This window comes from Aythya ferina, assembly GCF_964211825.1.
Source record: "Aythya ferina genome assembly, chromosome: 3".
NCBI lineage: Eukaryota > Metazoa > Chordata > Aves > Anseriformes > Anatidae > Aythya > Aythya ferina.
The window spans coordinates 109703088-109991445 of NC_140298.1; the positions used below are offsets into that span (position 1 = coordinate 109703088).

The following is a 288358-nucleotide window of genomic DNA, read 5'->3' on the forward strand; positions in this document are numbered from 1 at the left end:
ACTTCACGCTGTGGGGCTCGAGTGTTCCCAAGGCAGAATTTGCAAAGAACAGGAGAGAAAGCTCACAAAGAGGCACACAAAGATGCCTTTGTTCGCAGTCCTAAACCAGGTTACGCTGTCCCTGGCTGCCTAAGTCCTACCGTTTTCTGTGGGAAGCTGAGCAAGGTTTGGCAGAACCACCGAATCGTTAAGGTTGGAAAACACCTCCAAGACCATCTGGGCCAACCATCCCGCTACCACCAATGTCACCCACTAAGCCACGTCCCTAAGCACCATGTCCAACCTTCCCTTGAACACCCCCAGGGACGGTGACTCCACCACCTCCCTGGGCAACCCCTCCCAGTGCCTGACTGCTCTTTCTGAGCAGAAACGTCTCCTCATTTCCAACCTGAACCTCCCCTGGCACAACGTGAGGCGATTCCTTCTAGCACTAAGAAATATGGCTTAGGGCACAAACCCGCTCAGAACATGCCCGTACTGAGCTGCCAGCCCTTTCCTCCTTTAACTGAGCTGGGAACAAGAAGCTCCAATGCAGAACAGGAACAAGCCACCACACCCTCACAGCTCACCAATTCCCTCCAGTGAGTGCCATCTTGGCAGCACTCTAGGAGAAATCACCATCACACCTGCAACCCATGGGGCTGCAACCCCCAGCCTCAAGTTCTCCGTCCCCGTCCAGCCCCTCCAAGGCCCTTCAGTGTCCATTCACAGGGGACAAAGCTAACAAAGGAGGAAATTTTTGGCTTCGTTCTGTAACACACACTGACTCTCCCCAGCGGTGATGGATCCACGCCACAATACATACACTGGGATCAATATTGAGAGGTTATTGATATTGGGAGCCTGTGCAATACATAAAAGGTTCAGCTGTGTGATTCTTAGAACAGTTTAGTTTCATATATGCCTAACTACAGGAAAGGAGATGGGAGCAAGGAAGGTGTTGGTCTCTTTTCTCAGGTGACAAGTAATAGGACACAGTCTCAAGTTGTACCAGGGGAGGCTTAGAGTAGTTATTAGGATGAATTTCTTCTCAGAGAGAGCGGTCACACAAGGGAACAGGCTGTCCAAGGAAGCGTTGGAGCCTCCATCCCTGGAGTTATATAAGGTGTGTGGACAAAGCCTCAAGGGAAATGGTTTAGCGGTGGGACTCGGTAGGTGAGGTTGACAGTTGGGCTTGATGATTTAGAAGATCTTTTCCAACCTAAAATCACGGATCCTTTCAGTTTTCCTGCAGAAACTAAAATTGACTGCATTTTAGCAGTCTGCAAGCACCTACAGATTCCCCAGACCCACAAGAACGCAGAAACTGGGTGCAGTTTAGACACCTGCATGCACAGGGTAACGAAATGCAGGCTGCAGGACAGCAGCACAGGACGTTCACATACAGATACAGCGTAAGGTGCTCTCACAGATGGCAGCTTCGTAACAAGAAAACTAAGGAACCTATGGCTGAAATTTGGTAATGACCAAAGGCATTTTTAAACTTCAAAGGGACAAGGAGGAGGTACATACTCCAGGTGACTAGAATAATCAAAAGCCTGCATGCTCCAGTAGTGTTAATCCTTTCCCCTGGTTTAATCACAGATCCCTTTCATCTGCTGTAGTAGGAAGCCGGTTTCTCTTCAGCTATATCAGCAGATCATTAAAATAGCTTTTATCTGTAACCACATAGAAGGAAGAGTAGAAAGATTTTTTTTTTTTTTTTTTTTAAAGAACACAGCTGAAGCTGTGGCTTACGTCCAGCAACTTTGGACATTCTCCAGTGGAAATACTTTTTAGTCCTACTTGTGTCTGTCCTGCTCTTACCATCTGAGCTTAACAGACATCAAATTTGCCCAGAGGGCTGGGCACCTGAGTACAATTCCCTCTTCCCAGCTTATGTGAGTAGCAATCAGAAGACAGTACTTAAACTGCAACAAAAGCTGCAAAACAAGCTTACACACTAAAGGGAATCCATGCTCTCCACCCAAAGGAGGATTTGCTTCTACTGGTGAACACAGATAAACCACCAAACCACCCTGTAGGAAATCAGGGTTTGCTAAGCTGTATATGGGATTAGCTGCAGTACACTGAAGCACTTCAAATAAAGTAATTTTTTTAAAAAAAGGAAAAAAGGCAGGCCAGTCAAGGCTACTGGTAAACATTTCGTAAAAGATTTATTTAAGTATCATTTATCACAAAGAAGAAAATACATATAAGATTAGAAGCATGCAACCATCATCTACATTTCTATTTATTTTTCTTGCACTCACAGCACATTGTAATACAACTCCTGTGCCAACCTCGCTTATTCCTGAAAATACTGTGTTTCAGGACGTGGGATAAACAAAAAACAACACAGGAAGGTAAGATAACATATGAGAAAAGTGCAAAGTAAAAAAATTCACGTATATACCACATTCAAACCCCTCCCCCTCCAAAAACTGTATAAAGGCAAACTGTCATTCTGCTGCACAATCAGATTGTCTTTATGAACTACTTTACAAAAAAATTAATATAAATTAAGGGCACGATCCTGCAAACACTTATATTTGTAGCTAACTTTAATCATATATTGGCTCAGTTGATATTAAAAGCCACAAGTTAGTCACATGAATAAGTTCTTGCAGTATAAAGCCCTCAGGCAATAAAATGTTTAAGAGCATTAAGGAGAACAAAAATTAAAGCAAACAAAATCACTCCCAGATGTTTTACTTAGTAAGTTTATATCAAACATTTTAAACAGAACAGTTTGCTCCTAAAGCCCTGAATATTTCTAGTACTTAAGCAGTTTTGCAAGATTAAAAGACAAAACCCCCAAGAAGCTGGTACAGATGTTAATTAACATAAAAGTTGCTTCAGGCAGGTATGTAGGGAGGTGGAGGTTCCTTCTCAGGCATCTTCACTGCCATTTCGTAGGTTGGCAGAACATACTGGAGAGAAGACATTTTGAGGAGATTAATGGCGAAGGTTGAAGAAAAAAGCATAATAAAAACATGCATACCACATCAGCAATTTAACTCCCTATTGCAGGCAAATATTTTTAAGAACTTACTGATTCCTCTAGTAAGCTATTGAGGAAGTGAAAGGCACACTGTTTAGTGCTTCACTGAACCTAACCCTAGGTCATTAACTCTACCCCTCTGTCTCTTGGTTTTGCAAGACAGAAATGCAGGTTTTTGATGCATCCAATCAGAAAGCTTCCCTCCATTACAAAACACTCTTTTCTCTATAAAAAAAAAAAAAAAACTCCTATTTTATGAATTATAAGGTAACTCAAACAATCTATCTTAAAGAAGTTAAAACAGCTACTGTTAATCTTCCCGGTCTTAGTTTAGAAAACTGGACCAGATGTGTAAATATCCATGGATATTGCATTTTTCTACTTCAGAATTAAACGCTTCTGGTTCCTTCAACCTAGAAAAGGTTTTACCTGTGGAGGAGCTTCAAATGCAGGGTACACAGCTATCTCTGGCAAATTTCTGTTGCTGATGTATTTATAACAGTTCCATACACAGTTGATTAGATACGCCTGAAAGAAAAGAGATTTCTCTTCTTAAAAACCTCATATGCATTAGCTGATTCAGAAATTAGATGCCAGATTACATTTCGATGACAAAAAAGGAGCATAAATCAACGAAGTCAATATCTATCCGAGGGATGGTTGCTTATTAACAGATTTAGTCACACATGTATATTGTTGCTGTTCAGTCTTGCTGTCACAGTGACTCAGAGAGGATGAACCCCACACATTTCAGCAAAAAGAATTCAGAGATCCATCCAATTAATCTGTGTGCCTCAGCAGAGCTAGGCAAATTAATCCCTAATTGGCTTATGTTTCTGTGGATCTCAGTCCAAACTTGCTTGCAGGAGGACAGGCCAATAGCACAATCCTGCTCATCCCTAAATTAGCATTGTTATTTGTCCAACGCATGGGCGAAGGAGAGAACACACAGCCTGAGGTGCCAAGAGAGGAGAGCAGAGGAAAACAGCCCAAGCTTTAGGTTAATGTTAGCTGCTGTACGAAGATACACCATCTAACAGTCAGAGCATGATTACTTTTATTGCTATTAATCTGTACAGTATTGCTCTATGTAGTTTTCACTGGCAAATTAGTAGCTAGTTAATATACAAGGTACCAAATTAAGGTCCCAATCACTATAAAAATATGATCTACTATGTTAGGCTGCCAGTCCCTTCCTCCTCTCAGGCCCTCCTCTTGGAGAAAACAGAGAAAATGAGAAAACATTCTTTTCCATGACTTTTTTTTTCTTTAAGTTTAATGTAAATGCAATAAAATAATATTGTCATGGCCGATGCGTATCACAGACTCATTTGTTTAACTTGCATGTTTTGCCTGCATATCATTTTTTGTAATGCAAATTAATTTCTATTTAGACATTCAAAAAAGTAGTAACTGGTAATATCACCCTTCTCTAGAAGGATAGTGCAGCTCTGAATTAATTACTATTTCCTTCTTCCATCATCTCCTTCCTAAAGGATGTGTACTGGTTTAAGAGATTTTTAAAGTTTAAGTTTTGTTTAGAAACCTTGTATGCAATAACTCAGCTCTGTTTCACTACAAGCTTATTTATAAATATTAAAGTAACTCCACACATGCAAAAAGGTGGTATTTGAAGTCTTTGCATATTTCTACTTTCTATTCAGAAAAAGTAGAGCTGCACAAACATGCTGTGCTGCACACAACATACAAACTAGTTGAAGAAACAATGTAATTTTAATCATACTGGTAATTGAATATCCTAGCAATTCTGCTCAAAGAAGTTCTTAATTCAATACATTCACATATACCAATAGCATCGTAATGTAGCAACTCATGAAACGGACACAGTTAAATTGTAACTTACCTTTAGAATGATAAATAAAGCAAAGAATACCAGAACAATAAACAAGAGACAGCTGGAATCCAGCGAAAGAAGGTCATCTTTGTAAGGGAAATCCGGCTAGTTGAAACAAGTAGGGTGAGGGGAGAAAAAAGGGAGAACATGAGTGTGAGCAGCATACATTGACAAATATGAGAGACACCCAAACTTCACCCCAAGTGAATTGAGGTCTTGTGTAAACAACTCTTTCAGAAACAATGAAAAGTTTGGTTTTTCTGTAGCTCCTTCTTAATCCTCCCACAAAACACACCATTTATCCTGCATCTGTCCTGCAAAAAGACTACAGAAATGGGCTACCTGTAAGGAAGCCTTGTAACTTTTACACTACAAGTCATTTCCTCAATCTCATGCTAATACAAACAGCCATGAAATTCCCTTTTTAACAGCTGCAGAACATTTGCCCTCCCCGCCTGACAACTCTACTTCTCACCAGTCCAACCAGTTACATGTACACATGCAAACTAGAAAGCACGATTTGCCCCTGAACTTCACAAGGGGCCAAAACACACCAAAAAGCTTCTGCACATTTCAGACTCTTCCTATTCCCTGACCACAGTAACAAAGCCTCTCCTCAGCATCAAGCCATTTTTTGTTTTCAGCAGGATTTTTAAGCATCTACTTGCACAGATCTAAACACCAGCCAGAAAAGAGTTTGTGATCCATGCCAACAGCTGGTATATTCTATCTACTGAGTCTCCTAACAGTTAAGAAAACTAAACAAAAATAGGCAGCATTAATGACCACTCCATTGCAGTCTCATCAGAAGGCCTTGCTGCAAAACAAGAGCCACAGAAGACGTAAAAAGGAACTCCCGATTCCACCCCATCATGTTGCAGACCATACATCACATCACACTTGTGCCACGTGTAAACTAACTACGGGCAGATTAAACCAACATCTCCTTTCACAACTAATTCTCTCCTCTCCCTAGCTTTCCATTTAGAGAACACTACCACCTTCTGTCCTTCCACCTCTGATAAGCTCTCGTTCTCACAACCACCCCAGCAGGTATTGTCTATGGTTGCTGCAGTCCCAGCTCCTCTTTTAGGGACAGGAGGATGGAGTATAGCTCTTATAGCACTTACCAAACCAAAGTTTAATTTGAAATGTAAGTGGTAGCACGAGCTGAACAAGTACTTACCAACTGATCCAGGTAATCCTTGATTCTGGGCAAGTAGGTGAGAGAACTGATTGCAACCAGACAACTGAGCACAAAGTCAAAGAGCTGGTAACAGAAGAACGGGATCAGCCAGCCTACACGATGCTAAAAAAAGAAAAAAAAGCTGCTTATGAAGTATTTTGTTAAAAAATGAAGTAGCAAGTTAAAAAACGTAGACTATAGGTATACTTACAGCAATTGCACCGTACACCATCATTGCACTGATTGTGAACATGAGGAGGGAGATGGCAAACAGAACGCAGGCGTTTTCTGCATTAAAAAAAAGGCACCAAGTTAAATATCAGTCATTTCCTAAAGTTACCACACTGCACCTGACAAGCACACAAGTTTTATCTATTATTATGATCTGTTCTCACTCAACTGTTTCCTCTGTGCAAAATGGAAGTTGGGGGTTTGAGTAACTCAGTCTTCTACCGAAGGAAAAAGAGCTGGTTCAAGAAAACCTGCAGGCATTCAGAAAAAAAATCTGTCTTAATCGAAAGCCTGAATAAGGCTCAGACACATCAGTTAGAAGCCTGACAAAGTTAGACTGTAATGCAACATAATGACGCTTATTTGCATTATGTCAGTGTTGAAAGTATGTGGGTGATTAATTTTACAATTTGAAAGAGTTTTAAGTGAAGTCAGCACACTATCAACCTTTCTACTTGAAAACAGTTTGATTATATAATTTGGTCATTGGCAGGGGAAACGGCACTGCTGCATAAGTACCAGCAAGGAAAATAGGAAATGACTGTGTGGAAGGTATCCTACTATTTACAAGAAAAAGCAGCTGAACAGAAGCCAAGTGGTAGCAGAATCCAGGACACTCATGAAAACTGAATGATAAAGATTCCCCTCAAGCATTAGGGTCACTGATGACAGAAGCACAACTGCTTTCCACAAGTTAGATTACACTAACTCTCCTACAGCAGGCACACTTTACATTTTTAAACAGAAAAAAAAAAAAAACAAAACAACTTGTGAGTCTATAGATGCTGTAAGCTCATTTTTTTTAATGAAGCTGAAGCCAAACTCTTGTGGTTCACATGCTTGAAAGAGCTGATCTGCAACTGATCTGAAAATTACACTACAGAAACATTTGCATACCCAATTCATTACACGATCTATACACAGATGGCATCAAGGAGGCCCTCGTGTATCTAAAATGCATTGCCTTGATCAGAGATCCTGAAGTACTCGTGAATAACCAACAAGTGTCATACCAGTAGTGACAGATTCTCAGAAGAAAAGCCACACAGTACAATTTTCATTGTGAGTATGGATGAAGTCCTTTCATAGGCACAAAAGCTTTTAGTCCATACCAGAACACAGGGAACAGAAGTCTATGCCAAGAAACAGGCAACAGCCATTTTACACTAAGAAGTAGTGAAAACACCTTCAGAAGCATCTATCAGTCACATAAGCTCAAGACTACTACACATAAACATTCACTACAAAACACACACCATTTTTACAGTTATCTGTTGTAACTTTATTTAGTACATTAGCTTTATGAAGCATTTGATCCTTGTCCCCACTTCATTTCATTACTAATGAACACAAGCCAAAATTACAGAAGTGACAGTTCCTCAAGTCAGATCATGAATGAGGAACGAAGATCGTAAATTGGAACTCTCAAAATTCAGACCTGTGCTGTACTATTCATCTTCACTCCAACCCTTGCTAAATTTTAGTATAATTTAACAGAAGGAGACTAGACATATTAGAAGTACCACTCATCGTATGGCTACACACTTAAAAACAAGTAAAAAAAACACATTAAAGAGGAAAGTACACAAGATTACACATCATATACTACACTTAGAAACCCTGGTCATTAAAGACAAGGGTTTGACACCAGCTACACTTGTAGACATCACACACTTCATCTGTAACAATACACCAGGAAGTAATTTTAATTTTGCTCATAATACTCTCTTCAAGTACTTGGCATTCTAATTTTTCCACTCAGAAAGATGGCAAGCTTTTTTCTTAGCAGGCTTGCACACAACAGCTGTAAAGCTCTTTCCTTAGATCTGTGACAACCACTTATAAAACCTAGACACTTCTGAAGAATAAGCTGTATTTTTGGTTTTATTGACCCAGCAAGAATAGTAAATGTTTGTAGATAATGCGAATTGTTGACGTTCCACATGCACTAACACTGAGTGTTGATGAAGGCCAAGAATTTTTTAATAATCTTATCATTTAAGATGCTTAATGATATGAGGTAAAAATAATATTGCATTAAAGTTTCTTTTATATTCATAGTAGAACTCATTAATAATTGGAAAGACATTCAGAAAGCAAGAAAACTGTATTTAAAAGCTGCATGCATGTATTACACACTATGGTAAGGCACACACGCTATGATACTGCATGGTTTGTTTTTTTGTGGGACAAACGAGCCGTGCACCTACCAGCCATCCTCTCGGAAGCATAGTAGTTCCCGATGACTTCATACTGGATATCAACAGTTGGCACTATGTTTGGATGAGTCACTTCCACAGTCAGCAAGATGCCCATCAGCAAATTCACCACCTGAGAAAGATCACAGTTACCTGGAAGTTCTTCACACTGCTACAGCTACGGTCATTTTAAGGATATTATTAAATCTTTCAGTTCAGTTAGAAATAAGCTTTGGCTGGGGGGGGGGTGGGGAGAGAGAGAAACAGACAACAGAACCATTTAAGATGAGGTTTCAAGCTGATTGAGTTAAAACCCTACCAAAAAAAAATGCACTACACGGATGCTAGTTTCAATGACTCATAATTAAGTAACACTGCAAATTAAGAGGACAGATAGGGTTTGTAGGGATTCAAGTGCCCTGAGCTGATACTGCATGATCAATATACAGCCATGTGGACTGGAAAACTGGGAACAGAAAAAGAAGCAGGAAGGAAAAGGTACAATGGTGAACAAGGCACATTTACAGAGTTTCTGCTTCCTCCAACAATCTCAAAGGCAGAGCTGATTTAATGCACAACTAAGTCACTGCACCCTACTCTTCGGAGCAAGCAGTGCAAAGAGATGTGCAAACACAACACAGTAAATACCAGCCATGAGAGAAAAGTTAGGTTACAGCTCGAATCCTCAGCCATAGCTTGCTTCCTGTTTCTCCCCCATGTTAGATTTAATAGAAGCAGTGGAGAACTGGCTCTCCCCTACCTAGATCATTTATTAAAAACCTCTTCAGACTGCCTAACCAAACACAGGTGAAATTAAAGAAATTTCACACTAAGACTGAACTCCAAAATCCATAAGCATCCAGCACTGGCTATACGCACACCAGTCCCTTTCCTTACCCTGCTGTTGAAGACTATTTCTGTTTCTCCATTTTGGTACATACCAGAAATGCTTTCAGTAACAGTAAGAGCTCAAAGAGTCAAAAGCTGCTGAAACCTCTGGAAAACTGCCTTCGCAGCATTTAGAGCCTATTCAGGACTTACAGGGGCATAGTTTCTGTTACTAGTATCTGGAGAGACAGGCCAAAGAAAAAGGTTTCATAATAAAAAAAACTTCACAACAGCATTTTCAAGCCACAGTCATTTCTCCAATCAGTATTCAGCACAGTCACTACCATCAGCAGGATCTTTTACAATTAGCCTCCGAGGGGGAAAAAACAACAAAAACACCAAACCACCACAAATTGGTTCACAGTTTCTCATGACGTAAGAACATTTGCCAAACATTTCTTCTTCTACTGCCATGGTTCCAGGGGTCTACACCACCAAAAGCAGCAACTCTGTGCACAGCTACTGAAGTTTTAAGTAAAACAGTTTTTGAATGTTTTAAAGGAGTATTAGCTTTTAAGACTCACAGTTCGTACTAGTTTCGTTATTGTTCCCCCTGCCCTTTAAGTTTCAGAGATATCCTAGAGATAAGTTTACTTATACTTTCTCCAAAAAGAGCCCTTCACTGAAAGCTGACAGCTTTGTAGGAATAGCACCATGTCATCAGCTTTAGACAAACTTATTAGAAGCTCCAGCTACTTGGATCCTCAATTTTGTGCTGTGGAAGGCCAAATATAGTACACAAAAATAGTACAGCTGACAGTAAATAATCACATTTAGCCACCAGTATCTTCGGTCTTGAAATATGCTTTTTTTTCCTCTCACAAGAGGCTTCCCACAGGGCAAACTGTAAAGCTGCTCACCTGCCCTTTGCTTAAATATTATTTTGTTTCACCATTGTTCAAAGGTATAGAATATGATCTCTCACCACTCGTTTCCTGCTTCTCCACTCTGGCTTTTAATGCCTTCTCAAGCTTTTTTATTTCCTCCTCTCTGCGAATGAATCAGAGGTATCAACCTATACTTTGGAAAATGACTTTTGTCTCTACTTATTTTAAGCAGCTTATGTCGAGGTCCAGGTATCTGGCTGTTGAAACACGAATTTCTACTTAGTAAAACACAAACAGACTTGGTCAGTTATTGCCAGTTCACTTATTATATACAGTCACCCTTTTAACTTAAATAGTGAAACAGTTGAGAAACTTTAGCTGCTAGCTTCATCTTTAAAAATTGTAAGCTTTCATGCCTTAGAATCGTGTCTCTGTCATCCTACGACTGTCACTGGTTTTTATTTTCATCCTACCCACGGTCCCAATTTAGCATACATAATTCTTAGTAATTTCACTAGTTAATGAGCACAGTTCAGAGCATCAAAGCTTTGTTTTCTCATCCGGAAATGGTGTGCAAGGAAAAATACAAAATTAGAGTCATTTGAAATCCAGCCTATGCGAACAGTATTTTTACTGTCTCATTGATCCTAACTTGAAACAAACAAACACCTCTGCCAATGAACGCCCCGGGGCTGCCAGGATGCCATCACTGCTCTTTGTGAATCATATCACAGTGCTGAGCAATTCCTCATGTACAACATATGGATGGCAATTGGGAGGTACCGACAACTCCAAATTAGCAGTGCTTTCAAGCAAGAAGCCAGAGCTTGTATCTAACTGCAGCCATTCCTCTCTCACAGAAGCCTGATAACAGCAAGATCACAAGGCTCGTTTCAACTCCCCAGTCAGCACGAACAACTGCAAGAGTATGGTTTGGATTGCAAGGCATCTTCACAGTTTTTAACTGAATTTACTCACTGTCAATAAAATATGCATTCACGAGCAGTCTGCACAGAATAGAAAATATAGTCTGAAAACACACATAACATGGATAAAAACCTGAGAGCAATCTAAATATGAATAAATAAATAATAAAAATAAAGAAGCAAGCCATCACCCCTGACAAACCAGCCCTCAATGGATGGTGCCCCATTCGGAGTTGACACCTCAGAAATCCCAGCAGCCCCCTTGCTAGGCTTGTTAGTTAGGAAGTAGAAAAAAAAAAAAAAAAAGTTCAAATTCTTAATCAAAAGATGGTTCTATGAAGATGAAAACAATTAGTTTTGTAGCAAGTGCTACACTGAACAGTTGGAGAAGCGTATATTGCTTTTAAAAACAGAATAACTGAGCTCAAGAGAAGTTCAGTATAGCTTATATATATATATATAAGCTATACTTATATATATATATACTATATATATATATAAAGTAGTATATATATATATACTACTTTATATATATATATATAAAAAAAACACAATAGCTGGTATTGAAGTAAAAAGCCAACACTTATTACAAACAAATACAGAAATACTAGCTCTCCATACAATCAGAACTCAGAACACTATGGATCTATAAAGAGCAATTAGCTTTTTAATTAGCAAGCTCTTATCTCTGTGGTATGTATACTAATAATCACATATACCTGCTAATCATGCAAGTGCTTCCTATCTCTGGAGGCCTGAACATGAAACCTGAGTTTCCCCAAGCACCCTAAAGTCCAAGTGCCTAAAAGTCTTGGATGGAAACAAGAATTCCTACTGACATTCCTGCTTCTATGAGCAAGAAAGGTTGAAAGAAAGTGTAGTTGAGCCTTGCAACAACTACACTTTCCCACCTCTCACTTTTCCAGTATTTTTCTTTAAACATAGTCTTGAAGAAACAAATCAAAGTGGCTTTGTTTTGTTTTTCTTGCTGGTATACCGAAAACAGGGTATTCCAGAGCTCCTAGCACTGTCAGGATCTGATAGAAACCAGTTACATTTTGTCTCTTTTGGAAGTTTTGTTCAGTGAACAAACGTCTCCAGAGATCATCCTGACCCTCCCCATAAGCAGTAGCAATTGCATCACTTTGATTCCATCCCTGAGGTTTGCTGCCAGGACGCAACAGCCACTCCCTCCAAAACAATGCTCATACTTTCAGACTGTTTATTGAGCTCTGATCTGATTTTGCCAATGTGTTCACGTTTCCGGTTTCTGGAAAGCACTGTGCCTAATAAGAAAGTTTACAGGAAGAAAACTTCAAAGCCACATGTTTGCAATTACGAAGCTGGGAATAGGAGGTTTCCTTCCCTTCCTACACAGGCCAGCAGCAAGCGTTACAGGGTAAACCGAGCTATATTAGCCCTGAAACTCAAGTACAAGTCCTCTAGGAACGCTCTGAACTCATTTTTTCACAAAGTTTATCTATTTATCAGAACCAGTGGCAGAAGAGGACTGAAGCATGCTTAAAAGAGGGAGTTTAATCACAGAGCACCAACAGACATTTTAGAAGATAAGGCTGTTGTTCTCTCTAGCCTCACAGAAGCAGACAGAAAAGACGGCGATACAGAACTTTTAAAGAGGAGCAAAGTTCATTTGATGCAAGATTTAGAACTATACGCATAGGCAAAGAACAGGAAAACGCCTAAAGAAACAGTTACATAAGAATAACGCAGATGTATAATGCCAGAACCCTTATCTTACTGAAACATCTGGAGTAGATTGCTACAGAACTCCATTTTATACTTGGTATCAAATTCCTTCAGGACTGCAGAGCACGAGATCAGTGCATTAAGTAAATACAGGCTGACCAAGATCTTCACTAACACAAAACTTTTGCAGAGCTAAGTGTTCTCCTCAACAAAGAACTGCCTCCCTCAGAAGCGAGAAAAGTTGGTACCTCTTGCCACCATAATTTAGAGGTCTAGATCATTAAATCGACGTAGAAACATTCATTTCAGTGTTTCAGATGCTAGCTTGTGATAAATGATACGCATACATGGTTCACTAATTAACACATCTGAACAAACTGACACACCACAACCCATTTAATTTATTGAGGAAAAAATTATCGGCAGAAACATTAGTTTTATTTTTACCATCTGAATTGTAGTCAGCCTTCAAAAGGGATAAATTATAACTAAGTTCCGATTTAAAGCAACAGGCAAGACAAGATCACTTCAGAACTGGAGCCTTCTTTCAGCTCAGACAGCTAGCAGGTGGCAGACAGGTGTGTGTCACCTTCTCCCAGCAGACCAGGACAAAAGCTCCAAGTATGCTGCGCCAGAAAGCACAGCCATGCCCCTTCCAGGTTCCTGGGTTTCCACACACTACTGCTAACAGGAAACGAAAGTGGGGAATGCAGCAAGGTGTGTTTGTTTCATAACAAGCACGATTGTCTCCTGCCTGTTAAGGATTTCTGCTGTTCCTTGACGTACCAGCATTCCCCAAGTTTTACAGGATTCCCAAACAAGTCCGATATTCAATACGGCAAAAAATTAAGTTCTAATAATAGTTCATGTAAGACAGAAACTAATCAACACTAGGTCAGCTTTCCAGTTTTTCAAACTTGATCTTTTTTTCTCAAAAATATTAAGATATCCCTTTCCTTGAGTTTTGTTATACTTCTCACACCCTATCATGGCTTTTCTCACGTTGTTTTCTCCTGCCATTTTATCACTTGCCAGAACCACTTTCAATCCCTGTAAGGGCTGAGAGGGGCAGAAAAAAAGGGGTAAAAATTAAAAAGATAATCTCTCAATACTTGCTGAAGAGAGACCATAGGCTCTCTGAAAGTAAATCCTCACTTATTTCTCCTACTGTAACAGCAGTTTCTGTGCATGGCTCCTCCACACCAAGGCATAAAAATGCAATATTCGCTATTTTTACCATCTGGGGAGGGGTAAAGGAAAATACAGGCTTTGGTTACAGCTTTGGAGAATAGAAAAGCTCTGATGCAACATGTTTAAATCATCCTCACATTTCTACTGCCCACTAGGGTAACAGGAAGGAAAGATGAGGAAAGGACTTCAATAAAGGGGAACTTGCTTGGCCCACGTCTTAACTCAGCGTTACTGCTTTCACGTTTTTATTTCACTCTAGTTCAAAACCATCTTTAATAGCCGAGCTCTCTCAGAGAAAGAGTCAGAAAACAGGAAGTGTTTTGGAAAAAACAGACCTGTTTCTATAGCTCCCCAGCAGCCCCGTGGAAGGACGGAGAGCTCCCCTTTCCCACCGAGCTGCTCGGGACGACCTCGGTATCGGCTTGCTCGAGACCCTCACCTCCCCCTCGGGGGTTACACGCCGGTGAGGGAGGCCGTTTCTTATCGCCTCACTCCCCGCGCGCTCCACATTCCAGCCTCCCCGCGCACTTTATCAGCTCTCCTGCCAAGGACACCCTCAGCACCGCCCGAAACGCGTCAAGGCGGCACCCCTCCAGCCTCAGGACGGGGACAGGAGCCAGGACCAGCAACAAGACCCTGAGCACGACGCCTCAGGGCTCTGCTGCCCTTCCCATTCCCCATGGCCGAGCCCTGACGGGACCAAGCCCCCCTCAGTGTCCCCGTCCCCTCAGGAGACCCCCCCCAAGTGCGCATGCGCGCTGCCCCCTCCTCACACACCCCCCTCCCACCCCAGACCCGAGGCGCTGCGCATGCGCGCTCGCCCCGCCGTTGCCCCCCGCGCCGGGCGCAGCCTCTCACCATGTACCAGGTGCCCAGGATGATGGTCCCGGTCCGCACGTGGCAGCAGCCGCAGCAGCGGGTGCTGTAGAAGCGGTCCCGGCTCCGCTTGAACGTCATGGTGGCAGCGACACCGCCGGCCTCCCTCCCACCTACCGGGCCCGCCGCCGCCGCCGCTCGCTCTGGCCGGGCTCTTCCCCCTCAGCTGGGGGCCGGAAAACCCCCGCTCGCGCGTCACTGCCGCTCCGGCCAATCAGAAGTCGGCAGAGGGGGCGCGGGGGGCGGGGCCTGCGGGAGGGCCCACGCGTTGCCGCGGCGATGGGAGATTGGCGGCGCGCTGGGCCAATCGGCGCGCACCGGGTGCGACGCCCTGGCGTTCACCTGCGGAGGGGCGGGGCGGGGCTTACCTGAGGCACGGTGTGCGCCGCCCCCGCCCCCCCACACCCCTCGTCCGCCATTTTGGGGCGGGCCGGGAGCCCCCCGGCCGCCATTTTGGGGCGGGACCCCCCGCCCCCTGCGCTCACCTCAGCGCCCAGGCTGTCCGCGCGCCGGGCGGGTTCCGCGGCTTCCACTGAAATTCAGCCAAATTCTAGCGAGTTTAATTCGCTTAAACCCTTTTTTCCTGATTTTTTTTTTTTCACGAAATCCTCGGATTAAATTACCGATGTTGTGCGTTACGTGCTGAGAGGCTATGGGATCAGGGCGTAAACAGAAGAGGAACATGTTAGTTCGCAGAGACTTTTTTTTTTTTTTTGTGAGTCAAAGTCCCTGTTGCTGAGCGTATAGTATTAATCACAGAATCATAAAGGTTGGAAAAGACCTCCAAGACCACCTGGTCCAACCATCCCCTACCACCAATGTCACCCACTAAACAATGTCCCCAAGCACCACGTCCAACCTTCCCTTGAACACCCCCAGGGGCAGTGACTCCACCACCTCCCTGGGCAGCCCATTCCAGTAATATCCCAACATTTAGTCTCACTGAAAGTCGCAGGTGCTACCAGACACACGTGTTAATGAGAAATAATGTGTGTAAATCTGAGTGCTGCCTCCATACACGTGATAAGAGACTGCTCCAGCATTTAGCAGCAAAAGCTCCTGTTCACATGCAGAGGGGGACCCATAAACTTCCCCTGACCCGGTGACATCAGTGGGTTTTGCAGCCTCGCACTGTTGATACAGATACGCACACAGTTTATTTTAACCCTGGTGCAGCTGCGAGTATTTCCTTCTTGGCTGCACACAACTGATTTGAGACACTCATAGAACATAAATATTTGCTGTGTGTGTATATACCAAGATGTATGTTATCTGCCAGTATTAATACTGTTTTTTCACTCTGAACAATGAGAAGGTAACGAGGGTGACTGTGCTTGTCCTATTGATACATTCCAGATCTTACAATTAACGCATGTTATTGTTTTAGCTACTTAGTCTATTTTTAAACATGAACTGTTGCTGAGTCGTTTGAAATGATTTAGTTAAAGGCTTTAAAACTGACCTTTTTATTTTAAATCCCCTGTGTTCCATAATTGGTGTTTTTCTTCCTGAGGGCATATTTCATTTTTGAATAAACATATTGTAAGTGCTGCTAAGACTGCTCTAATGGTCCTATTACAAGCTATTGTTTGTTTCTTTAGTGCTCCTAATGTTCCCTGTGCACAGATGCTTAGTAATCAACAGACTGATTTAATGTAACAAAACCGGACTAATTTTAATCAATAAACATGTACATATGTAAATAAATACAAAAAGAATGTGCATTTTGTTGCAATCAGTCATTTTAAAAATAATTTTCCTCACAGATGGCATATTGGGAAGCCTAAGCCGACTATTTCTGCAGCATTCATGTCTGAGCTGATCGCGTCATTGCTGCAGAGCTGGGAGAGACTTCGCTTCCCGTAGGTCTTTCCCTGCGTGAAAGATGAATTCAAGGGCTAAAGCGAGTCCCAAGAGAAAGCAGGAGTTTCTTGCTTGGGTTAGGATGTTCACTTGGAAGCACCAAGATCCCATTCTCAGTTTAAAGAGGTGTTACGGTCTGTGAGGGCAAGTTCTTGAACAAGGATCCTCCAGATGGACACTTTGCCTTCACCAGTATCACTGGCAGCTCTCATGTCAGGCTCGGATCTTCAGGGCTATTTTTGTGAGATGAAAGAAATCCTAATTAAGTGTTCATATCTTTGTCTGCCAGGCTTGGAATAAAAACCGATGCTATTCCCATGAGCTTCACTGCTTGTTATACCCTGCAGACAACAGAGATACTGAAAAGAATAATGTGAATGTCATTTAACATCACAAAGCAGCTTTCCACAGCTGGATAGACTGATGTGGAACTATTGAGCGAGCAAAAAATATCTCTCTAATATCTCTTCCCCTCAAAAAAAAAAAAAAAAAGATTAAAAGACTATTTTGAGAATGATAATGATTGCATTATTTTCTGTAAATGGAGGAAGAGAGGATAGGTTAATGACTTTAGTCCTACTCTCTGTGAAAGATACTGGTTCTTCCATGCCACAGGCAGCCCAGATGACCTCAGGCAAGACTCTTCCTTCTCTTTGAGCCTTAATTCTCTTCTTTTGCTAGTTCAGAAAGGATTTGTGAAGCTAAATGTATTAATAATTCTGAAGGCTCAGTTTATAGCCATGGCAGCCAGAGCAAAAACTCAGAGAGACAGAAGGAATCAGTGATAAATTTTTCTTCCTAATTAGCAAAAAGACCTTGACATTGTGGGAGCAAATTATCCACTTCCACAATGGTAAGAGCAAAAAGCATTACACGTGCTAGCTAGTCAGAAGTCGCTGCAAAAGGGTTCTGATTCTTTTACCAGCGTGACACTCCTTCTCTCTCAGCAGGTACGGAGGGAAGGAGTTTTGAGATCACAGCGTGGCTCGTTAGCCAGACTAGTAAGGTGTTTCAAAATCTGTGTCTAGACAGGAGATTTTAACTTCTATCTTGAGAGTGCATGGCGATGTTTAACTAAATGTAAAGTATTATTTTTGAATAATCATATCCACAGGTATATATATTTGGATATAATCATATTAAAAATAATATAAAAACATGACAGCAGCATAGCTAGGATCATGTAAATGAGACGCCAGCTTTCATTCTCCTTCAATCTTCTCTGTGATTCAGCTTCTTAAAAAAAGTAAATCCAACACCTGTAAGCTGCCAAAAGATCACTAAGACTGTTTTATGCAGATCTTTGTTAATCCAAGGTTTCTCCCTTTTGTGCCATTCTTCAGTCTATCCCTGGCTAAAAGGTGTTAGTTTAGAGTGATGTTGTAATCGTTATTTAACATCTGCATGCACTGAATTACTGGATTATTGTCAGGTTGCATATGAAAGATGACGTGCTATTCTGCTTCAACAGTGTCTGTTACTGCTTGTGTGAAGGAAAACCTGCAGACCATGATCTGATAATTATGTAGCCTCCATGGACACTGTTCATATCTCTTTATAATGAGTGTATTGTGCTTCCTGGGGTTGGGGAAACCGAGGAACAGTGGGATGAGATGATGTCGCCAATAACAACGGCTGGTGAAAGTGATAGGAACATCAAGCAAATCTCTTGCCCAGTGGCTTCTTTACTAAGGAAAAACATTGCAGTGAAGGACATGTTTTAAGTCTTCGTTCCCCAAAGGAAGGTGCTTCATTACAAGGGTAGGAACAGCCTAACTTTATTTTTTTTCATCTCTTGACTCTCTGTGTCTGCTACTCTACCTTATCCAAAAACAAACAAAAACAGGAAGGGTGCTTCTCAGACTTGGATATTTTCTGCAGTGAACAAACATTTTCAAATTTTGAAACAAAAAAGCAAGTTTTTAAACATCGTAGAGAAACTAATAAAACTAACATCTTTACATAGATGCTGCAGTATAAAACAATGGATCCCTTCAACAGAATTTAGAAAAATCGATAGAACTCGTGGAGAAGATGTGAAAATACCTGGGCTGAGAGCATGGATTGGCTTTTTGCTTCCTTAAAAAGGATAAGAATGTATTGGAGTAAAAGGAGAGCCTTAACATATCAGTGGGAAAAAAATAATAATAATAATAAAAACAAAACAAATTAGTCAGGAGGAAAGCTTTCCTGTTGGTGACTCACACAGTGAAATCCTAGATATCCTGAAGTCAGCATTAACAAATTTTCCCACTGTTTTTCTCCAAGATGGATGCTGCAAGAAGAATACAAGCTAATCCAAAGATTCAGTGATTGATTGTAAAAGAGATAAGATCATATCACAATGAGTTTTTTGGTTATTGGATTTTACTTTTGTTTATTGAATTAATCAGCATCACTTTGGGATCCCTAATGTAACATTCCAATCATCTACGTTTTGTTCTGGTTGATTGCTGTTAACAATATGAATTATGTTTTACCAGCAAGAGTCAATTTAACTCAGTTCCAAACTTTTAACTTGTAACAGATGGATAAGAAAGTCGGGGTTAGAAAAGCAGCTAAAACATGACAGCATGATCTAAAACTTTTATTAACACAACAGTCTGTTACTGGGTTACTTGTTGTGCTCTCAGGTTTTCTCGGTATCAAACACTGAAGAAAAGTTCTCATATTCATTTACAGAATCAAAGTCTGCTAAGCTAGAAGAGCCATAGTTCATTTCCATCGTACAGCTGAGGAGCAATAAAAACGTCTAAAAATAACATACGGCATTTTCCTCAATCTAAAATGGTACTTGCAAGTCCAGATATCTCAGTAATTTCACATATCTGAAAGTGAGTGCTGGCTTCCTCTGGAGACGGGAAACATCCTTTACTTGCTCCCCTTTCCAGCCCCAAGCCCAGAGGTGCCTCTCCACAAATTTTGGCAGGATTTAGAGAGGAGCCTGGGAATCTGAATGCTGCCTGCTCAGGGAAGAAGGAAGAGTTACCTTCCGGTGATTTGTTATTTCTTTAAACATCGGCTTTTTGAATCACTTTGCAGTCTGGGACATTGGAGAGGAGTTCCAGGAGCATAGCAGCAGGCAGCTGATGCACTCAGAAGTGCTTGATGAAGTCCTTTGTCATTTGTCTCTGTAGCTTAGAGCGCTCAGAACCACTGCCAAAGGAAGACAGTGCAAGCATGCAGAAATCAAAGTTTGACATAAAATGAAGTTTACCAAATTTCTAATTGTTTCCTAATGGGACAGTAGAGGGGTCAGTTCTTGTTATGGTGACGTTTTCCTGGGAAGACGCAGGGAGTTTATTTCTGAGCCAGATGCACCAGTGTCCTTCAGTAAGGGAGGACACTTCCTTCGCAGATCAGAACATCTGCGGAGCACAATGTCAGGGGTGGCACATGCTGGAAAGTTCAATCTGTCTTGAAGGACCCCCAGGTCTGGGTCAGTTCTATCACAGAAGGACAAGATTTCCCTTATCTAACCTTTGTGGCCCATAACTTAAAAAACCCTCTCTCCTCACCAGGAGTCAGCTATTTCGGCATTATGCAGCAGGCCTTTGTTGTAAGCACAGCTTATAAAAAGCAAATAAATTATTTTCTGCCAGGCAATTAGCGTGTCTACCTGATACTCAGCTCGTGCAGATGTGTCAGCTGTGCCTCTGATGTCCGGATCGGGTGGAACCTTGATAATTACAGATAACTGCAATTATCAATTACAGATAATTATGGAGCAGGAGGCCAAATTTCTCTCTGTGGTTGCTCTACATAACCCTGACTTTGTAACACTATGGTTTGAGTATGAAGCAAAGCTTCGCAGATCTGCATCTGCAGCCTGCCTGTGAGTAAACACAGCTTTGTAGGTCAGGAGTTCATCGGTTACGGCATCAACCAGCTCCTAATGCTTGAGATTCTGTCTCATGGACCTGGCACTTACCACTACGGCCCTATCATTAGGGACACAGCCAACCCTCCATCTCCAAAAGGCTTCCCACAAGAAAGAGCATCGTTACAAAAATAGAGCAGACTTAGTTTAAGAGAAAGCTGAAACTTAAAGCAGTGTATTTCATCATTTGCAGCTGCTGCTGTAACAATTAATTGCTCCTAACCAGATCGCAGATACTCTCCCAGCCACACTTCACCCCGCTTCCCATGCTGTGGCTGCCCCAGAGGCTGGATTTCCTGCTGTTACTGCAGCGTGTGCCACTCGAGCACCTGAAAAATCACTCAGGGAAAAGGCAGGAGGAGCCAGCTGGGTCTGGCCCACGAGCTGGCAATTGGAATACACTGGGTTAATGAACAACCAAAGAAGATACTTTCGATTTACCCCTCTAAGAGAAGTTATCTGGAGGATAAAAGCATCCAGCTACAGCACAACCGATGCTGGAACTTGTTAGTGGGATGTTGGATCTCCTGTCTGAGGACTTACGCCAGTCTCCTGTTAGTAAAGATCAGACAGAGCCTACAAAAATTGGAGTACCAACCACATTCATTTAACACTCCCAGTGCCAGCAGCAGCGTAGCAGGCTGATGATCTGAGCCGTACGGGTACACAGAAGAGAAGGCGAGAGATGTCTCAGCAGCACAGAAACCAGGCAGTAGCCTGAGCACGCAGTGATGAAAGGAAAGGGAATTTCATAAGGGACTCAAACGTCTGCTTTTCAAAGGCAATGGCCATCTGCAAAGGCCATTTGTTAAACTGAGGGATGGTTCTGCAGCCCCCGAGGACAAGGAAGTGAAAGAATGGAAGTTAGCAGCTGCTGAATGCTTTGTGTTTTTTGCTTTGTTTTGTTTTAAACTCCTCTCACTGAGGAACCACTCTCAGCACACTTTCCTTGGATTTCCAGGCCATCCTTGGGAGCCCATGTAGCAGCAGCACTGGGGAATGCAGCAGAGGAAGGCTCCACACACATTAACCAGACATAACACCCTTTCCACTCCTTGCAGGAAGGGTACTGGTACAGCAGATGAATCGCACAAACAGTACGTTGCCACCAGATTTCTCCTCAGTACAGCTTTGCAATTATTTAGGAAAGCCTACGACCAACAATATCTAGTTGTAGGGGTGCCTTTCCTTTGCTGAGCTGTTTTCTGTGTTAGAACATAGCGCTAAATAATTTGCTGATACAAACTACGGAGCCCTTCTGTATGACAGCGATCTCTTCCCATCTGTGAAACAGTGGAGCCAGAAGTAAAATAAGCATTGCCAATGCTGCTGATGTCAGTAAGAGCTGTACTGATGAGTTTGACAGGAAACCTGGGTAATATGATTTGCTGCTTCTTGTCATCAGAATCACAATCAGCTCATCAGTGTTACAGGAGTTGAATTTACTTTTATTCCAACAACAGAAGAAAGTTAAGAGATTTTCATAACACCAACAGGATCGAGATGAAGGAAATCTCTTAAAAACCATTTACTGTATCTCCTTAGAAGCTTGAAATAAAATGTTTTTAGAGAAAAACGTTTGCTCTTACTTGTGCACATGCAAAGTAATTAAATAAAACTGCTCACAAGTGCTGTGTTTTGGGCAAAACTTTTGAATTCTTTATTACAAAATCAATGAACACTTGAAATACTATAACATGTTGAAATAAAACATGATTACACTGGCATCAAAAAGCTTGCAAACAGATACAGAGAAAAAAAAAAAAAAACAGAAGAAATGGGAGTCTACCAATACTCTAAGTTTCTCTTTATCTCCTTCATTAAGCTTCTTTTGATTTTTTTGATGGCAGAGGTTACCTTCAATGCTAAACAAAGACCTTGGGCAACATCCTGGCTCCAAGTAGGTCAATGAATGTTTTCCATTGGCCTCGGAGTTAGAACTTTACTCATTACCTACATACTCATTAACACATCTTCTAAATCCTTGAACTTGCTATACTTGTTTCTCTGGTGAAGCCATGCATTTTTCTTCTTATGCATCTGCTCCAGAACAGTTACTTTCCACGTAAAAGCTATTTGGTCCATTCACACGTTCATAAATTGCCTATATTTCTCTTACACGGATATATAAATATCAAGAAAGGCATATTTTAGACAGTGAGCTGCTGTGTGGCATCAGTTAAGATTATCCCTCACCTGCCTGAAACAAGCCTTTTTTGCTAAACTTCAGGGCACACTGTACAGCTAGCAGCCCCCCAAAAAAAATCACAGCAGAAAAGAACTGTCCAATTCCAAACACAAACACATTGCTGCGATAAATTGCTTTTCTGAAGGAAACGGCTGCTCTGATATTTGCTCAAAGGATGAAGACTATGGGGTAAAAAGTCTGAGCTGTGGGTAAAGCTCAGACAAGCCAGTAGCAGAGGCTGGATGGCTGGGATGGCAGAAGCACAGAGCTCTCCTCTGGCTGGGTAATGCAAAGGGGAGTGCTGCTGTAGCAGTTTAAAGCCAATAGCATCCACGGTTACTCAGTGTCCTGTGTGAAATATGTGTCATCAGCCCGATGCCTATGACGAAGCAGTTTAACATGCAATAGCGATTGTGGCCTTCTCACACAACCTCCAAAGGCACAAAGTCCAGTGCAGGTGGAGATTTGACAATCATTACCTCATCCTCTGAGGTAGCACTTCTAAGATGGCCCAGGGTGAGGCACGGTCTTGGGACAGCCTGAAGAACCCCCACAGCTCCTGCCAGAGCTCTGCAGAGACAAAGGGCTTCAGCTCTCACTGGCCTAACCTGGGCGCTACTCACACACCACAGAACTTGCTCATAACACATTCCCTCCACCATGCCATAAACCCTCTGACAATAAAAAGCGCACGCTCTTCGGTAAATACGAAATGACACTTCTAAAAGTTTCATTCACAAATTCAATTTATATCAGAATATTCAAATAGCAAAATTCTAAAAACTTCCAGACATCAGATTAGAAAAAAATATTTCAAAAAGTCACTTCAGTCTACTATACGTACAAATGCAACATGCTTTGGACATACAGGCTTTACACTTTAGCCCACCACAAAACTTGGGAAGACAAAAGGGTTTATAATGTCTTTCTAAGTAAGTTTGAAACCTCCTTGAGAAATTTTCCCTTGTGGAGCAACCTAGCCTGACATGGGGTGAAAAGCATAAAAGTCTGACTGTAGCAGCCAACAAGGACTTAAAAGATTTGGGAGGTTTGAGAATGATCCGTATTATTTTCCTTTTGTCTCTGAACAATGCTTTCTTCAGTACATTACTAGCCTGGTGATGAACACATCTGTGAAAACACCAGGGGAGACCAGACTAGCTGGTGGATCCTCCATGGAACTCAAGTTGCAATCATGGTTGGCCATGTCCCAGCCAGTCCTACAATGGCATAAAACATTACAAGTTGACAAACAATGCGACAGTAAAAAACTGAAAGGTCTTCATGCCACCGGTCAAAACCCATTCAACAGTTTTTAATCAAGGGCAGCAATTTGTTATTAACACCCATTCTGTTTCAACACCACCTCCGGAGCACAGTGTGCTCCTTCTCTCCTTTCTCTCACACACTCACACTCCGTTGCTCACTGTTCCTCTTTTCCTCTTCCCCTTGCTGGGAAGTCTTCTAGATCCTCTCTTTACTTTGGGCTCAGCGCGGCATCACAGAAAGGAGAATTCTTGCAGCTCATCAGCATGCCTGCCCCCATTTGTTTGTCACTCCGGCAGCTACACAGCTCCCTCAAGTCTCTTTCATCTTCCTCCTCTTCCTCCTCTCCTTTTTTCCGGGTACATCTGCCATACAAACAGGTGACATTGCACAAACATCCACTGCAGGATCATAGCCCTGGGAACCGTTTGCTTTCCACCTGAAGCAGGCTGCTTTGTGGTTCCTAGATGTGTGTCACAATGGCCACCTACTTACAAGGATAGTACAAAGTCATTGGGTGGGCCCTGAATGTTTTAGTGGGCTCTGACACATGCATTTCCTTCCATTTCACTTCTACAAGTGCTGTGCAAAAATTACACCCACTAAATTTAATATAGTTCTGCTCATTAGCCCCACTAGGAGCAGGAAGGTATTTGTCACAGACACAAAGTATTACAGAGCCTCTGTAAGAAGTAAGACATACAGCTAAAGGAGAAACATTTAGCATATTCACTTAAAAATGCATTTCTGAACAGTTTTCGGGTTATGCATTATTCTGAAATCAAAATTCATGAGATGTACAAAGCCCATCACTTACTGTTAGCGTGTGGATTATTGGGAACATCCAAAGGTTTTCTGGAGGAAGCACAGACTGCATCACTGCCATGTTTCGTAGATACCAAGTCCCTTGGGCCTTCTTCCTCTCTTGTTTCCAAACCTTGCTGGGGTTTAATTGAAACAATATGCTTCACTAAGCATATGAGTAAAACGAAGCATATGCAAGCACAAAATATGACAGAAAATGTAATTATTGTAGGGAATTGGTATATTTAAAGAAACTGCAGGACAAATTAGGTTTCAAATGATTAGACTATTCTGGCATGTCATCTACCTGCCTCCTGTATATTTGTCTTAGGACTGAAGTGCTGAAATTGTCTTTCATTACCATTTTTTCTCATTTTCTTTAGTGAACAGAAGAACAGCAAGGGGAAAGCGCTGTAACAGTGTAGTGAGACTGAAGACTGAGATGTGCCCAGTGACTGCGAAATGATCCGTCTATAGAAATCCTAGGTGTAGCACTGAGAGCGATGAACAACTTTATCTCTGTACCTGACTTCATCATTTCTTTTATTCTTTTATGTACATCTCCAGAGGATGAGCTTGCACGGCAGCAGACACCAGCATTTGGCGCTCACATGCAAAACAAACTCCTCCTGGCTCGTCTAAACACGTCAGTAGGAACAATGCTGTACTGAAGAGCCTGACCAGCACTGTTAAGATTCTTCATTAAGGTACGTACAAAGCTAGAGCAACTAATTGGATGTGCAAGAGAGGGAGTGGCCTGGCAGCACTCTGGTGACTCACAGGCCGTCCTAATGATCATTGGAAGGATCGTGGGCCATGAGTTACCTACATTTTCCCCTTAAAATGGGGACATCAGGAGTTCAGGGAACAAAACTGTCTCAAGGATCAGAAGAGACCACAGTGGGTGTGAGGGATGACAAATGATACTACGTAGCCATGAGTCCAGAGCAACATATTCAGTGACAAATGAATGAAAAACAATTAGGACACTTTGGGGGGTCCCCTCTATGTCTCATTTCACTGAGCAGTGAGGACATCACAGCCAAATAGACGGGTCCAAAATCCACTTAACATTCTGTTCTTTTGTACTTCCCATCCCAAATGAGCTGACATTTTCCACAGCCTTCCTCTGTTGCACTCTGAGACTTTTTTCTCTCAATAAGCTTTTCACTAGTATAACAATGGTCTCGTTTTATCTTCACTGCCTTTCAGGAACCACCTTTGCATATTGTTAAAAATACCTCCAGGTGACCTTTCAGCATAGATAAAACACAGCCAAGCTGTACAGTAAACTTGGAATACATTTGCCTGAGAAAGCATTTTTCTTCCATGATTAAAGCCATCTGCTCCTGTCTGCATTGCAAAATCGAAGTGTTTTGTAAATATGTTAGGGAATACCATATTGCAAAAGCCCACCGGTCATTGTGCTTACCCTTCTTTTATGGCAGGGCAGGGAGAAAGAAGAGAAAGACATAAGTTGGAGGGGAAGACAGATCTGCCCTGGTCACGTCATCCTAATGAAAAAGACACCCCCCTCCACTCATGGAAAGCTAAATGCTACTCTGAGAACACAAAAGACTCACATGCATCAGTCCAGCTGCACCCCTTGCTTCCTTCACTTCATTTTTCTTCTTCTTCCGCTGCATTTTGCTTTTGAGTCCAGAAAGACAGAAATTAATGCCTTCTTTGCCTTTTGGCAAATCCTGAAAGCATGGGAGATTTTGTAAGAGGAGGCCTGGGAGAGCTAATTAACTGGCTACTTTTTTTTTTACAGTAACACTGATTACCTCTAGGAGTGTGTGCTGACAGTGTACAAGCTTCCATCTCTCTCGGATAAAGTACACACCTTGGCTTAAGACAGCTGTTTGCAAAGAGCTCTGCACACTCTCCCCACTGCTGCCAGGGAGGGCTGTTTCCCTGGGTTTCTAGAAAGTGGCTAGATGGGAAGCCTTGTGCTTCCATCTCTCCACCCAAGCTATGACCATACTACTATCAACAAATCCTCTCACTTAAATAAATAGATCTGAGCCCCCTGGGATGGTGTGAAGGCTGGTGTTAGCAGTGGACTCTAAACCTGCTAAGACCCAGGTATTCAGGAAAGTCATCTGCAGGAGAAAGAGTTCATTTTTTCAGTATTGCTTAGAACAGCAGTGCCACCTGGATGGTAAACTCCCAGAACCAGCCACCCCATCCCACATGTCCTGTGAGCTCTGGTTGCCACAATGAGATCAGAAGAACGATCCCAAAGACAGCAGGTCTCCCTCGGTCACCAGTGCCACCGCCTCACCTTTTCTCTCTCATCTCCTGTCTGATGCTCCTCATCTCCTGTCCAGTTTCCCCACTCTTCTGTGGGAGCCTTCCAGTCAGAGTCCAGGTCAATTGCTGAAGGATCATCTGTTAAGGCAACCACATGCATGAGTCATGTTCAAATCCGTACAACTTCCCAGACTCATACTAGTAATGGAAACTCTGCAAAGAATATCTGTCATCTTACCTGCCTGCTGATGGGGTGGTTGGGTGTGCACACATGCATATGAATCTTAAATGCATTTTTAGAAAGGAAGTACCAACTGCTAATCACAGTAAGTGATTGCATTCTTCGGGACAGGAGTAAAATTAAAGAAGGGAAGAAAAAGACAATCTAGCAACAACAAAAGCCCTTTCAACCTGTGCTTCAGTAAAACAAGCTTTACCAAAATGATAGTAGCACGGCTTGTCAAACATTTTCTTTTAATTTCAGGAAGAAGGATTCAGGCATATCCAGAAACACTGGCAGAGACTGCAGGCTCAGTGCTACATTTTATTAGCAGGACTGTTTCTCAGCCCATCTCCTCTTCCACTGGCTGCAACACACTGACCTCAGGGCAATTACTTGTATGGAAGAGTACTATTAGTAAAGGATTTGTGCATTTGTTAGTGCTCTTGTTGGTGCTTTCTTTCCTACAAAAAATAGTACCAAGTGCACTCTTGACTTCAGCTTCCTTTTCCATTTTTTTTTCTTGAATGTAAGCCAGAAAGGCACCATCGTGGTGTAGATTTCCAGAACTCCCTGACATGCAACTCTGAGCATGCACTAAGTAGATAACACCTACCTTGCTTTGATTTTGATCATTTCAGGGGGGGGCAGGCAGAAAACTTTTGAAAACCTTTTAGGTTTCTGTATCTGCAGGCATCTGTTACTTTAAAAATTGGCCTCAAGCCTTCAGCTGCCTCTCCACAGAGCACTGGCAAATGATTCTCAGACAAGAAAGCAAAACAGAGCAGTCTAATTTCTTTGCCCAAACTGAATGAGTTGCAAAAAAGCAGATAAATCAGCATGAGATGTTGAAAGGACCACCTGATTATTTTTTAATGGGTCATGTCTAACAATCTTAAGTCTTATCCTAACAGGGAGAAAGACTTTGAGAACACAACATATAATAATAACTCTTAGCTGATCATGTCTCTTAAAATAAAAACAAATATAAAAAAATCCCAAGCTGGATGGAAAAACTTCTAGTTGAAGCAGGGCCAAAACCAAAAGCATGCTGGGGATGATAAAAGACAACTGTTTCCAAAAGGCTGCTCTATCCAGTTTGCTGCCAAATTTTATAAACATGATTATAAACATTGCTCAACTTCTCAGCTTAAAAACCATCCCCTATACACAGACAGCATTTCCCTCCTCCTTCAGAAGGGACAGGAACAAGTACTTTCTAATTTATTTCCCAATAAAATTCCAGTATTTCAGGCAAATGAATGCATCTAGATTAGAGAGAGACACAACATACATGAGTAAGCTGTACGTGTCAAGAACACTTTGTGCAAGCTGTAGTAGTGGATACCATCACCAAAAAACTTCTGCTCCTTCTATCTAGGTTACGTGAGATTTGGGCTCAATTTCTGGAGGATTCAACTGCAGTGGTTGAAGGCAATACCAGCGGGCACGCTCCACCCAATATCTCCAGTCCCAACAGCGAGTGGGGGTGAGGACACAGCAAGTCCCAGCTCTGCAGACTCTGCCTCTGCACTAATATACCGCTTGCGAGCTGTGGCAGCAAAACAATAGGCAAAATCATGCTGCTGCTGCCAGAGAGGAGGCAAATTCTGGCTAACAGGGAGGTGCACGGCATTACACATAGACCAGCACAATGGCACAGAGTCTCCAGGAATCACAGTCCCTCCCAAGCTGCTGGCAGCGATGCTCTCGTGGGCGTGCAAGTAAAACGGGCTGTAACTAGAGGAACATGCGCTGGAGGCCACAGCTGGCACTATTGCTTTTTTAAGTTGCGATCTTTCGGTCTGTTTATGTACTTATTTTTAAGCATAAAATAGTTTTAATGGCCAACTTCCCGCAATGGCCTTGTGTTCATGCTTTGCCCTCACCATGTGGGTAGGCATGAAGCTCAGCGGTGACTCTGTCTTGTCTCAGAATTGCTCTTCCCAAAGCATTATGTCCTGGAAGTGTTGAATCTCAACTCAGAGTAAAATTAAATGCAATATAAGACTCTTTACAATTTGTTTGATTTGGTGGGAAAATAGGATTAAATGTGTTTAACCCAGAGCTCTGTTTTAAAACCTCTCCTGTTCTGTAGTGTGTTCCCTTCCAGCAGTGGGGTCTGGTTAAAGGGAAGAGTCAGCAGGTTCCCTGTGCCAATGGATAGAGAGGGTAAGGTAGAACATCCTACAGGCTGAACCTTATTACCTGGCCTGGAAAATGAAGCCAGAAAGTACTTCTGCAAAAGTCAGTTTGTGTCACCAAGAAAGAGATTATATTTTTTTTTTTAGTCCAGAGTTGTAGCATTGGGACTATACGCGGTCAGAATCTCTCTTGGGCATTCTCCATTCTATTAAGGTCGGTAGAAACCTAAGGGAGAGCAGGTCTTCATGTGGCAGAGCAAAATCCTCTATGGACTATTTATTGTCTATGGTGCTGAATCCTTCTGTGGTTGGTGTTGTAAAGGGCAGGTGGCTGTGTAATGTACATGGTCCTTACCCATATCTTTGCTGAGCTCTTGCACATGGAAACCATTCAGTGCACATGGCTAGGCAATTTCCAGCTGAAAGCTTACATTTACAGTAGAAATTTTACAGGTAGAAATTATTGCTCCTACCAGCTGGGTGTAGAGTTCCTCATTTGGCATCTTCCTCTAGTATAATTCAGAAGATGCAAAAGTATCAAGTGAATCCCAGATTGAAGACTTTTAATCCAAAGAAGCTGCTTATTCACATGAAACCAAGGTATTAAAATTCAGTTTAACCCCAGGACAGAAGGAAGGAAGTCATGAGACACGGAAGCTTTCTGAAGATCCCAGGGAAAATGTGCCTCAGCAAACAAGAAAAATGTGTTGGGAAAATGCCAAGTCACAGGTAAAAAGCCAGCCCTCGTGGTAATGAGATGGACATGCTGCATTTCTGAAGAAGGGTGCCAGTTCTCAGAAACTGCCCTGACAGACCAGTAGCCTTGCAGGCTGTCACCAAAGCACAAAACACCAAAGCACACGTGGTAGCAGAAATATGCAATAAAATATTTTCTTGCCTTAAAACCAGACATCAGAGCTCTAACACAACCCCGCCAGCAGCATTGTGCAACTTACACATTTTGTAACAGCATCAGCAGCCACAACATATGTGTTTTGAGAGACAACTAAGCAGAAGTACAAAATACGTCACCAAAGGGGCAGAGGGAGACTGGTGGTAAGAGACAGTATTGGGAAAGGCACGCAAGCAGTAAAGCCCACGAGGTAAAGCAGAGGAGGCAGGGCAGGCAAAAGAGATGTCTGGTGGAACCAGGACAACCCTGTATAGCAAGCAGGAAAGATGCCTGGCAAAACTGGAACAACTCCCGGACCTGGAAACAAAGTGAACTATGCCAAGAGCACAAGAGATTTTCACCCCCTTTCTCCTCTTTCACATGCACAGATGAAAAACATGCAAATGCTAATGGTGAGCAAGGAAAAATGAGGAAGAAATAAGTTGTCTTTTCAGCACCCTATTCCCTCATCACAGAGCCTGTGAGCCTGGCCACCTCACCTCTGTGACCACCAGGGACTGAAGCCATCAGTGTTAACCAGGTAGCTCCAGCTCCAAGATACTGAATACCTCTAGCTAATTAAGGGTAAGATTGCTAGGGACTAATTGTTTGAGTATGTAGAGCTGACGACTGAGGACAGAATGAGAATTACAGAACCACTGAGTTCAGAAGGGACCTGTGGAGGTCGTCTAGTCCTACCCTGCTGCTCACAACGAGGTCAGGTAAGAAGGCTGCTTGGGGCCTTATCCAGGCAGGTTTTGAACACCTCCAAGGATGGAGTCTCCACAACCTCTCTGTGCAATCCATTCTGCTGCCTGATTACTCTCACCATAAAAAAAAACAACTGGAATTTCCCATACTTCCCTCTGTGTCCATTGCCTCTTGTCTTACTGGGCACCACCAAGAAGAGCTTGGCTCCACCTTCTGTACTCCCCCATCAGCTACCTCTCTCCCTCTCTCCCCAGAGGTATATATACTTTGAATCGCAGCCCTCTCTGTCTATATGCTTTGAATTGCAGCGAGAGGTAAGCCCCAGAGCCCCCATGACTGTCATTGCTGTCACTGGCACTTCACAAGATGGCACCCGGCCTCCCGCTCCCCCTGCTCTGCTCGGCCCTGCCACCAAACAAAGAGACTCATTAACTGTTCTGATCTGGGTTTGATAAAACGACCCCGGCTCATATTCAGGTTATGAATGGCTTTTTTTTTTAATTTTTTTTTTTTAGTTCACAGGCCTGCAAGAGCTAACAGGCCTTGTTTGACTGTCAAAGAGCTCATTTTGCCTGCAGCGCAGGCCTTACTGCCAACCATTACCTCATCCAAATTCAGGGAATACACATTTGCGACACTCCCCTCCACATCAGTATCAAGGCTGATGATTCAAAGGGAAAAACCTCCTACTACTTAGGAGAAAGCTGTAAGGCAGGCAGAAAACCTCCCAGTCCTGCTTTCAATCAAAATGCATCTGCTTAGATGTTTGCAGGAGCAAGTTGCTGAATTTGCCCCCGTACGCTCTGCTCTCGGAGAGACGTGGCATCGCTCTGCTGAAAAAAGAGAAGCTGTGCAAAGCCCAGCAGAGCAAACCCAGGGCACGCCAGGGGTGATGTGTGCCAAATGCAACCCAAGGACACACTGCTGAAGAGCTGCCGGCATTGCCTCCCGCCTGCCTGCACCAGAGAGCCTGGGTTCGGGAATTACAAAGAGCCTGGCACTCCCTGGCAGCCTCACAGGGGTCAACAAACACTGCACCAAGGGAGGAGAATACCTTATTTATTTATTTATTTTAAAGCAAATAATGTTATTTATAAAACCCTCTGATGGCCAAGCTCATGTGTCTGCTGCAGGATCTCAGTTACTGCTGGGCAGGGAAACAAGACAACTGCAGTTTTGTCTCTTCTCTGCTTTCATCCGCTTTGGGTGCTCCTTTAATTAAGCTAATCAGGGCTGCAAGAATAAGAAGGGGTCGACTGCACTCAGCAGCCACCATTCCTGCAAGAACAGGGTAAGGTCTCCCAACAACAGGGGTATAAATAGATACCGCACTCAATCCTGACCAAAAGGTCAACAGAAAAGGGCACCTAATGCTCATACTGTTCATGCCAAATCATTCCAGCACTCAGGATCTACCCTGGCCTTTCCAACAGATAGAAAATAAATAAAAAATTACCAGTCTTAAAAAGACTGAAGTCCCAGCTGCCACCATACACTGGTGTTTTGTCCTGTGCTTCAAGGTGCCCCATGTGGGCTCTGGATTTAAGGAGATTTAAGTTTTGACAAAAGCACCCTGTGCTCCAGCAGTTCCCTGTTCTCCCCAGGGACATACCCCACGCACCACCAGCAACCCCACTGGGCTGGCAGCTGCCTGGATGGAGGCTGCTCAGCTCCACCTTCCCAGCTGGACCATGGGAGAGGGAGAGATGCAATGCTTAAGTTATGAGAACCAAACCTAACTTTGTTTTGAAAATTTAGTAATCTGAGATGATTGCTAACACGTGTTTTGGATTTTTTTTTTTTGAAATGCAGAGCCCATATTGTTGCCTCTGGCTCAAGATGTCCCTGAACCACTCTCCGCTGGGTGTGGAAACGGACACAGGGAGTGATTGCTCTATGCTTGACCTGTTCCTGAGCCTGTCTGCCAGCAGCTGCTATGTACAACTGTAGGAGAGAGGACACCAGTCTATGGGAGCCCTCAGTCTCACTGCCGCTGCTCTTGCTGCCCAGAAGCTCTAATTACACTTTGCACAGCAGTATGCATGCACAAAACAAGACTATACCTACTTCCTCCCTTTTTTTTTTGTCTCCATCTAGGTAAAAACACTAATAAAGTACATGTTCTCACCATTCTCAAGGGTGCCACACAGGGTGTCTGCAGCTATGAGCATAGAGCAGTTCTGGGCACCTGCCCATAACCAGACCCAACCTGCGTTTCACTCTCACCAGCCTCACTCTGCCAGCCTCACGTGAACGAGCAGCTATAAAAGTGGGCCCTGATTTTTGCAGCTTATAAAACAGTCTGAAAAGGGCATCGGCATTAATGTACCCCTCTTTCACTGGCAAATGAGCAAGCAGACGTACCCTGCTCCTGCCATACATCGTCTGCTGGGAGGAAAGTCAAGCTGGTGCTCCAGCAGCATCTTGAAGGACTGTCCTCAGAAGATTTACTCTTTATATTATCTGCATACAGAAAAAACATGCTTTCTAAAAAAATAAATTAAAAAAGAAGAAAAAAACTAAAAGATAATCACATAGCTATATTCATGTTATTAAAACTAATTAATCATGTATTTATCAGCATGTTATGCCACGATGCCTGGATGTTATGTAATTTAATCCATACATTAATCTATGCTGCTCATCACAGCGGATTTATTAAAGAAGGCTGGACGAGGACACTACACACAAGTTATTAAAAACAACCCGCTCAGGAGTGGCTACGCTAACACTATTCAGAGATATAAATTCCAACAAATCTCTGTTGAGCATGTAAAAAGGGAGTTACAGATCCAACAGCACAAAAGCCACATGAAGTGAAGCCAGCTCCAACTCCCACAGACTTTAGTGAGAAAACTTCTGCTCACTCTAACAGTAATTCAGATAAAGCCATAAATACCAAATGAATTACTCAGAGAAAGAGCACAGATAAGAGAGAGCTGGTGGAGGAAAAAAAAGAGTTAAATGTTTTTTGGATAATTATTTTCAGCAACTAAAGTAACCATTAGGATTCACGTTTCCCTGAATGAATTCATTCAGCCCCTTTCTAACACCAGTACATAACAGACTAGCATTTTCTTCATATCTTTCATACACAACCATTTTTTTCTCTACATCTTTTTGATTTTTTTCTTTCTTATTTTCACTTAAAGAATCCCCTTGTTTATGCAGTTTTTCTCAAGTATCAGCTTGATTTTTTTGCTGCACAAATGCAGATGTTAGTAAATACTTGTACTTGTTACATGAGGAACTGCTTCATTCTGCTGATGCAGTGTTGGAAAACAGATGACCAAATATGACAAGTATTACATTGACTCTAATGTTTGGCTTTAAAATTGAATTCCATTGTGCTGGCTTACTTCACACAAACTACGTTTTGTGCACGGATGTCCATCTCTGTGTATCTATGCTTGCACTTAGCATCTCAGAACCATTCAGGATCAGATTCCGCACTCAGCTGCTCAGACCTCCAGAAGAATTGCAGTTTCAGGCAGGCTGATGGCATATGAAGGAATCTTCATGTTTCTTTCAGAAATAACCATCAGAGTGTACAGAACAGGTGCGTGCATCACATCACAACAGGAGCACTCGGAGCTGGGCAGTGAGAGGTACTGACGGTTACAAAGAGGCAAAGGGAAAACTAAAAACAGGGCCCAAGATTAATGCAAAACCCAGGAGACACTTCTTCCTTCTCCAGACCGTGCATGGAGAGGCTCGAGCTGAAAATCTCTTGCTGCACAGGAGAGGAAACTGCTGGCTAAGCGGCTAAGCAACCTCTCACAGGGCCCCTCCGGCCTCGGCATTTGCTCCCTCCCTCGCATTGAAATTCTCTGAATTTGCTGGTCATCAAAACTTATTGCAAATCTTCTGTGTGAGTAAATCTAACCGAGAAGGAATTTGCTGGGGGGGGGGGAAGAAGTAAAGGGGAGGCTTTTTTTTTTTATTTATTCCAATAAACAACGGTTTGGAAAGCGTTCAGTAATACATTCTGACATCACTCCCCAAAAGGCTGATGCACTGGGCTGCAGATGTGAGCAAGCTATAAAAGAGAGAGTGACTAATAAACCGTGGTTGTAAGGGAAAAGACCCATATATGACCAACAGGAGTACTTTTAAGCCAAGCATCTAACAGAGCACAAGAAGAACTTTAAAGGAAACAATAAAAAAAAGACCACAGAGAGAGCACTCACCTAACTCCTTTGACAGCTCTATTAATGTCCCAGAAGTCAAAGGACAGGATTTTACTTCTGCAATGTCCCACGTTCCTGCATTTCAAAAAGCAAACAACCAGTAACACAAAATGTGGTGTCATGTTCACAGCTGGCAACTGCAGTTTCGGCCTGACACTCCCCATCTCCTTCCATGTTCTCACCATCCTGCAGCCACTTTTGTTGCTAAAGAATCAAGGAGAAATTATCTTCTACAGACAAAGGGTCCAGCCCAGGTGCTATTTACACCTTCTCATCACTTCAAAGTGCACATCACACCAGCATGTTTCTTTGGACTTAGTCAAATTCCTCTCTTTTGGACTGTTTTGCCCTTCGTGCACAACTGGCAGAGGTTGTTGTCATACATCAGCCTGGAGTTTGGCCTTCTGAAGGCAAGAGAGTGAAAAATGGTACCAGTGACCTTCTGCCATTGACCCTGTACTCTGCAAAAGAAAGGACTCCAGCAAAGAAAGCAACCAATGTAAGGGAAAGCTAAGACCACTTTCTGAACCACCAGAGTCCAGGATTACTGCTACTGAAGGTGACTTGTTGTATGGCCTTACACACCAATCAATCCACTCATTAAGCTTGATCAATCAGTGAGATCTTAATGAAAACCAAATGCTTTTGGAAATTAACCAAAAAGCAGTATTAACTATTTTAACTTGTAACCCCCCACCCCCAAGAAGTTAGGAAGAGAGTCTAAAAGATACAAAGGTCCAATTTCCACCCAGTTATTAATTATTAGTGCTGCTCTAGAATCTGCAGGATCACCCACAGTAAAAATGCAATGTGAGACACGGCTTTGCCATAAAAACTAAGCCATGATGGAAAAGAAAAGTCATCAAAACACTAGTGAGAAAGCTGATATCATCTCTTGATCTTTAGCCTAATGGCCTGGCAAGCCATCCCTTCACTGCTTTAAAGGAGTCTGAATATTTAGAAGCACAACTTCCACCTTCAGCTTAGATTATACAGAGAATGTCCCAGCAGCACAACCAAGAGACTCGCAGTAGCTCTTGGTGATTTTGTTTGGATACCAACGTTGGGTTAATCAGCTGGGAAGCTGGGAAACTGTGTCAGTACAACGCAGTACTGCCATGAGCACACTGCTGCCAACTGTCAAATACCCAAGCTAATTTAGGAATACCTTGCCCCATATTTCTTTGGATATACCCAAAGCCTAAGTCTGATCATGTGTGTGCAACCTTGGACTTTGCAAAGGAACCAAACACTAAATACCTGTGGCTAGAAAGCTGCATACACCCATCAGGTAGTCTGCAATACAGGAGAAATTCCTGTGCCAAACACTTCTCTTTTCATATTGCCATCATGCTAGAGAATAAAGGACAGCTAACAGGGTTCAATGCAAGCGGACAACGCCATGTGTGCAGGATGAATGCCAGCAGGCAGGACTCTCCGAGGCAATGTATGCTGCAGGACACTATAACTCATGAAACTTTCCCTCTACAATGCTCCCTCTAGGAACATAGGCACTCACCTACATTGGAAAACACATCCTCTTCTGACTGGGAGGGCACAGATTCCTCTCTGGTAGCTTCTGAGGCCTTTAGCACAGTCCCACGCTCTGCCCTGGTGATGAGAGCACCTTTTCCACGGCCACCAGTGTCCTCTGCGAGTGGCCACCTTGTTCCCTTCTCATCCCAGTCAAAGGCCGGCTCAGCCACCGAGCTGCCCTGTAATGCTCTGCTGGCGTCTTCTTGGGAATAAACATTATCACAGGGTTACAAGCATTCTTAATTACAACAGATGATACAGGGAAAGAAAGCCTGATCCAAACGCATCAGACATAATGTCCAGATTCATGATGAAATTATTTAGATGCCTTGGGCATCGCTCGGGACCCACAACAGTAAAGGGAGCGAAAGAGGACAGCAAGACTTCCAAGGGAAAGGAAAGAAAACCTCTTGGATGTTGGTAGTCCAAGTCTGCTGAGAAATCAGTGCTAGGCATACACACAGTAGAAATCACGACAATTATCTCCAACATCTTTTGTTCCAAAGGACTCCCAAAGCACTTTACGACTCCAACCTTCAGAATAGCAAAGCCTTTTCCTGATGCTCTGGTGGGCAGGGGACCAGTGCTGACATCAACCCCACCTTCACACAGCTTAATGCTGCTGCTGCTGCTCATTCCCTGCTGGGAAAGAGCCGTCAGCACTCAGCAGGGTTAGGGCTTCTTCCTGGAAGTGGGAAGAGCAGATTTCATTGCTCTCTAAATGTTATCACTAAGAGGGACCAGCACCATCAGCTGATTTAACCCATTGCACAGCAAAGGTTCCTGCACTTCACCAGTGACTTCGACCGCAGCTTGGTCCTCTGAGCTCTCTCCCTCACCCTGGGCCAGCAAAGCACGTACACCTGCGTGGGTTTAGGGTTAATGCACACTTCCTTCTGCACAGGCAGCCAGCACCGCTGGTGCCAACAGGCCAACTGACGTGAACAAAGCCAAGTGTGAGCCCTTATGCTTTGCTGGAGGCCACGCAGAGACCTCAGCACTTTAAGCCCTTAGAAACTGTCATGGAGATATCTAACCCTTGGCTTCTGTAATCTAGATGATAAAGTGGTCCCAAAATGTCTGCGTATTTTTAGATCAAAATTCGCTGTTTACTTGCCCCGATCTTCAATTTTAGCAGGGCTTCTGAGGTACTTTACGATAATGTCTTCTTGCTGACAGTGCACAAACATCCGTATTTACCCAGCTGTGTGTCCCAACTCCAAATTTCTTAGCTTCTAAATTGCTCTAATATGTTTAACTTCATAGGTTTCTCCATTATACTAATGGTTTTAACAAAGATAATTAAATTATCAAGACATTTCCAAACATATTAATTCCATGACCTGCTTTTATACAGCAGTCATAATAACATAACCAGTAGCAATGTATATAGGCATAAGTGCATGGCGGACACTTTGAAATCCCCACAGGAAAAGTGTGGTGTGAGTGCATAATGCTGCTCTATTTTATCTCATTAAGATAACAGCACATTTCCCTTTTATAGATGTTTATTCTGGGCAGCCCCGAATTAAGGAATCTGTTTGGAACTGGGCATATAATGCAGGTTTACATTCATTGTTAGAAAACATCTTTTGTCAAGTAGCACAGAACAAACTAATCCCATCACACCACACCTTTAGCAGATCTCAGATCTAATGGACATTTGTTTTCAAAGTCCTGTGGTTAATAATATGTGTTGTAATGAAAGCCTGGAATAAAACACAAGGCTCGCCAACCTGTTTTTTCCTGAGTAGGAGAAGGCTCAGGGGAGATCTTCTTGTACTTTACAATTACCTTAAAGGAGGTTGTAGCGAGGTGGGGATCAGGCTCTTCTCACAAGCACCAAGTGATGACGGGAAATGGCTTCAGGTTGTGCCAGGGGTGGTTTAGGTTGGACATTAGGAGAAATTTCTTTACTGAAAGGGTTGTGCAGTGTTGGAACGGGCTGCCCAGGGAAGTGGCTGAGTCACCATCCCTGGAGGTCTTCAAGAAACATGTAGATGTAAAACTTAGTAGCATGGGTTAGTGGTGGGCTTGCCAGTGCTAGGTTAAAGGTTGGACTAGAGGATCTTAGAGATCTTTTCCAACCTGAATGATTCTGTTCTATGATTATAAGTAAGCAGTCTAAATGTGTGCAAAGATTTTGCTCTCTAATGATGAACAGAGCAAACAGAAAGACTCTGGGAAGTTAGGAGTAAGAAGCCCAGTCAGATCAGGTGTGCAAACTCCCCATAGCCTGTAAATTTACCTTTTTGTTTCAGCCTTTCCTTCCTTAAGTGTCTCTTTTCTCGGCTGCTGATCTTGGTCTGCCAGACACCTACAACAGAGAGCAAAGGTCACTGTGACTCATCTTAAGTTAACAAGAAACTTCCTCTACTGCCTGTACTGCTTACAAGGCAAAGTGTTCTCTGCTCGTTTTCCATGCTGGCTGTAAAAGTGCCCCTGCAGCGATGCTGCCCGGTTGTATGCAGCATCTCCCCTGCACAGTGCTTGCTGCCTCTGCAGAAACACAGGCCACGTTACATAAGAAATCCCTCTCGCAAACCTGTCTGTCATGTATCCTGACTCATTTAACTGCACATATTCTTCTGTCCTTTGTGTCAGCCTGATAATGCGACACCCCTTTCCCTCGGGGGAGATGTCACAACAGAGCATCAACAGCCTCGTACGTCTGACAGCACAGGGAAGTTCATGAAGAGCTTAACCATCAAACACGGCTTCGATTTCCTGACCTTCTCTAGCCCTCAGCGTACCCTCAGACCTGGTGTGTGATGTGAAGACCCGCTGCCATCCAGCTGACTTCCACGTGCACTCATTCATACCAGTCAGGCCACGCTCTGCCTTCAGCTCTGCTCTCCACAAGCTACAACACGACAGGAGGGCCTGCCAGGAACGGTTAACAAAGAAAAAAACACCGTCCCCTGATTTCACTGAGACAAACATCTTTCTCTAAACATCCCTGAACACATGAAACAGTTCAGCTGGTTCATCTGTCCAAAAAAACTAAATAGCCCTTTGAAGAAAGCCTCCGCTGTTTCCCATTGTTCTCCTGTGCCCTTGCAGGCACTCGTTGCTCCTGACGCAAGCACCCGCAGGGAGGACTCCAGCCCAGCAGCAGTGAGGGCTTCTCCTGCTCTCACCAGAACACTAATCACATTATAATCTTTTAAGCCCAGAAAAGCTTAGATTTGCTTGTTTTCAATATGACCCCTGGTGGGGGGAGACTGACAGGCAAGAATGGAGTGTTACGTATTTTCCAGTGAAATTATAGCTGCCTGAGCCATGCTAGCCTCTGCCAGGTTTCTTTGCAGCTTTGCTTGTAACCAAAGATCTTGGCTCCCTTCACAGGCGTAAGGAATTGGCTGTGTGTTATCCATGCGCCTTTTCCAGCCTCATCCGCGGGCCCAACAAAAAGCTGCCTGGAAAGACCACAGCTCCTGCTGTGGATCAGCATGGCAAAAGCCACAGGATTGGAGCAAGAGCAGAAAGACAGGACCCTGCTCCCGGGTGGACCTCTGGCCACTTCAGATATGCTTTCGCATCCACAGATTTGCCATCTCTGTGAATGCAGGAAGGACCTGAGAAGTGTGGCAGGAAAGCACACAGCCCCTATCTGTGTAGTTACATGTAGAAATGAGCAGATGATAAAAGCCTTTCTCAAACTGGCTATTTTTCCCATTGATGAAGAACACAAAAACGGTAGAGAATGCCTCTCTTTTAAAATATTTCATCCCATGTTGTTTTCTGTTAATATCAATCAGATAACAGAACAACCACAACTTTTCTTACCTTCCTCCTCTTGCAGCTTGTCTTTTTCCACAGGAAGCAGATCTTTCAACGCCTCCTTGTCTGAGCACTGGGCTTTCTTCTTCTTCTTAGGCTACAGCATCCAGGAGATGCGCAGCAGAAAGATCAAACAGGTATTTGTTACATTTCATCACGAAGGAGTCAGGGCAATAGTTTTAAAATGGAGAACACACACTGCTACTCCGAGAGAGAGCATGAGGTTGCTGGATTCTCTAAGTGAGTACAACGCTGGTCCTGAGCACATTTTATTGCAAACTCCAAGCTCATTAATGAAACAACTTTTGTCCTACAAAAGTAGACTTATCTGCCCGGTTAGAAAGCCCACATTGTAATTCAGCCACCTGCTCTAAATAAAGATTTGCATTTATCATTTTGAAGACTATAAAGGAGTAAAACCTATTTCCCCCCTTTCCAATCAGTAACTCTGAAATCAACATTAACACGCTGCTTATGATTAACAAAAAAAAAACAACAACAAAAGACATACAATAATCTATTTTTAATGAAGGTATCTGTAGTGATCACTGATCTAGAAGGACGCAGCAGTGGCTCAGGCCATTTTCATATGGCTTGGTGAAACAGTAGAGCTACCTTTAAGCCTTGAAATTTGAATGTTTTAGATGTAACACACTGGTTCTTGACTTTTTTAAGGTGGGATACTCCCTGCCATCAACATGCCTCCTGCCCAGGCTGAGGGCTGCTCCTTGTGAAGGCAGAGTGGCTGTAAAGCACGAATACTTTCTTCCCTACCAGTACAAGTGCACCATGCCCAGATAAGACCCTTGCCCAGACACAAGGAAATGTCCCGTATCAGAGCTGGAGCCAAAATACAGGAGATTCTAGCTCCTGGTTTGGGGTGCAGACCATGAGATCATCCCACTTGTGGCCGTAGTAACAAGCACCACAGTGTGACCATGCCAGAGTGTTACTCGGTGTTATGTTCCTCACTCTTAACTTCTCCATGAACAGGAACAATAAATTGTCTTTAAAAATATCAAATAAACAACATTCTTAAAACAAATTTCTCTTGAAAGATGTTATATAAACTCTAAAGCTGTTACTGGTACCTTAAGAAGCTTTTTCTCTCTGATGTTGGCTGACGTTACAAGCTGCCCATTCACTGGAACCTAGAAGACAGACAGCAAAAAAAGCATTAGGGAATATGTATGTGCATGTGTATGCATAAATATGTATGTGCATAAAATTATGTTAATACGTATGATAAGCTGAAAGACATAGTTAAATAACACCCGGTACAAATCTGGACTAGAATTTATGGCCTTTTTCCAACTTGAGTTAATTTATTCCAAATTAATTAGTGTTAGCTAAGCCCTCATGAATGTAAATCCAGGAACACCAGGTAGATTTATTCCAGAGCAGACATATTTGTGGTTTATCCTAAGATTTGTCTAGGATCAAAGTTGTTTTTCAGATAGGGTAAGCCTGCCTGAAAAAAAGCAGCACAGACAGGAGAAGGCTGATTTTGATTCTTTTTAATGAACGGGAGCTCACTGCACAGCATCCCCCTTCCTTGCCCAGGTTGCCCTGGTCAGAAAGCATTACTCAGGGGATGTGTGCTCCCAAGTAACAGGGAAATTTGTTTCCTCTTCAGAGAGATGGTGGCAGCGGGCAGATGGAGCCGCGGATGTGATTGCAGGACCGAAGAATGATGCTTGCAGTTCATGAGAGAGAGAGGGGGAAACCAGCACACTCTGCAGAACACCGCAGGGTGAGCGAGGAAAGCTAAAACTTGTTCCTAAGAAAAAAGAAAGGCTCACTGGGTGGCCGTGTCCTTTTGGGCTACGGGGACACAACCCCAGATGTGACAGGCAAAGACTCGGAGCCACCTTGTGATGGACGAGGTTACAGCTCCTGCATGGCCACGGGGACGTACTGAAACTATTTCCACTGAGCAACAAGTTTTCATAGGGTCTCCCAAAGGCGCTCTGCAACATCATTAGGACATAAAGCTAATTATTCTTTGAGATGAACCAGCATTATTTCTTCTATGCCTAGTTCAGGTATGAAATAATCTCCCCCAAATTCTGTACTTTCCAACATGCCACGCTCTGAACACACAGGCGTATTTCTGGGTCTTCTGGGAAAACATCCCAGTAACTGGAGCCAAAATACCTGCCCCATTGCATCACCAATTTCACCAGCTTTCAAATTATAAGCTTAAAGCAAGTGGTGCACATCTCTTTTGTCTCCCTGAGCTATCATTTGGTAGCTTTATAGTTATATTCTTCTCAACAGTCACTAGCTAAATAATGACCTCTGTGTTAAAACCCTGCTATGTTTCGAAATGGTTAGCAAGACCATCCTTATTTTTTCCCCAAGAGCAGTCATCTCTCTTCTGAGAACCTCATATTCATCTCCTAGAGGTGTTACACAAACCCTACCACAAAAAGGACCACCTTCCATATCCACTCAAGGAAAAAATCCCACTCTGCCTAAGCATCCACAGCTTCTCTGGGCTACCTGTTCCAGTGCCTCACCACCCTCACAGCAAAGAATTTCTTCCTAATATCTAATATAAACCTACCCTCTTTTAGTTTAAAACTATTACTCCTTTAGTTTAAAACTATTACTCCTTGTCCTATCACTACAAAGAGTCCTTCCCCAGATCCCTTTAGGCACTGGAAGGCCACTGTGAGGTCTCCCTGGGGCCTTCTCTTCTCCAGGCTGAACAACCCCAACTCGCTCAGCCTGGCTTCAGAGGAGAGGTGCTGTAGCCCTCTGATCATCCTCGTGGCCTCCTCTGGACTCACTGTAATAGGCCCACATCCTTCTTGTGCTGGGGCCCCCAGAGCTGAACGCAGGGCTCCAGGCATCTCAACAAACCCTACTAATTTCCCAGCACTCGTAACAAAATATTTACTGCTTTGCAAAGGCTTTGCCAAAGAACCTCCTAAATAAAGCCACTTTCAGCCACCATCAGTGACAGAAACTGCAGCACCAACTTAGGAGGCAAGAAGAAGGAGGCTTTTTTGCCACTTCTCAGACAAACACAGATGACAGGAGACATCCCACCTCCTTCTAACCTCTCTTCACATCAAGACATTTCTGCAAGCTTGAGAGAGTACACACAGAGAGACAGGGAGGTGTCAAGATGAAGGAAATGCACCGTCTCCCTCCCCCAGACTGCCATAAGCCAGCACAGCCTGAGGCTGTACAGAGCCCTGGCAGAGGCAGGGAAAACTCCAGAGGGAAAATTTTTAGTGCAAGAGAAAATTAGGGAAGGTGCAACCTCTACTTGCTCTGACAGCGTAGCCTCGGCTGGGGCAGGATCACGTTCCTGGCTCTTTTCTCCACATAAACGAGAGCAAGCAACAAGCTGGAAAAAATACAGGACTTTGTTTTAATGTTTTGCCAGTCTGACTGCTATATGCTTTTACCAGATGAGTGCAACATTTCCTACTTAAATGGTATTTCATCTGCTAGCCAAGGATCCCTCTTCCTCTCCATCCATGAATAAGAGGTTAAAAATACGCTGCTGGCAGCGTATTTTTACTGCATCCCAGGGGTCTTCACACTGACCGGCTCCTCAGCCCCAAATACCCCGGTAGGACTCCAGAACCTAATTACATCCTTCCTCAGGGGCTGCTGAGTGCAAGGAAAACACCAAATCTGACCACTGACCGAAGATCCCCAAACAGCCCACCACTGTGTGACAGTCTTCTCCCAGCCCTGTGGTATCTGCTGCTCCTCCACCGTCCCTCGGTAGTGACAGCACCTCCCTTCCTTCCATCACCAGGGACTTCTACCGGGTTCAGCTTCCTTCCAGTGGCAAGGTATTATTCCAGCCCAACCTTTGTGTTAAATCCTGCCTTTATCCAGCCGCTTTTCTCACTGTAAGCTGGCTGTAGGGCTGAGGAGCCCCACCCTGCCCTATTCTTCCCTTTGGAAGCCCTTAGGATACTGAATCAGTCACGCCTCTTTATCACGGGCGTTTGGCCATTCTGAAAAGAAAAAAGGAATTTTCATTATTTATTTCACTTAACTTAATGGACTCATTACAGAGAAATGAAATTTCTCGGGGTAACTTTTCCTGTAAGGAAAATGAAGTTTTGTACGGGGAGAACACATCTATGCCCGCTGAATTTAGTGACCAGATAAAGCCACCAGTACAAATCCAAACATATTGAATATGTGCAGACTTTTACTGGTATCAGACTTAGCATATTAATTTGTGCTCGCATTGTGGGGAACAATAGAAAGATTATTTTTAGTTCACGGCCATTTGGTTTGTGACCCAGAGGAACAGGATTTCCCCCCCACACCCTGCTCTTTTTTCCTTTTGACATAACCTAAGGTTGTATTTCTGATGATTGCACTGAAATCTCCACACTTTTGTGTTTAATTTATGTGATGCTCTTCATGTAGTTCAACATAAGTCACAAAGAAAGAAGGCACAGACGTAGGTTGAAATGTTAAAAAATATCAGCTTTAGCCATGAAAATACAAACCATGTGTTCAAAGCCATAAAACCATGCCCCTATACGCTTACCTTTACCCATTTCAATCGTTTCACAAGAACAATCCTGTTTTACAAAGCCAAGCACCTTTTTATAAGTGTCTTATCAAATCAGGAAGCCTGCTTTCAACTCTCAGTGCCACCAGCTGGCCACAGGTTTAATTAAAAATGGTATGAATGTTATCTGCAGCTTCGTGCACTTCGTCCCGCTCGGGGAGGTGCTGAGCATTGCCTGCCCCAGGAAGGCACGCAAAGGCTTCCCCAGCAGAGGGATACCAGGACAAAATAAACTCAGGGTAGGGAACCCAAGGGGAGCTGTTACATGCTTCACACACTGGGAATCGGGGAATTCATTAAAGAACATGAATAAAGATTCAGAAAATTGTTATAGGCTACCACTTTCTGAACACTTGAATTAAGTGGGTTGGGCACTGGAAATAAAAGAAAGCAAAATTACCCCATGCTGGCAAGGGAGTCTGTGAACAGAAAAACGTTTCCAGATTTAAGAAATAATTCAATTAAATTGCTTCCTAGTGCTCGTTCCCAGTGCAAAAGCTAAACTATTTTTTCTCACCTTATGTTATGGACAAGATAAATGTGGAGGCTTTGGGCCAGCAAAAGAAACACCAACACGCACTGAATTAAAAAAAAAAAAAGAAAAAAGAAAAAAAAGCAAACAGAAAAGGACTTTCTGAAGAACCTCCCTGAAGCATGCTGTTACTGCTGAACGAGATATCGCTGCGCTCTTCAGCTTTCTCAGTAAACCTTCAACGGGATGAAAACCGAGTAGGACAGCTTCACTTCCCTCAGCATCCTCCGGGAGATGTAGCGTTGCTGCTGACACCAGGCACTGGTCAGGATGTCTGCCACGCCACTTGCTGTCCAGCATTTGCTCTGGGTGCTCCTCTTCCCTGCACAAAAGCACAGGCTCTGCCACGGGGTAAGCAACCCAGAGCTGTGCTGCTGCAGGCCAGCAGCTTACATTGCTCCATCAGCAGACAATGAGCAATCGGCATGACAAATGCGTTGGGAAATAAGCAGCCCCGAGTTTCATTAACTCCCAATCAGATTTTCATAAATGGAAGCAGACATCCTGGCCGGTCTCGCTCTGCCACGTGGTCCTGTCCCGGTGGGAATGTTTCTCCACTGAAATGTGGGAGACGTTTCCCAATTCAGTGGGAAATGGGTGAAGGAGAAACTGCATCTCTGAGAAGAGAAAGGATGGGGTTTAGGGCTGAGCAAGAGTCCACCAGGGAAACGGGAAGGTACCAGCATCAAAGAAAATTACTCAGTTGCTCTGAGTTGCTCAGAGAAAGGGCAAGACAATGGTAATTTCCACCAAGGTGACAATGGGAAGCCACAAAAACATACTGTGCTCATTAGCAAAGGAAACAGAGAGGCTCTTCACATGTGACAGAACACAGAGAAACTTCTCTGGGCTGGGCAGCCGCAGCACTACATGCACATATCTACAAATCTGAAAAGAGGGCTGGAGCCTGGTAGTGAGCTGTAGCACAAATATAAATCATCTTAGCATTAATGTGCACTAATACGAAGTTTTCCCTAACAAAATCACTTCAGACGTATTCCCAGTAGGAAAGAAAATTATCTGTTGGAAGGGAAAGTTACATGGCAAATGCACACGATGAATACACTGAATTATATGGGAAATAGGTGCTGGGAATGGTGAATTTTTTCACTTCTGTTAGGGAGGCTGGCAGAGGAAAGGAAGAGATGGTGCTCCCATCACACATTTGCTCCAGGAACCTCAGGGAAAGGAGCTGGGCCATCAGCCTGGAAAATCTGCTCCTCTGTACTTATTCCCAGGGATGAAGTTGCCTGTAGGAACCCCCTGGGGAATAACCCCCAGGGGAAGGTGGCAGTTACCAAACTCCAGCACCTTCCAGGAAACCTACAAAACCAATTCTCATACAGGACAGCTACACGGAGATAATCGTGCAGGGGTGTTTCACTGGCACAAAGAGTACCATCTAATACGAAAGGCAGGAGTAAAAGGTCTGTTTGCACACCTCTGGAGCTGAAGGGACCGATTTTTATTTCTGCTGCTGTTAAGGAACCCCTGTGAGAGGCAAAAAGTATCTCCAGTTTACTAAAACACTTAGGAAAAGCAGAAAGCTTTCTTTTGGGATGTATCTGGTAATACACATTTTTACACATCGCCTAAATATGATGATATCACTACATCTGTGCAAAAAGCTCTTCTTTTGAACTGTCCAATGTGAAGAACAACCCCCAAAACTTTGAATAAACACAACCCCCAAAACCCAATGGCAATTCAGTTCAGACAGATGTCTTCTGTCAAACCTTGTCAACAGTTTCCTAAATGACTCTTTATTAGGGAAAAGGCTGTGCTGAAAAGGACTAAAGCCTCTAGCATCATTTTTTGGGGCCTTTTTTGTGTGTCTGACAATAGTCAGAATGTAAACTGGTATAAGTGATGTATATAATAGATTATATTCAAAATCTGCTTGTATGACTGAATTGAGGCCATGCATACATTTGAACAAACTTTGTTCACCGTACTTATTTCACACGGGCTGTGAAACAAATCCAGACTGTCTAGAAGTGCACAGCTTGCTCTGAGACCTGTGATTGTTCCATCGTGTCGCTCTGCTACATGCAGTTAGCACAATGAAACAAAGCTGCCTTCCATCAGCGCTGATGCTGGAAGAGGCTGGTGCAGTCCTGTACAGTGCCAGCATTTTTCCTTTTTGTGATTGTGACCTGGGAAGGGTTCAGAGGCGGCTGTGAGGTTTGGCTGGGAAGGAGCCCTTCAGGGGGCAGGGCTGCAGCCTCCAGCAGAGGCACCCTGGGCCAGTGTTGGTTGCCTATTGCTGTGGGGATGTCCTCTGCCTGCAGAAGAGAGGAGATCAGCCCAACATCAACATCGGAGGGACCTGCAGCCCTGTAAGCGCAGATGCCCCGCAGAGGCAGTCTCGCAGCCCACCCATGGGGCAGCGGCTGGGAATCACCAGCAAAAACACATTCCTAAACTGAAAAAATAATTAACCACCTAGTTTCTTTTAATTAAGATCTCAACTTATCCACCACTCCGGGATATGCAGATGTTTGGCTGCTAGGATGTATCAACACACCTGAGCACTGGAGGCGATTTGTCTCTTGACTTCGTACCTAGCAGCGAGGGGCTCCCACCCTGCAATACCTGCACACCCTGGTTTTTGGTATTGGCCACGTCTCTGAACTGAATACTCTGCTATTAATACCCTTTCTGATGCTGTGTCAGTAGAGATTTTCAGAGGCAAATTTTGGCATCTTAAAGGTGTTCTGCTCTTCTGGCATTCTTGCATCAGCTAAGTGCCAAAGCAGCATGCAGTGTTTTACACTTACATAAGGAGATAAAGTTTTTGCCTCGAGGATATGATGTTCCAAAGACAGAGATAACGTGATGGGAAATGACAAGGAGTGGTGGAGATGAGGGGTGAGGAAAAGGAAACAGTAAAAAGCAGAGAAGAGAAAGAAAGGACAGGGTACTGTCATGGGAGGACAAGCCTGCCTTTTTCATTTCATTGGCTCTGCAAAATCTTAACTTGTTCTACAGCCAATTTATGTAGTATCAATGATTATAAAACCATAATTAAATTGTTTCTGAAATCCCTCTTCATCCCTTGACACAGATAGGTCTATGAGGACTGCTGTTTCATTTAATTGCTCTTCACTAATTCAAGGATGTGTATGCTGTCAGGCCGAGGTTCTGCTCACAGTGATGAAAGACCAAAAAAAAAAAAAAAAATTGAATTTCAATGGCAAAGTAATAAACCCCTGAAAACTAGTGTTATGATGGGAAGCCTGACACATTTGAAGTCATGAAGAACAAAACCGCTTATTTTATAGCCCACCTAAAAAAAAAAGCCTTGCAAATTCATTTTGTTTTGCCTATCTCAGAAGAAAAAGATAGAAGATATAGTAACAGGTACAAGTGTTGGAAATGCTTGATGTATGCATTTTAAATACAGACTTACTTCAGTGTGTTCTCCTGAGAACTTACTTTACTTTCCATACCGCAATATCCCGGTGTGTGATTTTTTTTTTGGTAATTTTTGCTGAGATTTTCTGCTGCTTGCAGCAAGTCAAAGAGACACAGCCAACCGTGACAATGTCATACGGAAACTTCATCACAGCACATCGCATCAAACCCTCAACGTACACGCAGCAAGGTGGCCACAGTCATCAATGGCCAGTGGTCATTAATGCACCTTGTAGCTACTACCATGTATTAACGCAGTCGTAATGAAGCTCTGATTGAGAGTAAAGGCAAATAATTAGTATTCTTTATTAACAGCAGGGCAGAGGGACTCTGCCCAGGTCCTCCGTCGTGCTGTGGCAGGCATTATCCGGAGTTTTCTTAATTCTTTGCAGGAGGGATGAAGCTCGTGTGGAGCCAGACAGGCGGGCAGCACCCCGGGGTGCTGCACATGGAGCTGAGGGGGGAGCTCGGTGGGGAGCTCGGTGTCCCCCAGGGGAGCTTCTCCTGCCCCAGGGGGGCTTCTCTTTCCCCAGGGGAGCTTCTCCTGCCCCAGGGGGTCTCTCTGGATGAACCCCAACCCCCCAAAGGGATGAGTCGAGAGGGAAAGGTGCCGGAGGGGGGTCCCGCCGGGCAGCACGCTTCATGCCCCCCTCCACCTCCCTTACCTGCGCCGAGCTCCTCGCATCCTCCCGCTGCTGCCTGGGCTCTTCCTCCTCGTCCTCCTCCTCCTTCTCCTCTTCTTCCTCCTGCTCGGTGGCTGGGCCTCGGCGCAGCCCCCTGCGGACCAGCAGCGCCGCCGCCGCCGCCCCCAGGGCCAGCAGCGGCCAGAGCAGGGCGGGCAGGGCGGCCATGGGGCCCCGGCCCTCCGCCAGCCCCGGCTCCTCGGCGCCCAGCGCCGGCCCCAGCATGGCCCCCGGCACGGCTCCCCGCCGGGCAGCCGGAGCCCAGCAGGCTGAAAGGGAGCCGGGCTGCGGCCCCTGGCCCCGGTGGAAGGGGCTGGAAGCCTGGGAGCGTGTGTTGGAGGGGCTGGGGTGGTGGTGGTGGTGGTGGTGGGTGGGGGAAGGAGGTCGCCGCGCGGAATTAATCTCGTCTGAGGTAAATAAATGGCAGGCGACGGTCCCGGCAGATGTGTCGCTTGGTCTCGTTATCGAGCAGCCTCCCCGTGATGGTTACGAGAGATGATGAGTTCTCATCTAGCAGCGATCCTCAGAGAAATAAACGCTTATTACGGCTACACAGAGTGCCTCAAACCGCATGCCTCTCTGCTTTGCTCCGAGGAAAAATTTCTCCACACACCTGATGTGTAAATGCGGGTGATAGTCTCAGAAAGTCGCATTTTTCAAGGTGGCAGAGCTGCTTTTAAAGTGACAAGTTGTATTTTGTCTTGGCCAAGCTAAAGGGACGGGTCCTGAGGGCTAAGAAGTGAACAGCACCGGGGGAATGCGATGAGCCCCTACCTCGAAGCGTGTCTCTGAGCCCGGCCTACACAAGAAGACAGTAGTTAAATCTTATTTACCTAGAACAGCATAAAAAGCTGCATTTGTTGCATCCAGCACAGAGAAGAAGTTGAAAAGGGAATGGCTTTTATCTGTCATAGCTTTATTTCACAGCTGTTTTTTGTTTTTTGTTTTTTTCCACAGATTTCTGTGCTCCTTGCTCAGACTGACCCTGGCAAACGCTCAGCCCAACGCGTACCAGTGCAAGGTAGCAATAGGGGAAGGCTCGTTAGCGACCCTTCCATTGAATTATCCATGCCTCAGGGAAGAAAGTCTAAATATTTGCATGTCCTGGGTCTAATTCTTGTTGGTTCTGAGCAGGTTTAGGTTTTAAAAGTGCACCATAGAATGCTTTGGGTTGGAAGGGACCTTAAAGATCTTCCAGTTCCAACTGCCCTGCCATGGGCAGGGACACTTCCCACTGGAAGGTGGAGAAGGCGTTATGGGAAGAAGAAATGGGAATTTCCCCTTTCTATGGGAAGAAAGGAGAAATACTAAATGCACAGGAAAGGGTCACAGGGGTATGGTGGTACTTGGAGGACTATTGGTGAGATTGGAAGGTCCCATTTAATCATGGATCCCCAGATTATCTGTACTCTGACTGCCTCTCCTGCTGATCTCGAGTCTGGTGTTCAGCCCTGACTGATATCACTCCAAGGTCTGAAGCCTCCAAAATGTTTTTCTATTCCTAGCCCCAGTATGGATATCTTACAGGAATATACCTATCTTGTACCTGTCTGGAGCCATAAAATGATGACTGAGCAGTCCTGCGCAAAGCTGCCCGAGATGGGGTCTTCCTCTGAAGTGAAAAGCTGGGAGTTAAATTATTACTTTTATGACATTTTAATTTAATATTTGTTTTTTAACGTTATGCTGTCTTGATCTCTCTGTTCTTAAAATGAATCTGTATATCTTCAGATCTGAACTATTACAAAGCATACAATCTATACCTCAGATCATAAATAAATATCATTATTCTAGTGCATGTAAAGTAATTATTTTTTCTTTTTGGCAGGGAAATGTAAGCTGAAAGACCATTTCAGGACTCAGCATTGCTTAATTGACTATGAGATTACTGCCTTGCACTATTTCTTTCTATTTTTTTTTTCCCACAAAATAAAGACAATTACTGTGGCTGGCCTGCAATTGCATTTATCATCAAAGAAAAGCATCACCATATTAGATCTTTTTCTAATATTAATATGGGCTTATCTGACAGCATCTCCCTTACAGCATTGGTCTATGAAAATAGCACAAGTTATCATGATGCCACGTTATATGGAAAGCCTGAAATTTTATTGCAAGCCCAAGAAAATATTTTTCTATTTAGGCATGACTGAAACTAATGGCAAAAGTCTGATAGGAAGTTATTCTCCACTCAGGCTCAGAAAGGCAGCCCAATAACCAGGAGCTGGAACCACCTATTTGTCACAAATCAAACAGCACTGCCGTACACTGGTAAAATAGATGCACTCCTCAGTGCCTGATGGACCATATTTGAATCTGCCTGGTTGTGCATGTGGAGTTAGTCTTCTGAGGTGTTGAAATGATGAAGGCAGGCTTTGGGACTTTTTCTGGGTCTATCTAGTCTTGTGATAAAAGAGATTACAATAAAATTAAAAAAAAAAAAAAGCAAAAATGTTGTTTTGAACAAGAGTTTTCATTCTACAAGCAAAGCAGCGTTTTCTAGCTGAAATTAAAACATATACTTTTATTTCTATTTTTAATTTTTATTGTATATTGAAAAAAATGAAAAATTGTGGAGAAAAAAAAAAAGAACAAGGAACAAAATTATTTTAATAATATGTCATAGAAATTACAAGATCTTGGCTTAGTGTGTTTGCAAGAGACTTGAGGATTCACCCACTGTAGCTAAGAGAAGTGCCCTGAACATCTGCAGCCTCGCTCATGTTTAATCAACAGCACCAGACGAGATGGAAAAATGAGTGATTTCAAACAAGGCAGAGATGTACAGAGGAAGCTTTTAAACTGACTCAGCAAAAACACCTTCTGAGGGGCAGCAAGAAGACCTCTTTGCAGTACTTAATACATTTTTATCAGCTTCCCTGAGCTGACAGTTTAGAAAACTGCAGCTGTGGCGAGACAGGCAAGTTTTATTTGTAACAGCTGCTCTGAAGGCCTTGAGTAAAGGGAGAGAATGAGTTTTTCCCTCATTGTTAGAAAGCCCCAGCAGTGGCTGGGTTGTTCAGAACAGGCTGTTCTCATAAAGTTGTCCTCCGCATCCTTCCTGCTCTGAGACTGGGGGAATGTCGAGTAGCTTCATGGACAACAGTGGGTTTGGCACCAGTGTTGAGCAGCGTGGAGCAGCCCTCCTTTCCGTAGCTGTTCTCTGAGCTCTGTGCCAGGATTTGATCCTGGGGGACGTTGAGATGTGGCCAAGATCAAAGCTCAGATTTGCATTTCAGGCATTTTTGGGTAAGGTAGTGCAGAGCAAGGATGTGTCCCTGGGCAGCAACTCATGCATCAGGGCCCCAGTCTGTGCTGTCACCCTGATCTTCTGTAAAGAAGCTTATTTACAGGCTGAGATGATTTTGCACCCTGTGGCTTATTTATGGGCTCGAAGGGGCTCCAAATTGCAAGGTTCACCTGCCAACGTGCAGGAGACAAATTCATAACATTGTGTTTTCCAGCAGAATCACCAACTTTTCCCCATTTTGTCACCTCTCTGAAGGCATGGTGTGCTAGCAGCTTTCCGTGGACACGTGTGAAGCTGAAGAACCACCAAGCTTGCTGAGCTTGTAGGTGAGGGAACTGAGGCATGTGCTGGCTGCACATGGCCAAAGTGCTCGCCGCCAGCTGTTGCCCTTTGCGTGCTGCCCACACAGCCATTAAGTATGATGATTAATGCCTTGACAAGTTGCTATCTAGCCTAGCAGGCTGGTGTTTCCTCTTGATATCTGAGGCTGCTTTGAGGATTGCAGCTTTTAAGATTTTTACTAATTATCTAATAGGTTTTCAACCTCTTGTTTCAGTACGTGGAACTGGTGTTAATTAGTTACAGGTCTTCGGCATACTGTTCTTAGCAGATCCCCCAGGTAAATTTGTCTAACGCTCACCTTGGTTTCCCCTACATGATTCCCTCAGCTGGTAAGTGATCCATCTTTGTTGGCTGGCAGTGTTTGAGTTGGAAGAGGACTTTCATCATGTTAATATACAGAAGACAGAGAAGAAATGAAGTGGAATAAGCACGCGGTAGTAATGCAGTCAAAGCAGAAACGCGACTTAGGTTTCTTTCACCAATAAGAAATTGCCTAACCTTCCATTTCCCTTTCAGTTTCATAAGGAGCACACTGGAAACATCTCCTTAGCCATACAAGTGAAATTGAAACAAAGAAACAAAAACATCTCAAAAGGCGGAAAGAAGACATTTTCCCAGCTTATGCGTTAATTAAGACCAGTCAAAGAGAACGGCTTCAAAAGGGAGAAGGAAGCCAGCAGTAAGCATGGCTGCAACTGCTTTTAATAGGATGTAGCAATGACATGTGTGGCAGACAAAATCATAGTAGGATTAATGCAACAATTTCAGTTCAAAGGGGACAGTGAAAAACTCAGAGGCAAAACTGAAATTACTGAATAATAAAATTGTTTCACTAGTTGATTTGTCAGCAACAGTATGGGACAAAGGAACTTGTTTAGCAGAACACGATCATCTTGAGAACTATAAACACTGCTGGTTTAAAGATAAAATCAAAGGCCTTGAGAGCAAAGCAGAAGTAGACATAAAAATATGCACGGCTGGCTTTCCTGAGGGCGAGGAGGTTTGCATCCCTGTGAAACGATGCAGAAAGAAGGTGCTGCATGACCCAGGTCACTCTTGCCCCTTAGCATCCACTTTTCCCCTGGCAGAAAGCCTGCAGCAGTGTGCAGCAGCACTGGTGGCTTTCCTCTGCATCCCATCAGCGGAGGAGATTGGAGAGTTGGGCAGTAGAGTTTATTACCCTCTCCTTAAAAAAAAAAAAAAAAGCTGAGTGCAACCTACTGCATATCATTATAAATATTTTATACAATTAAAAAACTGCATTTGTTTAGCAGCAGAAGACAGGACTGTTATTATGTTCTTTGCATGCATTTTTGGTCTCACTGCTGTTCCGCCTGTGTCTCTGATCCAGCTGTCTGAGAAACCAGCTGGTAATTTTCTGTTTCTTTGATGGGCAGTTCAAGCTCTTGCTTTAGGAACTTCCTAAATCCCTTAATCTGAGATCAGCAGCCTGTATGTGTTTCTTCAAGATAATGGTGACGACAAGGGAGTCTCCTAAAATCAAGATAAGTGTCAGTCCCTGCTTTATTCCAAACTGGCATACGACACAGTGAGCACAGTAAATTAGTGATGACATGCAGTTTACTGCTATCACATGCAGCACTTGGAGAGATGTGACTGGGACACTGGAGGGAAGCGACTGTTATCCTCGGGAAGGCTTTAGTGTCAAAAATGTATGAATTAATGGCCACTGCTAAGGCTTTAGTGCCAAAAATGGAAGGCTTTCGTGTCAAAAATGTATGAATTAATGGCCACTGGTAAGTGTGTTGCTTATGTTTTGGTGTTCAGACAATGCAGTCATATATTCTTGTATGATTTGGGTAGCAGATGCCACCAGATTTTACCTAGATCTGCTCACGTAACCTCTGCATCTGAAGAGGATCTTCCACGGTGCTCTTTAGATCTGAAAACATGCAGGTCTGAAAAAGGCACCACATCCACCACATCTTTGTAGTTTGTTCTCGTGTTTAGTCATCCTTGACGTGAAAAACCCTACATCTTGGTGCTAACTTAATGTTACCTCATTTCAGTTCCCTATTGACAATTTCTGTGACTTTCACTGGCAGATTAGATACCCTTGTATCTGTTGTACTCTTCTTGAGAATGTGCTCCCCAAAAGGCCTTTCCACCAGGATTCATGCTGGTTTTGGAAGGTCGTATTTTGCACATCCCCCAGACATCCTTTTTCTACATCATCATATGGCGATGTATATTCAGCTTCTTGAACCTGTTCACTTGTTCCTAGCATACATATTCTGGGATCTTTTCAGCTCCCTTTTCCACACCAACACATTAGAAGCTCCAGTGGAGCTGCCAGCTCATGTTTTTCCTGTTTCCTAGTCAGTTTACTAATTTCAATGCAGTAATTGTTGGGTCACTGAAGTGAATGGCATACACAACCAGCAGGACATGCTGCCTTCCTCTGCGAAGGAGAACTGATGTTTCTGCAGCACTTTGTCCAGTCACTTTGGACAAATCTCATCACAACATTGGAGAGAAGTTCTTATTTAATATTTTCACGATTAACAGAGGATCTTCAGCACTTAAAGATCCATTTTTGTGAGGAAACTGAGGAGATTTATGGTTGTTGCATAGACTGGTGGCATGGGTTACTGTGACGTTAGCAGAAAAATCAGTGATCTACTAGTGTTGCTCACAGGTATTCTGTCCTATTGTATGTGTATATATCAGGTGTGGTCACTAGGTTAAAATTTGCTTCTGTACTATTAGCAGTAATGAAAGATTCAGTGAAAAGAATTATTATCAATGTATTTGAGTTCTTGTAATCTTGGCATACCTCCTGAGAATAGAAGTGGCTTATGGAGGCTGTCTTTGTGCAGTGCTCTGTAGGTGCATGCCTATTTGTTCTACCTGCAGCTGGTTGAGCAGACCTGGCTTATGTTCAGTGTTTTCACATTGGAGGGAAATAAATCATGAGTTTGCCTGAAGAAAAATAAATAAATAAATTAAAAACATAGCAAAGTGCCCAGAGCTGGACCATCAGCAGCATAGATGGCAGGAGTCTGGGTTGTCCCCAGGAGAGCTCAGCATCATTACCCGAACACTCATGATTTTTCTACTCAAAAGCTCACAGATCTTGCTGGTTTCATAAATTATAACCCCTGTGGTCTTTCTGTGCTGACTTTCCACGAGGTTAAATCCCAGGCCAGGGATAGGATCTACATGAAGGTACCCTAATTTAACCCTAAGTGTCTGATAACCAAACCCTTCATGCCCAGGTAGCCTCGTGGCCGTTGTGTAAGACAAAAGATGTGACAGTTCCTTCTGGGGAAATGTCACAGCAAAGGAACGAGCGTCTTCTGTGCTCTGCAGTTGTCTGGGTGGGCAGAGGTAGCACACAGGCTTGTTTTACAGCAGGCTCTGCTCTGTGAACAGCCAGCCTGAAGACTTGGAGTCATCATGATAGAAGTTTCTGGATCTGGCTCTGCAGAAGAAGCCTCAATGAATGACTGCACTTCATCCCCATCCACTTAACCCCTCAGGTTTTGCAGTCTGCTGTCTTGTGTAGATCCAAGCTTATGTTCCTGAGTCTCGAGCTGTGCCCTGACATTTTGACCTGCAGGATTTACCCACTGGAGCAGGGTCTGACCCCGCTGCTTTCCCTGCCTACCCTTCTCCTGAACACCCACCTCAGGCCTGGGCTTGCTGCTCCTCTGCTCGCCCTGCCCAACAAAGCACAGCTTCTTGGGATGAAGCCCAACATTTTTTGGCTTCTTCCATAACCCGGGGAGCCATGACTTCACCATAAGGCATGTGACAATGCAAGAAACGACAGCAGTGGCTTCTCATTTTCTAATTGCCATGGCAACTGTATTGTAACTTAGACCGTCAACATTTAATTTCTAGGCTCATCTGTCTTCAAACCTGACAGAATTAAGCATTCAGCATCCAAAGCCATCCCACCACCCTATTCTCATGCCACCCCGTCAGCCACCACACACAACACCGGGTTGTTGCAGCAGCACTATTGGAGGCTCCTCTGCACAGAGTTCCTTGTTCCTCCTCCTTTGTTCCCATTGTGATAATGGAGCATTTTAAAAGGGAGGGCTGAGTTTGGAAGGTATTTTTCAGGAGGAAATAATCTGTAATTTTCCAAGCCCTGCAGGAGAGTGTGTTCAAGCCAAGCTCAAGTCCTTTAGCTGTTCCCTACACCCCAGGTTTCTCTCACTTAACATTTTCCTAAATGTAGGATATTTAGCTTCAAATCACTGTACAAGGCATCTCCAGAGATGGGATGGCTCTTTACTCACCCATCAATAACTGCTTTGCCCATACCTTAATCTGGTCATTAGACAACATGCAAAACATGCAATTCAATGTACACAAAACAGGAATTTGCCTAAATAAAATAAATTTTATTTAAAATCTATTCTCCAGTTTGGCTTGGTCTCTAAGCACCTTTACCCTTCACCAGGAGGTCCCTTTCCAGCAGGAGCTCACCTTCCATCACAGCTTGCTCTCTCTGGAGCCCTTACAGTCGAAAAGTCACAGCCAATTCTGTCTCCTATTTTCAACTCTCCTCTTTCATTTGTAGACCCATCATTGATCCAAGGCCTGCTATGAAACCTCCTGAAGTCAGGGAAATTGGGAAAGATCTTCAGCATCACATAATCTCTTACTGTCTCTCTTCTAATTAGGCTCAGGTTGCAGGCAGCAAGGAAGAAGGCATATCACACAGAAAAAAGGGCTGGACTGGATGCTTTATCCTGTGGGAAGAGCAAAAATATTGGAGGAAATGCTGGCTGTCATTGTGTCACAGGTCTCTGCTGGCACACGACCATGTTTCTGTCTGAAAATGAATCATTTGTTGTTATAAGCATGTCCTAGGATGATTAAATGAAGCAGAATAAGGACAGCAGTATTGGACACATTTTCGGCCTGTGTGGGGATTTTTTTTGGTGTGCTTTTTATATTTTCCATTTATTTCTCAACTAGAAAACATGGCTTTTGGGCTTGTGTGCCACTCAAGGGCTGTGCTCACCTTCTGGCTCTGGCACGCAACTCTGGCCAAGCCATTTTGGCTCGGGAGTTAATGGTTTTGCTTTCACACCCTTCATCTGCTCATCTCCTCAGGTCAGCATTCCCCCAGCCCCACCAGCCCAAGGGCTACAAGAGACAATAAGTTTTCCAGGCAGCACCCAGCTTTGTTTTTCCTTTGAGCTTCAGTATTAACTTCTGAACTTGCCGTGCCTGTGAGTAGCATCGGAGCAAGCTCCTGATAGTAATGACCATTATTATTTATAACATGAAATATCTCTACTGCTCAGTATAACAAGCCATGGGACAGTGTGCCCAGCAAGGTGATGTACCATTGTGGGAGGTGTTGATGTGAGGATTGGACCCTAAAACCTTGGGTCCTGATACTTGAATGATCATAGATGTCATGCCAACAGTGAGTATTAATGATGCTGATTGACCTGGGAGTCCTTCATGCTGCGGAGGAAAAAACGTGCCTTAAAAACTGCCTAAATCTTGATGCAGGCCAGGGCTGAAGGGATGTGTCTCTTAGTCTTTTTAACCAGCCTGTTTAAAGAGCTTTTTGCACAGTGTGCTGGCCTTTCTTGGTTTGATGTCTATGCCTATAACTCCTCCTTACACAGTCTAGATACCAGGTCCTACAACTCTCAGTAACTAAATCCTCATATTAACTAACTATTAGCATAATTCTGTGCCTGAGTAAGATGCGAGACATTTCATTTCCCGGCAATGTCAGCAGATAAATATACTAGTGATGTGAGGCACTCAGAGGTAATTACAATAGGAACCAAAGGTGGGATTTAAAAGCTTCAGGTCAGTTCTGTCTCCTGAAATATGACTTTGGCCCCCTAAAGAGCTCGGCTGTGTACCAGCCACCTGACTTACTGAGCTGCCTGCAGCACTTCTGTTCTGTTCTTTTGTTGAAATTTTAAAATTGAAAGTATGTTTGGGATGATTTCCCCAGCCAGTCTTCCCTCTGAGCTCAGAAATGCTTCTGCAGAGGCTGTGGGCTACCCCTGTAAGGAAGCCAGCTACCCAACTGCAAAGTCATTTTCAGTTTCCCCAGTGAAGTGGCATGGCTTTCATGTTGTCAGATAAGAGAGGTTTGTGGTTGAGTGTAATGTATTTTCAATAATAAATATCCCTATTGTTCAGTCTAATTTTTGGAGCTCTGTAGTTCCCGTAGCTTATGAAGAATGGGAAGTGAAGTACAACATAAGCCAGTGGTGGGAGTTCATTCTCAGTCCTCTTGTTCTCACACACAAGCAGCCCCTCTAAGGCACTGATCTACAAATGTCACAAATCTGCATCAGGCTCCAGGAACAGAAACTAGTACTTTATTTATTTCGATCACCAGTATCCAATTTTTAGGCTTGTTTATCCCCCTGCTGACCAAAGCACCACGCCACGTTAGCACTTAGTGGGGAGGGCACTTGGATGCAGTGGTGGTGGCACCACCTAAGCCCCAAATCAGGTAATACTCACCCCAGCAGGGTGTTTATCCCAGGAACTGATTTTTCAGAAAGCTGATGGCATTTTGAACTTCGTTAATGCTTCTTGACTAGGAATTCAACCTGCCCTGATGGTCCCATCCTCCTGTGTGCTGACTGTGTCCCAGCCCTGATAAAAAATGCCGGTTCCCGGTGGAGAACATTCAGTTTATGTCCCTGCCACATGATTAATTGCCATAATAAAGCTATCACAGCTTGCTCCGGATGCACAAACGTGGTGTCTATGTAGCAGGACAAAATGCTGCCCAGGGATGCTACACTGCTGCTCCGTAGTGTGACTGCACCAGCTCTGCATGTGCTGTCTGACAGCCCCCCAGCAGGACTAATGATGTTGGCTGTAGTACTGTGATGATGTGCCTGTGCTGTTTCCAGATCAAGACATGGTTTGTTTGGTGCTCTCATAGAGGTCTCTGCACTGGACAGCCTGAAGAGGTACCTTGTGCAATGTGAAGCCGCCAGCTGACCATACAGTGCATGGGCCTCAGGGACTGGGCACGCAATGCATTCAATGCGTGATCCCCCGTGAATGCACAAAGAGCAATCTTCTGACACAAATTAATATTGCAGAACACAGTCCCACATGTTATGCGTCTTACTGCATTTGATAAAATTACTTCTGAGCAAGATGGACAAATGGAGACCTTTAAATATCTGTGACGAAGTGGAACCCTTTAAAACAGAGGACTAAATGGTCCTGGGAAGGTTCGAGCCTCCGATGGGAACAGCAGGCACAGTCACCCTACAACAGCATCTGTCTCTCACTTGGGAACAAATTGCAGTCACTGCTCAGCCAGGCTGTCAGAGCCAGCCAGAGCTTGCACATAGTGCAGACTCAGGGAAATTTGCAATTCCAACAGCAGATGGCACAGTCCTAAAACTAAAATCAGCCTCCAGTGCAGCCGCGGGGAAACGTTGCCTGAGCTACAAAGCTGAAAGCTCCTGGAAAGGATCCTACCGAGTAAGTTTACTAATTTGTCAGTGTAAGCAAACGGATTCTGAAAATAGTGTATTTTCTCTTCACGGGAAAAAAATTTACAAAAGAAGTTACATTTTTGGGACAAATTTGTAGAAGTTGAATTTATTTTAAGACTTACAAGTACAGCTGTCAGTTTAAATGTAATTACAATTAAAAAAAAAAAAAAAGTGCATACATGCCTCATAAGACCATCTTTTAATTGTCATTATATGATGTAGAAACTATTTATAGTGGCTATAGATACAAAGAAATTCAATTTAATGGAAAGGAAGTGAAACTCCAGGACTATTTAATTGAACACCTAATTTGCTTCTGTGCAGAGCTAATCCTTTTGTGTTTCTTAGCCATCATCAAGCATCTGAAAGAATTAGGCATGAGCAAAATGTTTCTTATGTTTGGATTTTAGGACCTAAGTGAGAATGGAGTATGTTAGCCCCCAAGCCCCTAGCCCTGTACATAAGAGTGCAGCAGACTTGGCATTAGCATCATGAAGACTGTTGGGCAACTGCTCTTATTTTGGCACTTACTCTACAAACTTGCGGAATAAAACCTAGAGATCTTCCCTTAATTGGCAGTATGGGAAGTCTGGATGTGTAATTCAGGACAACCATTTCTTGAGGTTTAAGGACTTAAGAAGCAGCTAATCCATTCTTGTGATACACTGAGGAATTGCTAGAGGAACTGTCTAGTGGTTAGATCAGGAAACTATGAGTCAAGGAGTCTGTTCCCCACTTTGTCAGTGAATCATTTCCTTTCTGCAGGTCCCACAAAACACCCAGACAGGATCTGTCCCCAAGTAAAATAAACTCTTGACCAGGTTCAATCCCCATGCAGCTCCCAGGCTCCTGCTTGCAGTTTGTGTTAGAACTGGAGAGCTTTAAATATTGACAGAGAGAGTTGGGTTGTGGTCCTGTACATGAATTCTCTCCCTCTGTGGGTTTCACAGAGTCCAGAGCTCTGCTACCAGTAATCCCATGACAGCCTATAGAAGTAGCATGGTCCACCTTTTGGTAGGCTTTGTAGAAATGCAGAGAAAAAGACTTTTGCAGTGGTGAGAAGCAGATCATTTATATCTGTAACATTTAAGGACTGGACTATCCACCTTGGCCAAGAATCTGGATGAGTTTCTTGCAGTTCAAAGAAGATGTTGTATTGGGGGGCAATTTAAACCACGTATTTGAAATCCTTTTCTTGGGATAGGATGACTAGTTTTCTGGAGCTACCTATCTGTCCCCACTGTTCGTAAAAGGAAATGTCAAGACATTTTAAATCTCAAGGTATTGCTTCAGGTCAGTGCCTGAATGGGGAGGATGAACCACTGTCAGGCTCCCACGTTGCTCCTCTGCATCTGACTCCTGCCCTAGGTGTTAGACCCCGTTAAGCACCAACTCGTTAAGTATAACAAGAGTGTGTTTGCACTGTACTGTGCTTTCAAAAACTGCATTTGCTGCTGATGTTTTTGCAGTTGCCACAAGTTCCCTGACCCTGCCATCACCTCACACTGAGGACTGCTGTTGCTCCTCTGCTTGGTGGTGGTTCTCCAGGAGCCAGCACCTTCCCAGGTGCAGACCAGGGCCAGCAGAGACCCAGTGTGATGCTCGACTGTTCGGCTCATCCGTCATCCTCCCCCACTGCTAATCAACCAAACAAAAATATATGTGCTCAGAGATAACAAGGATTAAAGGTCTTGCAGTTATTTTCCACAGGGATGCCAGGCATTCCCATATTTGCAGTCATTCCCAGAAGTTTACTTCCCAGCTCCCTGCACGGGAAGAACAGTGGTCTATACCACCCAGAGAAACACCAGTTCTCAGTTGACTAGCACTGAAAAACCGTCTTGAACTCGACGGAGGCAGAGAGGCAATTTCAGACATGGAAATTATGAAAGAAACAATGCCTTCAACACAGGAATCATAATGGCCCATTCTTTCCTTCCACTGTTTGTCGTAAAAACAATTAAAACTGCAACTTTCTCACATAGAAAGCAATTTCCCATGTCTTCAAGACAATTTCATGTCTTCATTTGCCCATCTGACTCCGTACAAATGCAGTTTGCATTGGCCTGATACCTTCCTGATTTTTTCCTACTTATCTGTCATCAGAGGCTGTCGTGGTTTGGGTATATGGAGGTAGGTATGTGGATTGTAGATGTTTACTTCTGATTCGTCTGTTTTTAGCTCTTCTTTCTAACATGTGTACTGTGTGGCATTTCTTATCCTAACGTAGAATAACCCCACGGCACCCTGGAAATGCTTGTGTCTCCCCACTGGTAACAAGGGCAGCCTGGGATCACTGGCCCTGGTGGGATAAATCTCATGCAACGAGCTTGATACTGTAAGCCCCTGTTCAGCAATGCACTTAACAACAGCATAAAATAAAGCCCAAACTTAGATGCTGGGCTTGGCTGAAGCCTCAAGGAAAGAGCAGACAGTCTTCAGAGATCAGAGCAGTTAGGCTTCAAAAAGGCTCATGTAAGATTTCCACAGTGCAGCCCTAACATAACTTTCTATTCCACTACAAAAAACACTTTTCTTCTGCCAGTTTCCTTCCCCCTGAACATATTTATCTCTGGTCCCTCCCAGTGCTTTCTCTCCCTGGCTGAGTCACCCACGGTGCAACCCAAAACTGGGGGCAGATGAGCAGGAGGCCCAGCAGACTGCCTGGGTTTGTGGCTCTTCATCACTGGCACATGCCCTTTTTTTTTTTTTTTTTTTTTTTTTTTTCTCTTTTACTTCAGTGTTTAGCATCAAAGTCTTCCTGGCTGTAAAACTTTGCTCAAAGAGTGTCCAGACTGCACAAATATGTGGTGCTGGGATGAGCTTTGCGTTATTTGGGCTTTCGTCTGTACACTACCAGGGATGGGTACCCAGAGCAGAAAGCTTGTCCTTTTCAGGTGTGGAGGCTCGCAGTTTTCATTTCCTTGTCTTTTCCATTCTGGGGAAAGCTTGAGCTCAGAAATTAAAGATTGTGTTGTGGTACGTGCAATTAAAGCAGCTAAAATGGGTGAGCAGAGCTGCACTAATTGCTGTTTCATCGGCTTTCAGCAAAACTAAGTGATCTTTAATATGTTCACGTATATATTAATTTCCTTATTTTTTTAATGAAAGAGGATTCTTGGTGTAAGTAATTGTATAAGTATAAAGGAGTGAGCCTTGAAGTTTCACTAATTATGTTTTCAGTCATCTTGCACCTCTGAGGCAGAGACCCAATCATCCCTTTTATGCAGAAAGAAGTTACTACAGTCATCTCCTGATCATGGCCAAGGCTTTGGGGAGGAAATAATAAATAAGGATAGTGATTTTTTTATTGTCGTGTTTATGCCGTAAAGCTGTTAGAGGAGACGTCAAAATACTCAAATCAAATTGACACGCTTTGTTTCTATGTGTCTGTATGAGAACTGGAGAAATAAAATTACTAAATTGAAAGCTGCGATCTGCCAGAACTGCTGCAACCAAAAGGATATGCAGCATGCAGATTAAGTGGAAATTGGTAACACTGACAATACAGGAGCACAAATATGGCATGTTTTTTCTCCCAGTTACAACAATTTCAACTTTGTTCCCTGCTGATCAATAAAATCAATGGAGATGCAACCCCAAACATTGCACAACACTGCTACTGATAACCACAGGTGCCGGAATTCTACTCTTAGTTTCACCCAACTTATTAACTAATAAACGGAATACATAGATTAAAACCAATTAGAACTACACAAATGTAATTAAGAATTCACTTAAGTCCGGTGACTGTCTTTGCCATGAGCAAGGCAACTATATTAAGGAACTTGGTAGACTGGGGTCAGCGTTACCAGAAATTACAATCAGCAATTTTATGGGCTAAAACACGTTGTGCTTTATCGCATAACTCTCCAGATCTGACTTTCATTTCCTTGTGGCAAGTGTTTATGCTATGTTTACAAATGGAAGTGTGAGTCATTATCAATTGCATTTTCACTTGTTTTTCTTCTGGTGTTTTCCATAAAATGAATGGCTGCAGATGCCCATGTAGAAAAATTCAAATCACCATGCCTTTCACTCCATTAGCAGTCAACAGCTTCGGAAGATAATGAGGCATACTTAAGTTTCTGTTTTTCCCTCTTGATGATGCATCTAGAATTCTTAAATGTGAAAAAATAGTTTTGTTTTGTCTTGTTTTTTTTTTTTTTTTTTTTGTTTTGTTTTGTTTGTTTGTTTGTTTGTTTTCTTTCATGGATTCTTTCTTAATCCATGTGTCAATTTCATTATTAATTTTTTTACATTCTTTTCCCTGTCCTCTATTTGCAATAAACTATGTCGCATTTTCAGTAAACTGCAGACTGGAAAATAGTGTGTGTGTGTCTGTGTGTTACAACTTTCTGAAATGTTCTTTATTAACATAAACTCATGCGTTTAGGGTTTCTCAAAATAGCAGATCCTTTCCAGTGAAAGTAGAAATGTTGCTATGTGAATGCTGAGAAATGTCATTTTAGCCTCTTTGGCAAGTTTTCAGGGAGAAATGAAAGAATGAGATTACCTTTTTTTTTGTTGTTGTTTTTCCTTTTTCTTTCTTTCTTTTTTTTTTTTTTTAATTCTGGTTTTCTCCTTTATTATGTTATATATGAATTAAAATAGCACTGTAAAATAACCTGTACAGATAGGTCTAATTTTCCATTATTCTGAAAGCAGTATCAAGGTCAAATTTACCTGCAGTTCTTATTTCTGATTTTCAAGTGTTCAAAGTGTAATGAGTAATTAGAAGCTACTAGCAGTGCAAAAAAAAAATCTATAAATTCAATAAAAGTAATTAAAATCTCTGGTTGCATAATTCACAAGGTTTCATAATTCTCTAGCATTTCTCTTTTACATAAGACAACAACTGAGTCAGAAACTTCAGCGCATCTTGTTACGAGCTCATTTGGTGCACAGTCCCTGTTTGCTTTCTGGCCATGGTCAGAAGATGATCTCCATCCAATTACATCTCTCCGCCTGCAGATCAGATATTTGTAACACACCCCTGATGACTGCGTGCAGGCAAGTTGCATAATGTCTTCGTATATCTTATTTCAATGAATGAGTCGTTGAATTAAAAAAAAATGATGTAAAGCTTAGTCCTGCCCTTTTGTGTGCTATACTTCGCTACGCACTCGGGAGAATTAGCGGCTGGGGAAACAAACCTCAGCTTCCCCCACGACACCTGGGAGGTAATGACCGAGCATTCAGGGTCACACTCTGACTCAGTAGTCATTACACAAGCAAGGTAACAGCTAAGGAGCCAGAACGTAGGTAGTTTGTAATGAGGCCAGCGTTCCCTTGACATTTATTTCAGTTTTGTAGCATTTATTCTGTGGGCAGTAAAGCTTCTGCCCACAAAAGGGAATTATTAGAAAACCTGAAAATATGACCTTATGCATGGTGAGAGCCATAAGCATAGGGAAAGCCGATTTTTGTCTAAATTTATGACACAAGCACTGGCTGTGAAACTTGCATTCCCATGTGCATCAGTGCATCGTGCTGCCACTGAAAACAGCACGTCTGATGGAGAGGTCATGCAAAACTTTGTGTTTCAGTGATTCTGCAGAGGCAGGAGCATGCTTTTAATAAAGTAACCTTGCTTCCTCGTGCAGGTCTAAATCACCAGGCCCAGTAAATTGCCTGTGGAACACTGTACCAGATCTCCGCATTACATAAAATCTCATCTCCATCGCTTCTCAGTACATTTCCAAGGGAGGTGAGAATAATGATGTTCGCTGACCTGCCTTTGGGTGTGAGCCGTGCCGAAAGCGGTTGCAGCTGTTGACAACGAGCCCTCAAAAACCTGTCCCACTCGAAAACCTGTCCCTCGCTTTTCACAAGAGCAAACAGGCAGAACAGATAAAGGCAATGATTTTGGCTTGCTGTCCTGAGTCTGCAGAAGTGGTGAAACAGCAATAAACCTGCTGATATTACTCACGATAGTGTAACTGATCTCCAGCTCAAGAAATTAAAGACATGTTTACCTACAGGTACCTCCCCTGGTGTTTAGCTCACCCGAAGTCTTTTCTTTGTTAATGTTTTTTATTTCTTTCTCTCACTTGGACAGCAAGAGACTGAAATCTGGAAGATAATTTTGGCTTTAATTCCCCAGGAATTAGGCCACAAGAGACCGTGCCACATGTCTTAGATTGGCACTTCCAGCAGCCTGGTGAGATGCCAGAGGACTGGGAAGTGCTCGTGGGTTTGCTGGCAGCGTTCCCCTTCATAAACTGCTCCTTTGCCTTGGTCAGATTAATTTAGTAGCAAATCAGGTTTGCAATCGAGTTCACTCCTCCTGGGAGACAGGGCACAGCTGGCAAGAGCTCTGACTGAAAAACTGATTTCTTCTTTCATCACAGGAGGGAACCACAAATTTTAGAGATGGAAAAAAACAAGGGAGAATCCCCTCGCCTACTCCGGAATAGCCAAAGGGTCCAGATCCCAAATGTGGAAAGGAAATGTGACAGCACTTCTGTTAATTTTGTAAATAGATTTTTTTTCCCTATGGCAGCATTTTACCCTTTTTTTTTTTTTTTTTTTTTTTTTTTTTTTTTTTTTTTTTGGAAAGCTTTGGGAAAGACACATCTATTTACAGATCTGAGTCGAGTTTGGCCAAAAATATTGACCCTCAAATTGGAGAATTTAATTTATTTTTTAATTTTACTTTGGTATTTCTTCCTGGTATTTGCCAAACATGACTTTTCCATTTTCATTACAAAAAGGCATCTTGAATTTTGAAATTGTCCTAAATGTACAAAAGAAAGCTTTTTAGATAGTTAAGCTCTATCTCCTGCAAGAGTCTTAAAACATTTTGGTTTAGATCAAATATATTTTAGATGGTGATAAAAGTACTTCTCCAGAAAACCCCAAATTTCTCTTTTCTGGTTCAACCCAAGCCAAAAATTTTCCCTCTAATTATTCATTCAACCACACACTAACAGGAAATGTTTTTTTTTTTTTAATACTCAGCACTGCAAGGCAGACTAAAGGTCGAGCCTCTGTCCTAATGTCCAGCTCTTTGTGGAAATGTTATGTGAATTCTGTTCTAGTCCAAGGTCCCTGTCCCTGACCTACTGAGCTACCTTGGCAGAATAAATATTTCCTGAATTAAGCAAAAATCTCCCCTATTTCCCCACCAAAAGGGATATACATGTTGTAGCAAGTCATTTCAGTGCAGATTAACTGAAATCTTCAGATAAAGAAGATTTTTGGGGGAAGCATTTTACCTTCCCTAATTGCTGTGAGGGTGTATGGGGTGATTTTTCTTTCACATTCCACCAAGGAAAGAAACAGCCCCAGAGGTGGTGAATGAATCAGCTGCTCCCCACAAAGCTGCCATGCTGTGGAGACGGACACCTTTATCCCATGGGAAAGTTTTGGCAGGGACAACAGGCCATCTGTCTGTCCGTCCTCATGGTGTTGCAATGGGGACTGACAGTGAGTGTGCTTGCTTAGAGCCTCTATGATTTACAAAACCACTTGATATCACAGTTATCCCCATGGGAGTATCCTCCAGAGGCAGCACAATGTGGGAGATCGGGAGCCCCTGCAGCGCTAACACATTGCATTTCTCAAAGATTTTGGGAAGCCATGGGAGATGCTGAAGACAACCTGGGTAGAAGTTAAACCATTCATGGAAAAAACAAAACAAAACAAAAAATGAAAACAAAACAAACAAACAAACAAACAAAAGAACACCGTCACAATTAAAAGGAGGAACTAGTTGCCTCACAGCCAAAAAGAATGAAGATCTCACTTGCTTTCCTCCCACGTAGATAGCAAAGAGAAATCAGGAAATGAGAATCTGAGAAAGATATGGCTGTAGTACTACTTGTATTCCCCTGCATTGTTCATCTTTAAGCAATACAGGACCCTGAGCTCATCACAGTCATTTACACAAGGAAGCGGCAGGGCATTTGCCCAGAATGGTTCTTCTGGTGATAAAGAAACAGAATTAAAATAGGAGGACTTTGTGAAGAACTTATACAAAACTCCACTGAAACTCCCATCCTGATACTGCGAAGTCCCAAAACCTCATTCCCACATGAGGGAGGAAGGAGGCCTTGTCACCCACACACCCAGGGCGGGATTTCTGTGTTTGCTTTGTTTTGTTTTTTAAAAATCATCACCTCTAATGCAATGCACCTGACATCTCATGTCATGTGCTTTCCTCATCCTTTTTCACACTTGTTCCTTGTGTTTCCTTTCCTTCTTCTTATGTATTGTGACTCCCCCTGTATCTGAGCACATATCCCTTTTCCTGGGCATCGGAGACATGCTGAAGTGCCGAAACCTGCAGGGTGGACTCCTTAACCTGAGCTGGACATCCCTCGACAGTCAGGAGAGGCACTCACGGGAGCAGTTCTGCCCACATTTCAGACATCTAAACATCTGGTTTGGACTGCACCACCACCCTTTCCATCACCTTCATGGGGGTTCACCACCTATAGGAATTTTTTTAGCCCACCCTCCTGTTTGCACTCCCATCACTTTTGGCCATTAGGTAGAGGTACAGTCCCCTGGGGCAGGAACCATGCAGAATTGTATTGAAGCCATAATCATTGTTAATTACGTCAGTAACAGCTAGAAGCTTTACATTTGTTAGGTCCTGCTGAAGAGGAAGCATGTAGTATGAGACAAATGATACACATGAGAGGGCTGCTGGACACTGTCCTGGGGCAACTGGGAGCATCTGCCTAGCCTGGGGACTCCGTTGGGACCTCCTTTGCCAGGAGAGAAGCTGGTATTGTTGTCCATGGGACAGTCACAGCCCTGGAAGAAGCCTGGCTGGCCATCCCAAGAAAGTGCCCTGAGTGTGGGCACGCCACAAGGGGAGCATGACCTGGGAGGAGGGTGGCAGCCGTCTCTTTGGCACCATCACTGCTGCAGGCAGAGGGCTGGGTCCAGGGTAATTCCTTAATGACCGCACCGAGGAGCACAGATGGGGCTTGCTGGCTGTTAATTCAGCTTTCCCAGGGTAATGCTTCCTCCAGTTTCATGCCCTTCCCTCTAATAAAGTTCTGCTCATCCCAAGCACTTTGTTAAATCTTGCTGCTGTGACCAGGAAAGCAATGCTCAAAGTGGAGCATGCAGAGTGCCATGTAATGTCCCAGGTTTCTGAATGGGAGGCTGAGTTTGGGCTGCTTCTGTTTCAAGAAGGCATGGCTCAAAACTGGACACAGTTAAGTAGACATGTCAAAAGTGATAAAAAGGCAAGCAGATGAGGATGAAGGCCAGCAGAGGTTCAAAGTAGTGATGGATGCTTCCAGAACCAGGCAGGTGGTCAACAGCAGGGTAGAGGAGAGGTCTCTGAGTCAGGCTCCTCTGCCTGACACGTCCCTTGAGAGACTGAGCACAGAGTGGACACGGGCATGTCCTGGCAGATGCCAGGTCAGGTGTTTGGGCTCAGTTCAGGTGAGGTATTTGGGCTCAGTTTGGCAAGCTAAATACACCCAGTAAATTCTCTTCCCCAGTCACTTTCCAAGCCTTTGTCTCTTCTCACAACTGCCCTTTCCTATCTTCTGCTGGAAGCGCTCACATCATGGCACGTCCATCTCATGGTCACTACTCTGCAGGGGCTGGTAACAGGACAGATATGACCCAGGGCTCTGTTACCACCTTTGCTTTCTATGCTCTATAAAAAACAATAAAACCCACTAGAAAACGGTGCTGTCCCCATTTGCAGATGTGAGCCATGCATGGCCACCTCTAAAACTGCCATACCATCTCACATAGATACAGTCTCAGTATCCAGAACGATACAATGAAGAGTAATACAAAGCATGGAAATCAACACTGGCAGCCCTTGATATTGGTACCTCTGTCTGCTTTGAATAGAACAAATCAGAGCAGTATTCTGATTGTTCCTTTATAATCATCTTAATTAAGACCAATATATCATTTTCTAGGGTGTCATTTGCTTTGTCTGTCTTTTAAAATTTAAAACATTCGTGAGATGCAAATTTAAATTCAGGAAATGCTTTTATTTCTTCAAGGACATTTAACTTGCTGTAACCTGTGGGGACATGGTAGGGAGGAAGGAAAATCCAATTACATGTTACTTGTAGAATTTAAAGGAAAAAAACTGTAAGCGGGCCCAGGTCAGGAATGAGCGATGGCCAGCCTGTGGGGCTCTGTAGACTTTGCTATTATAATTGCATCCACTGTTCATACTGCTGCTTCTCGGTATTACATCCACTTTTTATGACAACAGGAATTTCAAAGGCCAGGATAAAGTGTGACTGAAAATTTCTAAAATATATGCGTTCTGTGTAGTGAAGGGAAAATCACAACCCCAGTGTTGCTTCATTTAAACGAGAAATTTTTCATGGATACCATGCAAAGGACAACATTACATTACTCTGCTAAAGCAAGCTTGCAAAGGCCAGGAGTGCCAGGTTTTCTGAGAGCTGACTAGGTTTTGCCCTTTCATCCCACCTTGGCTTCACATTGTAAAAATGCAGATGCTTAGGAAATTGCCTCCAGGTGTTGAGTGATCCAAGTTTCACAAAAATAATAAACCTTAATCTGAGATAGATGACCTTGTTGTCAGCGGATGATCTTTAAGCTTGTGGAAAGGGACTGGAAAGGGTCTTTTTGCATTGCCTTGCTGCAGCTGTAGTGCTCTTTTGCCAGACTCTGGGAGTCCCTCAGTTTTCTTGGGCAAAAGAGTCTTGTGATATACAATTTCGAGTACAAGGCAAACTTGAGTGTTTTGTGGACGTATGTGAATTTATGTTAAACTCCCCAGTCCAGATCCTTTTTGCTAAATTAGTCTTGACACTGTGGTACTCAGTGTGGAGGAATATATCTGCTTCTGAGGTATGCAGAGCTCATAAAGCTACGTGGTGTCTGTCCACAGTGATCAGCAACAGAGACCTGTCCTTTGGCTCTCCGTTTTCTTTGGACATCTTGTGAAACAAAAGCACTTAGCCCTTCTGTGTTGATTTCTTCAACTAGAAAAAAAAAAAAAATAATAATATTATGTAATTTTCTCTTGGGGACTCTGTGTTGGTTGATTTATTAATGGTGATGAAGTCTGGAAGTGTTTAGGTAGAGGCTTCTTCTCATGTCAGTCTCTTGTCCCACGTCTCCCAAGAAACATGATTATGCATTAGGGACATCTGAGGCACATAGTGGTAGTCCAGCTCCCATCTGTCTTTATGACCCATACAATATTTAGTGTGCTCCCAGGTTCAACTGTGCTGAAAAACACACAACGTAGATGCAGTTTCACTGTAGGAATTGTTTAGAGAATGCTAAAGCCTTAGTCAGAGTATATTGGATTTTTTCCTGATATAAAGAGCCCGAGGGTTAGTGTCTGTTTAACATTCAGGAGGCAAGAAACACTTCCAGCACTTGGAAACAGCAAAGAGGTATCCTTTTGGGATACCTGAGATGAGATACTAAATCTTGCAACGGACCTGCACTCCTCATTTTCCTATTGCAGCAGACATTAAGGGTAGGCAGCTGGGTCCCTGCACATCATCACCATCAGCAACAAAACTGATTAACTCCGCATTGCTAACGAGCACCGAGCGAGTGCTGGAATAGGAAGCTATGTTGACATTTGAAAGATCCCAGTTATTAGGTTCCGTGTTGCCTAATTGCGAGGGCTGTGTGGGAAGCGCTGTGTCTCTATCTAGTACGGACACGACCGGCAGGAATACACTACCCCTGTGGAATGTCAGTTACTGGAGGAAACAATTATCCTTTCTGAATATTCAAAATATGTCAAAACATTCTTCCCTTTTCCCTTTTAGGGCTCATCAAAGGTGTGAGTGTGTCAACATCGTTCCGCCTACTCGGAGGTGCTCAGGAGTATCTGATTCACAGGCGTTTCACTTGCTTGGCATTGAACCTTGTGCAGCCAAAGCTGACCGGGGCTTTTGCAAGTAATTCAAGCAAAAATGGATTTTGCTAACCAAAGGGTGAGCAGGCAGGCCTGGCAGTGGAAGAAGGAGTGCGTCTTCCACTGGGACACAGGGATAGAGGCCGCGATTGCTGCTGCTGCTTTCAGTAGTGACCACCCAAATCTATATCTGACAGGAGCAGCCAGAACCTCCTCCAGACCTTCCCGTAGTCTTAACACGTAACAAGGCCTGGGCTGTTTTGCTGCCTTTCACATCCTGCTGAGCACAACACAACATTAAGTGCCAGACAGCCCTGCCAACAGCGGGAGGAGACATGAGGCATGGAGGCCATTTTAGCATATCCAGAGGCTCAAAGGCTACTTTGCTTCAAAGACCAAAACAGTGCCAGGGCCTTGAGGCCTTGAGGCCTTCCTGGACCTTGAGGCCTTCTGGCATTGTCTGGTTGGCTCATAATTTACACTCCCTTCCTCTCCAAAATAGGGTGCCCATGCCCAAAGTGCCTGTAGCCCTGGACTATGTTCATTCCCAAGCTGTGCTAAGTGTCTGGGAGAGGGCTAGCTGACCTGGGCAAACAACATGTGAGGGACTACCCTATGAATTTTAGTGTAGGTGATCATGTTCTGGAGTCTGAGCCTGGTTTCTGACACTAATTTACTGCAGAGCTAGAGTCAGTGAGTAGTAACAAGAGGATCATCCAGTCAACTGATCTGATGGTATATCGTGGGCTATTATGTCTCACCTTGCTTCCCTTTCATAGGGGTTTGCCTAGAGCATCTCTACTAGGAAGGCATCCAATCTTGATCTGAAAACATCAAGAGACAGAGAATCCAAACCTTCTTTTGGTAAGTAGTTCCCAGGATTAATTGCTCTTACTATTAATAATGCATGCCTGGGTTTCTTTGTATGAATTTGTTTGGCTTCAGCTTCTAGCCGTTGATTCCTGCTATGCTTTCTCCACCAGATGAAGGAGATCTTTTGCATACGGTATTATCTTGTTGTGGTGGTACTTGTACACTTTAATCAAGTCACGTCTCCATCTTTTTGATAAGCTAAGCAGAGAGATCCCTTCCAGGCTTTCACTAGAGAGAGACATTTTCTCTCATCCTCTCTCTGACCTGTCTCCAACTTTCCACATTTAAAATACAGGCACCAGAACTTTTTGCGCTATGCCAATGTTAGGCTTACCAGAGCAGTGGGGAGAGATAAGATCAGCTCCCCACTCCTACTCACTGCTTCCTTGTTTATACATCCATGAATCACATTATCCCCTTTCGCTTTACACTAGGAGCTCATGTTGCCGCCCTTAAATCCAGTCTGCAGTCCTTGATTTCCAGGGCGACATGCTAGCTACAAAGCAGGCTCCATTCCCTCATCCTACAGGGCTGGCTGTACTAAGACACATCTTAAAAATCAGGTTTTCTTCACTGCCTGTGTTATAATGTCCTGGGAGCGTGTTGTGAAGTTTAATCCTTGAGCTGCTCAGGTGAGATTCTTGAGCATGGAATGAAAAAATAGAATAAAAGCTGTTCCTGTAGAATGAATGACAAAACTGCCTCTAATGCTAATAGGAGTGGGATCAGCTTGTAACATTTGTTCCCCAATATGAACCTATAACTAGATTTTCCATGTCTACAAAAGGTAAAATGCTGCTCTAATCCTTTTCTCATACACAAAATCTTGTAACTGCTGTAACCAGTGAACACATGTTGCCTCCTTCCTACTGCTGCTGATGGTATTTTCTCATCTTTAAAAAAAAAATAAATCAAGTCTAACCTGTCTTTCCAACAAAGATTTTCTGCTCATTAAAATCTGAGAACCACTGCAAGGATTTCAGCTTGATAGGCAGAAAGTATCTCATTCGTCCCAAAGGCAAGTGTAGTCTACGTGGCGAAGCCAGCATTATGAAGGTTTTTTTTTTTTTTTTTTAAGCCAAAAAATCATAGTTACTCTTTGAAGGATTTGATTGTGCAATCATCAAGGCATTCTTCATGCTGGCAAGAAGAGACACAAAGCAAACTGATCTAACACATTTTTAACAGTTTTTTTTTTTTTAGATATGTAGATTGAAAGAACAGACCTGAAACGTTTATGTGAGGGATCTTTATATCTTTTGTCCTGCTGATTTTGATGAGAGTGTCTGCTCAGGAAAGGATTTCACGATTTGACTTGTGCCCATATTTTGCACTGATGATATTTTCCATGTAAATAGGAGGTTGCACTGATGTTATAACACTGAGAAATCAGTGTTGTGGGCTAATTAACAGGGGACAGGCATCTAAAAGTCTACAGGCATTTGTGGCTTGCCAAGGATTACAGTGAAAAGCCAACTAATACATATAGATGCTTGAAAAAAAATGAAGTACATTGAAGTTTATGTGAGGCTCTGCACAATACACTTTATATTATAACCAAGAGCTCATAAACTCTGCCATTAAAACAGGATTTGGTAATTCTGAGGAATTCTAAAATTTGTGTCTGTGTCTTGGAGACTACCTGTGATCATTGATGGTGTAGCTGTCATTGTCAGATGTTTACATTAAGTTATGTGGTTTTTATTTCCAAAAAGCAGGGAGACACCCCGCAGCGCTCAGGAAGAGGGATGTTTGCCCAGGTGATGGATCTTGGTGAGAGCTCAGCGCGTTAGGATGTTTGTGGAAATTTTACCTGTGCAATACTCATTTCACCATGGTTTATCTGTGCTGTCCCCTAGCACACTCATCACTGTGGGATGTGGATAACTCTCAGTAATGTACTAAACTAACTACCTACCTGTCACGTGCATTTCTGACTCAGTTTTGTACTCAAAAAGGAGAAGTCATCCCTCATTGATGGCCAGATTAACACACTCCCATGTGGATATGTTCTCTCTACTCTTGCTAAAAGTTTTAAACAACCAAGTAATGTCAATTCTGGTTTAAATAAACTCAGCAGGGACATAAACATGAAAATCTCTGTTAATAATAGCCTGGCCACAAAGTACACCATAGGCAAAGGGTGGATTTTCTTCTGTCAACGCAGTCATAGCCATTCTGGTGGCTGGGTGGCAATAAGGTGTGTTAGCCCGTGGGAAACCTGACCCAGGGTGTTCCCAGGCAGAGGAGCAAAATGAGGCCACACTGCCTGGGTATCTGCAGGGAGACTGGTCTTAAGCCTCACGCTGCAAAATGTTATCTTCTAAAGTATTGGTGTCTGCTCAGGGTTTGGAAAACAGTGATCGGATTCCTCAGTTGCTTAAAAATTTGGTATAATTCCTCCACGGAGTGAGGAACCAAAGAAGCTGTCTGCAAAATATCATCTACCAGCCTCAGACATGCCTGGGAAGCCCATGTGGGTTATTCTGCAAATGGATCACTTGAAGAGACTGGGAAGAAACTGGCCAGCAGAGGTCAGATATGGTTTTGAACTCTCTGAGAGCGAAAGTTGTCCAGAGGTGTTCATTAGGCTTGAAGTTTTCTCTCAGTGTTTGGGATGGAGTGTTGTTTGGTGCTTGTCTGCAGAGCTGCTCTGCCTGCCCTTGAGCCATTTCAGTTTACTGCTGCTGTGATTATGTTTCCATCATTATGGTATTTGCAGTGTTTCACTTCCTAATCACATTTTTTTAAGGTTAAATAACATATTTTGATTCAGAGGTGAAAATTAGGCTATGTGGAAAGTCATAATTTATAAACAACGTGTAGAAATTTCCCCCCTTTTTTTTTCTTTCTTTCTCTCTTTCTTTCCTTCTTTCTTTCTCTCTTTCTTTCTCTTTCTTTCTTTCTTTCTTTCTTTCTTTCTTTCTTTCTTTCTTTCTTTCTTTCTTTCTTTCTTTCTTTCTTTCTTTCTTTCTTTCTTTCTTTCTTTCTTTCTATCTTTCTTTTTCTCATCCCCTCCCCCCCTTTCTCTTTTCTTCCCTCTTTCTGTCTGTTTCCCAGCCCCTCTTTCTCAGGCTCTCAGGCCTGTTTTGTGAACTTGGGTACACTGGATGACATAGTTACACCCACAGATTCACCCTCCCTAAAACCATTCACAGTTAGACTTGCCGCTGCATGTTGCTCTCCTTTCTGAAGCTGAACAAATTGCTCAGAAAGAATCGAAACAACTTAGGTTTCCTTTTGAGAGCCTTCCAGCTGCCCCAGTAACCAAACCTAAGTTATTCTGGACTCGCATTCTGCAGCTGGGCAGGCAGCACATGCTGCACAGAGGTGGGAAGCTGGGGTGGGCTTGTTGCAAGTGATGAATGGTGCTGGCATCCTGGGCAGGCTGCAGCAGGGCTCCCCAAGCTTGCCTGAAAGCATTACTGAGGAAAATGAAAGCGATGTGCTACCGTAAGCACCCATTTTTATAGGTGTAAGTGCCAGGTTACTGGTAAATATTATAACTAGAAACCAAGGGCATCTACTTTTTGTATCTCCAACGACAGAATTGAAAATGCTTCTTATCCTCAGTGTGGTTTCCTTTACATTAACCTCCATCGTATCTGCAGCCCTTTGTAAAAATATCTCCCAGCAGTTTTTTTTAGTTTTAAAAATCTCAGGGCACATTTGTACAGCAGCCATTTCCTACCTGGTTACGACTCAGCAGCTTTTGTAAGGCTTTAGGTGAATTATTTTTTTAGGAGAATACTCAGGCCAGGAAAGAAAGCACAGCAGGAAAGATATTTGTTTGATCTAGCTTTCCCCTCTAAACCATGGTTGTTTCTTTTTTCTGTGTTACACAATTTCCCAATGGACCAATGTATATGATGTCAAGAACTAGAAGAATTAGGAAGAATTATCTGGATGGTAAGACCTCCTGGAGTGTGTTTTTCTGCAGCAAGTCAAACTTCCAAAGCAACAGAGAAAGAGTGCCCACAGTTCTCTGTCTCGGACAGTAAGGTTCAACATGGCTAGGACCCTCATATCTAGAAACTTTAGAGCCCTGCAAAGGTCAGGGTGAGAAGAAAAGAAAAGGAAGACAAGACTGTGCACTGTGGTCATCCAGGAAAACCCCTCTCTTCTCTACTTCTAGGCTGGTCTTCATAGGCCATGCCAGGAGCACATGCGAGGTCCAGTGGACCTAATTAGTAAAAAACAACTCCTGGCTGCAAGTAAAGGTCTGAAAATTACATTTCTAATAAGTGCCTGAATTGCAGGCTTTACTAATCCAGCACCTTAAACATAGATCTGAGTATTTCAATAGGGCTTATAATTGTATCTTATGCCTCTGCTAACAAAGGCTGTAAGTATGTGTGAAGAACAGGTCATATAATTTGCAGAAAGAAACATCTCTGTAAATGCCCAATTATACCTCTTAAACTGCGCTTGCTGGAGCCCTGGGCTATACTCCACTGATTGAATTTTTGTAAAACCTTGACATTACAGCTGCTTAAATCCACGCCAGGAGCAACACTGAATCTGTCAACCAAATTCATTGACGAAAATTAAAGATGAATGAAACCTCAGACAGGTTTTCAGTTTCAGTGGCCCTGCTTTGGTGTTGGAAATCCTGTGTGAGCGATCCAAAGGCCAGCTGAAGGATCATACCCTTTACTCATGTAATACATACAATAAATATCACTAGTACAACATGTCTGGGTCAAACAGACAGAGCAAAGGGCCAACCTGCTTGTGATTTTCTTCATGATATGAGGCCTCTGGAACTGATCCTTCACCCTGAGCAAATCAGTGAAGTCCTGCCAGCCCAGGCCAGTATCTAAGCTTCAACTACATAAATCGCAAATGTTTCCAGTACAATATTAGAGGTGCTATCTGTATAATTATCTAGCTTTCCTTTGTAGTGTGCCTCCCACCATAGTTCTGTCTCTTTTACACAACTAGAAGAACAGTAGCTTTTCATGATTAGATAAATACTCCTAAGGTATCTTCAAGCTGGAAACACTGACTTGAAAATAATCCTACGGGAATGACTATACCACTTTCTTTTGGGAGGAAAAAAGGTTGTAGAAAAGGTGATCTAGTCATATGTCATAAAGTCATAAATGGCCATAAAAGGAGTTTTGCCCAGTTCTTTGCAGAAAATCTTTTGCCCTCCTCTGCGTTTGCTAGACTACTATAAGGATAAAATTCAGGACATGTTCCTTTTTCAGACCTCCCATTACATGACGCCTTCTCATTCAAAACAGTTGGTTATTCTCAATTTATAAAAATTGAGCTGAAACATAAATATTGCTCTTTCTACGAAGCTTGCAGTGTGGGCCTTTGCTTTGGTGGTCATAAAACAAACAAGTCAAATATGCTTGGACACTGAAGATACCTTGGCATATTTTCTGGTTTATTCTCTCTCACCAAGGAGACAGTATTGTGGGGATGCAAAGTAATTTCAACTGTCTTTCTAGAATTCCTTTGCAGATAGAGAGTAATGAAAAATCTCCCCACTTCCTTGCGTGGTTTAGGGTTGCTGCATGCTGTTTGAACAGCTGCACTTGTCCCATCCCTGAAGGTGGCTGCAAGTCAGTGGAGGAGGAAACAATCCAAGTATATATCACTCAAAAGTGACAGATGGGATGAGCTATTGGTTTTCTCCACTGATAAATCCTTGTTTCTCTTTGGGACACTGAACGTGCTGTCATGACTCAGGAGATTGAGCAACTCATCATCGTGCTGAGCGTGTCTGTCATAGAACAGAAGCTTCTCTTCCTGCCTGGGCTCAGATTTCCTAATATACAGTTCTCTTTAAACTCCCAGGTGATCCAAGGAAGCACCATTTCTTCCACGAGAGGGAAACCTCGTCAGTCTACCGTCGTGTTGCTGCAAGACTGAAGTCCAGGTTAATTCCCCACATGGCATGCGCACCCCAAGCTGAGTCCTTGTGCAGAGGAAACTCTAACACACACTGCTTATTTGCTCCAGGGAACCTTCCTGATGGACAGTGAACATCTCTGTGGTGCATTTGGTTAAATCTGTGACAGGCATATGACAGTGGGTTGGATCTGTGGTGGTGCCACCCATGTGGTCCACATTCCCTGCCTGCTGTGCTGGCTCTCAGCCCATTGCTTACCAGCTTTCAACTTTACTGGTCTCACTGGGACTCCCAGCTGGGGCTCATCAGGCACAGACTTCAGGTGGAATCACCTTCATCTGAATTTCAAAGTTGGTTTTAGGCTCTCTCTGTCATCTGTGGTGTCAAAGGAACACTCTGATGGGGTATTTTTCCCACTGAAAGGTAAACATCAAAGCTAAATAGGAAGAAAAGTTTCCTGCGGGTTCCTATTTTCCCTCTAATGATTATAAAGAATGCACAGAAAAGCAGCTGGTGATGAATTTTACATACCTGAATTTAAGTAGGGTGAGACCTATCTCTGTCTTTTAGCCCTTCATTGAAGCAGAGGCCACAAATCTATCACAGCTCCCAGGTAGCACATCTTGATCATTTAAATACACCAAGAGCTATCTCAGGAAGGTGGGGAGTCTGTGGAGCCACACTGTACATTCGTAGGAGCACATTGCAAGCCCAGCACTTCTGCATCGTTATAGGCAGATTTCGTCCTGGGTTTCTGAAAAGCCCTACTTTTCCTCTCTAAGATTAAAAAAAGAGGGATTTACATTGTTTAGAAAACAATAACCTTCATGAATGCTGTCGTATTTCCACCATCTCACCTACTGGAGGCCAGCAGAAACAACAGTCCCAGATTAGAGCAGTTCCTGTCATTCTGGCCTTCCCTCTCTGCTTCTCCCCAGCCAGTTACCACAGACCCTTCCTTCCCGCTTCCCCCACGGAAGTTCACATCTGAAAAGCTAGTTTGCACCAGGCAGTAAACAGCTTTTCTGCCATTGTTTTAAAACCACAGAGGTTCAGCAATCCTCAGTGGCTGGTTCCATGCCAACACATTTTCCCTTCTCCTAGAAATCTAGCTCAAAATGGAGGCTAAAAAAAAAATGCTGAAGGCCTCCCCCCATTTACATTTACAGAGTGACATTTGTGGTGAAGTTTGTAGACTACAAGGTAATTTCCAGCAGCTGAGGGACCAGAGGGAGCTGCCCAGAACCCCCAGGAGAAAGGTGAGCTGGGGGGGATTGACATCACATAATAATATATATATTTGTATAATTGTATAATTTGTATAATTGTATATATTGTATAATATATATACAATGGGCATTTAGTTCCTGGCACAATAATTTGGGTATGGGGTCTTAAATGAATGACAGTTCTAAATCAAAATCCTTAAATCAATTACATTCATATCTCAAAGACATTTTATAATCTGAATCTGAGTTCGGATCTGAACTATACCATCAAACTTTCAGACTGGACTTCCTACAATTCCCATTGTAAATGCCACATACACTTTGGAATATATGGTGATTTAAAATAGCAACTAGAAAGCAAAGCAAAAGGTATTTTTCAAAAAACTGACATAGACAAATATGATATTTTTATATGTAGAGATAAATCCTTTTATCCTATTTTGCAATATTTGATTTATATAACAACCAAAAGGCTATTTAACATCATAAAAGAAGGCTAAAAAGGCAAAACTAACCAGAGCTGACCATAGCTGAAAAACAGGAAAGCCACTGGGGAAAGAGAAAAAAGGAATTCTAGTTATTTCACATAACAGATGGCAGCGTAACAGAAAGCAGCTGATGTTGGTAGCCTAAGGGAATTTTCCTGTGTCAGAAGAAAAATAAAATTTAGGATATACAGCACCCCCCATTAAATGAGTTCCATAAAAAAAGTGTTTTATTTACATATACATGTACGGACATAGACATATAGATGTATATGAACTTGCACATAGTTGTATACACATTGTGTTTGGAGGGAAAAGAGAAAAAATATTTTTTTTCCTTACCTGCTACAAAGCGTATTTTGCTCCTTTCTTTGGAGCACCTCATCGCTTTCATTCTCTCCAAAATTTAGCCTTTCTCTTCTACCTTCTAGGGCTCTCTACATGTACATCTATATCCTCATTTGGGTTCCCATTTCCCTGTACTTCCTCTCTCCTACACCTCAGTTTTATTCTGCCACCGAAGCTAGTGTCCTGTATGCATCACACCCTGCTACTCCCCTCCTTTTTCCATGCTGCTCTTCTGCTTGGAAATACACCTTGCCCTGGAAAGCAAACCTCTCCTGGCACACAGGTCATACCAATCCTGCCAGGGCAGACCCACCAGACAAGAAGTGCTGCACCCTGTCTCTCCGAGCTGCCTCTGCATATGCAGGGAGCTTTCAGGGTGAATTTTGTTGCCTGTTCAGACCAGAGATACTTGATGTATGACCTCTGGTGTCTTGTCTGGGCACTTCGTGGCCTACTCACAATGACCTTTTTTCCCAAGAGCGGTGGATGAAATATTCTCAGCAGTGGAACCTCTCTCCCACTCAATGTGTCCTCAAACACACCCATCTTGCTAGGCTTAAGGTTTGTGATAGGGATAAGACAAACCATTAAGGCAAGTGACTTGATTTGCCTCAGCAGGAGATCCTATGGGGCTAAGCACCATAAAACCTAACTAAGATGCCTGCATCGGAGTATTTTATCTGAATAAGATCTGCAACATACAGAGGAACAACAAGTTGCAGTGAGAAAACCTGAAAAAGGGCAGCACAGAAGAGAAAGGACAATAATATCTTGCAAAGGCAGGTACTAGTGCTGCTGGGAGCTTGACGGGTTCGAGTCATTTGGGGATCCAGGCATACAAACATGCAGATATTGAGCCAGTGCCACTTGACCTAGCACTGAGCACACCTCTGTTGTCACCAGCAGGACAATAAGTAGCAAGCATTTTTCCTGACTACGTCACTGCACCGAAGTAGCAGAACAATTATTATTAACTAGATCCATTATTCATTACAAGCTACCTGAAGGAAGCGTCCAAGCACCAGCCTAAATCAATTGTTCGCTGTTGTTGAAATCAATGTGTGGTGGTTTTTGTTTTGTTTTGTTTTGTTTTTTGTTTTCCCATGGATTCAACTAGAAGCAAATCAAGCCCTGAGACCTTTGGAAAAACAAAACAAAGTAACAAAAAAAACAACACAAAAAAACAACCAAACAAACAATAACAACAACAAAATACAAAAACAGCCAAAGACGGAATCTTGTTGAGAATTGTGTTTCTAGGACTCTGAAAAATATGTTTTAGCAGCCTGAAGAGAAAATAGATGGGATCAGAACAAAAGTTTTGATGCCAGCACTCCTAAATGGGAAATTATTTCACCTAGGTCCCAAGAAATCATCTGCTGAAGCTCACTGTGCTCTGCTCTGAAATCTGTTCTCAGCTGTGTGACTCTCATCCCAGATCTTATCCATCACTGAGATAAGGGAAGAGCACAGGTAAGTGATGTAGCTGGCCATTTCCAAGTAGAAAGGATGTGGCGATGTGATCCCTAGCAGCGATGCTTCACCATGGCAGTTGCATGGTTACACCAGCTCAAAGCTGATGTAGCAGAGCAGAAAAGATGACAAATATTTTGGAGTGTTTATTTTCCCAATGGTTATTTTTCCACTCACTTTTCTCCCCATTTTTTTCATGTCTTTATTTTGTTTTGTTGTGTTTTTGTTGTTGTGTTTTTTTTGTTTGTTTGTTTTTATTATTTTTTATTTTTATTTTTTCCAGTTCAACTGATCTTAATGGAAAACCACTTGGAAATAACATTTTGGTTGGTTTTGAATGATATTGCTGATAAAAATTATGTCAATTTTCCAGAAAGGAGGAGAAAAATAAAGTATAAGATGGACTATTTTTTTGGCTAATTCACTTACTTGAAAATGTTGAGGATCAAATTCTCCTCCTAAGATATAACATAATCACATTTGCTTGATAGATTAAATTCTGGTGTAGAGAATTGTTTGGGAAAGAGCCAACATCAGATATATTTGTGGAAGTCATTGAGAAACCAGGTTTTTGGTGAAAGAGGAAGGGGACAACCTAGGCAAAAGGGGCACCTTCTCTTCCTCTTCCCTCTTCCACCAGCATCCCCTACTAGCATTTACAGGGGAAGGATGCCACAGGTCTTGGATACAGTCTGAGTGCCTGAGCCACTAGCTCACTAATCCATAGGTATCTCTACAGTATAGATAACTAAAGTATTTTAAAGCTTGGTCCTGGGTTTTTGGTGTGCAGCCTTGTGCCAAGAGAGAGTGAGGTCTGGATTTTTTACACATGCCATTTGGTTTGACCCCATGCAGGCAGAGACAGGTCCTGAAGCTTGTCCATAGGGCCAGATTTACACAAGGCACCACAATGCTTGGATCTTGCTTTTATCTCATTCCCACCTCCAAAAAAAAATGCTGGAAACCAGGCATCTGTACAGGAACGGATCAAATTCTGATCATTTTAGCAGCTAACAGGTTTGGAAGTTACACCCACAGCCAGATCTGCAGATGGCACACTCTGGTCTGCCAAAGCAAACCGTGGTGCAGAGCTGTGCTGCCCCTACAGAGTGCAGCCCTAAACTAGGAAATACTTTTCTCTTTTATTTGCTTTTTCTCATGAACAGAAGATTGAAACAAACCCTTCCACATCTGATCAGAGTGAGTCAGGCCAGCCGAGCAAGTCCAGGCTGGCAAACACTATCTGATGTGGATCTGAAAGAAAATCTCCACTGCAGCACGTTGAATAGCTGCAGAAATAAGTGTTGCAAAGGCTGCCATCTGGTCCACGTGTGTGTACCCCGGCTTTTGAATGGGACAGGGTAAGAATTGCCCTTACTTTCCTAGGTTTCAGCAGATGCTTTGAGCAGAGCTGCAGTTCTCATGTTGTACGCTCCAGCTGCCAGCATGTCTGTAATGCACCATCTGTAGCACCACCAGCCACGAGGAATCACAAGCATTCCCCGAAAAGAGGAGCACTGCAGTAAAACTAGCCCTAGAAAGCATTCAAAGCATAGTGACTCTGTCTAATTTATGCAGATATTAAGGAGGCTGCTTGGGACAGCAGTCTGTAAAACTGCAGAGGAGATGGTGTCTGTGATGCTAGAGGTACAAGGGAGCAAGAATACAAGCAAAGGGACAGATAAGTGAGAAAAACCTAACTGGGAAGGTGTTTGAGGGTGATGGCTTCCAAATCTGGACATCAGATCGCTGTCATTTTACAGAGCTATCATGAGAAGTTAGTTCAACCAACGGTCTTGATTTTATTTCCAGTGAAAGACTTAATGAGAAGGTCCTTGTGAAATGGTAATGGCTGACTCTGTTAGGTCGATAAAATACAGCTGGAGCCTGTTTTAGGGGTAATGAGCTGAGAAATGGCATAGACAGAAACTATGCCTGATTCTGAAACAATGGCAGCTCCTTCTCCTCTTCTGCTGTATCATCTTTTTCCTGACTTCTCTATTTTGTTTCCTTTCCCCTTGCTTGGCCTTAATGAGTGATGCTGAATTACTTCCAGTATGTCACAACCATCATAGGTGTTGTTTTCCAGTTTGCCTTTATTGCCTTTTTCCAGTTTGCCCTTATTACACCCATGATTAACATGCATTATGAAGGCTGCTCAGATAAATCTTGCAATCTTCTGTGCAGATCTGATACTAAAATCCTTGCTTTATTTACCACGTTTCGACACATCTATGTTCCTTATATATATTTTATCTCTTTCTTGCTAAATCACACTGCAACATTTTAATCTCCAAGTGAAAGGTCGGTTCCATCAGATTAAGCAAACAGCACTGAAAGCACTGAAAATGGGAGTGAGTGAATTTGTCCTGCATGGAAATTGGAGAGGGTGAGCTGGCAGTCCTTCACCATTTCTAATTCTAATGTGAAATCCGAATTCTCATTTCACATCTTATTCTAGTAGTGCCCCTTTGGGGACCATTCTCAGACACAGAAGCTGCACTGGCAGAAAAATGGAGAAGACCGAAACATCTTTCTAATTTCAGAATGTCATAAACAGCTGGAAAACAAAGCAGACAAACAAAAACTAAGGATTCTTGTCAGAGTTCTCTATCACTTCCTGCCACTAAAAATGCAGTCGCAAGTTTTCCTCATGCTTTCTGCAAATCTCTCTCCCCTAAACCAGACCGTGCTCCATCCTGTCCTCTCTCTGCTTACTCTTCCTTCTCCAGGCAGGCGCTGGGCTGTCTGATGGAGCTGATACCCAGGGGGCAGGGATTTGGTTGACTTTTCAGCAGGCTTCCTTCCTCTGGAGTCCAGAAGATTTGTGAGATGGGGGTAGCCTTACCGGAGTGTTGCACATTCAGAAAATCTCACCCTCGAGACTTTTTTTTCTCCCTTTGACCATGATTTCTTTGCTCTGTCATTGTCATAATAAAGCCTATAATAAAGCCATCGTTGGCTGCCACAAGCGATGCCAAAGCCACTTAGGAGCTAACAACCCCATCTGGCAGTTGTCCTGCTGTCATTTGGGGTTTTCTACTTGGTCACCTCGTGTTGGACCTCTGTGTGGCTGGCCACCTAACCCTGAAATCCCCAAACCTGGAGTTTAAGCCTGGCTTTCCACCTACATTTCAGTCACTGGAGACATCCTGTGGGGTTGAAGCCAGGATGAGTAACTCGGATGTCTCCGCATCCTGCCTCTCCTTTGGCACAGTGTTTATCAAAGCAGCTCTCCTCCCAGAAGACATTGCCCGGGGTTTGTGCACCCTGGGGGCAGCAGGGCTGGCTCGCTGGCAGGGGAACCATAGCGCCTCGGTGTGAGTGGGGCTGAGTCACAATCCCCTTCCTCCAAGGTGCAAGGGCAAGAAACTGAACCCATGAAAGGGGAAGCATTTTGGAGCTGCAGGGTAGAGTATTACATCAAAAAAGAAAAATAATGGGGAAGCGTGGTGATCTCTTACAACCATACAGCCCAGCGATGGGTGGCTTTGTTCTGGCCAGGAGCGTGAGGCTCAAGCTGCATCCTGAACACATGGGTTCAGCTTTGGTTTTGGATGTAAATGCGTCTAGTCGTGCTGCTATGTCTGGCAGTCCCTCCTTTCGGCTTCCATCAGAGAAGACTGGATTACCAAAGTCGTCCGTGTTGGGCTTCTCCTTTCCTCTCTCCCTGCTCTTGCTTTTTCATTCGCTGCTCTGCCATTCCAAGATCTTGCATGTAGGCTTGCTTAGAAGTGCTGCTCTTCATTATTGTTGTGATACAATGACACAGACACAGTCCTGGCCATAGACAAGGTCTCTGATGTCACAAGCTGCTTCACCAATTTTTCATTTCTAGACCTCATTTGGGTACCAGGGGACTCAGCAATCAGTGGGGTTTCTGAAGGAAGCAGAGTCACAAACCCAGGATGACACCAGCCTTTTCTGTGCCCTGCACAAGCTTCGTGACAGCAGTGTCAGGAGAAATTATTTATAGTCCTGGGCACTGCTCACTTTTCGTTTGGACGCGGTCCCTCCAGTGTGCCTCTGCAGTGAGGTTTGGTGGTTTGAGCACAATTTAAAAGCCAGAGATGCCTGGTCCCAGCTGAGCTACTAACCCCTTGTGTGGCCTGGGGTGAACCTTGTGGTGTGTCGGCGTCCCCAGCTGCAAAACAGGGCTGTAGCTCCTGTTCACCTCCATGTGGATGCTGAAAGGGCTGATTAATTTATGTTTGCAAGGAGCTTTTGATGTGCAGAGCGCCAAGTGTGGTTAGGATGATTAGGACCCTCTTATGGAGCCTGTGCATGAGGTTGTCCCATGAAAGATATGGGAAAGAGAAAAAGGTGAGGAAACCCACGTGAGCTCCCTAGGAGCTGCGTACCTCCTACAGCACACAGGCAGATGCTGGGTGCTCAGCCTGTGGGGTACAGCTGTGGTCTGGGAGCTTTTCATTGTACGAGGTGTTACTGCTGGTGGTGCTCCTGGAGCAGCAGAACAAAACCAGGGACCCGCGGCACCTGATGAACACACAGCAGAAGGCACCTTGTGCTCTGAAAGGACGGGCAGGCCAAGGGAAGGAGAGCGTACCTGGAAGAGCACCCCTTGCCCGTGGCGAAGCAGCAGGCTCACATTTCATGGAGGCTATAATTTTGCCTGCTGACGCTGCTAGAGCCTAATAACCGAGCCGGGAAGGGATTTTTTACGCCGTCCGAGGCATTCCTGATCCCCCTCCGCATCTAGTGAAAACTTAATAGCGTGAGAAAATGCCTTCCTGCGGCGTGCTGTAAACCACATGGAGACCAGCGGCAGATGGAGGGGCACGACGGAGGGGCTCCACTGAGATGCCCCCTTCCCTGCCAAAGGATGGAAACAGAAGGAAAGGGCACCTTCGTAGGGTGCAGCCTGCAGCCAACAGGGGTGAAAACTTGCAGAGGGTGCAGGCTGTCAGCGCTCAGAGGAGCACATATAAAGGCAGGGGAGAGCTGCTCCCCCGAAGCTGCTCCCCCGTCCAGCTGGTAGCAGTTAAGATTCCTGCAGGAGCCAGGAGCTGCAAAGTTAACACATCTGAGAAGTTTCCCGGTGCCTGAAGTCAGGCCGTGGCAAACAATGCTCTCTGGGCTGAGCAGGCTCTGCTCGGGCGCTTTTATTGCGCTTGGACCGGTTTCAAGCTCTGCTCTGTGATTAATTGCACTTTTAAAAATAAAGTTCAAAACACTTCCCAGGAAGTCTGGGGAGGACGGAGAGCTTCAGTGGCACCAGGAGCTCGGTGCGGGGTGCAGTTTTTCCTGAGATACAGCTTGCATTAGCTGCAGCCTGACTTGAGATAAGAGCTCTCAACCCCGCGTTACATCACAGAGAGGGTGCCGGGCAGTTTTGTGTCCCTCCTCCTCCCAGGCCACCCTGATGTCTGCCAGACACTGCGGGGTGGCAGCAGGTTTGGCAAAGCTCTCTCCCCCCATCTTGATTTTGCAGTTAGTGAGGGCTGGGCCAGGCCTGTAGCTGTCCTCTGCCCCATGGAAATTACTGTGAGGGAGAGAAGAGCCTCGTGCTCTTCCCTTAAAGAGCAAAGGAAAATGTTTCAGGGTGGGGGGAGGAAGAACTTGGGAGAAAAAAAAAAGACATTTCAGAGGAGTTGGAGGTACAGGAGGGGATCTTCTTTCTGTATGATGATGGTGGAGAGGACTCAGAAAAGGAGGACAGTGGGTACTTTGTGCGTACCGGGATGGAAGAAGGCTGGGACTCCTTGCTGGGAAAAGGAGAGTATATTTGGGGTGGAGGAGGTGCTGGTACTAATGGTGGAGGAGCACAAATCACACTCCCTGGGAGGAACTGGCATGGGCTGAGCAGAGACCTGGAAACCAGGGTCACGGTAACTCATTAGCACGTAACGAAAGGGCCTGTGAAGGGCTGCTGCACATCCTCCACCACCCCTCGGGGGCATCCTCATGAGATGGCGAGGGGTAAAACTCACACATCCACAAAAACGGCCCCACTGCAGCAGCTGGGGAGGTTCCTGGCCGACAATGCTCTGAGCAAGCTCCCTCTTCCCTGCAAAAGGCAGAGGTCATTTTTTGCACACACACCAAAACAAAACAAAAAAACAAAAAACAAACAAACAACAAAAAAAAAAAAACAAAACCAAAAAAAAAAAAAAAAAAAAAAAACAACAAAAACAACAGCAGGATGAACAGCAGAAGATGTGCTGAACTGCTGGAAAATACCACAGGCAGGCGAGGGGCTGCAGGCATCCTCTGCTTGTCTTGGCAGCGTCTGCATGGGGACAGCAGGGTACACGCAACACGGTGGGCTGCATGGATGCAATGCAACGCAACGCAAAATAAACAAATAAATAAATAATAAAACAAACAAGCAAACAAACAAACAAAAAAAGACAACCAACCAATCAAACAAAGAAACAAAAAAAAAAATAAAAAGAGACCCCGATGCCACCACGCATCCCTATATGCAACACAATGAAGTGAAAAAGAGGTTTCAGATGCCTGAGAACCAGACAGCAGCTTTGTCATCCTGTGGGCTTGTGGTGGGCTCTTGGCATCCCGGGGCTTATGGTGTTTACCTCCCCTATCTGGTATGTCTGAGAAAACACCCGGATCGGTAACTATCGAGGCGGGCGCTCTGCCGGTTTGTTTTACAGCACAGCCAAAGTGCTGTTCCCCGTCTCCTCCCACTTCCCTTCCTCCGCTATGCTTCTCATCATGTCTCAGGTTAGGACCTGATTCCGCAGATCTTAGCTGCTTGTTTAACTGTGAAACACCGCGAGTCATCAGTGTGCAGTCACAGGGGCAGCTCATCGGGCTCAGCAGGGCTGCGCAGCACTGCAGGCCCTGATTGGGATGTCTCCTCCAAGCTCCTGCTTCCAGTGATTTTTGGCTGTGATCAGGCTGAGGGTGCTCTGTTTGCAATGCTACCGTACGATTTCATGGTTCGTTTGAACCTCCTGATGCTTTTGCAGTCTCATTTTGCCTCTTTGCTTCACCTGCAAGCTCTTTGCTCTGCTTCCCTCAGCGCCCCAGGGCCAGGCATGGGGCTGGTGTCACAGGGCACCTGCAGGCCAGTGCCCCACTGATTCAATGGCTGTGTGCTCACTGCTTGCCAGCAAGAGCTTCCTCATCATATAACCATGTATTTTTGGCTGGTTATCCATCACACACTTCTCATCAAGGTGAGGTCTGGAAGGCCTAAGCCATTGGGTGGACAAGGCTCCTTTGGAAACGCTTTTCTGGGTCCAGAGAGGAGGATTCACAGAGAGGCTGACCCCGTTCAGAGCCTGGCTCCCACTACCCTCTCTGCAAATCCCTAGGATTTCCATGTGCTTATGCAGCAGCAGGGCAGCATCACAGCGGGATGCCCGGGTACCTGCTGGGTGTTGGTACAGCACCGTGCTCAGCTGTGCCCCTTGGCACTACCACCATGCTGGCAGCCATGGCAGAAATAACACCAGTGACAGCCCCCAAACCAGGGCACTTGGGTCCTAGCTTCTTTCTCTCTCTCTCCCTCCTCCATCCCTCAAATACCTGCAGCCCTGAGGGCTTGAGTCCCTGTGGATTGAGGCTACATTGGATGCTGCTTTACATATATATCAAATAATGGATTAATAAGGGAGGGATTGTCCCGGGGCTCAGATCAAGCTTCTTACCAGCGGCGTTCTATCAGCAATCACTACACACATGTAAAATTGCAGGTGGAGCAAGCCCGCACATGGCAACACCACTCTTTGCAAGCAAGAAATTACCGCGTTATTTTGTTTTTCCTTTTTTCGCGTTCCTCTTAGGAATTCCCTTCTGCTTCCATGCTCTATCTTCTGACCAAATTTCATCATGGGCTGATGGAGGAATGTGTGTGGGAAACTCGCAGTGCGTCCCCGCACAGCCTCCCCTCCTGCTGCCCGGGTGCCAGGCCCGTGCCACCGCTCATGAAATGTGCCCAGCTGTTCCTGCTGTGGCTTCTACCTGGTTCAGGTGCCTTTTTAAATTTTTTTTCCCCTTCTCCTTCTGATTCAGTGCCTGATTTAGGTGGCCGATGGCTTCTCGCTGCCATTAGTCACAGCCCCGCTATTAACTCGCCGCCTGTCCAGGGGTGGGGAAGGGACAAGTGGCTGGCGGCAGAGGACTTGGCCTCTCCTGGGTGACACAGAGCATTTGGCAATTGGGGTTGGGCAGGTCAGGGAGGAATTAATCACCGTGTGATTTCTCAGCACCTCTGCTGGTAACACCTGCCTTGGCATCACAAACACGACGTGCTCCAAATGGGTCCCGAGCTCTGGGGATAAGTGTGAGCACCAGCACACCGGGGAACAGGCTCTGCTACATGCATCTGGCAGCGAACTACTTGTGCCATGGGGGAGTTTCTGTGTATTTAGCCAAATCTGCGGCATTTGGGAGCCCCTCCTCAGCAGCAGGAGCTGCCTGCCGGCATGCACGTGCCACGCTTTGGGGCCGCTGTTGTCCGACATGGGCCATAAGCAGCCCTGCTGACATCTGCTGAAGATTTTCCTGTTTTCAGGAAGGTTTGCTGCCTTTTTACCGACAGCAGCCAGCTGGTCCTTCCACCACAGCACACAGAAACCAGATACCCTAACCACGCGATTGTATTTTTCTTCGTGATGTTTACCTGGGATTTCGGCCAGATTGGCACTGAGAAGTGGTTTCTGAGACCAGAATTTGGGACAGTGATAATCTAATCTGACCTCCTATGTAACCCAGGTCAGGGAGTTTAACATGGTAATTCCTGCAAGGGAAGAAATTAGTCTTCCTGGCTGCGCAGTGAGCTCTGCTCAGCCCAGCAATTTGTGGTCAAATTAGGTATATTCAGACTCGGGGCTGAAGCAATGATGATTTTTCATCTCCCTTGGTGGATATAGGCCTGGTTTGTTGCGTTAGATTTTCTCCCTGGCTACATTCGAGCAACGTTAAATTGGATTAGAGGAATTACACCCCGCATGGTAGAGGTACAATTTGTATGTACACAAAAATATTGTACCACTAATAACTTGACCCTGCAAATTCTTGAGTAAAATGGACAATGATTATGAATGCAGTGATTTCCTGCAGATGACTGTGAGCTATTTCTGCACACTGTTGTGATTCAGAGGCTGTAGGAACTGGGTGCAGATAATACAAGGGGAATTTTATGACTTCCTCCTCCACTTTACCCCCCTGATGCTGCTTCTCTCCTGCCTTCACTTCTGATCTGATTTTGTTTATATGCTTATTTGTGAGTCCTGTTTTTTTTTAAAGGGATGCTGGCTATGTTTGGTGCAGTCTCCGCTTCTGAAAATTAAGTAATATTCTCCCACAGTTAGTGCTTTTATCAGATCTCATCTCTTGCATAATCTGAGGAGAGGCAAATAGGCTGGAGAAAGGAGAAGGCTGAGTGCTAAAAGCCTCAGAGATCTCAATCTGACACCACCACTTGTTAAGTGGCCAACAGGAGGTCACTCTTGACCAGAGTCCTTCCAGCAGAAAGTTTTTCCAGGGACTGCTCCTTGCTTGCCACTTGGGATCAATGAGTCCATTTCACTTGCCAGCACAAAGATCCCTCCTTGCCATAAAACCACTGCTGTGTTTTACCTGGCAGGTCAGCAGTGCTCAGTCTGTGGCCTTAAGCATCTGGGCAGGCATCTGAGAAAAACAACCTTATTATCAGCTGGTTTAGATGCACCAAAGCAGAATGTTTCCCTCCACCAAGGCTAGCCAGCTGAGGAAGGCTGAAGCCCTTCAGATACAGGTCCAAGAGCCTGACAAAGAGCCTGTGGCACCGAGCAGGCGAGGAAGGAGCAGTGTCTTCGGCTTTCACGCTCATCCTCTTGCTCTTTCTTCTCCTCCTTCACCTCATTTCCTTTTCTGTGGTCAAATCAGGTGAGTGGGTCTCAGGTCTCCTGTATCTAGCAGAGTACAAGGAAATCCTGTTGCAATATATATCACTTAGGATGTATTTTGGTCCTGTTTTTGTGACATTCACGGAAGGAAGTGTTGTTTTACTGACAGCAGAAACTACCTAAACAAAACCAGACTGCGCTTTCCCCAGCAGTCACTGCTTGTGGCTCACTGAATAAGAAGCTCTCATTAAAACAACAGGCCCAGCCTGCAGACTGGTGATCAGCTGGAGTGGATGGAAATCAAAACCAGGCTGTTTTTTTTCTTCTTTCCATGGGAGCAGATAAATTTGCCCCCATGTAGACTAAATCAGGCCAAGATATTTTTTTTCCAGAGCTCTGAGACAACTACTTCTTTGCCTCCTCATACTTTTATTATTATTTTTTTTTCCCAACAGGGTTTTATTTTTCATGATATCAAACCAATACGCAATGAGCTTGTGGAGACCTGCTTACACGGAGAACAGAGGGGAAAACCCAAACCAGTATTGCTGCATTGCTAATGGCACAGAGGCTCAGATAACAATTACAGTTGCAGGATATTTAGGCTCTCTGCATGTAACTCACCTTTCCTGGCTCCCTTTGCAGCTCACATTTAAACAACACTCGTTCTCTTTCCCAAGGCTTTTCCTTAAGTGGATTTTTGTTGTGCTTTTTTTTTAAACTAACTTTCTTTCTTTCTTTCTTTCTTTCTTTCTTTCTTTCTTTCTTTCTTTCTTTCTTTCTTTCTTTCTTTCTCTCTCTCTCTCTCTCTCTCTCTCTCTTTCTCTCTTTCTCTCTTTCTTTCCTTCTTTCCTTCTTTCCTTCTTTTTTTTTTCTTTTTTTTTTTTTTTCTTTTTTTTTTTTTTTTTTTCCCCCATCTGTGGCTTAAGAAACTGTAAAAAAAAGTAAAATCTTGAAGGAACCAATAGGAAACAGCACAACAGAGAATTTTGGGCAGGAATTACACAGTTTTCCTAAAGAGTCATTCGGCAGCTTCTTATTGACGGGATGGGAGGGAATAGAGATGAGGGGTGCATTTTGTTCCATGTGGGCTGGGGATGAACACAAAGTACAAGTTTGAATCTGGAACTGGGGCCAATTTCCTCGCTGAAACCAACACCTGTGGAGGTGGGTCCGTACTGCTGCCCCAGCTTTACACATGGATGAGCTGTAAAGCGCTTAAGAGACAGGGGGAAGGCTTCAGGAATGGGTGGACCATTATCCAGCTGACAGGCTGTCTTTATCCACGGTGTCACCAAAAGTATTCCCCTCCATAATAAAACCAGCCTCTATGCACCAGCACATCTGAGGGGGTGGCGAGCTGCAACAGATGGTGAGAGCAAGCTTGTGAGATGCTCACAAAAGTTCCTCCTGAAGCCCAATGAGCAGCACGTAGCTGCTCACTGCAGTTACAGCAGACCCCTGCAATAGCCCTTTGGTCAGGAAGGATGTTTCAAACGCTGTGCTGGGCACACTGGAGCACGTCCAGAGCAGGGCTGCGAAGATGGTGAAGGGCCTGGAGCACAAGTCCTGTGAGCAGTGGCTGAGGCAACTGGGGGTGTTTGGTCTGGAGAAGAGAAGGCTCAGGGGAGACCTTATTGCTCTCTTCAGCTACCTGAAAGGAAGGTGTGGAGAGCTGGGGGTCAGCCTCTTCTCACAGGTAACCAGTGACAGGACTAGAGGGAATGGCTTCAAGTTGCACCAGGGGAGGTTCAGGTTGGAAATGAGGAGACATTTGTGCTCAGAAAGAGCAGTCAGGCACTGGGATGGGTTGCCCAGGGAGGTGGTGGAGTCACCATCCCTGGAGGTGTTCAAGGAAAGGTTGGACGTGGTGCTTAGGGACATGGTTTAGTGGGTGACATTGGTGGTAGGGGGATGGTTGGACCAGATGGTCTTGTAGGTCTCTTCCAACCCTAATGATTCTATGGTTCTATGATTTTTCACCTCATTGCATAGCAAGCTTTCTCGGTACTGATCTCCAAGGGGGAGCTGTCAACTGTCCACGCTGTGTTTGTAACCAGTCCCCAGACAACATGTCCTGCAGAGGCCTTTCAATAAAATTAAGGTTTTTGACTTCTTTAACAGAACTGCTGACAGGCACTTTGTACAGCCTTGCCTCTCTGAGATTTTCCCATAGGCTCACAAATTCATGCATAGGTTGATCCTCACAGCAAAAATGTTCCTAAGAAGACAAGAGTGGCTCTTGTTCCACACTCAGTTCTGCCAGTTTTCAAACTGCACGGGTCTCTGAGCACCTCCTCTTTGGAAGAAGCATCCATTGACGTGCTTTGAGTTGGAAATGCTGGCGAAGGAACGGCGAGATTGTTCTCAGGCTGTGCCAGTTGCTGCGATGGCGGTCAGATTCAGACCTGCACCCCTGATTTGGGGGATGCAGCAGCACTCATCTCTACAAGAAACGGTGATTCTGTGGGCATCCTGAACCCAGGCAGTCCTAGAAAGCTTTTTTTTTTTTCTCTCTCTTTCCAGAAAATTGCAGCACCGTGTTACAACAGCTGTGGCCACTGACATTAGTGAGGGCTAGGACTGCTGCCAGGGATCTGCTGCTGAGTTTCACTCCTCTTTTCTAGACTTTGTTATCTTATAAAAGAAGCAATCAGCTTTCTTGCAAGAGGACAGGGCTTTGTGTTATTGCAGCACTTCCCACTTCCAAATCACTTTACAAGCTCCAGGGGGCTGTGCATAGGCTTTATTTAATTTTATAGTTATATTTAATCAGACAAACAGGAAACTAGTTTCTCATGAAGTCTTCATTTTTTTTGGCCCTTGGGTTAGACCCACAGGCACAGTCCTGTCCTCTGTCTGGTTTGGGGTTGCTCTAATCAGTCTGGGATGGCATCGCTACAGAAAAACAGCCCAGGGAATAATCTAGGGGCAAGCCACAAATACCAGCACCAGGCTGCAGAGTGGCTGCATGTCATAGTTTACCTTCAAGTGTAAATGTTTAAGTCAGTGGCTCTTGAGTATTTGCAACGTTCTCCTTTCAGCCCATCCTACACAGAACATGACATTTTGCAACCACAGCTCAGCCCCTCTGACTGAATGGCTTATTTTAAAGGCATCATCTCCTCCCTGTAGTTTACAGACACACAGGCCAACAGAAAATGACCTGCTGATAAGACATGGTCATAATGGTCTCTCTGAAAGCATATTTTCAGGCTCCAGTAGCTGTATATAGTCAGCAGTCAAGAATACAGCAAGGGCACGTCATGAAGGAGACAAAGCTGAAGGTATAGAGATTGAGGAAGCAGCAGTGGTATGGGTGAGATGCTGCCCAGGCACCAGAGACTGAAATGTCCCATGTGCTGCCAGGCTGCTTTGGGGAGCATGGTGCTCCTGCACCTTCACCCAGGGCAGATGTCACACTCTTCAGAGGAACTAAATCATAGAATTATTGAATGGTTTGGGTTGGACGGGACCTTTAAAGACCATCAAGTCCAACCTCCCTGCCATGGGCAGAGACACCTCCCACCAGACCAGGCTGCCCAATGCCCCATCCAACCTGGCCTTGAGCACTTCCAGGGATGGGAAAGCCACAGCTTCTCTGGGCAGCCTGTGCCAGGGCCTCACCACCCTCACTGTGAAACATTTCTTCCTTATATCTAATCTAAATCTACCCTCTTTCAATTTAAAATTATTGCCCCTTGTCTTGTCACTATAAGCCATTGTAAAAAGTTTTTTTCCATCTGCCTTTTAAGCCCCCTTTATGTATCAAAAGGCCTCAATAAGGTCTTCCTGGAGACTTCTCCAGGCTAAACAACCCCAACTCTCACAGCCTTTCTTTGTACGAGAGGTGCTCCAGCCCTCTGACCATTCTTGTCGCTTGCTCTAGATGTCCTCTAACAGCCCCACATCCTTCTCCTGGTGGGGGCCCCAAACCTGGACACAATGTCCCAGGTGGGGCATCACGAAGGCAGAGCAGAGGGGAAGAATCACTTCTCTCGACACACTGCTCTTTAGTTAGCTTTCAGTGACTGCACTGTATTTTCTCGCTTGCCCTGTGTGAAAAAGCTCACATGGCCATGTGAAAGGCTCTTTTGCTTTTAGTTCTTTAAATTTTACTCAGTAAAACACGGTCATCTGTCCAGAAGCTCCCAAATAACCTTGTTATTGACCAAGCACGCTCATGGTTTACATCATGCTGCACTATGACTTTTGCAGTGGTTAGAAACCTAAATGAATCACCAAAGCTCCAGCTTTAAGTCCCATCCTGATTGCTCATACCTGCTGGTCAGGATTCACTGCGGCAAAACAAACTGGGCTCATTTTTACTTTGCATTTCCCGGAAGATTTTGTAAATAGACTGTGAAAGACCCCTGACTCTCCCCAGTGCTTTCATGAAGGCAAACCCCAGGAGACTGGACTGCTTGTTCTCTATGCCTCACATTCAATAGCCTTTTAATAAGAGATTTTTTAAAAGGCCTATGACTTACTTCAAAGGAAAACTCCAGGATGGGATGGGAGCTCCTGATTGTCAGGGATGCTTTAATCCAAGCATCACGGTGCATCTGCTGAAAGGTTAAATACATGAATGCTGTCCAGTTTTCTATTTAACAAAGGCCACACGTCACATCTGAAAACATGGCTCTGTTGTTGTCCTTGCTCCTTTCCCAGCCTACATCCGAACGTGTTTGTGCAGCACGTAAGACAAACAAAGGCTGGATGTCCCAAGCTGCAGCCACAGAGGAGTCAATGAACTTACAAACATCAGTGGAAAACATCTCCACATCAGTGGATTTCTTGCTTATGTAAGACCATGTATATGTCTGGATTTCCTACTGCTGTTAGGAATTATGGCTGTAATCCTTCATGAATTGTTTTGCAGTGTTTTAACTGCAGCTAACCATCAGGCAGGCAAGATAGCGCAAGCCGCATGGACGGAGCTGGCTTGTGATCTCACTCCATTACACAACAGTTTCAGGAGCCCCAGTGGTGTAACATTGCACAGAACAGGCTCCAAGGAGTTTGGGGCTTATAGACAGTCACAAGGAATTATTTTAAGTCATGGGAGAGAGAATGGGAATGAACGGGAGTTCAAAGCCCGGATTACCATAAGGCCAGCAGAGTACATTCCTATAACCTGTAACTGTCTGAAGAAGACATCATACTTGGCTCATTTCCTCTTCTCTTGCCTGTAGCAGCCACAGTTTCAGCTCTGCTTTATTTGAACTCCATCCATGCTTCAATAAAACGTGACTATGGGGCCTGATCCTCACCTAGCAGGCAGCTCCTGTGAAGCCAGCACGTCTGTGAATGCAGCCAGGGCTCAGGCCAGCTCTGCCCTGGACAGTGAGACACAATTTCCATTACAGTACCTCGTTCTTTCATTGGCTTTCTTTTCACCCTCAAAGGCACTTACATTTCAGTCATAAAATTATATGTTCAGACTCACACTCTTGTTCTGAACCAGGTCTCCTCCAAAAGTTTCATATTTTAAGTTTCTATTCAAATTTCTCATAAAATTGATATGCATGTTCAAAGGAAAGCACTGTGAAGAACGTGCTGGGCTTAACTCCACCAAATTCAGTCTGGGATTATGTTGGCACTGAGGAGTTGCTGGTGGCTGAGACAATGGCAGGCTGAAAGCAGAGGGAAGCACCAAGGACCTGGAGGACACTGAAAGAGCAAGAGAGAAACCAGAGCCTGCAGAATGAGGTTCCTACATTAATCACGGTAAGGTGTAGAAGAAAACAGCATCGGTAACTTCCTGCTCTCTGGGACTGCTACCCAAGACAAAAGATATCTTGCTCTCCAAGCCTCACTGTAAACCAGTTACGAGCTCACATATACTTTTCCAGCCAAGATATTGTAAACTATTGCCATTCCAGGATCCTTTAGGCCACATCAGAGACTACTTCTATCTGTTGCACAATATCTGCATTTTTTTAATGCTGGTTGACTGGATTTTTGATGACATCTCACATTTTTACTGGGCTTTGCCCGCCTCCATGGTGTGCACAGTCTCTAAAAGAAACTCCACTCCCATCCGTGTGCTCAGTGCTTTGCAGAGCTTTCGTGTTTAATGAAACATATCCTCATATCCATTCTGCATGTCCCTGGGAGCCTGTGCAAAGCAGCCTCCTGGGGTTGTTTTGGTTAACTGTATACTTTTCTCCTTGAATCTGATGACTTCTCCCTTCCTAGACAGATTGCACAAGCTGTTACCCAGACACCATGAGTCTTTCCACCCCCAGAAATTGCCACACAGCTCCTTGCTGAGCCTCTCTTTCCCATAAATAATACATGCCTGGATTTCTTAAATTCTTGGTCATCTTCCCTTGATTCAGCTACATGTCAATGACCTCTGTTATGACAGCAATGTTGTTTCAAATGAGTATGTCTGCAGCTGGAATCTTGTTTAATAGCTTTTCTTTTTTTTTTTTTTTTTTCTTTTTTTTTTTTTTTTCTTTCTGATTATATAAATAGAAATATATATTCTGCAGTCTTTCACAGGTGGAGCAGTGAAATTACCGCAATGTTTTTGTGCCCCGTTAACAGCTCTGACCTAACTTAACACTGACTGGCTCCCATAGCCTTTTACTCAGCAGTTTCCATGGACAGGGTGTTGGTGAGCCACATCCACAGAGCTCGTGGGTTTGTGTCATGTGTGAGGGGACAGGACAGGATGGGAGTTCTCCTGTAACCACTGTTTAACATAATTCTCCTCCCAGTGTTTCCCATGTCACTCCCTACAGCTGTGATACAAGAAGAGTTTCACTGTAAAGGTGGTGACCCAAACAAAGGCACAGTATGTGGGGCCATCCTCATGGCATGGATCATCTTCATGGGCACAGCAGCAAATGTGAGATTCCCATGCTCAGCCCAGTGAAATCCAGTGGACGCAACGACATCAGGAGCTGAAGTACATGAGGTCCAGCCCAGTTTTACCAGAAAACTACAGGATGCTAAGTTAACGGCAGCATTATCTCTGTGTTCGGTTTTGTCCACTAAATAAAGTTGCCTACAGAAGATGATCCTTATGTCCTCAACACATCCTTTCCCACAATATCCGTGTCTCGTGCTGTTTTAAACACTCAGTAACACACACTCCAGGAACTTCTGCTTTGCAGAACCTTTCTCCACGTGCTGGATCTGAGGACCGAAGCCTCCTCCCTGCACCACGTCGCACATTGCAGCTGCAACACAGCACCACTGTGTTTATAATCAGGGGCTGCCCTTTTCACAAATCTTTGCCTTCTGCAGTTCTGCTGCCATCCCACACCCTGGCCTGCTCTATCCCCACAAATATGAACATCCTCCTAACCCCATCATCCCCTCCGTACTGGTAGCTCACGGCCCTGCTGCACTCCTGCTCCTGTCTTGCAATTTGTGCAAGACAGAATTTGTGAAACTCCTGCATTCACCATGTCTCCTCCTGCTACACGCTGTGTGTTCACACACGCTTTCCTTGCACAGCTGTGTGTACTGCCCGTGACCCTGCCGCACTGCCCTGTTTCTGTTCCATGGCCCATATTTACGCCCTCTGACATTCAAGGACTGCTGCCTGCATGTATCTTTCTCTTTCATCTGCCGCTCAGTGCACCTTTGCTCCTGTGTTCAAAGTTTAAAATTAAATGTAGTCACAAGTGAGAGATTAAAAAATGCAAGTGAAACAAGACACCCATATACTTGCGTAGTTCTGCCACTGTCCTTGATATGAAGTGATCTTTCCATCCCCCTTGACACACAGCCAGTGGACCCTTTGTACTGCATGGGATGCAGAGATCAAAACAAGCATATTTAATGAGCTCACTTCTAACAATATTTTGAAGTTGTCTTTTTCTAGTGTGTCTCCTAAATTCTCTCTGGCTATACTTTGCATTTCTCTCATTAGAAACATGCTCTTCCAGTCAGGCCACTGACATTGCAGGAGAAGTTACTGTTGGAAAACGACATCCAATTTGAGGTGCCTAAACCCACAATTGTACGTGCATGCGGACTTACAACTCTGAAACACTCACTGATTCTTTAAGAAGCTCACCAAAATTCAGGATCTTGTAGGACATTTCAGTTACAGGGAGAAACTGAAGATGGGTTCATACTGCACAGGTCTGCCCAAAAGGTTAGACTATGTGACTAAGTGCACAGTCCAATCACTTCTTAAATTCAGACAGGTTTGGTGCAGTGACTACTTCACTGGGGAGCCTGTTCCAGTACGCAACCACCCTCTTGGTGAAGAACCTCTTCCTGATGTCCAGCCTAAACTTCCCCTGCCTCAGCTTAACACCATTCCTGCAGGTCCTATCACTGGTGTTTACAGAGAATAGGTCGCCTGCCTCTCCACTCCCCCTTGCGAGGAAGTTATAGACTGTGATGAGGTCCCCCCTCAGCCTTCCCTTCTCCAGGCTGAACAGGCCCTGTGCCCTCAGCCGCTCCTCATACATCTTCCCCTTTAGGCCCTTCACCATCTTTGTTGCCCTCCTCTGGACACTCTCCAACAGTTTAATGTCTTTCTTGTATACTGTGGTGCCCAGAACTACACACAGTACTTGAGGTTCAACCCTTTTTAAACTGGTTGGTTTGCTACAAGAAAGTGCAAAGCCTGCTTCCCTGAGCACAGAAGCTGTAAGTTAATGATTTATTTTACTCACAGCCCCCAAACTCTCTGAGCTTTTCCCAGGTCAGCTATGGTACCCACAGTACATGGCCATGGTTCCTGTCTGTCCTTCTGCCTTGCCGGTGGGCGTCTGCTGCTCAGCCTTGGGTTCATCCCTTGCTCTGTTTGCACATACAGAGTTAAAATGATCCCCAGAACAGTTTCTTCACTAGGATCTATCAATTTATTTTATCAGTGCTTCCCTGTGTGCTTACATTTGGCTTTTCAGGCTCCTGGTTTCTTACAAAAGCTAGTTTTGGGGGGGCTGAAAGGAGATAGAGACCTCTCACACAAGAGGCAGATTGGACATAAGCCCCTCACACACATCCTGACTGGGCCAGGATGGGGCTGGATGGTCCTTGCACCCCCATGGTGGTGGCTGGGAGCGATGCCCACAGCCCTTAGTTATTGGTGAGCTGAACACAACAGAATTCAATCAGCTCTGAGCTGCAGATGTAATGAGGATAATGGCCCGTGCTCTAAAGAGCTAGAATTCATCAACATTTGGAGTGTGCCGTGCTGTCAGACTCAATTATTACTGTTACACATTGTGCTGCTCTTTGCCCTCGCTTACAAATTGTTTCATCCCATCCTGCAGTGAGCTGGGGCTGGAGATCAATCAGGTTTTGTGAGCGCACAAAGGCTGCGTGCTCGCAGGCGCCGTGCACACCCCAGCCATGCACACCATGGCATTTTGCACATCGCATTTTCATAGAATCACAGCATATCCTGAGCTGGAAGGGACCCACAAGGATCAAGTCCAACTACTGTCTCTGCACAGGACCACCCAAAAATCAGGCCATGTGTCTGACAGTGTTGTCCAAACACTTCTTGAACTCTGGCAGACTCAGTGCCATGACTGCTGCCCTGGGGAGCATGTCCCAGTGCCTGGCCACTCTCTGGGTGCAGAACCTTTCCCTAACCCCCAGCCTGACCCTCCCCTGTCCCAGCTCCATGCTGTTCCCTTGGGTCCTGTCGCTGTCCCCAGAGAGCAGAGCTCAGCGCCTGCCCCTCTGCTCCCCTTGTGAGGGAGCTGCAGGCCGCCATGAGGCCTCCCCTCAGCCTGCTCTGCTCTGGGCTCAACAAACCAAGGCACCTCAGCTACTCCTCGTACGCCTTACCCTCCAGACCCTTCACCATCTTTGTAGCCTTCCTTTGGATACCTTCTAATAGTTTTATGTCTTTCTTGTATAGTGGCAACCAAAACTGCATATGGTGTTCAAGGTAAGGTTGCATGAGTGCAGAGTCAAGCGGGACAAGCACTTTTCTTGGCCAGCTGGCAATTGCATGCCTGATGCACCCCAGGATATGACTGTGCCTTTGGGCTGCTAGGGCACACTGTTGACTCATGTTCAACCTGCTGTCGACCAAAACCCATAGATCCCTTCCCAATGGGGCTGCTTTCTAGCTTTTCGTACCCCATTTGTGCATGGCAAAAGTGCACACTGTAATCAGATTCATTTCAGTCTTGGTTTTGATAAGAGATTGAGCTTATATTCCCTATTGGAAGTGCTTAACTCGTTCCCATAATGCATTTCTTGACTTCTCCAGTTTGAAAGTATATTTAAAAAAGGACACCAGAAATGTAGGAATTTTTCTAGAATCAGCTTTATACCAATTAGAGAGGCAAAATGTCTTCTGTCTTCCTACTAAACTACTTCCTTGCTTGTACAAACAAAAATTGGTTTATCCAGTTCTGTCACTTTGGGAGCTCATGTCACATAGCATCCCTAAATCCTTGCAGAGTTACTGCTTTTCAGAGACAGCCTCGCTCTGCAAATGGTCAGCTTTCCTTGCTATGAATTTTGTAATTTTCCATCGCTCTGATTTAAAACACAGGTTGTTTGAATCATCTCAATTTACCTCTCTCTCCAAACGATTCTAGATGACAACCTTATCTTCATCCTTATTTATCATTCTGTCAATCTTTGTGTCATCTACAGTAAATTAGCTCAGCAGTGTTTCTTATATTTGCTACCAGTACACTGCAGAAATGTTGAACAGCACTGAGTATGTACTGATCCTGGCACTTCATCATTAGATGATTCCCCGGTGACAGTCACTTTTTGAGACCTGTCACTTAGCTTGTTCTTGACCCAATTAATGTGTGCTTTATTGACATGGTAGGGAGTTCTTTTTAATTGCAATGCTACAGGAGCACAAAGCTTTAAAAAGCTGTGTTTACCACCACCAAACTCTGCAGTCCCTCCAGTAATGAAATCAAACTAGGTTGAAAAAGACAGTGAACCATGTGTCTGCCATTAATTATCTTCTTATCATTTCTTACCTTGCTAATTGAATCTTGCTAATGGAAGCATTCCCATTATCTTGTCTGAGAGCGGCAGGGCAGCTGGCCTGTAGTTCCTCAAATAATCTTGACTGCCATGTGTGACTGCCTTCACATGGGCCCATTTCCAGCCCTCTCGAACTTCCCAGCTTTTCCAGCGCTTATCGTCAGAGAGCCAAGTTTCCCTCCCCTAACTTCTTTATGGCTCCTAAGTTTAAGTTACCTGGACCTGCTGATTCTCAACTGTGTTCGCCAATGTGCTGTTAACAGACTGAGACACTAGAGAAATCTACCATTCTCTTGCCAATATAAAGTATTTATTGAATGTTTTCACTTTCTTCTGTGGGACTCCCCAAAACCGAGGAGGATTTGGATTGCAGTTTTACAAGGAAGTTACAAAGTCTGGTCCTTGTGCCAAGTTCCCCATTCATGTAGAGTGTTTTTGTCTGGCTCATTCCTATCTGGGTATAAGCATGTTGGCAAGTAGGACTGGCAGAGACTTGCTGTGATATAATCAGGTAGCCTTATGATATAATTCTTTTCACGAACTGTTCAAGCTTAAAAGTGACTGGGTTGTTTTGTTTTCCTGCGAAAAGCTCAGAGAGCCTCATTCCTCTGGAAGGAAGAAACCTCCTTTCAATTTTCAGCCCAAACTTATTCATGGCTAGTTTATAACTGCTTTGCTGCACCAACATTTTCCTTTTTCTTAAGCAGCCTTTTCCATCCTGGGCATGTGTTGTATAACAGCCATATTATACAACAGAGTCTTTGATGTGAACAGTTAAAGAGCCAAGGTGTTTTGTTTTCTCCATGTCTAATAGACTGCCTGTTCTTCCAACCATTCAAGCTATTCTTGTTCCAGTCTGAATTCCTCTTTCCTGACCTTAGAATGACCAAATGAGGTCTCATCAAAGCTTTGCATAACGGTACTGATATTTTGTTATTTTTGCTGGAAATGCTTCACCCAGTATGTCCCATTTCTCTCTCTTAAATGCCCTGCATGTGTTCTCACTTTTTGTTATGAGATGGAAACAGTAAGGAGATGGCAAGAGAACTAAAAAATACAAATACTTTTGTAGACTGTATTTTCCAAAAGCCCCACAATCTCTTAGGGGCCTGATCCCACATTCAAGGGTGTTTCAGCTCTAGTGTAGTTCTCCATAGCACTTAGGCATGTGACACACATCCCTGTACATCCAGATCCTGGTAAGACCCTACTTGCACCTTCAGGTGCCTATACCATCCAACCTTCAGTAGGTGTAGCACTTCTAAAAAAGGACTTCATTTGTAGTTTACTTGAGCATTTTTGAAAGTATTGCTTCAGAGGTCATGCAGTGGACATGGAGGACAGCTCTAAAAGCATTGTAAATGGGATGTGTCAGTAGTGACTAACCATGACTGTATGGAAGGTCTTTAAAATATTTAACTAGTAAAACCAACAGTAAGGTTTTCCTTAAATAGTCTTATACAAGGAAAAAGCAAACAGAAGATTGAAGTATAGCTCACCAATAGTCCTTGATACAGAAAAGGGACATGCATAGGATCCTCAGATTTCTCACTTGCACCTGCTCTGGGAGTTCAGTGCCTAATATTTTTATGATACTGGCTTTCCTCTTTCTATGTCATGCTTTGCATCTTACGTGCTGCAGAAAATGTCACATTTCACATTTAGAAAAGACTCAGGCCCCCCATCCCACAGAAAGGGAACACCCAAGAATGCTAGCAGAAACGAGTGGAGGGAGAGGACAGTCACAACATGAGGAAGACCCATGTGTGCCTCAGCTGAGGTCTTTGAGATACATGTCTGTAAAATTATGAAGAAAGAGCCATCTGGCCCTATGGATGGGTCTGGCATAAACATTTTCTATTCTCATGTGTTGTAGGTCCACACTTCACAGAATCACAGAATCACAGAATTTCTAGGTTGGAAGAGACCTCAAGATCATCATGTCCAACCTCTGACCTAACACTAACAGTCTTCCACTAAACCATATCCCTAAGCTATACATCTAAACGTCTTTTAAAGACCTCCAGGGATGGTGACTCCACCACTTCCCTGCCCAGCCCATTCCAATGTCTAACAACCCTTTCGGTAAAGAAGTTCTTCCTAACATCCAACCTAAAACTCCCCTGGCACAACTTTAGCCCGTTCCCCCTTGTCCTGCCACCAGGCACGGGGGAGAACAGACCAACCCCCACCTCGCTACAGCCTCCTGTGAGGTATCTGTAGAGAGCAATAAGGTTGCCCCTGAGCCTCCTTTTCTCCAGGCTGAACAAGCCCAGCTCCCTCAGCCGCTCCTCATAGGACTTGTTCTCCAGACCCCTCACCAGCTTCGTCGCCCTTCTCTGGACTCGCTCAAGCACCTCGATGTCCTTCTTGTAGCGAGGGGCCCAAAACTGAACACAGTACTCGAGGTGCAGCCTCACCAGAGCCGAGTACAGGAGGGCAATCACTTCCCTAGACCTGCTGGCCACACTGCTTCTTATACAAGCCAGGATGCCGTTGGCCTTCTTGGTCACCTGAGCACACTGCTCACTGCTGGCTCATATTCAGCCAACTATCAACCAATACTCCCAGGTCCTTCTCTGCCTGGCAGCTTTCCAACCACTCCTCTCCCAGCCTGTAGCTCTGCTTGGGGTTGTTGTGCCCCAGGTGCAGGACCCAGCACTTGGCCTTGTTGAACTTCATGCAGTTGACCTCAGCCCATCCAGCCAGCCTATCCAGATCCTCCTGCAGAGCCTTCCTATCCTCGAGCAGATCAACAAACGCACTTAACTTGGTGTCATCTGCAAACTTACTGAGGGTGCACTCAATGCCCTCGTCCAGATCATCGATGAAGATATTAAAGAGGACTGGGCCCAGCACTGCGCCATGGGGGATGCCACTAGTGACTGGCCTCCAACTGGATTTGACTACATTCACCACGACTCTTTGGGCCTGGCTATCCAGCCAGTTTTTAGCCCAATGAAGAATATGCCAGTCCAAGCCATGAGCAGACAGTTTCTTGAGGAGAATGCTGTGGGAGACGGTGTCAAAAGCCTTGCTGAAGTCAAGGTAGACCACATCCACAGCCTTTCCCTCATCCACCCAGCGCATCACTTTGTCATAGAAGGAGATCAGGTTCGTCAAGCATGACCTGCCTTTCATAAACCCGTGCTGACTGGGCCTGATCACCTGGTTGCCCTGTAAGTGCCACGTGATGACTCTCAAGATAATCTGCTCCATGAGCTTCCCTGGCACTGAGGTCAAACTGACAGGTCTATAGTTCCCTGGGTCTACCCTCCGGCCCTTCTTGTAGATGGGTGTCACGTTTGCTAGCCGCCAGTCAACTGGGACCTCCCCCGATAGCCAGGACTGCTGATAAATGATGGAAAGTGGCTTGGCCAGCTCCTCCACCAGTTCTTTCAGTATCCTCGGGTGGATCCCATCCGGCCCCATCGACTTGTGTACATCCAAGTGCCATAGCAGGTCGCCTACCATTTCCTCATGGATAGTGAGGGCCACATTCTGCTCCCCATCCCCTTCCACAAGTTCAGGGTACTGGGTATCCAGAGAGCAACTGGTTTTGCTGCTAAAGACTGAGGCAAAGAAGGCATTAAAACACCTCTGCCTTTTCCTCATCTTTTGTAACTAAGTTCCCCCCTGCATCCAGTAAAGGCTGGAGATTCTCCTTAGTCCTCCGTTTTGCATTAATGTATTTGTAAAAACATTTTTTGTTGTCTTTGACGGCAGTAGCCAGATTGAGCTCCAGATGAGCTTTGGCCTTTCTAATTTTGTCCCTGCACTGCCCCGCAACATCCTTATAGTCCTCCCGAGAGGCCTGCCCTCTTTTCCAAAGATTGTAAACCCTCTTTTTCCTCATAAGTTCAAGCCACAATTCTCTGTTCAGCCAGGCCGTTCTTCTTCCCTGCCGGTTCGTCTTTGGGCACGTGGGGACAGACCGCTCCTGTGCTATTAAGATTTCCTTCTTGAAGAGCACCCAGCCTTCCTGGACTCCTCTGCCCTTCAGAACCACCTCCCAAGGGACTCTGCCAACCAGTGTCCTGAGCAGCTCAAAGTCAGCCCTACAGAAGTCCAATACAGTGGTTTTACTGGTCCCCTTCCTGGCTTCTCCAAGGATGGAGAACTCTACCATATATTGCTCCTGGTTTGCTCTCTCTTCCATCCTTGTCTGCACAGTCTATCCCTACCTCTCCCCTGCCCTGGCACTTACCTGACTCCATGCTAAGCTGGTTCAGAGAGTCATTCCCCCAGAAATTATTCTTCATTTTTGGGGTTATTCTTCTAGCAAGGTAGCATCATGAACTGCATCTGTCTGGATGGAGAGTTAACTTCTCTGTTCATGTGTCTTTCCTCTGGAGTGAAATTTGCTTAATACAGTCCTCTAAAAGATGATTATGAAAAAGTGATATATCTTTTCCTGTGTTGTCTGCTCAGACATTCATATCTTAGAAATAAAGACCATTGTTAGTCATGTTTGTATGCAAGATACAGAGAAATTAACGTTTCTTTAGATATGACTTTTATATATATATATAGTTAATGGGCATAAGATAATTAACCAACCCATAATTAACTTCATGCTTTTTTTTTTTTTTTCCAAACAGATGATCAAACTTTAACTACACATGCATTAAAATACTGATATAAAGCCTCTGCTCTAAGAAGGTTAGATATCTAATAGCAATTCCAAGCATTTAATTAGGCTAGTTCTTCAGGTTAATAGATCAACTTGCACTTCTATAGTGCCCTCCATCAAATTATCTTTAGAAACAGCAATTAATTAAGCATCATGTTACTCCTGCAGGTTTAGTTAATAGTATTATATCAGTAATACAAGGCCCAAAGGGATTTAGACAGTTTTCTTCTCCCCTCATGCCTCCCTGAGGAAACAAAGGTGGCTGTGCTCCAATATTGTGCACCTCCAACAGATGTCAGAAGTTAGGTGACGGGAGCCTGGGCCCAGGAGTAAGGCACTTAGATGATGATAGAAGAGTCACTGATGGCACCAGCACCAAGATGGTGATACTGGGATGCTCCACCTGTCCATCTGCCTGTTCCCTTGCCAGTCAGGGAAATTTATATGGATTATGGGTATGCTCAGTGCTCCCCTTCAGCTACCTGTGGAGTCCAGTCTTTTCTCACACAACCATCCCTTAACCACCTGTGAGATGCAGCCATCTCTCACGATGCTGTCTCTACCTTTTCGCAGCTTCTTGTGCCATTGTTTGTTATCTTCAACAGTTCCTCATGTCATGTCCTGTGGTTTCCCTTGTCCCGCTTAGTTATCTTCATCTCAAGCCAAGGACAGTTTGGTTATTTGCCAGCAGGCTTAACATGAGGCAGTAAGGCCAGGAGACAGTCCAGAAAAACCACACCAGATCATCAGCAGCTTCCTCAGCTCTTGAATGAGTGCAGAAACACTGCAGCTCAAGGAGGAGCCGGCAGCATCCTTAGCAAGGGGAAAGCAAGGCTGGGTCTGACCCTGCCTGCACCATGAGCACATGGAAATGCATGTCTTTCCCTTGCCAGGAGCATTTTATATCATTCCAACGTGAAGAAAAACATAAAGCCAGATCAAGAAAGTGAACCCAGGCCTCCTTGACTGCAGCCATGCCCAGCTGCTGCTAACTCACTGCTCCCTTTTCCTAGCAAAACATCTGTCTGACAGCAGTGGGTTGCCATGAGTTTAAGACTCCTCCAGGGAGGAGAGGGGAGGTTTGAGCCGTGGTCTTTTGACCTGTTGCAGTCAAGCAAAACAACTCTCACTCCGAGCTTTTCCATTGCCTACCTCTGAGGAAGCCTCATCCCTGTCCTGCTAGTCATCCATGTCCTTGCTCTGAAACCTTAATGCACAAGGTGTTTGAAGGTCAGTGCCTAACATCTTAGTGTCACAGCTCTGTGCTGGTTTGGGGTATGACTAGAGGTATGAATTATGCTGTTTTGAGCTTCCAGTCTCTTCCAGCTCCTACAATTAGTTGAATCTCTTCACTTTGGTCTGCTAACAGGGCTGTAACACAACTGTCTAATCTCACTGAAGAGGCATTAAATGTAATGAGTGCTCGCAAAGAGAACGAAGATGATTTGATGGAGGGCACTTGAGAAGTGCGAGCTGATATATAACCTGCAAAACAAGTTTAATGAAATGTTTAAATCGCTGTGAGTTATGTAACCACATTAAAACAGTAGCATCAACACCAAAACATTGAACAGAAGCTAGGATATTCCAAGCTGAGATAGTCAAAAAGTGGTAAGAATTCAACCTCTTCCCTGACATTACTGCATATGCAGAAGACAAGGAATCCCAAATAGCTGATTATTTTTTTTTTTTTTTTCAGTAAAGCACTCAGTGCAATTGGGTAATTACTCCATGCATTGTTATCTAGTTGAGCAAACTTAGACTTTCTGGGGCATGATTCTCCCCTTCTTCTGCTTAGGAGAAAGGAGGAAGAGGACAGAGGAAGGCACCATCCCTCACCCATTAACCTGCTTGAGCCAGAGCTTCCCCTCTTCCCCTCAAAGGATTGAGAGGCCCCACATCATTGCATCGTCATACGAGTGACTCCAAACAGCTGCCCAAGACGACCCACACTTCTCCCCCCATTAGAAGTCTCCCCCATCAGCCAAGGCCCTTTTGCAATCTGTTCACCTCAATGGCATAAATTTGTTCCATCTGGGTTGGACTGACTTGCACTGATGAGATGTGAGACAGTGGAGAACAGAGACTTCAGGTTTTTAAATTTCTTTTTGGAAAGTACCTTTCCTGCATGGGTAATACTCCAAATTTTGGTCCCACTGTCTAAATCCACATTCTTTATTCTGCTCAAAGTTCAATGTTGTGTTTGTTACCTGAACATTCTCCTACAAAGGACTGCTGGTTTACATCATTGCTAAAAAGGGGATTGGCCTTATAAAATCAGTTTTCCATATGGTGAGGTACAGAGGGAGTCCTCATGAGCTGAAGATGCCATCGAAGATGAGCCCTTTCTGCTCTGGGATAGTCTAATTTAGAAGCAGGAAATTCCTCAGAATAAGCAGCTCCCAGTCCCAGCTGAGAGCTGACTAATAAAAGTGCTGTGAAATATTTAACTGTGCATAGTAGCAGAAGATTAAGAGCAGATGTGATCTAGCAAAGCAGCTACACCAAGGGGCAAACACAAATCTCCATACCACGTCCCCAGCTCCAGCAAAGCCCAGCACGTCCCACTGCCACCTGGGGAGAGCCGATGTTCTCCCTCCTCTTGGGAGCTGCCTTCATATCTCGTCACCTGTGATATAAAATCCCTCAATCACATCACAGTGCTTGAGATTGCAGAGGGGTGACAATACTGTAGGAGCCAATCTTAGGATAGAGCAAGAGCATGTACCATATGGAGAGGCAAAACATGTCTTTAGGCAAGGCAATATATGTCTTTAGGCAAGCTGATGGAGCTGGAATAAAACAGATAGGTGGTGTTGTCTCTTTAACACATCTCTTTGAAGAGACTCAGCTCAAAAATTTGCCTTTCTTGCTTGTTTAAAAGGTGGGCTCAACTGCAGACACGTGGTGGCATCTGCTCAGTATCTAAGGCATGTTCATGCTGTGGACCTAGCTGGGGTATTTGCTGTCTGCTCAGGTTATCCTACCCTCCATGTGAGCTACAGCATGCTGGTGGTCCTCTCTGCAGCATCTTCTGCTCTTTATTTACCTGGCAATGCCTTGATCCTTGAACTGATGTGAATATGAACCACACCAAAGTCTGCAATTGAAACATAATTTTAGGGTTGTTGTAGGAACTGTGAGAATGTTTTCATCAGGGTGCATAAACTGAGCGCCCAAAACTTGTGTTTAGGGTTTTGTGGCCAAAAGACATGGCCACACTTCCCAGGACCCCAGTTATTGGGGGTTTATCACTACTGAAAGCAAAGAGCCAGTAAGAATCAGTACTCGTGGGGTTTTATGGGTGTTGAAAGTAAGAGGCAGTATGGTGGCTCCAGCTGTATTTGCTTACTACAACATTTTTGAAAGTTTCATTTCTTTTATCCGAGCGCCTTGAATAAAGACTTTGGTCCTGGAGTCTGAGAATTTATCCAGTCACAACATTTCCTTCTCCCGAGCCCTCATTCCAGGGCCTCCAGTTTTGGATTTACCTTGCTTATTTTCTAAGCAGACCAACCTTCTATCTCTTATTGGTGAAACCTGGCAGACATTTTTATAAGATTTTATTTAGTTATAACTCGCAAGTGTTTCCACAATTAGTTCAAGGAAAAAAAAAAAAAAATCAGGAGTTTAATTTCTCAGCACAGTTGCTCAGGGAAATCCGTGCCTCCTCATGACCTGCTGGCCATGAGTGGGACGTTTTTGATTGCTGCCCAGAGGTGGCTGTCTGGCTCTGACTCACTGCAGTTTCACCTCCAGCCGCCGAAATACCCTGAGTCACAGAGGCACTGCAGCTGATAATGAGAGCTAATCATGCGAAGGATATTACAGCCATGAAGGCACGTTAGGCACAGCTCCTGGTGGACGGCAGAAGCAAGACACAAGTATATCTACATAATTCTTAATTAACTACAAAAAGTGGCTGGCTCCCTTTCCCCCCCGTCCCATCTTCCCTCCTATTTCCCAGGCCATAAACCAAATCTTCGGCAGGTATAAACTGGCACAGGCTCTCTGACTTCAAAGGAGCTGCATTGGTTTGAACCAGCAGAGATTCTGGCGCCATATGGCCCTCATTATGTTAATGTGAGGCCCAAAGGATGCAGTGCAATAATAAAAAGGAAATACTGTGTGATCCATCATAGCTTTGGCACTCAAGGCAAGACTTTCAAAGGTATTTAGGCACCAAAAGAAGCAGACAGGTGTGTAGGAGATTTTTCTGTGTTCCACTTCCCCACGATAAAAAATGATTTCCTTTCCATCCTAAACCAGCCTTGGGAGTCCCTGCAAGAGGGGGAGAGGCTGCTCACCCGGAGCACCCAGGGAGAGCCAATTCCTTGTTATCACCATGGAAAGAAGTGCTGCTTTTCCAAGCCAGACCAATAACTCAGCTTGTAGTTAGGGTAGCACCACTCCAGGGGCTGCTGGAGGGCAGGTCCAGAGCAAAACTTGGGCAGCAGGTAAGGAGCACAGCAAGGCGAATGATTCAAGCCAGGCTCACCCCAAGCCAGGGGAGGAGGTTTAGGAGGACGAGTGCAGCTTATTCCTGTGCTCAGCAGATGGAAACCTACCGCACCCAGAGTTCCCCCAGGCCCATCGGTATGGAAACCTTCAAGAGCATGGAAAGTTCCTTTGATTTTAAATCCAAACAACTAACCGCTGTTATTCTTGGACATTTATATTACATTTTCCTCATATTTTCCATCGCATGGATGATTAAAAACAAATTATTGCGCTAAGGTGTTTGAAGTTAGGATGCTCTATGCAGCACTTGTTTGTTTCTAAGTTCCTGTCAGGAATTTCCTGCTGATCTGGTTTTATGTTGTCTTTACCTAAACCAAATTTTCACCAGGGACCGAAATAGGCCCTAAATAGTTTGAAAAGTGTTCTTCCATCTCAGTTTTTTTTTTTTTTTTTTTTTTTTTTTTTTTTTTTTAAGCCCTGTAATCTTTGTCGTACCAAGTAATGAAGCGAGATTGCTGAGAGAGTACTCACATTGCCCTAAAGGAGTGGGAAACAGATTGCTTAATATGGCAAGAGTCACAGCCCACGTAATAACTTTCACGGGCATTTTTCATCGCTCTAATGCCTTTATATTGGTGCTCTCTTGTAATGCAGTTAGGAATGATGCAACCCTGTTGCTGTAATAACCTGGTGGGCAGCTGGATAAATTCCTTTAAAAAAAAAAAAGTCACTACGTCATGAAGACTTCCTAGCATGAAACATTCTTCATTAGTTGCCTGCATTTTGCATAATTTTGTTCTCCAGACACGTAACTGTTAAGAGTTTAGGTGCAATACCAGTGCTCAGATGTACTCCCTGCACAGTGCTGCTGCCCTTCTGAAGAGCCTGCAGTGCTGGGTGTTTTTCCTTTGGTTTCTGCATGTGCTAATGCATCAGGAGCATGCATTATCCTTGGGAGTGTCCAGAAAATGTGGGAAATGAAGAGTAAGGTAAGGCTCTTCTTCCTTGATGTGTGACAATAAGGTTTAAATCTCTACCCTGCCCAAATCAAACCAGTTAATTGAGTGGGGCTCCTGAAATCAGGCAAATGATTGCCTCTGAATCCTATCAGAATTTGTTTTGACTGCTAAGATCAGTTTTCAAAGCAAGTTTGCTCAAAACCAGCATATATCTGAAAAACATTTTTTGAATTTTTGCTTTTCTTAGTGAAGATTTCTGTTGTTGAGCCCCCACTAAGTTCTGGTTAGCATGCAGTTAGGCACTGCATTCCTTCATGTAAAGGTACAGATAGGCATCTGCCACCTGGGTACAGCAGAACAGCTTCAATAATTAAATTACTGACGGTGCCCTGTGAGATCAAATACCCCAAATGATATTGTCAAAATGTCCACTGCTAATAGGATGGTGAACTTTTATGATTTTAATTTCAGCAAGTGAACGATTACAATATGAAACCACAGTCCGGCACAATGTTGTGATCGCAGCTAATTTTACACATGTAAGCAATGCTTCCCCTTTGGCATAAAGATTTGCAATATCAGAACATTGACACGTAGCCAATGTGCTTCAGGAAAAAATAGCAACAAGTAAGAAACTCTCGTATATGAAGCTCTATAGTGGCTGAATATTTCTATAAAGTACCAGAAGCTCATTTACACTGCGCAGCAGGGATCAACACACATCTGCCTTTACAAATTCACAGAACTTGTTTACTTACGTTCAACCAAGAAAAATGTGAAGAAAAATATTTTTATAGCAAATTCCTCAAATGCTTATCATGTGAGGCATCAATAACAAGACCTTAAACAGGTTCTTAATTCCCCAGTGAGGTATTTAAACAGTGGGTGGATATTCAAAAATGCTGGACAACGGCACTGCTCATTGACTTCTTTTCTGAAGATCAAACCACAGGCTTATGTTCTTAACAAAATCTTAGATTCAATTCAGAAAATGTTCAATGTTACTTCCCTTATGCAACATTTCCTCCTTGTGTTTGGGTAGAGGATGCCCATGCAGTTGACACAAATGCTTCGCAATGCCCAGCTATCGTGTTCTCGTTAACTCTCTAACCTTCCAGGTTTTATAAAACACAAGTATTGCACTGGGTATTTATTGGAGACCTGGACAATAACAGCTCGTTGTTACAAAGCATAAGTAAAAAATTCTCTTTTGCACTTCCCAACTTTTGCAACCACTTTCTTTTCCTGTTCTTTCATCATCATCTCTGCAGAGGACTCTGTGACAGAACCTTAGTACAACCAAGATAATGAATTTGTTATGATTCATGCACAAAAGGGATAACTATGCCCTAGCATGGGCTTTCACCAAATATCAGACATCGCCTCCCAGATTGCCTCAAGGCCCCCAAGGTTTGTAAACTGCATGGACAAGCGTGGGCTAAAATTTCAGGTATCTCTCATTTCAGCGGGAAACTGGGGTTGAGTCCAGACCAAACACGTGAGTTTCACTTTTGGCCCCACTCCTGGAAGAGCAAGGGATTTGAGTTTGTGTGTGACACAACATGATCACACCTTCACATCTGACACCTAGAGAAAGGTAAGAGCTCAGGATGAATTGAGAAAGAAGGGCTGGAAGGAATCTAAAAGACAAGTAAATCCAGGCCCTTGTGTTGTCATCACGGCATTATGTGATTTCCTTTACAAATGTATCCATTTTTCTGTTAAAATCTGCTAAGGTTTTTGCCACTATGGTCATACTGGCATGTTACAAGAGAGCATAAGGATGGCTGAGTCCAGCCAGACCAGACCAGATGTCCACCTACCACCGTGTCCTGTCCCCACTGTCATCCCTACTGGGTCCAGAAGCGAATGTCCCAGGCAAGCAATGGGACCAGGACACATTTGTGGCCAGCCTGTCCCACAGCTGACTCCAGCCCCTTTGGCTCCTGGCACAGTGCATCCTGAGTCCTAAGATGACTGTGCATTTAACAGCCACCATCAACTTTTTTTTTTTTTTCCTCTGAATTTGTTCAGTCTCTTTTCTGACCTCATGTGAACGTTTATGGTCTGTAAGGTCCTTTGGAAAGGGATTTCCCATCTTATATGCACCTTGTCCATCGACCTGTGGAGGGGGCCTTCCAATTCTACAGCATTCTTGGAAAAAAATGGAAAAGCTCTTTGTGGCCACCACTTGTTTAAAGCTTCAGGCCACAACCTTTATGACTTTGGTACATCACAGGTACAATTGTGCCCACGGAAAAGGCAAAAATAATCCAAAAAATATTGGAGAGAGACTGAAGAGTGCTGAGGAGCCTGCTAAAGACCATCACAAGAAGGTGCCAGGAGCTCGTGGAAGAGCTGACACTATCCTGGTGACCCACAGCAGGTAAGTGGGTGCTGGCAGAGGTGCAGAGCCAGCCCCAGTGGCTGCTAGGAGGAAGGTGAGAGCTGCTGGGTGGGAGGCAAAAGCAGAGATTCTCAAATGGAGCAAATCAAAGGCTTGGAGGGGCTGGGAGGGGTTATTTATGCTGAGGGGTAATACTAGCTGAAGAATAATTGCTTTCAGGCTGCTTTTGGACAATTGCTTTTAGGCTGCTCTTAAACCCTTGCTTTTAGGTTGACCTCTCCAGGTTCATCTGGTGCTGCTCTGCCTCTTTATTAGTTACTATCGGTAATTGTAGCCTGCGGCTGTGGGGCAAAGGAGCACCAGGGAGAAATAAAACAGGGGGAGAAGTAGAGAGGGAAGGGCTCTGCCCAGGAGAGCCTGATGTAATGTGGCCTCTGTGGGAGCCCATAAAGCCACACATCCCTTTGTGCAGAGAGGGGACATCACAGGAGGATCTGTGGTCGTGACCAGAGCTGAGACCACTGGACTAATGAGAGGGACTCAGATGATGTGGCTGCAACACGAGCCATCAAGAGGAGCAGACGTGGCAGAGGGAGGTTAGAAATGTAAATGGTGGCTTTGGAAAACTCAGAGGGCTCAGAGCAGGGGGGGCAGCAGTTGAAACCTTTCTGAGGTTGCTTCTACCAAGGCAGAGGGAAAGCCCCAGAGGCTTCCCTTTGGGGCCAGGCAGAGGACTGGATGTTCCCCCCAAAATTCCATCTTTTTTTCCAACCTTCAGGCTCACTGTATGCATGCTGGTAAAGTGCTGATAGCCACCAAGATCGAGACGTCATTTGGTTTCCCATATATCTGCTTATCTGCATGAGGAACTTCTCGATGGCTGCACCTGGCCAGTTGAGATTAAGTGTCCCTGCCAGAAGGATTTCATCACTTCGTGTTAGCTCTGGGTGCTCAGCCTGGTTCTTTGCACCAGGAAACTCGGTTGTTTCCCACAGCCTCGTGCAAGGAACAAAACTGGGCTGCGGGGTCACTGGGACATGGGGCCACTGGTGGGCAGGTGGGAGGAGGTTGGGGAAAGGGAGAGAACCGCCAGTGTCTACGTGTCTGTGTCAGCACTGTCCCCAGGGTGCACAGCGTGACAGAGACCCTCAAGAGCTCCTAATGCTTCCTTAAGGAAAAAGGGGCTCCTGCAAAGAGGCTGCAGGGCTTCAAGAGGAGGCTGGACAAGGACTTCAGAGTGAGGTTTGCCAAACAGGCTCAGAAAATCTGTGATTTTGGAGTAGGAAGTGAGGAGGAAGGGATGGAGGAAGGGGGCAGCAAGGAAGGGAAAGAGGGGATAGAGAGACCACTGCACTGCTCCCATACCCGTCCTAAAGTCCTCCAATATGTTCCTGAGTCCCTTCAGGCACTCAATGCTTCTCAGAGTGCCCCTCATCTCTTACCAGAGGCATAGGGGGATGCTGTTTGCCTCTGGATGGGAAAAGGAAATCTGGTGCTGTTCCCAGGGAGGGCTCTCTTTTCATTTCTTCAACAATTTACCCCAAATGAAAATGGTCTCTTTAACACAAGCTGCAAGCACTGCCATTATAAATAAAAGTGGGGCTAATTCTGCTACAGGAACAGCTTCTTTGCATTATGCTGCTCCAGCATGCAACCAAAAATGCTCTGTTTAATATATTGCCAAAGCATAACTCTTGAGCAAAACAGACTTTGTGTTTTCTAACTGTTGCTTCCTTTAGCTATGGCTGTAACAACTCAATTATGATGTGTGCACACGTGTGTGTTTCTGTGTGTGCATGCACAGGTCTCTAAAATTTATTTTTAAGCTTTTCTGTATGGAAGAAAATTTATTTCATGCCTAGATGTGGGAAAAGGAAAAAAAGAAAAAAGTTAAAAAAGGTCATTTATTTGCTGAACTTGTAACAGCTCTAGTTCCCAAGGAGACAAGCATGGGCACTCTTCAGAGGCCTCCTGAATCTAATTGTTTAACATTTTTTTTCATGCTTGCTAATTGCTCTGTGCAGCTGGTTTTATTTAAGGGGTTAGCATTTAGAAGTTGAAATGAGGACATATTGCAAACTTTACCCCACAGCTCACCGTGCTGTACATTATGCACAGCCGCTCAGACTGTTAACCAGAGGTGAGGGCTGAAAGACAAACTGATGCAACTGCAGAGAGATGCGTGAGGATACAGCTGGACAGAACAGCTCAGAGCTGCAAAAAAAAAAAAAAAAAAAAAAAAGCTCTTGTCCCAACAGAGGATGTGCATGCAGCAAAACGTGCTAGCTTTTGAGGATTTCCAGGCGGTGAGCAAGGTCTGGCTGGCTGTGTACAGGAGGCACATGCGCAGAGCAGCCTCACCACTGCTCGGCTCGCCCCGATGGTCAGAAAACAGGGAGAGGAGCTCACTCCTTCCCAGCTGGGAGATCTGGGGTGTTCCATGAAATAAATGTCTGCAAACAGGGAAAAAAAAAATGCTGACCTTGGGAATATAAAACAGGAATAAATTGATGTGTGCCATTTTTTCTCAAGCACAGAGGGACAGAAAGATGAAGTGTTTTCAGTATATAGACACCCCCTGCCAATATGCTTCCCATAGCTTTCGGTGAAATGCAATGTAATGGAAATCAAGCTTTAAAAATAATAGCAATTTAGTTAAAAATCCAATTCTCTGCCAGAAGTGTTTTGAGGGGAAGTTGTTGCTGCTGAATGTGCCCATAAATTGCATTGTCAAAGAAGGTCAGTAGCAGCCACTGAGTGAGGAGGACTGCATATATTTAGTCCTCCTAACATTAATTCTAGCATAAATTGATGTCAGAAAACTCGCCCATTTTCTCTCCTATTCAAAGCTGCAACTGCAAAGGAGAGAGGTGCTGGTGGTTGCTCCTCCCCACAGCAGGGGCACGCAATGAGGGACTATGAGAAGGCTCTTGCTGCCCTCCTAGCAAGGAGCTGAGCTGGCACAGCTCTGGGATGAGCTAAGGGCCATTTTGATGGAGAGCTGCTCTCCCTTAACCTTTTCTAGCATTAAAAACATTTTTTAGAATGAACTTTATTATTGTCTCCTACAGTGGACGCTTTAAATATGCCTGCAGAAGAGTCTTTGAATCGCTTGAGGCAGCCATCAGCTTGCAAAGCCCTTCTGCCCTCTGGTGAAAGTGAGATCAATATCGAGCCTTGGATCCTGACCCACTTCGAGTTTTCCCACCCTGCTTCGTGCCTTGATGCCGTCAACAGTCTCAGCAGAAAGGATCCTCCCCTTTCCCAAGGGGAGCTGTGGGATCACCCCAACCTTCCGGAGCGATGAGATGAGACAAGAGGCAGCTCTTGTTGGTACCAGTACACAACGCCAGGTCACATCCTAGAGCTTGGAGGGGGTCAGGGCCATGCTGTCATTTATTCCTCCCTGGGCCATGTGCAAAATCTAGGAGGGGTGTTCTGCTCCACCCTTCACTTACTTTCCCCCAATGTTCATGAGTCACTCACACACTGCTTCATTTCAGTGGCTCATTCTGGTGATGTTTCTCCCAGCCGTCTCACTCTGGATACCCACAGACCCGTTAATAAAGGATCCTGGCTGGGATGCTGGCCCCTGACTCACATACGTGCTTAATGTGATTTATGTTCATGACCAGTAAAAGCAAAAAATCACCTGAGGCATTACTTTTTTTTTTTTTTTTCAATAACATATCTGGGAATGTAGAAGGTGCTAAACGAGCAGCAGGATTGCTCTCTGCCTTCAGTGAAAACACTGCCTATTACGGGTAAAACATTAATTCAAGAAATCAAATGCAAGTGGTAGGCAGTTCAAACAAAGCCTGTTTCCTGGTTCAAAGCCCAGCTCAGACCTTGATCTGTCTGCCCCCAGAATTTGTTAAAAAGGCAGGTTTCACTCTATCGGTTATGACTGGATGTTACAGTAAAAAAGTGGTAGCAAAGTGTTTTGAATAACTTGAGCATTTCCAGGCTGTGCATGCTTGCTGTTAAGAAGCAGTGATCTCCCTGGCACACACTGGGAGATTTTCTAATTAAATTACAATTCTGAGCAAGTGAAATGTTGTTTCATTGCAGCATAGGTTATTTAGTTAAAGATTAAAAACAAACAAGCAAAAACCCCTAAAACTACTACAGAATATGAATTGCCAGGGTTAAACTACTCTCAGGTGCATCGGTGTAAATCCGCTGATAACACCTCTGCTGACAGGGTTATCCTGAATTTGGACTGGTGCAACTGGAGGGTGGGAACAATATTTGCAGTAAATACACCCCTATGCTTTCAAACACCGTGTATCACCCAGCTACGCAAACTACCATCAGCAGAGCATGGATGTGCTATTTTGGAACAAACGAACAACAACAAAAAAAAGCCTGTTACATTAAAACAATAAAGACAATGAGTGAGAGGGAGTTTAATCAGAGGGCAGGCTTGTGGTCTTAATGTTCCCACAGATCTGCAGATATAAACCTCCTCTCACACCAGGCTTCATGTACTCATGCTCTCCTCTGAGGAGAAGCAAGGAGACTTGTCTATAATTATACTCATTAGTACCTGTCTTTTTATAATGCTTCCAATTTTTATTTTTTTTTTCCAGAGGAAAAATATGAGGCATGAGTTGTATGATGTAATTTCTATCATAAAATCTTCCCTAACAGCCTGCCTAATCAAGTGCTGTTTGTTGTTTGTTAGTAGCCTTGTCTTTGTAGCTGCGAGAGGTAAGAATATGTGCGGCATGACTTTCAGGGAGAGGCAACAGTTTTTACTGAGGGAAAAAAAAAAAAGAAAAAACATTTGGAAAAACACAGTTAGGAAAGCAGACAGGCTTTCAAGCAACAAGTTGGACTTGAAGAAGTGTTTGTATGCCTGAAAGCGTGCCTGCTTTTTCCATCTTTATCACTTGGTCTAATAAAAGATTACGGCTCCCCACAAAACTTGCCCCAGTTATTTACCAAAAAAGTGCTTTGAACGGCTGGGAGCTTGCAGTTTATGCAGATGCTTAACAGAAAATGGAATGAATATAATACTATCATAATAGAGAAAAGACATGAAAAAAAGGTCTGTCACCAGATCAATCATGAGAACCCATCGCTGCTGCGCGGGGATGAAGTGGTTCTGCAGAAGGGTCAGTGTTTGTTTCTTGGTTTAATGGAAGGAAGGCATTTGAAGCTGGCCATAAAAGTGGATGATGTGAGGATAAAGCGAACCAAGTGATTGGCCTTGTGAAAAAAAAATGCTCTGGTGTCATGATCCAAACTTTGCAGCCAGTTGGTGCTTTAGAGCAACAGTAGAGCTCTTTGTCTGGCTTAGTTGAGTCATACAATTATCTCAATAACAGTAAGTACCTAGCAACAGCCTCAATAAACACCCATTTATTTGATTAATCAGCCATTTTGAAACAGGTTTGGTAAACATTACTCTTTCACTTCTGGATTACATTATTAAAAAAGCTGCCCACTGAAGCTGCTCCCCACGCTATGAATAACCGCACAAAACCGCAGATGTCCTGCCCAGCTTGGGCAGGTGGGCTGAGCTTAACTTGACACTTCTTGCCCACGTCCAAGTACAGAAAGCAGGTACAGGTCAGAGAAGCATTTATCGTGGGTTTTCTAGCTCACAATAGAGCTGCTGATGTTAACGAGTGCTGGCAATAACCACACAAGAATCTGGTGGCTGTGAGACCAAGATAGGAAGAAAGAAGAAGCAGAACCTTAGTTTCCATTAATGTAAACATTTGCATGTGATATTTAAGGATAACTCACAGTGGCTGGTATGTAGTTTAAGTGCTGAAAGGGTTTTGAGTACTCAGAGATTGCGAGAAGTGTTTGCAGTGGATTGGGATCTGGGAACAAATGGAATTTTTGTTATCGTGAAAGATATCAAGATTATTTCCAAAGTAACCCTTGATGGACTTCTGTGAAAGGGAGGCTGTGAAGTCTAGTTAAAGAGCATGTATATGCATATGCATACAAATAAATAAGCATGTAACAACCTATTTCTATATGTATGTATATAGGGGCTGGAGGTGCTCTCTTTGTGGGAATGCCGAGGATGAAGCTGTTTCCTGCTTTTTCCCAAGCTCTCCAAATGGTGCTGTGCCTACTTCTCGTACATTGATGAGGAATTGAACCGAAGGAACAAGGAAAGCCTTTTCACAGGAAAATGTCTTTGTTCAACTGAACCTCTACCCTCTTGCCCTCAGGTAAACACACCATCCGGCTGTATGGTCTGAATGACCTTCTCTCAACCTTCCCTGCTGAAACTCTTCTGTTTTGCATGAAATAATTAAGCATAGATCTCTACTTGCTTCAGTCATGATGGAAAATTATGCACCTGCTCTTGCACCCAGGGTTTCTTCTCATTCTGGTATCATAAAGCCACTTAAATATGTGTTCTTTTTCATCAATATGCCCGTTTTATCCCCGGTATTAAAGTATTATTGAGCAGCAAGAGTTTATTCCCTTTCCTGCTGATTTTTAATGTACAAAGAAATAAACTTTTTTTATGACTGTGTTCACAGCCCAGGGATTGTGCCTGTCATTAAAGCAATACAGCGTCTGCGTTCAGATAAGATCTAAATCTAACCTTGCTCAGCAGAGAGGAAAGGAAGAAGCAGACCTCTCTCCTGCAAAACATCACCTGTCTGCAGCGTGGGGGTGAGGTTCTCAGGTGCCTCCTGATCTCCCAGCTTATCTCAACCAGCCATCACACCTCCTCATGTTTTTCATGCCTTGTCTTCATGCAGCGTCAACAGGGAACCATGAAATGCATTTCTGTAAAGACACAAAAAATCATTTAAAGTAAGAAGTACACACAATAACAGAAGTACATACTTCACATACATTAGAGTTAATTCATTACATGTTTTACAAAAATTTGCCTGGGATCATCTCAGGATTTTTCCTCCAGAACTTACAACCCGTATAATGTGAAGATGTTGAGGAGTCTCCACCCTTAGATACTTTTTCAAAACTTGATTGAACAAACCCCTTGAACAATCTCATCTAACTCTGAAGCTAGTCTTGCCGGATCTCTTTTCCATATTGTTATTTTTTTCTAATAATTCAATGAAAATTTAACCACAAAACTGACACCTGCTACGCCACAGAAGGCAACACGCATGCCACAGTATGCAGCATGTGCTCCGTTATACCACAAAGACCATTGAATACATTTCATTGGTTTACTTTCCCCGAAGGGAGAAAAAGCCTTTAGGAACGTGCGCTGTGGCTCTTAGAGCTGTTTTCATGTAAAGTCCCAAGTAATGCAAGAGAAAGGACAAACAGCAGCATTTACCTTCCCTGGGTGCAATTATTCATTAATAAGCAATTTTACTATTTGCAGTGAGCTGTACAGGAGGGATGAATGCAATTATTTGCCCATTGTGTTTTCTTTGCTTTTTTACATTTCCTCGTGCATCATGTCTGGCTGGTTGCAAGTAGCACCAATTTCCCAGTTTCTTCCATGCTGCCAGGTTAAGGGTCGGTTAAGGGTCTTCACCCCTCTGTCCACTGAGGATTGGAAAGATTTGACATGAGGCTGATTGCAACAGAAAGAGAATAAATGCAATGGCTTTCACAGATGCACACAGATCATCTAAGTGTCCTTTTACTCTGAAGAGTGAAAGCCTTTGATTGGGACTGGTGTTTCTGTGGACAACATACCACTACCTGAATAAACTCACATTGTGCCATGGCACGTGTGGGAAAACAAATGTGTGCAGGTCCATTCTGGTTGGGACACAGCATACAAAACAAAGGTGAGACTGTGTAGTGCAGGAATCTACTTGTTTCTACTGTTCCCCCCTACAGAGGATGTTTGTAAATTAGTAGCCATAGAGACCTATGAAAATAAAAAGAGGGGGACAGATATGGGATCTCTTGTGCTAAAAGAAGTCAAAGGAGACTACTATATGAAATTTAAAAGATTAGGAAAGACAATAGTTAAAAAAAAAAAAAAAAAAAAAAAGCCAGAATTCTCTCAATGGAGAGAATTGCAATCACTGGCAATCTTTCTTTTATTGATTACACATCTCAGAAAGGGAACACAGCACTTTTTAGCAGCTCCCTCTGTTCAATGGACAGAGTGCTACGCAAGTCAGGACAGATGTGAAGTATAGTGTAGTAGCTTTGAGAGGTAATACTTGTGAACTGCACTTTTATCACATGATTTCTTAGTGCAAAAAAAGCCTAAAAACACAGCACACTGAAATAAAAGCTCTGCTTTTGTTCTTTCCTTGGAGATTAGAACAGAATCCAGATAAAGTCAAGCTTGAAATGACATTCTCCCAGGGAACTTGGAAATAAAGCATCAAAATTGCAGGGTGAAAAGTTTCTAAATCATACCAGCTAGCCAGAACTTGTTAGGTTCATGACTGATAACCACAAAGTTCAGCTGATCTTTCATGGAACAAATATAGTAAATTTCCCTTCTGGGGGTTATATTTACCCAACCTTTTCAGGTTGCATTATCGCCCGCTGTAATGTATTTAACTTCCATTCATGAGTAACTCTGGCACTTTACTGCTTTTCAGCTATACAAACAACAAAAATACTGAGTTCCTGACCACAAATAAAGGAGAAATGTTTGAACATAACATTTTTATTAATGAAATATATTGACACATGTCGATATTGATGTCTGTCATGTTGCCACTGAAGTTGAAAGGAATGAGAGGAATAAGAATTTTCCTAAAGCACTGGCTGATTTCTGAAGACCAGGTCCTAAGAGACATTGGGCATAAGTGATTCTATCAGTGGCAACTACAGATCTGCAGTATCTTTAATAATTGGCTACAATACAACTTCCATCATAAAATGTGTACATTAATACATTAAAACATACTGTAAAGGTGAGCAGAGTACAGAGTATTTGGAAATGTAGTATCCATCTGATTATTTAAAATGTTGTGGGTTTTTTTCCCATTATTTAATATTAAAAGTAAAACAGTCATGCAACACTCATTTATTTTGCACAATCAGTATTATTATAAGAGATAAATATTTTATTAAAGTTGAAGTTACAAAGAAGCACACCACATTAAACTGAGAACTAAGCTGAGGTACATTTATATACTATAAACTTAGTGTACAGGTTTGGAAGTGGCAAAATCCCGTTATCGAGTTCCTACACCATGAAGTAGGCTTTTTAAAAGACATAGTCCAGCTACACAGTCCTGGCATGTGAGAATTCCTGAGAAAATCAAAGTTATCAAATAGCAGAGTTGGTCAGGGTTAGGAGGCCGAGACGTGGTGTCTCCTGCAGGAGATCCCGTGTTTCTTAGCAGACGCTAAAGGAGGGGTAGGCACATGCATGACACAGCTCCATCCACACCTGGACTCAGCACAGCTCTTCTTGGTGAATGGCTCTTGGGAAAAATATCTGCTTGATTTCAGTAAAACTTAAACAAGTAACCCTAGCTTCACTGAACAGTTAGGCATAGATATAGGGGGAGGATTTGGCCAGTGATGGTCTGTCCTTCTCACCGGTGAACTCATAAACAAACCACCAAAATGCACTGTTTTGCCAAAAGGGAAGATTTAGGAATGAAACATGAAAATTACACCCAAGTGCTGTGGTTATAGGCACACCTATGCCCATTTTTTGCACAGGAAAACTCACTCAAGGTTCCTTCCAGGAGCTCCTGCAGGTCCAGGTAAATGAGATATTTGTTGCTTCTTCTCCTGGACTGCTGGGAACCTGATTATACACTGCTAATGTTTGCTCTTTCATTTCAGGACTTGGCTGCACTTCAGAAACAGATGCCATTTCTTAATCACAGAATCACAGAATTTCTAGGTTGGAAGAGACCTCAAGGTCATCGAGTCCAACCTCCAACCTAACGCCAACAGCCCTCCACTAAACCATATCCCTAAGCTCTACATCTAAGCGTCTTTTGAAGACTTCCAGGGATGGTGACTCCACCACTTCCCTGGGCAGCCTGTTCCAATGCCTCACAACCCTTTCTGTAAAGAAGTTCTTCCTAACATCTAACCTAAAACTCCCCTGGCTCAACTTAAGCCCATTCCCCCTCGTCCTGTCACCAGGCACGTGGGAGAACAGGCCAACCCCCACCTCTCTCAAAATGATTTCTGCTGTCAATCTGTATGCACAGCTAGAAACAATACAACAGTGAGGTAGAGGCCTCCTGGTCTGAAAATGAGATGGGGAGCTTGGAAGTCCTACAGTGTCCTTTATATTCAGTTACAGGGTATATACAATTATGCAGTATGTGCATTGATGTAACGTCATTAACTATACACTTAAAAACCTTTACTTTCCAAGGTCATAAAAAATAAAAATCTCAAAGTAGACCTGTGCTAAGTGAAAATCATGGACCAAGTTCATTAGCAGCTCATTATCCTGCTGTCCCAGACAAACAGTAGGTTAGCAATAAATATACAGTGATCCTTGGATAGCTTTTTATTTACTGTTTTGACACCAGAAGTCATTTATGCGAGGTGTTCGAAGCATCAGATGAAGGGAGGAGTAAGCCGCCCTCTGCTCTGCCTTTGAGCATGGAGGTGAGGAGCCCTCTGGGGAGCTGGCTCGCAGCTTCAGGCTGTGGCAACATCTGGGCTGACCCAAGATAACAGCTCAGTGGCCATAAAGTTTGGGTGCACTCACTCTTGGGCACTAGCATACCCTCAGTTAAAACCATCTGGTGACTTTAAAAGGAGCAGACTTAGGGCTGGAGGTGAGCGCTCTGCAAAATCCCACATATTACCGCTCATGGATCATCTCCACAAGCCTTTAAAGGAAGCGTTTGGGCTGATCAGGGCCCTAGGTACACACCCGTCTTCTCTGGCAAGTTTTGCAGCTTCCTGGGAACAAAAAGCTGCCAAGGATGGGTGGTTGCTGACATCCACCCCCACAAACTGGAAGCCTGTTTGACTGTCTCGGGGCAAATGGCCTGGCAGTGACCACAGGCCATGCTTCGAGCGGCTGCTGTGGAGAGCAAGCTGTGGAGGGATGAAAATACATGAAAAAAAATGAGCAAAGGGTTTTCTTCCCTCTTCACCACCTCAGTAAAACTGCCTGGGCTAATGTCTCATCCCTCAGGCTTTCTGTCACTCCTTTTCTGGTGTTCTTAGTCTTCCCACCCGCTAAATGCCTATCCGCCAGCACACTGCAGACCGACGGCACATCTCTTTGTACTTGCTCATACTGGGAAAAAAAAAAAAAAAAAAAAAAAAAACACACAAACAAACAAAAAAAAAAACCTCTGCTTGTTGAAAGATGCTTTAATTGAATTTTGTGAAAGCAAATCTTCTGAATGACAGTGCTGGAAAGATGAGGCCTGCATATATTAAAGAAGATAGAAGGGCAGATAAGTAGGCCCAGCATGTAGGCCTCTGTCACATCTATTCAACGGAAATAATTCACACTTCATATTTTTTAAGTGCCTGATCTCACATTTTCAAATGACTTCAATTTTACAGTCACTTAACAGATTGCCTCCAGTTTTGCCTTATCTCTTCAGTCTCTATTAATAAATAAACCAGGCCAGGGACCATTTGCTGGCCCCGAGGCAAAGCGGCACGGCACAGACGCCATCTGTATGGCTGCGCTCTCTTTCTGCCCCTATGCATCGAGGCTGAGTAAAAACCCTTGTGAACAGTCCTTCGCCTGCACAAGCCAGCAGTAATGGGGTGCATGCTAAAAAGCGAACATGCCCACAGTCGTGTGCCCAGGCCTAAACCTCCATTCCAGACCTATTTTGTTGACCAGGATGGGGGTCCTCAGTGAGAATGGCTTTCTGTCCAGTTCCAGTTCTCTAAATCCTGCCAATGTTTAGATATTTGTAATGTATGTTCCTAAGTAGCACAGATGGAAAAACTTCAGATTTTTCATTAATTTATGTCAAGACTTATCTGGTTAATTTTCCACTGGTGCACTTGAGGGTTGCAGTCAAGGGGTGGTGGTGCACAGCACAGAGTACAATGTCTAGGAAAACCCAGCCAAATAAAAATAATCCTGAAAACTAACATCTGCACAGCCACTTATGCTTTCAGTCTGCAGAATAATAAAAAAAAAAATTATTTTATTTTATTTTATTTTATTTTATTTTATTTTATTTTATTTATTTTATTTTTCATTGGTGATCTTGTCAGCACCTTCTACAAGAAAGCTGGTCAGCATCCTCCAATGGTCAAGGACCAGGAAGGTTTCCAACAGGGCAAGATAAGCTTGATAAACCATCAGGAAGAAATTAAACCTGGAGAGACCATTATTTTGCTATGTCTTCTTCACTAAATACCATCCAGACTCAGACAACTTGAGCCCCAGTGTAAATGGGGTTGCAGGCAGGTGACATTTGCCAAGTTTTGCCAGGCAACCCCGCACAGCCAAAGCTCATGGGCAGGTTCCTTGGGCGCCTGAGTGCTGTAGTACTTTTAGTCTGGCTCTCAAGAAGCACTTAGCAAAGCAGGAATGATGCTCTGCTCTGCTCAGAATCTGTTCCACAGGATTTATTTGCCTGGAAAGCAATTAACAAGTTGCATTACTCCTGAAGCTGGTTAATAGACACTTCAAGTGTTGAGTGTATCTCTATTAGCTCTCTGCTGTAACCATTCTTAGGACTTGACAAGGGCTGACAGCTTGGAGATGTATTATCTGCCATTACTTTGCATAATTACTATTCACCCAAAAAGTCCTTATTGAATTTACATAGTTATAATATAGTTGGCAACCCACACAGCTAATGGATTACACACTGGTGGCAGAAGCAGATTTTAGAGCAGTTTATTTATTTAATAGGCAAAAAAGTATGAAGAGCCAGGTTATGATTCATGTAATTCATTGCCATTGACTTATAAGTGTTTAATACAAGGCCTTCAGCACGCCAATGAAAAATGAGACCACCTCTAGTCTAGTGATGATAGCTTGAATGTCAGGAATTCAGGATTTTAGCCCCAGAATTCATCTTTTTAACTTCTTCCATATTAGCTAAAATGGCAGCTATCACACCTGCCAGAGGAGCTGAAAGAGAATCTGCCCCTCACTTCCCCATGTGGGTTCCCCAGGAGTCCCAGCATGAGCATCCCCTTTTAAGCTCTTGCTTTCCCTACCGTGCAGGTGGTCAGAAGACAGCTGTAGACTTTGGGCTGAGCTCTGTGTCCTGCCACAATCTGCCACAAACACCTGCATACCCTGCTCAGTGGTATCAGAGACCTTTTCTGCTCGGGGCTGCCTCTGCAAGCGCAGCTCATCAGCATGGTCCCTCACTGGGTCTGCGGCAGAACTGGAAGACGGAGCAGTGCTGGGGTTGCTGGAGTCTAATCTCTCTGCTGTTTTTATCTGATCTTTACAGATCATCCCTGCCTGTGAGTGTTAGAAGTCCTCTGAGCATTGACAGTGGGATTAATTGGTCTTTCCCTGTGTTGGAAGTATTGGTTATGACGCTCTATCTGTATTCAGGCATCCAACACAGGCTGAACTCAGGCTGCAGCCTTCCCTCAGTACAGGCACTAATGGGATCTGTTTTCTTTTCCTATTGCGATGAAACCTATGGGAAATAAATATCTTTGCAACTGCTACCTACTGATGTCTCTTGGCTATCCATATGAATGCACGGTTTTGTGTGGGTATTGCACTTGACTCAGCTTATCTCAAGGCTATCACATCAGTCAGGGGATATTCCCTAGGAAGGGAGTATTTCTTAATCATGTTCATTTAATCCATTTCACCATACTGCTAATCTTACCGTAGGAGGACCTCCCAAAGTGCTCTTGTACATAACAAATATGAGCAGCCTTCATCTGACTTCAGCAGCCAGAAGCACGTGGAAGAGCATTGAAACCATGCTGGAATCCTTGAAATGGTTACAGCTGTCCAGCAAACCAGTGCAGGTGAAAGTTGGTTGTGTCAAAAGAAAAAAAGAAAAAAAAAAAAGAAAAAAAATCCTATTTTTCACGTGCTCAGAGCCCAGCTGGTTCTTCCCTCTGGACCGGCTTTCCAGAGTAAGGAAGGAAGGAAGACACACACATGGCTCCATCACCCAAGTGTTGCCCCCAGAAGTCTGTTCCCAATGCAGGGGCCAGCACAAAGGCACAGGTTTTAGTGATTAAGACATTCGGCACTGGTGTTATATTTCCCCATGAGTCTTGCTCATGAAGGACTTTGGACAACCTTTTGGCCTCTCCCCCTTGGATAAGCAGAACCATGCAAGAATAATAGGAACATGAGAACCTTCAATAGCACAGACTCTCTTGGACTGAGCTCTCTGGACTTCAAAAGTCTTGCGCTACGCAACAACCGCAGGACAGACAGACGGGAAATGCTACCAGCCACAGCGGCTGCTGACGTGAGGTTGCTCTTCTGCCCCCTCAGCAGTTTTTTTCCAGCCTTCTTCTGATTCATCAGCACCAGCCGCTCACATCTTCATTTGCACTGTGGCCCCGCTTAGCTTATTCCAGAGGAGGCAGAATTCCTGACCATCATTCTTTTTCTTTTCTCTTTCTTCCTAATCAGATGCACTTTGCTTTGCAAAGGCTGTTGGAAAAATATTTAATTTCTCAGCACCAAAGCCAGCAAGTGTTGGCAGATTTGTAGCACATCACGATGGTGTGTGGTGGTTCCCAAGGACAATGAGTACCTACAACATCTGAACGGGGTCAAGACTCACACCATAGATGATGCACAATGGCTGCATGAAAGAGCAGAGTGCTTCAGCTAAACAAGATAAAGACACTGCGAGCACTGCATCACTGCTTTGAGTTTTCTCATTCCTTCCTCTTGATTGTGGTCCATCTCAATCATTGCTCATTTCTCATGAAAAGAGAATGTAATTTGGTTCAGTTTCAGTAAGTTTCATGAAAATTTTGTCCCCGTGTAGATACCTCCATCCATCTATTTTTAATAGCATGTTGATTTTCTATGTGCTGTGCCACATCAGGCAGGGTACAGCTGGAACTCCTTTTCAGTAGAAATCCATGCTCAAGGCCTTTAGAAACTGTCATGCTTTGAGTACACACAGAGCAGCCCTCTCTGAGAGATGTCCTGTTCTGGTCAAAGCCAGCTGCCTCCAGGGAGGCCAAAAGCCCCAGCTCTGTGGTGGACAACAGGCAGGGCAGGAAGACAACTCCTCCAACACCCAGCTGTTGGTTTCACAGTGACCAGTGATGTCGGACTAGTGGCTACAAAATAATCTTTATAGGAACAAGAATTCAGCTCCTGCTTTGATCTAGCAGTGATGCTAAGACTATACTAAGATGGAGCGCAGATTACTACAGACAGATGTCCTCTTTCTGTCAATTACTTGCAAATATGCAGACTTTCATGGTGTGCTGGTAAAAACTTTTTAGCCCTATCTGTACTAACTCTTAAATCATTACTGAAGAGCACAGTTGTGGCTTTTTGTTGTTGTTGATGTTGTTTGTTTTGTTTTATTTTTCTTCTGAATAGAAAAAGATCTCGGATAGCCAGGTGATAACCTTGATGGAGAACAACACTATGGCATAAAAGATCTAAAATGGATTAGTGACATGCACTGCCCGACAGAGATATCAGCCTGAGCCATGTTAATGAACACCTTTACAAATCTCTATTAAAATTGTTTAATGCCATAAAGATTACTGGTTAGATGAGCCCTAGAGCTCTTTCAAGATGCCCATTATTGTACTATTGGATTGCATGCATATTTAAATTAAATTGCATTTTAAGTTCTGGCACATTTGCCTGTTAAACATTTACACATTTGAGATTTTAACAGCCCTGTTTTTTGCTGTATAGAGTAAAAAGGGTAGCTGGGGGGCTTTGGACAACTACACTGAACTTTAAACATATGGATGTGGGCAGGGAGGGTCTGCTGTCATTATTCTCTGCTTTCTCTGGTTAACAAATATGGTTTTGGATTCAGCAGTAGCCACCAGTTTCTTGAGAGGTCAGGGGCTTAAAGCTTGTCTCGGTAAAAGATGCTGTGTTAAGTTACTGCATATTGTCCATTTGTTAGTTTTGCTTATGCACATCTCTAGACCTTAAGATGTCAGACATGACTAGTTTCATAAATAAACTACCTGTTCTATTCAAACCTTTTCAGATCAGATTTGTTGTATTGCATATTTCCAGACCAGTCAGGGAAGAGCATTCTCCAGTGTAAGCATTTAAACTTTTTACAAGGGAAGACACAGGACTGTAACAATCTCTGTTTTGTGAATTCCTCTTCCTAAACCTGAAAGCCAATATAATGTGCTTAAAGTTCCTCCAAGAGAGAATTGGGCCATGTGTTTTTAGCCATTTAAAGCACCAGTAAAATGCCGTATCCAGCATACAAAGGGTAATCTCACTACTTCATAAACCTTCTCACAGAATCCTACAGATCTTCCATTTACTTTTTTTTTAATTTTTGTATTTGGGAGCTTGTCTCTGGCAGATGCTGAGACAGCGCTGTGGTGATTGAACATCAAGAATCAAGTCTCACAGCCCTCAACCAGAACATGGCCAGGCACCACCCTGAGGCTTCAAATATCAGGTTAAGGTTTAATCACTGATCCAATTATCCTTTGTGAATAAAGAGGTATAACAGCTGGTTAATATTTCACCATCTTTTGGACTTACTGTTCAAAACGGCTGCTAAGTAGAAAATGTGACAGCAGCCTTGTATTTGGGGATGAGATGGCCCAAGGCAAAAAGACAAGGATGACATCTTCCTGCAGACTCAATTAATTTGTACAGTAAGTTAAGATGAGGATGTTATGTGTAGAGGATGTCTCCGAGGTGTTAATGTCATTTAATGTCATTTACGCAAGTTGTGGGGGTTTGTGTGTGGGCACAGTGCAAGCTCCCCAGGTGACAGAGAGAGGTCATTTACTCAGTTGTTCAAACAGGAGAGTGACAGCTGTCATTATGGCAGGCTGAGTTTGCAGATCTTCTCTTGTTTACAATGAAGTAGGAGCTAGGAGTGCCTCCTACACCATCTGATATACTTTGTGGATAATGGAGAGCTGTTAAATATCTCTGGTTACATTGCTTTGCCTAATTGAAGTCACTCTGGTGACATGACGTCTAATTATTTCTTGTAAGAACCTGGTCATACATTACCTATCTCTTGCTAAGCATTTCTAATGAACACTACATAGTTATTTTGCGTAGCCAAATTCTATGTATTGAATTAAACCCTTTCAACCAGTGAAGTCAGCACAACTCATTTGGTTCTTTTAATCTGGTCTATTCAAAAGTTATTGTTACAGTTATAAAGTTAGATTTGTCATGTGAATGAAGAATGCATTTAGATACCTCTTAAACTCAAGGCACTTCATAGCCACACTGTATTTACTATTGGAGTACAACTCTGGTGTCACTGAACCTAGCTAAAGGAGCTAAATCAGTAGTTTAACTTGCCACATTTCAAGGAAAAGTCATTGAAAATTCAGTGAACAAATACCACTCAAATAATTGCCTGTAATAATCCTTGCATGCTCAGTGGTGTAGTTCAGCTTTGCAATCAGTTACATGGAGCAGGACCATCTCCTTGATGAGACTCTAACCACGCAGCAGGGTCCAGCCTCTTACTATTCAGTGCAGGAAAAAAATGTGACAAAGTCTTATCCAGGTGTGTCACACCACTGTGGTGTGGGAAGTATGAGGACATGCAGCACAGCGCATGGACTCAGGAGGGTGTCTCAGCACAACCCTCTGGTGTATCTGCCCCTCCCCCTGGTCTTGTGCCATCTGCAGACTTCTGCCCCATCATGCAGGTCACTAATGAAGATGCTAAACAGGACTGGATCCAGTATTGACCCCTGGCGTATGCTGCTAGTTACTGGCCTCCACCTAGACTTTGTGCCACTGATCAGCAGCCACCCTTGTGGGCTCGACCATTCTACCAGTTTTCAGCGCACCCCACTGACTGCCCATCCAGCCCATACATACACAGCTTGCCTACAAGGAACTTACAGAAGATGATGTCAAAGGCCGTACTGAAGTGCAGGCAGACAGTATCCATGCTCCCCCCTCATCTACCAGGCCAGTCCTTTCATTGCAGAAGCTTATCAAGTTGATCAAGCAGGACTTCCCTGTGGTGAATCCCCACGATCTTCTTTGCCTACGAGTGCAGCCAGGGGGCGATTGCCCTCCCTGTATTTCAGCCACGTTTTCTCACCCTTTTTCTTCCTATTCTCTTCCTCATGCCCCTCAGGGTGAGGGAAAGGAAGGTGACTGAGTGGCTGGTCAGGTGCCTTGCTGCCCATCCAGGGCCAACCCACCCCACTGTAATCCCCCGTTCAGCAGAGGACCCTTGAGCAGGCTCCTCACCCTTGCCCTTGCTCTCCCACTTGGGCATTCCCCATTGCCTCCAGCCCACCCCTGGCATGAGGGCTCTTTGCACACACATGACAATGACAGAATCCACCACCACAGCCAAAGCTCTTTCTGGACTGTCACTGGCACCACAACCACGGCAGTGCTGGGCAAGTGTGGTGGTTTTACTTGTGTGGGTGGCTGAGCTCCACCACAACCGCTCTCTCACTCCCCCTCCTCAAAGAGGAATGGGGAGAAAATATGATGAAAAGGGCTCAAGGGTTGAGATAAGGACGGGGAGATCACTCAACAGTTATCACGACAGGCAAAACACACTCAGCATAGGGAGATAGTAAGTTTTATTGCCTATTACTAACAAGTTAGAGAAGTGAGAAATAAAGGAAAAAAACAAAAACGCCTTCCCCCCATACACTCTTGTAATGGACATCACTTTTGTCCCCTGTTCTGTGGGGTCCTGTACTGGGTGTGGCTGGAATGTTAACTTTCCCGGCAGCAGCCCATACAGTGCTGTGCTCTGTACTTGTAGCTGGAACAGCAGTGTTATCACACCAGTGTTGTGTCTACTGCTGAGCAGCAGTGGCACAGCATTGGGCCTTTCTCTAACCCTCCTAGGGGGTGGGCAAAAAGTGAGGAGAGAAACATCACTAGAGCAGCTGACCTAAACCAATCAAAGGGATATTCCATACCATGTGGTGTCACACTCAGCAATAAAAGGTGGAAACAGGAAGAAGAGGGGAGGGGTGGGCTCTCGTTGGGAAAACGTCGGTCCTCCTCTCAAACACCAGCTGCGTGCGTTGAGGCCTTGCTTCAAGGATGTGGTCAATCATCGCTCATTTGTGGGAAGTAGAGAGTAATTTCTTTCCTCTGCACTTCCATATAGCCTTCATTTATTTTGTTTGTCTGTTTTCCTCCCTTCTTTTTATTTTTCCTTTTCCCCTCCCTTTTCCCCTTTTCCTTTTTATTTCCCCTTAGTTAAATTGTTTAGTTCATGGTAGTCTTTATTTAATTATTATAATTATTTCCCTTTAATTAAATTATCCTTATCTCAACCCGTGAGTTGTTCTTTGCTTTACTTCTCCCCCTCCTCATCTAAAGGAGGGGAAGTGAGAGAGCGGTTGTGGGGTTTAGCTGCCCAGCACGGTAAAACCACCACAGGTCCCGCCAATGGGATGAAGTCCTTGCTGAACTGATCTGGCTTGGGCTTTCCACAGGCAGCAGCCCCTCAAGAACTGCTCCAGATACGGGTCCGTACCATGGGGGTCCATCCCTCAGGAGCAAACAGCTCCAGCATGGGTCCTCCACAGGCAGAAGCTCCCCCCAGACCTGGCCATGGCCCTGCTGAGCTGAGCTGGCCTGGCAGGGCTGGCTGCTGCCAGCTGGTTTAGCCCAGCTCAGGGAGGGCCACCTCATCCCCGCTGTGCCTGCATCACAAACGTTGCCATGGCTGAGCGCTGCTGTCATCACAGCTGGTGAGGGATGACAGCCCCGAGTCCACGCGCATCACAGTCGGGGGCGGATTATGTAAGTGGGGCTGTGCAAGGCTGGCTGCCATTTTGCCGCGAGCTGACGAGCGAAGAGGGACAAGCTTGAGCAGAGCAGGTGGAGCAAGGGGACCGTGAGTGCGGTCCAGCTGATCCTCCTCAAGCCAGCCGAGTTTGGCTCTCTGTGGCACGTCACAGGCATGGCTGATGCCTGGGGAATGAGCTTCTTCCCCAGTGTAGAAGCCTTCTGGGCCTTCTACTCCTTCCTGTGGCTGATGTTGCTGGTGGTTGCCTGCTACTTCTTGATGCCCAGGGCCAAGCCGCAGGTAGGAGTCAGGGCTGGTGCTGAGGCAGGCCCTGCCTGGGAGGGGAGGCCGTGTCCCAGCCGGGCCTGGCCAGCCTGTGCCAGGAGGCTTGGGGCAGGCACGGGCCTGGCCCTGGCCATGCCTTGGGTTTGTGGGTGCTGCTGAGGCTGCTGGGGACTCCCTCTCACCCGCTGCTTTCTGTGCCCATGTAGGAAGGGAGGAAGACAAGGCACCACTACAGAAGGCACCAGGAGAATCGCAGAGGTGAGCAGCCCTGGGCAAGGGCAGGTGCCCTGCAAAGACACCGCCTGGCCCCATATTCCCACCGCCCCCCCACAGACTCCCCATCCACTGACTCTCTGTCTTCTCTGCCAGCAGTTTGGACCCCCCACAACTCTTCACAGCGCAAGAGGAACCAGTAAGTGGAATCATCACCCCTGGCATGTGATAGCCCCCTCTAGTCACTCCCCACCAAAGGAGATCCCGCTAATGCTGCCCTTTGCCCCTTTGCAGAGGTTCCGATCACGCAAAGGTGGATGGAGTACGGGAACTAGCCGAACTGTTCAACAGGAACCTTGAGGACCTCAACAAATACATGCAAATGTGAGACCACTGAGGAGGGGAAGGGGAAGAGGATGGGAGTGGGAACAGGGACAGAATTTGGGGGCATGGATGAGTGCAATGGCTTGTGGGGGCACAGGGACACTTGGGGACTCAAATCCAAGGAGCAATGCCCTTGCAGAAAGATTTACCTCTGAGGCACAGAGATAGCAGTGTCCCCTCTCTTTCTGGGGCAGATGGAGCTTCTGTGCCCAGCCAGCAGACAGGGAGCCTTGGGCAAGGGACCACAGGGTCTCTTGGGGGACCCCAGAGAAATGACACAGCCTGCCAGCTCCTCCAGGACAGAGGGAGAGTCCCAGAGTGCTCAGGAGTGCTTGGCTCAGCATTCCCATCATCTTCCTTCTCCTCCTCCTCCTCACACAGGCTCGACTTGGAGTTGCCAGAGGACAGCGGTGAGTGTCCCACCTCTGACACAGAGAGTGACACCAGCTGCTCTTCAAGAACATCTCTGGACTCTTGGAGCACCATCTTCTGCACTACCATCACGGAGAATGAAACCAGAAAGATTTCACGGGCATCTACCCCCGCTCCTGTGCAGAAAGCAGACTCACTTCAAGGTTCTGCGGACCAACCTGGCCTCATGCATCCCAAGGCTGGCCCTGGGAAGCAGTGTTACCATGACACTCGCCCACCCTGCAGGAAAGAAGTGGTCAGATGCCACAGGGCCAGCAGTGTGCAGCAACACCAGCAACACGTCCAGGTCCAGCAGGCTGCTCCCACCCATCTTCCAGCGGTGCCCAAATTCCAGTCCACAAAACTGGAGGCACAAAAGGACACCCAGGAGACCCAGGAGACCTTGGACTGCTTCCCCCCAAAAAAGAAAGAGGAGCAGAAACTGTGCTTGCCAGCTGATGGAGACAAGCCTTCAAAAGACCTTGCGTCTGCTTTGAAAATATCTAAGCGAGCAGAAAAGCCTACTTTGAAGGTGGTTCCCATGGTGCGGGAAATGCCCTGTGTGGACAAGACTGTGGAAAGCCACCTGGAGGGGCCTGAAATACAAAAGGAGATAAAAAGATTCTTCAGGGTACCAAGACAGTTCCTGGCTTCCATGAAGAGATTTTTCAGCTACATCCGGGGGCAAAAAGACTTTCAGACTGAGGCTCTGCAGAGGAACACCACGCAGCGCCACCGCTCACCCAGGCTGCGCTTTCAGCAGCACGTTCACACCACAAAGTCGGCAGTGCAGCTGTCAGAGCAGAGCCCTGGCCCTCAGCAAGAGGCAGCAGCCCTCAAGGACGCATTGACCCAGGGGATGCAGGAGCCTGTCCAGTCTGTGCCAGCTGCTATTCCGAAAGTGGCACAAGGGATGAAGCCTCAGGAGGGTGGGCACACACCCCATCAGAAAAGGGAGTGTGGAGGAAGAGCCAACGGCAGCAGCATGACCAGCAAGATCACCCTGCCTGGCACCAGCAGGAAGAACTGGGGCCCTGGGGCAGCAGGGGATGTTTGCAGTCCTTCCCCTTCCACCCAGGCAGAGCAGTTGTCACCACAGAGCAAGGGAGCTCCACGGGGTCAATCAGATAAGAAGGGTGATGGCCCCAGCATCTCCACTGCAGGGGACATGGGGACACCAGCACATCCAAGAGTGCCCCCACAGAGAAAACACAGCTCCAGTGGGGACAGACCCTCAGCTCTGCCACGGCCTCCACACCACGTTTGGATTGCTCTTGATATGCCCCACATGACAAAGATCCCTGCAGCACCAAGAGACTGCCACAAAGCCAAACAAATTGCTGAGGACCTGGAGAAGCAGGTGCAGGCTTCACAGTCGAAGCAGCTCCCAGACAATGCGGGGCAACCAAGGGTGGACACAGCAGCAGAGGGCACTGGGGCTGTGCCACGCAGAAGACATAGAGGGGCACGGAAGGACAAGGGATGCTCCCCGGACAGACCTGTCTTCGCAAGACTCCGCCCTAAGTGCATCAAAGCTACAAGCCACACCTTGGTCCCGAAGGAGAGAATCTTGGGGTGCCCTTCCCCTGAGGCTTTCAGAGGCAGCATGGGCTGCCAAGCTCCCACAAGGTCAGTGTGACAGAATCATAAAATCATAAGAGAATAGCTTGGTTTAGAAGGGGCCTTAAAGATCATCCTATTCCAAGCCCCCTGCCATGGGCAGGGATGCCACCCACTAGATCCAGTTGCCCAGGGACTCATCCAGTCTGTCCTTGAACATCTGTAGGGTTGGGGTATCTACAACTTCTCTGGGCAACCTGTGCCAGTGCCTCACCACCCTCTGAGAGAAGAATTTCCTCCTAATGTCTAGTCTAAATCTATCCTCTTTTAATTTAAGACCATTCTCCCTAGCTCTGTCATTATCCACACAAGTAAAGAGCCTTTCCCCATCTGTTTTATAACACCCCTTCAAGAATGAAATGGTCATAATGAGGTCTCCCTTGAGCTTTCTCTTCTTCAGGCTGAACATCCCCAGCTCTCAGCCTTTCTTCATAGGAGAAGTGCTCCAGCCCTCTGATCATCTTTGTAGCCCTCCCCTGGACCTGCTCTAACAGCCCCACATCCTTCTTGGGCTGGGGGCCCCAGACCTCGATGCAGTGCTCCAAGTGGGGCCTCACAAGGGCAGAGCAGAGGGGGACAGTCACCTCCCTCCACCTGCTGGCCACTGCTCTGCTGATGGAACCGCAGGACGCAGTTGGCCTTCTGGGCTGCAAGCACGCACTGCTGGCTCATGTTGAGCTTTTCACCCACCAGAACCCCCAAGTCCTTCTCTGCAGGGCCGTTTTCAATGAGTTCTCTCAGTCCGTCCTCAAGTCTGGGATTGCCCTGACCCAGCTGCAGCACCATGCGTTTGGACTTGTTGAACCTCATTAGTTTTCCATGGGCCCAATTCTTTAGGTTGTCTAGGTCCCTTTGGATGGCATCCCTTCCTTCTGTTGTATCAACTGCACCCCTCAGCTTGGTGTCATCTGCAAACTTGCTGAGGGTGCACTTGATCCCACTGTCTATGTCACTGATAAACATATAAAACAGTGCTGGTCCCAGGACAGACTCCTGAGGAACACTGCTCATCACATCTCCACCTGGACATTGACCACCACTCTGGGTGCAACCTTCAAGCCAACACCTTGTTCTCTAAATGGCCTAGCCATCAAATCCATGTCTCTCCAATTTGGAGACCAGGATGTCATGCTGGACCGTGGGAAAAGCCTTACAGAAGTCCAAGTAGATGATGTCAGTCAGTCCTCCCTTGTCAGCTGACGAAGACACTCCATCACAGAAGGCCAGCAGATTTGTCGGGCATGGTTTGCCCTTGGTGAAGCTCTGCTGGCTGTTACAGATCACCTTCTTGTCGTGCATGAGCCTTCACATTGCCTCCAGGAAGATTCATTCCATGATCTTCCCAGGCACAGACATGAGGCTCACCAGTGTGTAGCTCCCCAGGTCTTATTTTCTACCCTTTTTAAAATTTTAAAAACTTTCCCGTTTTCCAGTCACTGTGGACTTCACCTCACTGCCATGATTTTTCACATAAGATGGAACCAATTCCTTCAGGACCCTAGGATGCGTGTCATCAGGCCCCATAGACTTGTCGTAGTTAAGTTGCATCAGAAGGTTCCAAACCTGCTCTTTCTTACAGTTGGATGGACTCTGCTTCCCCAGCCCCTGCCTAAAGATCTGGGGACACAAGGGATGTGGGAAGTGTGCAAAGAAGTTGCTAAGTACCTCTGCCTTCTCCACACCTGTTGTTAGCAGTTCTCCATCTTCATCAGCCAGAGGTGCTACACTCTCCCTAGTCCTTCTTCTGTGGCCAAAGTACCTGTAGAATCCCTTTATGTTATTCTTTCCATCCCTTGCCAAGTTTAGTTCTGTCAGGGCCTTGGCTTTCCTGATCCCATCCCTGCACATCCGGAGAGCATTACTGTACTCTTTCCAGGGCACACGGCCCTCTTTCCACCGTCTATGTGTTTCCTTCTTTTGCCTAAGCTTTACCAGCAGATCCTTATTCAACCAAGGCGGTTTCCTGCCTTCCTGGTTTGATGTGTTACAAATGGGAATACAGAGCTCTTGCACTCCAGGGAAGATATCCTTAAAGAGCTGCCAGCTCTGATCAGATCCTCTGACCATCTGGGGCATGGTCACTGCAACCTAGGCTTCCTCCAGTCTTAACTTCTTTAATGAGCTCCTTCTGCACTGGTGAGCACCAGGTCCAGTAACACTTCTCCTCTGGTTGGTTTGTCTAATACGTGGAATAGGAATTAGTCCTCAATGGACTCCAGAAGTTTCCTGGATTGTTTACTGCCTGCCATATGGCTTTGCCAGCAAACATAGGTGTGATTGAGATCCCCCAGGAGGATGAGAGACTGTGAGCATGATGCTTCCTGATCATCTAGCTCCATCCCCCTGCCATGGGTCTCTAGGGTCTTGAAACCGCTCTTCACTTATAGTGGGTGGGACTTTGATCCCCCCCACAACCTCCATCTGCAGGTTCAGGGAAACAAAAGACTTGGGAAGCCTGTCTTTCAGTGAAGACTGAGGCAAAGAAGTTGTTGAATACCTCTGCTTTCTCCATGTCTATTGTCACCAGAAGTTGAGATGACAGAGGTCCCAGTGCCCGTTCTTCCGTCTGCACTAGGACAGGCAGTGTGAGCCTGGGAATAGCAGACAGATGCCTTCTTGCTGTGGAATGGGGTGGGCTCATCTCCAAAGTCCCTGCCTCTCTGTTTCAAGGAGGATCACAGTTGTGGCTTGGAGAAAACCCCAAACCCCTTGGAAGGTGCTGGGATCAGAGTCCTGAGCTCTGGGGCTCACTAGGAGCTCTACATGCCCAAGCACTTACTGAGGCAAGAAAACAGACAAGAAGGTGGACATGAGCAGGAACCCTAAGTGGGAGGAAGAGGGCAGTGAGAGCTGGCAGAGAGGAGTGATAAAGAAGAGCTCTTGCAGGTCTCACTCCGTTTCACTAGGTGTTTAAATGTTTATCACCTTTACATCCCAATACGCAAACCAATAGTTGGATGTCTAAGATTCAGTGAATTGCCCCAAGCTGAGTCACAGAATCACAGACCAGTTTGAGGTTGGAAGGGACCTCTGGAGCTCATCTGGTTCAGTGTCCCTGCTCCAGCACACACCTGGAGCAGGGTGCCCAGGACCACATCCAGGCGGCTTTTGAAGGTCTCCAAGGAGGAGACCCCACAGCCCCTGGGCAACCAGTGCCAGTGCTCAGTCACCCTCATATAAAGAAAGTGTTTCCTCCTGCTCAGAGGGAACCTCCTGTGTTCCAGTTTGTGCCCATCGCCTCTTGTCCTGGCACAGGGCACCACCAAACAGAACCTGGCTCCAGCCTCTTTGCACCCCCCTTCAGGGACTGACAGACACTGATAAGATCCCCCAGCCATCCCTCCTTCAGGCTGAAAATCTCTCTCAGCCTTTCCTCACAGGAGACATGCTCCAGTCCTTTTATTGTTTTTGTGGCCCTACACTGGACTCTCCAGTATGTCCACGTCTGCCTTGTACTGGGGAGCCCAGAACTGGACACACTACTCCAGGTGTGGCCTCACCAGTGCAGAGTAGAGGGGCAGGATCACCTCTCTTGACCTGCTGACAATACTTTGCCTGATGCAACCCAGGATATTATTAGCCTTCTTTGCAGCAAGGGTGCGTTGCTGGCTCATGTTCACCAGGACCCCCAGGTCCCTTTTCTCCAAGCAGCTTTCCAGTGGGGTGGTCCCCAGCATGTCCTGGTGCCAGGGGTTGTGCCTACTCAGGTGCAGGACTTGGCACAGAATTCCCCTGGCTGATCTTCAAGACATTCCTTCCAGCCCATTTCTCCCTCCTGTCCAGGACTCTCTGGATAGCAGCACAAACCTCCGATGTATCTGCCACTCCCACCAGTTTTGTGCCATCTGCAGACTTCTGCCCCATCATGCAGGTCACTAATGAAGATGCTAAACAGGACTGGATCCAGTATTGACCCCTGGCGTACGCCGCTAGTTACTGGCCTCCACCTAGATGTTGTACCACTGATCAGCAGCCACCCTTGTAGCTTCGACCATTCTACCAGTTTTCAGTGCACCCCACTGACTGTCCATCCAGCCTGTACATCTACAGCTTGTCTGCAAGCTTATCGAGTTGCTCAAGCAGGACTTCCCTTTGGTGAATCCCTGTCATCTTCTTTGCCCCTGAATAGCAGTCAGGGACTGATCGCCTTGCCTGTATTTCAGCCACACGTTTTCTTGCTCTTTATCTTCCTAGTTGGCCCTACCTAGTGAGAAGCCAGAGGTCTTCTAGGGCCCTGCGCAGGGCCAGCTCTTGGCACTGGGGTGGGTTGGCCATGGCCCCGCTGTGTTGAGCTGGCCCAGCTGGGCTGGCTGCTGCCTGGTGCTCGGGTGAAGGTCACCTCCTGGGGTTTAGCTCAGCTTGGGGAGGGCCACCTCATCCCTGCTGTCCCTGCATCACAAACATTGCCATGGCTGAGAGCTGCTGTCGTCACAGCTGGTGAGGGATGACAGCCCCGAGTCCACGCGCATCCCAAATGGTGGTGGTTATGGGACATGTAAGTGGGGCTGAGCGAGGCTGGCTGCCATTTTGCCCATGAGCTGACAAGCAAAGAGGGACAAGCTTGAGATGGGAAGGTGAAACAGGGAGAGGGGTCAGCAGGGCAGCAGCTGCCCTCTACCCCTTTGCAGATGTCCCGAGCATGAAAATGTGGATGAATTATCTGAACAAGCCAAACTGTTAAACAAGAACTTTGAGGACCTCAGAAGATACATGGAAATGTGAGGCCACTAAGGAGGGGATGGGGATGGGAACAGGGACAGGGTTTGGGGACATGGGTAAGTGCAATGGCTTGTGGGGGCACAGGGACACTTGGGGACTAAAATCCAAGGAGCAATACCCTTGCAGAAGGATTTACCACTGAGGCACAGAGATAGCAGTGTCCCCTCTCTTTCTGGGGCAGATGGAGCTTCTGTGCCCAGCCGGCAGACAGGGAGCCTTGGGCAAGGGACCACGGGGTCTCTTGGGAGACCCCACAGAAATGACACAGCCTGCCAGCTCCTTCGGGACAGAGGGAGTACCAGGGTGCTCAGGAGTGCTTGGCACGGCATTCCCATCATCTTCCTTCTCCTCCTCCTCCTCACACAGGCTCGACCTGGAGTTGCCAGAGGACAGCGGTGAGTCTACCACTTCTGACACAGAGAGTGACACCAGCTGCTCTTCAAGAACATCTCTGGACTCTTGGCGCACCATCTCCTGCACTACCATCACGGAGAATGAAACCAGAAAGATTTCACGGGCATCTACCCCCACTCCTGTGCAGAAAGAAGACTCACTTCATGCTCGCCCACCCTGCACTAAAGAAGTGGTGGTCAGATGCCACAGGGCCAGCAGTGTGCAACAAAAGCAGACTCAGGAGACCCAGGAGACCTTGGACTGCTTTCCCGCAAAAAAGAAAGAGGAGCAGAAACTGGGCCTGCCAGCTGATGGGGACAAGCCTTCACAGGACCCTGCCTCAGCTTCTGAAATATCTAAGCGAGCAGAAAAGCCTACTTTGAAGGTGGTTCCCATGGTGCGGGAAATGCCCTGTGTGGACAAGACTGTTGAAAGCCACCTGGAGGGGCCTGAAATACAAAAGGAGATAAAAAGATTCTTCAAGGTACCAAGACAGTTCCTGGCTTCCATGAAGAAATTTTTCAGCTACATCCGGGGGCAAAAGGACTCTCAGACTGAGGCTCTGCAGAGGAACACCAGGCAGCGCCACCGCTCACCCAGGCTACGCTTTCAGCAGCACGTTCACACCACAAAGTTGGCAGTGCAGCTGTCAGAGCAGAGCCCTGGCCCTCAGCAAGAGGCAGCAGCCCCCAAGGACGCATTGACCCAGGGGTCATTGCCATGACAAGAACCAACAGAACCACAAAAAACGTTTAAATCCGGGAGCCCCCATCCCCTGCCCTGTCTGGCCACGCGCTTCCCCTTACTGGTCCAAGGTTCAGCAGGACCCAGCAGGGCACGGATCCAGCAAGAAGCAGATTTCTGCCAGACCCACGAGGGAGCGGGGGCTCTCTCAATAAACGTGTCAGTGGAAGCAAGCTCACGGGCGAGTGCCTCTAATTTCCTGGGGAAGCACTGCAGCTCCCCTGCTCACTGCTAGGCCCTCCTTGCATGGGCAAGGCTGGCAGCTCTGTTGGCTGCTTCTGTGGGGACGAGTGGGATGGGGGTGCCCTTCCCCTGAGGCTTTCAGAGGCAGCATGGGCTGCCAAGCTCCCTGGAGGTCAGTGTGACAGAATCATAACGTCATAGAATAGGAGAATAGCTTGGTTTAGAAGGGGCCTTAAAGATCATCCTATTCCAATCCCCCTGCAATGGGCAGGGATGCCACCCACTAGATCCAGTTGCCCACGGACTCATCCAGTCTGCCCTTGAACATCTGTAGGGTTGGGGTATCTGCAACTTCTCTGGGCAACCTGTGCCAGTGCCTCACCACCCTCTGAGAGAAGAATTTCCTCCTAATATCTAGTCTAAATCTATCCTCTTTTAATTTAAGACCATTCTCCCTAGCTCTGTCATTATCCACAGAAGTAAAGAGCCTTTCCCCATGCTCACACCATGAAGTCAGCAGTGCAGCTGTCAGAGCAGACCCCTGGACCTCAGCAAGAGGCAGCAGCCCTCAAGGACAAATTCACCCAGGGGATGAAGCAGCCTGTCCAGTCTGTGCCGGCACCTATTCTGAGAGCGGCACAAGGGATGAAGCCTCAAGAGGGTGGGGACAAACCCCAACAGAAAATTGTGTGTGGAGGAAGAGCCAACGGCAGCAGCACGACCAGCAAGACGACCCTGCCTGGCACCAGCAAAAAGATCCGGGGCCCTGGGGCAGCAGGGGATTCCCCTTCCACCCAGGCAGAGCAGGCGTCGCCACAGAGCAAGGGAGCTCCACGGGGTCAATCAGATAAGAAGGGTGATGGCCCCAGCATCTCTGCTACGGGGGATAAGGGGACACCAGCACCTCCAAGAAGAAGGCCCCCACGGAGAAAACACAGCTCCAGTGGGGACAGACCCTCAGCTCTGCCACGGCCTCCACACCACGTTTGGATTGCTCTTGATATGCCCCACATACCAGAGGTCCTTGCAGCACCAAGAGACTGCCGCAAAGCCAAACAAATTGCTAAAGGTCTGCAGAAGCAGGTGCAGGCTTCACAGTCGAAGCAGCTCCCAGACAATGCGGGGCAACCAAGGGTGGACACAGCAGCAGAGGGCACTGGGGCTGTGCCACGCAGAAGACATAGAGGGGCACGGAAGGACAAGGGATGCTCCCCGGACAGACCTGTCTTCGCAAGACTCCGCCCTAAGTGCATCAAAGCTACAAGCCACACCTTGGTCCCGAAGGAGAGAATCTTGGGGTGCCCTTCCCCTGAGGCTTTCAGAGGCAGCATGGGCTGCCAAGCTCCCACAAGGTCTATGTTGCAGAGAATCATAAAATCATATAATAAAAGAATATCTTGGTTTGGAATGGGCCTTAAAGATCATCCTTTTCCAATCCCCTTGCTTTCCGTGGGGGGACCCCACAGAAATGACACAGCCTGCCAGCTCCTTCGGGACAGAGGGAGTACCAGGGTGCTCAGGAGTGCTTGGCTCAGCATTCCCATCATCTTCCTTCTCCTCCTCCTCCTCACACAGGCTCGCCTTGGAGTTGCCAGAGGACAGTGGTGAATTTCTCACTTCTGACACAGAGAGTGACACCAGCTGCTCTTCAAGAACATCTCTGGACACTTGGAGCACCATCTTCTGCACTACCATCACGGAGAATTTAACCAGACAGATTTCACGGGCATCTACCCCCACTCCTGTGCAGAAAGCAGACTCACTTCATGCTTCTGCTGTCCAGCCTGGTCTCATGCATCCCAAGGCTGGCCGAGGGGAGCAGCGTGATCATGACACTCACCCACCCTGCAGAAAAGAAGTGGTCAGCGTACACTTGGGAAGCAGTGTGCAGCAACACCAGCAACATGTCCAGTTCCACCAAGTTGCTTCCACCCATCCTCCAGAGGTGCCCAAATTTCAGTCCATGAAACTAGAGGCACCTTTGCCACAAAAGGAGACCAGGAGACCCTGGAGACCCAGAAGACCCTGGAGACCTTGAACTTCTTCACCCCAAAAAAGAAAGAGGAGCAGAAACTGTGCCTGCCAGCTGATGTGGACAAGCCTCCACAAGATGACCCAGCCTGTGCTTCAAAAATACCTAAGCGAGCGGAAAAGCCTCCTTTGAAGGCGGTTCCCATGGTGCACGAAATGCCCTGTGTGGAAAAGACTGACGAAAGTCACCTGGAGAGGCTTGGTGGACTAAAGCAGTCACAAGTGCTCTTGAGGCTATGACGTAGGATACTGATTCCCATGAGGAGATTTTTAAACCTCATCCTGAGGCAAAGACTCTGAGACAGGCTCCGCAGAGCAACACCAGGCAGCGCCACCGCTCACCCTGCCGGAATGACAAGGGATGCTGCCAGGACAGACCTGGCTTTCGAAGACACCACCTCAAATGCATCAAACCGCCAAAACACAACCTGTATGACACTGAAAGCTCCCAGAATATGGCTGCGACAGTTGCAGTCCCAGGTGCAGTTGAAGGAGAGACAGTGGGAGAGAAGAAATCATCTGCAGAGAGGGCCAAGGGACAGCAGGGCCAGAAGAATATCACTGCCACCCAACAGCCAGAGGGGTGCAATCATGTCCTATCAATCCCTGTAATCACACAGGGGAAGCTCCTGGCATGGAGCCAGCAAGCAGAAGATCCCTGCCAGCCCCACGAGGGAGCGGGGGCTCTCTCTATAAACGTGTCAGTGGAAGCAAGTTCATGGGTGAATGTCTCTAATTTCCTGGGGAAGTGCTGTGGCTCCCCTGCTTTCTGTGTTGGCACCAGCCCCTGAGCCACGTGTTTAACAGGTGGGCTTTCCGTGTCCTCTCTGTACCCCTCTCTGCCACCGTAGGGATGGACGAAAACACCACCTGCACTCCCACTCCATCCACTAACCGACCCAGCCCCCTAAAGTCCCTTTTGATAGCCTTGAGGCTTCTCTCTTCAATGTTGTCACTGCCCGCCTGGACTATCAAAAGAGGATAATAGTCTGAGGGGCGAACCAGGTTGGGAAGCCTCCTGGCAACGTCCCTGACCCTGGCCCCAGGGAGGCAGCAGACTTCCCTACGGGTAGGGTCAGGCCAACAAATAGGGCCCTCTGTTCCCCTAAGAATCGAGTCTCCAACAACAATAACCCTCCTGTCTTTCTTGGTGGAGGCAGTCCTGAGGCGTGGAGTCGACCTCCTTGCCCCAGGCATCCTCCTGGGAACATTTGCTACCTCTTCCTCACCCACTGGCCTCTCAGTCTCCAGGGCCTCAAACCTGTTGCGTAAGGGCACCTGGGAAGGTGGGGCTGGAAGGGGAGGGCATCGCCTGCGATGTCGAGCAGGGACCTGTTTCCATTCCTCCTCAGCTCCCAGATCCCCTCCCTCTGCCCCACAGCGACAGGGCAGGGGGTCCACCCCCATTTGGGGTGTCTCTCCTCGATACCTCTCCTTGAGGCCCTGCAGGGAGTCGCTCCACCAGTCTATCTCCTGCTCACACTCCCTGATATCCCTCAACCTCTCCACCTCCTCCTTGAGCTCCGCCACCATGCGGAGGAGGGTTGGGGTTGTAGCATGGAGGTGCTGTCCTGAAAGTCCTGGGAGGTTGCCAGGATGACAACCTGTCGTGGTTCCGCTCGAGTGGGCAGCCGAGCTCCACCACAGCCGCTCTCACTCCCCCTCCTCAAAGAGGAATGGGGAGAAAATATGTTAAAAGGGGCTCAAGGGTTGAGATAAGGATGAGAAAATCACGCAATAATTATTGGAACGGGCAAAACAGACTCGGCATAAGGAGATAGTAAGATTTATTGCCTACAACTAACAAGCGAGAGAAGTGAGAAAACAAAGGAAAAAGCAAACCAAAAGCACCTTCCCCCCCATCCACCCTCTTCCACCTCCTCCCCCCGAGCGGCGCAGGGGAATGGGGAATGGGGGTTATGGTCAGTCTACAGCACTTCTCTGCCGCTCCTTCTTGGTCACTCTCATCCCCTGTGCTGTGGGGTCCCACCCACGGGATGCAGTCCTTGATGAACTGATCCGGCGTGGGTTCCCACAGGCAGCAGCTCTTCCAGAGCTGCTCCAGATATGGGTCCGTACCACGGGGTCCATCCCTCAGGAGAAAACTGCTCCAACCTGGCTCCCCTACGGGCAGCAGCTCCTGCCAGGTCACCTGCTCCTGCGTGGGCTCCTCTCCACGGGCTACAGGTCCAGCCTGGAATCTGCTCCGGCAGGGGTCTTCCACAGGCGGCAGCCTCCGTCGGTGCAGGGCCACCTGCTCCACCGTGGTCTCCTCCACGGGCTGCAGCATGGAACCCTGCTCCACCATGGTACTCCATGGGCTGCAGGGGGACATCCTGCTTCACCATGGTCCTCACCACAGGCCACAGGGGACTTCTGCTCCGGCACCTGGAGCACCTCTCCCCCTCCTTCTACACTGACCTTGGCACCTGCAAGGCTGTTTCTCACTACTGGCTGCTGTCTGGCGCAGCGTTTTTTTCCCTGTCTTAAATATGCTCTCACAGAGGCGCAAAACAACATCGCTTATTGGCTCAGATCTGGAAAACAATGGGGCCCTTCCCAAACATGGGGCAGCTTCTAGATCTTTCTCACAGAAACCACCCCTATGGCTCCCTGCTACCAAAACCTTGCCACGTAAACCCACCACACAGTCCTGAGCTCTGGGGCTCATCATCAGCACTACCTGCCCTAGCATATGCTGAGGCGTGCAAAAGGCCAAAGAAAAGGACATGAGCAGGATCCCCAAGTCAGAGGAAGAGAGCAGTGAGAGCTGATATGGGGGAACGCCAGGGAAAAGCTCTCGCAAGTCCCATTGCATTTCACTAAGTGTGGAAACATTAATGACCTTCACTTCCCTATGCCAAACCAGTGATTTGGTGATTAAATTTCAGTTAAATTCCCCAAGCTTAGTAGTCTATCCCTACGAAAATAGTCAGTGACCGATTGCCCTGCTTTTATTTCAACACAGTTTTCTCACTGTTGTCCTCCCCATTATCTCCCTGCTACCACTCGGAGAAAGGGGAAGGGCAGTGAGCTGGCTGTGGGGGTTCCTGGCTGCCCATCCAAAACAAGCCCTCCCCACCTTAATTCCCCTTTCAGCAAAGGACCGCTGAGTGGTCATACTCTGGGGAGCAGTGCTCCTCCTGGCTGGAGTGGTCTAAACGGGCTCCCTCGGGCCTTCACCATTGTCACTGTGTCACCATCGTTGCTTTGCCGGACGCATGAGGGCCATGAAGCAGTTCATGGTCTCTCAGAAGGGGGAGCGCAGCCCATGACCAGGGGTTCCACCCTACCCAGTGAGAGTCCAGTGGATCTGCAGGGTCCTGCGCAGGGCCAGCTCTTGGCACTGGGGTGGGTTGGCCATGGCCCTGCTGTGTTGAGCTGGCCCAGCTGGGCTGGCTGCTGCCTGGTGCTCGGGCGAAGGTCACCTCCTGGGGTTTAGCTCAGCTCGGGGAGGGCCACCTCATATCCACTGTGCCTGCATCACAAACGTTGCCATGGCTGCGCGCTGCTGTCATCACAGCTGGTGAGGGATGACAGCCCCGAGTCCACGCGCATCACAATCGGGGGCGGATTATATAAGTGGGGCTGAGCAAGGCTGGCTGCCATTTTGCTGCGAGCTGACGAGCGAAGAGGGACAAGCTTGAGCAGAGCAGGTGGAGCAAGGGGACCGTGAGTGCGGTCCAGCTGATCCTCCTCAAGCCAGCCGAGTTTGGCTCTCTGTGGCACGTCACAGGCATGGCTGATGCCTGGGGAATGAGCTTCTTCCCCAGCCCAGAAGCCTTCTTGGTCTTCTACTCCTTCCTGTGGCTGATGTTGCTGGTGGTTGCCTGCTACTTCTTGATGCCCAGGGCGAAGCCGCAGGTAGGAGTCAGGGCTGGTGCTGAGGCAGGCCCTGCCTGGGAGGGGAGGCCGTGTCCCAGCCGGGCCTGGCCAGCCTGTGCCAGGAGGCTTGGGGCAGGCACGGGCCTGGCCCTGGCCATGCCTTGGGTTTGTGGGTGCTGCTGAGGCTGCTGGGGACTCCCTCTCACCCGCTGCTTTCTGTGCCCATGTAGGAAGGGAGGAAGACAAGGCACCACTACAGAAGGCACCAGGAGAATCGCAGAGGTGAGCAGCCCTGGGCAAGGGCAGGTGCCCTGCAAAGACACCGCCTGGCCCCATATTCCCACCGCCCCCCCACAGCCTCCCCATCCACTGACTCTCTGTCTTCTCTGCCAGCAGTTTGGACCCCCCACAACTCTTCACAGCGCAAGAGGAACCAGTAAGTGGAATCATCACCCCTGGCATGTGACAGCCCCCTCTAGTCACTCCCCACCAAAGGAGGTCCCGCTAATGCTGCCCTTTGCCCCTTTGCAGATGTCCCGAGCACGCAAAGGTGGATGGAGTACGGGAACTAGCCGAACTGTTCAACAGGAACCTTGAGGACCTCAACAAATACATGCAAATGTGAGACCACTGAGGAGGGGAAGGGGAAGAGGATGGGAGTGGGAACAGGGACAGAATTTGGGGGCATGGATGAGTGCAATGGCTTGTGGGGGCACAGGGACACTTGGGGACTAAAATCCAAGGAGCAATGCCCTTGCAGAAAGATTTACCGCTGAGGCACAGAGATAGCAGTGTCCCCTCTCTTTCTGGGGCAGATGGAGCTTCTGTGCCCAGCCAGCAGACAGGGAGCCTTGGGCAAGGGACCACAGGGTCTCTTGGGGGACCCCAGAGAAATGACACAGCCTGCCAGCTCCTTCGGGACAGAGGGAGAGTCCCAGGGTGCTCAGGAGTGCTTGGCTCAGCATTCCCATCATCTTCCTTCTCCTCCTCCTCCTCACACAGGCTCAACTTGGAGTTGCCAGAGGACAGCGGTGAGTGTCCCACCTCTGACACAGAGAGTGACACCAGCTGCTCTTCAAGAACATCTCTGGACTCTTGGCGCACCATCTCCTGCACTACTATCATGGAGAACAAAAGCACACAGATTTCATGGCCATCTACCCCCGCTCCTGTGCAGAAAGCAGACTCACTTCATGGTTCTGCGGTCCAACCTGGTCTCATGCATCTCAAGGCTGGCCCTGGGAAGCAGCGTGACCATGACACTTGCCCACCCTGCAGGAAAGAAGTGGTCAGATGCCACAGGGCCAGCAGTGTGCAGCAACATGTCCAGGTCCAGCAGGCTGCTCCCACCCACCCTCCAGCGGTGCCCAAATTCCAGTCTACGAAAATGAAGACATCTTTGCCACAAAAGAAATCTAAAGAGGCCTTGAACTACATCACCCCAAAAAAGAAAGAGGAGCAGAAACTGCGCCTGCCAGCTGAGGGGGAGAAGCCTCCACAAGATGACCCAGCCTCTGCTTCGAAAGTATCGAAGCGAGAAGAAAAGTCTAATGAGAAGAAGATTCCCACGGTGTGGGACGTGGCCTTCATAGACGAGGCTGCGAAATATCAGCTGGAGCGTGCAGTGGAAAAAATGTATATACAAAAGCAATTTGGACTGTCAGAGATGCTGTTGTCCTCCGAGGAGAGCTTTTCAGCCACTGTCCTGGAAGCAAGGACAGCTGTCCCAACCACAGCTCCTCAATCACCCCAACAGCAAGCAGAGCCACATGTGGTGAGTCCTGTGGAGAAGGACCCACCCTGTGCGGAAAAGACTGTGAACAGTCACCCGGAGGGGCCTAATGGACAAAAGCAGACCAAAGGGCTCTTCGGGCTACCAAGAAGGATCCTGGCTTCAATGAAAAGATCTTCAGACCCCGTCCTGGGACAGAAAGACACCCAGACTGAGGCTCTGCAGAGGAACACCACGCAGCACCACCGCTCACCCAGGCTGCGCTTTCAGCAGCACGCTCACACCACGAAGTCGGCAGTGCAGCTGTCAGAGCAGACCCCTGGCCCTCAGCAAGAGGCAGCAGCCCCCAAGGACGCATTGACCCAGGGGATGCAGGAGCCTGTCCAGTCTGTGCCAGCACCTATTCCGAAAGTGGCACAAAAGCTGAAGCCTCAGGAGGGTGGGGACAAACCCCAACAGAAAACGGGCTGTGGAGCAAGAGCCAACGGCAGCAGCACGACCAGCAAGACGACCCTGCCTGGCACCAGCAGGAAGATCCGGGGCCCTGGGGCAGCAGGGGATTCCCTTTCCACCCAGGCAGAGCAGGCGTCGCAACAGAGCAAGGGAGCTCCACGGGGTCAATCAGATAAGAAGGGTGATGGCCCCAGCATCTCTGCTACGGGGGATAAGGGGACACCAGCACCTCCAAGAAGAAGGCCCCCACGGAGAAAACACAGCTCCAGTGGGGACAGACCCTCAGCTCTGCCACGGCCTCCACACCACGTTTGGATTGCTCTTGATATGCCCCACATACCAGAGGTCCTTGCAGCACCAAGAGACTGCCGCAAAGCCAAACAAATTGCTAAAGGTCTGCAGAAGCAGGTGCAGGCTTCACAGTCGAAGCAGCTCCCAGACAATGCGGGGCAACCAAGGGTGGACACAGCAGCAGAGGGCACTGGGGCTGTGCCACGCAGAAGACATAGAGGGGCACAGAAGGACAAGGGATGCTCCCCGGACAGACCTGTCTTCGCAAGACTCCGCCCTAAGTGCACCAGAGCACCAAACCACAACCTCCCTGGCACAGAAAGCTCCCAGGATTTGGCTCCGTCGGCAGCTGCAGTCCCAGGTGCAGCTGGAGGAAACACAGTGGGAGAGACTAAAAGCTCCCAGAACTTGGCTCCATCTACAACTGCAGTCCCAGGTGCAGCTGGAGGAGAGACAGTGAGAGAGAATGAAAGCTCCCAGAATTTGGCTAAGTCTGCAACTGTAGTCCCATCTGCAGTTGAAGGAAAGACAGTGGAAAAGAAGAAACCATCCACACACAGGGCCAAGGGACAACAGGGCCAGAAGAATATCTCTGCAACCCAGCAGCGAGAGGGGCACAATCGAGTCCTAACAATCCCTGTAATTGCACAGGGGAAGCTTCTGCGTTGTTTTCCTGGCACCAGTACCATCAACGAACTGTGCTCACAGAACCACAAAAAACGTTTAAATCCGGGAGCCCCCATCCCCTGCCCTGTCTGGCCACGCGCTTCCCCTTACTGGTCCAAGGTTCAGCAGGACCCAGCAGGGCACGGATCCAGCAAGCAGAAGATCCCTGCCAGCCCCACGAGGGAGCCGGGGCTCTCTCAATAAACGTGTCAGTGGAAGCAAGCTCATGGGCGAGTGCCTCTAATTTCCTGGGGAAGCACTGCGGCTCCCCTGCTCAATGCTAGGCCTTCCTAGCATGGGCAAGGCTGGCAGCTCTGTTGGCTGCTTCTGTGGGGACGAGTGGGATGGGGGTGCCCTTCCCCTGAGGCTTTCAGAGGCAGCATGGGCTGCCAAGCTCCCTGGAGGTCAGTGTGACAGAATCATAACGTCATAGAATAAGAGAATAGCTTGGTTTGGAAGGGGCCTTAAAGATCATCCTATTCCAATCCCCCTGCTGTGGGCAGGGTTGCCACCCACTAGATCAGGTTGCCCAGGGCCTCATCCAGTCTGCCCTTGTTCATAAAACTGCGTGCGGCAGAGGCGAGGGGTGACCCGTTCTGTGCCCAAATGGCCACGCTCTGGCAAATGGCGGCGCTCTGTGAGGAGACGCCAGTGGCTGTTACGCCTGCTCCCAACGGCTCCCGGGCACGGCAACTGCCCTGGGGCCCGCCAAAGCTGAGCCAATCAGAGGCGCCTGGTGCCGGCTCTGAGCCAATGAGAGCAGCCCGGGTGGCACTGCCTGGGGCGGTTGCCATGGCAGCAGCTGCTTGGGGGCCGCCAGGTGCGGGCAGGGCTGGGGTGGGTGCGAGGACGTGGCTGAGGGGACGAACTGGAGGAGAGCGTCCCCATGGGAGAAGCAGAGTACTCCCAGCAAGGCCAGAGTGGCATCAGTGGGGATGTGGGGACACCTGAGCTGCCATCCAACCAGACAGATCCTCCAAGAAGTAGTTCCCCGCAGACACGATTCTCCTCTAATGAGGAGACACCCTCAGCTCTGCCTGTGCCTTAAGAGTCTGCTGGGATCAGTACTCAGATCCCTTACCTGGAAGAATCATAGAATCATTAAAGTTGGAAGAGACCTCCAAGATCTGGTCCAGCCATCACCCTACCACCAATAACATCATAGAATAAGAGAATAGCTTGGTTTGGAAGGGGCCTTAAAGATCATCCTATTCCAAGCCCCCTGCCATGGGCAGGGATGTCACCCACTAGGTCCGGTTGCCCACGGACTCATCCAGTCTGCCCTTGAACATCTGTAGGGTTGGGGTATCTACAACTTCTCTGGGCAACCTGTGCCAGTGCCTCACCACCCTCTGAGAGAAGAATTTCCTCCTAATGTCTAGTCTAAATCTTTTAATTTAAGACTATTCTCCCTTGCTCTATCGCTATCCACACAAGTAAAGAGCCTTTCCCCATCTGTTTTATAACACCCCTTTTAGTATGAAATGGTCATAATGAGGTCTCCCTTGAGCCTTCTCTTCTTCAGGCTGAACATCCCCAGCTCTCAGCCTTTCTTCATAGGAGAAGTGCTCCAGCCCTCTGATCATCTTTGTAGCCCTCCCCTGGACTCACTCTAACAGGTTCACATTTGTTGTGCTGGGTCCCCAGAGCTGGGTGCATTGCTCCAAGTGGGGCCTCACAAGGGCAGAGCAGAGGGGGACAGTCACCACTGACCACCTGCTGACCACTGCTCTGCTGATGGAACCGCAGGATGCAGTTGGCCTTCTGGGCTGCAAGCACGCACTGCTGGCTCATGTTGAGCTTTTCACCCACCAGAACCCCCAAGTCCTTCTCTGCAGGGCTGCTCACAATGAGTTCTTCTCTCAGTCTGGGCTCAAGTCTGGGATTGCCCTGACCCAGGTGCAGCACCATGCGTTGAACCTCTTGTTGAACCTCATTAGGTTTCTGTGGGCCCAATTCTTTAGGTTGTCTAGGTCCCTTTGGATGGCATCCCTTCCTTCTGTTGTATCAACTGCACCCCTCAGCTTGGTGTCATCTGCAAACTTGCTGAGGGTGGACTCAATCCCACTGTCTATGTCACTGATAAACATATAAAACAGTGCTGGTCCCAGGACACGCACCTGAGAGGCCATGGTTGCACTGCACTGAGCTGGCCCAGCTGGGCTGGCTGCTGCCTGGTGCTCAGGCGAAGGTCACCTCCTGGGGTTTAGCTCAACTCAGGGAGGGCCACCTCATCCCCGCTGTGCCTGCATCACAAACACTGCCATGGCTGAGCGCTGCTGTCATCACAGCTGGTGAGGGATGACAGCCCCGAGTCCACGCGCATCACAGTCGGGGGCGGATTATGTAAGTGGGGCTGTGCAAGGCTGGCTGCCATTTTGCCGCGAGCTGACGAGCGAAGAGGGACAAGCTTGAGCAGAGCAGGTGGAGCAAGGGGACCGTGAGTGCGGTCCAGCTGATCCTCCTCAAGCCAGCCGAGTTTGGCTCTCTGTGGCACGTCACAGGCATGGCTGATGCCTGGGGAATGAGCTTCTTCCCCAGTGTAGAAGCCTTCTGGGCCTTCTACTCCTTCCTGTGGCTGATGTTGCTGGTGGTTGCCTGCTACTTCTTGATGCCCAGGGCGAAGCCGCAGGTAGGAGTCAGGGCTGGTGCTGAGGCAGGCCCTGCCTGGGAGGGGAGGCCGTGTCCCAGCCGGGCCTGGCCAGCCTGTGCCAGGAGGCTTGGGGCAGGCACGGGCCTGGCCCTGGCCATGCCTTGGGTTTGTGGGTGCTGCTGAGGCTGCTGGGGACTCCCTGCTTTCCGTTCCTGTGTCGGAAAGCCCAAAGGACTGTTGTTGAGTGGTCACACTGGGGAGCAATGCTCCTCTTGGCTGGGGTGGTCTGAATGGTTACGAACAGAAACTGGAAGCTGTGCGGTCGAAACTCAGAAGTGTTGCACACGCAGGAGCAGGGGGTCTGGCGGTGCTGCCACCCGTGGGGGACCCGTGCTGGAGCAGTTTGCTCCTGGGGGATGGACCCCGTGGTACGGAGCCGTGTAGGAGCAGTTCTTGAAGCGCTGTGGCCTGTGGGCAGCCCCCGCCAGCTCAGTTTGGGAAGCTCGGCATCCTGTGGGAGGGACCCCACATGGAGCAGGGGCAGAGAGGGACTGTGAAGGAGCAGTGGAGATTAAGTGTCAGGGACTGACCGCAGCCCCCATTCCTCGTTTCCCTGTACTGCTCAGGGAGAGGAGATAGAAGTTTCTCATTTAGTAATAGGTAATAAATTTCTCCAGTCTCTCTATGCTGAGTTTGGTTTGCCTGTGACAGTAATCGTTGAGTGATCTCCCTGTCCTTATCTCAGCCCTTGAGCCTTTTCCATCATATTTTCTCCCCCTTTCCCTTTGAGGAGAGGGAGTGAGAGAGCGGCTGTGGTGGAGCTCGGCTGCCCACCTGAGTTAAACTACCACAGCTATCCAGTCTATTCCAAAAGTCTCTTTAGTCTGGACAGCTGGGGGTGCTCATGGACATTCTCGTTGTGTAGCAAGATGAAATGGGGCACTTGCAGTGGCGGCAGCAGCGTGGGGGCTGCCAGGTGCGGGCAGGGTGCGGGTGGGTGTGAGGACGTGGCTGAGGGGCCACAGTGGAGTGGCAAGGGTGACAGCACTGATGGCTGGGGGAGTTGTGCTGGGCAGGCTTTAGGGTCCCATTCGTGACATTGGGGATTGCCACAGTCTGATTTCCAATCTCCTGGTTCTCAGAGGGCTGCACAAGATCAATAGTAATGGCTCCCTGCTCAAGGCGGAGTTGGAGTTTATGTTGCCCTGTGCAAGGAGAACGTGAGGAGCCTGAGGCAACCTTCCATTAGTCACTGCAGGTGGGGAAGGGGAAGGACAATCTGAAACCCATGGCTCTGGGTTAGCAGAACAAGCTGGAGCAGGCTCTGCAGGCAGCAGCGCTTGGTGAGGGGGGAAGTGAGCTCAGCGCACAGAAAACGTGCATGTTCCCAGAGCGATTCAGCTTCTCACCTTGTGGTAATACGTTGGCTCCTACCCCAGATGAAATTGCCTCTCTTAGGGAGGAGCCAGAGTGAGGACAGGGCTTCAGAAAGCAACCACGGAAGCAGGCTGAGGGTTCCCACAGGGGACGTCTCTTGCAGAGGTAACAGAGAGCTTAACAGGCAGCTCGAGTCTACGGGAGCCTCACTAGTGTATATGAAAGAGGCTTTGTTGGTTGCTGACTTGCAGTGGGCCATGTGACACGGGCCTGGAGCAAGCCAGTAAATTCAGAAGGCAAGCTGGTGTACGAAGAGAGAATTTTCTCTTGAGAAGGCGAGGGTGGGGCGGAGGACATGGTAATTACATGCTCTTCGTGAGCGCAGCTTTTCTTCCTTTGCCCAAAGCAACTTTGGAGAAAGCATTCCTGTTTGTGTATCTCTCATCTGCGCTGCCCTCCCCCTTCACGTTAAGAAGGTTTCTTTCAAGGGAACTCAACAGCAATGGGGGGATAGCAGAGGCCAGGGTTGGTTCATGAAACCCTGGAGCATGGACAGCAGGACCCACGGCTGTCATGAGGCCAGTACTCGATGCACAGAGTGGCCCTGCCAACCCTGCATTCTGGGGGGGATGCAGTCCTCTATCTCCTTCCCTTCTAAGCTCTTCAGCTTTACTGGCTCCGAGAAGGCCTGGAGAGGAGCGGGGCTTGGAAACTGACTGCAAGACCCATGCTGAGTTGGCTGCCTATGCAGAATGGGGTGTAGGTACATGTAGAAGGAAGAACAGGAGTGATGGGTGATGGTTTTCTATTGAGTGAAAACCAAGAGAATTTACTACAGGCTTTAGCTGGCACCTTGGTAATGAGAAAGGTGTCATAGGCCTGATGTTGTTATAACCACAGAGCCTCAAGTCATCATTTGGCACTACCTGCTTTGCCTCAGGTAGCAATGACTAAACTAACTGTGAGTGGCCCCCTGAGACCTTCTGGTTTGGAAACACTGTCTGACTCAGCTCCACCTGTAAGACCTCAGTAGACCATGGTCTGTGGAAGGGGTTGAAGTAGAAGACCTCCAGAGGAAAAACTTATGATGGATGCATCGTGATAGCAAAGTAAACAGATCAGATGCATGTTGCACAATGCTGAAGAAAAACGATACAGAAACCCACCTCTTCAGTAATAAGCAGCCGACTCAAAGGCCCTCAGTGTTTGGATGTAATTTTCCCATAGACATGTTTTTACAGCTGTGGTTAATGTGTAACTAATCCTCACTGTGGAGTAACCGCACAACCACTCCTTGGAGCCATGCGAGCACACAGAGCTGCGCCTCATCAGTAGGGGTTTTGTTTGAAAGTACAAATGGTAACATCCGAAAAGAATACTTCAAACCAACAATACTTTTGAACAGAGCTCTAATCGTTTACGCCGTGCCCAAGAAACTTGCAGCTAGTCTCAGTTTAAATACGGAACAAACCAAAAAACAAACAAAAAAACGCTGCCACCTCCCAAGGACAATAAATGGTTCAAAGGCTTCTGTTTTCAGGCAGCTGCTATCAAATATTAACAGCAGTATTCAAGCAGGAAGAGCAGTCCCAACCAACGTTTTCGAGAGCATACGCACGTTCTTTTTTCCGCCAATAGTGTATTAATAGCAATAAAAATAAAGCCATGTTTTCAGTCTGCGTTTTTAGGCAGGTAATGTAGCTCCAAACCCACCATATTTTCCCCTGTGCCACCCTGAGAACAACAAAACACCAAGGAGACCTTCTTGTCCCATACCTCTAGGTTGTGAGGATTTAAGATTCAACTCTTTAAGTTACTCCTGAGGTCAGCTTCAGGCCTGGATGTACCGAGTGGGATGAGACCGGCTCCTCCATCGGCAGGGCTGTGTGCAGCCTGTTCAGTCCTGCTCTCTTTTGTGCCTGTCCCTGAAGGCAAACCCTGGTGTCCACTCGGAGCTGGGCTGCGCAGGCCTCAGAGCACAGAGTATGGGTGATGGAGATGACTTCTGATTGCCAGCAAGCGTAGCTTTTCCAATAATCCTCCAGGTATGGATGGATAAGTAATTATGTGGACCATACACTCACTCGACTGTGAACCATACAGACTTTTTCTTTTTATCTCATCTCTGCATTATTTCCAGGACTTGTAGACCTTGGGGGTTTTGTATGTCTGTTTCATGATTTTATTTTTATTTTTAAAGACAAGAACATCCCTACGTGCCCCTTTGAAATTACTTCAACATTACTTCCAGTTGGTTTGATTTTGTTCCCCACAGAGCATATCTTAAGCTTTAACACTTTCAAGCAAGCCCCAGCTAGGGTTTTGCTGGAAGATGCCTGGCTGTATCTGTTGGAATAACAGAGCCCAGTGTGATTCCTTCAGCTCACACAGCTGGCTGCTTTTTGCTCCGGGGGGAGCAGCATCCGGCAGCCCTGCTGTGCAGGACAGCAGCAGGTTTATGAGCAGCGTGTGCTCCCTGCTTCAGGAGTCACAGCAGCCCGGAGCATCTCCCAGGGGAGCAGCTCCCTGCCCTCAGCACCTCCTGACTCCAGACCTGATGGGATTCAGGAGCTGCTGCCCTGCAGGGTAGCACCAGCATCAGTGCTTGTTCTTGTTCCTTGCTTCGCTACAGCTGAGTTTCTGCTGGCACCCAACCCTGCTCCTCTGAGGAAGAAATGCAATCTGGTTTACCACCCTAGGAAACCAGCCAGCAAGTCGCCTAAAAGAGGAGTTCCTAGGCTCTGTTTAGAGGGAGAAGTGCACTGGTGGCACCAGCACAGGCTTCTCAAATCCCTTCCCTTCCCCAATCCCTTCCTCTTGTCTCCCAGCTTTGACCTCCTCATTCTGTGTACAGCAGGGATCTAGCTGGCTCATCTTGTCACTTCCAGACAAAAGGCAGATGGGGCAGGCTTTGATGGTGGATTTTTGCAGGTTTGGAATGGTTTTTTTTTTGTTTGTTTGTTCGTTTTCTGCATACTATTTGGGAATAGTTTGCGTACCACAGAAGCACAGGTATCACAGTTTGGGGACCCTGGGACCGATGGCCCATCTCAGCTGCCCCCCAGGGCGGGTTCTCAGGGTCAGAAGTGCTTTGATGGCTGGCTCAGCCACATGGGGCTTCATGCTGAGGCCCTTTCTGTACAACAGAGTCATAAGGCTTGTGTTAAACTCGAACAACGGCTGTGTTCTGAGATAGATCTATCTGTCCAAGTGCTAATCTGTCATTATTTTTAAATTTTAACAATTTATTCTTTGCTTTATTTCATTTTAAAATAAAATTTCCCCTTCTAAAAGCATCGCTTATATTCTGTTGTAAAATAAATGGTTGCCCTTACCTAGTTCCTGCTTTCATTTCCACTTAGCACACGCATGTTTGCACACACAAAGCAGAATGCACCAGACCCGATTTTAATACTTTTTCTGTTTCTTCCCAGCAGTAATGAATCCTAGGGAGTTGCAGAAAGCCAGTGAAGGGCTCACTAGTTCTCTGTATAATGACACCCATCGTGATACCCATGATGCTGAAAATTCCTTCCATTTGCTGGAAATGCCTTCACTAATACATCCTGCATTTTTTTTTCCTTTTTTAAAGCCACATCACACAGATAATGATCATTAACTGGCTAATTCACATAGCACTTTCTTCCCCTCTCTTATTCCCAGTCCAGAGGAGAAATTCCTCATCCTCCAGCACTTGACCTTGTCCTATTGAAGTTGATCCTACTTGTTACTTGTCAGAGCATACAAGTAGTCTGCTCTTGATATTCAGCACTGCTGAAGCCTCACAAATTTGCAGCAGTGAGCCCAACCCCCTGTATCCCCATTCCAGTATATTGAAACCATTTCAAGAGGAGTCCCCAGACGAGGTCTCCCTGCCAGCCCCCCATCCTGCAGGCTCTCCGTAGCCCGTTCCTCACCACCTTACTGTTCCGCTATTAATCCCGGGCTTCCTTCTTTCAACAATTCATTTTCTGCCTGGCACTGATAAATTGTGTTCCTGAAGTCCCGCTAGATTAGTTTGCCTCTGACTAGGAAAAATGTTATCAGATAGCAGGAGAGCTGATTAGTCTGTCCCCATCTACTTTTGGTGAGTCCTGTTTATATTTTATCCCATGTGCCAGTGCCCTGTCTCTATCAGCCAAGCCCTTTTGTAAGATCCTGCACACTGCTGAGGCCAGACCTTTTCTTTCCTTTTTCCTTAGCACAGCCGCTGCCCTTCATGGTCTGCAGTAAAAGTGCTGTCCTTTGCTTTGACAAGCACATTAAAAATGCCGCCCGTCTGGCTTCCAGTCCCGTAAGCTAAACACCGCCCCAGAATGCCAAGTAAACTATTTAGTTTTGAGCATCTCTTCTCTCATCTCCTGCTTATTTAAAGGTTTGTGTTTGTTTTACGCTACCTCAAATGGAGCAGATTTTACTCTGGACCCTTATTCTACTCGTTGCCAGCAATATACTTTACATCCCAGTCATGATGAGGTCTCAGATAAGGCATTTCTGTAGACTGCAGACCACATCTGAAACAGCTTTTCTTCTCAGTAGCCCCACAGAGCTGCCCTCTTTTCCCCCTCCCTCTTCTCTATTTCAATTACAAGATTATACAGCCTCTTAGATTTGCTTTAGTTTCCTTTAGAGGGCTTAATGCGACTTGACAAAGTGAGAATTGTGAGAAGTCCTCCTGCTCTCATCGTTTGCCTTCCTTGACATCCGATGCATTTACACCCTCCAGCTCATTTTTCCAGAACAAAGAAGGGGTCAGGTTTTCTGCCAGCCACATTCTTTGCATCTCACTTGTGAACAAGAGCAAATGTGATAATTGCTCCAGCATGGATGAAGAAGGAAGTCGGGAAGCACAGTGAATAGAAACATGACTCAGGAATACCCAGGCAGCCCTGTGCCAGAACACAGAGGCCAAGTCTCTCTTCTGTAGATTATTCTCTAGTGGTACAACAAAGTTTCCTTCAAGTGCACTCTGAGGATCAAAAGGCTTCATTTGTAAGGGCTTAGGCACAGAAATTTCCCACTTTCCTCACCAATTTGTTTTTTCCCCTCCCTGACGCACTAACTTCCCACATGATCGCTGACTAGGAAAGTGGAAAGAGAGGTCTTGGGAATCCCCATGGAAGGGAATGATCCTGGTAACACTGCTGTGCAATAGTTATTTCTGCTCTTTCACAATTTTACCTGGTTTAAAGGGCTGATGAAGTTGGGATACAGCTAGAAAACACATTACAGCTTTGTTTTACTATGGAAACTAAATTCACAAGCCACTTGGTTCCAGCGCAAGCCAGGGGAGATTACAAACTGAAAATACTGTGGCTGGTTTACAAACACCACCTAAAAAGTAAGTTTCTTACAGCTCAAAGCCACATAAATGAAAATTGTTGTGTAGGCTGCAATGTGGCCCACCCAGACAGGCAGCATTTTTGACTTCCCTATTTTGTGAAGGACACTTTTGCTCTACTTCCGTTTTGCTCCATCTCCTCCAATACAAGCTGCAGCACCCAGAAGTAATTGATGCCACATAGCAGAATATTTAGGACAGGCCTGCTCTGTTCTCCCTCCATGGAGATACAGTCTCCAAATTCCTCCTGGGAAGTGTGTTTTAATAGAAAGAGTTGGTGCTGCCCATCCTGAAGCCCTCCTGGAGGCAAGAAGCCAGGTTGTAAGAGCGAACCCCATGGAAGACTTCCAACCTATTCACCCTTTTGGGGATGGTGGCAGCCTGCACAAGCAAGGAGAGCTCCCCAGGCCAGCACTGAAGTGCTACAGGGCTCTGAAGAACAGCTTTTGGGCAAGCCCCTGGTCCCCACAGCTCGCCACCCCACACAGGGTGAGCAAGAAATGTCTCACACCTTCCCCATTCTGCAGAGCCTCCTTATATTTAGCACCAAGCTTCACATTTCATACAAAGAATCCAAATTCCTTGAAGACCCGGGAAGTCGTACAAACCTCATTTACTTTGTGGAGTTATGATGTAGAGCAACACGCACACATCAGGCGCATTCTTGCCAAAATGCCATTTATTGCAGTATACCTTTACAGGGCATACAGATAACCGAATGTTGCATCTTTTTTTAGAACTCATATCTCATTTGTACCACTTAAATAACACAGAATGTCATGTTTGTTTCACAAACTGTCAGTTTAGACTACCAAAATATACAGTTTTTCCTTTCCCCCTAGCAAGGTTGTGAGGTACAACTGAAGTTTACCACTTTATCTTCCTGTGCTTTACAAGACTCTTTTCATAGATAAACCTATCAAACAACATTTCTACATTCCTATACAAAGCAAAGAATTACAGCTGAAATTAACACCATCCGGTTGTTGCATTAACCTATAAAAATTCATTCAGTAAAAAAAAAAAAAAAGACATAATGGACTTTGCAGCTTTACTTATAAACAGCCAGCTACATATATGCACAAGCTTTTCTTGTGCATCAAGAAGAGTTTTGGATCAAAAATTGTTTTTTTCTTGGGTTTGTAGAGAAGGCACCAATTTTAGCTGCGTAGCAGCTCAGGAGTGTTTTATACTTCATTTAAATTACACAGGTTTTTAAGTTTTACTGTTAACCTGCAGCATTTGTACCAACTGTTGCAATATTCTCCAGTATTCTCCAATCATTCCCTCTGGCTCAACAGCACAAATATTTACATCAGTCGTAAACACTCCTCCACCCCCCATGCCTTCTGCGCTGAGTGATGAGGAACTGAACTTGCAAGAAGCTAGCTGAAGGCAGAGCAGAAGTAAGGCTTGTGCAGAACACCACACTTCTCTTCTCACTTGGTTTTGACGTACCCTGGAGAACTCCAAACCCTGTGAGGTTTCGGTGCCTTGTATCTGGCAACACATTGACCACCAACAGCTTCAGGCATCCAGACTTTCCTCAGGAGGTGCTTCTCAGCCCTTGCTAGTCTGACATCCCTAGAGTTGCTTCTCTCCAAGGTGCAGGAACAGCTTCTGAAGAGAGGCGTTCCGGAATCGCGAGAGTCAAGCACATCAACTCTTGTATGTATTTAAGGCCATCTGCACTTAGCCTTCCTCAGACTTGGATCGGGTGCTGTGTTTCTCTACTCCTTAGCTGCGAAGGTGTGATATGCTGCTTTCTACCTTCCACCCCTGTGTGCCAAGGTCGTAGCACTGACCACGTTCTGAGACAACCACTGTGAAAAGGGCACAGAGAGCTAGGTGCTACGATGTGCTATCAGCCACCTGGTGACTCCACAGCAGCACGGGGTCGGAGTATTTACAGCTCGACAGCCAACCCTAGATTCAGCACCTAAGAGGGAATGTCTGAGATAAAAATGCTTAGAAAAATTCACTTCTTGCCTAAGCCTAGAAGGATCAAGAGCACTGGTAGTGGGATAGACCAGTGCTACTGGTAACATGAAGTCTCTACTTAGTTTTGGGGGTTTTGTATTACTACGTCCACCAGCTGCTTAGGAGCTGGTTCAGAGTAGGGGATAATATTATGTGATCTTTTCCAAAATATAAGTTATTTTAAACTATGTGACAGTCATTTGCTTACCCTGCCCCTTGCACCTCCTTTCACTAGAAGTCATGGTCAGCATGATGTTTCACAGGCATTAAGTGCTCCAAACATGGCAGCTAGAAAGAGATTGAGTATTGCAGTGTACCAAACTTCTGCCCAGCGCAGCCACTTGTTACACTTAAAACACATCTATGAGTTAAATAGGAAGAATCCCTGCTATACAGAATTTGAGCACTGTTAATCATTTATTCTTGCCATCCCTTTCCCTAAATATCAAGAGGTTTGTACATACAGTGCTCCCTTATCTTCTCCCCACCGCCTGCCCCAGCAGTCTTTAGATAAACCAAAGCGAGTTTAGGAACTTGCAGTCCCATTTCTGTTAAAAAAACAAACAAACAAAAAAGTTGTGCAAGAAAGCAGGGAATGTTCAGTGAATCCAGATCTACTTTGTAGTTACAAAAATTTCCAATGGCTAGGTGGTAAGGGCAAATAACCCAATGATCATATGGCTTAAGTTTAATGCAAAGCGCACTAGGAGGTCCATGTGCAGGGAGAGAAGAGTCCAAGAAAGATGGAATAAGAAGTGTCCTGAAGATCAGAGTTTATGCATAGAATTCTTCTTGTTTGTGTGGTTTTTGGTATCCTCCGTTAGACTGTTTTGGTTCATCCAGTGAATAGCTTCCTTCGTCTTTTTTCTTCATTCTGTACAGCATAAATGCAACTAGAAACACTGCGAACACCAAGCCTACCAGTCCTCCAGCAATAACACCTGGAAGGGGGAGAAAACACAAATTACTCTCAGCGCCATGCCAGATAACATCAGTCTGATCCTACGCTTCCAGGTTGTTCCTTAAAGCGTGATCCCTCAATTCATGATTTCCAGAAACGACTTTGTCCTTTTGCCCCCCCAAAACCAGTCATTCTTCCATTACCAAGAGCCTACTCATCCACACGTAAATCTACAGAAATAGATCTCCCACTGGGCCGTGCTGCAAAACCCCATGAATGGAGCAAGGCAGTGCTGTTCAACTCCTGACCCAGGCAGCATGAGAGCAGTTTTACACTAATTTTTGAGTGAAGGAATAGATTTTAACCTAAAATTTCAGATAACTAGCGGTGTCTTTTTGTTATTATCAGAGTAAAATTTGCCCCATTAAGGTTTCAGCAACACAAAACCACGGATCACCACCCTCATTTGAGAAAGCTCTAATGTAAAAGGCTCACTTTCATGCTCCGAGATGTACTTGCAGAACTGCAGCCTCTGCTGCCTGGGAGACTCCTAGGGGAGTCTACTTCTACCAACTAGAAATCCAGAATATCAGGTACCTCCAAGAACTTCTTTCCTGTCCATAATTCCCGAGGCTCCTGCTGCTTTGGCATTCCTCCCAGAGTCAGCCGGCACTTCAGAGTTCTGGGTGGGGACCAAATCCTCATCTTTAATCAAGATGAAGTCTCCCTGTTGGGACACACAAGGCAGGTTATTCATGTTTCTCATCATGGCTGTTACTGGAGACCTTACACAGCTTTTTTTTTTTTTTTCCTTCCCTCATCTAAAGCCCTCCACCAATATAAGGTATTAAATTGATTGTTGGTTTTGACAAATTACCACCCCTTCTGCAAACCAATGGTACTACCAAGTTACTAGAGCCATCTCCCTGGAAAGTGTGTCAAAGCTACTAGTCCTCACCGGGTCTCCGGAGCCATCTTCAGAAACCTCCTCATGTGTAGGAGCGACATCCTCTGGAGCTGTCGTAGGGGCAGCAGTGATGCCTCCCACCTCGTGATGGATGGTGGAGTCAGTCTGAAGTATGTTTATAGTGTCTGGTGTGTCAGAGCCAGGGGCTTTGGGTTCAAGCTCGTGGACCGTGTCTGAGGCTTCCGAAGGAATTACATGAAGCACCGAAGGAAAGTGAGTAGTGGGGCTTCTCACTGTTGTAACCACATCGTTTGTTGGTTTCTCATCGGGTGAGCCCAGGATGGGTACTTCATCCTTCACAGCTACAACTGGCTCCACTGTCACCACATTACTCGTTGCAGGGGGAGCTGTTACTTCCTTTTCAGTTCGGCTCTCAGTTCTGGGAAACAGCTGCTCATTGAAATCCATTGGTGTTGCTGGTAGCGAGGAGTTAGTCGGCTCTGCTGGGATTCTCCAGGTGAGAGATGGGTCAGCCAGGGGACCTGCAGAACAAAAAGCATTAACCTTGGCCAGCTCAGAGACCTATTAGCAGTTACCTTCTGGACACTAGTCTAAGGGAGGAAGCCCAACCTGCACAGCCAATTTTCATACTAATAGCAGTTCACTTTGCAATTCCTTATCTTTTTCAGTGTAGCAAGGAAAGAACAGAACAACGTGCTATTCAACAACACTTTGTTAGCTGCTTTATAGCACTTGTCTAGCACATGGGAGTCTGTTTGCAGACAGGCTTACAAGGAGGATGTCTGCTATCCGGTACGCTGGCTGCTCAGGGTGCTTAGCTGGCTCTTATGCCATAAGTACCTTTTATGCAACTCTGAGTAGTCACCCATATACACAACACCTTTAGTCACTGACACATTTCATGGTATTATTCATGCAGAATTTCATCTTTAAAAAAAAAAAAAAAATCAAGCCTGTGGTTGGAAGGAAGCAGAAGCACAGTTTAGTTTCCAACAGCTTTGCTCTTTCTGCAGTAGCATCTTGACTTCAATTCAACACTGAACAACAAAGTTGTCTCTCATGCATTTAGTAATCATTCTGACAGACTTTTTCCCCACCCTAAAAACGCTTTATTATGTTTAAGAAAAATTTTACGGCCCATGGGAACTTGCACATCTGATGACAGATAAAATTTGTGCTGGATGTATGCTGGCAGGTAGGGGTTTACACACCCTCAAATGGTATCTCCTTCCAGCTCGTGAGAGAGGCCAAACAGCCTTCTTGCAGCCTCTGTGCCCCACAAGTAAAGAATCGCTGTGGTTTCATAATATTTTTATGTGGTATCTCATATTAGCAATGACATACCTGCTTCTGCTCCCTTTCAAGTCTCCTACAACTCATTTTCTACTAATTGTTAATATCTAAAGCAATTCAAGATGAATAGATTAGGCTCTTGCTCTGTTCCCAACTCTGATATTCTGGGGCAAAGGGGTGTGATTATTTTCCCCCCCTCCTTTTAGCCAGGATGCTCATCAAGATCTCAGCTGGCACATTCTGGAAGGATCAAGCGCCGGCAGTACAAGTGCTAATAACTCACCTGCACCTGAACCTGAGAAACCATCATCATCATCACCAGATGAATCGAGATCTTCAGGAGGAAGGTTCAGATTTGTAGTTTGCTTTAAAGAGGAAGGGAAAAGGTGTGTTATTGATGAGATAACTTAAACTAATCATGCTGCTTGTGCAGCATCTCCTGTAAGGGCTCATGAAGGTTACACACACTTTCAATGCTCAGAGCGTATTGTCTCATCTTTCTTCACTCTGTTCCCCCTTCCCAAAGGAGAAGTTCTGATTAATATCAGAAGGGTCAGCCTTGCTGTTTCCCTTCTCTGTGCTGCTTCCAGGCTGTACTTGCTTTTGGAAAGAGGGAAGTAAGGAATCCATTCAGAGAGCTGCATCTCGGTAGCAGCTGATGCTCAGTCCATCCACAACATAACCATGATGCTGCAAGTTTTGACTGCTCTCTTCTTTGCTATCTACCAACCTGCTCAGCTGAGAATTACCACATTGCTTCTAAGGGCGGGGAAAGGAAGAAGGAACAGAAAACTTCGTCTGCTCTGCCTTTTTCAGCCCCATCTGTGTTCAGATATCTGAAACCACAGCATCTAACGAAGTAGAATGAGATTCCCTTTTAATAAATGTCAACACTCATATCAACTCCTGAGACAGAAGCCAGTCTTCCACGTAGGAGAATACAACCCTCAGCCTCCTACATTTAAGCTTCAAGGAGTACAATAACCAGCAGCCCCATTTCAGTGCTGAAACAAGAGCCCAAATCCCTGTTCTACTGCACCTGTTTGTCATAACACACAATGTTCAAAGCTGTTCAGGATATCCAAAGAAGACAACACTAAAATAAAGCAGTGATTACTTGCTGGCTCCACTTACTGTTCACATCCGTGGACATATTTGACTCTCAGCTCGTGTCTAGCTGCGGGTTTATTTCTGCAGGACTACCATTACCCAACGAGTCATTGCTTCCTATAAATTTCATCTTTCCCCGTCCAACTACATTTGCCATTTTCCAGGATTTTGACTTCTTCCCCATCCTCAAATTGCCCTCACTATTCCTTTCCAGCACTGCCCAATCTGCAAGTTTAGCAGATACTGCATTGCATCACAGAAGCGAGGGCTGTTTCTGATCATGGTTTTATCAGGACCGAAATCTCATTTTATTATGTAAAAAGAGGAACATACGTTCTTGCCAGCTTTGCACCAAGCTCAGTGCAGCTCTCTAGCTTGCATTAACCTAATGTCATTTAGAAAGGAATATAATCATGTAGTCACAGAACACTCTGGGTTGAAGGGACCATCTAAAGATCATCCAGTTCCAACCCCCTGCCCTGGGCAGGGACACCTCCCACCAGCCCAGGCAGCCCAAAGCCCCATCCAGCCTGGCCTTGGGCACTGCCAGGGATGGGGCATCCACAGCTTCTCTGGGCAACCCGTGCCACTGCATCACTGCCCTCAGAAAAAAACATTTCTTACAAATATCTAATCTAAATCTACCCTCTTTTAGCTTAAAGCCAGTACTTCTTGTCCTGTCACTCCACCCCCTGACAAAGAGTCCTTCCCTAGCTTTCCTACAGCCCCCTTTAGGCACTGGGAGGCCGCTGTGAGGTCTCCCTGGGGCCTTCTCTTCAGGCTGAACAACCCCAAATCCCTCAGCCTGGCTTCAGAGGAGAGGTGCTGCAGCCCTCTGATCATCCTTGGGGCCCTCCTCTGGACTCACTCTAATACTTCCACATCCTTCTTGTGCTGGGAGCCCCAGAGCTGAACGCAGGCTCCAGGTGAGGTCTCACAAGGGCAGAGCAGAGGGGGACAATCACCTCCCTCGCCCTGCTGGCCACACTGCTTTTGATGCAGCCCAGGATATGGTTGGCTTTGTGGGCTGCAAGTGCACATTGCTGGCTCATGTTGAGCTTCTCATCAACCACCATCCCCATGTCCTTCTCCTCAGGGCTGCTCTCAATCCATTCTCCACCCAGCCTGTGTTTGTACTGGGATTGCCCCAGCCCAGATGCAGGGCCTTGTACTAGGCCCTGTTGACCCTCATGAGGCTCACACAGCCCCACCTCTCAGGCCTGTCCAGGTCCCCCTGGATGCCATCCCTTCCCTCCAGCGTGTCAACCACACCACACAGCTTGGTGTCATCAGAAAAAGTGCTGGGGGTACACTCGATCCCACTACCCATGTCACCAACAAAGATGTCAAACAGCTCCAGTCCCAGCTCCTGAGGAACACCACTCACTATTGGGTCTACACCTACAGCAAGACTATTTTCATCCTAGGAAGAAGTTCACTCCATTGCTTTGTCTGACGGATCATACCACTGCTGGCTTTCTCACTGTCAGCTTCATTACCTATATGGCTGTATTTACCTTTTTTTTTTTTTTTTTTTTTTTTTTAAGATACCAGATTTATCCAATTTTCTCTTCCTTCCTTTATACTTTATCCATTCTACACATTTCCATAGAACAGTTTGTTTCCAAAGTGGTTAACCAGCCCATTAGATGTTTAAAAGGCTTGACTTTTCTGAACACAAAAGTATGCAGTGGATCACTAAACAATTAAACCTTTTTTTAAGCAGCCTTCTTTGGTTGTCACTTGCCTTCTCTACTGGAGAAAAAAATAAAATCTTAAGGCTTCTAAAATATCTCTAGAGTAATTCCTAAGAAGAAACTGTCCTGCAATCTTCTGCTTAGCTGCACGTCATGAGGTGATTTGGATTTTTAGATTTGTCCCTGCTTGTTTGCACTGTGCTCATGCACTCACCCATGGAAACTAGGTCAGGTAAGTACTTCCCGAACGCTTTCCTTCTTGTGTCCAGGACCAGTGACTCACCCGAGCGGTATCAGAAGTGCAGTGAGATCTGAGCACGTTGGTGCCAAAAGAACAGGGAAAGACTTCGGCTTCCCAAATTCTGCTCCCTTGAGCTTCCTTTCCAGTAAGTTCACAAGTGAAACCAGATTTCAGACACTGCCCCAGTGGTGTGGTCGGGGGACCTGGGGGGCACTTTTCTCCCTCTTTTCTTCCATCAGCAGCACCAAGCACAGCCCTCTGTTCTTGATTTTTCCCAAGAATCAAGAACACTCAGTTTCTGAGTTTTCACTCAGTTTTTCCTCCCCATGGAAAGATGCTGCCTTGAAGCTTTTAGCAGCCCCTCCAGGTTTTCACTGAAGACCAAGACTGCCAACACAGTTTACAACCAGACACCACACTCCTTTACCCAGGATCAAGATTAACTTCCCTCCCAATTTGAATGCAGGATTTCCAAGAACACCTGTGCAGATTTGATGGTCCGCAGACCACAGTGGGAAGGATCAGACTGTCAGGAAATTAAACAGCAGATGTTGATCTTTACTACTGAACCAGCACCCCTTCCCCTTTTGGTGTCAAGGGGTGAAAGAAGCATGGCATGACTGAGCACCTTCCTTTTTATCCCAGTATGTTCAGCAAGCCTAGCCTGCCATTCCCCCTCACACCTGAGTTTCCAGCCTCCTCTCAGGCTGAGGCATGTCCTGCTTCTCCATAGCCTTTGCCACGTACCTGCTGGAAGGCTACTTGGGTTTCTGCATCTCATCAGGAATAACTGGGTACCTCTCGGAGAGGAAGGGCAAGCATGGCACAGCACAAACATCTGCAGGGCTGTGCTGTGCCACTGCGCATGCATCCAGTTTCACTACATGTGCATTAAGGAACATTTGCCTAATTTCTGTAAGTGGACAGTTACACAAAGACCGCCCTTCTTGCTCCCTAGACTTCGGCAGGAGGGGAAAGGCAGTGAGTAACCTTTCCTTGTGACACAACACACCGTGAGCACTGCTGAAAGGTCAGGCTGCTGTAATGATCAGCTGCTGAAGGATTTCAGGCACGGCAAGGTTAACATAAGACACTGACTCAGGACAGCATCGGAAGAGATTGATCTAATTTGGGTTTAGATAAAGAAACCTCATGGTCAAGGCTTTTCCATGACCTTTTGCTGAAGATGAGTTTCACCAATGGGAAAGGTTTTGATAAGTCAGGAGGATTAGGGCTGCAGAACACAGCTTGAATCTCCAGGTTGTGCCATCACGCGTAGGAGCTGGAAATAAATTCCAGCTTCGAGCGAGATTGCCCTACCGACAATTTTGTATCACTTTAGCTACTGTCAACGTGCTTTCAGAAATCACTTCCATCATCATCCAGTTTAATTTCCAGGCCCTTGGGACTATTTAGGGACCATTCACATTATAATTGATTCCAGAGAAATTGGATGAACACAGCTAAGTTCAGGCTGTGGATCCTTTAAGGCCATATCTCTGATAGCATCCTATATATTCTAGTCAAAAAGCTGACAGTTTTGATATTGCGCTTACAACACGTTGCTTTTTTATGATTTGATTTAGATAGCATCCTTTTTTTTTTTTTTAAAGCAACCTACACAACTGATAGGAAATATTTGCCTAGCCCAGGAAAAACCCTTTGCAGTTTGGTGATGCCAAAGGCGGCTGCATCACGCGAAGGGTAAACATTTTCACAGCATTTTTGGCGGCACTGACCAGGTCCCGGTAAGCAGCGGGGACCTCCTTCCCCCAGTAACAAAGCCGCTTGTCTGGGGGAAACCCTCGGGAAACTGTTCTGCTCTCGCTGAGCCCTGCATTGTTACAGAACAATGGTTATTCAGCTCTGCTGGGACAACCAGAAAGCTGCTCGGTGGCATCTTCCATTTAATCAAGAACGGGCCAGACTTTCACAACTCATTACCAAAATTATTGGCTCCAGAAGTCTGACACAGACTTTTTTTTTTTTTTTAAACGCATCATTTCTAGCCATTCTTCAGCGTTCGTCTTGATCTCAGCCTTGACACACGACTCTTTTTGTGCTGCCGTGGAGTTCCCCCCCTGCTTGAGCCCAAATCTCAAGTCCTGCTCCACGCTGAAGGGGAGATTTACAGTTTATTGATCCCACCCCGCCCAAACTGGGAACCGCATTTCTTTAATTTGAAGTCATGGTGTATGTAAAAGGAAGCAGCTCATTTCAAACTGCTCTTTGAGGTTAAGCAAAAACATGGGCTTTGCCACAAGCTCCTACAAGCCCTAAACTAGATTAAGGATGATTTGTATCCCACTCTTATTAATCCTAGTTAGGGATCAGCCTCTTACAGCAGCGTCAGAAACACTTGAAATCCTCCTTTATCTGAATAATGCTGTTAAATTTGTACGTTTGTTTCTCCAAGTGGTAAATCCTCCCTATTCAGCTGAATGAGCTCTCCCACCCGAATCGCCTCCCTCAGCATCCTGCAGGATCCTTCCAGCTTTAGGTGAAGCAAAGCCAAGGACTTGCTCTGTTGTATAAAGAGACTTACACGAATAAGACAAGCATTTGCTTTCTAGTTTGCCTGCCACATATTACACTGAAGCATGAACGACTTGCACAAGGATTTAGAACAGCCCTAAAATAAAGCCAAATGGAAAGTTGTTTGTTTTTTTTCTCTATACACAGAAGAGCAGAGCTAGTCCAACAGACCTGCTATCTGAGGCAGAGCAGCGTAAAGCACTCCTAACCTCAAAATATTTATATTAGTGTGTGGGAAGACAAAACCTCCTGCTGAAAGAAATTTTAGCTTTGTTAAACCTTGATATTCTCAAGTTAATAAACCCACACACGATTAACTCCAGTCCCAGCTGTCCATGGTCTTCAGACAGCTTAAGAAAAGCAATCTTTCCTTAGGAAAAAAAAAAAAAAAAAAAGAACAGCAGAGCCACCAGCTTCCTCACCTATCCCCCCTCCGCCTGCAGGCTGCTGGCACTGTCAGCCACACACACCTTCAGTTTGAACAGGCAGACTTAAAACCTGGAGGAGCTGAAAGAACTGATGCTTTTATGTGACAAGTCAGCAGCGATGTTTGTGTGCAGGTCTGACCCGCCAGCAGCAGTGAGGCACCACCGCTCGCAGCTTGCTTGGTGGCCCCACAGGTTAACGAAGTAGCTCTCTTCCCAGAAGAGCCAAAGAAGCAGCTTTCCAGCGGGGGTCAAAGAACAGAAAGACAGCTACAAACTGTCCCACCAGCAGCCCGCAGATTGCACAGCAGGATTATTTTTTAATCCTCAGCTAGTCTTCTGATCAAGGCTGTTCAAAGCACTACCACTACCTGCCCTCCCTATTTCGGGCAGTTTCGTTCCCCTTTGCTCCAAAGGGCTTCTGCCGTGCCCCAGCAGGCTTCAGCATCCCCAGCGCTTCACATATCAGCTTGTATCAACTGGAGCAAGGCTGGCACCTGGCTCCCGGGGGCTCCTTCCACAGGTCAGGCAGCTGCCAAGGTGAACACGAAGGAAGCTCCTTTGCTCTGCGAAGTGAGCACTGCAACAGCAGCACGAGGTGAGTACGCCACTTAATCCAGCTGCTTCTCCATCTGATCTCCATTTGTATCTGGAAAACCATTGCCAAGTAAGCTCTTACTGACCTCCTCTTCTGTTTTTGGCTGGTGCCTCAAGAGGAGGACCATGTCTGAGGGATCCTTAGATGGATGCGAGCACAGCTGCTTTTCTTTGAAGCACAAAGCAGCTGATCATCAGCCGTCACCTCCAGGCAACTGTCTCTGCAGGCAGTGAAACGCCTTCCAACACTGACTCAAAAAGAGGATGAGGGCTTTCAGGATCTATTCCACCATGGGCAGAACCGGTTCTTAGAACTGCCCATTGTCTGCTAGGCTTTGATTTGCTTTTTTATTTGTGAAGTTTTATGGCCACAGCTGTAAGAGCATACTGTGACCCTCTGAGCAGTGCCGTGGTCAAGAAGAAGAGCACCCAGAGCCTGCCCTTTCGTAGGCAATGGGATTACAGCTTGGGGCTGAGGGCACTGTCTACGTAGCTACTCCATGTGCATCACAGCTACGGTCCTAAGAGTTAATCAGATGAGACTCTGGAATTACCACGCTGCAGTCCAGTCAGCATTACACTTTCTCCGTACTGTGACAAGGCAACTTTTTAAATTAAGCAGGGCTGAAACACAGCAATCACCACGCCAAGAGTGAAAAGGAGATGTCCTGTCACCTTCAGCTGGGCTTTCACGTCCTGTACTTCAGGCTGTTCACCCCAGCGCCTCCCCCCGAGCATGTCACTTCATGCTCCCTGAACATAGCTCTTCACGCAGTCTCACGGTGAACCAGATCAGGGAACTGGTCTGGTTAAAAGAAAAAAAAAAAAAAAAAAAAAAATGAAAGCCAACACCATCATGCAAAGAATTTTCCAGCAGGACCAGTTCTCCAGACCTGCTCGGTGCATGAATGCCCAAGTGTTTGTATTGGCGCAGGGGCACAGCGCGGCAGCCAGGGCTGCTGAAGCAGCTCCTCCTGAATCCCAGCCCGGGCTCCTGGGATGCTGACACACATCCACCTCCCCTGCGGCAGGGGGGGCAGCAAAATACCCCGCCACCACTGACGTGCATTATGGAAATGCGCACCGCCACCCTCAGCCTGCAACCATGCAAAGCAGAGGCTGACTCAAAGGGCCATGCAGGTCTACACACACAGCAAGGAGAGAGGCTGTGGGGAGACTTCTCTCCTGGTTTGTGACGGATAAAGTTGGTCCGTATGTCTCACAACAGCACTTTTAAGACATCCCTGACCTAAACACAGCTCCTTAGTCACAGCAGCCAAGGTTGGATGGATGCCACAGTCAGGGAAGTAGCAGCACTGCTTTCGTCTCAGGCCACCTGAGCTTAACGAGACATCCAGGGCAACTTCAGTTTTGCACTGGACAGGGAGTGCATTGCACGTCCTTCAGAAGACAGGGCTGAGCAACGCCAGGCCAGCTGGAGTCCTACAGGGCTACAGACTCCACAGCTGGCAAGTTTGTGGCTGCACACCACTCATGGCATCAGCGATAACACACCACGTGTTCTCTCTCTTAACCAGCTCCCCTAAAAGCCCAGGGAGTCCTTCGGCAGTACGGAGATGCTCAGTTAGATCCTGTGCTCCTGCTTATCCACCTGGATGGGGGACAGTGGTGGGCTGTCAGGATACAGCCCAAGGAGTCCCAGAGCCAGGCACCTTTTGTCTCCCACGTTCAAGGCAGCCTGCGTTGGAAGACACAGCCTAATGAGGAGCTCTCTCTTCCCTGCAGCTAATCTCATGGGAAGCAGTCAGTTCAGTTTTATGCTAGAACTGCTCTTCTTTAAAGAGCCTTTGCTGCAGCTCTTTAGCATACTTGATGGTTCAGTCATTCATTTCTTCAGATAGCAAAGGAAAGCCACAGCCGATGCATAATCTCAAAGAGCTGTGCCAAGGAGGTGCAGCAAAACGAGGCCAGGCAGCCAACAGCACCAGTTCGTCCCGGGGAATTGCTTGCAAACTATTTCAGCTGGCTTGAGAGACAAGCAGTGAGCTGTGTCAGCTGGGACTGGACAACACTAACTTGCCTAAAAACCCTTCAATTTAAAGTCACCAGCACTTCTTAGCTTCCAGTGTAGAAGAAAACAGTGGGGAAGGCTGAGTTTTGCAGCACCAGCCAGTTTGGAAAAAGCACAGACCAAGATTAGCTTAGTTCAGGCAAAGCCAGTGGTGGGCGGCCGCTGCCAGAAACCCCGAGAAAGTAAAAATTGCAAGGTGTGTGTATCCTGCAGGTCATAGGACATCTCTATGAACTACAAACCCATCCACTAAAGGACTCCAGCAGCCCACAACTCACTACCTATACACGCCAGTAACCACAGCGCAGGCAGACATCACCCTCCTGATGCAAAAATCAGCAGGGACAGGAGCTAAGCAGGGCTCCCGATGTGCCTTCACCCCCCTGCAGCAGCACAGCCACGTGCCCTTTTGCTACCACGTCCTGCAGCTCGGCCAGCTCACCAGCACGGTGCCTGCAGCACATGCAGCCCCTGCCACAGGGTTCAGGCAGGGCTTGAGCAACTCCCCTCAGGCCAGTCAGCAGCAGCCACGGCCACTTCAAGGGAGACTGAACTTTGTAGTGTCGCCCTCCAACACATACGTACACACTGACCTTAGGTCTTCAACAGCAGATCCAGTGAAACCAGCCCCTGCTGTCAGCTACCTGTTCCCATCCATGCGCATCTGTGGCCACAAACAGCCTGGCTTGCAGCTGGGTATGAATTCCTTTCCTCATCCTATATCCAGCCACCCACTCCTCCTGTGGTGCAGGGTCAGCAGTGAGGCCTGTCACCAGAGCGAAAATCCCAATAAAGCAGATCAATTAGCATTGCAGATCGTCCCTCAGACCCAGCCCTGAACCACATCTTGGCTGCAGCAGGCAAAGCATCACCAGCAGGTCAGGAGAGGTGATTCTGCCCCTCTACTCAGCCCTGGTGAGGCCACACCTGGAGCAGTGTGTCCAGTTCTGGAAAGGCTGAGAGAGCTTTTCAGCCTGGAGGAGGGAAGGCTGGGGGGATCTTATCAGTGTCTGTCAGTCCCTGAAGGGGGGTGCAAGGAGCCAGGTTCTGTTTGGTGGTGCCCTGTGCCAGGACAAGAGGCGATGGGCACAAACTGGAACACAGGAGGTTCCCTCTGAGCAGGAGGAAACACTTTCTTTATATGAGGGTGACTGAGCACTGGCACTGGTTGCCCAGGGGCTGTGGGGTCTCCTCCTTGGAGACCTTCAAAAGCCGCCTGGATGTGGTCCTGGGCACCCTGCTCTGGGTGTCTGCTGGAGCAGGGGTTGAACCAGATGAGCTTCAGAGGTCCCTGCCAACCTCAGCCATTCTGTCATTCTGTGATTCACCAGTCCCAGGGCTGTAAAGCAACAAGTGTCTCCAATCATCCCATTTGAGGCTGTCTTCTTCCAGTAGGCCCGCGAGCTCGAACTGGTCAGTGTGCAGCTGGAGGCCACGCGCCAGAACACCGACAGGATCAGACCTGCGTGCTCCTGCTGCTCTGGCCATCACTGCAGAATGGGAGCCTGCAGCACCAACGCCAGGACACAGGAGACACTTCAGTCCCAGAGGAACACAGCTTGATCTTTTCATCTTCAGCCATTTGGCTCAGGAAGCTCCAGCTCAGAAACTGGAGACATGTCTATAGGAAATCTTGGTGTGCTCTGGAGCATCTCAGGTCTTCAGGTTAGGCTGGTGGCACGCTGAGTCACTGATGCCACTCAGCAGCACCTGGAAAACACGCATGTGCCTCTGGTCCCAGGGAAGCTTGCTTCCTGGAGGCCACACAACTGGTAGAACCCATTTCATGAGCCCCACACCAACCTTCGTGTGATCAGCATGCGCAAGGCCAGAGCTCTGTGGGTGCTCTGACCCAAGCAGATGTGATCCCAGGAGGCAGAAGTGCCCCCCACCACGCTATGCAGTATTCTGGGAGGGAAGGAGATGCTCTGCCTCACCACAGGAAGGGAAGCCAAGATGCAGCCTGCAATGCCTTCGTCCTCCAGGAATTGTTATCAGGCAAGAGTGAATGCAACAGCCTTTGGTATCTAGGCACAAGGCTAGGAGAAGACCCAGGTTCTTATCTTAATCCTGGGAGTTTCCCTCTCCTCCTTGAACTCCAGCAATTACCTAGTGCGAGATATGCCAAGGAGCCAGGAGACAAAGCTGTAAGATCTTCCTGAAGGTTCACAGAAGCTTTTTCACTGCATTAGTGACACACATTCAGGCTCTGATTTGAGCAAAGTGCTGTAATACTACGCTTATTCAGTGAAATCCAAGTTCCAGATAAGAAAATCCAGGTGTATCATCAAACTAAGGGTTCACTGGCGGTTACTTCTGGCTCCCAGCAGCTAGCGAGGTGTTTTAACCTCAGCAGAATGCTGAGCTTGCAGCCCTGAAGGTATCAGAGATCTGAAGGGACCTCCGGGAGTCACCTGGCTCAGTGCCCTGTGCTCCAGCAGGGACACTGACACCAGGTCACCAAAGGTACCAAAGGTCTTAGCTAAAGGAGGTTAGCTGATAAACTTAGTAAGGCTACTTAGATCTACTAACAGTTAGCTTTAAAACAACACAAAATGCTGATAGGATATTCTGATTAAAGTTACAGTGGAGCCACCCAGACTTAAGATTTTTGTATGGAGATATATCCTACAGCAACTGCCTATGCACAAAACAAAAACTACTACCCACTGACACTTCAGGGGCAGATACACCTGCCAGCTTTAAGGCCAGCTGCTGCCAAACTCTGCCTCAGCTTTCCAGTTGATTTGCCTGTAGTTGACCCTACAGGACATGCACAAAGTCTTTCGTGACAACCAGCCTGAGGCTCAACAATCCAGGGCCTTCTTGACTGCTCCACATTTGCTCCAGAAGAAGAAATGATGAAGCCTCTGAAGCTTGTTAACCAACTTTTTCCTAACAATCTCTATTCTCCATACCACATCCCAGACATTTTCTGCCTTTAAGTGATGTCTTTCGACAAAGATCTCGTCCCCAGCTCCTCAGTTCCAGCACCGTCCCTCCCCCAGCACACCCCACTGAGGGCTCGACTGATCAGGGAGCTGGAAGTACCCCAAAAAAGCACCCAAAACAAGCGGCCTGGCTTGCACAGACAGCAGCCCCACGTCCGTGTCAGATGGCAGGACTGGTCACACCCCACAGCCTGTGCCCTTCCTGCTGTTATCTGCCGGGCTGCTGCAGGAGGCAGCGACTATTTGCAAGGGCGCTGCAGCAGCTGATGTGGCTCGGGCAACAAAATGAGCCAACAGCTGGCATGCAGCAACTCCCTTCGGGTTGGTCACGCTCACTACAGCCAGGATCTAGCTCGTTCTGAGGAGCTCCGTGCTGCTCAGCAGGACTCACGTCAGTCAGATTTGAGTCTGTTTAGAGGGAACTTGTGAGTCTCCATCAGCAGCCAGTTGCTGGACTCAGGAAAAGCATGCAAGCAGCTTTAGATTTCATTTTTGATCCAACTGGGTGTGATTTTTGCATCTTGGCAGGTCTTACTCTACCACTGCATGGTTAAGTTTACTCTTTGCACTTGCTTCCAGGCCCCACCATTTCCAGTTTTAATTAAATCAGCGTAAATGTGAGGGTATTACATCTTCCCCTAGGTCAGGAGGCGTGCCATCGGGTCTGTTTTATCCACAGCACCTCATAGCATTGACTGAGTCTAGATGGTTTATAATGCAGAAATCACCCCTGCCAAACAGATGCAGTTACACGAGCATGGCTGAGCCATGCATGAAAGGACCCAACATCTCCACTAGATGCAGCAGCCACATTTCAGGTGGGGAACACCCTGCTCCCCCATCCCAAGAGGGGCTTCCAGCTTCACTCCATCCCAAGATCCCTCTCAAAGAGGGGCTTTCAGCCTCACCCCTTCCTTCCACACAGCCCTAGTAGCTCCTGAACACTGGTGCCCCTGCTGAAGGAAAGCAGCAGGTAAGCCCTTCAGGGACTGCTTGCCTCCTTGGAAGAAAGAACAGCAGTGACTTGGTGACAAAAGTCAGAAGATGGCTGTGGGCACAGAGGCCCACATCTCATTCACCTATTCCAAAACTGCTCAACCTGCATGAATTCCCCACCCCAGGGAAACAGGCAGTCCCACAACCACCAGAGCACACAGTGAGTGGTCTACCCACAGTAAGCAGTGCGGAGCTCAAGCTCTTGGCACGACTCTCGTGGTCTCGGAGCGTTGCTAACCCTGCCCGTCAGACAAAGCTCTGACAGTAGCTGCTTGCTGCTACCCCCGGTTACAGTTAAATTATGCAACACCTGGATGAGGTTATGGAAGCTGGCTGGGGTGCTTCCAAGCTGAGTCACGAGGGTGTAGAGGTACCATTTCAAAGCTGGAGCATTGAGCGAAATCCTCCCATCAGAAACCGTTTTCAAATCCTGCTGCTGCAATTGCACTCCAATTACCCAGATTTACTCACCTCAGAAATGAGCACTGGAGGTTTTTTTTTTTTTTTTTTTTTTTTTTTTTTTTTGAGTAAACACCTAGTGGGTTAGGATTAATCCACTCTGATCTAGAGTGGCTCAGTTAAATCACTTGGTACCACATCTGTAGAAGGGAGCCCTGAGCAAGGCGGGACAAATCACAGAGCTTGCCTTTGATCCAAGTCTCACTATAAAAGATAGCAGCTTCAGCTACCTCATGCCGTCATGTCTGGGCCTACAGCTGGTTCTCCTGCCCTCCCCATGGCCTTGCTTCAGGGCAGTCACCGTGTCACTGGAGGAGGTTTGAGTTTAGGGGGAAATGCTACCACATTTGTGGGGGCTGCACTCCTTCTGACTCTTATGGGCCGCTAAGACTCACCAAGTCGTGATTTGGACACCTTTTAATTTTGCACATCTGAATTGTAAAGGGAAAAGAGATCACTAATGCCACCTCTGATGGACTGTCCACCATCAAGACAAATCATTAAGACAGCAACACAAGCCATTAAGCTGTGAGACAAGGTAAAGTGCTGCAGTACTGAATTAGTCCTAGCACAACGTCCCGTAGGTCGGGCAAGGAGTATCCTCAGAATAGCTAGATGCTACGTAACAGCAGATCCAACTAATCCTAAAGACACTGCTCGAACATCACCAAGTTGAAGACATTTCATACAGGAATAAGCTCCTGGGTCTACTCGATGACCACAAACTCTAGCCAAGGCCTCTAAAGAAAGAGGAACACACCGTGCCGAAGGACCACCCTTATGGGCTAATTCCACAAGGACAGGCTGAATCGCTGGCACACACCAGCACCATCACAGCCACACTGCTTTGCTGTTTTGTATTAATTCACCCTGCAGCCCTCAGCTGGTTGATTCCATGGGATTTTCATACAGCTGTAGTTGCTCATCCTTCTGATGCATCCAAGAGGTTCAGTACTCACCGAGAGAGCCGTGATATCCTATTAAGGGCTTTCACTTTCTTTTACTGTGTGCAGCACTTTTCACAATTTCATAATATCCTGGGCCTCTTGCCAGAGGCCCACCGGCTACATCCATATTAGTAAATTAAACAACATCAGGGAACATCCCCGGGCACTGGAACACAATCTACACCATCAAATTATTAGAACGATCCCAGGCAGCCGTGAGCCTTGCCAACTGGTATGCCCCCAAATGATGTATGGGAACACTCCTCTGGATGCAGAACGGAGCAGGGGGGAAGGCACTGAGGGATGGGTGAGAAAATAAGGTTTGCTTTACGACTGGGACTCCGGAATTGAAGTTGGCCATGGGACAGAGCTGTTTCCAGCCCATTTAACTTACAGGAACAAGTAAATACGGAGTCATTTTTTACCCCCTTTGGCTGCATTCTGGGGAGGAGGGGGCACGCGGCGCATTCAGCACTTCGGGGCTGCGATCACATCTCCCAGCTTCCGCAGCAAGAAGCTCGCCACCATTCCTCAGCCGTGACTGCTGAGGAGCCTTTTACAAGTTATTTAGAGATGCTTCAGAGCGGGGCCGATGCTGCTGGAGGATTAAGCTCACAGCGTTCCTGTTCAGGGCCATGAGTCAGTTGATGTAAGTGCCCGATAGCAGAGCACTCCTTTGCCACTGCCCAGACATGCCAGAGTCAGCCTCTTTTGTTAGGCGCTTTGTTCGCTGATGGGAAAGTAGTCACGATCTAGATGATTCCTCCGTTAGGACAGAAAGAGATTTAGAAGTCAAAGCTGCCTAGCTGCAGGCTGTTAGGCAAGTTTCGATGCAAGCCTCGCTACCACTTTTCCACTTCACGTAGGTGCCACTTACACCCCGGTAGAGCCAGTGAGGTGGACAAATCTCATTTGGCCATCAGATCTGCCAGCGCGAGAGTCTTTATTACAGTTTCATAAGCACAGAGCACAGCAGGGGAGTGAAAAATACCACTTACATTACTGTTTGTATCAGACATGAACTCAAGCAAGCTTTGTAGTTGCTCTGGTTTGGACTCCTACTCTTCTTACGCCTCAACTTCTTGACCAAAGAAGGTTTGGGCTTTACTAATAAAACTACCTGTTAGCTGGTCAATGGGATAGCACGTCCTGTCTCCTGCAGAGATACTCCTACCCCAGGAGGACATTTTGGTAGACAAAGGCTGCCCTGAGCTCCTGTGCTTGTGCAGAGAGCAGGCACACAAGCCTCCCAGATCACTCGTCCCAGGTTCAAGGTTTACAGCCTCCAAACCCTGCTGCGAGCTGGGCAACAAACCTCACAAGATGCGGAGACCTCTGTGTGTGTGTTTCTCCACTCTACTGGTTCCAAAAGCATACAAAAAGGCATCGATAAGGTCCTGTTTTGGGACAGGGGAGAGCCAGGCAGTCTTTTCCTACAACACTGTAGCTGCCAGCCTTGTGTGCTCCCATGCAACAGCTCCCTACCGACACAGCCACAGCAGCACCGCCACGACATGGAGCTTCACAAAGGAGCTCATCTGGAAATTGTTAGGCTAATCACTGCTTGCTCTCCAGATGGCAGACTGGCTCCACTCTCCCCTGCCCACCTCCGGCTTCAATATCCAGTCTGCTCTTCTAGCAATCCCTAGATGCAAGGGGCTGGATGGGAGTGGCTGTACCACGTTTACTGACACCGACATTAGAAACTAATTAGAAGAGTTTTCCTGTGTTCAGCACGGGGCAGTCATGCTCTGCCCAGAAAGCGTTTGTCGCTCTGTCCTTACAACGGGAACGGAGTTCAGGTTTCCCTCCAATTAAGAGGCAACGAGCTCCTCATCGTGTGGCAAGGACAGACAAAAGAGCAACCCCCTCTGGAGCTATGGCAGTGAATGCACGGGTGGTAGACACAGGGCACCCCAAGGACTGCCTACAGCCCAGCACCAGGACTGCCAGCCTCTGCTTCCATGGCACACAAGGCACCGCCATTACCACTCAGGAGGTACTGTAAAGTTACGGTGTGGAGGTGGCAAGAGCCACCATGAAAGGCAAGATACCCCGAGTATTTTTGGCAGGCACGTCCCCATCTTACATCTCTGCCTTCGATTTAGTCAGGAGTTACTCTGCAACAGCAATCCTGAAGAGCTTTCAGGTATCAGAAGGACCCTGAACGCTAGGAAACAAAATGAATGGACATTAAAACAAATAATATTGCAAAAGTAAGGGCTGTGGAGAAGAGAGCTCTGCCAGGGAGCAGGGCAGTATGATGTGCACATGAAGCAGCAAGAAAGCTTCAACTGATCAAAACCCAAGAGTTTCCAACTCGAAACCTCGCAGGAGTGCCATGACTTGCACCATCTCCATGACTCAGTTGGAGCTGCAGTGACTCAACAGGAAGCTCCATCACCAGCCCCGTCCAAGCGCCACTAGCACACTGGTTCCCATCCAGCTCAGCAGGCCTCACAGGTGAGACTGGTCTCAGCGGTGCGATGCAAACATCACAGCCCGGCGTGGCAAGGAGCCCAAGCTAACAGATTCTGTTGGACCTGTGCCGGTTCCACAAGACCTAGAACGTCAACTGCAGCCAAGCGCTGCTTGAGAAACTGCGAGGTTGGGAAACCACCACATTAGCAGATGTTGCTCCACAAGGGCTGCTTGTAGGAGGTCCGAATGTTATCTCACCTTGAGGTGAGGCTTCACAGTGCAGGAACTTCTCCACTAGCACCTCCACAGCTGAAAGTGCACTATCCCAGGTTTCTAGCCAGGCCAGATAAAGCTCATTTATGCGGTACGCCAAGAGCCTAGCAGAGCAGTGGTTCAAACGGGGCATGCTACTCAACTCGTAACTTTGGGACCTGATAAGAAAACTGATGCTCAGCACCAAGCTCCAAAGGAGACAGCATGTGATCCTGGCCTTTAGAGTGTCTCCTTCTCAGCTCAGAGGATAAATGAACCCGTAAGAAATACCAGAGCTCCTTGTACTGCTGGTCAGAACATCTTCCTCTTTGCAAATTCACCACCTGTATCAAAGCCTAGGGAGTAACAAAGGTGCCCCACTTCTAATCCACCAATAAACAGCATCTTAGGATACTAAAATGCTCTAATCCCCCCAAAAAGCTCACAGTTCCTTCTCCCTCTAAAAAGATACATGTATGTATGTTTCTGTTCCCATTTCCCATGTCAGAGCACTGATACAGAAGCCAGCTCTACTCCAGCAGAGCCAGGCTGGGCTATTGTTCAGAGGCACTGATCCTGTTGCACCAGAACAGGAGAGAGCTGTTGTTCTAGCTGAAAGCTGATGTTTCCCACTGCTTTGCTAGCTCTCTTGGCACAGGAACAGCGGCGGCCTAGACCATTTGTTTATGGATTGGGTTAGCAGGGAAGTTTCACAAATAGGAGCAGCGCTTTCAGGTACATCGCTCCCAGATTAAGGAACTAACACGAAGGTGTCTGTGCTCCCCTTACGGTCAGGATGAGATCCCATCAGCTGAGCCCAGACAAAGCCATTCACCTCGGAGCAGACATGCAGGAGCTGGTCAGATAACCACTCTCTTTGGCTGACTGATTACATTGTTGTGACTACAATAAGAGCTTGGGCACCTAGTGCACACGTAGACACCTACGCTGAGGCATCTTAACATCAGCTGATCATTGTCCCGAGGGCCATGTGCCACTTAAAGTATCCTGCGTTTCAGCAAGCGATCAGGGTCTTGCTGTCCTGAAGTTCTGTACTAAGAGCTCTGTGTTAATAACGAGGAGATCTAAGATAAAACTGTATTGCTTCAGTAGTTTCATCACTGACATTACCCCTTCAGGAAAGAATCATGGAATGGCTTGGGTTGGAAGGGACCCCAAAGACCATCCAGTTCCAACCCCTGCCACGGGCAGGGACACCACCCACTAGACCAGGTTGCCCAGGGCCTCACCCAACCTGGCCTTGAACACTTCCAGAGATGAGGAAAGAGGTCATGTCTTCTCTCCCAAAAAACTCCCTCCTCTATCTACTCCTATAGCTGGCCCCACTAAAACCCCAGCTCCCTAGGTGCCAGGTGACACGCACATTGGTGCAGTGCCCCTCTCGGAGGCATTATTATGGTCCTCAGACACAAGAGCCACATCAAACAAGGTTAGGACAAGGCGCTACCACACAGGCCACCTGGAGACATCTACCCACTAGCAATGCAAAACACATACTTAAAATGGACCAATTTTGCTGCTAAAACAGCAGCCTACATTTCAGGTTAGTGCACTCGCTTAATTTTAGAAGGCTTACAGGTTTCTTGCACTTGCTGCAACTTGTCTCGGGTTGTTAGAGAGGATTGTTTGGTTTCCAGAAGTTTCAGAGTGCTGCCATTAGAAGTGTTAGCTCTTCTAGCCACTTAAAACTGCCAGAAACCTGGAACAAAAGGCTAGAAACTCGCAGCGGAGCCCCCTTCCCCAGCACAAACCGTAGCTTACCGCTCTCTGCTCTCATCGGAGCTGACTCACTCTTTTCAGGGAGGGAGCCACCAGCAAGCGAGGCTCAGAAGAAGTGCTGTTTGCAGTACTTGATAAATAATGTGACGCCGTTCTGTAGGTACTTCTACAGAAGAAAGTGTTTCCTTCTTATCCACTGCCTACATGTTTAATAAGCAAGCCGGGCTACCTAATTTCTTCTAATTAGTTTGCATTCAGATAGCAATGACATCACCCTTGGAAAAAGGGTTCTGCCTGCCCTGCTAAGCTTGCGTTAACCACCAGCACGCACCCACACCAGGTGAAACAACTGAAACCCCGTTCTCCTCAAGGTGCACTGTCCTCCTCCACGCTCAGCTGGCTTTGCGGCAGCGTTATATCCCACAGAAACATCCCTTTGGGACAACAACCACACTAACCCATTAAGATGCATCAGCCTTCTTATTTCAAGAAATTCAATGCCCCCATCGTTTCAAAGAGGAATTTTAATCTCATATGGGATGTTTGAGTAGCAAAGTGTTATCTTGAGGAAGGAAAGGAACCCACAACTATTCATGCTCTTAAGAGTGCTCTGAAAGAAAACAGCTATCATTTGGCCACTTTCTTGCTCCTGCTGCTTAGTTAAGTCCTGCAGCAACAGCCAAGGGTCAAGCCATGTGCCAGAGGCAACGGGACACCCTCCTATAACCAACCACCAGGAGCCCAGCACACCCATGCCAGCACCCTTAACACCATGACCTGCCACATGCAAAGGGCTGCGTAAGGTCACTCTGCTTTCTCCACTCAACACCAAGCACAGCCACCTGATGCTAAAGCCTAATTGCTCCAGCTGGGTGGGAAAGGCAGCCTCATCTGTGTCACTGACATTTCGACATGGGAAGGCGGCCACGTGATGCCCAGGAGGGAACCAGCTTCAGCGCTGAGTCACCACCGAGAGCCCCGAGGACTCCTCTGTTGCTCACCAGGACCTCCCTCAACCTGAAGCATCAGCCAGGCCATCTCCCCACACACAGGAAAACTCCAGACGAGCATTCACTGCATGCCTTTACCATTTCTAATAAGAAACATTTATCACTGGGTAATTTTATCCAAAGGCGCTGCAGAGGCTGCAAGTAAACTGCAGTTTTTCCACGTTATTCATTAGCAAGCTCGTTCAGAAGTGACGAGCAGAGCCCTCTCCCCACGAGGCAGGGCTGATTACGCTCACGTGCTTGTCATTTTTGGCCACCTCACGGACTAACTACTTACTACCATGTGTGCTAGCCGGCTGGATGGATGGATGGCCACATCTACGGGCAGAGCTCACAGGCAGGATGGCACAGCAAAACCGCAGGTATTTTGAGCGGCCTCGGTCCTGCTGTGCACTTTGTTCTGCCACTCCTTATCCAGCTACCGCTGCAGATCGTCTCCAGACCAGTTTCAAACCAATTACACCTTTTCTGAACGAAATAAAATAAAAAGGGGAAGCGTGCTTTGATTCGCATGCTCCTGCCCACGCGAAGCCTCAGGTTCTGCTTGCTCCCAGCTGCTCGGCGGGGCTGAGGGCTCCCAAACGATGCATGCAGGCACCTGGGGAGCAAGCACCCTTCATGGTGCGAGGAAAGGGTGGCTGTGTGCCCCTCGGGGGGTGCCAAGCAGGGCTCCCACCCCTCACAAACCACCCGGAGAGCTCCCACACGAGGAGCCGAGGTTGCTGCGGCCAGAGCCCCGCCGGGCAGCGCCGGGCCAGCCGTCCTCTCCTCTAGTCGCGGATGACATCTGGCGGCTGCTGCTGCGGCAGGGAGCCGGGGCTTTCCGAGGCTGCAGCCCCACCGGGCCTCCTCCCCCCCGAGCTGCCCGGGGCACGGAGCCCCTCCTGGAGCTCCGGAGTTGGGAGGAAGAGCACAGCGAGCCGGGGACGGCCCCAGGAGGCTCCGGACCCCCAGCAGAACACCGCCACCCGCTGCCCGGGCCAGAAAGAGGTCCGCAAAGGGACCTCCCAAGCCACAAAGAGCCCGATGCGAGGCTCACCCCCAGCCCCGAGAGACCAAGGGGGGAGCCAGCGGGTGGCCGCGGCGTGCTCGGAGCCTCGCAGCGGGGCGGAGCCGCCGGCAGGTCGGGAGCAGCAGCAGCAGCAGCAGCGGGGCTGCTTTGAATTAAGGCTCCCGCCAGCACAAAAGGCCATTGAATCCCCTCCCAAAGCACCAGCCCGGCCCGGCCGGCCGAGGCAGCGCCCCCCAGCCCCGCAGCCCCCCGCCGCCGGGCTCACCGGGAGGGCAGCAGCGTGCAGGCAGAGCGCCAGCAGCCACACGGCCGCCGCGCCGATCATCCTTCCTCCTCGGGCTCGGCACTGCCCTTTCCTCTCGGAGTACGCTCGAAGAAAGACCTGCCGGTTTTCACTCTTCAATATTTTTCTTTTTTTTTCTTTTTTTTTTCTTCCTTCTTTTTTCTCCTCTCACCCTCCCTTCCCCAGCCGCTCTAGTGCTCTCTCTGCGGCGGCGAGGAGTTGAACTCTGTCTTTTAATGAACCCACTGCAACAACCTTCACCTTACGGCCACCCCCCGGCCGGCTCCGCCTCCCCTCGGCTCCCCTCCCCTCGGCTCCCCGCGCCGGCCCCAGCCCAGCCCAGCCCAGCCCTGCCCCGGCCCGGCTCGGCCCGGCCCGGCCCGGCCCGGCCCTGCCCGCCCCCGCGCTACCTGCGCCGCCAGCCCCCGGCCGCCCTCCGCCGGTCCCCCCCGAAGCCCGGAGCCTCCGCTCCCCTCGCATCGCCCTTCCCCGATTTCCTCCGCCGCCGCCGTGCTTCCTTCCTCCTGGCTAAAAATAAGGAGAAGTTTGAAAGCCCTCCCTTCCCTTCCCGCGGTGGGAACGATGCTATTGTGCCCCTTCACCCCCCTTTCTGTTTGTTTTTTTCCCCCAAAAAAAGAAGTGGGGATTGGGTCGTGCTGCTGCTGGGACAGGGTTTCCAAAGGGGTAAAATGGGGTTAAAAAAATGCTGCTTTGGATCTGCCGCATGAAGGGCTGCTTTCAAAGAAGCCCCTTCCTGCCTGGCCGTGCAGAGTTACAAGCAACTTGCGTGCTCTCCTGCGCTCTTTGCACGTCTCGCTGATGATCGTGCAAGCGGAGCAGGCAATAACCCTGCACAAAATACAGCACGGGCCGAGTTTTATTACCCCGCTCGCACGGCCGGGGCTGCAGTTCCTGTTTGCTCCCAGTCCATTCAGTTGTCGGGTTGTTTTTCTTTTTGCCTTTGTGTGTGTGTGCCAGCACACGCTGGAGTGTTGGCTATAAACAATGCAAGCAAATGTCTGTGCAGACTTTAAAAAAAAAAAAAAAAAAAAAAAAAAAGGAATGAATTAAAAACACTTTTTAAGAGCTAATAGTGCTGCTGGGAGCGCACACTGGTGGCACTGTCAATGGGCACCGCGTGCCTGTGGGGTGGCCGGGATGGAGGAGGGATGCAGCCAAGCTAGCAGCCATGGGGCCGTGCTGTCCTAGGACGAATGGGGGGGGGGGGGGGGGGGGGGGGCACACAAAAAAGAGCTGCAATCAGTGCTTCTGGTGTCTCTCAGGGCCCTCGGGCGGGCGTTGGAAGGGGACGGCCAACCTCTGCCAGACTGAGGATCCCTTTCCGCAGCTGTGGCCCAAAGGCTAATAGACCTAATTGGATATTCAATGTGGCTAAAACTCATGATTTTATCACGTGTCTTTAATTAGCTCGCTTTCTTTCCCTCTCTCTTATATTGCTCATGCAGCGTTCCTCGGAACAACCCCTGCCATGCCGCCTTTCCCTCAGCGGGGCCGCGGCCGCCATGTTCCGCTCCCCCATGCTGGGGCTGCTGGGGAGAAGATGGCGCCGCTGTGGCTTTGTGGCCGAGATGGCTGCAGGGCATGAGGCGGTGGGGCGGAAAGGCAAGGTGGGGTGGGGAGAGGAGGCAAAATAAAAACAACTATGGGGGCATGTGGGTGCCCGGCATGGCCGTCACATTGCGGTCTGTGCTCCAGGAAGGGCAGAGGGGTGATGGAGGCTGACAGATGTCTGGAGCTGGTGGCACCCAGAAGTGTAGCGCTGGTGAGGTGGGCTCCACGTGCAGGTGGTGACGTCCAAGCAAGGGGACATCCCAGCTGCGACGGTGTGACTGGCAATTAGCATGGAGCTCCTCATCACCCTTCTCGGCTATTTTGGTGTGGTAGAGGCCAGTTTGTCTGGGCTGTATCCAGTGCTGGAAGCTTTCGGACATGGAGGAAACGCTGCCATGAGGGCTGCCTCCATGAGCTGTGCGGAGGCGCTGGCAGGGCCTCGCAACATATGGATTTCATGCGAGTGTGTGCGCGTGTGTGTTCGGGGAGATGGGAGATCAAATAGCACTGTGGTACTACTTGCTGGATTTGCTAGAAAACATTTAAAGCTTGATTGGGATGTTCTGGTCAGGATCTGTGAATGGGGTAAGGGGAAGAACAATGCTGTGTTTGGGAGCCAAGTGTTTTCAGTGACATTCCCGTGCCCTCTGCTTGATCATTGAAGCATGTTAAGTATTGTGGTTTCAGTCAAAAGAGCTCCATGCTGAAAAGCCAGATGAGACTTGTATGGAAAGGAGTTTCTTGGCAGCCCCGCGCTCAGGGGATGATACGAGTTGGTTGTCTCTGCCCAGTACAGTGGAGCTGTGGGGATTTCCCAGAAATGGATCAAGGGCTTCCAGCAGCGTAGCCCAATTGAACTCGGCCTCCCTGGGGACAAGGGGCTGGTTTGAACTGTGTCCTGCCATGGGAAGAGGGGAAGCACAGCTGGGGGACGAACCCAGCCTGCTGCTTCCTCCACCACCGGAGGCAAGGGGGGGAGCTGGGATGGCGACTTGCTGTTGGGCAACCACCATCATTCTTCACAGTGTTCTGCAGCAGGGGCCATCATCTCTTATGCCCTGTGAATGTGAGCATCATGCAGCAGTGGGAGCTGCCTGCCTGGCTTTCCAGGTGCTGGAGCTATCTACAGCAGCATGAGGTGGTGGCCACTTTCACCGTGTGTCCTCTCCTCGCCTGTGCCCACCAGCAGCCGTGGAGCCTGCAGGGCAGATGACTGCTGCTGAAGTCTGATGCCATGTTATCCATAGACGGTGCATTAACGGAGTGTGACCAGATGGAGTTGGGTTAGAAAAAGCTGAGTTCCTCAACAAGGTCTGGAGGACCTTGTGGTCACCCATCACATCTCAGTGACTTCACCTGCAAACTTGTCTAGGATATTACAGCCTGACACCTCAGGATGAAGAAGGGGAGTATATTCCCTAATACACGGTGGGAGGTTAGAGTATATGTGAAGAGTTGCCCTCAGTGTAAAGGCAGTTTTGCCTGCCTACTGGGGTTGTTGTGGAGTTGACAGCTCAGCACCAACAGGTGCCTTCTCTGGTTGGCTTCAGATAATTGGCTTCCCTGCTGCTGATTGCCTGTTTCTCAGTTGCTGCTTTTGTGGCAGAGAGAAGACTTTTCCCTTTTGGGTACCTCAGTTAATTAAAGGGTGTTTATAAGAATGGGAAACCCACAGTACCTTGTATGTTCCACTTGTCTCAGCTATAAGATGTAGACAAGACCTTGAGTGAAAGCCTCAAATCTATTGATCACTGGGCTGGACACAGAGGTAAGAGGTACACTTATGGGATGTTAAATGCATTCAGATAAAGTCTGCCCCAGGAACTGGTTGAAGTGAGGTGGGAAATGCATCTGAAACAAGTGGTGGTATTTGATGAGGGCTTGAAGCACTGTCAGTGAAATTCCCTTCTGTGTCTGGGTTTTTCCCATGGACGGTGCCTCAGAAAGCTGAGCTGGCAAGAGACCTGTGGCTGGTGACCTAAAACCCGGGGGTGGAAGAGGAAGTTTTTATCCTGAAAGGGCTAGGAGGAGATTAGGGCAATGTGGCTGGTGGTCTGTTTGGAGACTGCAGAGACCAGGAGGATTTGCAAAGTTTTATTCCCTGCCAACTTGTTCTTTCTCTACTCCTTCCCCTTTAAGTTCCCTTTAAGCTTCTGTTACCCATGGCTCACATCCTGCTCTTGCTAGCTCCCTGCAGCAACAAAAGAGCAATCCGCCCATGCCTTAAATCAATACTGAGTGTAAGAGCAAGCCTGTGGAGGACGCAGCTTGGGCCTTCAACCTTGCGTTTCCAAAACCTGTCCACTAGTGTGCAATGTTTGGCATCCAGCTCATCTTCTGGGGGCACAGGCACTGCGGTCCCCAGTTCCCCAGACTGTCGCTCTCTGGTCAGGGTCGCAGTACTGGCTGCACTTAACTCTCTTCCTGCCTCCTCCCATGCCTGGGCGACTGTTGCACAGTTTGCTTTGGCTGTCCCTGTGCACTGACGCAGAAATAACTGATTCCGACCCTTCCGAATGCCGATGGTGAGTTACAGCAGGATCACCTGAACCCACCCAGTGCGCTTGCACAGTGATATCTGATTTTGCTTGTTCTGTCCAGCCTTTTTTGCAGTGAGTCAGAAATCTCTGAGCAACTCTGTTTGGCTTTCCCTCCCAGGAAGTGAGAGCCCAGAGCAGGCTCCCCACAGCTCACCCCAAGGCGGGGAGCGTGGAGCTGCCCTGAGGGGATGGATGTCTGCTCTGGGCTCCTTTCTGCTCCATGTAATGCTCTGATGGAAGGGATGTCCTGGCTTATTTGGACAAGAATAAGCCTTCTTGCAAAAACTTTTTTTTTTTTTTATTTTTTTTTCCAGTTTAAACAATGCAGTGCCTAGTGGTCCAAGTTTCATTGTGGCTGCAGCGCTGGCTTTATAGATATCAGCTGAATCAACTTGGCTGCCTCTCCCATGAATTTTGGTGGCTTTTTTGTCTTCTCCATCCCCTTTCCCTGGGTTCTGCTCCTTGATGGACACCAAAAACTGTATATTACCACGTCTGTGCCCCTAGCCAAATACTTCCCAACTGAATTTAGCAGAGCCTCGCTTGGCAAAACCCCATCTGGCAGCTGCGTGCCACCTCTGTGGTAGTTTTTGTAAACAGCTGTGATAAAAAACCCTGCATTGCTTTGATGCCGCACGTGAGGGCCTGGTCGGATCCTCCACGCTCAGAGCTGGATTTGGGGGCTGGTGCATCAGAGTCTGCGGAGGGTTTCCCATTAGCCTGCGTGGGGTTTGGCTGAAGTTATGTGGATGTTGCCCACAAAAAAGGCTGACTCGCTCTCTCTTAATGAGGCCTTTTGCCATAATTCTGGCCTGTGCTTTCACTGTTCAACTGTTTTGGTCTACCAGGCCCAGGGCTCGTGGACTAGGCAGGTATTTCTCAAAGCACTCACCTGAATAACCACTTTTTTTTTTTTTTTTCCCTCTTTGCCAAGCTTCTTCAGTCTGTTCTGCACCTCTGTGATTCACTTACCTGTGTGGTTAGCTCAGGACAGCTCACTGGCAGTGACTCACACTGGCTTGCAGTGTGTGATCCCTCAACCTCCATGACCCCAAATAATTTGAGCACAGAACGGGGTTTGCCCTGGCACGAAAACGAGCGCGGAGAGAAAGCTATCACGTTTCCCAGGAGCACTCGGACCGGAGGCTGCTGCTGCTGGGAGCTTCAATGAAGAGGGAAGAGGCACGGGGATGCCAGAGCTGCATTATTTCCACTGTACCCACTGCTGGGTACCTGCTGTCTCTTGCAGCGGGTGTTTCTGTTGGTGCAGCTGTCAGGGGCTTTCCTCTGCATGCTCACCAATACACACCGATGCTGAGACCTGGAGGAACAGGCTGGATGCCCGAGCTGCAGTGCCTCCAGCTCAGCAGACAGGAGCTGGACACTTCACAGCTGCCTGCAGTCCTGTAGGAGAGGGGCTGTGATATTTCATACCTTTTTAGTGCCTTTTTAGTGCCCTGACGACTGCTGCGAGGATAAAAAATACGCATAGCTTTGGTTCTACAGCCTCTTCTGGCAGTGCCACAGAGACCCATTATTTGCCTGGGAGAGGTAGGGATTTCAGAGGAATGGAGTACTTAATCTCTTATCAAAGGCCTCCTGTATTTCCTCTGTGTGCTCCTTCGCTGTCCTGGGTTGTGCGAGAGCCTCCTGGATGCTCGAGTAACTTGCATAAAGCTGTAAAAGTTCTCCCTGTGGGATGCCGTGCCCGTTTCCCTCTGACCGTACCAAACGCACAACATACCCTTGAAGTCAGCGAGCAGCATTTGCATAAGCCGGTGCTGTGCTGCTGGTTAAGAAGTCCTGGATGAAAGTTAAGGACTTGTAACCAAAATGTAGAAGTATTCATTCAGTCCACAGCCATAGAAAAACGTTCACCACGCGCTCTCACACTGCCACTTGCGAGCAGCCAAGTGACTTGGGGTAGGTGTTTCTGCTACATCTGAATGAGCACGTATAGCTCCAGGAATTCTGCCAAAGCAGGTTTAATACTCCCACGTATGCAAAAGGGCTGTGGTCTGGGAAGAAGCAGATGCTGCAGCAGAGCAGCCATTGAGGGCAGGGTTAGGCTGCATCAGAGGCTTTAGCTCAATTTCTGTAACTGCCTGCTGGACATTTGTAGCAATGTGAAAAAAAATGCTATTTTTTTGTTTTCTTTCTTTCTTTCTTTTTTTTTTTTTTCAGTAAGCTGGTGTGATCTGGACCCCAGACTAGCTGAGGACCTGAGGAATGCTGCACCTGGGCTAACTTCAGCTCCTATAACCGACTCCAGCCATCAGCTGCGGCTACGCCATCAGTTCCGTGTGATGTAACACACAGGCTTTCCTCCCGATTAACCAAAAGGATGCATCCTGTTGTAATTATCATCCTTCATTTAGCATTTCGAGGCCACTCACACATTTCCGCAGATTCCGGCTGTCTCGGAGGCTCCACCACCGTACCCCTCCAGGCGGTACGAGCAGCACTGGCTGATGTGGCAAATTTTAATTAGGCATTTTAATAGTTTTTTTAAATTGTTTAGGTATTTTAGGTGTAAAATACACAGGTATTTTGCCTTTTTTTTTTTTTCCTCCCTTTAAAAAAAAATCTTATTTCTTCTTTTAGTTGATCATGATGTTAACTGTACGTCACAGGGAGGCTTGGAGTGAAAGTTTTGCTGTGCATAAAGGTGCCTTTTTATTATTATTGTCCCATCCTATTCCACAACATAAAGCTGCTCCCACTCCCATCCCTAGCAAACCCTTTGGACCTATCCCTACCTTCTACCCTCTTTTAACCCGATTTATTTTATTTTACAGATTTATCAGAAATTGCTAATCGATTTCTGGTGCCTTCTGGGTGAAGAGACCCATTGCCTGTATGCAGGTGCCCGGTGCCATCATCGATGCCCTTCTGGAGCAGAAGCTAGAGGCTAAGCTGATGTTTCCTTGCCCCATCTGGATGTTTTGGGTGCCCCAGGGTGCCTCGAATGACACCAGGCACCGCAGCAGGCAACAGGATCATCTCCTGGGGTATGTGTCCGCATGGAAGTGCCCACACCTAAACAGAAGAGGCTGTGAGCTGGGATCCCAGGAGCATCCCCTCTCTGAGAGGACAGCGGGAGCTGCACAGCGCCCACAGACACGCGGAGTGAGTGATCTTCACTGCCCCCATCAGATCTCCGGGCTTTTGGTTCCCCATGTGTCCCAGGGAGGGTAGAGCTGCCCTTTTCCCAGCAGGACCCAAGTGCATAGTGCTCCTGAAGTGGGGTGAATACCAAGCCCCGGGTTCTGAGACACATGACATTTCAAGGAAGTCGGAGGTATCATGTGAGTCTCGGAGTACTTAGGATGGTCACTTTTTGAACAAAAAGCCTTTTTTTTTTTTTAAGAGCCACGTGGCCCATTTGAATGAGACCAGCATATAGCCTGGAGCTGATGGGTGAACTCCGCTCCATTCATCCCATCCCTCCATGGGGGGAGGAATTGGTTCTGTGGCTTGTGCTGAGGTTGTCCACCCTTGGCTCTTCAGCTCTCCGTAACCCTTGCTTAATGACCAATTGCTCTCATCGTTCCACCAGCCTCTGGACGGCAGCAGCTACACCAAGGAACAGGGAACAGGGCTGAGGCCGACCCACTGGGGAGCGGAAACCTTCCCAGGACCTCGCTTGTGGGAACTTGTGGGCGCCTGACTCCCTCCTTGCCTGCATGGGGAGCAGTGAGAAGAGTTCCTGGTGCTGAAGAGGAAAAGCGATAAGGGTTATCCGTGGCGTGTGAGCCTGCCTTGTGATCAGCAGCACAGCAAGCCAGCCCCAAGCAGCCTCCGGCACCCGTGCCCTGTGGGAAGGGGAAGGTTTGTCTCCCTGCTCCCTGCCAGGCTTGGCAGGGAAGAAACGTGATTCTTCCTCACACAATGAAGAGGGACTTCAGGGATAAGACTCCTTCCTCTCCAGCTGCTACATAAAGAAGCCTCACAGAGAGTTTCCAGTTTAAGGATGGGGCTGTGCTGCTCCCAAGATGTGTTTTACGTTAAGTGAGCCTGGGAGAAGCAAGGTGGAGACAAGGATCTCCGGGGCAGGGCCTCCCCACTCCCACCTGCGCGCTTCAGTCATGCTCCATCTTGTGCTGCTGTGATGCAACCCGTGGTTCCAGCCCTGCTCCAAGCCCAGCCCAAATCCAGTGACGTGAACCCGCCCAGCTCCCCGTGGTTAGGCCACGCTCCTGTGGAGTGAGAGAAGTGGGTTCGGACCCACGAGGCTGATAAAGGAAACTAATTCCAAGGAAGCTAAGCTCTGTCCACGGGGCTGATGGAGGAAATGCTCCTGCACCACGCTGCTGAGGAGCACCAGCAGGGCGGTCACACCGAGTGCTGTTCTCCTGGCACAGGGTGGCAGCTTTCTGACAGCCTCTGTGTTACAAAACCCAGTGTGTAACACCGGGCTGTGGTTCAGTCCCGGATAAAGCAGCTGCCTCCCGTCCCTAGCACAGGCAGTGCATGAGCAGCCAGGAACACCCCTGACCGTGTTGGAGCTGGAGTGCCGTCAGCCTTTGGCCATCTCTCCATCCTTTACGACTGGGAGGAGGTGACCACGACTGCTTTCTGTGACAATGGTGCCACTTTCTAACCCTTCTGATGAGGGAGCAGGGAAGGCCTGGGCTGCTCTGCCACGCAGGAGTGCTGCAACATCCCCGGCTCCTTCTGCAGCATCACTCTGAGCATCTTTCGGGGTGGCAGGATCTAAATATTTGCTACGTTTTCCCAAATCTCTAGCCCAGTTCTGGACTTTGAGGAACCAAGCATGTGCCTGATGGGATTTGCTGTCCCTGAGAGGAACCAAGCTTCTCCATTCCCAAGCCCAAAGGTGCTTGACTGAGCAATTTTCAGGCATGGATGGAGCCTGTGAGAGCTCCAACATCGTTTACAACCACGGAGAATACTCCAAGTTGAAACTCTTTGGGCAGCGTGACGTAGTGTGGCTGTAGCACACGCCTCCTGTCATCAGCATTGTCCACAACACTATCAGAGCTCTACAAGACGTGGACCTTTGTGTCAACAAAGTGACAGCTGCAGGTTGGAGACCAGGACAGGGACAGGGGACAGCAAAGATCAGATACAAGACGTGTTTTCCTTTTTTTTTTTTTTTTTTCTCAAGCAGCAACACAGAGCTACACCACCACTGAGCAAAGCTCCAGAACAAGGTGCCAGCCACCTGGATGGATGATGACCAGCCACCATTCTCCACGTAAAATTCAGCATTACAGCTCTGGGGTGACCTGACTGCAACCATCAAGTGGAAAATTGTTTATCTGTGGAGTTGGCATTGGGTTTTCTCCCCAGCTGCATGACTTAGATGTAGTCTGTGACTTTCAGTACCAGCCACAAGATCTTAAAACTCTTTTGCGATTTTTCTCTCATTTATATTTCCCTGAATGCCATACAGTGGGAGCGGCCACCTCACTCTTTACCCTTTTTCCTAGGTACTGGCATGCTGAACATCATTCTCGTGGCGTGAAACTGGTTGACAGATCAACCAACTCACCAGACTGCTGCACAGCAGGCCAGGAGGAAAAATGCCTGGTCCCCAGGTGAGGAGTGACTACAGCAGTGTCTCAGCGCCATCAGCACCCTCAGGCACCTAGATATGATGGCTGCAGAAGCTTCAAGGTTCCCTGGACTCCAGTGAAAAAGAACATGAGGGGATCACAGTCAGCAATGGAAGTAATGGTATTATGGCTTCTGTGTCCGTAATGGGCCACTTAGGAGGGTTAATGTCATACCAAAAGTGCACCCGCTGCCCTGCAGTTAGACCACTTCACTCCCACCTTAAGCCAAAAGTGGCCCTTTGAAAGAAAATCCTGGAGTAACAGAAGAGACTGGGTGCAACGATGGCAAGAGCAGCCCCAACTCCCAGCCCTCTCCAATGCTCGGGGACTCATCAGGGTTTCAGTGGGGCAAAAGAACTGCTGCGAGGCTGTAGCCTTAATTACCCACCGGTAAACATTTTTATGATGATGGTTTAGCTGCTCAGAGCTGGAATCTGCATGATCTAATACAGGGTTCTCAAATAATTCTCCTCAGATCACTGAGTTGAAGCGGGTACCTTTTCAAAGCTGAGCTCCACAGACAGCAAACAAGAGGCGTAACTGAGAACAAAACGAAATGCTGGTTTCCTGCACGAAAAACACAAGACCAGATGTATTTCACACAGTGTTATTCACACATTTTCATTTTGATTTTTTTACAGTATATACACGTGAGCATTACATTATTCGATATGAGCCACCTGGAGTCAAACCTAATCAAACTGGTCCATAAACAATCTATATCAAAAAAGCAATATGATAGCAAAAAGTCTAGTGGTTCTACCCAAAGCCTAAAACAGTTGGAAGGAAAACCAGTGATCACGTTCCTGCATATAATTTGTGCAAAAAAAAAAAAAAAAAGGTTTTAGGATAGCAAGTGGAAGATGTTCAAGGTACTGAAAACACTAGGGATGATGGCTGTAGGACTGTTTAAATTCAACCATGGCATGAGTGCTACTTGGACACTACCAATTTCTGCCTGGACATTCCCAAAAGCCTAATTTAATGCCTCACGTTGGAGAGAATGTCAGCTCTTCAGATAAAAACATACAACATTTATGCACAGGAAAAAAATACTCTGGAGAATTAACATGTTCAAGAAAGGTGCTCAAATGCCATCCTTTGTGTGACTACAGGAAAGCCCTGGCTCCAATGACAAGGCTTGTGCCTCTTGAAGGGAATTTTGTGAAGTGCCATTCAAAAACTATTTGGCCATTAGAAATGCGATTACTAAAAATAATTAGGCCTACTACATCACTTAATGCAGGCGTTAAATGACAGATTCAGACACCAAAGGTAGGCCAGAAGAAACTTTCCCATTTGCCTATTGATGAATTAACACTAGCGTATAAAAAAAAGTAGCAACTCAGATGTATGCTTCAGTAAGACTTATGTCAACCTGATATAAACAGTAACACAACAGAATTCCTTACACAAGTTAATACCACTACTATTGTCTTTCCTCATGATCAGAGCCCTACCATTACAGCCTTTTATTTGCTCGATGCTCGACACTGCTTTCAACCTATCTTGGTGATCACAGCTTCGGGTTATGCCATCCAAACGAATGTTTTACACAAAATACTTACTTCGACAACATACAAAGCACTTCCTTTATCTTTCAGAAACTGAATATACAAAGTAAGCTTTTTTTTTTTTTTTTCCAAAATATTTCCATAGGCAAAGGATTAAAAAGGATTTTAATTATACACATATGGTCACAACTCTGCCTTAAAAAGATCATTGGGAAATGTACATAAGGCCGCTTGTAAATGTACATCATCTTTATGTTACTGTTACAATGTCATATGTCCAGAGAAAAAAATTGACAGTATCATACATATTTGCTTTACGCTGGGAGAAGGCTATTCAAAAATACAGTACTCTTCTGTACAAAAAAATCATGCCACATTTATTAAGATGGAAGAAGCATTGGTTTCTGTGATAACCAAGTATTTCAGTCCATTTCTTTCTTGCTATGCTTATTATCCCAACTTAAAATTTGAACAGATCGATTTCCCAAAGTGTCCATATTAACAGAATCAACAGCTATGTTATAAACAAAACATAATGTTTCTCACAATAGATAAAAAGAAAGCCGGTTCATATTTCTGAAACCATATAAAGATAGAATTTAAAAAAATCACTCTTGATTTGCTGAAATAAATTTACATTATACAACACTATATGCCAGGGGGAGAAAAGGGAAGGGGGATATGAATATACACTAAAATGCAAATTTTTGTCCCAAAAAGGGTAAAACAAATTACATTTACAGCATGAAGGTTTACAAATGTACATCTGTACAACCAAGGTTAAGCATCACTACTAAATTAGCAAGGCTTGTAATAAACATCGAAACAAGAGATTTGTTTTCAAACTGTAAACTTACACCTATTAACTACACGTATACAATGCATATATTTATAGGAAGCAAAAAAGCTATCTGGATATTTAATCAATCATGCTTAAATGTTGAGCTATCAAGTTTACTTTTCAGTGGCCCCTTTTCTCTTCATCAATACCTATTTTTTGCATCTACAGTGAGAAAGCAAAATAAATGCTCAACACTTCCAAATCCTTACAATTCTATATGCAAAATAAAAAAATACAAATCTCTACTCTTCCTGCATTGTAAAACTGACTGTAAAGTTAATACAGGGTTCACTCCTTCTCCAACAGTGTACTTTACTGAATGGAAGTACCACCATCATTTTATTCCTCTACCTTGTACAACAATTAAATATATAAGTATATACAGCACTTTTAGTTTTAATACATCGCTAGAGAAAACCTTAGGGCACTAATTTAAAAAAAAAAAAAAAAAAAAAAGAGAAATAAAGTGTGTCCACAAAGTGGTGAAAACTGTCTTTTGAAGTTTCCATTGTTTCATTATTCCCTATTTTAATTTGCGTGCCCAGTTTATTTTTTGAATAGTATGTTGTGAACCACCAAAACACAACTTAACTTTTTGACGTGTTAAATAATGTTTATGCAGCTGATCAATTTTAATCTGGTATAAAAGACTTCACACGAAAGGGAAAAATAAGGATCAATTCTATATACAACTCTATAAACCTGTTGTGCTATGATGTTGGGTAGACCTACCAGATTGCAAGCCAGTGTATTAAAAGAATACTGTACTTTTTCCCTTTAAAAACTATTTCAGTGACTTTACAAGGTAAAAATTTACAAAATATGTGACAGCTATTTTGATACAATTACATCATATACAGGCATTCTGTGCTTTGCCAGCCGTCCAATCTGATAGGTCTCCGGATCAGGGCTGGAGATTTTTTTTAATTTTATTTTTTATAATTCACTCCCCAAAAATATACAAAAGAATAAAAATTTTACAAATGGATGAACAAAGTCAATAAATAGATTTAAAAAAATCAGAACATTTATAGTTAAGTTGTATGTTTTGATCATTCACAATAAATTTTTTTTTCCATTTCCTTTTTTTTTTTTTTTTTCCTTTTTGTCTTTTACAGCATCCCATTTGGTGGTCCACCAATTGGCCCCAGATCAGCGCTGTTCTTCAGGTAATACTTTTCCAGCTTGGCCAGAATGTGTTTGCCATAGGTGTATTTACGCAGAGTTGTGATGTGGGGTCGAATCTGTAAGAAGAAACCCATCATTTTTTTCCTCAAAAACCGTAAGCAGAGTTACTACACTTGTGAGCAATTCTATAAAAAAATGACAGAAACCTGTCAAAGTTTTGGAAGTTTCTGGAAAGATATAAAAATGGTGGCTGAATCACAAAGTAACTGGTGTACCTGTCACATTATAAATAATTCAACTGATGACTGACTCCACTTTTGTTTTTAGATGGGCGAAGCCAGACTTTAGACTACTGGAATTTGTTAAACATCAACAAAAAACAAAAAACCTCTCAGTACTACACGATGTAAACACATCAGGCAAGGCTAAGGGGGGTATTTTCAGGTGTGACCTAACCCACAGTGGCAGATGAGGCCGAACTGTCTGACACATACGGCATTCCCCAAATCCAACCCAGCATTTGAACAGCTGGGGGCACAGGAGTGCAAAGGAGAACACCCCCAAAAAGTTTTCCCACGGGAGCAAACAGCCCAGGGCAACTGGGGCAATGGCATTTTTGTTTCTCTCTGGGTATTCTCAACTAGAAAATGTGACTGCCTGTTGGAAGCATGGGAATCTTTTCAGAGGAAACTGCAGGAAGTATTTATATTAGCATTATTTGTTATTATTTTAAAAAGACAAACTTGTCTTTCTTCTGTTAATAAACATGACAAATACTTTCAATGTTAAAAAAAAAAAAGTATTTTCACAGAAAAGCTGACACCAAAAGTTGATTTGTAATCCAACTTTTAGAACTTTTCTATAGATTTACATTTTCAGCTTACAAAACAGCGCTCACAGACCTGAATATATTATGCCTTATCAAATTCCCTCAAATGTAATGTTTATACACCAACTTCTAGATTACAGAACCAGCTAGTTTTAAGTCTGGAGGGAAAGGGATTCTAGCAGATAAGGCAGTAATATAAAGAGAAAATGTTCTGAAGCAATAAAACCATATACCTTGTGCATTATGATCTTCCGCTGAGCAGGTTCAGCCATATCAATCATCTTCTGAACAACGTAGTTGGCATACTGGTCCTTCATCATGGTGTATAAGGCACTGTGAGGACCATCGTTCTGGCAGCAGACCTCATCGATAAGTAAAGCTCTTTCAGCACGAGAAGCGTGAGTTACACATTTTTCTACCACATTGCTGAAAAATAAGACAAATGCATCCTGTGATTTAATATGTAACATTCTTCCAAGTAGCAATTTGATTTTACATTTATCTGAACAAGTTCAAGTGCCTTAATGCTACTGAAGAGTCCATTCTAAAAATGTTAAGTCCTGATTTCCAAACCTTTACTCTGTAATAGCTGAGGAAGGTAAAGGATTACCACCAAAAGTCATTTTCTGATACTTTTAGGAGAGATTCTCCACTGGTCCTATGGCAGATATACTGGACCTTGGGTTGCATATGTACTGTAGTACATCTGTTTTTAGTTGTGGACCCTTTTAGGATATAGAGAAAGCCAGATACAAGGCTTTCTACTTTTTGAATAAAGGATCTTTTCAGGAGCATGCCTAAATCAGAGAAACCCTCAAATATTTCTTTGTGTAGATGAAGTCCACAACCTCCAGATGTCTCAGAAGCTGAAAATGCTATCAGTGGTTATAAGCCAGCAACAAAATGATTCTTGTCATGAGTTTCTGCTTTAGAAATTAAACAAGTTCCAAGAAGAAGAATGTGAATAGTTCTGCTTAGGCAAAGAAAAATAAAATCCAGACAAACTTGCTACTTTGCATACAACTGATTTTTTAAAACCCATGCCCTCAAAATATCACGGCATGTTTCTACTTAAGATTGATGACAAGGTTAGTCTCACTATACCATCCAGGATGAATTCTGAAGTATATTTTCATTAGAAAAAGGTGCAATGTACCGTTCAGTAAGAAACACTGAAGGATGATTTTTAGGTCCTAAATAAAGACTTTGAGTCTTCCTAATGCTTCGTGCTGAAGCACCACGTTTTACAGCTAGCCTTTTTATGCTTGGAAATTGCTTGACTGGACTGATAGGAAAAAAAAAAAAAAAACAAAACTGGAGGTCTCAGCTCAGCAGTGTATCAAGCAACTTCTAGGAGAGCTTTTCACCTAGCTCTGGGGATTATCATATGCCTCTCCTTGGAGTCTGGAAACCCCATTCCCTGAACTTGTAGAGGGTGAACACAAGACATTCCATAAAACCCACAAAATCTCGTTTGTTTTACTGGAGAGTTGCATTTCCCCTTTTCTTTCCCCAAATCCATATTTCACAGAGGGTAAGATACCACCACTGTTCATCTTTATAAAAATACGAAATTTCAGAAAACGTTACACAAGGGAAAAATAACAAATCTTTTTGTAACACACTAAATAAATCCAATACTACAACTTCAAAAGGTTAGCAAACCTTCAATATTATATGAAAGCTGGGCAATACCTGGCAAATTTGTGCTGACTCAGAGCTAGAACTTTTCCTCTGATTTCTGAAACGATTTTACTCTTGTCTTCAGGACGACCATGCTCCAGTACATGTTGAATAACATAATTTCCGTATTGATCCTGAAAATAAGATGACTTCAATTTTCTTTTGTGTTCATACCAAACAATCCATGTAGCTATTGTCTATTTGTATAAACTTTCAACTTACTATTTATATGGATATAAGAAACCTGCAGTAATGTCAACAACACAGAAACAAAGGGATGCAAAAAACGCTGCATCAAGAATTACTTAATGGACCACAAAATTTACATGGAACATGGAAATTATCTGTAAAAATGGCATTTTGCTAGAGTACCTTTTATTCTCTTAAAGAAAAAGTCTTCAAAATTAAGATCATCGTTCTGTAACAGCTGTAAGATTTCCCTGAAATTTGGTTCCCCAAATGCAGTCTAATAGAGACTTTATATACAAAAAGCTGAGAAGTAAACTAGACTGAATATAAAGCAAAAGGCAATTCATGCCTTTTAACATGTAGAAATTCCTACTGAACAAGTCTCTTCCATTATTTTAACCTGAATCCATTTCAAAGCCATAAATTTTGTTCATTTGAGACCAAGACAGGAAATCATGTATAAGGTCTTTGGCCTGGCCTTCTTTTAGAAGAAATGTCCTAATTGTGTACGAATATGCAATGTATATTGTGTGTGTAGGAATGCACAATGTATATTTTTGACAACGTATTTGTGTTTAGATATTATTAGAAGTTATGTGAAGGACACCGGAATGAACTGAGAAACTACAAAAAGGCAATCTTTGCAATAAATGAATATAGAAAGAAATAAACCCAAAAACCTAATTCTGTGCATGTACAATGTATACTTGAAGCTACAGCCAAAAGTGTAAGGAAATGGCTTTTTATATCTTCTTTGCCTCCCAACTTCCAAATTCATTTTCATTAAAACTATGGAAGGAAAGAAAGACAAAAATCAATGTCTACAATGCTAAAAGGAAACAAATGCATTTAAGCTATTTCATACACTAAGAAACGGGAATAAATTATGATAATATAAAAAAGCTTTACAATGCATTGCAAAAAGGACTATACTAACCTGTACTAGTTGTTCTGTGTGCTGATGCAGTTCTTCTAAGATGGGTAAAGTCTGCTCAGCAGTGCAGTGTTCCAGAATACGCTGAATTACTCTACAACCATATGGATGAGTAGAAAGTACGAATACCTTAAAATAGAATTGCAAATTTAAGTTAATCCAAATGAAGTTTACAGATGCACTACTATTGCCATGTTCAAAATGGAACTGAACTTGTCAACTACTTCTATAAAAATATGAACACTTTTGCCTGCTAGTATCAGAATTCAATCCCCTGTAAAAGCCAGAAAAGAAGACTAAGAGGCCATTTATAATATTCCTTTTTATCAAGGACTCCAGTAATGATACAGCTGCCTAAGAACCAAGTTTTCATTATGATGTTTCTAGCCTATTAACTGCAAAGAAAACCCCTAAAGTCTAACCCTTAGTTAAACATGGTTCACCTTTCAAGCCTTCAACTTCGTTCTTCATTTTAAGATTTTGTCTTTTACAAAAAGGAGCTCAATTACAGTAGCTGATTTTCACTGTTTTCACATTCTCTGTCACACATATAATATTTGTAAGTAAGCATTTAAAACATACAGACATGATCTTACTTATTCCTTTTCCAGAAGTCAGTTTTGTGTTTTGGGAATTAATTCAGACTATTTAAGAGTCAGTATCGGTCAGAACTGAACAGAGAGAATCTTGGCCGATCAAACAGAGATCCACATGGTGGAAGGAGGTGACAAAGATACATAACCATTGGGTGACATGACTGAAGTGCAGTATTTTTCATTTGCCACTTGAGATTAGCCAATACATATATACTTCTAAATTTACAATGACTTGGATTTATAGATGGATGTCCAGTAAATAAGCAGTCATGCCTCAGTCAATGGGGCTCTACTTATAGTTTATAAACTGCAGCTCATCTACCCCATATACATTTTTTGATGTGAAAAGACCTGCCCCTCAGCATCTTGGTACACCATTTACTGCTACGTACAACAATAATTCTGGTAGTGCTCTTGTAAGTGCAAGAGAATTTATCGTAGACTTTGCTAAGAAACACATATGGTCAGCCATTAAAGTAAAATTTAGCAACACAGCCAAGTTAGTATGATGTTTTACAATTCTTTGAGACTATAAAAGTACATGTTTGTCACAGAATATATTCTCTAGCCCACGGCACAATACCAATCTTGTATGAATGTAATTTTGTTGGAAACATAAAAAAAAAACTTTAAATAAACAAATACCTTCCGCCCTTCACTTAACACTAGCCCATGTGTAGGGAACAGATTACTATTTCTTCAAAGTATTTCCTTAATGACAGGTATTAATTGGAAAACACTGAGACAGACGTATGAGATAAGCAACAGAAGAAAAAAATGGAAAGGAAATTTTAATGAAAAGTATATGCCATGGATCAGATACTTTATTATTACATAAAAAATAGCAATGCTGAAAGTTATAAAGGAAATTTAAAATTGCACAACACAAAACTCTAACAGCCTGGCCATAAGCCAAATACTTCTACCAGTATTTATAGCACACCCAAACAGGTTTTCTAGATCCTCAGCTCTAACAGATTCATCTTTTTACAGCGTGAAACTGTCTATTCAACAGCTTTTCCATTTTATCATCCCCTCCTTTAATCCTACTTAATACAAGCTGACTGGTAAAGTGTCAAGTGCTATCTTGTATATGCAAATGATGGAAAAAGATCTGCAAATCAAAGCAACCCTACAGAAAAGGAAACCAACTGTTAACACTACCTGTCCTTTGAATGCATCAATGATGAACTGGAGCGACTGCGGCTGAACACACTCAATACATTTTTGGACAACATGGTTTCCATTTTGATCTTTCACACATTTCAGAACGTGACCATCCAACTCTTTCACCATTTCGTTCTGGAAAAAAAAAAAAAGATTATCTTTTCAGTGATTTTTCTTCTTCTTCAAAAAAAAAAAGAGAAGTTCCTTTTCGTTCTAACTGTCCATTTTTCCTATGCACTGGTCATCTACTTGCATATCATAACCTTATAATTTAAACTATTTTTGGTCCCTAGGGCTTTTCATAATGAAGGGAACCATCCACAATTTAAGCAAGTATAAAGGTGGGTGCTATTAAAAAGAAATGAAATACAAAAAAAAATATTGTTCTAACTTACAATTACCTGCTGGTCAGGTGAGATAGACTCAAGTGCTTTCTGAATAACACGACAACCATACATCTGTAGGGCTAATGGCAGAACGTGACCACGTATGCGTGTTGCTAGGGCTAACTTTTGATCCAGGCTTCCAAACTAAAAGAAAATAAATATGCTGTTAACAAATGAAGACATGAAGTATGCTGGAATTTACATGACAGTCAGAACTTTCATGATATATTAAAGATTTACTGGGCCTTGAATGATTTTTCCCTTTTTACCTCTGACAGGTATATTTACAAAAGCTTTCCCCCACCCCTCAGTGCAACATTCTGCAATATTCTACATTCCAGTCACGTACCTGCTTTCAACTGCATGGCTTTAAAGGCAGCAGAAAAAAAAAATCTAAGTACTTTATACTTGCCTGTCTGTAGGAATACAGATTAAGATTTAAGTGCAATAACCCACTTATTTAGACAAATGGTATCAGCCAAATTAATTACATCAGATTACCATAGCATACCAATTCAAACTATGTATTCTTCACCATCTCAAATTTGTATTGGTCACCTTACACCTTATGTACGGTAAGCAAGCTGTAACAGGAGAAAGAGAAACCAAAAACAACAAAAAGAAGCATCTGCCCTGTAGCAGCTTCCTGGTAACTTCATGTGCCTTGGAGGATGATTCTCACCATGAGTATTTGGGGAAATCTAGAAATACTCAGGCTTTGCAGAGAAAAATCAAAATGGTTTTATATGCTGGCTGTATTAGTGTATAAGCTAACTAACATTTGTTCAGCAGTAGCTAGCTCCTGCCAATATCATTCCCTCCTCAGTGTCACTACAACCTTCTGTTTTGCTTCCTGTTTAACAAAGAAGATGCCAGACTGGCTTCAGAATAACACAACCCTGTGGGAAATATTAAACGCCAAACTTGTAGTCACCAAAAGCTCTGAAGAAAGCTCCAACAACTTGTCCCTCCCACTTAGATGATGAACAAACTCCCTTACTATGTGTAAAGGATTATGTATTTTTCTTGGGAACTCTTACGCAAAATTAAGATGAAACATCTCTCAATGGTCAATAATTATCTCTCTTGAGCAAGATCAAGAACTTATATGCTGTACATCAGCCACACTTTTCAGAAGACCAAAAAAATGAGCACACCGTTTCGTAGGCTTTGTAGACTTATTAAAAAATTACATTCCTGTTTAGAGTGAGCAATCATATTTTTAATTGGGCAACTTTTTCTTATTGAACACTTTCCAGCTTCTCTTTCTATCCAACTAAGTATTTTGATATGGTCCTTGATTTGAAGTACACCATGCTTCAGATCTGTCCTACGTTGTGTTTTGTTTTGTTTCCACAAGACATAGGCATTGCCTTTTCTCCTCCTCTCCACAGGTTGAATCTTGTAGCTCTTTGGTAAGGCAACAATAACACAAAAGCAAAGCAGTTTTAAATACTAATTTTACTAGTACTGAATGTATCATATGACAGTCCTTCCTCAAAGTTTTTCTGCCTGTTTGATAAAAGTTCCTTCAGAGCACTGGACAAAATTCGCACATCTATTTATCTGGGTGCAAGAACATTTTTCAGACCCATTTTTTGGCCAAGATGCAGTAACCATTACAAGTATCCTTCAAATCTTTTGTGATCCCCATCACTAACTGGAAGTCTACGTAAATCAAGCTAAAAACTCGAGTGTGCAGCCAATGCTGCTCACTATCACGTGTATCACCAGTGCAAAAGAAAGCAATGCCTATAATTCTCAGGCCTGTTATGAAAAAAGGGGGTGGAACAGAACAGAAAACACGTGTGCACTATTAGACCCCTGGGTTCTGTAGTGAGAGTCCAGTAGAATTCTGCTATGGTGTTAAGAAAAAAAAAAACAAAAACATTTAAATTTAATCAGACTTTACAGCTTTTCATTCAAGTTTCTGTTCATACACTTTGTGTTAGGCTTACCTCAAAGAACTTCTGTATTACATAGTTTCCAAACACATCAGTCATCAATTGATATGCTGCTTGCAAGATCTCATTAAATACCATCTGGCGCTCAGCTGGAGTAGCTCGCTCTAGCTTTTGCTGTATAAATCTAAGTGCAAAAAATGTACATTATGCTTTACATGAACAACAGGAAAACCTCTCAAACACTGTTTCAATGAGACACCTCAACACTCTGAAGCGAGCGTTCAACGTTATAGAACTTATTAAAATGAAAGTAGTGCCTTTGCATATGAAAGGATGCATTTCGGTATAACGATCCTTAAAACTTTCATTTGAAAAGTATTAAAGATGAAAAGAATAAGAACAATAAACAAGTACCTGATGATGTATTGCTAAAAATGGTTTTAACATTCCAGATGCCAGATATTTTGTTTTCTTAATCAACACCTTTTTGATACTTAAAAACTAGAGTTTACAAGCCTAGTTATAAGGCTGTTCCTAACCTGAAAACTTCTATAAGCAGCTAAATTTATACTACTGTTACAATGCAATTTCCTAGAAAAGAAAGAGGTCAGTGTAAGAGCATGTGCTCCAATTACTAGCATGCTTTGCATTAAGAAGAGTCCCAGCTTGTTTAATGTTAATATGACATTATCAAAGCAGTAAAACGTCATTAACTTTACTGTAGTAATTACCTAGAACCATGCTGATCTTGGGAAAATTCAACAATATGTCCAACAAGGTCTCTCAGTTGAAGATTAGGGAAGCGATTATTTCTGAAATCTTCCAGCAGCCGACTGCGTCCAGAAGGCATTATATCAGACCTACTGTAACGGAGGCGTGAAGGAGGGAAGAGCTGACTGGTGGAGCTAAAAAGACTGGAGGTACTTGCCGCACTGCGATACTTTGCTTCTGCTCCAGGTGCTGCAGAAATATAGCGACCACTACCATTTGTCAGTCCTCCTACAAGGAAGCAGCTCTGTCAGTGAAAGCCGTAAGGAAAATAAACAACAGCAAAACAGCAAGTGTACTACAACTACAGATACCCTTGGAGCCAAAGGAAACAACAGTGGTGTCTTGTTATTTACGTTTACCTCGTTTTGGTTTGAGGAGTTAGATAGCTTTATCTGCCAAGAAATAAAACCATTCTCCTCCTCGTTTTCATTTTACGTGAAGGGCACCAGGAAAAGAAATCTCGTGAGAAGAGGATAACGAAGCAGGTAAAGTGACCACCCAGACATACAGAAACTTTAGGGCTGGGTGGGCCTCGGCTTAGTGGGCAGATCTCCACAAGCAATTCAGATGATTCAGACTCTTGTTAGTAGTCTTGAAGTTAGCCAATTGTTTCAAAACAGACCATGAAATCTGAACTACCCTTCAGTCCCTGCTGAGGTTCCTTTCTGTCAATTCATAGTGTGAAAGGGCTTTTTTGGGGAGGCATGTGTGATGCCTCTTGTCAGGCTGTACCTGTTCTGCAGGAAATTTGATGACTTCAGCATCCCAGGCTTTAGATCTGGTACCTCTCTCTATGCACTAAATGCGTCAAATTTCAAAGCAGGTAAACTAAGAACGCTCTACTTAATTCTAAAACAACCAGAAAACATATTAAACAAGTTCCTTTTAAAAGCATCAAGTCCTCGCCTGGCTGTGAAAACATGCACCACTCACTACACTTTGTCTTTCCTTCCTTTCCATGAGCTGAACTGCTTTGCTAAGGTCCTTTTCCTAGTGGTCCCACCTACAGCTATCCTCTCCCAGCCCCGTGAATTTCCCCTCACACGCTGCTCTTCCACCACTTCACGTCCCTCTAACTCTGCCACAAGGCCTCTCTCCTCCACAACAGGCAGCAATTTTCATAATAAGCATGCAAACAATGCATCTTTTGCAACTACGGTATGCTTTCTCAAAGGAATATTGCTGTAACACAAGCAGGACACAATACCTCAACTCTAGCATCCAAAAAATACCAAGCTAAAATCATCGAGTAAAAAGTGAAAAAGAAAAAATATTCTCATTTTCCCCACAAATGATCTAGAAAGTAACTGAAAGCCCTGTCAAAGTCAACAGAAGCAACTAAATTTGAATTTTAAACAAATTGCAGTATGTGCTGTTTGAATGGTGCTCTATTACACAGTGAACAAAAAAATGTATCAGCTGACAGTGCCCCAGCCAAGCCTTCCTTCAGTTCCAAGCATTTATAAGGCCAGGCAACAACAGAGCTACAGTGGGCTGGTAACGTAGTAATGGTCAAGTATCTTTTTCGAAAGGTCAAACTGAAATACCAGGATCTGATATGTTAGTGCTCTGCAAGACGTATCAAGCATCACATTTATTGAATTCTACAGGATTATGCCCTAAAATAAATACAAGTTTTCAAAATTCAGTGGTAAGAATTAGTAAAGAATCAGTAAATAATTTGTCCCACAAATTCTTTTGTTTAAAATTAAAGCCTCTTAATTCTTTATAGCCAGAAAAAAAAAACAGCTTTAACTATCATTTTTAGTTTTCATTGACAATCACTACTTCCAGAAGAGAGACAACAGCGACATGATACTAACAGACAAAGGAAAAAGAAACCCAACATTCTGCAGGTGAAGCAGGATGCAGTGATGCTCTACAGTGATTCTTCTTCTAGGAATGGCCTCCTAAACAACAGAGAACTTGTGTACCTGAAAACACGGACTTTGTGATCTAAATGATTAAAACACTGGAATGAAACCTGTCTTCCTTCAAGTGCTGTGCAGTAACAGTACTTAATGCCAGTAGAGGGCAGCAAAGCCCGTTTAAAAGCAGCCTTAATGGGCTGTTCTAACATTTCTACTGCTTCCTGGATCACAGGCTCAATTCTCTGCCAGAAACTAACAGGAGAGTTTCAGTTATGAGTTTACATACTGCATGGGTCTAATTAGCATGAACAGTCAAATTGCGCATGTGAGTCAGGAATCATTTATCCATCTTTATATATATATTTTTTTAACTTGAGTCTCCATGTAAGTATGAAATAAATGTGACAATCTATCCAACAATTAAAACAAATTAAGAAACTTCCTACCTTTTAATAAATGTTTTATGTGTGTAGTAAAGCTGCACGTATACAATTCACACTCAGGATTATCAATCAAGTCCTTCCGCTTGGGAATGGTCCCTTTTTAAGGCTTAAGAACACAATGCTGCAACTGGGAGACTCCTCTCTAGCCTGAAAAACTACCTGAGATGATCGCATTAAGCAGGGTCATAATGCAGGATGGCTAAAAACATATCCATAATTCCTAGAGGAAACTCACACTTCAAAAGCTTAAGCTGTAAAACCCTGGAAACTATTAGAAAAACTGATTTGGTATTTTTTTTCCACAAAAAAATAGCTTTTCTCTTTTTTAATTTATGCAGTAATGTTAGTTGAGTGGCAACTTTGCAGATTTGAAAAATAAGAAAACCACAAAATAAATCCTGTTGTCACAGATACTTGCTATGTCTCAATACACTCTTGTATAAAAAGGACTATTTTCTTAAATATTATATTCTCATTAAATTCTCTGCCCAAAGCCAGCTATAAGCCTTAGTGTGGACATTGAAGACGACTGCTCTCCTCCTTCCCAAAAACTTTTACTGTGAATGGCTTAGAACTGAAATGTGAGTTCTAGTCACCCAAACCCTCCTGGTGAGCCTACCACATCTACCACATCCCCATCCTCTTCAAGAACTTCTAATATTGTTTTAAAGAGTCTGACTTCCTACCAGAACGTAACACGTGCTAGTTCTTACTAATTACTTTGGGGAAAAAACACACACACAAAAAAAACATACCCTACTAGATCAAAACACCTAGTCTAAACTTTTCTGCAAATGCTGGCACTTCAGAAGACTGCTGTCAGGAATCCGTGTGTCCACATAATTACAAACCACTGGGGAATAAAGCAAGGAGCTTGTAGCTAATCACTTAGCTATCACTCCTGATCTTGTAAAAGGAAGATCTCCAAAGCAAGGAATAATATTAAGTTGTTTTATAGTTTAATTGAACCCAAATCCCAGTGCCTAGTCCATAGGGAAGAAGAGGCTCAGAGGCATAAAAGGCATACAGGCCATCTAAAACAGAGCCTTACTAAGCTTTAAGGAGACAAATCATGTTAAATTATTGAACTCCTTAGCTTAGACAACATATTTAATGTAAAAGGTAGTATGAAAAAGTATTAAAAACTAGATTTATCTAGGTCTATACAGATTTATTGATAGCATTAGTCTGTTAGTACTTATTACCAAAGCATTTGGTTCAATTATTTCTAACCAAGACATAAAACAGATTTATTGCACAGAAACTGCTATTTAAATGCAGCCAGCACTGTTATTTTTTAGTAAAACATAAAATTATATAAACATGTTAAACTTGATTTATACAAAATATTTTTTTTATCTGTTAAAAAAAAAATCAGCTTAATCTCATCCTCAGCTAAAACGAGTACACATTTTATCTACTCCTGAGAAATGGACTATGTATGTGTGTGTGACTGTATAGCCATGCATATGCATTTTAGGAATCAATGCAAGTGCTTATTATGCCTGGTTTACCAAAGTCCTACAGAGTAGGTACATGACAGAGGCAAGGCAAGGTTCCCCAGAATGGAGGTCCCTTGGCATAGCCCTATTACCCCGAACAAGCCGTTCCTAAAAACACTGACATCATCTACCAACAAGCTCGGTCTGCAAGGCACAGACTGAATAGAAGTACCTCCAAAAGCCCACATTTTGAAGATCCTATCCCTAAAACCAACCCTTGAAACGCTGAAATGTACCATCCAACAAGGAAGCGCTGCCAATCTAAAGGAATTTTTATAACATGGGAAAAAATACTTCTGTTTTCACCTTTTTGTCCCTGGGAGTGAAAGGGTAGTTCAAATTCATGACCATGCTGCTCCAACTGATTACAGTAAAGAAGCAGTTACAAACTGATAAATCCCTTCAGATACAGGAAAACTGACACTAGACCAAAGTAATTAGTGCGTTCCCGTTTTAGGACGTTGGGTAAGAGTTGGTGAGAAGAGATAAAAACAGCAAAATATCACAAGTTTCTTGTAAAAGGGCAACTGTTGTGTTGTGTGTTTTTTTTTTTTTTTTTTTTTTTTTTTTTTTTTTTTTTTAGCTACAAATTGCAGCAGTGTCTGACAAAGGGGTTATAAAACCATGCACCCTTCCCCAGGATTGTGCTCTAGTATTCTGGTGGCTGAAACAGGAGCAACCGAGTTTGATGCCCATTTTAAAACAGGAGTTAAACTTAGCTGAACCTGTTGATACAAGCAGGCAGGACAACGAGTTTTGAAGGTGGAGGGAGAGCTGCATTTGACAGGCATTATCAGAGTACCAATGGAAACTGCATGCAGACATGAACTTACAATGTTGTTCTACTCTGAAAAGTGACCGGGTGACCCTTCGCAAAACACACTCCCTGCTCGATTTCAGGTGTAACTTCTTATTTGGTGAAAAAGCTTTGCCTTTATTAGTATTTTTTTTTTACTTGAGAACAAAACAAATCTTCTAAGAGTGTTGGATAAACACAAGCAGAATAAATTTAACGGGACAGACAACTACAGAAAAAGTCTTGGACTTTTCGCAACGGTGCACCGTGGATGCAACTGCGTGATAATATTAACACAAAGGGCAGAATGCAGGAAATGCTAAAAAAATCACTGCATTTTTTAATGAAAATATCCAAGAGATCCTCAAATTCAAAACTTCCGATTGGTTTGGTAAGGCAGCAAAACGTTTACCCATCAACAAAGTCCACTGCTTGTGGAAGATGAAGAGGCTGCAGGCACGGAAGCCAAAAATGTGTCAATTTTCAGAGTACAACTGTACATTCTGGCTGTTCACACACTGATCTGGTACACGATTTTAACAAAATATTATACTTCGTTCACACTGCCAAACAGTCTGAAATAGATTATAATCAGTATATATTAACAATTTCTGCCGATAGAGGTAGTCCTCTATACTGATTGCAGCTTATCTTCTCCAATACTTAAAAGCCTTTTATTTAGCATTTTTTCAGATGTAAAGCAACACGACTTTAAATATTTTGATTTTTAGATAATGCCTTCCAAAATTTGGCTGAAGTATAGTTTTCAGTAATATGAAAACTATTGTGAGAGTACTTTGGAAAGAAAGAAAGAAAAAGATTTCCATGATAACCCCATTGTCAGATGTTCAGAACTTTCTCAAAAGCCTCCATTTGGGCTGAAACTTTCCATGCTTGGTCTCAGCCCAAAGGTGCACTTTGTAGACCTGGAAAAGGAAAAAAGGTAAGTAAAAAAAATAAAACGTGCTGAAACATCCCCTTGCCCAGCTTTACTTTGGGTATTCAGCACATAACCATGAAGGGGATACTGAACTGCAAATGTAATATATTTAAATTACTTTTAACATTGTTACAGAAATCACACATTTCTCACAAAGTGCATTTTGCTGGGCACTTTTAACTTTTTTTTTTTTTCCCTGTTTTATTTGCACTAAACCAAAGTACAGGGGTTAGGTTTCCTACTAGGAGTGCACACTGGAGCAACAGGCAACTCAATCTCATAAGCATAGCCAGTTTTGTTGTACAATTTTAGCATTCAAATTAAATGACTGCAAATACTTGCAGTGAAAAAAGGAAAGTTTATCAAGCAACCTCAGGTCAGAGGCATTCTCTTTTAAATATACTGTAGGCTGTGGTGGAGTTTCTTTAGATTTTAATGTTTATTTTAAAGATTGAGCTCCCGTGTCATCTAGCTAGCTGAAAAAATTCTGAGATTACTGTCATCATTCCTTAAAAATACATCTGATAACAGAGAGCCACCCCTGACAAAGCTTTTGCTGTGTCTTTAATAAATCCATTTTCTTTTCTTCCACCAGCCTGGCGGTAAGCACTTGTCATCCTGGCAAAGCATCGGGGCCGTACGGTAGCAGGCTCCCTGGTTCAGAACCACCCTTCGGTACACATTACAGCGACAGCTTTGCTCACTTCGTCATGGGAAGGGGCAGCAGTGGAAGTCACGTCACTGCTCCACACAGAGCTCGTCTTAAAGCGTTCGTAAGTGGGAACACACTGGAGCACAAACAAAAATAATGCACCTTCGCTCGGCATACTGCAGACAGTTCACATAGTACAAAAGGGATGGGTAAATCTTACTGGGCCATCTGCAAGGGAAGAAAAATCAGCTGTTGGCCCGATACTGCAAAAAAAGCTCGAGTGCCCTCCACTGCCAAATCAACGAGCATTTGACTGTGCTCTTCAGCCTTCAGGAAGGGGCCCTCTTCATTACAAAACTGTTCAACAGCAAAGGTAACGTGACATCTCTTATGCAACATATAATTTCACACATAGAAATACATACACACATACAAACAAAACGTGGTTTTTGGTTTTTTTTTTTTGCTTTTTTGTTTTTGTTGTTTTTACCTAAATGCAAACTGGATGAGGATCCATGTGATGAAAGTGATGGCGGTGGCGTAAGTGAATGTCCTGGAGTTTGGCTTGGCAGAGGCATGCCTATTGGACTTGGAGAGGAGGAAAATCCCAGACTATTGTAAAATGGCTGCCCTATGGGTGCTAGGCTGCTACTAGATCTTTTGTACAAGTCAGAGCTAGTAGATAGAGAATCTCTCCTTGTGGCACTACTACTTGCAGAACTGCCAACTGAAGAAGAAATAAAAAGACCCTAATTACACAGTGTCAACTGAATAAAACCTAATCCCCAACTACAGCTGGGCAATAACAGATGCGATCACAATAATTACAGCAATCGTTACGACAAAGACAATTACTGTGATAACCACACATGCTTTTAAGTAAATCTAAGTGGGTATAAACATACCACTGGTAAGTAATTTCATCAATGCCCATGTCTTTCAACATTTTATTCTAGACTTCTCACAGCAATATTGCAGTACTCCATTTGAACACCCTGGCTTCAGGCATCGGGACAAACATGAAATTTATGAGATTACAGTGTCACTGCATATAGTAAGTGCTTCTAAAGATATTCCCACTAAACTCTTCAAGAATTTTTTTCCAACAGAAATTATTAGTCAGCAATACTTGAGTGCAGGCAAAAGGCTAGAAACAAATTTTTAAGAGTTTAGAAAATACACTGTGTCACTATTCAGCTGTTTCTGAACTTCCTCTTGTTTGTGAACCCCTCATCTTTAGGAAAAAAAAAAAAACTACTTCAAATTCCCTGAGAGAATTATAATTCTCAAAGAAGCGTTTTGGAAAGATAATATAAAGAGGGAGTAGGCTAAGAAGAAGATGAGAAGCAGAGCAGAGATACGAAAATTAAGGTGAGAAACTAAAAATGTAATTTTACTGCTATCACTCTTTCTGACAAACAAATTAGACTACGAGCTTTGTTTGGCTAACAGAGTATTAGTGAAGGACTGGTTATCCTGCACAGCATCATTCGGCAGGGCGATGAACAGTCTAGGATAAATTAGGAGAACAGAAAGCTTTTAGAAATGTTAAATTCTGTTATCTGTGGCATACTAGTGACATATTTAACTATAGCGCCTATTTGAAACACTGGAATATTATATCAGTGATCCAAGACTATGGATATTTTGGCAATGTAAAGCTGCTTCTTAAGCTGAATTTGGAAGACTGATTTCTACTTCATCTTAAAAAGGAAAAGGTCAAAGTTTATTCTTCCATAATCCTTATCCTCATCAATGTACCCTACCACATCTGGCAGCATGGTCCCACATAAAGGTCGCCTGATACTTCCCATTTTGAGAGACTAGAGGTTGGCTGCTCCTAACATCAGCAACGTGGCTAGTATTTTTCATGGCAAGTACCTCCTTGGACCAAATTGTTCAAAGAAGTTCTGCCCAAACAACATAGCTGTTTTAAGAAAGCAGGAAAAATGCTTCAAGTTTAGTGAAGTAATCCAGCCACCTTTAATTTGAGAAACTGATGCTTTCATTTACTCAGATCATCATGCTAGCAACAGGAGACCTTTATTTTCATGCTCTGAGCTAGATATCTTAGCAAAATCACATTTCATCCAAGTTCAGCAGAGATCTGGTACAGACTCGTAGCTGAAAACTCAAACTCCTGCCCATTCATGGCACGTCTGAGATGGCTGATGAAGGTTTTCCTACAACTGAACTTCTGGGCTTTTGTGTCCCATGCCAAAAACGGACTCTAAAGCTGCTGTCCAAGATCCCACCTTCTGTTCAGAAGCCCCATCAGGCAGTGTGGAAAGGAATTTATCTACTTCAAATGCAGAGGAGACAAAAGCCAAACACAAGAAATAGACCAGGAAAAAAAAAAAATGAAACCAGAACCAGGAGGAGAGAAAGGTCAGACAAAGGAGCCAACAAGGAGACTGCAAGGAAACTGGCAGGCAATTTCAAAAGTGGTGGAACTGAGGATGGAAACGAAAGCAGATCTGATGAAAAGTTAGGCTTATAGAAAGTGTATGCGACTGTGGGGCAAAGAGCCTGGAACAGTTAGCTGATAATGGGAACACCACACGGCACGAGCAGCAACAGACACAAACTGGGGGCAGGAGGGGAGATAAATGTTGCCTGGAAGCTGGGAAGGCACACATACTGGAGGAGAAGCCAGGAGGAAAAGATACTGGGCTAAGTAGGCAAGGAGACTGAGAGTAAGAAGAGCAAATTAAGGGAACAGTTGAAAGAAATCTTGAGGTTTGAGACTAGCTCTACAGGTTCTGGCTCAGCTGATGAGCTATGTGCATGTTAATACAGCGCTATGGGATGGATTGTTATTTTTCCAACTGACTATGGGGAGAAAAAAAAAAAAAGCTAAACCTTAGGGTTTCTCATTCAGCTAGATTACTGCAGCTTGACAAGTCACCACGAGCCAGCTGAGCTGAATCTTTACACACACACAAGCAAAGCTCATGGAAACAAGATAAATTGAATTAGCTCAGCCCTCTTTATCACTAAACAAATGTAACCGTGTTAGCTACAAGCTGAAAGAAGTCATCTGGGAAGCTGCTGTGGTCCATCTAATTCTCAGTTACCTGTTAAGCTGCAGTACCTTACCATGCACCTAAATATTTAAAGTGGAGTGTGAGTAACTTTGTAATAAAAGAGGACTGTAACGTGATTTCATTTACATGCTATGCTTGCCTCTTCCTATTTTCTCCTTTGTTGCTCAGTCATTCTGCTAGAACAGGCTCAACTTTGCCTTTTTTTATTTTTATTTTTTTTAAACAGAGCTTCTTCTGCTCCCTCCCAGCAGCAACTGAAAACATAAGCAAGGTGTAAGGGCAAGATCAGTACCGCCATCTGTCAGACCTCATGGAACACGTTAACTGAAATCCAGCCCTTACAACACGCTTAGACAAGCTACAGATAAGCTGAAGCCTTGGCAAATCAAAAAATAAACTCGCTTTTAATTTGCCTCAACATGCATTAACAGTGTTTTTATAAGTACTCATCTGTGTAATTCAATTCATATGTACATACAGCTCTTTTTTTCTTAGTTTTTATTTTTATTTTATTATTTGTTGCTTTTAAAAAAAAATAAAATCAGGAAGCATATTTTTAGGTGGCTGTTATGGCAAGTACAATTTATACTTGGCAGAAGGGCACTTTCAATGTACTTTTACTCCAGTAATACTACTAAAAATCTTTCAGGTTTAGGTAGCACCTTTCATCAGCACTTCTCAAACTGCAAAAGCACCAGCTTCCTGCTCCTCTGTGGAAACTACCAGGCTAATTAAATCACCTAGGACACGGCTGCAAGATTTCAGAACGTGCTGTCTATGCTGAAGGCTCTGCACGAGGCTCTGCAACTGAACTTTGCTACAAGAAAAAGGCATCATCTCCTGTGCCAGGAAAAAACAAAACAAAACAAAACAAAACAAAACAAAACAAAACCTGTTCTGTTTCTTCTTAAGGAGACAAAACTAAAATTTGCATTGTATGGAGGTCCTTGTGATAATGTTGGATAAAGACTTCTGTGGCTTAATTCTTTCTATGGCTTAAAAGTATTCTACCTAGAGCCTTAAAATGGGCCTGTTGCATTAAATATACAGATATGCTTATGACCACATCTATCAATGTAATGAAACTGTATCTAGAGCGAAACACAGCTGCTAAGAATTCACTGAACTCCTGCAAGTAGTTGAGGAAAAATCTGCACTACAAAATACAGCACTGGGATAGCACAATTGTTTTGTGAGATTTACCTGCTGTGGCCCTACAGAAAATTGTTAAGAGGCCCTACCCATCTGAGTGGCCTTTTAAAAAAAATAATTTGAAAATGGCATGTTTAGAGTTCCCTGCTCCACTCTTTAAAGGCAGAGGTTAGAGAGGACCAGTGTAAAACTTTATTTTGGATTTCCTAGCATTAGTTTTGTTAAAGCAAACTGTCAGATTATTTTATGAAAAAACAATACTGAGAAGATCTCAGCGTTGGTATGTGGTAATTTGATGTCACTATTCTCCACTTAGTTACCAAATGAGAGGTATCATGTTTTAACACTGAAGGGTGTGTTTTTCCTTCTGTTTTTCCACATACCGAGCTATTTTGTAATAATAGTCACTTTCTATGCTCCTTTCAACATTTTTATAAAGCCTCATGGGGCAATTTGCTTTGAAAAATACTGTTTAAGTATAATTTTTTTATTCCAATTTCTACACATCTGCAGGATTCATAATATAAATATGCTCCATTTATCTCATTAAAATAATAAAAGTAAACAAATCAGTTCTGTAACTCAGACACTAACAGGCCAAAAGAAATATTCTTTGGAAAAAACACCTAACTTCCCTTACTAACGCTGAACCTTAAATATAAGAAAACCTACCTTTTATATTTAAATCTGTGAGAATGAATTTCTGCTATAGAGCATAAAAAGATGACAACTATTTATTTTTTTTTGATAACACAAACAGGAGCATCTGTTGCTATAATTTAAGGCCCCAAACTCTGCTTAAATGTATCTAAGATTAAACCTATTGAAATTAACGAGGACTATTATTAGGTTTTCAGTCCTTCCATGATGACAGCCTAAATCGTCAAAAAATGTTATGGAAAGAAACACTGCAATATTTGATTAAATTTAGAGTATCATGTGATATTAAAAAAAAAAAAAATGGAAATTTTCCTGATATAGGAAGAACAACAAAAGAATGCGTATCTTAAAAGTAATCGATTGTTATTTTAAACACAAAATGAAGACATGCTTGCAAATAAAAAAAATAAGCTTAATAAAAAAATCAATATAAAGTTCTGGGGCAAAGTACAATGCTCAATATGGAAAAACATTTTGGAGGTATCTGTAACTACAGGGTATTTTTCAAAAATTAATCTTGTATACAGAACAAAATTAAACCCCCTTTTTCTTCACCTATAATTTGCTTTAAACTTGAATAACTTTTTTCAACATTGATTTTGGAAATGTATGTGCATATAATGTGTCTGGATACAGATACATTTTTTTTCCTTATCACACAAGTCTCACAATGTCCTCACTACGTTAACGACCTACCTGATGAGCCAAATCCACCAAGTGCGGAGCCGATAGCTGCTCCTAAAGAGCTGCTACTTCCAAAGCCAAGAGATGTACTTCCTGGTTGGCCAGGACCATGGGAAAAAAGGGAACTGTTTTGGGAGTTATTGGTCAAAGAGTTACTGCCATAAAATGAATTGGATTGTAGGCTACTATTTGTTTGCTGTTGCTGTTGTTGTGGCTGGGCACCAAGGGGCCGAAATAGACCGTTCGTGGCTCCCGCGAGATTGTTTGCTGTTCCTCCAGCTGAAGCAGCTGCAGCTGTAAAACACACGTTTTCAATTGTCATTACTCTCCCAAACATTTCTGACTGAAAATGGACTATTCAGATCTAAATCTTATTTTTACGAAACCCTCTTAAACAAGCAAAAATTCACGTATTAAAGGACTAAAAGAGACTTTATAATATAATGCAGTCTTAATTACGATGGAAAAAAATGAAGACAGCGTATGTTGTAAGCTATTCAAAGATGCAGAATAGTTAATGTAATGGAGAGAATTTTCAGTGTAAACATGTAAGACATTATTGTTCACTGAACTGTGCTTCAATACTCAAATTCACAATGGCAGAGTTGCAGCTAACAAAGACATCTTCAGCAACTAATGCCACAGTAGGAAGCCTATAGATTAGCTTAAAATCTCATTTTCTAAACATTAATTCATCTGGTGTTAATATTTTGGATTTTAATGTAATAAATACAATAAATACAGCATTTTAATGAAGTGGTACCAGACTACCACTAACCTAACGAAAAAGAAAGCTCTATACTTTTCACAGTACTAATTCTCCTTTTCTGCTATCCATTAAGTATTTTTTTCCTTGCCATACTTCTCATGGGAAAAAAAAAAAAAGAATACTTTCATAAGAAAAGCATAGCAAGGCCCCAGAATACTCCATCATTTTCTGCCAGGCTGAAGCAATTAAATGATGCTTCCATTCTGGGGAGCAACGAGCAATGTGTGTTGTATGCATGGGGAGAGAAAAGGGGAAATTGTTCTTATCAGAGTAGCAACAGCATTTGCAGAAATGTGCCTGTATGTGTACAGGGAGTGGACTGCAAACCTGAATTAAAAAAAAAAAAAAAAAAAGGAAAGCTGCGTCTCCGAAAAACAGTAAAACAGCTGTGTGTGGTAGAGAAAGGGAGGTGAAAAAATAAAAAAGATCATGCATGGTATATCCTTCACAACTGGAAAGCCTCACAGGATGCATATCAACCAAAGCAACAATATGAAATACTAGTCAACTAACATTACTGAAATTCAGTACAAAATGGGAAGAAAGCTCCCTGGAGGACCCAATACTTACCTGCTTGTGCTGCTGCAGAACTGATTATAACAGGGGTTGAGGCCACCAATCTGACTGGTGCTCCAAGGCCAGTTCTTGCTCCAGGGCCTACTACTAAGGCACCAGTCTGATCATAATAGGCAGTGGGAGCTAGTACTTGATAGCCTACACAATACAGAATAAAAGAATTAGGAGTACATGTTGTCTTGATCAGCCAACGCTTCTCTCATTGAAATATCTTGGCACCACACCACGATGGGGAAAACAGCATTTCTGCAGTAGCACCCCAGAACATCAACCAGACATCAAAAGAAAAAAAAAAAAAAAAAAGAACACCATAAAAGAGCTCCAAAATCTTATAAAAGCCTAGGAGTATTCTACATCATCTTTAAGAAACTAGAACAACAGCTAAATTTAGTGATCTGAAGTTGAGTGTGTATCTTCAAGGTTAATAAATCAAGTTTCCAATACCACAGTTGAAAAGGTAGAGTAATGCCACAACTTGTCAGAACTGGATCACTACTGAATCTTTTTTTTCTTCTTTTCAGCAATTTTAAATATTCTACAACTGTCTCATACTCCTGAAAAGGTACTGAAATCTATACAGTTAAAGGGCCGGACCATGTGCAAGTTCGGCAATTCCTTATATTGCCTGGCCACATTTTAAAGACCACTGACAAAAATACATTACGAAACGAGTGCTCCACATGCAAGAGTATTTTAGAACAATAAAAATGATCTAGTCCCAATCAGTTTCACAGAACAGACTGTAATCCAAGTACCATTTCATTCAGTTGACAGAGTTGGAACTAGAGGAGAAAGGAAGTTGAGTTGAAAACGGAAAAAAAGCAAGCAATAGGAACAAAAATACTACAAAAGACATGAATGAAGCAAAGGAAAAGATACAAAAGAGAAAAAAAACCCCTCTTATTTAGCACAAGAGCAAGAGGATTAATTTTAAAGCTCTGATACTTTATAATCAAGTTGGAGAACTGGAATAAGAATCCCCAAAAATTGAAGACAAGAGCTAGAATAACCTAGGAAAGGAAACTGACAACAGAAATGTAGCACTAATTTGTAGTTTGACTATTAAATATAAAGCAGTGAGAAAAGAGAATTTCAATGTTCCTTCCATATTCAAATATTACTCATGCTGTTAAGAAAAAAAAAAAGATTTCGCAAAAATCACACAAATGACTGTTTTGTGCTTGTAAGAACGAAGACTTCGCACATCGTCTGCAGTCAATATGCATGTTTAAAACCAGGTCTAACAGAGGGCATAATTTCTCAAGTTCTTTCTGAAACAGGTACAGACCTCAACATAAGGACCAGGGCCTCTAATTCCAGGTGAGTACCTTCATCACCAGGCTCCCAAGTCATGTTTGTTCTCCTCAACTTCTAAAACAAGATGTATAATCTCTTCTGCTCAGAAGCCTCGCTTCAAAAACAGAGCTAGAAACACCAACTGCCTACAGCCTGGTGGCTATGGGCAGGGAAGCTGGAGATTCAAGTCCAAATTCTCTCACACTATGAAAATTTGAAGATATGAAGAGACTCAGGTATTACCCGAACAGGAAAGGAGTGATGAAAATCCAGAAGTTCAGGTTCAATTCCATGTTCAAGATGCATGCGTAGTGCTAATTACAAAAACTTGCCAGTACTATCATCCTCAACCTGCTTTTTCTCACTGCTCATTATTTGCTTTGCATTCTAGGTGCAGGTGCATCTATATTCTCTTTCCTCATCAGCAGCACAGGGTGACTTAGCTAAAAAGAACCAAAGCAGGGTCTTACAATGAAATTGGTCCAAAAACTTTAACTGCCACTGCCTGTTCCACCTGCACAACTGAGTTGTGCTGCTCCACTACCTTCACCTCTTCCCAAGCTAGGGAGATGTGAGACTGATTATTTTAATGTTTAATTTAACAATATTTAATTACCTTTTCCTTTTCTACTTCTACTCATAGCACGTTTAATTGGTAAGATCATGCTGGTCCTGCTTTGGGTTGTTGCTGTTATCATAGAAAAACACTTTTCCAAAACTCAGAACTGGTTAACACTTACCAGGATTTGCTCTGTCCACCTACTCTCTCCAGATGTTCGAACCCACAGACAATGCTACAGCTAAAAAAGGACTGATCATGTATTTACACCCTTGATCTCACCTGAAACTAATACACAGCACTCTTATATGACTTCAGGCCCACATAATGTAAATAAGCCTATCTTCCAATGTGAAAAAGAAAAATTAAAAAAAAATTACCCTACTGTAGTAATTAAATTTTCTGGAATTAATACTCATGTAGTTTAACACATTAATTTCAGTTTTCATAAAGTAACTGAGAACAATAACCACCAAATTAAAAAACAGAAGCAACTTGCACTTGACCTTTGTATTAAAAAAATCCACAATTCTCTTGACACTTACTTGCCACTCTTACACCAACCACAAACAGGCCACTTAAAACTAGTAATAATAAGCTAGGTCATTAGCACTGAGATACAGCCCATCCAGAAAATAAAAACTTCTTTACCAAAAGGGTTGTTAGGCATTGGAATTTGGCTGCCCAAGGAAGTGGTTGAGTCACCATCCCTAGAGGTCTTTAAAAGACGTTTAGATGTAGAGCTTAGGGAAATGGTTTAGTGGAGGACTGGTTAGTGTTAGGTCAGAGGCTGGACTCGGTGATCTTGGAGGTCTCTTCCAACCCAGATGATTCTGTGATTCAGAAGGCCTGAGCTAAGTATGAGAATGGAGGGATGCTTCCACACTCCTCGTCTCTGAGGTGACACATAACAGCACCTCTCTGCTTTCTACTCAAGCCACCAGAAGAAAGCAACACAGAGATTATTTAATATCTGAGACCTTGCCAAGTGCATCTGGAGCCTCAAAGCGAGGCATAAAATTATTTGCTTTGACATCACAAATATGGAAGAACAGCAGCTCTCATGGCAAAGTTGAAGCCTTCTGCCATCCCCTCCCTCATCACACTGTATTTGACAAGCTTTGTGCCCTACCCCAGAGAGGCATGCACAACAACAGACACTATTTCCCACCTTTCTCCCTTCTCAAAGGCACGATGGTGACTTGCCAGGTCTTCTCCACTCTAATTCCTTCTCTCCTCGCGTTTTGTTTTTTATTACCTCTCCATCAACTCTCCTCCTCCCTGTGGCTATGCAATTTCCCCCTCAAATTAACAGCCATCAAACCTCATTTCGGTGACTTCACATTCAAGCTTCCCGTGGTCTTAGAGTGGAACAAGAAGAAAAAAAGCACACTCTGCTTCCTAATCATATCCTAAGCACACCTTTCATCTTAGAACTTGGCTGCTCTACCTACACTTACTGTCTCAAGATCAGCAGGGAATACTAAAATAAACATCCTGGTTTACCAGTGTTCTGCTTTACTGAAATCATTTCCAAATGTCTCCAAAGCCACACGTTGAAAAGTTTTTCGATTCTTGTCACACAAACCTTAAATGTTCTTACAGAATGAGAAAACGAGAGGAGATTATGTTCTCTTGGCTCTTACAACCCATGCTCGGCATTGCTTTTATCCATCCAGTAATTTCTTCAGTGCCTTTCATTGGATAGTTCGTACACTCTTCTCACTTTTTTATATATATAATAACACAAAGCTCTGCCCAGATCTCCTACTCCTTTCTCTCTATGCATCTTCCCTCGCTGATGACACAGGTTTACGCCAAACATATGTCAAAGTTTGTCACTTCTCTCTGCTCAAGTTGACAGATGTGACACTTCCTACTGCCAGCTCACTTATCTGCCCCTTTTAACACCACCACCCTGACACCTCTCCCCCCACTCTGGATCATAACCTGCAAGTCACTGTGGAGTCCCTGTGTAGAGAAATTTACAGCTTCTTCCTTCTGAACATTCCCAAGATCCAGCTATTCTCCTCTGCATACAGATTTGAAAATTTATTCAGCTTTTCATCTTCTTTCCTTAAATGTTGCATCCTCCGCTTCAGTCTCCCAAGCTCACCGAGAACTGAAGTGCTGTATCCTTTTGCTTGTCTTGACAAAGATATACTCAGCCTTATCTCTGTGCTTTTCCTCTCAACAAATCACATTCAGCACGTATTTTCCTATCAGTAAATGATTTAGACTTGCTATAACCATTGCAATTTTGCCAATACCCTTAATTCCCTGTATATCTGCCACAATTAAATTTGACTTCTATTTCCTGGGAGGTACAGAATGCACAGCCCAGTGCAATGGCACACTACAAATTCTTCTAGGTAATAAAACTCCCAATGCCAATAAACCGAAACTGTTGATTTTAGTGTTTTATGCACATAATTCAGACAACTTATATACGTGTTCTTTACTCAGAGGGTGGTGAGGCACTGCCACAGGCTGCCCAGAGAAGCTGTGGACGCCCCATCCCTGGAGGTGCTCAAGGCCAGGCTGGATGGGGCTTTGGGCAACCTGGTCTGGTGGGAGGTGTCCCTGCCTGTGTCAGGGGGTTGGAACTGGATGATCTTTGGGGTCGGAACTGGATGTTCTTTGGGGTCCCTTCCAACCCAAGCCATTCTGTGATGACGTCCATCTGCACGCTAGATGCACCACTGCATTGTCAGCTAGACTTGGGTGAACTGGATATAACTGGAGTTACACCTGACTTAGCCTATGCAAGCAACAAAATCCTCCACGTGATTAAGCCACCAGACATTTATTTAAGGGTAAACAGAGCAGCCCTGCAGCATCTGTACAGCAGCTACATCTCCTGGGAGCACAACAGCTCCTCAGACCACTGAGGTCACGGAAATTCCCAAATCCAGATGACTAAGCCCAGCGCAGCCCTCCTCTGTGATAAAGACTGGTTTTATTTGGAGAAACAGATGTGTACTGAACACAGACGATGAAATTGGGAGTACCCTCCAACCTTGCCTTGCGCATTCTTCTTACCAGAAACTGCCTGGTTTAAGAACTCTTGTTACTGGATGACTTGCTACAGGACCAGAAGAACTTCAAATGTAACTGCACAACTCCAGTGACAAACCTATTTCACTTTTGATGATTTTAAAAGAGACCAATAATTTTTTTGGAAATAGACTTAGTAGATTTCAGACATTCTCTTTGCACCTCGGATGAGAGGGGGCTTTTGCCTTTTGTGAGCTTTAAGAACTACCCTTGAATTATCTAATGTGGATACTTTTATAAAATAATGCCACATTTAAGTCTTCCTATAACGAAGGCCTTCTCAGATCTGATTACAGCTAAGTGTCACAAGCTTGCTACAAGGCACAGGCCACTCCACAATCCTCAAGCTCCATGTGGAAAGGAAGAGCTAATAAGCAGCAGTAACAAACAAAAAAGCAAACCACAGAACACACACAAAAAGGCACAGATAAGCCTTTGAGGCTTTTGCAAAGATGCCTACAGCATCTCTGATAAGCTGTGCTGTTTGCAGGCCTTCTCTGCTGCTTTGGGGAGGCGCAGAGAAACCACTTGAAAGGTGCTATGACAGCACACTTTGATGACTTCTCATTTTAGGAGGAAGAGAAAGATGCTAAAAGCTGAAGATAGTACTGCATGGAACAAAATAAAAGTTATAAAACAGAGCAGACAACGTACAATAGTCAGTCTATTCTGCAGCTAGAGGTATGAAATCCCACTGCTGGGTGAAGCACGCAGTGCAGTCCCAGAGCACCCAGTGACAAACTGTATCCATCCATCTGTAGGCTGCAAGGCATTTTCGCAGTACTGCTAGCAAAGGACACAACCTGTACAAGTGGAGTGCGTTTGCAGCTACCATCAACTTTACCTGATTTAACTGTGTAAAAACTTAACTTTGATACTGAAGAAGGGCCAAGTATGCGTTACTTGTTCTTGCTCAGGTAATTGTACCTAGCATTTAAAAAGGATGCTGAAATTCAAACTGACATTATGAATTTATGGCACATGTACTGAGACACAGAATAACCATTCCCTAGAAGTCAGAAGCCATGCGTGCTGAAGACATGGAGTTTTCAGCAGGAATGGGATTAGGAAAAACTTTGGAGTACATCCACTTCAAGCACATTGGGGTCTTCAGAGGAAATTAGGCAGTAATTTCCTTTTAAATTTATTTTTGGGTTCTGATTTTTAGATTTTAAATTATTATAACATGCCACAGGTAAAAAAAAATACTTCAGAAAGATAAATTATTACTTCATGTTGCATCAGAGTAACCATTTAAACAATTCATAATCTTTTAAGACAGCATGCAGTTGCTTCATTATATATGAAATTATGTGATACCCCTTGTGCATACATTTGTAAGAACAGAGAAAATGCTTCAAATCAAAAATGCTTGATTGACTTCTCGTGTTTGAAGAATCTTGTGTGAGTATTTCATGAACATATAACTATGTAAAACTCAGTTCTAAGCATTTTGTCGTAAACATAGCAGGACTTTGATAGTTAAGTTGGTATCTAATAACATCAATACTTTAACATTCAAGTATTCTCTTAATTCACTGGTAGATGTACATACCTGGCATGCCTGTAGCAAGACCCTGACCAAAAGCCAAAGCTGGATTTGCTGCTGCAGCTGCTGCAAGTGACTCTGCCTGCTGCCCTTGCTGACCCTGATTGGGGGTAAGTGGGCGCTGAGTTGCTCCAGCACGCAGAACCTGCAAAAGACCAACATGACACCATTTTCTTAAAAGGTGAGAAAACAAATCCATCATATCCTGCAAAAGGTCTAGAACAGTTGCTTTGCATATTTGATATAATTTTTGAATTTCGTATTGTGAATACTCCACCTTATCAGTTTCAAGGATATATAAAGAAAAACAAGCAAATGAATTTGCTCACAGGTGTGACAAAGTATATGTATGCTTCATCAATGATAATGAGCATGAAGTAAGAAAGAAAATCTGAAAGTGGTAACATTTGTGATCCAGATTAACTGAACACTCGTCCTGCCTTGACAAATACATTTATTACTTGCTTACATTACTCTCAGACACTCGATCAGTGTTAGTATAAATACTTCAAAGCCTGTAGTCTAAATAATTAATACTACTCTGCCAACAATGCTGTAAAAATGCACCCATTAAGGTTTAAAAATTCATGTAACACATCACCCTACAACACAAGTTTCTTTTATTATGTTCTGACAGCCTATCTGTGGGAATCAATCAGATTGAAAAAGCAATCAAAATTATTGCAACTACTTTATTCCCCTCAGCTTAAATAATATTTTCTGGGTCCAAAATAAGAAGAAAACAATATCATAGAATGGCTCGGGTTGAAAGGGACCTTAAAGATCATCTAACTCCAACCCCCTAGATTTACAATATATCCCCATAAAATATATTACACGTGATTTGTACCAACTGGATATTATTTTTTATAGAGAAAGCAAAAGGCTACTGGAGATGCAAATTCAACTGATGCAGTTCACCAATAACCATGATCAGTAGGAGGAAAGCTCCACCAAATACCAAAACCATGATGATAAGGAAACTTGAAGTTTTTCATGGTAACTCTAAGTCATCTCTTATACATCAAAATCCTACAAATGACACTGAAGGTAACCATATAGCTAGTAGAAAATGAACTAATATTCATTCAAGCATCTATCAAGCATAACGTTATTATAAATCTTGAATTTTTCATTTCTGGAAAAAAAGGCCATTTTTTTTGTACTGGAGTATCACATTAAAGCTTCAAAACTGCATCAAGAATAACTGTAGAAAATTATTATTATTTTTTCAAGTCACTTAAGGAAAATCCCAACAAGTTCTTGTACCAATTCCTTAGTCATGATTTACCAAGGTAAAAATAACAGGAAACACACAGGTGTTGTAATATAAGTTACCATTCCATCCCCTTTCCAGCCCTCATGTTAATTTTCCTAGATTAGTTTTAAACTTTACTTTAAAGTTTAAGTACACACACCATGTTATCTGGACAGGTAAACTCATAACAGCATAGTATCCTAGATTCAAGGAATTATTTTTCATCTGTTTTTAGAAATTGAGATTGCAAAACAAGCCAAATATTTGGTATGCAATAAGTGAATTTTAAGAGTAATGTACATTAATGTAAAGAAATTGAGAACTAAAAGAAATCAAACAGTAAATTCATTAATGTTCAGCCACTGTTACAACAGAACAAGGAGTCCAGTAAAGTCTTCTGGAATCTAATCTGTTTTACAGATTGAAAAAGGTAAGTTAGGGCTTTAAAGGCATGTCTCCTTTACAGGAGGAACGTACCGGTTGCTGCCCCTGTTGTGCCTGTGAAGCCGCTTGCTGATTTGCTGTGGTATTTGCTGCTGCAGCTTGCTGCTGAAATAAATTGGCTGGATACACCCCCCATGGAACACCGTAATACTGAGGTGGAACCACAGCAGGACCTAAAAACAGAGAACTTGATTATTCTATCTGTTGCAGCCAATTAAAATAATTGTTTACATTGCTTGTAGCATCTCTCATTGATCTATCTTCTAAATGTCAAACGAAAATCAGTATTAAAAAATAAATTCTCCCATATTAGCCAAAAGGATACATTAACACAAATGGGTTAATTTAAACGATTCTTATGAAGTTGTAACTTCTCCAAGAAAAATTAACCTTGTGAGGCTCAGGTGATAAAAGGGAAAACTTAGAGTAATTAATGCTTAATCAAAGAACACTCAAAATCAGTTCCCACGGCTGGAAAAAGGACATCATGGAATGAGCCACATTCATCCCCCCAGCAGTGATTTACTGAGCCTTTGGCCATCCACTGTTCCTCCTTTCTGTGTAACTCCTTTATGTGCACGACTACTGCCTCTCCCTCCCTGCCCGCTACAACACACACTGCAGCATGTGCTTAATCTTGCACGCTTACCTTTCAACCTGCTGGTATATAGAACACACAGAAGAATGCTTATTATTTCTTCTTATAAAGAGCTTTTTATATCATTGTGTTGTATACAAGTAAATATGCGACTACATAATACATCTGTTCTACCGCCTTTCCTGTGAAACCACCAACTGGAGTTCTGGAATTTTTTGAAATGTTAGGCTCCGGTCTGAGCATTAAGCTGGGACTTGAATGCTCAGTAGTGTTGTTTCACAGTGGTATCAACTTTTAAAGAGATTTTTTTTTTATCTGGTGCCTGGGTTTGAGCACACTGGAGACCCACTTTATTCTCATGCCCACTGGGAAGGAGAAAATCTGGAATTAGAAAACTCATGCACTGAGTAAAAACGTAGGAGGAAATGCCAGCTGTCTCATCTTCTGAAAATAAGATGTTCTACTAATGTCAGATACAACCTCATTAATGATAAACTCTTTTTTAGAAAAGAAGAAACCTGTTGCATACAGATGCCCAAAGGAAAGAAATATTCCGAATGCATATGTAACGAGAACTGAACTCCTTTACAGATTGAAAAAATTCAAAACTGCAAATATTTCCCTACAAGTCCCTCCTTCCTAGAAATACCTTTAACAAAAAATAAACGGGATGGACTTTCTAATTTCATTCAGGAAAATGATCAAGATAAACACCAGAAAGCATTCAGTTACCTGCTAGGGTGGCTGCTGCAGCTAATCCAGCTGCAGTGTATGGGTCAGTACCTGGAGGAGCAGCACTGATAATGTATGGGTTTGGCACAAAAGCAGCTGGAGCCAAGCCTGCTGAGAATACGCCTGCTACAGTAATAAACAGAGTTTAATTATAGCTAACATACTTAGCAAGCATTATCATACTCAAACCAAACAAATCACAAGGCATATCTGTTACAATCAGAACTGCTTACACTTTGGAAGTTTGTAAGAGCAGATACAGCCTTATAAAAATCAAAGCTTCTTTCTCTCCTCACCAGTCCTTTGTTACTGCTCCCAGAGCCTAACGGCTTTGTAGTGCTGATCTACAGACTCCAAAGAAATTATCTCATATATCTATCCACGCTTAAACAGAATGGAATATTCCAGGTGGAATTTACCTTGCCAAACTTTAACCAGCTACGTGTCTCACTAGTCTTACAACTAAAACTGCATCAGACAAACCATCTAGTATCTTGGGTGCATCAGCCAGATAAGGAATCACTTGCTAGATACATAAACCTCTTTCCACTGACAGTAGCAAAACAAAACAAAAAGACAACAATCAGATATTTAAAAACCAGGTATCTGATTTAAATTATCCAGTTATGAAATGCTAACCTCACTTCCACAAGCATCTAAATTTGATGTAAAGATTGTAACGGAAGGCAACAACTGAAGAACCATCAAGCTAGGCATCAAACTATGTTCCTCCTTCCAAACAGGAGGCTGGCTGCTAAATTTGTTACGAATGCTGAATGCTCAGTCAGCACTTAGTAGGAAGGGGGCTTCTCTGCAGTTCAGAAGGCAAAGCAAGGCATTAGAGAGGACTCGTGGTCTCACACAAATGTCTCAGCCTGCCTCACTCCCAACTCCAAGTCTGTATCCATCAACTGGATGATGCTGAAGAGCCACCACTTTTACAGTGTCTTCATATCTGTCCTACTGTGTCAGAATTTGAGGAGCTCCCTTCCCTAAATGAGGAACTGCTTCCTCGTATGTGCCAACCTCACCTGCTTCTACCTCCCCAAACGCACATCTTTGCCACAGTGGCTGATAAAACTGATACTGGTGTCACTGAAACTTAGCCTCCTTGCTGAGCTGGTAGTGAGCTTCATGCAAGAACTTTATGCATTCAATTCGTTCACTGCATTACTTTAACAGACAGCAAAAATTCTTGCTAAAGAATTTTTTTCCAGAAACCAAGAGGTATTGTTTGATGCCATTAACAAAGAAAGAATTAATCAACCCAAACACTAAGTTTGATTTCCAAATTCTACTATACAATGGTTTTAGCTGGACTATCAAAAATACTGAACTGCATAACAGCATAATAAAAGTGCTGTTTCTATCACTAATTATTGGAGATTTTTCTTATTTAAAGTACCTTTCGTTTCTTTACATTGACAGTTCAAAATTAAAAAAATTACACACGAGAATGAATCAGGAAACAGCATTTTCTAAGGGCAGGACTGTCTTACGCAGTAATTCGGGGCAGTTTTCAGAAGGACCACTAAAATGAGCTAAAATAGACCAATCTAACTAAATTAGAATCGAGCAGGTGAAACACAGGAGTATATCAGAGCATCACACACAAATGTTTGCCACAGACACCTGCTGCACTTGACAAAAACCTCACCTATGTGTGGCTGCTGAGCTGCAGCCAGGGCGTATTGCTGCTGCTGGGCTGCTGTTAACTGTTGAACAGTCAGAGCATTAGTCCTCTGGAAAAGCTATTAGGAAAAAAAAAAAAAAAAAAACAAAAAGAAGCACTTCAGTTTTCAAAAGTCATGGCTATAATTTACTGGGATTTATTTATTAAAAAAAAAAAAAAAAAAAAAGATTTTAAACCAGGCTTCTACCCTAAGTTACTTAACTGGAAAATTACACACCAATATTCTTCCAGATTAAATATATATTTCCCTTTAACTACGTCAAGGACATATAATAAAACAAAATTCATTACATGCTTAAACAACTATCAAATTGGATAATGCATAACTTAAAGGACTCATCTGGCATCTTTTCAAGTCCAGTACTAACCTGCTGCTGAGAATTGTAGTCAAAAAGTCCTACAGTAGCTCCCGAAGAGTCCATTTGTACCTGATTGCCAGGATAGTCAAATTGTAGAGAATCAAGACCAACTTGTTCCATGGCATCTAGATTCTGATTTTCTGGATTTGAAAATTCTTCTACCAGAGGCTTGTGGGCTGTAGGATTGGGAAGTGGACCTAATCCTTCTGTGGTGCTAGGATTGGGACCCAAGCGTTCAGCTACTTCTGTTGGGGAGGCTTGTCGACTTCCAGGGGTACGACTGTTTAGAAGAAATTCAAGATAGGCTCTTACAGTCTTAAATAACACTGTCTATTGGCAGAGTACAGCATTTCTACTTTAAAGGGATCTCTGAACAGAGATGTTACAAAGGAGAACAACAGACTGATTTTAACCAGCATGCACTGATGGCTCAAGATAAAGGATATATTTCATTTCAAAGCATAATTCCTTTTTCTTTCTTTTTTTTTTTTCTTTTAAACTTTAGAATATACATGTCTCTAAATCATTGTAAGAGGAACAACAAACTAAACTTTGAGGCTATTTACAGTGAAGTGAACTGCAATAACCTGTAACTTTTGGGATGGCTCTTTACTGCATTTTGGGGGTGACAATTACTATAAAGCACACTGAAGAGAAATAATTAAAAATAAATAAAAGGACATGGCTAAGTGGATCTCATGCCAAAGGAGAGAAGGAAACAATAAAACTTCAACTGGGAAAGACAAACATACAATAGAGCTAGTATCCTTCACATCTCAAAGCAAACAATACATTTTTCACCTCTAAGTAAAACTGGAAGTCCCTCATTTAGCACTCAATTAAAACATTTCATGTCCTACACAAGTGATTTAATAGACTACACCAGATGATTGCTCAGGGGAAAAAAGTGTCCCTACTATAACCCCATCCATTCCATCTCAACTTTCCTAAGAATAAACACAGCCCATTGTTCCAGAGGAAAATCCTTAGGATGGAGCAAAAACGTGAGTGTCCTTTTTTCTTTTGACAGCAAGTCAGAGAGATGCAGCTGGAAATTGTTTACTGTGTCAAAGCCCTGAGGTTCAGCTTTCCAAATGGGAAGAGCTGGAGGGGACTGTCTGGGATTTAGATGGCTACACTTAGGCATCTGTAGGTGCACTGGTGTTTAAAACCCTACTGAGGATGAAAATTTAGTTAGTGCCATTGACAGAGCCTAGATAGCAACTCAACTGACCAGTCACTAGGAAGTAACTGTAGGGTAAAAGCTGAATCATTCTCACATCTCCACTGCTTTACTGACTGCATCTCCACTGACTACAGGAGAATCTCCCAGTGCACCTGCAAATACCTGCATGCAAACACCTGAACTGAGGTGTCAGCGGAGTCACATCCTCAACAGATTCCCAATCCTGCATTTCGTTAAATTTAGGGTACCTTAATTTGGACTGGTATCTTACCTTCTGTTTAGACTAGCCTTTCTTTACTGACAATAATTTAATGTCAGCTACCAGGAGTGAGTTGTGTCTATGATCCCTTAACACATTAGTTGTGTTGAGCGCTGTGATTACAGCAATCTATCATTTCGCAGGAAACACACAAATTCCAGGCAAATCTGCTTTATTTGTGAAGACTGGATTCATAATCAAAAAAAGCAACCCTGCAGGACTAAAATTGTATCTATTCCAACACTACACTGCCTGAACACTAACTCTAAGATAGAGACACAGCCTTTAGTACCTGTTCTCCTCCCTCCTCAGGGCTCCAAAGCTGAAGTCCCTCTTCTTCACCAAAGCATAAGATCAATGCCAACAGATCTGCTAGTACTTATGCACTTGCTAATATCAACTCTAAAGACTGTTTAACTTGAAAGCAGTCTTTTCATGTGCTCAGTCAACAGTACGATATAATCTACTACTTTGGACAAAATACTTCAGGATAAAGCAGGTTTTTTTTACAGTAGTTTTTTTGTTTTGTTTTGTTTTTGTCACATTCAGTCATGTACAACGTACGGGCTACCATCTAAGTATCCTAGCTAGCAAGTGTATCTTGCTCAATGAATAAACCTGAGTTTGAAGCCATTTAACATTCCTTATTCTTCCCAAGTGACATACAGTATCAAAAGACTGAAGAACAAAAGGAAGAGGCAGTTATTTCAGTACGTATTTTAGTTTAAAAAAATGCCATGAGTAAGTACAATAAAAATACAAGGAGGAAGACAGGACAAAGTTTCTTTGTTAATACTTGTTTACTTAGCATAGGAAGCTCCTCATATTGGTGCTGTTCTTGCTATAGTTAAAGTTGTGTCAATACTTCAATTATAAACCTCTAAGTGGAGGGCTCTATACCATCACTTTACGTGGGCCATTTAAATTGGACGACCTTATGTTTTGAGAGGTTTACTGGCTTTGGATGCTTTTTTGCACTAGTTTTTAGTCATTTCCCTCTTTAAATAATACAAAAGGTACTTTGCAATCAAGTATTTTAAAACTGAAATAAACTCCGGAAAAGAAAAGCGGGACAAAATTTATTCTGCATTTTCTACTTATGATATTGGAAGCAAATTTATTTTGCATATGCTCCCGGAAGGAGGTAATTAGCTTGAGCTCTCTGACATGGTTGATACATATTCTTTTCAATGACGTGTCCTGAAAAATAGGCCTGAAAACTCCTTCCTTAGCCTCAGGTGACTACACTGTGTTGTTTTTTTAAAAAGGATAAGAAATACTTACATATGGGATTCAAACACACATTTTAATATAAGTGTTTAATTATAAACTAATGAAATTACAACTATTCAGTCACGTTCATCACATCAATACAAATTTATGAGCAGCGCTCTAGTTTTCTAACCCTGCTAACTCTTCTGTGTGACAGTTATAAATGCACCAGTCATTTAAAACCAAAGATTAGTTCTCTAAAAACACCCAATTTAAAATGCATTTTATTATTATGAAAAAAAAAACAAAAACAAAAACAGGGTGGCTGTGCTGTCCTATAGGAGTTTGTACTTCAAAAACATTGAGCTTGCTCCATTTTGTTTAATAAGAAAGCAAATTAAATCGTAACACCATTCTATATTGCAAATAGGTAACATTCAGCTGTGTGAATAGAGAAATACATCGTTTCCCCTTAGCCAAATAAATGGTTTCTACAAAAACTTTTGTGGGGAAGTAGCTGTGTTAGACTGCGGTATCCACCAGCAAAATTAGAAGGCAAATTAAAATTCTGCAGGGCTATCTCTCTACAGCAACAATCAGATGCAAAAGTTATAAAGTATTAAAAAGAAGCAGAGAGAGAGAAAGGAATTTTCTTTGCAATTAAAAGGGTGAAAGCTTTCATCCCTCTTTAATTCACCACATCGAGAAGGTACTCACTTACTCTGAAGAAAGACTTTATTAAGATGAACCTGGCTCATGAGAAGTGATACACACACTAATGACATCCTAAGAAACATGTGGCACAGTGGGAAAGGGAGGACGTGAGGTAGCAGCAAGAATCACTCTGCAGCTGGATAATGCTTAAAGCTGACACACAAACCAGAACTGTAATAATGCCTTAAGAGACATGCTCGTCTTCTTGAGAAACAGTTAAAAGCTTACTTAAAATCTTTGCAATCGGCATCCATTCCATTTGGCAAACCTCTGCCATTTATTTTAGTAACATCCTCATCATCTCCTTGTTTAAGATCTCTGTTTTTGTCCTCCTCAAATGGAGAAGCCTTGCCTTTCTGATCTCCTTTCTCAGGTCCATCTGTTTCAGCATCTCTAGTGCCCTGAGGAAAAAGAATCTGTTTGATTCTGAGTATTTAACAGAACACAATAGGAGCACCACAAGGTGACCTAATTCTACACTACAGTGCACGTAAACAATACAAACAGTTTGTTTTCAATGAAATTGCATTTGGTGGGTAACTTGGTCATCAAGTTTCAACCACATGCAATTAATAACTGCCAGAATGTGAAAAGGAATGCCAAGATTTATAATGGAAGAGCTAACTCAACCTTAACTATAGCGGCACTGTTAAAGCAGTAACACCTCAAATTAAACTTTATCTTACACAGTTAAAACATCCAGTACATGAAACCCCCTTATACTGAAACACAAAATAGGAAGTTCTAAAATAAAGCCCATTACAGATTTTAAATTAATGGATTTGCGATCTTTTTTCCTACCTTTATTTAAAGGTATTAGGAAAGTACTGTTTTTAAGACAGCTATTTAGTCAAGATTCCCAAACCACTTCCCTCTGACCTCTTCTGCCCCCTCCAACCAAGGAAGAAAGGCAGATAGCAACTACACACTTCCTTCTAAAAAGAAGAGATAAAAAAATGAACAAATTAGGTAGAAAATATAACCACGTAATTCAGTAAGACTACAGTAGATAACTAAGCAAGCTTAACACTATGTTACTTACAAAAGCTCCTTTCCTAAACCGGGAATCCAATTTATCAGCTGGAGAGGAACTTAACACATATTCTACCATGCTCACTCCAAGGCCACCACTTTCTGATCGCGGAGACAATACAGCATTTACTTCACTGTTTCCATGAAAACCCTGTCCAGGCTTTCTCTGTACCATAATAGGCTGGGACATAGAATGGTCTGTTAAAAATAAACAAATAATCACAATTGTACTTTCTGAACGCAACTTGTTATATTGTTGCATTTCATTGCAGATGAGAAGTGAAACGAGACCAAAATTCAAGTACATAAGAAAATCCAAACCTCACTTTCAAAAAGTATTTTTAGCACACAAACACCAGTGAAACATAGATTTTTCCAACTAAAACAAAAGGAAAAACAAATTAAACATACACCTATCATTTATTGTAATATTTTACTTTGAAATAACACTTACTAAACATGACTGATTTCTCAGTACATAATTTATCACTTACGAGGAGTTCCCCATGCAGTCTCTCTCCACTCATCACCAAGGAATATCCCTTTTTGTCCATCTTTTGCTGAATCATCAGGTTCCCAAAACTTTTTGGCAGGTAAAAGCTGTTTAAAAAGAGAAAATTGTTTTATTTAAAATAGATAGGTAAAAAAATAAATAGTATAACAAAGAGGACAGGCAATTTGTTTTAGAGAGGCCAATACCAAAGTTAGCTTTACATAAGGAAGTGTGCACAACCAAGGAATAATTAAAAAAAAAAAGACTTAAAAGTTGTTGCTGATGCTGCATTAAAAAAAAAAATATGTTGAAATGACCCCAACAAGACAGATTCTGAAGTTATGAGGAAGCGATAGTGAATATAGAAGCAGCTCTGATAAAACGCTAATCACATTAATCCCTGTGTTAAACCAAGTCAATCCTCTCAGAAATGTTAACATTAATGCTGCCTTCTCCACATTTTGGCTCAGAAGCATGGCCTTTAACTAACACCATCGTGACGAACAGAAACAGAATCAGTTCATTATAAAGCTCTGCTCACTGAAACGGATCATGCTCCAAACTTCAGAAAGCAACTAACCCACACCATGACACGTCAGCTGCTCCACACCATACGGATCTGCTGGTTACAAGTCACTGACCACCACATTTGCAGTTGCACCTACCAGCCATTTCATTTAGCTGTATGATTTTTTTCATTACTACTTCTAAAGGAAGTTTTCAAGCTTGTTGAAGTTATCAGTATCAGAATCACTTCTGTACTGTCTTCAAGAATGAGGCTTGGCGTGACATGACCAAAGCAACAAACAAATAAGAATCTCTCTCCTGTTGCTTATCTGATAGGAAAAATCATTCAACTTCACATCTGCCTAATACGAGCCTCAATAGAACTATTAACAACACTTTTTTTTTTCTTAATGTAGCTTTAAAAGAGTTCATGAAAGCTGCTTAAAGCAGAGGTTAAGACTGCCATTAGCAGGTCACAGATATTAATAATGAAACAACAGAGGTGAAAGGAGCTCCTCTCTGGTAACTTAAGGATTGCTGACTGATGTTTCCTGTGTCTCCCAGAACTTTTAGCACAAAAATATTTTGATTAACTAAGCTATATACTTAAACCCCTGGGTTCTTTACATAAAAAATTCAGTAACACAAAGACTGGGGTTAGAGATGACCAACAGCCAAAGCCCAACAGAACTATTTATGGGACTGTACTATAGTTGCAAGAGTATCGTAGCTATGACCTGCCCTGACAGATGTCCTCTCCCTCGATACATGGGAGAGCCACCACCACCTTGGGAGCACCAGGATATGAAGTTTTACAGGTTTAAGAGCTGGATGAAGCCAGCCATCTGAGGGTTTGAAAACATGCATGGAATCTTAAAATTACAGGTCAAGTAGAAAGCAAAAGATTGTAAATTTCATATCAACCCAGACAATCTATTAATTTTTTTCTGCTTCATGTGGTAATTTTGCACCAAGTCCACAACACTACTTGCTTTTCATTTTGTGACATTATTATAACAGCAAGCAAGCACTTCATGTCATCTGTGAAATGTCAGGTTTGAGAGAGGAAAGGAGAACCACATTTTATATTAAATGCAACCCAATAGAAATTCAAAGATATTTCCAGCTGAGATCAGAGCTGTAAGGAATAACAGAAGTGGAGGTCTGAACAAAAACTGATCAAGTAGTATCTTCGGTGTCATAAAATTAGCAGGTACCTCCCAGTATGGAAGTGGACAATCATTTTTACAATCCCACCGTCACACAGGTGTTCAGACAAAACCATGGCAAACAATAAGCAAATTTAAGCAGAACACACTCCAATACTGGTTTTGATTTCAAAACTCATTTGTAGGATTTCTGTCAGAGGAAGAAACTGTTCACTGATAAAAAGCTGCAAAGGCTAAAGTGTGTGGATTATTTTTTGTTTGTTTAGCGTTTTGTGTGCATTTTTTTTCTTCTGTTTTAAAGTGCATGCTCAAGTTCCAAACATACACTCAACTTCCTACAGCCTTAACTATTCCAGCACACAACAAAAATCTTCAACTCAAAACATAATGCCATCATCTATGCATCCAGAGGCTAAATTTAAGATTGAACAGATTTAAAGAGAAGCTCTTGGCTGAATTATACATATACAAGAAGTTCCTCAAGTATCTAAATAAATTGATTTTTTTTTTTTTAAAAATAAAGAAAAAATGAGTAATTGTGTTCCTGTTTAAGAGGCAAGAAAAAAATTATTTGATTAGTTCCACAGAAAAAGGTAATCAAGAACAGGTCATCACAAATATAACGAGTAACTATAATCATCTTGCTTTACCCTTTGATATGCCTTTTGCTCAGTATTTCCTCCATTTAATGCAGTCAGTTGTAGTTGAAGAAAAACTGTACAAAAATACATCAATTCCTAATTCAAAATAATGGAAAAAAAATGCCCTATTTCTTACTAAGCTCTTCCAACAGTACACTCAAAGTATCTTTTTCAGTATTGGCACTGGACCCCGTTATGTCTCTGCTAGATGAACACAGCCCTTTCCATGCATAGACGATAACCACTTACACTAAAGCTGCCTCTTAACCAGCTCAGATAAGTCACTGCAGTCTCAATTACTGGGTCTTAAATTAAGGACTTTTTTTAGGATCAGAAGTTATTCCTACACAGCTTTCTACAGTTTCTCCAAATGAAGTCTTGACACCAGAAATGGATACATTCTCCCTAAAACACAATTTATGTGCATACTGATTCTCTCATTTTCTGTAAGAAGAGATGTTACCGAATAAAATTATTTTATATTCTGTTTGACAATTAATTTTCATGTATGCCTGTATTAGGTCAACTAAGGGTCCCGAAGCCCAATATGCCAGCCCTGAAATAGCAAACAGCAGATGCCCAGAGAAGAGAAATAGCAACACGTGTCAGTATTTCTTCAGAATATCATCGTGACCTTGAGGGTCACGATAGCTGCGAGCTGGAGCCAGAAGCAGCATCTGCGTTTGAGTCTAACAGCTAAAGTTTTAGGAGACCTTTTTAGAAAGATGCCTGCAATACAGCAGATCTCTTGCTAATAAAACTTCAGGCTGCTTCTTTACAGAAGGAATGAATTAGCAGAGAACTGCAAGACAGAAAGAGACCGAGGATCATCCCGTGGCTCTAGGAACCAGTCCTTCTGGCTCACGTTACCAGTCCTGTTCCCAACACTGACTCACACCGGGCTCTATCAGAAGCCAGCTCAGATGAATACCTGCACAGAAGCTCTTCCAGGATGCATCATTTCCAAGTATTTTCTGGTACAATGAAAACAGATTCTGTAATATATTCCTTTGTGTTAGCACCTGGAAGTGATACTTGCTTGAGGATTCATAAACTGTCTTAATTTCAGTAACAATGTGAACAGCAAGACCTAATGGGCTCCAAATGTCAGGAAGCACTGAATCCCAGTGGGTGGAAAAAAAGACCAAGAAGACTAAGAATTATGAATAAAAAACTAATTTCAATTCAGAGATATAATCTATCTAGGGAGAAAAATTAAGGGAGAAAACTCCCCAGTATCTAGAAGCAGAGCCCTTGACATAACCTCCCTTTCAAGCCTTCTGAAGCAGGCTGAATCACGGAATTGAAGGGGTTGGAAGGGGCCTCCAGAGCTCATCAGGTCTAACCCCCCTGCCAAAGCAGGTTCCCTAGAGCAGGCTGCCCAGGTAGGCGTCCAGACGGGCCTTGAATATCTCCAGAGAAGGAGACTCCACAACCTCCCTGGGCAGCTTGTTCCACTGCTCCGTCACCCTCGCCGTGAAGAAGTTCTTTCGCATGTTGGTGCCAAACTTCCTGGGCTCCATTTTATGGCCATTACCTCTCGTCCTGTCCCCACAAACCACTGAAGAGAGGCTGGCCAAATCCTTCCGTCTCCCACACTTGAGATATCTGTAAACACTGATAAGATCCCCTCTCAGTCTTCTCCAGGCTGAACAGACCCAGGTCTCTCAACCTCTCCTCATAGAAGGAAGCACAGAACGTACAACTACCAATTCTAGTTGACATGGGTAATTATGAGGGTATTTTCTCTAATATTTTGGAAGGATGTTAAAATTACAAAAAATAAGATCAAAAGATCCCGGAATACATTCCAGGAACTAATCTATTGTTGTGCAATACGTTAAGAAAATTACTAAAGTCAACCCACTGATTTGAAAACCTGTGTTAAATGAAGACACCTGGAATCTATCAAAATGAAAGGTGTAATGGCCTAGTAAGCTCAAGGTCATAATATAATACTGATCTCTGATACCAGATTACTGCACCAGAACTGTTTTCTTTTTAAAACAAATCTTCATAGTTCTGCAGAATACATTAAATGCTTCATTAACATCAGAAAAAACAAATAAGAATAGCAGCACTGTGTCAACCAAGAAGTGTTCAGCACCTAGAACATGACATTTGCTTTTTGTAAGTTACGGTTTCCCTTCAGCATATAGTCCTGTAATTTTTTAAAAATTAAGCAGAAATATTGTCACTGGTTCAATTATCAAAAAGCTTTATCTACGATCCAGCAAAACAAATGGACCAGTATTTGAAATCTTTGTTCAATAGGAATTTATTTCGTTATCATATCCTGCCATGGCAAATAGCCCTAATGCATGCTGATTACCTTTCAAACAATTCAGGTCCTTCAAAGGCAGTTCCCTAAGTTACCCTCTATTACCTTCACAACTTTTTCAAAAAGTACATTGACAAAAAAAAAAAAAAGAAAAAAACCTCCTCCTCTCCATCTACCTAGATTAAAATCTTCTTTTAAGGAGTAGTTAACAGGAAAGGCACAGTAAATTACCACCTATTTCTGCTAGGTTGTGCCAGTGCCTCTTTTCCTGAAGCCAAAACCCCTTAGCAGATCCTAGCCTCCTTGGCTTGTTGGAGGTAGCAACTGTTTTGCTTGTTTAAACAGAGTGGCAATGAAAACCTACCTCATTTCAGAAAATTAAGCAAGGTTTCAAAGAAATTACATTGCCACTTCCTCAACAGTATCAGTCATCTGCTGAGACTGACACAGTAACACCACACATCCCAGTGCTCTTAGAAGTACTGGACTCTGCACTCGTAGCTGCTGCAGGGAAAAGGTGACTCCAGCTCAGACAGACCCAACACAGCCACTTAGCTCATCTTTGCCTTAGGAAGGAGATCTTAGTGGTCTGAAAAATCAATTTGGTCTTAACAGAAGCTACATACTTGATTTGATATAATTTATGACTTCTTAGATTGTATCAAAATTTCCAAACCGCCCGCTGGATTTTGAGTCCTCCATACTTACCTCTCCCATTCCCCGAGATTCTAGGGCAAGAGCTTGAAACTCATGATTCATCTCATCCACAGATCGGACCTGCAGGAAGGAGAAAAAAAAAGAGTGATCCATTACACAGTCCAATGTATTTTCAAAAGTTTAGTCTGCAATGCTCTGCATTTTTAACACTTGAGAGCACACAAAATTTGCTACTCAACCTAGGCTGGACCCGAGTCTCGATCTTGCGAACAGCCACAGTTAATGATCAATTTAATGAACCAAGTTAATAAAATAGACAACGTGTAGGAAATTCCATGGAAAATTTTAAAAACCTATAAAATTCATTCATCCGGACGGAAATCACTCACTATGGGAACAGTGACCAATACTGTATTTGCAATAAATAAAGGGAAATTGAAGACCTGAGCACAGGATATAGTTCGGAAAGGGGATGGCTGGTTGCACACAACGCTACTGAGCACACTTAGCAGCAAACAAAGAGCAGCTCACAAGACAGGACACAAAAGCTACTCGTAGCGTGTTGCTATCACGGCCCAGTAAGTGATTGCATGACTGCACGAGCACAATTTCTCTTGCCTTCTTCCAGGAAATAGCACTCTTCCGTGTGTGCGGGGAGTGGTGGGGGTGGATTTTGTATTTTTAAATACAGAAGGTGTATTACAAGTGCAAGAGCTGCTGCTGAGACAAGCAGCCCCCTTTTCCACGGCATGCGGCACCAGGGGCATTCTCTCCTGAGAAATTTGTTTCCACATTTTGTTTCCACTTTTTAAAGCCATAATAAGCATAGAAAAATAAATAAAGGGAAATTTGGAGTTGTTTCTCCTCTACCCATCTTTCTCAGGAGGGAGATGTAGCAGGGTAAAATAATGAAAACAAATTCTTCAAGCGTAAAGAAAAAGGAAAATCAAAGTTTTCCTCCTGATACCTGCCTCCCCCTAGTAAGCCCACCTGTTCACATTGACAAACAGACCAAAATAAAGTTATTCCATACAGCTGATAACACATTAAGATCAACTTAAATTAATACTCAAATACTCAAAGACAATCTTGTGCTTATATTCCGGCACAAACAGCTTCACCAATTCTTTCTTAGCTTTGAGGAAGTTTGTATTGCCTGCCGACAGATGTTTTAATCTCAAAATTCTACTCTTAAAGTATTTTTATTGCCCCATAATCACTATAAACCATTACATTTGAGGTTGTGTCTCTATACTTTTGAAAGTTCACTGATCAAAGATGAAATCTTCTCTCTGAAAGTCAGATTTTGAAGCCAATTGAAAACAATTTCAGTGAGAGAAAAATTGAGTGTCATAGCGAATTATGAAAAAAATATCAGCACCTTGGCCTTTTTTCCAGAGATGCTGACATTTAAGTTAATTATGTTGATTTTATTCTTTTAAACACTGTAAGCAGATTGTCATGTATCTTAAAAAAAAAGCTAAACACATTTTTCAAATTAATTTAAAATTAGGTTAATTGTAAACTATGTGAAACAAGCTCCTCATTAGCTCGGAGGGATAATCAAATCTTTGTGCATGCACATGGAAAAATGAGCTGTAGAAGAACAGGATTTTTTTTAGAAAGAAAAACTGAAGATTCAAGTTTTGAAGAACTTCTGAATTTGTCAGAATTTCGAAAGCAGAATTTCACCTGTAGATAGCTGGGAGACTTGAGTATCTTACCATAAGCCGCTCCCCAAAATAAGTCGTGCACTTTAGTTTCAATTACAATTCAGAAGTACTTTAGGTCTCAAGATATGTGGTTGTGGTCTAACGGGACTCCTAAACAGAATTTATAGCTCATATCTGCCATCAATTCTACCCAAATAAACACTGTTCAACTAAAAAATAAATAAATAAATGTCTTTTTAGTACAAGACCTAAAAGCAAATACTTATTTTTCCCCAGCTCAATGAGGTTCAAGCCCAAGGCCACGCGCACCTCCAAATCTCTAAGAAAAGGCACTCCAAGAAGCGGGGTAACAGCGCGGCTAACTCTTTTTTCCTGCTGAGTTTGAAGTCAACTGAAGTTTCCTGAAACTGAAAATAAACTTGAGTACGCTGAACTTTGGTTCTGCTCGCTCACCCCTTTCTTACAAAGACGGTATTGAAGTTAGCGTTATCTCTCGCTAGCAGCAGCACGAAAAATAACAGTCCTATTACCAGAGCAAAGAGGGTCCCAATTTGCCTTTCCATCAAAGACAGCAGCCACAAAATGTTGTCCCGTATCACGAGTACAGGTTTCACAGATTAGCTTACTGACTGGCGAAAATACAGGCAGCACTAGGATGTGGAGAAGATCTGCTGTTGTCGGTGCAAGCCCCCATCTCTACGACCACAGAAGAAAACATCTACGACATGGGCAAGCCAGCTAGACCTAGCACCACACACAGATGTGCCCTCTCCCGGGAAAAGAAACGTTGGGTGGTTATCCACACTACCAGGAAGTTTTAATTATGTTTTCTCTAACATGGTGCCAATGTTCAGCTAATTCATATGCTCCAGAAATATGCATTTTTAAGAGGTACATTTCTTTGGCAGAAAATATGGTCTTAACCTTAAGAAAATCAGAGCATTCAAAAATGTTTGAGAAAACTTTTATTCATCCCCTGTCTAGCATAATTCATAAAACAACAAAAAAAATCCTTTGAACTTTTTTTTTTTATTAACAGACATACTCAGCATTTACAAATTTTTCATGTTTTTGGTTGGTGACATCTATTTTCTCATTGTCTTCTCCCCCACAATCACTCTGAAGTCTGCTCTTCCTCCACCTACCTGCTCTTGGAATTAGCTGCTCGATCTAATCTTAGTTTTCAGGAGCTGAAAGCGAACAAACATTTCCTATGAGGAGAAGCTGGCAGTCGTTCCACACTTCTGATACATGTCAGATCATTCCCCGGGCCCACTAAATTACACACGAATGGAAACGACACATCAAAAAAAATCCTTTAGGTATTACAATTCCCACACACTGCTGTTTAAAAGGCTGGATCAGAATTTTCTATCAATATGTGAAAGGGGGAAAAGTTCATGGATACTCTGAAACTGTTCTTTTTCCACTCCCACTGAAACTGGATACAATGTGCTGGCGTACATTAGTCCATTATTCATCACCGTATTAAGCAGGAGGTTTTAATGCTGAGTCCAAAAATAGTGTTGTTTTTTGTTTGTTTTTTGTTTTTTTAAATATAGCCTCCTTCTCTCTTGATTGTACACTCCCTCTCTGCCCTGTCTGTAAAATATACCAAAAATATATTTTAAACCTAAACACATATGTAAAGACCTTCCTTCACTCTGTTTGAACTCCCAGAGCGGGGCTCTCATTTTGGCTCTGTCTCGTTCCTACCTCGTGGTCTGTCCACCAGGCAATCCTCCCTCTGAACGCTGCAACATCCAAGCAGCACACTGAGCTGATGCTAGAGGTAAAAAGGTCTGGGGAGCTGCTGCTGAGCAGGTCAGCTCGGCCATTCTTCCCGTGGCAGCTTTCGCCACTTCCCCTGCAATTAACTCAGGAGTCATCGAGTAAAGGGTTTAACCTTTGATTCAGGTTTTTCTTTCCCTTTTCTGTGCATGAGGATTTCACCAGCCCAGCCCGCTGATCCAGCTGCAGCACGGATTTGGGACAGGGAAAGCAACGAGCAGGAGCTGCTCTGGAGCACGGTGGAGTCGAGCACCGGTGGCACCAGGTGGAAACTGGAAACCGTGCCCTGACCTCGGGGTGGCATCCAGGAGCCGGGCTGCTGACTGCATGGCCATCTAGAGTTACCCCAAGAAACACTACTTAAAATTATTTCCCCTTCTGGAATCTAGGCACCTGAGTCCTAGCAGAGAGGTAGGTACTCTGACCAGTATTATTATAGGAGATATATAGATATTATATAGGAGACAGTAGTGGTATTCTCTCCAAGAATCCTGAATCCTGCTAGAAGTAAGCTCGTGAACAATTTCCATGATAAAACAGCAAAGATAAGCCCTTTCTAAATATATGTATCTGTGTGTGTATATACATATAAACACACACACACACACATATATATATATGAGAAAAAATAATAAAACCAAAACCAAAAGAGAGATGATCTCACTTTATACATCAGAAGCAGGCAAACAAGCTTAGCGGGAAGCCCATAAGCCACATTTCCTGCATGAAGACATTTGGATTCCCATCTCTCCCTTCCCAGGTCAATACCGTAACCCCAGGACAGAGAACACAGGAGGGGTTTTGCTGCTGAAGCTGTGGTCCTAGGCGAGATTCAACACCTGGCAACTGCAACAGCGTGGCTGGAATGAAAGGGAAGCTGCTGGTCGCAAGGCGAATGCTTGAGCCTCCTTCGGTGTTTTGCTGAAAGACTTCAGTGCAAAATACCTTTTCAGTAGTTTTCTACAGGGGGTGGCTCTTCTGCAGCTTTTATCTTCTTATATGTAGTATATTCTTATGGCAGAGACTTCACATCAGCAAATTAAACTAGCATTGGAACACAGAAGTGGCTGTATTTTGAAACACAGTATGTAGCGATTCTGCCAGCCCTCCGATTAAGTTAAATCCTGTCCTGTACTGTTATCTTGGACACTTGGTCAGAAATACACAAAAGCTCATTTAACATTTCAGCATTTTGAAATGACTGAAGAAAAATACTATTTTTTTTTAAATATATAAATTAACGCATTCGACAAATCTAGTAGAGATTTGTAACAAAGAAGAACAAGGGGAAAAAAATGCAACAAGCCTGAACTGCAAATCCCAGAGCCTGTGTTACCAAATACAGTAGTTCAGGGCCATACGTATGGTTTTCTACTCCAGAGTATGTTGCTGGTTTCATACTTCACTTATTTTGGTTTTGAGGCTAGCCAGTCCTGCATCCAGATAACAGAAGCACTTCGGCAGCTGAATAAGCAACTTCTGGAATCATAAGCAATCATGGAACCATGTTCTGTATCTAAGTTAATTACAAACTGCTAAATATCTAGCATAATGTTTTAAGAAAACAAGGCATTTGTTTGATTAAAACAGCCCTTGGCGAGATGCAGCTACTCACACCTCTTTGAAGCATCAAGGAGCCAGAAGCTCGCTCAATACCCAGCTGCCCAATAGAAGTTTATGCTCCTGGGTTAAATGTCTACAGGCACAGCACATTTTGAAAATAAGTAATATTTTCTGAACAACATACACGACAGTAACACAACTGCAGACTTACCTAAATACCCAAAAGTGAATTACAAGACACTAAATCAACTCAAAACTTCCACAAGCAAATGAATTAATTCTTTAATCTGTGTATTTTAGGTTTCTGAACTGATACTTGATCTAGAATTTTAGAATTCTTTTCTTCTGCTCTCCATGACCCTTCACACATGCAAATGCTCTAACAAAAGGGAACTGACTGCGCCCCATCAGCAATCGCTGGGTGTTATTGTTCCTTACAGCAGAAGTTTGAGAAGCATCCATACCTGTGACAGCGAAAAAAAATGACTCTATAATTTCAAGGTAGGATTTCTGTAGCACATAGCAAGAAATACTCTGCAAAAGCACTGCCTGACCCACTGAAAATGCAAGTCACAGAAGGGTGGAGTGACCCCAACAGCTGACGTGTATACACAACCACCAATGGCTGGGTAACCATTCGTGTGCTTGCTTTTCTTGCTTGTCAATAGGAGCACCAGGAATCTGGAATCATGCACGCTGGAGAAGGAAACTTCCTAGATTCCTACAAACAGCAATAGATAAATAAATAAATAAACAGATAAATAAATAAATATAAATATGCTGGATGACATCCCACAAGACACTGACACAGCTGCCAATTACAGACCAATTTCCCAGTCCTCTAACATCAGAGGGTACAAACCACGTCCGACAGGACACCGCCTCCACCAAGAGAGGCAAACGAAGCACATCCTTCCACCTCCTTCAGCCCATTTGGTGGCTACGCTGGCCCAGTGAGACTCAGAAACCTTGGGTTCTGTTCCTGGCTGTGAAATGAAACGTGCTCTAGGGAAGCTGCAATACCCCTCGCTCCCCACAAACAAGCCTTCTGTCATGTAAGAAACTTATCTCTTCCTTGCACAGGCTTTCACGCCCCTTTCCACCCAACCAGCTCAAGTTTTGCTCGGTGGCAGAAATTTTCCTCAACTCCTGCCAGATGTCCTCAAAGTCAGGACTTGAATCCCTACGGTCACCCACGGGCAGAAGTACCAGCCTCACACATTATTAATAAGGCGGCTGTGAAACCAGAACTTGCAACCATTCCTAACAGCTACTGTTTGCTCCATGTGACGCGCTAGGTTCCTACATGCCTTGGAATACAAGCCAAATATCTGGGCAGATTTCTCAATGAAGTCTTAAGTGTGTAAAAAATTACCCACTCCAAAGAGTTTCTAGGGAAGGTAACAGGAAGACAAATATTACAGAATTTTGTAGAATAAAAATCTAAAGTTGCTTAAGTGTTTATGTATAATTTACCTAACAGCTTAAACAAGGGAAGAAAAAAATCCCATAAAAACTCGTGCAGTGACAGTTTTGATGAACAGGAAATTTATTTTAATTTATTGAAATAATATTTGCCCATACATTATTTAGACACTTATTTTATTATTTAAATGAGCTACAAGGAAAGGCAGCTCTTCAAAAAAAAAAAAAGGAGGGGGAGGGACTGAAATCTACTCCTTGTAAATCAACTGAAGAACTTTCATACACAAAAATTTATAGGTTAATCTTCAGCAAGGAACAGTTAAGGTGAGAGTCTGAGACTCTTAACCTTCCCCCTACTGCTCTGCTCTGTTATTCAGCATCTCCAACCCTCCTGCAGAAATACTCCACACACAAAAAGGGAAGCCACTAAAATCTATTCAGGTTTGGGAACTAAGCTGTGAAACGAAGTCTGAATTGCAGTTGTCTCAACACGCTCATTATTTAATTGATGCTGATTACTTCATGTATGCACATTGCAAAGCTGTTTTTTCCTCATTTTAAAAACCTGCCCTTTTCTTGTTAAGCTAGTCAAGTAGCATCACCTTGCCCCAGCACGGTGGTAAGTGACACCGGGGAGGTAACAGGAATTCAGGAACTCATGAGGGATTTCCACCCATCACTATTTCATTAGGTACTGAAAAGCTTTGTCAGGGAGTATTAATACTACAGCTAATGCCATTAGGAAGCGTGACACGAAAATGATGCACTGCTATTTTAAGACACCAACCTTCGTGACTCCATAATTAGCTCTTATTCAAAAAGTTAGTAAGTCAAAAAATTGACAAAAATGTCTGTGCTCTGTAGGTTGTAAGCTATACAAAAGCTTGAAATTTGCCTTTTCTGAAAATGAAAACTTTGTACAGAAAAGATCATCTACACACAAGCAGAAACTAGGGACAATTAATGTATAGTAATGATTAATTAAATACACAGCTACTCCATTCTAACAGAGTCGACAAGCTTTGATTCAATCTGTTACCAATTCATAAAGAATCAGAACAATTAAAATGTACATGACTAGAATCAAGTGAAAATCTCCAGAAATTAGCCTTCTGCACTGTAATCTACGATTCTTCTTTGTTAATGTATGTTTTTCACACAGCAAACAGAAAAGTGAATATAATTTAGATACTGTAAAATCTGAAATGGGGAGAAAATGGAAAAATAATGAACAGTGTACCCTGTGGAAAAAAAGAGCTAGGTCATTTCTCAGAGCAAGGTAAGAGGGAACCAGTGAACAGCAAAAGTTGGATCTGTGCTGGGTTCACCTGGCAGGGTTTGGTAGCAGCGGGCTGCAGGAGTGGCCTCTGTGAGCAGAGCCCAGCAGCTGCCCCATGTCAGATAAGGGACAGTTCCAGCTGGCTCCAAAGGGGCCCACCACTGCCCGGAGTCAAGCCAATAAATGATGTTGTGACAGAAGATTTAAAAAAAGGGGGAAAAAACCTGCTGCACAACAGTAACTGGGAGACTGAGGATCGAGACCCAGCCCTGCAGCCCCCATGGTCTGTGAAGCAAGAGGGCAGGAGGAGCTCCAGGCACGCAGCAGCAGTTCCCCTGCAGCCTGTGAAGAAGCCCCTGGTGGAGCAGGCTGTGCCCCTGCAGCCCAGGGGTCCCACATGGAGCAGATCTCCACACTGCAGCCCGTGGAGGAGCCCCTGGTGGAGCAGGTGGATGTGGCCTGGAGGAGGCTGCAGCCCATGGAGAGCCCCCACAGGAGCAGGCCCCGGGCCGGAGCTGCAGCCCGTGGAGAGGAGCCCACGCAGGAGCAGGGGGTCTGGGGGGAGCTGCCGCCTGTGGGAGACCCGTGCTGGAGCAGTTTGCTCCTGGGGGATGGACCCCGTGGTACAGAGCCGTGTGGGACCAGTTCTTGAAGACCTGCTGCCTGTGGGCAGCCCCCGCAGGCTCAGTTTGGGAAGGCCGGCATCCCGTGGGAGGGACCCCAGGTGGAGCAGGGGCAGAGAGAGACCGTGAGGGAGCAGCGGAGATGAAGCTTCAGGGACTGACCACAGCCCTCATTCCTCTGAGCATCTCACAGGGAGGAGGCAGAAGAGGATGAATGGGAGGAAGGTGGTTTTAGTTTGCTGTTAGTTTCTCCCTGTGCTAGTCTGCTAGTTGTAGGCAATGAATTATATCACTCTCCCTACACTGAGCCTGTTTAGGCCGTGATGACAATCACTGAGTGATCTCCCTGTCCTTATCTCAACCCATGAGCTTTTTATCACCGTATTTTTTCCCCATTCTTTTGAGGATGGGGAGTGAGAGTCAAGTGCAGTGGAGCCTGGCTGCCCATCAAGGTGAAACCACCACATCTCCTCAAGTGTGTGCTAAACCAAAGATGAAGACACGGAAGTGGCTAATTCTTTGTCCAGCGAGCTGAATCACACCAGTACAAATAAAATCAGAATTCTGAGACTTCTCCCTCCACTATGTAAGCACGGATACCTAGATTTATGAAGGACAACTGCTGCTAGAGCACACAACTCCCCTGTATCACCACCAGAAAATGTCAGTGAAAAAAACAAAGTTTCCAATATGTGCCAGTCAGCACCAACATCTGCCTTCCTCCTTCAAGGCGCTGCTCTCCGCCTAACACCAAGGACAGCCCAGAAGGTTACGCAGGGAACACCAAAGCGTGTTTGTTCCAACGCATCTTCAAATAATTACTATAGGGAAGAGTACGTCTTCTACTTTATCTGCCTACAGCAAAGGAATGGACACAAAGCACTGGCTGTTATCAATTTTTTCAGCTGTTTGCTAAGGATGTTCTCTTTCGACAACAGGCGTTTTGAAATTCGCCATAGATTTCTACAATTGCCTAAAAGCCGACAAAACAGCCAACTACACAAAAACCTACAAAGAGACTACTTCTAATTCAATAAGCCTCATTTCTAATTCAGTAAGAGCGGCAGCTTAGCCCTGGACATTAATATCTCATTAAACGTTGGCCAGCACAGTCCTTCAAAGGAACTTAAAAAAAAAGTCTCAGCTAACACCGCAGGCTGATGACAATTAAGCTACTGGAACTACAGTAGGCCATTTACAATTCAAATGAAAATAATAAAAGGTTTGTAACAAAAATGAGTTCAAAGATGGGCATTAAGACATCTGTGTAACAATAGATTAAAAGCCAAATTCTTCAATCTCTTCAGTTAGAAACCAAAAATGTAAGCGCACTTACACACGAAAGTAGCTATCAGCACGTAAACAACAGAATTTACAAGCAGAGAGAAGCAACAATCATGGGGGGAAAGACAAGCCCCCTAACAATTGTTATTACCAACAGCATGAATTACTATCTATCAAATTAAAGGAGATCTTCTGTGTTATGTGCTACCTCCCTGCTTCCCTTCATGTACTTACCCACCACTATGCTTCATGAATTCCAGCCTCCTGTCTTCGCTGAAGTGAAGAAGCTTTCACATAAACCTTCACAGACACACAAGCATCCCGATTACCCTGACTTTGCTGCAAACTACCAAAGCGAAGTAGTTCAAAAAACAGAAGGTAGCACCTCCGTGCAATAAAGCGGTGTTACACATTTTTGTGGTGGTTTTAATCACAGGAAAACAGAAAGCTAAATACAATCTACATCAGCAGGTAAGAACTTGGATTTAAAAAATAATTAACACTGACCCCAATTTAAAATATTTTTATTTATCAACAGCTCGAATTACAAGATATTGAAATAGAAAATATGAATACATCGTAATTGCAAAAAGCCTGAGTGGCTACTTGCAGCCATTTCTCCCCAAGCTAACTGGCTCCCACCAGCTCATCCTGGTGTCTACATGAACTCCCCTAGAATTTCCCCTAAAAGTTTTAGCTTTGGGACAAAACTCCACAACAGGGCAGCAATCAGGTTTGGAACGAGGCCCAGTCATAAACCCACCCAGAAGCAGGAGCATAAAGATTGTGAATAAATGATTGGGAATAAAGGCAAAGAAACCTCAACCAGCTCCAGCAGCAGCTGGGGTCTGTGCATCCACCCCACTGTGTCAGTCTCCAAGGCACATGAACTGTCTGCTGCTCCCAGCCCACGTTACCCACATCGTCTCCAGAGGCAGCACTACCATTCAGATTTATGCTGCTGTCAGTAATTCCTCACAGACCTGATTCTGCACAGAGCTATCGCTGTACAAGTATGAAGGGTAATTTATCTGTATGTAAATCAAAGAATGCTGAGATGACTGCGTGCCATTTGTTTTGCTGCAGTACTGTATCAGGCTCACTACAATAATTACTGAACAAGAGAGCATGAAGGGCTCTGCTTCAAAGAGCTTTCAGTCTGAGTGTAAGGCAAGTTACGAAGACTGATATAAGAAATTGAACTGGTAAAGTAAGAATAAGGTAGCCAGTCACACTAAGACACTTAACAACGCACAAGTGCCAGGTATTTGGAGGCATCGGGGCAGGCAAAAGGTTGAGGTATGTCAGAAAGCACAAACTGAACAAAGTACAAGCCCACTTGTGAACATACTTACAGTAATAGACGCAACCAGTACCGAAATTCATGAGGAGGAGGTAGCAGTTCGCAGCTAGACAGCATCTGAGACAGTGTGTGCAGTGTGGGGACTGGCCGAGTAACTCAGAGCTGAAACTATCAGCTGTGGTTCGAAAGGGTGACAAGGGCACGTAGGAAGTATGCAGATGTAGGAAGTATGCAGATGCATCAGAACAGCAACCATGACTGGAAGGAGTGATTCACTAAGTCTCTGAAGCACACGTTGCATGGAATGAACTTGTTTGTACGAGGCAGAATGGGGCTGCAATTGCTCTCCTCAGAATCACAGATAATCCCGAGTTGGAAGGGACCCACAGGGATCAGTCCGACTCCTGGCTCCACGCAGGACCACCCAAATATCAGACCAAGTGCCTGAAAGTGTTGTCCAAACACCTCCTGAACTCCAGCAGGCTCAGTGCTGTGACCACTGCCCTGGGGATCCTGTGCCAGTGTCTGGCCACCTCTGGTTGAAGAACCTTCTCCTAAAATCCAGCCTGACCCTCCCCTGATGCAGCTCCATGCCATTCCCTTGGGTCATCCTCCCGACCATTAGGACAGCTATTCCATGTACTATGTCCTTGAAACTGCTAAAATCAAATCAGGTATCTGCAAAGTTCACAGCTAGAGAGTTTCCCTCTTCCTAGATAAAGAAACATGTTACAGACAAGTTCCCAATGCTTTTTGGTCTGTTAAATTACATGAAACACCTTGCGGCATGCCATAAAACACACTATTTTACCTAGTTTTAATGAAAGAGATGGGAACAACAGCCACCTCTTTCTGACTATGAAATTAAAGTCAGAACTGTGGGAGTCTCAAGCACGTAATACAGCGATTTCTCAAAAATGCACAGTGCAAGACCTTTATTAGTGCACAAGAAGTCATCACCTTAAAATTCACCCCAAAAAACCTTGGGGGACTTCCTGAAAATTCTACAGCACTAGTACGATGAAAAAAATCATGAACTTATTAAACAAGTTTTGACAGGGCACAGGTTTTCCAAAAGAGGAATCAAACACCCTCACCTGAGCTCTCCGTTAACCAGAACAAAAAATTCTTTCTAAGATTTCTCTTCCTAATTTGTGGGGTTTGAAAAGTTTTGCTAGTTTGCAAATTCAAAAAGCTGCTTAAAACATTAATTTGACAGTCATTAACTGAGCTTCTAGTTAAATGGAGGAAAACGTTCCTGTAATTAAATAAAGAAAATAGCAAAATATAATTAGAAATGCTGAAAATCATCAAAAGACAACACTTGTAACGAGGTTATTACAGAACCTGTAAGGCAGAACCAGAAATGAACCATCTCCAACACAGCTTCAGATTGCTGTAAACTTGACCGGGAGAGGGAAGCATCAATCACGTAGCACAAAACGTACGCTTTTAGCAGGACTATTTACGTGCTGCATAGTTGCTTAGCACTTGAAAGTCTTAAATATCTGCTTATGAAAGCTACTTTGGAAAAAAAATATATATATATTTAACAACTGAAACTATTTTTAAACTAAATAAAAGCTGTAAAGTTAGGAAATAAAAAAACTACGCTGTGCAAGCTCACTCAGATTTCTAGGGATGGTTTTAAGTGGGTTCTACAAAAGGAAGAGCTAATGATTCAGGCGATGCGGCTCCCACTCTAAGGTGAGCAAACAGATTATGTTGTTCCCAATTTGAACCATGAGATGATGATCATTGCTCCGAGAGATGGCTACGTGGCTGTGAGATCTCATATGGCAAAAATATCTCCCCACTTCCACTGCACAAACATATGTGCGTATCTTATTTGAATGTCAAAAACAATTTTATTGTTTAAAACGAAGGCAAAGTTTTTGCTAGGAACTGTCCATTTGCTCCTGGAGGCAATGTTAAAAATTTGCACATTTTATTAGTTTAATAACATCCATGCATGTCCTTGTGGCTGAATTCAAACAGATCCTTGTGCAAGTCATGCTGAATACTTGTAATAACCGATACACAGTTTCTCCTCCATACCACGAGTGCTAAAAAGCTCTGGATCTCGGTAAGGCACTTCTTTGCCCTATTGCCCCCTCACACCCCATAAAGGACTTTGTGTCAGCAGCTACTCAGAGAACTTCTCCAGAAGCCTATAAATTCTACCAGAAATGAGTTACAGCAACTGAAGCCTCACTGAAGCTTTGGGCAAAAAAACAATTTACATTCTTTTGTTTACAGCACCACTATCCTTAGAAACCTCCAAAGAAGCTGCTACAATCACAGCATTTCTCTGGCGCTTCTTCAGGATCTGACAATGAGGCTCTAGCAGACCAAGCTGCAAGACTTGAATGTTTTCACCAACAGTTCCTACCAAACCCCTCTACTAGGACAAAGAGAACAGAAATAGCTAACCTCATCTTCAAATTCCTAATTCTGATTAAAGAAGTTGATGAACTTCTTATACACCTTTGCTATGAGGGATACCAGTAGATAGGGCAGATGGGGAGGAACGAACAGGATGGACAGCATCCCCCTGCCGTACCTCTTGGCTTCAGCACGTGGCCAAGAACACATGCAAGTGCTCTGACATCCAAGCAATGATATCCTGAACTAATCCAAACCCTCATCTCTGTAAAAGCAAACTTTACCAACTTTACTAAGCTTCAAAAATTCACACTGAACTGATGTGAATTAACGGTGAGTCAGTAACCTGTCTGCAGCCCTACGGGGATGTTAATGAAGGGATGATGCCACAGTGGATAGTAATTGTCCTCAGAGATGGCACCATCAAAGAGCCCGAAGCTCTTTTTTGTTCTTAAGGGTAGGAGAAAAAAGTCAAAAACCCAACTGAGACAGTTTTTTATACTTATTATCCTTTATAACTTATTATTCTTTATAGCTATTTCCAATATTAAATATTATAAAGGAAGATGAATGAGACCCAGGTATGGTTCTAGACTGAGAAATTTCTGCTTAATCCTGTCGTTCACTGAACAGATGTGCTCCTGTCTGGTTTATTGTAAGGGGTAACAACGAAGGCCACCTGACTCAAACTACAGTTTGGGGTTTGTCACCTTGGATCACGGAGCTGTGCATGCATGACCTTCCAGCTAACCAACGCCAAACGACTTTTGGATACCATCTCTCATGCAAATGAGTGCTTCTCCAGCCCTGCCCTCCCATATGATGCCAATTATTCTGCACAGCCCTCCCCTCTGGCAAGTAGTTCAACTCTTCCCAAATGAAGTGTTCTCCCTGCGAGTAACTGTTGTCCATCACTTTGATTTCCTGCTGCTACAGCTGAGGCAGCCTTAGAAAAACACCGAATATAAATGTTAACAGCATCACACGTCCATGTGACTGTTACTCTGAAGCCTTCTATGAGCCAATTGTATCAGCTTCCAGTCTGAGCAGCTACTTAATTTAAGACACTGGGTCAAACAAGCTTTCACATCAAAGATTTTTCCAACTCAACCAAGAGCTGAATGCCATTCAACTGTGATGTGTTTGAACTTCCTGGTTCTTCTCTTAAATGTGTGTGGCACCTCAAGTTTTTACACCATGGTCTTCATGATGAAGGGGCAACCCTGGCTGTATGTACAGGCTGGGCGATGAGACGCTGGAAGGAACCCTGCAGAGAAGGATCTGGGGGTTGTGTTTGACAGCAAGTTGAATATGAGCCAGCAGGGTGCCCTGGCAGCCAGGAAGGCCAACCGTACCCTGGGATGCATCAAGCACAGCATCGCTGGTCAGTCGAGGGAGGTGATTGTCCCGTTCTACTCTGAGCTGGTACGGCCTCACCTTGAGCACTGTGTGCATTTCTGGGCACCACAGTACAAGAAGGACATTAAACTGTTGGAGAGTGTCCAGAGGAGGGCAATGAAGACGGTGAAGGGCCTAGAGGGGAAGACATATGAGGAGTGGCTGAGGGCACTGGGCCTGTTCAGCCTGGAGGAGAGGAGGCTGAGGGGGGACCTCTCTGCGGTCTACAACTTCCTTGTGAGGGGAGTGGAGAAGGCATCCATCTATTCTCTTTAGTGACCAGTGACAGGACCCACAGGAATGGTGTCAGGCTGTGACAGGGAGGTTCAGGCTGGCTATCAGGGAGAGGTTCTTCACCGAGAGGGTGGTCGCACACTGGCACAGGCTCCCCACGGACACAGTCACGGCACCAAGCCTGCTGGAGTTTAAGAAGCGTTTGGACCGTGCTCTCAGGCACGTGGTCTGAATTTTTGGGTAGACCTGTGTGGTGCCAGGAGTTGGATTCGATGATCCCTGTGGGTCCCATCCAACTCAGGCTCTACTATAACTCTATGATTTCCAGAGCAGCACACATTAAGGTGCCAGTACTGCCACGGAACTGCAGGACAATCCAATCCACCTGCTGCTTCCCCATGCCATCAAGGCCCCTAATGCTACGGTTTATTCATATGCACTGGTTTCCAACAATTGACACTTCATTGGTAATTACCATAGTTCATTTCTAAATAATCCCTTACAAAGGACACCGACAAGCAAATCTTCAGTCTTAACATGAGCAAAAATTAAATAGCTACTAGACAAATAATTATCTTTATTAAGGACGTTGTGTTGCCTTATGCTTAATAAGATGTTCAGTTCTTTCGCAGACATTTCAGATTGCTTTCAGGAAAACAAAATAATGTTGCTCTGGTCTTCCCAGGAACTAGTTTCTTAGAATTAATGGAGCATGTTTATTAAGTTATTCTTCTGACTTAGAACAGATTTCTTGACTTCCTTAGCATTCCAACTAATTTGAAGATTCTTCAAAATCCATCGGTGATTCCAATCAAGTTGATGCTCCTCTTAAAAACAAAGTGCACACAACTGTATTGACTCACTTTTCCGTACCACTCAGTCAAAAGTCTCGGTATCTTCTATTATGGAAGAGAACACAAGGCTCTTCCACCTTCTGTGTTTAATTAATCCTCCTGCTAAGGCCTTGGGCTCATGCTGGTTTCTTGCCATAAGAGCTGTAAAGTTTCACATCACCACAAGTAAGAATTTTTCATATACTGTAAATAAGGATTGCTTTATTTTTACTTGAAAAAATCCCTGCTGAAATTGCTAGCTTCCATTTTGTATTTTACTTTCCATACAGTTTAAGTTCTCACTGGAAGCAGTGGAGCTAGAGCTCCACTGTCTTACAAAAAATGGTTCAGTCTTTCTATTTATATCCAAAAAGCATTTTAAAAATTGTTTTGGCAGTCTCACATGCTGTGACTTCACTAAGATGTGCTAAAACTATGTCAAATCCACAGTTTTAAGATATGCTTAGATAATGTATGTTGAATAAAAGATTTCAGTGTCTTCATTTCTACTTACTTAGAACAACTGTTATCTACTACACTTATTTCTATTAATGTTCTTTGCAATTTCTCTCTAAATGTATCAAAAAAAAAAAAATCTCCATATATTCAGAGATCTTATCTACCCAGTGCTTTGAGAACACAATACCGACTAGCTGAGTTCCTACCAGTCTGCATAATTTAAGGTTTTAGAAACCCCCCTTGATCTAGTGCTTCTAAACTCGGGAGTTGCCTCTTTAAAATAAATAAATAAATGCAGTAACTTCTCTCAGCAAAAATCCCCAAAAGCACTGGCACACTGAGGAAGACTCAAATCACAGAACTCAAGTGGAGAAGTCTCCTGATCTGTACGTGATTGCTGCTAGTTCATGTTTCCAAGGATGAATGGGAACAGTGAAAAATGGCAGAACAGATGCAGTACTGATTACAGCACGTTGGAAGATATTTTCCTACAGGTGATAATGCACAGCAGTTTTCCCCTCACCAAATTTTTAGTGTATAAAATTATGAAAGCACTACAAAAGATAAGAGTAGTTCCCTTGAACCCAAGTTACTTGAAAACACACCTTATGTTTATGACATTTACCTGCTAAAGGAATGCAAAAATATTGTGATGGATCTAGCCAATTATTAAACAAGGCTTTGATTAAGATGTGGCTCTGATTCCCACTGAGGATGGGATAATTCTATCTACACAACCTATCAGCCGTGTAAAATGCCAGTGAAAATCAGCACAGCTGCCTTTGTAGCAGACTGAATGTCAAAAAAAACATTTTCACACATTCGGGAAGTATGTCCAAGTGGACAAGTAGAATATTGCAGTTTTCTTTTTAAAGAGCTGCACTACAGCTTCTGTATAAATGTCACACAGAATGGGATATAGCATGAAGCTGGATGTCAGGGCAAAAGATTTATTTTGCTATACTGATCAGTGAAAAAGAAAGAAAAGGAATGGAAGAGTAAAACCAGAAAAAAAAAAAAAGTCAAAAAAAGCACCACAGAAAAAAATAGATTAGGGAAAACAAAGAGACAACAGATACTCCTGGTTTTAAGAGCAGCACATTTTATTTACACTTGCTCCTGCATTTACTACATGTTTGGAACACATCCCGTAAGTTCTTGTGCTTGGGAAGGTAAAACAAGTTCCTTGTGGCCCTAAGGGTGGCACATTACAAGAGTCACTGGGGGAAAAACATTCCTATCTGAAGTTCAAAATCAAGTTTTTAAAGAAAAATGAGGAAGCTGTATCAATTAAACACTTGCAAGTAAAAGCTTAAAACTGGATTTTTTCCCCCAGGTTATCATCTGCAACAGAAGTGTGTTAAGTTTTGATCTACACTTAATTGCACTGCTTCTATCGCACCTTAACCAAAACTTGTTACCTACAAGTGTAACAAGTACGACTGTGTGCAAAATCCATATTACTTCTCAGAAAGCGGGCAAGAAGCTAGTCCCTTTTTAAACTAGAAAAATTGTTTTGCATGAATTCAGGCTTTATTTGACAGTATTCTGACTAAAACAAGGTACTCCCAGAAGCATGAAATGCTTATACACATTACATGAAAGGTCCAAACTGAGCATTTTGAAATTATTTTACGCAGTTTGATTTATAACTGCTCTAATAGCAGTAACTGAGTATTTTAGACTTTGGATTCCTACAGGCTTTGAAAAGGTAGCTTAACTCACAGGTATCTTTCTTTAAGATGTGGATTCAACACAAAACATCGTTGTTTCAATGAAAAACAAACAGGCTACCTACCGAACGATATACATGAATGCTATCTCCTGTGGGCCAGCAGTGTGTGCTGGAGTAGCCCCATAACTGCTCACCAGCCTGTCTCTGGAAGGAATATCCAACTGTGATATCATCCTGATTTATCATCCTGAGAACGTCCATCCACTGAGGACACGGGAAGCACCTGACACTGCAGCTGCAGGGATGGGGTGAGGAGTGTTTCCACCTGCACTGAGCCCTGTTGCTGCTCCAACTACCATTCCAGCTGGGGCAATCCCTATTCCAACCCCACTCGCTTCCTGACCGATGTTGGCATGCATCATTCCTCTGGTCTCCTGCCAGGCCACTTCATTCATGCCTAGGAGGACACATGGAATGCTCATTCCACGTAGAAACCTAAAAAGAAGAAGTCTTAATAATAACACAAAAGGCTTTTCTACGTATCTTGAAATGCGCAGTTCTTAGAATTAGGATTTCAACAAAAAATCCAAGCCATTCATTGTCAAAAGGTTTATTGATTTATTTAAACTTTAAATTTTAAATACCGTTATCAAATATGGCTTCTATTAATAAATAAAACCTTTTTGTCAAGGCAGTATATTAATATGGTAGAATTCCATATATTATAAATGGTTGCCTGTGAATTTTCTAGCTAGAAACAATCAAAATATGATTTCAGATCATAATGGCAATAGTTTCTTTTGCATTATTACTCAGCATGATGTGTAAAGCCACTAATTCTGCCATACTGTTATGTCTGATTTTATACATTTGTAGACCATGAAATGAAGTAACACAGAAAACTAACTTCACCGAACTTCATCTCATTCTGGTATGTCAGCTTCGGTTTTCCTTTCAAGTTTGGTACACTATGTAAGTAATGGACATTAAACTCCACTAACCCAGTATAGTATAATATATATTTCATATATATAATATATTTTGGGTTTTTCATGAAACAAAGATTTCAGGCTCAGATTGAAATGAAGTTTGCCAACTCCCTTTCAAAATACTTATTCTACTTGAAAGGAGTATAAACAACAATAGTAAAAATTGCTCTCCGATGTTGGAAAAATCTTCTGCAGGTAAAAGAAAAAAAAAATAAATACCTGTCCCTGGACACACCATTCTCAATCTACCATAACTGACGTATTTTCAATCTTTAGTAGGTAAATGGTCTAATTTCTAAGTCAATAGGACTACAAATATATATATATAAAAAAAAAAAAAAAACAGATCTCCTCTACAGTCTTAAGTACTTTCGTGGAGAAAAAAAGGAGTCACTTGAATTTTCAAGTTACAGAAATATCTCACTTTTCATGCTAAACAAGAATGTCAAGTCCAAACAATAAAACTGACATATATAGAAAGATACTTAACCAAAATAGGCCACTTAGATCTGAAGATGTAGACAAAAGGAACCACAGCCCTCTAATCCCTCTACATGTTCCTACATTTTTAATCTAGCCTGTTCGACTATTGCATATCCAATCATTAAGGAAAAATATCTTATGTGTAGATATATGATAGCAGGATAGTTTTACAATCTTGAATAAACATGGCTTTGTGAATAAGATCTAAAGCTACTTTGTTTTATTTGTATTGCTACAGTAGGTATTTGCTTTACTATGAAAACATGTTACTAAAATCAGTTCTGTGGCTTCTTCACACTACACAACTCATTCAGTATTCACAGGACTGAAGTTTAAGGAACTTACAATGGAGACAAACAGCAAGATGCTTAAAAAAAAAAAGAGGATCAAAAAAGTAATATTTACTATTTCTAGTTCAAACTGCACAAGGTGAGTAGAATCCAGAGAGTCCAGCTTTGTATTTAAATAGGCACGTGGAAACACTCATGAACTAAGCACACAAACCCAGCTTTTACAAAATCACTTCCCCTTTGAAGAAATTTGTGAACCGATTCCATGTAAAACTTCAGACCAGCCACACAGCATAAAATGCATACAACTAGTTTGATACTCCAGCCTTAAACTTCTTTCTGAAAATAATGCAGATGAAAACTAAGAGCAAAGTTCTCAAACATAGGTCTGACACCACCTTCTTCCATTAAGATTTACCTGCAGAGTGCTTCAAAGCAGAAAGACAGGCAGACCTATTACTTCTAACAGAGTTCTGCCAGTTCCTCAGTGAAGTCAGAAGTAACCTATTTTAGAACTTTATGAAAAATTAAAACTGAAAACAAAACAAAACAAAAAAAAGAAACGTACATCAGATCATTTAGATCAATGCACACAAATACACACTGTAAAGTTCTGCCTGTTGAAAAGGCTGCAGATGTGGTGTTAGCACAGCCTGCACAGGACAGAGGATCACACTGCCGCTCTGAAGTTTAGTGTGGGACTTGAATGCAGAAATAGATACAGACTTGGAACTAGCAGTAATTCCAAGTTTTGATTATTACTGAGATACTTTTGCTACATTTCAGTTTTACTCTTTTTTCTCTACTCATAAGATGGTTGTCATAACCTCTTCAGACACATTTCTTCTGTATGTCTAGAACTGATCCTAAATAAATGTGTTTAGAAAAAAAAAAAAGTTAACCAATTATGAGATAGAATCTTTAAAGATATTTCGACAGATAACACCTGGTCTTGATTTGTAAGCTAAACATTTCATATGCCAGCCTGGAAAGCACTAAAAGCCACAGCAGGTATTCTGAGTGGGACTTACACTCAACCTTGCCATAAAGCTTCAGTATACAAGCCATTACTATAAAATAAATGTTACAGAACTTGTTTGAAATTACACCGAGGCAGCTAGGACTGAATACGTTCATGTGTTCTGATGCCATTTGAAACTCTTTTCTACTATGTGATGATGAAGTGCCTCCGACTTCATTATTAGAAGCATGACATAGCTGGTATTTGTTGTTAGGCAGGAGGAAACAAGCTGTTAAGCGCAAGACTTCTTGTCCCTTTTCTGGGACAGGAGCCTGGGCACTGGCTTTGTGACAACACTGGAACGGTCGCATTGTGCGTTATAATCAAGACAACAGCTATGTTATGGGTGGGGGAAATTCACATCAGATGAGGTAAGCATCTTCAACTAAGTTTACTGCAGAACAGAAAGAAGATTGATAACACTCACATACCTATACATGTGATACACACCACGAGAAGTATTTATAAAGCAAGTCTCTTCTACAGCCTAGCGTGGTTTCCTTTCTAGATTTTCTATCAGAAATTTTTGAAAGCAAGGCATTAATGCTTGCTTCACAGGAGAGCCCAACACAAATAACATTCAAGAGAATTTAGGGTTCTTTTTAGTGCAATACACAGTGAAATTTTCTTTTTGTACTTCCACATTCAAAAAAAAGGCATGAAGACATGCAGGAATTTAAACAATCTACTACATTACTTGCCTCTGTGTATAAGCACTTGGTCTAATCATTTTGGGGTTTTAGTAACCACTGCACAAAGAAAAAGAATTAAGTTATCAAAGAGAATGCTTTTAGAAATTCTACAGATGCAGATTATTCAGTGCACACTTATATCAATAAATCAAAGGGGGAAAAAATAAACCGAAAACTGAACCAGAAAATGCTGCTGAAAATCAGATCTAGTTCACAGGACTCTACAAGCTGATGTCCTGGTAATACACTTGCCCCAAACATCTGCAATACCTTGCCCCATGAGAACACAGCAAAGAAACTCTCCAGAGAACAAACCACGAGGAAAACAAATACCCAAAGCTTTCAGTGCACCACAATGCTACACAATATCCAACATATACCAGAGAGCTTCTCTTTGAAACACAGGCAAATCCAGCTTCTTCAGCCAACCGCTTCTCGCACTATGAACTCAGTCATGACATCAGATATGACCGTAATTACCTCAGCACTGTGCCAGGATCCCAAACACTGGAGAAAAACATTAAGTAGTGGGGTGATGCTACAGAAAAGAGTTGCTATTTCCAGTTAACGCTGAAAAAAACCTACACAAATAATATACTTCCCTACGTGCAATATCCACAGAATAAACCACAGAATGTGCATTATCAAGCAGTTTCTCACATGCATTTGCCTACTAACCATTCTGCTGGGACAAATTCCAAATTTTCAACTCTCTGAGCACTTCAGAAAACCACCAGGTGATTTTGTGCCGTTCTAAGCATACAACCCAAGCTACACCACCACCAAATTATCATGTGCCTTTTCCGTCTAGCCTCCTTCTCCCTGCAAGCTAACACATTTATTGTGCTTGGATTGGCGGAGTTGTAGATCGGAGAAAGGTAGAAAATAATTCGGCTTCTCCACAAAGCTGCATCTGTTGGCAACGCTTGGTTTTAGACCTAGACACCGCTAAATATAACAGAAAACCAAGTTTTATATGTGAAAATGGTAACGTGAGGTAGTAATTACGTCTCAAACACACTCATGTTCCACAGCCCAAGATCCATACCATCGAGTGAGGATAAGTTAAAAAAAAAAAAGCCTCACCTCTCAGTTGAGGCTCAACAAAGAGAATAAAAGCTACACTAAAAAGAAACCTCCAAGTACTCCGTTAATACGCTGCGTACGAGTGACAAACGATTAGGCGATATAAAAAAGTTTTCCCGATTCTCATTTGCCATGACCTACATAGCTCGTGCCCTGCCACACCACGCCGAAAAAGCATCCAAAAACCAGCAGGTAAAAACCTCTTTCATCGCATCTCCCCAGAAATACTCTGCGTGTTTGGGTGAGCAGCTATCGTGCGGGCGGATGGGCAGAAAGCATCCCAAATTTGTTCCTTTTCTCTCAAGGAACCGGAGTCCGAGGTTATGAAAAACACGAGACAGAACAATGCCAGCAATCTTTGCGCAAGGACTGCCAAGGAGATTAAAAACCCGAGCTGCGAGTCGGATCCACTCGGACAGCTGGCATTTTTCTCAAGTTCGTTTTTTTTTTCCTTTTTTTTTTTTTTTTCCCTCTTTATTGTTGTCTGCGCGTCCAGGTCGGGAGAAAAATGAAACCCCCAGGACTTCTATCAAGCGCTCGGCCTTCTCCTTCCACCCTCCAAACGCGTTTTTTTTTTTTTTTAAAAAAAAAAGAAAAACAAAGCCACAAGTTTTCACCATTCCGCCCAAACAAAGCCTGCTTCACCCCAACCCCACACGACCAACGAGGCGGGGAGGGGGGGGGGGGGTCCCCAAACACCCCTCAGCGCGGCTCCCCCCTCACCCACACCCCCTAAATTCCTCCCCAAAACCCACCCCAGGATGGGGGCAGCTCCCTTTTTTCCCCTTTTTTTTTCAGCACGATGCCTCCCCCCCCCTACACACACACACTCCCCGTCCCCACCTCGGCGCCGCTCCCCGGCGAGGCGGGAGGACACAAAGGCGGCGAGGCGCGGGCGGCCGCCGAGCAGGCCCCGCGCCGCCCGGGGACCTGCCACAACATGGCCCCCTCCCTCCGCTCCCCTCCTCTGCTTCTCCCCTCCCTCGGCGCGCAGCCGAGCCCGGAGACAAAAGGGGGCTGGAGGAAGGGAGGGGGGTGGGTTGGGAGAAGGAGAAGGAAAAAGGAGGGGGATTGAGGAGGAGAAGGGAGGGAGTGGGGGGGGGGGGGGGGGGAAGCGAAGCAGCGCGGCCGCGGCTCTTCCACCCCTTCCCCCGCGGGTACTCACGGGCTGGCTGGCGGCGCTGCTCGCTGCGATGGAGCCGGAGCGGGCCCTGGGACACCCCCGCCCTCCTTCCTCCTCCTCCTCCTTCCTCCTCCTTCTTCTTCCTCCCTCCTCCTCCTCCTCTCGGCGCCTTCTCCTTCCTGCCGCCTCCCCACCCCCCCCTCGGCCGCGGCGAGGGGCTCACAACAACATGGCGGGAGGGCGAGCCCGGAGGGAGAGGAGGGAGAGGGACAGCGAGAGCGCGGCAAACCTCCCTCCCCCCCTTCCTCCTCCTCCTCCTCCTCCTCCTTCTCTTCCTCCTCCTCCTCCTCCTCCTCCTCCTCGCCGCCTCTCTCCCGAGCGCATGCGCTCCCCAGCACCGGGAGGGAGGCGGTGGCGGCCCCCGGCTCCTTCCGCCGCTCAGGGCGCCTGCGCCGCCATCTCGCCGTCCCCTTCTCCTTCCCCTTCTCCTCCCTCACGCCCCCCTCAGCACCCCCCCGGGGCTGGCCGGGGTTTGGGGGACAAAAGGGTGGGCGAAAAGGTGATGGGCGACTTCCCCGGGTTTCGTCCCAAGCGCGGCTCGCGGGGCGGGTCACGTTTCGTTTGTTTGTTTGTTTGTTTGTTTTTTTACAATAAAGAGAAAGGCATGGCCGGAGTTATTAATAAAGTAACGCGCCGGTAGTTGGTGTGTGGTGGTGTGGGGAGGGTTTGGTCGTTTCCTCCCCTTAAGAGTTAGATACTGGACCTTGAACGCCACGCTAATAAACACTGCAAGCGGTGGGGGTTTGTCAGACACGCGGAGTTCCAGCCTAAATCCCACACGTTTAGTAGCCCCAAAGAAAGAGAGGGGGCTCTGGCTGCCCGTGGCATTTCAAAATACGGGTTTTGTCAGGAAACGTGCTATTTTGTCCTCTTAGCAGCTCCTAGCAGAGCCCCGCTACTCCATTTCAGGAGGCGGCACGCGGATACCATCCACAGTCAAGCCGTCAGGGCTCGCGTTCTGGGTTACTCGGAGCACGGCCGCCCGTAGGCACAAGGGAGGCCTGGTCCCAGTGCCCGTGGTCCCAGTGCCAATTCTGGGTGCTACAGGACAAGAAGGAGGGAGCTGAGGTGCAGGAACGCCACACGTGTCTGCTGCCGCTTGCTGCAGCCCGTAGGGGATGAGGTGTCTGTGACCACCGTGTTCTTAAAAATAGGGGTGGATTGAGGGAGAAAACTCGCCGTTTTCACTGTTTATAGATGTGATTAAAAGCATAAAAGCGCCAGGCTCCCGATAGAGCTGGAAGTGTTTTCCCAAGAAATGAAGATGAATTCGTCAGTTTAATCCTAGTCAGCTAAGTAGCCAGACGTCTGATGCTGCTAATCCCTGTGATCCCAAGCGTCCTGTCCCACTGCCACCTCTGGGCTCCCCAGGGAGGCTGCAGGGCCAGAAAGCCGTATCCTCTGCTTGCTTGAGGAGAGAAGGCCTCCAAGTTACAGCCCCAAGTCACAACCTTCCTTTCATGCAGGCAGGCTGGGACTGAAGAAACCCCGCTAATGTTCTTGCCCTCCCGAAGTTACAACAGCAGCTGGTCTATGTTAGGCCAGCTCTACAGCTCAGACCCTTTTGGAGACCCAGTTTGTCCTGGATAATTCTGATCAGCATCAAACTGTGCTTGTATGAAGCATTAATTGTTCAGGAAGAATTCAACGTGTATACAATAAGCACATGTTTGAAGAACTTATACATTGAGCTCCTCAATTCTGGAAAACCCCAACTGATCAAGAAAGAAACAGAAAAATGCTCAAGTGCGATCAGTTCAGGATTTGTTCTGAGAAATACGATCACTTTGTTATTTTCTGAAGTGTTTTTCTAATAAAGAAATTCCACAACCACATACATTGCGGTTTATCAACATCTTTAAGGTTTTAAAAAAAAAAAAAGTTCAAAAAATCTTTCTCTCTTACTTTCTTCTGAGAAGAAACTTCAAAAGTACTTAATACTTTAGGTATGTTAACTTGGTGTCACTCCCTTACAAAATGCTTTTCTTAGCTTTTTTTTTTTTTTTTTTTTTTTCAAGGAGGTATTAACAGCTGACTGGGCTCTTCTTACACTCCAAATGTTTCTGATAAACTAAACTAACAGGTTTTTTTCCCCTTAAATAATCATCCTCAATGAAAAACACTAACCAGATGTACAGCCTACAGTTTAGAAAAGTATATGAGGACAGAAAACTGGGATAATGTTGCCTTCCTCCACTGTATACCTGTGCAACCATGGGCAAGTCACTCAATCGAAGAGCACTGACTCAAAATGAAAGCTGCAGTCCTAACCATCCCCGCTCACTAGTGTCTAATCCTGGAGATGTCTACGTTTTCTAAAGCCACATGCTTCAGGACCTACAACTCTCCACATGAACAAAATTCCTCTTGCTGTGCCAGGACATCCACGTGTGCCAGCAGTTCTGACAGACCAGGCTGTTAGATCTTGGATGGTAGCAAATAATTAACCTGAATTAATTAAAACAGAGGTATTTTTCCATGGAAATAAAACAACTTGAAACGGTAGACCTTCTCAAAGCATCTCCAGGAAAGAAGCACGTTCCTAAGGAAGGCTGCACTCAGTTAAACCAGTGTGAACCCCCCTACACTTCCAGGACTAGGGAGCAGCTCGGTCACGGTGCAGAGAAGAATTCAAGTTCCTTTGTCTCAGATCTTCTTGCCGGCCTTGCAGGCTAACTACCATGCTACTACCTGTGAGGAGCAGTCATAAAAGGGTGAGCCTGGCTCAGCTCTCTGAAATAAGAGCCACAGTTAACTACCTACCTACTGCCTTCACAGGGAAGCACAGCACTGCAGATCTGAGGCGATTAGAGCTATCTGTCCACATTCCAGAGCAGGGCCCTGGAGTGGTGGTATATACCCTCAGCAACCCTCGTTACCTACATCTCTGAGATATGCTGACCCAGATGTATGCTTTGTGCATCCACAGGAGCAGATCCTGTTCTGAAGTTATTAATTGTCCCACATGCTGCATAGTACATCTGGGCAACTAATGCACAGTCCTAGATTCCACTTTGTCAACAGACATACAATTTGTTAATTAAAAAACCACCACCACCACCAACAACAAAACCAAAGGAATTTTGAAATACTGCATTCACCAGACACACTGCTAAATGTGTGGCTATAGGAATCAGTTGGCACTTCATGTTTTAGGCCACCGGTGACTACGATACTTGGGAGTGTTTACTGAGATAAGAACTTTAGCCTGGTGCACCCAACGTCCCCTTTGGCCAGCCTCTCCCTGGGGCCTCAGAGAGCTGTGCTTGCACGCTGCAGGCTCTTCATACAGAGGGACTTTCCCACCTGCACATCCTTTTGTCACACCATTGCTCCACAAGCACAGCTGTTCCCTGCCATAGCCACTCACCAGGCTAACTCAGGGCTGACTCTTCAGTCCGGTTGCTTTTGCTGATGCTGTTGCCTTAATTCCTATAAACTTCATGGCCTGCTCCTGTCTCAGTCCTCTCTCTTCTGATACAGAAACATTTGGTCCAATGTATGCAATTCCTAATTTTAATGGTTAAAGCTACACATTTTTAAACCTTTTTCCGTGTGTGTATGGGGTGAAGAACTCCTCTGAGTTACCTTAGCATCCTCAAATTCCTCACTTAACAACACAAAAACTGTTACAAAAAGGCCTTCCTTTAGCATGATTCCTGTAAACCATTCAATAGCAGCCGCACTATCAGCATGCTGAAGGCCAATTCCACTATATTGCTCAAAATTGCTCATTGGTTTCCCCTGTCCATGCAACTATAAATTTCTTTGAGGAAGAACTTCTTTTGTGGGTTATTTATTTATTTATTTCTGGACAAGCTAGGGATTGGCATAAGGTACTAAGCCAGTAGAAATGAGGATGCTTCCGTTTAGAACCACCAGAATATTCAAAGCTGAATTGTAATAACTTTTGTCACTGATCCAATTTTTGGACTTTCTCATTACTATGCTGTTGTTTCCAAATGTAGGAAGGCTGAACTGCCTTTCAGTTAGATGGTCATTGCTTCTGTAAATGTATCATCTTTTCCAAAGGAGCTGTTCTGCAAGAGGTTTGAAGGGAACGCGTGACAGGAGGTGTCACTGAACTGAGTGTGCTGCCCTGCAGTACGTCTCCCCGAACTTGTTACAAGCAAGAGGTATCCTTTGTGGAAGTGCTTTGCCAAGTAAGTCTGTGCTAGAATTGCAGAGGTGTCAGCTGAGCACTTGTTTCACCAGTAAGACAGCTTTTCTCCCTGAGTCATTCACCTCCTGGTAATTGGCTGAGGTATAAACACAGTTCATAAACATACCTCAGAGTCACAACAACCAGAGTCGGTCATTGTAACTGAACAAGAGTGACTAATGACATTACTTCGTGTACATGAATGTGAATAGCTGTGGAGTGGCAAAGTCAGAGATAACGCCAGCTGTTTTTTAGATTCATATTCACCTCATTCACAACTGAGTGGCTATCAGTGCTTATCTCCAGAAAAACGCCTGCATGTCTCAATAGAATTATGTTTTTCTTTCCATTGGAGAAATAAGTTCCAGAAACCCTTCACACTGAATGCAGACCGTGGCTCTCAGAACTGAGGATCCTATATTGTACTCAGTACAAAGAATGAAGCCTCCAAGATAAGCATTAAATTGATTCTCACTCATTTCATATATCAAGCGGGAATAAGTAAACACTCTAATTTCTGACAGAAGGGAAAGAAGTTCAAAGAACTATCCCAGGCAATGGAAGTAATCATGCGAGCTCTGGAAGAAAAAAAAAAAAAAAAAAAAAAAAAAAAAAAAAAAAAGATAATATTTTCTTTTGTGCAATTAGAAGAGGAGGAAGATAGTTTAGACATATCGGAACAAGGGAGAGTGGGAGGAACATGGGAATTTTTTTTTTTTTTTTTTTTCTGTTAAGGAAAACCATTCTACAAATCCTAAAAGCACATCTGTAAATTGTAATGTTGTTGCATGAAGTTTCAGCAACTTAAATGAACTGGAAGTTCTCTGAATCTTTACAGATTAGGAGCCATAGTACAGAGGATAAACTTGAACAAAGATCTGCAACAGTACTGTGTGCTTCTATCACTTCTCAGTTTCAGCAACACCTCTTACTATACCACCTATTGCTGTATCCAATACTGCTCCTCCTGACCTCAGCTGATTCTTCTTGCAGGGATCAAAAAAACCAGCTCTGCACCAAGGGGACTTTGCTTAAGGCAGCCTTGGACATCAGTGATCGTCCTTGCACTTGTGTTGTAATTACTATATTTTACTACAACACATCCTTACACTTGTGTTGTAATTTACTGTATTTTTTTCTTTTCTCTTTAATGGTACTTGAAGCTCCCCAGAATTTCCTGTTCTTACTATGTCGAGAGGGCTGACCAAGAGCAACAGAATATGTCTACATGGCTGAACACATCATCTGAATACCAAAACGCAGCACAGCCACGTCGACTCAGAGCTGGTAAAGGCCACCCTTCTGGCTTGCCATTTTGCTGTGAGGGCATACCCACGAGCCCTCCTTGGCACATAAAGAATGCAAAGCATATTCTATGCCAAATGTGCCTTCGGAGCAACAAGGCATCACACAATGAATACACAACGCCAGAGATTCAGGAAGGAAAATACCAGTTTGCTTCCTGAGCGTAAACAAAATGGTCGAGCACTGTAATACTGAGAAGTAGGTGTCAAAGTTATGCATGTATTGCATAAAGTATTGCATAAATAGTGCCAGTGTACTCATACATATGTGGGCTTACCTTTAGCTACATCTGCAGGTTTTACAGACTTTTGAAGTACCTCTTCTGTTTCCAATGCATTCCTCTTCCTAGGCAGTTAGTTAAACACAGAGCCAAACAGAGAAGCCATCACAAGGATATAAGCTCTCCCTCCCTTTCAGTACAGGACCCCTGTCTTCACCTAATCTCCTATCTGGGCCCAACAGCCGCTCCTGCACCCGCGCCCCCCAGCACAGGGGTGGGGGCCCGAGGGCGAGCCCGTGTCTGTGGCAGAAAATGGGAAAGGCGGGGCGAGAAGGAAGAGCAGCACTTTGTTTTTCTGCAGGAACCGCTCGGGGAAGAACCCACCACCCACCCAGCTATGCCCTTGCTGTTCCTGTACCACTGGGGGCAAAGAGCTGTGCAAGTGGGAAGCAGAGATTAGCTGTTCAAAGGGGAATAATCAATTCCCTTTCCCCTGGCACAGGAAAAGTAGGCACCGGCCCACACCCCACAGCCCGAGGCTTGCCCTGCCTACTGGCTTTAGCTGGCTCCAGACGGAAATCCAGTTCGGCTGGAAAACTTCTTCCCTCCTAATGCATCCTGTTGGTGGACTGCAAAACAGGAATTTTACGTGTATAAATGAGAGTCCTTTTCCACTCGTTTTAGCTAAGGGCTAAAAACTGGAAGACAACGTCTGTAGATTCACCCAGTTGCATTCAAGAGAACAGTATGACTTAACAGGGATTCCTGGGCATCGTCGTTATGTCACGAATTTATCAGCTCACTGCATCACTGACAAGGGCAATTAGGAAGCTATGATCTAGGACCAGAAAGGATCCTGCAAGCCTTTAAGCACAGTCCTTTTCATCATACAATCTCGAATGAAAATAACAAATGGAATTATAACCTGGTAGGATATTTTTTTTCCCTTCTCCCACACACACTTCCCCTGTAAGGCCCACAAAAAGATGTGTAATTCATTTCATCCTTTTATTCGTATCTATTTATAACTTCAACCAAAGCTACAGATGGGAGTAATTACAATCTCAACACATCACTTTCTTCCCAAGATCATTAGTTTTTCTATTGGTAACGCCATGAAAGACGAGCCATTAAGTGCAAAATACATGCTCCAACTTCATAAAGGACCAGCCAGAGACAGATAGAGAAGAGCATCATAACCTATGTGACTTTTCAGGCAAACATTATTTTTTTTCCTTGACATTTGGCAGAGTCAAAGCAAGGTTATAATTAAACAGACTGTTAAAATTAAACCCCTGTCCTGGCTTTTTGAAAAGCGAGGCAGTAACCAGCATGGAGACAGGATCTCCCTTGTCCCTGACTGAGCTTATCCTAGGAGATCGACTTCGCAGTGTTCCGAGCATGGCCAGGAGCCCGTGGTACAGCCCATACCACTCCACAAATGAAAAGTTTTGAGCATGCGTGGGCAAAGGCTGACCTCATGCTGTGCCTGATGCGGCGCTGAAACACATCCCACCCCAGAGGGGGGGAAGAACAGTGGCAGGCAGATCTGCCACACATGCAGATGGCAGTGTGAGGCAGGGATAAGACGACCCAGCCCTGCCCTGCACTCACACGGTGACCAAAAGAAGGTAAACAGGCAGAGGGGCAGCCCACGAAACTTTCATGAGCTGCTGCAGGCCATGTTACCCTGTTTTTCTTCCTCGGTGTGGTTCTCTAAGTGTGTTTCCTCGTCCCCACGTGGGCCCTTTGCTCTGCTGCACCACCAGAGCTGGATGCATGAAGAGTGGGAGATGGGCGAGCAGCAATTCCGGCACTTGGGCTGTTGGGAGGAAGATGCTGTCACAGCAGCAATGGCAAAGGGAGCAGCCTTTGGGCCCCCAGCTGCGTCCCCCAGACACAACACTGCAGCTGCACAGGGCAGGAAGGAGCAGGCATAAAGTGCAGGAGTGGCTCTTTCGATGGGTGTAAAACACAGCCTTGTAATTCACTGAACAAATTGCACTTCACCCAGTCCTCCGTCCTGTTTTCTAACAGCCAGTATAACCACAAATGTCACTTACAGTACAGGGGTTCATTAAAAAATTGGTGTCAGTTTTGGTAAAGTCTTGAAGGCTTTGAGTTATATACAACCAGTCGCTTTGTCCCCTTTTCATCTAAGAAAAAAATTGAATGATTTTGACCGGTAATATTACAATGTTTAAAAAAAGAATTGTACAGACAACACTGTTTTGTTATAGAGTGATACCTAACACAGTGAGCATGAACGTATAGATTAAACCCTAAGCATGTGTTGTAAAAGATTGTTTTAAAAATAATAAATCATTTAGTATCAGTTAAAGTACAATTATACCTCTGTTCATAAATTCAGGAGTGAATTTAAGTGATTAAACAGAATTTCCGAGTTGAAAATGCAGCCGTGTTTTAATTCTATTTTTTTTTTTATCTTTCTTAATAGAAAGTTTTCAGTGAAAATGTTGGTTTGTATCCTGGTATTTAGAAAGACTGCACTCATTTGATAATGAGTCTGCAAAACAGACTTCATATAGCACAAGAAAATCTAATTTTGAATTAAACTTAATAAATAAAAATAATTAATTCCAAAATTTGAAAGGAATTCTTAAGAGTGCAGACAGACGCCGAGAGATTATTAAGACAAATTTAAAGCAATGCTAGGAAGAGAAAGAAAGGGAAAAAACAAAAAACAAACAAAAAAAATAAACTAAAAAAAAAAAAACAGGACAGGTTTGGAACACTATATATCTATGCATATATACACTATGTATGTATATGGATATATAAAATCAGGAAATATAGATATGGACAGAAATGAAGGAAAAAAAATAATATAGTATTCCTTCCTGGGAGAAAGAAAATGTAGCAACAGCACTTGGTATAGTAACTGTCTGCAAGGCCAAGGCAGGGAGTTCTGGAGCCAGCATCAGTCTAAGACTGTTGTTTTCTGATAGTTTTTGTTTTGTTTTGTTGAAATTGCTACTCCAGCAGCCTGGGGAATGAGCACTTACACAGATACTCTCCTGTTTCCCTCCATGGGTTTCTTGGGGTCTTCTCTGGTTGCATTGGCTTCTGATGTTTGCAGTGTCTATTGGTAAAAATGCAATTTTTATTTGCCTGCTTACCTTCAGAATGCTATTCTAACCATATTAGAAGCAGAATTATCTTTTCTAATTTAATTATAAACCTTTCTAATGAAATTGTCTATTTTTATTTGATATTTGTTTAAACTTAAGTCAGTACTCCTGACCTTTGCAAGCAGTGGCGGGATCAGTACTGATGAAAACAGTAATTATTTTCTTTTCAGCTGTGGTTCTTGTTTTGTGTCATTGCATTACTATTTTCTGTAATTTCTTTTAATTAAGCGTATTTCCATGAAACACTGAGGTGTGGGGCTATTACTGCCTTGTGTCCAGCTCCATCAGGCAGCACAGAGAAGGTACAGGACGACACGAGTAACCTCCTCCTGAACACAACAGGATAACCAACCAAAATATTTACTATCTGATTGGCAAAATGTGGGATACCAACTACTTCTTCATGCAGAAGATCAGCGAAACTAAAGGAAATCTTTCAAAGTGTAATAGCTGCAGACCCAGGACGTGCTGAGCCCTTACTGAGCAGCAGCAGCAACCTCGAGCTCACCTTTCGGAGGCCCCAGCTGGAGGCTGCCTGCAGACCCGGCCGGAAAAGCTAATTCAGTTTATGGTAAGTTCTTGTTTTTGAGATTCCCTCCTAATCCCCAGGGCTCAGATATGCTATTGTAACGTGACAGGGAAAGGCAGTTACTGTCCAAACTTACACAAGCTCAGTTTTAGTGATTATTGTGGTTGTGAAGCCTAGGGCTGCCACGCATTTTTAGTTTTTCATCCCACTCCCAGTAGCCCAAGCTGTTTTCTTTTGCCAGCTGCAGCTCACAGGCGTTGGCATTTTTAGAAACACAGCCAGAGTTTATTTGCTGACCCCTGGGGGATAACCAAGCCCTGCTGGCCCCTGGGTCAGACAGACCTGGTGAGTCCAGACCAACTCCATTGGGGTGAGGCTGGCTGGGTCTCAGCTCCAGAAGGCAGTGGGGAGGTAGGGGATCAGAGTCCAACACTCTAGGGCACCCCTCCTCCAGGCAGACATCTCTAAATGAGTCCTCTTTCCCTTCTGCTATTTTCACACAGGGTACCTGGGACAGGTTTTCCTTCTGCCCCCATTTTTTCTTCTGGGCTCAAGACCTATTTCAGAGCTCCACTTTACTCCCTTTACAGCCTTTACTCCCTACCTCCCTCTTTTCAAGCGTGCGTCTCTATTTATATTGCAAGTACAGATACCAAGATCTGCCTGCAAATACAGCTCAAAGCTGCATTTTGGAGGCGAGGGTATCCTTCTTGGATTCATGGTTTCCTATGTTCACAGGTAGGGAGTAGGCCATCGGACCCACATCTGATGTCCTGGATGAGTTCTCGAACTGTTAGCTCATCTCACACAACTTGTTTATTTGCTTGTTTGTTTTCTAAAGAAGAAAATCTTGATCCTTGCACATTTTTTTATCATTATTATTTTTTTTGGTGGGTATAAAGAGTTGCCTTCCTCAAAAAGAAGTTACAGGCTATGGCTTTGGCCACTCCATCCTCAGACTGTGGGTTATTTTTACTTCCCACTGTGAGATTTATAACTCTTTCCCAAGCACAGTACAGGGAAGCCAAACCTATAGCTGTGTTCCAAATACCACTCCTGGGGCCTAAAATTAAATATTGCGAAATACTTGCCCACATGTTTTGTCTAGATCTTACTACTGACATTGGCCTTTACCTTAAATTAGCTTCCTCTAGTCCTTGTAGCTATTGCTGGGATAAAAATAACCCTAATGGCATTGTGGAGAATTTTCATCCACGAATCCAGTATGCTCTCTATTTGTGCTACATTAATATTTAAGAACTTTTATTGTAGGGTTTCTTTTTAATCTGTAATGCAAGATATCAAAGCCTAATGTAGAATGAGCCGTATTTTACTGGCCAAAGCTGCTTTATTGTTCAGAGACCAGTAGATGGCAACCACCCATCGCAATGTCAAAGGTACATGAAAAGTGAGAGTTGCTTGGGTAGCAGATTTATTGCACAACAGCTTGAAGAACAAAGTTTTGCTACTCCCCAGAAGGGAAAACAGTATTTTATTTTCACTCCTGATCATACGCATATTTTTTTTTGAAGTGGAGTGGTGAGGTGCACTTTTATATAGCCGTTTTTGACAAATGCATTAATAGTTGTGCCAATCCATTTGACTAAAATATCTTATGGCTACTCCACGCTGCTGATACCTGCCAAAAAATGAACGAAGTCAATGGAAAAAGATTCAGAGAAGTCAGACTGTCTCAGCTTCAACAGGAATAGCCTCAGGTCCTTATCATGATTAATTAGATTAATTATTACCTTAGGTAGCAGCAGTTAGAACTGAGTAACAATGATCTTGGGATTAGAAATAGATTCCCTTTAGGAACTGACTGAGGCTATTGACATACCAATTAATTAATCCGTGTTATCTGAGTGGTCTTACAGAAATTTTTGACACGATCAAGTTTGAAGAAATTCTGTTTCTACAGCATTTGATTAGAAATCCTTTATTTGTACAAGCAAGAACTGCAAAGGTTTGAAAAGCTCCTCTCAGCTCCTTTACAGAACCCTGCATTTACATTTCAGAAAAGACCCTTCATTAAAACAGGAGAACAGTTATTGAAATATTTCTGTAACCTGACCAGAAGGGTGCTTAGCTACCAGTAGTCACATTAAGTTTTCCTTCAGCATTGATTTAGCTCTGTTTTGTGAATACATTTTCAGATTGGATCAATATACGTAATATATGTCTGGATGCACACAGAAGTTGAGTGTCTATAGTGCAGAAAAAAATCAGGCCTTTAGACCTCTGAAGGATTTCACCGTCACCTAATTTTAAAAAGAATATGCTACAGATAGCTAAACCAGCTAACAAGATGAGCACTCTCACTTAGTAGCAGTAAAACAAATTATTCTGCCAAATGTGCCTGCTTTCAAGTTTTCCAGCACTTTGCAAACCATTAACATGAAATGCATTAATTTACATCCTTGCAGTACAAGGTGCATACATTTATTCTCAGAACTCACATCTTTACTAGAGAGACTTAAAAAACTTATTTGATACAGACAAAGTAACCTTTCATTTTTGTTAAAGCTACAGCTTGGTCAGCGGTGAATTTTTGTAAGTAACTCTGAAATTATGAGAATCAAAATGGGATCCATTTCCCAGTGAGTACTTGTGAGTTGGTATTAAGAGTAACATCTAGTGTACTTTTACAAAAAAAGATAAAATATTCATGATTTTCTTTGTCTGGTAATAAGATTTATACTGAAAACCTACTTTTAATGAGATTTTTTTTTTCATTTTTGAAAAAATTAAAACCTGAAGCTTGATGCTAAAATTTGTTCTACTTTATTTGCTTTAAGATGAGCAATCGTGTGACTCATATACCTTGTTTTTCTTACAGGTGCCTGAGTTTTGTTAAGAGTCCAAGAGTTACCCATAGAAAACTACAAAGCTAAGAAGATTATTTCATGAAAATAAAAGCAGAGAAAGAGAAAGCTATTTAGAAGAGAAGAAAATTTTAGACAGACAATAAAAATACTTCTCTATTTATATTCATGCTGTTTTTAGCCAGAATGGTTGAGGACAGATAGTTCTAAAGATTCAAGGTCTGCTGTGTCTGTGAAGGGCTGAGGAAGGTCTCCCTCGTTCTTTCTGGTATCTATCACAACAGAGGTCTGAACGAGACCACCAGGCACACTAAGTCTCCTTCTTTATGGTTGCAGTCAGGAAAGTTTACTTCATGTCCAAAGGAATCCATATGGACTTTCCCTTCTGCTCAATGCTTCGCACGTCTAACAGATCACAAAGCACATCCTCATGCCTTGTAACAACCTTCAGGCTTTTAGCAGAACCCTCCCCAAAGTCAAAAATTGTATGGTAGGTAAAAAGATGCCGGTGGCATTGCCAGAACCTTGTGCTTCGACATTTCTGTTGAGCGTGCGATGAAATGTGTATATGATGAGTGGTGACAAAATCCTCTGATGATCATGGTCTGGTAAGAATCTGCAAACCTCATGGACACTGGAAAAAAGGGCCCATAAAAATGTACTTGTTGCCTCTTCACTCTTCCCCTGTGGCTTCTAAAATGTGGAAAAGCCAGAACTGCCCCAACTACTCTGCAAGAAAGCAGTGTCTGGACTGGTTTTAGCAGAACACTTCTGTGTCTTTGTTGAGGACACTGGAAAGGTTGCTCATTGAGCAGAGCCACAGCGTGCTGGGTGGCAGGCTTGTTAGGGTCACGCTATAGCGGAGCATGAAAATATGATTCAGCACTGAAGGAGGTGCTTGGGCATTGACTTTGAAACAAAGAATAAAGTACAGATTTGCAACGGGATTTTGCTTATCTTATATTTTGCTTCAGGTGGCATTTGAAGCATGATTTAAAGGAGGGGCAATAAGGGACACAGTCCAGTGAGGTGCTACATGATCCTGAGGTGGTGCCGAATGCTCTCCATTCCCATTGCTTGTAATGACAACCAAAGATCATCAGACTTGGCCGCATCTGAACCATTATAAATTAGCGAGATAAGATGGGTAATGAAAGAATGCAAAACAGGGAAAGAGAGTTTGTATTTCTTGGCAATGTTCTGTGTGACTCTTGTAATTATTAACCTAACCCTAAAAGCCTGAAGTGGTTCTTATTTAAACGACTCAGTCTTATTCCACACTTTCTCCGAGGAAACATCTGCCAACAAGTCCGTAATGAGGAAAAGGAAGACAACAGATCCACCTCCTTCACCCACAGATCCGAGTGAAGGAAGGGAGAAATTGAGACTGAAGCAAGAGGTCGGCCTCATTAGTGGGGTGTCATTAATTGCGGGCACCATGATAGGCTCGGGGATCTTTATGTCCCCCGAGTGGGTGCTCCATCACATGGGGAGCCCTGCCAGCAGCCTGCTTATCTGGGCAGCCTGCGGTGTCCTGGCCACGTTCGGGGCCTTGTCTTACGCTGAGCTGGGAACCGTAATTAAAGAGTCTGGAGGCGAATATATTTACATCCTGAGGATTTTCGGCTCTTTTCCTGCTTTCCTCTTCGCCTACACTTCTGTCATCCTGGTGAGGCCAGCTGGGCTGGCAGCTGTCTGCCTGAGCTTCGCTGAGTACGCCGTTGCGCCCTTCTACCCGGGCTGCTCATCTCCGCAGGCTGTCGTCAAATGTGCAGCTGCCGCCTGCATCCTGGTTTTAGCTATCATCAACTGCCTCAACGTGAGGTTGGCGACGTCTATCATGAACGTTTTTACAGCTGCCAAACTCCTGGCTTTGCTAGTGATCGTGGCGGGCGGGATGGTGCTGCTGGCCAAGGGACAAACTCAGAGTTTTCAGAACGCTTTTCAAAACACGACCGCGGGGATTGGGACAGTTGGGGTGGCATTTTATCAGGGGCTCTGGTCCTACGATGGCTGGAACAACCTGAACTATGTAACGGAGGAACTGAAGAAGCCTGAGGTGAGTGAGCTGGGTTTTTCTTGCTTCGTGCTGCTGCTGCTATGTTTGTTGCTGCCGATTAGCGTGTTAAGAGGAGTAATCAAGGGATTAGAGCTGGAGGAAAGACTGCTGAGCTTCCCTCCTGTGTGTTGTTGTTGTCGTTCTGGGACAGAACACCTATGGATGTGTTTGGAAAGGTTACAGGGAGAGTAAAAATAGGTCTTTAAGCAATTTAACATCCTACCCACAAGAAATCACTGCCTCACTAGCTGGGAAAAAAAGCTTATAGGCAGTTGAATGTCTTGGGGATGAGCTTTTGTCTTAGAGTTCAGAGAATAGCACTCCGGACACCGAGACTTATGCAAAAAAGCACTGCAGCCTCTCTTCTGCTAAAATTCACAAAGGTTTCTTAACACCAAGTATTCTGAAAAATATTTGATCTACAATGTGTAGTTCAAAACCCACTTCTTACTCCTCATTGCTTGGAGGGAACTTTACACAAAGTCAAGCAATATCTGCTTTTTGGGCATTGTTCTGTCCATGGTATAGGCGCTGAAGTAGCTCACTCGCATTTCACAGCAGCCCTCTCTGTGCCATGGAGATCACAGATCAGACACTACAGCAGTATCGACCCTCTTTTAGAAAGAGCTGTGTGAGTGCAGCGGGTATAGACTGTGCTTGTGCAGAGCACATGATATTACAGATTACATGAAAATATGCAGTTGAATATTAATCTAAATGGCAACAAAGATCCCAGAGTCATGTGGTGCTGTCTCCCAAAGGACTGAGTACACTGATACTGAGACCTTGGCAAGGTGGAAGCCACAGTACAAGGAATCGCCACATCTTGTCCTACAGTGAGAACAGGGAATGCAAAAATTGATATTTCAGGTTTTTAGACGTAGAAAGTTGCTTTGTGATCACCTTATGGGTGTTCTTTTCCAGTGCTTTCATCTGCATAAAGCAGTGTTTGCTGATTTTTGTGAGCCTTAAAATGGTCTGTGGAGCTCCACGGTAGTATCCTATCATTAAGAAAAATATAATTCCTTCCTCGAGCAAATTTCCCTTGTGCTGCCCAGCTTTGATTTAGCCCTTAGAGTTGTTAAATATGATGCAAAACACACCGATATGTCACCTATTTCAGTGGGATGTTCATGGGAAGATGTATCACATCAAGAGCCATAACACACCAACAACAAATAAATCAATGTTAAAACAAGCAAGAAGCTTCTTGTAACACAGTTGTGGTCCCTTTTCCAGGTGACCCTTCCCAGAGCCGTGATGATTGCTATTCCGTTGGTTACCTGCCTGTACTTGCTGGTGAACGTGAGTTACTTTGCAGCCATGACTCCATCGGAACTGCTGACCTCGGGAGCTGTGGCTGTCACTTGGGGGTGAGCTCTGCTTCTGGTAACAAAGCAGCCAAAGCCGTCTAACAAAACACGGGTTTTCCCCTGAGTTTCAGGAGATTTAGGTGCTGTTCCCAGTGGGCATGGAAGCAGACAAGGAAGCATGCTGACATGCAGCTCCTTGTTGCTTTCAGAGCAGCAGGTAGCCTTCCCTGACCAAAGACCAAGCTGACCAGCCCCATTGGGCCCATGGTCTCCGAGGTCTGCCAAGATGTGATGTTCTGCAGAGCACTCCTTGCTCCCCATCCCCACTCATTTACACTGGGAAACTGTGGCTTCCCTCCAGCCCGTGCTTTTCTCCATGGAGAGTGGCTGTAAAGAAAGGGTGAAGAGCACACCAGGAGCATCTCCCTGAAAACAATGAGGATGCAGTAAGGGGATTACGGAGGTTTCACCCTGATGGGCAGCCAAGCTCCACCACACTGCTCTCTCACTCCCCCTGCTTAAAGGAACAGGAGGAGAAAATATGATGGAAAGGGCTCAAGGGTTGAGATAAGGACAGGGAGATCACAGGCAAAACAGACTCAGCATAGGGAGACTGATACAATTTATTGTCTATTACTAACAGACTAGAGCACTGAGAAACTGAAAGCAAACTAAAACAACCGTTCCCCCAAAACTACCTTCTGAGTAGCGCAGAGGAATGAGGAATGGGGGCTGTGATCAATCCCTGACACTTCACCTCCATCGTGCCTTCATGGTCCCTCCCTGCCCCTGCTCCACATGGGGTCCCTCCCATGGGATGCCATCCTTCCTGAACTGAGCCTGTGGAGGCTGCCCACATGCAGCAGCTCTTCAAGAACTGCTCCAAATATAGGTCTATAGCATAGGGTGCAGCCCTTCAGGAGCAAACTGCTCCAACACAGGACCCCACAGGCAGCAGCTCCTACCAGAAGACCTCTTCCACCATGGGCTCCTCTCCATGGGCTGCAGCTCTGGCCCGGGGCCTGCTCCTGTGGGGGCTCTCCATGGGCCGCAGCCTCCTCCAGGCCACATCCACCTGCTCCACTGGGGGCTCCTCAACAGGCTGCAGCGTGGAGATCTGCTCCATGTGGGACCCCTGGGCTGCAGGGGGACAGCCTGCTCCACCAGGGGCCTCTGAACAGGATGCAGGGGAACTGCTGCTGCCTGCCTGGTGCACCTCCTGCCCTTCTGCTGCACTGACCTTGGGGGCTGCAAGGCTGGGTCTCTCCCATTTTCACACCCCTCTCTACCAGTTGCAGTTGCACAACATTTTTATTTTTATTTTTTTCCCCTCTCTTTCCTTCCTCTCTTCTCCCAAAGGCTCACCCAGCATCGCTCACTGGCTCGGCTCTGGCCACCATCAGGTCCTCTTTGGAGCCGGCTGGAGCTGGCTCTGATCTGACATGGGGCAGCTGCTGGGCTCTGCTCACAGAGGCCACCCCTGCAGCCCCCTGCTATCAAACCCTTGCCATGTAGGCTCAGTACAAGTGAATATCCAGGCCTGGGGACTGGGAAACATCCCTCATTTTAAGCATTTCCATAAGAGTGGAGAGAGCAATGTGCTGCCCCACCAAAGGAGCAGCAGTGGTTTGGGAGAGAGACAAAAGCCAGCTGGGTTAATCCTCTCCACTCTTCACGTGGAAATTAGACCAGACCAGAGTGTGTTGGTTCAATTTCCCCATTTGCTTACAAACTGTTTGTACCTTCCATCAACCTGAAGTGTTTCATGATGTAGAATAGGCTCTGTGTGCAACAAGGATTTTAGGATTAGATAGAAAGGACTGTCATGAGAAATGTAGGCACCAGTGACTTTGAACCAGCTGATATTGCCACCAGAATATCCAAACTCAGTCTAAATCTTTCCAAAGACATAGAATCTATGATATCTGAAAATGAGTCTGGCAGAAGCAATGACACATTATATCCAGGGATTATGTCGCTGCTCGTCCTCTTCCTAAAAAGTTGGCAGTGGCTCTGCTGCTGTGTGCATTTCGCAAGATCTCCAGTTTGAAGATCTGAGCAAGCTCTTGTGTTCTCTAATAGCCTTTCATGTCATTATAAACAGGAGCTTTTAAAGGCCTAGCGCTTTGTTTGAACAGGTTACAAAGCCTTACTAAGCTGCAGTGTCATGAACTTTCTCTGCACTTCCTTTCCCATCATTCCTGATTAACAACTTACTTGTGAGCTTCCTCCTTTTTAACGCCTCTGTTTTCCTGCCTGATTAACCTTTTCACCCCAAGAGCACAATTCAGGAAGAAACTTTGAACTAGCAACTGGAAAGCTGGGCACTCCGAAGCCTGGAGGACAGGTGGATAGCCACTGGCTGAGGAGGGTGCAATATTTGTGGTTCATGAGCAAGAGATGCAGCTCTTCAAGCCATTAAGGAAGGAGAGGAGCATAAAGAAGCCAGAGGAGGGCACTTCACATTTAAATGCATTTATTCTCCATATAGTAAGGAAATTGCTAGGTAGAAACACTGTTTAGAGATGAGAAGTGCAGGCAGAAAATGGGCTCACAAAACTCTCCCCAACATGTCTTTGGTGCCAGTGATTTAACAGAAGTGTAGATCTCAATATATATATATATATAAAATATGTTATACATATATATATATGTATATGTATGTATACATGTATAACACATATATATAACACATATATATGTTAAATGTGTATATATATATATTATATGTTATACAAAGTGTACAAAGTTATTCATGGCAGCCCCTGTAGTTCATTTTGAGAGCCCAAGCAGCACAACATGAATCTCAGAAGTGCAAAATACCCAATTGCTAAATATTTTATTACCATTTTTGTGATATAAGTTGTTTTCCCCTGAGATCTTGAGGTTATGGAGTCTTGTGATCATGTGAGATGCCCAGATTTCATCACTTTAAGAAAAGGAAATTTTTAGTTCTGTCTATGACAAGTAGCTTAATAACTTGAATCCCAATGGCCCATAACCGAGATATTAAATTTACATACTATGTTTTTGAAATTATTATGGTACATAAGCTGCTGCCATAATGTTGGAAAGCCCAGCTCTTGATTTTTGAACATTTGGGATTGGTGATACTAAAAACTGCTACATAAGGCTTAAAGTCACACAATTCGGATGGAAATCTGTCCTAAAAAAAAAAAAAAAAAAAAAAAAAAGAAAAGAAAAAAGAAAGAAAGAAAAACACTTTCAAACTTTGGATTTTTGCCAATTTGATGAAGACTGGGTTTGTGTGTTTGTTCATGTATGTGATAATTACCCCAAACCACCAGCACTTATTACTCAATTAATATTCTTCATGCTGTTTCATTCCTAAAGACAGGCTTTACTTCTAAGTGAGAAAATTATATGTCCTTGAAATATTTGTAGCCCTGCTACTTCTTCTGTTCTGAAGAAAGCAAAGTGCAAATGTCTGAGCATATTCTAAAACCAAACTTCTGAAATTCAAACTATTGCTTTGGTTCCAACCTGGTCCACAGAACAGAAGTAAGTGCAGGTGAGATTAGAGGGTTAAATTCTTATGCCTGTTGGGGAAGGGGTTATAATGCAGGATATTTTGTCAGCTCTGGTGGTAGTGGTCTTTCTGCATTTTCCATTTTAATATTGTTGGTGCTAAAAGCAGCATCTCCAGGATTCACACCACAGCATGTGTACACACAAAGCGTTCTGTATGTCGTGACAGCTT

At 44.6% G+C, this 288358-nt stretch overlaps 5 protein-coding genes and 3 long non-coding RNA genes across 28 annotated transcripts in view; 3 read left to right on the forward strand and 5 right to left on the reverse strand.

Annotated features, from left to right (window-relative positions):
- Nucleotides 1-2131: 2131 nt before the first annotated feature.
- On the reverse strand, nt 2132-188842 carry LAPTM4A (lysosomal protein transmembrane 4 alpha). 3 transcript variants are annotated; one of them, XM_084515395.1, is made up of 7 exons: nt 188806-188842; nt 8466-8606; nt 6236-6312; nt 6025-6147; nt 4848-4943; nt 3413-3511; nt 2132-2912 (listed from the first exon to the last, which is right to left on the reverse strand). In XM_084515395.1, the coding sequence occupies exons 2-7, from the start codon at nt 8569-8571 to the stop codon at nt 2838-2840; spliced, it is 576 nt and encodes a 191-aa protein (XP_084371521.1). In that variant the 5' UTR covers nt 8572-8606; nt 188806-188842; the 3' UTR covers nt 2132-2837. The 3 variants fall into 3 exon arrangements, with proteins under 3 accessions (XP_084371521.1, XP_084371519.1, XP_084371520.1); XM_084515393.1 differs by lacking the exon at nt 188806-188842 and adding an exon at nt 14851-15063 and having other exon boundaries at nt 8466-8586; XM_084515394.1 differs by lacking the exon at nt 188806-188842 and adding an exon at nt 14328-14530 and having other exon boundaries at nt 8466-8586.
- Nucleotides 13180-14320, reverse strand: LOC311434898. Its single transcript, XR_014691814.1, has 2 exons — nt 13588-14320; nt 13180-13482 (listed from the first exon to the last, which is right to left on the reverse strand). It is a non-coding gene; the product is annotated as an uncharacterized lncRNA (long non-coding RNA).
- Nucleotides 22246-50683, reverse strand: LOC311434895 (uncharacterized protein). Of its 6 annotated transcripts, none has more exons than XM_084515388.1 (12): nt 49774-50683; nt 43876-43962; nt 41693-41752; nt 40608-40698; nt 39067-39135; nt 36802-37020; nt 35283-35357; nt 33457-33555; nt 27157-27263; nt 26453-26572; nt 24883-25002; nt 22246-24430 (listed from the first exon to the last, which is right to left on the reverse strand). In XM_084515388.1, the coding sequence occupies exons 1-12, from the start codon at nt 50014-50016 to the stop codon at nt 24389-24391; spliced, it is 1332 nt and encodes a 443-aa protein (XP_084371514.1). In that variant the 5' UTR covers nt 50017-50683; the 3' UTR covers nt 22246-24388. The 6 variants fall into 6 exon arrangements, with proteins under 6 accessions (XP_084371514.1, XP_084371513.1, XP_084371512.1 ...); XM_084515387.1 differs by having other exon boundaries at nt 24883-25006; nt 36802-37017; nt 49774-50678; XM_084515386.1 differs by having other exon boundaries at nt 24883-25006; nt 49774-50677.
- On the forward strand, nt 121723-122662 carry LOC311434928. Its single transcript, XR_014691835.1, has 2 exons — nt 121723-121913; nt 122160-122662. It is a non-coding gene; the product is annotated as an uncharacterized lncRNA (long non-coding RNA).
- SDC1 (syndecan 1) lies at nt 163831-189275 on the reverse strand. The gene is made up of 5 exons (XM_084515392.1): nt 188962-189275; nt 168555-168636; nt 167009-167499; nt 166648-166777; nt 163831-166090 (listed from the first exon to the last, which is right to left on the reverse strand). Exons 1-5 carry the CDS (start codon nt 189019-189021, stop codon nt 165924-165926), a joined length of 930 nt encoding a protein of 309 aa, XP_084371518.1. The 5' UTR covers nt 189022-189275; the 3' UTR covers nt 163831-165923.
- A 9989-nt stretch (nt 189276-199264) lies between these two features.
- On the reverse strand, nt 199265-269317 carry PUM2 (pumilio RNA binding family member 2). 14 transcript variants are annotated; one of them, XM_084513630.1, is made up of 21 exons: nt 269055-269317; nt 245455-245523; nt 240150-240255; nt 239666-239853; nt 238852-239024; nt 235262-235532; nt 234858-234951; nt 233201-233326; nt 231904-232043; nt 230175-230313; nt 223702-223845; nt 222375-222656; nt 217310-217546; nt 210576-210843; nt 209899-210028; nt 207950-208084; nt 207552-207689; nt 205795-205920; nt 204681-204802; nt 203219-203411; nt 199265-202272 (listed from the first exon to the last, which is right to left on the reverse strand). In XM_084513630.1, the coding sequence occupies exons 2-21, from the start codon at nt 245503-245505 to the stop codon at nt 202141-202143; spliced, it is 3195 nt and encodes a 1064-aa protein (XP_084369756.1). In that variant the 5' UTR covers nt 245506-245523; nt 269055-269317; the 3' UTR covers nt 199265-202140. The 14 variants fall into 14 exon arrangements, with proteins under 14 accessions (XP_084369756.1, XP_084369755.1, XP_084369753.1 ...); XM_084513629.1 differs by lacking the exon at nt 269055-269317 and adding an exon at nt 268733-268844 and having other exon boundaries at nt 207956-208084; nt 233201-233323; XM_084513627.1 differs by lacking the exon at nt 269055-269317 and adding an exon at nt 268733-268844 and having other exon boundaries at nt 233201-233323.
- Nucleotides 269318-278334: 9017 nt separating this feature from the next.
- LOC311435291 lies at nt 278335-282207 on the forward strand. The gene is made up of 2 exons (XR_014692038.1): nt 278335-278482; nt 281280-282207. It is a non-coding gene; the product is annotated as an uncharacterized lncRNA (long non-coding RNA).
- A 315-nt stretch (nt 282208-282522) lies between these two features.
- LOC311434899 (b(0,+)-type amino acid transporter 1-like) overlaps nt 282523-288358 on the forward strand; it is a 10592-nt gene continuing 4756 nt past the window's right edge. Inside the window, exons 1-2 of the mRNA XM_084515396.1 lie at nt 282523-283324; nt 284564-284697. Coding sequence (XP_084371522.1) covers nt 282581-283324; nt 284564-284697 — 878 coding nt within the window. The 5' untranslated portion in view covers nt 282523-282580. The remainder of the gene's footprint in view (nt 283325-284563; nt 284698-288358) is intronic.

Coding starts and splice junctions, on each gene's coding strand:
- LAPTM4A (XM_084515393.1), bottom strand. CDS start 14,949: ATGACGTTCAAGCGGAGCCGGGACCGCTTCTACAGCACCCGCTGCTGC. Junction 4,944..6,024: donor AGGATTACCTGGATCAGTTG/GTAAGTACTTGT, acceptor TGTTTCAACTAG/CCGGATTTCCCTTACAAAGA. Junction 2,913..3,412: donor CATTTGAAGCTCCTCCACAG/GTAAAACCTTTT, acceptor TCTTCTCTCCAG/TATGTTCTGCCAACCTACGA.
- PUM2 (XM_084513627.1), bottom strand. CDS start 268,831: ATGTTGTGGCAGGTCCCCGGGCGGCGCGGGGCCTGCTCGGCGGCCGCC. Junction 239,025..239,665: donor GGTTTAGGAAAGGAGCTTTT/GTAAGTAACATA, acceptor CTTTTTCCTCAG/GGCACTAGAGATGCTGAAAC. Junction 210,844..217,309: donor CTCATCCAGTTTGCATTTAG/GTAAAAACAACA, acceptor GCTTCCTTGTAG/GAGGACTGACAAATGGTAGT.
- SDC1 (XM_084515392.1), bottom strand. CDS start 189,021: ATGATCGGCGCGGCGGCCGTGTGGCTGCTGGCGCTCTGCCTGCACGCT. Junction 166,778..167,008: donor AAGATGGCTCCGGAGACCCG/GTGAGGACTAGT, acceptor GTGTCCCAACAG/GGAGACTTCATCTTGATTAA. Junction 166,091..166,647: donor CAGGAAAGAAGTTCTTGGAG/GTACCTGATATT, acceptor TCCCCCTTCCAG/GTGTTATTGCTGGAGGACTG.
- LOC311434895 (XM_084515386.1), bottom strand. CDS start 50,016: ATGCTGGGGCCGGCGCTGGGCGCCGAGGAGCCGGGGCTGGCGGAGGGC. Junction 41,753..43,875: donor CGCTGTCAGAGCAAGTAGAG/GTTGCACCTTCC, acceptor TCTGTCTTCTAG/GTTCCAGTGAATGGGCAGCT. Junction 33,556..35,282: donor AGAGCTGTCAAAGGAGTTAG/GTGAGTGCTCTC, acceptor TTCTGTATGCAG/ATAATATAAAGAGTAAATCT.